Source organism: Phyllostomus hastatus, unplaced genomic scaffold (assembly GCF_019186645.2).
Source record: "Phyllostomus hastatus isolate PE091 unplaced genomic scaffold, TTU_PhHast_1.1 phas_contig_86, whole genome shotgun sequence".
Taxonomy (NCBI): Eukaryota; Metazoa; Chordata; class Mammalia; order Chiroptera; family Phyllostomidae; genus Phyllostomus; species Phyllostomus hastatus.
In genome coordinates this window covers 79,553,758-79,797,550 of record NW_025333977.1, presented here as the reverse complement: position 1 = coordinate 79,797,550, position 243,793 = coordinate 79,553,758, and the positions used below count along the sequence as shown (strand labels likewise).

Sequence of the window (243,793 nt, the reverse complement as noted above, 5' to 3'; positions counted from 1 at the left end):
CTGACAGACCCGGTGGCAGACCCTGGGTGTGGGAGGCAATGAGCAGACCCAGTGACGCATGCAAGGCAGCTGGCTGTCCGCAGCTGCACATTTGCGCACGGATAAACTAGGCGAAAACAGGCAGTGACACAGACTGCGCAACCCAGGGACCCAGTGCTGGGAAACAAAGCCTAAAGGCACCTACTGAAAACACTTGTGGAAGTTGAGGCTGGGAGATTCTCTCAGCCTCACAGGAGGCTCCTTGGAGAAGAAAGTACACAAACCCACCCACCCAGGAGCCAGCACCAGAGGGGCCCAATTTGCTTGTGGGAAGAGGCAAAGGGGACTGAAGTTCTAGTGAGAGTGGAGCGGGCGCCATTGTTCCCTCTCGGACCCTGCCCCCCCATACAATGCCACAACCCAGCCACTGAGGTCCCCACCTTAGTGAACACCTAAGGCTCCACCCCTCATATGCAACAGGCGTGACCAACCAAAGGAAAAAAATAACATAAAATAAAAAGGATGGCTCCAACAGAGTCAACAGCCCCAGAGCCAGTTTTTTAAGTGACCAAGAAATAGCCACCCTATCAGATGCACAGTTCAAAGGTGGTGCACAGTTCACTGGTGATCAGGATGCTCACAGAATTGGTGGACTTTGGTCATAAATTAGATGAACAAATGAAGACTACAATAAGAGAAATGAAGAAAATGCACATGGAACCAATAGTGATGGAAAGAAAACTGGGTTTCAAATCAATGGAAGGGACCAGAAGGAAGAAAGGAACAACTGAACAGAAAAGAATGAAGAAACAATAATTCAAAAAAATGAGGAGAGGCTTAGGGACCTCCAGGACATCTTTAAACACCCCAATATCTGAATTATAGGGGTACCACAAGGGGAAGAGGAAACACAACAAGTGGAAAAGTTATTTGAACAAATAATAAAGGAGAACTTCCCCAATCTGGCAAGGGAAGTAGACTTCCTGGAAGTCCAGGAGGCTCAGAGAGTCCCAAAGAGGTTGGACCCAAGGAGGAACACACCAAGGCACATCATAATTACATTACCCAAGATAAAAATGAAGGAGAGAATTCTAGAAGCAGCAAGAGATAAGGGGACAGTTACCTACAAAGGAGTTCCTATCAGAATGTCAGCTGATTTCTCGAAAGAGACCTTGCAGGCAAGAAGGGGCTGGAAAGAAGTATTCCAAGTCATGAAAGGCAAGGACCTACATCCAAGAATACTCTATCCAGCAAAGCTTTCATTTAGAATGGAAAGGGAGATAAAGTGCTTCTCAGATAAGGCCAAGTTAAAGGAGTTCATCATCACCAAGCCCTTATTATATGAAATGTTCAAGGGACTTATCTAAGAAAAAAGATAAAAAATATGAACAGTAAAAAAAGACATCAAACTCACAGTTAGTAACAACCATACCTAAAACAAAAGCAAACTAAGCAAACAAAGAGAACAGGAGCAGAATCAGAAATGGAGATCATATGGAGGCTTAGCAACAGGGAAGTGGGAGGAGGAGAGAGGGGGAAAAGATATAGAGAATAAGTAGCATGGACAATAGGTAGAAAATAGACAGGGGGAGGGCAGGAATGGTGTGGGAGATGTAGAAGCTAAAGAACTTATGACACATGGACATGAACTAAAGGGGGGGAATGTGGGTGGGAGGGGGTGGACAGTGGGAAGGGGAGTGAAGGCGGAAAATGGAACAACTGTAATAGCATAATCAATAAAATATATTTTAAAAAGACTTTGAAATGTCAATTTCTCTTAAAAGAAAAATAAACATTAGAATAGGCAGAGTAACCAATTTTTATCCACATTGTGTATAATCTTACATAATCAGAGAAGAGTATCTTGGCTCAACTGGCAGGAAAACCAACTGTTCTCCCTACTTATCTTACCTCAAATATCCTGGAATTATGAGAATAACATCAGCTATTGGGTGAACTTAGCCATAATCACTTGACCCTCAGTCACAATCAGAATGCCTTCTGTACATTCGTTTTTCATTGATCAAATTCAATCTTAAAATACATTCCTTTTAATGACCTGATTTTGCAGTTAGGGTTGCCGACATCAATTGGAAATAGCATGCTTCACATCACCAAAGGGGTAAATATCAGGGAAACTGAGAGCAGATATTATCATTTTCCCCAAACTTCTTATTAAAATTGCAAGTTTGTGCAACAGTTTTCACCAACAAATATAATTCTTTTTAAAAAACAAAGTAAATAAATTTCAATGTAAATAATAAAAACAGTGAAGTGTTTTTTCCTTATCAACTCTCTCTGAATGTTAGTGTACAGTCAAAAGTCATTAGTATATATCTTGACCTTTAAAAAATTAATTTTTATTGCATTTGTTAAAAGATTTTATGTATTTGTTTTCAGAAGGAGGGGAAGGGAGGGAGAAAGAGAGGGAGAGAAACATCAATGTGTGGTTGCCTCTCACGTGCCCCCCAACTGGGGACCTGGCCCAAAACCCAGGCATGGGCCCTGACTGGGAATCAAACCAGTAACCCTTTGGTTCACAGGCCTGTGCTCAATCTACTGAGCCACACCAGCCAGGGCTAATCTTTATTGTATTTTTTTCCACTTCAATTTTGTCCCCTTATACCTCCCTCCCCCAAGCAATCACCATACTGTTGTCCATATCCATGAATCCTTTCTCCTTTTTGCTCAATTCTTCCACCTTCCTACCTCCCCCCATACTAGCTGTCTTCATACTTTTTAATCTATGAGTCTGTCCCCATTTTTCTTGTTAGTTCAGTTTGTTCATTAGATTCCACACGTGAGTGAAATAATATGGTATTTGTCTTTCTCTGACTGGCTTATTTCATTTAGCACAATGTTCTCCAGGTCCATCCATACTGTTACAAAGGGTAAAATCTTATTTTTTTTATGGCTGAGTAGTATTCTATTGTGTAAATGTCCCATAATAGTTGTGTCCACTCATCTACTGATGGACACTTGGGTGGCTTCCATATTTTGGTGATTGTAAATAACACTGCAATGAACATAGGAGTGCTTGTGTTCTTTTGAACTAGTGTTTTGGGTTCCTTCAGATATATTACCAGAAGTGGAATCACTGGGTCAAAAGACAGATTCATTTTTAATTTCTTGAGATATTTCCATACTACTTTCCACAGTGGTGGTCCCAGTCTGTATTCCCACAAACAATGCGAAGAGTTCCCCTTTTTCCACATCCTTGACAGCACTTGTTGCTTGTTGATTTATTGATGATAGGCATTCTGACAGGTGTGAGATGTTATTTCATTGTGGTTGTACTTTGCATTTCTTGGATTATTAGTAATGTTGAGCATCTTTTCATATGTCTATTGGCCCTCTGTATGTCCTCCATGGAGAAGTGTTTATTAAGGTCTGTTGCCCATTTTTTAATGGGTTGTTTGTTTTTTAGTGTTGAGTTTGTAAGTTCTCTATAAATTTTGAATATTAACCCTTTATTAGATGTATCAGAGAATGTGTTCTCCCATTCTGTGGGTTGTCTTTTTATTTTGTTGATGATTTCCTTTGCTGTGCAAAAACTTTTTAGGTTGATGTAGTCCAATTTGTTAATTTTTTTCTTTTCTTTCCCTTGCTTGGGGAGATATATCTTATAAAATATTGCTACAAGAAATGTCCAAAATTTTGCTACCTATGTTTTCTTCTATGATTTATGGTTTTAGGTCTAACATTTAAGTTTTTGATCCATTTTGAACTTATTCTTACGTGCGGTGTAAGAATGTGGTCTAGTTTCAATTTTCTGCATATGTCTGTCCAATATTCCCAACAGCATTTATTGAATAAACTACCTTTAGACAATTGTATGTGCCAACTTCTTCTATCAAATATTAATTGGCTCTAAAGGTGTGGGTTTATTTCTGTGCTCTCTATTCTATTCCATTGATTTAAGTGTCTGTTTTTATGTCAGTACCATGCTGTTTTGATTACTATGGCCTTATAGTATAGTTTGATATTAGGTAGTATGATTCTTCCAACATTGTTCTTGTTTCTCAGTTTTCGTGTTGTTGTGTTGGGCCTTTTTGGTTCCATATAAATTTTTGAAATATTTGTTCTAGTTCTACAAAATACATCATTGGAATTTTGAGAGAAATTGCATTGAATCTACAAATTGCTTTGGGTAGTATGGACATTTTAATAAGGTTAATTCTTCCTATCCATGAATATGGTATGTGCTTCCACTTATTTGTATCTTCTTCAGTTTCTTTAGTGTTTTATAGTTTTTCAAGTATGGACTTTTATATCCTTTTTTAGGTTTATTTCTAAACATTTCATTATTTTGAAGCAATTGTGAATGGGATTATTTTCTTAATTTCCATTTCTATTAGTTCATTATTTGCATATAAAATGTAACTGATTTTTGGATATTAATTTGCATCCTACTACTTTGCTGAATTCATTTATCAGTTCTAGTAGTTTATTGGTGGAATCTTTGAGGTTTTCTATGTACAATATCGTGTCATCTGCAAATAATGACAGTTTTACTTCTTCCTTTTCAATTTGGATGCCTTTTATTTCTTCTTCTTGTTTGATTGCTATGGCTAGGACTTCCAGTACTATGTTGAATAAGAGAGGTGAAAGTAAACATCCTTACCTTGCTCCTGCTTTTAAGGGGAATGCCTAGACTTTTTGCCCATCAAGTATGATGTTGGCAGTGGGTTTGTTGTATATGGCCTTTAGGTATGTTCCCTCTAATCACATTTTGCTGTTTTTTTTTTTTTGTCGTAAATGGGTGCTGTATTTTATCAAATGCTTTTTCTGCATCTATTGATATGATCATGTGATTTTCATTCTTCATTTTGTTTATGTGGTGAATCACATTTATTCTTTGTAAATGTTATGCTAACCTTGTACTCCTGTAATAAATCCCACTTGATCATGGTGTACATCATTTTTTATGCATTTCTGTATTTGGTTTGCTAGTATTTTGTTGAGGATTTTGGTATCTATGTTCATCAGGGATATTGGCCTGTAATTTTCTTTCTTTGCAGTATCTTTATCTAGTTTTGCAATTAGGGTAATGCTTGCCTTGTTAAATGAGTTTGGGAGACTTCCCTCCTCTTGAATATTTTGAAATAGTTTGAGAAGGAGAGGTGTTAGTTCTTGGCATGTTTGGTAAAATTCACATGTGAGGCCATCTGTTTGGGGCTTTTCTTTGTTGTTGTTGTTTTTTTAAATTACTGCTTCAATTTCACTAGGCATAATCTATCTATTCAGTTTCTCTGATTCTTCCTGATTTAGTCTGGGAGATTGCATGTTTCTTGGAATTTATCCATTTCATCCAGGTTGTCCGGTTTGATGGTATGTAGTTGCTAATAATATTTTCTTACAATCTTTTGTATTTCTTTGGTATCTGCTGTTATTTTTTCTCTTTCATTTCTGATTTTATTTATTTGGGTTCTTTCTCTTTTTTCTTGATGAGTGTGGGTAAAGCTTTGTCAATCTTATTTTTCATCTCAAAGAAACAGCTCTTGGATTCATTGATTTTTGTATCATTTTTTTAGAGTCTATTTCATTTATTTCTGCTCTGATCTTTATTATGTTATTTCTGCTACTTACTTTGGGCTTCATTTGTTTTTCTTTTTCAAGTTCCTTTAAGTGTGAAGTTAGATTGCTTATTTGAGCCTTTTTACTTTTCTTTTCTCTTCCTTTCTTTCTTTCTTCCTCTACTCCTTCTTCTTCTTCTCCTTCTTCTCCTTCTCCTCCTCCTCCTTCTTCTTCTCCTTTTCTTTCTCCTTCTTCTTCTTCTTGTTTTTCTTCTTCTTCTTCTCCTTCTTCTTCTTCTTCTTTTTTATTTTTTTGAGATAGACCTGTAATACTATGAATTTCCCTCTTAGGGTTGCTTTCCAAGTGTCCTACAGATTTTGGATTGTTGTGTCCTAATTTTCATTTGTTTCAAGGTATCTTTTGATTTCTTCCTTGATTTTGTTGTTGACACATTTATTGTTTAATAACATGTTATTTAGCTTGCATGTCTTTTTATCTGTTTTTCAGTACTCTGCTTGTGATTGATTTTTAGTTTTAGAGAAGATGTTTGGTATGATTTCAATCTGCTTAAATTTATTGAGACTTGTTTTGTGTCCTAACATGAGGTCTATCCTAGAAAACATTCCATGTGCACTTGAAAAGTACGTATATTCTGCTGCTTAGGGGTGAAATGTTCTGATGATATCAATTAAATCCATTTGATCTAGTGTGCCATTTAAGGCCTGTACTTACTGTGTCCTTGTTGGTTTTCTGCATGAAGATCTATCCACTGAAATCAATGGGATGTTAAAATCTCCAACTATGATTGTATTTCTGTAGATCTCTCCTTTTATATCCATCAAGATTTGCTTCATATATTTAGATGCTCCTATGTTGTGTGTGTAAATGTTTACTAGGGTTATACCTTTTTGTTGGATTGTTCCCTTTATTATTATGTAGTGTCCTTCTTTGTCTCTTCCTATAGCACTTGTTTTAAAGTTTATTTTGTTCGTTATCAGTACTTCTACTCCAGCTTTTTTTTTCTTTTCCATTTTCAGAAGATAAATTTTTTCCATTCCTTTTAGTTTAGTTTAGTTTTTCCATAAACTTTTAGTTTATGTGTATCTTTCACTATGAGATGTGTCTCTTGGAAGCAGCATATATATGTGTCTTGTTTTCTTATCCATTCAGCTACCCTATGTCTTTTGGTAGGAGCATTTAAGCCATTTACATTTAAGGCGATTATTGATAAACATGTATTTGGTGCCACTTTATTGTTAGACTATTTTCCTTTTTTTTTCCTTTCTCTTTTTCTTCTTAAAGCAAGCCCTTTAATATTTGTTGAAGTACTGGTTTGGTGTTAACATACTCCTTTAGCTTTTTATTGTCTGGGAAGCTCCTAATTTCTCTTTTGATTTTAAATGATACCCTTGTTGGGTAAAGTAGCCTTGGTTGTGGGTCCATTTTTTTTTCATCGTCTTGAATATTTCATGCCATTTCCTTCTGTCCTCAAATTTTCTATTGAGAAATCAGATGACAGTCTAATTGGTGCTTCCTTGTATGCAAATACTTGCTTTTCTCTTGTGGCTTTTAAGATTCTCTATTTCTCTTTTGGCCTTGACATTTTAGTTATGATGTGTCTCAGTGAGGCCTCTTTGGGTCCAATGTTTTGGAACTCTCTGTGCTTTCTGGACTTGTATGTCTTTTTCCTTCACCAGATCAGGGAAGTTTCCAGTCACTGTTTCTTTAAGTATATTCTTAATCTCTTGCTTGCTTGCATCTCCTTCTGGTATTCTCATCATGCAGATATTATTTTACTTCATGTTGTCCAAAATGTTTCTTAAGCTCTCCTCATTTTTTAAAATTCTTTTTTCTTTTTGCTGCTCTGCTAAGTTTTTTTTTTCCACCTTGTCTTCCAATCACTGATTTGATTCTCTACTTCATGTAACCTCTTGTTTATTCTTTCTGGGGTATCATTTCTTTCAGATATTACATTCTTTATTTCTGACTGGTCCTTTTTATTATGGTTTATATGTCTTTTTCATGCTGTTGAGTATCCTTATAATAATTACTCTAAACTATTTGGTAAGTTGCTTGCCTCCAATTCTCCATTGTTCTCAGGAGAATTCTATTGTCCTTTCATTTGCGGTCTGTTTATTTGTTTTGACATTTTGGCTGCTTCTTCTTATTTTCCCCACCTTAGTTGTTAAAATAATCAGCAGCCAGGCTTAAATGCCAGCATGTAGGGCAGAGCAGTTCCTGCAGGCAAGGTTACTACTTCCCCTCCTGCTGATACCACTTGGATACCAGTGCTCTGCCTGAGAAAGATGGCTTCTACAATATGGGGAATGACACAGCACCGGGTGGCTGTTCCTTCAGTTCTTTCTCCAGAGCAACCAACCTCAGACTCTCCTCATGTGTGTCTAATCCACTGTGCCCTCCTTCTGCCAGAGTCCAAGGTAAATGGCTACAAATGAAATTTTGTGTTTTAGCCCTTTAGAGGCTCTTTGTATCTCTAGCCATTTCTCCCTAGCAGACAGAAACCACACTGTTTTTCACAGCTGAATGTTATTCTGCTTCCTTTCCTGGCTCTGGTGCTATAGCCTGGGCAGCCCCGCTTGGGGTTTAGACCCCCCATTTCTCAGGGGGAATATCCCAGTCACTGAAATATCCCTCCAGAACTTCAGCTGCTGCCTATGGGAGCCCAGCCAGCCCTCCTGACTCCCTACCAGTCATGTTGTGGTGAAGTGGTTTCTTCTGTCTGTTCTTGGTTATAAGGCTTCTCTCCAACTAGTATTCAGTTATTTAGGATGCTTTCTCTACAATTTAGTTGTAATTACAGATTGGTCCTGGGAGGTGGTTAGTGTAGCTGCCACTTACTTTTCCACTTTCTTGGATCTCCCTGTATTTTGGCCTTTTGATGGTTTAGTTTCAAATGATTCTGGTCTGCTTAAATCTCTGCAGCCAATCCTCCAACTTAACACCTGTCTTGCTCCACCCCTCCCAAACTGCTGAAATGGTCATGGAGGAAGTCATGGCTTATCTTAACAAGCTCTCTGTGCCCACAGCTTCTGCTTCCTTTTAGTAGCAGAAGTAAAAGAGAAAGTAAAGTTTATCCCACATATCTTTCTCTTTTAGATAAGAGTAAAGATGCATGTTCTAGAAGTCAGTTAGGCAAAACTATGCAGTAGGGGAAGAAGTGAGTCCCTGTGACTGGAAGCATCAGCACCAAGTTTGGCAACAAGACCGTAACTGTGTATAAAGGATTGAAGCATTTGATGGAAGACTGAACTAGATCGGCCTTGGAGGTCTCTCCAAACATATTCTTTTTTTCTCTCCTTCAGCTGTAGAACTGTATTTACACAGTTAAGCCTTTCCTTCCTTTCCTGTTTATTACCTTTCCTTATGCAAATCTTTAACTTCTTTTGCTGGAACTTGGACTACTAGAACATTGTGTGCCTAAGTATGGACCTGATATTCCAAAATAATGCTGCTGCCAGCAAAAGTTTGAGATAGTGGTTTTTAGAGTAGTTTTCTAATAAAGCTTTTATGTTGGCCACACACTCTAATCTCTGGGGCAGATCAGATTTTTCTCTAATCCATCCACATATTCAGAACCAAGGATGAGATGCTCTGACTTCAGGAAGCCAGCCTCAGAAAACACTTAGTAAAGTTCTCAGAGTGAGAAGTAGGAATGGCCTGCATGGGAGTTGCCTTTCTGTGCCCCCAACACCTTCACAGTGGTAGCACTGGTGTGTGTCCATTCCTAGGGCAGAACTTCTCAAGTCTTCTACCTGAAATATCCTAACCATGGACACTGCCCAGAGCCCCATGTTGCAGGCGCTGGTCATGGCATTGGTTTTAAGAGGCATGGTTTGTTTTTAAAAAATCTCTCTCTCTAAATACACACACACACACACACACACACACATACATATGTGTATACACATATGCATATGTATATTGTATATACATATACACATATATGTATATACCTATATGTATATACAATATACAATATGTATATACAATATACATATTACACTTTTGTTATATGACATTTATATAAAAACAAAATTGGAATGAATTTGTAATATATATGATTTCACTGGAATAAAATTGAGTGTCTAGATGAACTTTGTCTATTCTGTGGCTGTAAGTCCTCCTTGGATCTCATCCATATTTCTGGGTAGTCATGATCCCTAATATGTAAGTTTCAGATGTGAGGAAAAAGGATAAAGAATCCAATTAGAGTTAACCTCTCTTGGTTCACTCATTCTCTGATCCAGTTCAGCAAGGAAGAAGACTGCAGGTGGTTTTGGGTTTGAAAATCAGAATCATGTCTTTTTGTCTAAACCTTAGGCAACATGGGGAACTAGCAGGTTAAGAATCATGGATATAGGCTAAATTTCTCTTGCCATCAGAGGCATGTCTATATTCTTAAAGAGAGTAGAAAACCAAAGACTCCCTATCTAAGACTTAACTCTTTTCCCTTGACTTTATTAGGAAAAACTTCACTTGTGCCTGTCTTACTACCAAATGTAAAATAGCATAGCCTGACTGACCAATTTTCAAGAAGGAGTGAGAAGACCGAGGCCTTTGTTGTAGGTCTAGAATAGCCACAACAATCCTTTGACCTGTTGACCTATCTGCTCTTACTCTCAGATTTAGACCACAGTTCCTCACTTGGCTAACTAGTATTTTTTATCCTTCTCCAGCTTTAATGAGATGTAATTGACATATACCATTGTATAAGTTAAAGATATATAATAGGATGATTTGATACACATATATATTAGGAAATTCTTATCATAATAAGGTTAATCAACACACCTTTCACTTCACATAGTTACCATTTTTGTTGTTGTTGTTATGGTGCAAACACCTTAAAATCTATTCTTTCAGCAACTTTCAAGTACATAATACAGTACTGTTTACTATAGTCACATTGCTATGAGATCCCCAGATCATATTCCTCTTATAACTAGAAGTTTGCACCCTTTCAGCAACATCTCCCCACTCCCCCACTCCCCAGGGTGTTTGTGTTGACTTCTTTTATTCTTCACTGTTTCTCTGGATCTGGTTTTTACTTCACACCAGTGGATACTGCCTGATTCTACCAATCTGAGTGAAATGTTAAAACTGAGCTGCAGGCCTGTTCAATCTAAGGCATCTGGCAAACCACCCCAATTTAGGTCCCAATCTCCGAGCTTAACTGACCTAATAAGAACAATATGAAGAATATATATAGATGTGAAATGGATACAATGGTCTGTGCCGTGGGCTAACTAAAAAAAAGCTCAGCCTGTCATATTCAGTGAGAGACAATCACCCATTTTTAGCTAAATTCTCTTTTCCACAAGGCCTCTTTTCTTTCTCCCATTCACTTATTCACCATCATTTGTCATTGGTGACACCCATCACCCAATACTTAACTAAGCATGAACTTGTCCCAGGACTCACTTTCCCTCTAGGGGTGCTGACATGTGCAAAGTAACCTCATGCTCTTGAGGACATTCTAATCCAGCAAAGGAGTTCAGGGCCTGAATGTGCTTAACTGGCCACGACACTGTAAGTTTTGATTTGAATATTATACCAAAGCAACAACAGCAAACTAAGAAGTTGGGTTTCAGTAAAATAGAGTGTACCTTCAAATTAAGGATTTGTTGAACAAATACATATTGGTCATCCTTTACCAATAACTTGAAGAGTGCTGCATAAAGTTCTTTAGGAGGAGAAGGGGCGGTGATTGCTGAGCCTTCTGCCTCCAGGTAGGGAAGATTTTATTAGGAATTTGGAAGGGAGCTGCGCCCACAATTGCCCTCCTCCCACCCACTGTGGGAGATCTGGCTGCAGGGACTGCTGTGGACCTCACACTGTTTCCATAGTTTCTAATACTGTGGTATAGAGCAAAAAACACTGCCCAAGGGTGTGAGGAAGAACTGAAGTCTTCTCACGGGTAAAGTCTGGAGAGACTCAGCTTAGTCTCCTTTGATATGAAATGGTTTAATGGTGGAGGAAAAGCTTGCCCTGGAGTCCTGGGAAAATCAAAGGGCTCTATTCATTTCCTTAAGAAAGAAAAATTGATTGAAGTTTTGGTGGCTCCCAGCCAGTACCTAAGGCAGAATAAGACCCAGAAATGAAATAAAGATAGAACACTTGCAGGATGAATTATCATTTATTTTCTTCTGAACTTTTAGGTTAAGTAACATCAAGAGTCTAGAGAAAGAAAATGCCCTTAAATAAACAGATTGCTGCATCCTGTAATACGTTTAAGTGTTGCAATATTTTTAAAAAATAGGTTGGTTTCAAGTCAAATTTAGTATTATTTACTAGTGTTTTACTTAAATACTTATTAAACTTTCTATTTGGAAATAATTTCAAACTTTAAAGAAGGTTGAAGAGACAGATATAGGAAAGATAGGCATATATATGAGGAAGGACTCCCCAAATAAAACGGAATTTATTTATGAACATTTGTGTATTTATTTGTATATGTTTAAAGTTCAGTCACCAGCAAAGTACTTGCCATTTGATGCACTACACCTACTGAGACTTTTATTTCCCATCACTCAAAACAGCTTCTGAACTTGTCAATTTTGATGCCATTTAGTGCTTCTGCTATTTTTTGTTTAACCTCTTCCACATTGGGAAAATGTTTTCCTTTGAGGACTATTTTATTCAGGGAAACCAACAAACAAAAAAGTTACTCAGGGAGAGATCAGGTAAGTAGGGAGGCTGGGGCATGGGGGTCATGCTGTTCTGATCAAAAACTGAACACTCTGTGTGGTGTGGGCAGGTATGCTTGTAAATCACCATCATGAAATGGGCAAATGTATTGCATGAGTCTCCAAAAAAAAATTCACTGAAGCAAATCAATAAATTCAAAAAAATACAGTTGGGCAGCTGATGGTGATTGGGAGAACTGTGTGAGGTCCCAAGGTACCTGCTTTGAAGGGGACAGAGGGGTCATTGCACTATGTACAATATTGCTTGTATCTTGTATATTTTCAATAAATATCTCTATTTTTCATAGCACATGGTTGGATACCTTCTGAACAGACATACATATGGTTATGTATAGTTATATATACATATAACTACATAGTTATAATATCTATACACTAAATAATAGTATAAATATGTACATACAGAGGCATAACTATTTAAATAGAGATAGATATAGATATGTGCATACATATATATACATCTGTGCATACATATACACATATAAAGAAATATTCCATTTTTTCAAGAGGTTCTGTTAGGAATGGGTGTTGAATTTTACCAAATGCTTTCTAAGTATTTATGGAAATTAATCTTACATTTTTCCTCTAGATCCCTATTTATATAGTACATTATATTAATATACTTTCTACTGTTGAGCCCTCCTTGTATTCCTGGTATAATCCTTAGGTGAGGTTTTCAAGTCCCATCGCTGTGTCTCAGATGTCAGGGTCTCTATTGCATTGCCTCTGCCTCTACCGATGGTCTCCTTTTTGAAGCCATTGAAAACTATTTCTCACACTCTGTCTCTAGAATAAAGCCCTCTTGTTTATTCTTTTCTCTTTTTTGTACATTCTTTTATTTTCATATGTTTCAGCCTGTACTATGTTTATTTGTTTAAATGTCTGTCGCTCCCATTAAACTCTATAGTCACTGAGGGCCTGCAGTGTGGTTCTTAGATATTTTTTATATCAGTTTCTTGAGTGAAATCTAAAAACCCTAAACTGGCTATCTAAGAGTTACCAGGAGCAGTGCTTGTCATACTTTTCCATTAACTAGCCACAGACATTAGAATTAATCCCTATTTATAATTATGTTAGATTCAGATCTCTAAGGCAGCAAAGCATGTTCCTCTGTATCAGTGCAACAGCTTTATATATAAGAAAAGTCTGGTGCCATCTAACCAAGTGGTGCAAAATAGTTCTGTTATCAGTAAATGGAGGCCAGAGGTTTGAGGACTGAGGGTGTGCAGCTGGTCAAAGATTGCCTTTGGGAACCATTGGATGTCATGGCAAGGACATCAGGTTTTTCAGCACAGTGTCAGGCTGCACTTCTGTGATGTGTGAGGCAGTGTTGCCAGGGTAACAGAGCATGTGACTTGTGGACACTCTGCTCGCAGCAGGGAGCTGACAGAGCACCAGGGGCACACCTCATGTCTGCACGATGGCAACATGGGGAGGTTCTTACACTGAACATGCCCAAGGCTGGCAAGATAATTGGTTAGAGGAAAAAGCCCTCCTTCTCCCTTCCAGTACCAGATTGAGTGTGGGAGCAGGGGTGGCAGGCACATGCACCATCGAAGTCAAAATGATACAGGGAGAGTTGCTAGACCAAAGAGGCCTGTCAGTCTAGCCTGGGGAAAGAAGGGATTGGTTGGGAGGTGGACCCACTTGAAGTGTGTGAAAGTTTGAGAGGTTGATTGGTCATTTTGAGAAACACCTGGTCTGTCCCACACCCAAGCTAATATAAACTGGGGGGAAAAAAGAAATGCATTCTTGCTTGGACCTCTTGTTTGGGACCTGCACTTGCATGGTGTTTGGGACCTGTTCTCTCCATGGGCCACAGATGGCCTTAGCAGCCACATGGCCCATGACTTCCAGGAGGGAATTTTATTTCTCTCTCTCTTGCTAACCTGGTGAAGAGTGAGCTGGTGCATTCATGTGCTCTCTCCTGGGAGCGCGCGACCTTGTGGACTTTGCAGCTGCATGGCCCACAGCCTTCAGGAGGGATCTGGAAATGGGCAGCTGCCAGGAACAACCAAAGCTGCCTGGATGACCCCTTGGCAGCTGCCCGTGGGTCCCAAAGGATGTTAGTGTAAAATGAAGCAGGAACACAGGGCACTGGCTTCCATTTTGGTCTTACTGAGTATCGCTGGACTTTGTCTGGGTTTTGTGTAAGAAATGAGCTTTGAGACAGGGAGTCCGCCATACTCCCAGACTGTGTAGCATCTGAATAAAACTTTTCTTTTTCACCACCAACTGCCTCACAAGTTTGGTTTGGTAACAGTTTTACTACATAATGGAACTCTCAAATCGCCATTCCTCTTCTTGTTCAGCATTACCAGATATTTCTGTCTTGAAGAGAGAAAGTGCAGAATAGAGAGGGTAACTCTCATATATGGTACTTGGGTTTTCAGTTCCTCTATCAAATTTCTCTTCATGGTTCATGTAACTGTCGTTCCATACCCTCCACTTTGCCTCGACAGCAGTTTTGAGTATTTTCTGACACTAGATGAATGGCATAATACTATACTCAGTTTTATTTGATGGTATGACTTCTTTAGACAGAAATTGGAGCCCCGTCTGACAGATCCCAGGGCGAATGTGCACATGTTCCTGGCATTTGCCAAGGGTAGCTGGATGCAGCCCTGCCCATGTTCTCCCCTTTATGTTGTGATCCTGGGTTTGTTTCTCTTCCCCTTTATTGTCCTCAGTGTCCTGCCATATAATCATAACCTCACAGAGCCTTTGAGCAAACATGAGGAATCTGAGTGAGCAGACCAAGTAAAGAATATAAAAGAAGTTAGAAGGGTACAAAGATGTTGGTTGAGGAGAAAAGTTCATATCCTCTTGTTCTCATTCATATGTTAATTTGTACCCAACCAAGGTCAAGGCCCATTACAGAAGCCCTGAACAGGGCTTAAGAGTAATTTCAAAAGTGTTCCCTGGATCTGACCTTGTCTAATGTCATATTGTCCTGCTCTCTGGTTACATCTTCCTGGTTGCAGTGTGGAGACCTAGTAGTAATCACAGAATCCAGGGGAAAAAACCCCATTTGCAGGAGCTGGGAAATAAAATGTCTTGTTCCCACCATCTCAACATGTGTTTCTGGCTGGAACATCAGCCCATTTCTGCCAGTTAATGTCCTTTTCTCCAGTAGTGGGAACTTTCATTCGCCACTTCAGCTGTCTCTCTGTTGGATACTCAAGCTTCAGCTAGTTGACACGGCAAATAGTGCTGTTGTCAAAAATTCAAGCTATGTATGTCAGCCCTTGGAGAATAAGGTTTCTGTACTTCTGCAGATTCAACCTTCAAGTTCAAGCCAAAGCCACACTCCTAAGTCGGAGTTCCAAGAGGGCTGCCTTCCTGAACCTCTTCTGCTTGGAGCCTCTGAGGCAAAGTCAATTTCATTATCTCTGCCCTTAACCAATTTCTGTAAACTTTCTTTCCAGCTTCTGACCTTGATTATTCCCTTTTCTCTTTTCTTTTTATAGTCATTTTTTCTCACTTTCTTGACCATCCTACCCCTAGGGCTCAATTATTTCTACTTTTTCTTTTATTTTCTGTCAACAGTTTTGGGAATATACAACCTGTGTATGAAAAAAAATCAATATTTACTTAAATTCACACAAAACAGCTCTGATTTGTAGTAGGATGAGATACAAAAGCAATTAAATATCATGATATAATGAAGATTTATCACACTCTGGACTGGAAATCAGAGAGCTGGGTCATCACTTTAGCTCTATCAATTCTAATTCTGTGACCTTGGGCAAATCAATTTCACAGAGACTCTAACTCCTTATTTGTAATGTGACCTGTAATGCACATCCTGTTTAAATGTTTTATAATTTTAAAGATCTGTATTGCAAAGTTAATTTGATTAGGCCAACCATATGTTCTATAGTTGAAACAAAATTTATGCTGAATCAAAGAAAACACTATTTTTGACTAAGGCACACACATATTTATTTAATAATTTATCCTAGGCATTTTCACCTGAGCAAAAATATGCCTACCTCTGGTCTTCAGTGTATAGGTTAACTATTGCTACAACAATGCTGTGTAACAATCTCACAATTTCAGTGGCATATAACAATGTTTAATCTGTACATTTTTGAGGTAGACTGGATGTTGGCTGATTTAAATTGAGCATGGCTTGTGTAGTTCTGCTTTTCTTTTTTTTTTAATGATTTTTAATTTATTTTTTATTTTTAGAGAGGGAAGGGAGGGAGATAGAGAGAAAGAGAAACATCAATGTATGGTTGCTGGGGGTTATGGCCTGCAACCCAGGCATGCACCCTGGCTAGGAATCGAACCTGTGACACTTTGGTTTGCAGCCTGCACTCAATCCACTGAGCTACACCAGCCAGGGCTTAGTTCTGCTCTTCTCCATGAGTTTCTCATCTTCCTGGAGCTAGCAGGCTAGTTGAAAATGTTCTTAGGGTAATGGCAGAGAATGAGAGTGTGTTCAATCATAGGAACACTGTCCAGACTATGGGTAGATCATATGCATGATATTCATTGTCCAAAGCAAATCACATGGCCAAGCCCAAAGTCAAGGGATGCTCATGATGTGGGTGCGTGAGAAAGTGAATAGTTCTGAGCAGTCTAACACTCTGTGCTTTGGAAATGAGTGGTGGAAATGCTTATATGTGGCTTCTTCTCAATGAAAATAAAGGCAGTGATGAAGACATACAGAAACCTTAAGGATTAGAGTCTACTGTTACTACTTTTCCTGCTGTGGACCTAACTGAATGCATTTCTAGAGAGGAGTTGCTAGTTTGAGGCAGACATTATGAACTTACTTGCACACAATTTCAAGTTGCAGGTAAAAATGTCATTGTAGACAAATGAGAGAGGTCAAGATCATAGCACTGCCTGAGAAGCATTGAGAGCTCCTTTAATTTGCAAGTTTGTAAAAAAATTCCTCTGAACCACTGACTGAGTATTCCTTCGTGGGTAAGCACCTGCTCACTCCAATCAAGTTGGAGATGATTTTGCAAATGCTGACGAGGACTTATTTATAAAAGCAAAAGAATGTTGCTTCAAAAAGGAGCTAATGCAAAAACATTGTGAGGCACCTGTTATATGATAGATTAAAAATCACATGATTTATTTTGTATTTATGTATGTAAAACTGTCTATCCCTTTACTGAAATAATCTAAACATCCTTCAGCTCTGCCACTTTTTACTCCAATACCTCCACAATGATTACACAAGCTCCAGATGATTAAGTTGTGTTAAATAAAAATAACTACTCATGAAGCAATAGTCATGTATTAAGAAGTGAGTCTATTTGTTTCTTGAGAACTAATGAGAAATTTAGGGCAGTTAAGGCAGGCTGGCAAGCATTAGTTTATTTTTTCCATTTATTGGGCTCTGTCAGAAGTATTTATGATCTCATATAGTGTCTGTGGGTTGGGAATTCAGAGGAGGCTGAGCTGGATTGTCCCAGATCTCACAAGGTCCCAGTCGAAAGATCAAATGAGGGTATAGTTATCTGAAGACTTGAGTGGGGGCTGGGGGAGCTGCTTCCAAGATGCCTCACTCACATGGCTGGCTAGATGATACTTGCTGTTAGCAAGAGACCTCAGTTCTTTGACAAGTGGGCTTCTCAATAGGGCTTCTTAGGTGTCCTTACAGTATAGCAACTGGCTTCTTCCAGAACAAGTGATCAAAAAGAGGTCAAAGCAGAAGCTACAATATTTTATGACTTAGTCTTGGAAATCACATTTGGTCATTTCTGCAATATTTTATTGGTTATACCAGGCCTGGGACTTGTACTCACTCACAAGATTGTGTAAGTGCATGACTCTGAGTGTAAATGTGTTCTTAAATTTTACACCTTTGCTGCCTTATTTGCCTTAATCTAGTCCTGACCATCTGTACATGTCAGCTGTACTCAGAGTCAGAGGGGACTACATAAAAAGCAAGAATCATAGTGAACATCTTGGAGGCTGGCCACCACAAGAGTTAAGCACTTAACCAAGATTTTAATCAGTGAGAAGGGACTTCCTCTCATTCAGCTGCTTTCAACTTTGACTCATCTGAGAATGCGTATGTCTGGGCCTAACTTGATGGATATTCTGATTAAGTTGATCAGGAGGGACAGACATGACATCAAAAAAGTTCTCCATGTTGTTCTCATGTGCACTCAGGCATAAATACACTGAAAATGAAGTAAAGGTTCCTCTTGAGACTAAAGTTCATACAGAATTTGTTATCAGCAACCTCTGTTCTTCCCTCTGGGAGCAGGGGTGTGTGGCAAGGTTTAGAGGAACAAGGGGTATCAGTAATTTATTCACTCACAAACTGTTGCTGAATCCAGAGCTGGTCAGGCTGATGAGGTTTCTTTCTTTACCACTTCTGTGTTCTGTTTGAAATGTTTTATAAAAGATTGGTAGAAGCAGGGTTAACTCATCAATGCTAGTCTGATTTGAGGCTCTTTATTTGTTCCAAGACATATCAGAACAGGCACATTGAATAAACAGAAAAGTCTCCAGTGAAAAAGAGAATAATGGGAATTAAGTGAGTTAGATTAGCATTAGGCTGTCTGTTTACTTGTATAACAGTTTCCCAATGGTTTGACACACACACATGCACATGCACACACACATGCAGAGGTAAAACTGAGAATGAGATCACTCTTAGCTCATGTAATTTTAGAGCCAATTAAAGGTTGTATCTACTAGGCTACTTGGCTGTTGCTAGTTATCTCATTGGTCCTTCCACATCCCATGGGGCAGGATCCTGGGCTGAACATAATGGGAGAAAAGGTAAATGAGGATTGGAACCAGGGTTCTTGCAAAGAATATTCTGCTTTCCTCCAGTGAAAGAAAATAAACAGCAGAATTTCAATATAAAGACAAATTGCACTTTCCCATTCTTTGGAGCTCTTGCTAGAACTTTATGTTCTTAGGGAATGCGACAAACCTCAGAGATTATCATGTTTTTGGCAAATAGTTTAGAAAGTTGGCAGATGCCCATAGAGAAAAAGGTCTGGTACGAACATATGCTTGAAACCATTGTTGTCACTGCAATCAGATAATTAAAACAAAGAATAAAAACACTGCAAGTATTTTTAATGGCAGCCGCCTAATTTGCACTTCTTACATAAGCAAGAACATTCCTAAAGACTGCATTGGGTGTCAGCAAACATACCCTCTCACTCTTCTTTAAAGGCATACACAGCTGAAAGGGGATGAGTTACTGGGAAAACAGGTCATTCTCTTCTGACATCCATTTCAGCTGCAGTAGAGGCTTGGTTAGGGGTGAATATTTAATAAAGCAAAAGATTGACCTCAATAGGATTCTAGCAGAGTTTCATTGTATGGCAAAGTCTCAAAGAACTAGAGTGTTTCCATCTCGTGACAGGGCAGATCACTTCCAATGGACTCTTGAATGCAAGTGTACTTGATGGGAGGTGGTGGTGGCTTGAAAGGTGGGGGTCTTTCCATGCTAGGAAGAAAACATTGTTCATTCAATACTAAGAATGTGAAAGAATGTGAGGGGGTGATATATTTACATATATATTTATCATATATATCACATATATGATAATCATAATATTACATATGGTATATATATTCTTTTAGAGTAGGAAACAGAAAGAAGAAGAGACATGCCTCACTAGCTCTCAGAATTTTCTTGGTATAACCTTCTGCTTGGTAGTTTTATCATGATAATATCTTTAATTAATATTATATGGTAATTTTATAGTTTTCAAAGCATTTTTATCATAACATTACTTAATTTGTATCTAGAGATTGAATATTACTGTCACTATTCCACAAAATGAGGCATAAAGGTTTTAAGCAACTTGCTCTACAGAACCAGACAACAATTCAAGTCTTTTAACCAAAACCTGTACTCTCCATGGCAACTGCTTCTTAGTAGAAGTGTTTCTCTTATGTGGGTTTAAACATTCCTCCAGACAAAATTTTAAAATTCTGGGGCCAAAGATGGAAACTTTTCAAATAATTCCTTTGCCAACCATACCCCCAGACTTCACCCACCCACTCATTGTGTGCTGTGGGGATCTGCTTGAGGTGAGAAGTAAAGCTCTTCTGAATCCCTGAGTTGGTTGGTGCTGGATAGATAATGCCAGAACCCCTTCTCTTTAGGCCAGTGAATACTCTTAATACCATCTTTGCATAAAGTACTGTTCATTGGTACATAACTCATCTCTTGTCTGAAATGCCTCAAGTATACAGGCGAGTGTGGGATTCAGATACACAAATGCTCCAGTCCTCTTGATATTAGAAAACAGAAATGTATCTGTGAGCAGATTTGTGTCCATGATTCAAACACCTCCCCCTCTTGTGTATCAATCCATAGCACCTTACCTTCTCCAGGTCTCTCTCTCACATACATTTATCAAGAAATTGTTTCTCATCTCTATATAATACAGACATTTGACTACACAATAACCACAAAAAATCATTTCAGATTATCAGACTCCCATTTTCTCATTCTAATATATAAATTCCCAATGACTATTACCTGGTTTTCTGATGCTTTAGTGGAGATAGTATTTATCAAAAAGTAGATAATATTCTACTTCCATTTGAAAAAGAAATTTGCACTTCCATTTTTTTCAGGTAAATTATGAACTTCTCAAAATCATATGGTGGCCAAAGTAGACTACTTGGATAAGAATCCACAATCTCTGACCACTGGTTTAGTCCTTTATTTACCATGAAGCCCTCTCTGTACATGATTATAGTCTTCAAGGATACTCTCAGACAAATAGGGGAAGGTAGTGCGCAATGGTCTATGTTGCCTTCAGCAGTAGTCATAAGATACGTGGAAGATCAGCCCTATGTATTATGAGGGTCCCCTCTAATCATGGCCTAATCTGGGCTGATCCAAAATAACCAAGTCAGAAAAGTGAGGCGTGACCTAACATTTCATTTCAGATTGTTGATGGGAGGGAGAATAGTTCTGGAAAATGTTTCAATAAGACAAAGAAGGGGAAACCAACTGCTTATTTTCTGTTCCCATTGGGGAAAAAGGACAAGGGCAGTAAAAACTTTCTGCTGAAAAGTAGCTGGAAATTTCTTTAAATTACCTTTCTCACTCAATTTCACACTTGAGCATCTAGGCCTGGCTAGGCCTAGGCAGTTCAGAGATGCATGAAAATGAAAAAATAATGAAGATTAAAAGAAAAATCATTTTCAATTTTGAGGTAAGGTGAGGCTCAGTTTTTGTTTCCTGCCCAGTGACTTGTTCCATCTGCTGAGTGTCGTGTTCCAGCCAGAGTGGGCAGAGGGGATACCAAGTCAGAAGTTGTGTATCTAGTCCCAGCTGTGTGGGACTGCTGTGTCGGACTGCTGGGAAAGCTGTCTGACCTCTTTGAGATTTATTTCCAGAGTTAAATATGAGAGGGATTCATCAATGTAGGAATGATATTTGCAGTACTGAGTGAACAGTGCACATTGAAAAAGTATCTGTTTCTGCATGTCTTAGCATCATACTCACATTTCCTGTTGGTACTGACACCATTTCCTCATTCCCAGACCAAATGGTACCAGGCAGAAAAAGAGCAAAGCCGCTACAATCACTGGCCAGGACATTCCATCTTTGGGCTTATTAGCCACAACACCTGAGAAGGGCATAAAGAGAGAGGAATATTAATGCCAAACTTGGGCCACTGGAAACCAGAACTAATTGAACTATTTCTCCTACCTGACAAGTATTTTATGCAAGGGCCATGGAATAGTCCTTGACCACAGTTGTGTTTTGGGATCATATCTATGCCTTGTTGTAATTTCTGGTCCAGCATTTACACTATTACATTTTTACATGAATGTCTTTCTTGTTCGAATGTTCTACAACTGATATTTTCCTTCATTTTCCCAAGGCCCCAGACAATTCCTGACATATAGTACCCAATGAAATGTTATTTGCAGGAATGAATAAATGAAAATAATAATCTATAAATTTGTTTTCCAAATTTACTGCAGTGAAGAAAACTTTACTTGTAAAACAATGGTTTAGCATTGGATTTTCTTATTCTCGAAGGACTCATTATATGCCTTATGGAAACATGTGTGACAGGAGGAGAAAAAAGCAGTATAACATTCCAAAGCCCTGAAGAGCCAAAGTTGCAGAGGCCTGGCCAATCCCTATGGAGTAACAGGGCTGGAAAGACTATGTTTCCAGACTTCTCATTTGTCACTCAAGGCATCATATCCAGGGTAGAGATTTTCTTATCCTTTTCTGTCAACTTCCCTCTTTTTCCCCATATTCATTTCAGGAATAGAAAGGGGAGAAGGGGCAAAAGGGGTAGGATGGAAACCAATTGTTTTTGCTGTTTCTATGGTCTGAAAAGGGAGAAAGTTGAAAGTAAGAGACTGGCTAAAATTATATTTGTGAAGAGCCAATGGGCTGATTTTTCTTATCCATGCTGAGTATGCCCATACTCAACTAATTTATTAAATTTTTAACATGTGAACACTAAGTCAAACTGCATGAATCAAACACTTTCAAATATTGTGGATTTTAGACCAGCAGGAAAATAAATATCATACTCTGGATGCTTTTACTTTTTAGTAAATGCGGGTGCCTGGTTCTACCTAGCAGTAAGTAAAAGCATTTCCTTTTTGAAAAGTATATTATGATCATGTTAAAAATTCAAAAAGGACACAAATATAAAATTACAATGAAAAGGAAATGTTCTTCCATGGCTGGCGTGGCTCAGTGGACTGAGCACTGGCCTATAACCAAGGGCTCACCAGTTCGATTCCCAGTCAGGGCACATGCCTGGGTTGTGGGCTAGGTCCCCAGTGGGGGGGTGCACAAGAGGCAACCACACATTGATGTTTTTCTCCCTCCCTTTCTCTGAAAATAAATAAATACAAATCTTTAAAAAAAAGAAAAGGAATTGCTCTTAATACTTCAGGTGCCAGTAACCCGCACTAAGGCAATAACATTCAATAGTTAATTACATATCCTGCCAGAAATTTTCTATGCATACATAAACATGTATATTAGAAATGGGGGCATACTAGACATACTATTCTGTCTGTCCCCTGGCTTTTTTTTTCTTTAAAAAAACATTATTGGAATAGTTTCCAAAAAAGTACGTAGAAATTTACCACATTCAATTAAAATCCTGGCTAGTTCCCCAATGTATGTCTCTACCGTAGCTTGTTTAATTGGTCTCTTAATGTTAGATGGTTGAATTGTTTCCAGGCTTCTGTTATTTCTAACAGCACTCCAGCGAAATTCTTTATACACTACAGATACATCTCTAGCTCGTTAGCTTGCACAGATCATTTGGGGAAATAGTGCATATTATATCAGAATTATCTGGATTGATTTTCTTTTATTATTTAGAGTATGAACTGCTTGTAGGTGGAGACTAGGTTTTTAATTTCTTTTATTGCCTAGATTTATTATACTGCTTTTCACCCAACAAAATCTCAAAACAAAACAAAACAAAAAAAAGACAGGCAAAAAAAAACAGATTTAAAAATATTAGGTACCAAGTCTTCTCTTTGTTTTACATAGTTTGGACTGCAGTCACATGATGTTGCCATGTTAACACTGCTTATCAGTGTAGGAGACTTTTCTTTTTACAACAGACATCCAGGGGTTCAAGGTTTTCTTGATGCTCGCCCTACCCCAGCCCTGTTGAAACAGGCACTGATGGAAGCACATGTAATCCTACAAAACCACGTGGCACTACGTATGGACAGATGGCTAGAGAGAGTTCAGAGTAATTCAAACCACCAGACTTTTGTGATCACAAAGGAAACAATTGTGCAGACTCAGGCCTCAGGACTCAGGACTACATGAAGTTCTGTTTTAGTGGAATCAATATTGACTAGGCCCTACACTAGTATTATGGTGGGATGTAACATTTTACCCCCCACATTTCAGAAAAATTAAAGTACAAAAGGTTTTAAATCAGTGTTTACACTGATTTGTAAACGTCAGTGTTTACAAATTTTCTTCAAAACAAATATAGAAAATGAGACCACTGACTTCAGGAATGTCTCAGGGCAGAAGCAGAGCTCCAGTCCCGCTCCATCTCTAAAGCAGGCAGCTCCTGAAGACAACGTCTTAAAGGAATCGGTAGGCCCTCGGTTTGCAACTCTGTTGCCATGTTGTATGAAGGATGATGCTCTAATGATCTGAGGATTGCATGACTTTCCATATGAAATGAGCTGAGTACCCAGGCGAAGAGTTCACCAGTTAAGTGAATACCCCCTGAAGTGAAAAAGGTGATTATACCGCTGAATTTACAATCAAGACCTGCATTGGGCAGGGGCAGTTCTAACTTTATTGAATCCCTTGTCCTGTTATGTAAAATAAAGGATTATATTTAGCATTGACAAAATTGTATTAGGTGAATGTAGGAATTCTCTTTTTCTCAACTACCTCTTTTTATGACTCAGACTATATTTTCACAAGACTGACAATGTTTCTCACTACTTTTCACCTGGCTAATTCTTGTTCATTTTTCAGATTTTAATTTAAATATATTCTCAGTGAGTCCTTTCCTGTTCTCCAATTAAAATCAGATCTTTCCATTAGACTCTGACAATACCTTGTGCTACATCATAGCAAGTCACAAATAAATTTTATTGTATGATTACTTATTTACTATATATCATCTCTAAAAATATTAATTTTCCAGCGGTCAGTGTTTTCATTGCATATCCAACAGTTGCCACAGCATCTGGCAAATGGTAGATACTCAACAAATATGTGTTGAGTGAATAAAACACATCCAAACAATAAATGGTAAATGACTTACCAGTGATATGGATATAATTAATTTTAGTAGATCTATTGGCAGTTGTAGGAACTTCTGAAAATGCTTTGCTTGTGGTGGTGGTGTCATCTCCTAGGGAAACAAAGGGGATTATCTGAAAGGGCTCAAACTGAATGGCTTAAATGCTCTGAAAATTTTATGTGTAGAGTTCACTAAGGACAATTTACAGCAAGGCTAGGGTTCTAGAATCTAATGCCATAAAGTAGTGAAAGTTCCTATTGGTTTAAAGGAAAAAAGAGAAGCTATACAGCACACAAACAAACCAATATCTGCTGAAAAGTCACCATGAGAACTTTCAGTGCTTATGGGAAAAATATCATAAGTTGGGATCATAGAAAGATGAGGGCTATTCCTCATCTTTCTCTCTGGATATCAAAGAGGACAAAATACTGATTCTCCCTACTCTAACCTGTTTGAAAAGGTCAGTAACAAGAAGGAAAAAGCACTTGTGGACATGGACAACAGTGTGGTGATTGCAGAGAGGAGAGGGATGGGTGGAAGTGGGAAAGGGTAAAAGGAGGATAAGTGGTAATGAAAAAAATACAATGAAAATAAATTTTAAAAATTCTTTTGCAACATTCAGATGGACAAATCCATACTGACAGATAATTCCACTTTCCAATGGAAAATTTTTTAAAAATTAATTTTTAATGGATTTAATTGGTTCAAGAAGTTATTATGTATATTTCATTTCAAAATAAAACAGAGAAACAAAATCTAAGACTTGGTCTCTGACTATGTTTTTTCAGTGCCTGGGAAGAATTTTAATTGCATTCATTATGATTGTCACAATCACTGTCATTTTCATTATCAAGATGCGCTTCCAAATACCTAGCTGAGACTGGGTTCTTATCAGTCCTTATTTTTCACTCTCTGCCCAGAAGAAGAAGACCACTGCCTTCCTTGACCCCAAATCCTCCCTGAGTACTCACCATGAGGAGTCGAGCCTGTGTCTGAGGGGAATGATCTGTATGTTTCACTGGGCATCCATGAAGTTGCTAAAGGAGGAATATATTGGAAGAATTATCTGTATAAGAGTAGTTATTTTCTCTTCTTGACCTTTAATTAAATCTCATGATTATGAAAATGGTACATTAATTCACATTTACAGTGATATCATCGAACTATTCTGCAGTACACATTGGAATGTCCCAAAATAAAGTGAGAGTTGAGGGAACACTTGTGGTCCTGATGTCTCTGATAGGGAAGGCTTGGATTTTAGCCACTTAGGAGAAGGAAGAAGGAATGAAAGGAAAACACTAGGAAACATTCTTCCGGCCACAGCGAGTTTGTTGTGGTTGTTTTTATGTCCATCCATAGACGAGCTAAAGGAATAGGAAAGAATGAAAGCCCAGGTGTGTTATGGTGGACTTTAGTCCAGGAAAGGTGCCAGTTGGACTGGGAAGACCTTGGTAGAGCACATGAGGGAAAAAAACTGTTTGTGGGTAAACTGACATTCTTGTTCGACTGTGTGACTGAACTGTGTCAACAGTGAACTATCAGAACCCTGCAGCCACAGGCCTGTTAGCTGCTAGGCGTGTCCTTTTGATGCTTTCGGAGCCAAATCTCCCCCTTGAGTGGTGGCAGCAGACTCAGACAGCACATATGGCTTTTGAAATAGATCCATCAACTCATTTTGTTTAGTTCCCCATCTCTGGCAAGAAAAATGCACCTCTTGGCAAACTTCACATACCTGCATTTGATAACAGGCCAATAATGAAATAGATGTAAAGTAAAATAACTACAGTGGAGCATGAGTAGTATGCTCATGTATTCAACACATTAGCATACGTGATTTTAGAAGTTAAGTGTTTTGTTGTGTGTCCAGACCAAAACAAATGAGCAAAACCAAACCAAACCAAAACAAAACAAACATTGAAAAACTCCTTAGCCTCTCTTCTCTTGGTTTCTCTGTGAGCATCAGTAGCATTTGCAGCTGTAGACAAAGATATGTTATCAGATTCTTCGGAAGAGATATAAGTCAGTGCTTTCTAGGGATGACTCACCAGACAATCTGTCACAGTATCTTCTATATGCAGTCACCCTACAGGTCAGGGTGGTTTTATACACAGCTTTTGAGTTTGACTAGGCCAGAGAGATGGTCTTATATTTAATATAATTCTCTGACCCACACCTATGATCTTGACTCTTTTTCTCTCCCAGATAGAACACAAAGGTCTACAGACAATGGACTGACTATTTTTAATGGCCATTTTTAATGGTTAAGCCATTAAGCCAGGAACTTGACTCACAAAGAACAACTATAAAAAGAAATGGGGACCAGGCCTGGACTTAGGACAGTTTTGATAAAATAGTTTGTTCAGTTTTTCTTTCCCCCCCAATATTGTGTGTTTTACTTTCTACTTTTAGAGCTTGATGACTTTATATCTGATCTCTTCAAATTCAGCTTATAAGAAAGTATATGACAAAGTATATGACAAATTAACTTATGCTAATATATAAATAGTTGATTAAGCGCTATCCCTTTGAGAAAAACAGGTATTTAAAAAAAAAGATTTACCACTTCATGTTTATTATTAGCAGCTAAATAGAGACCATTTTGTAACAATCAGGTACATGTGGACACCAAATTTTTTTGTTTGTTTTGTTTTGTTTTGTTTTTGCCATATATAGAGTGCTGTTTTTTTTTCTGGTCCATATTGATGCTCTCTAATTGTAATAACCAAGCATAACACAATTTCAGGGGCTGGTGATATCATCAGCATGATTTATTCAAATTACAACAATGGCAATACTTAAAATCATGCAAATTATTTGACCATTTCATAAAGCTTCCTTTTAGACTTCTAGGAATTTTTCAAGTGTAAAAAGACATCTAGAAAATGTGTGATAGAATTAACAACAAACCCCACTTTGGAAAAGTAGGGAGTTATTTTAATTTTGGCTTTAAGATTTTTTTAACTTTGTTTAAAAAATGAAGCAGGGAGTGTACTGAGAGGTGAAGAAAAAGGAACTTCCAGTTGACTGATTCAACCAATATGTCTGAAAATGCTTAAGTAATGAAAAGGAAAAACTTCAAGAGCAAGAAATAAAAGTCTTTCAGGAAGACAAAGAGATGAACAATTCTTGTATTAATTGCTCCCATAAGAGAGAGGTCTTCCTAAATAATGCTTGTTTATAGCATCCTCAGTAAGACAGTTAGCTTTCTCCAGTGATTCATCTTTCACCAGTGCAGTACTTTTCTAAAAGCCTTGGCACTCTATCATTTAGATATCCAATATTTAGAATGTGTTCCACATTGACTACTCCATCTGCCATTTTTAAGACTCCTTGAGAGTCTCAACAGAATTGTGTTGCTATTGTCTTTTAATTGACTGAAATATTCTATATCCTTCAAGTCATCATCATGTTTGTCAAATACAAAAGTTAAATCTCTTTAAAACCTTTTGAGCACCCATTTTCGTCAAAATCCACAAATGAACGTTACTCTGACATTTGGATGGTAAACACCAGCGTGATGGATAACCTCCTTCAGCACATCACCATTATCAGTTAAAAACATGAACACAGGGATACTGTGTTGATGGTGTTTCTCAAATAAAATTTTATTCCCTCCCTTCAGCAAACCCTTGGTTTCTTCCACAATTTATTTGAGTTTTACTCTTGATAAAGCTTGTTCAACAAGAAAACTATGTGATACCATGCTACCATAAAAGTGTACTTCTCAGTGTAGTATTTTTCACTTAGTTGCAATAGCTTTTGTAGATATCTGTCTGTAACCAGTTTATAGTTGTCAATAATATTGCAATATGTTAGGCACCTTTCCCTTTTGTAGGAAAACCTTCTTGGTGTCATCGCAAAGTCTGGATGGTCTGAAGTTTGGCAGCACTTCTTTCGAGGAAACCACAGATAACATTTTTTACTCTTGTAGGCTTCTTGTGGTAAAATGGACTTCTCTGAAATTCTGGAATCATTTTACATGTCCAGATTTTTTCTTGGTTATCCAGTCTTCCTAAAGTCGCTCTGAGTTCTTTTGTCCTTAAATTTGTCCCAGAACTATGGCATAGGTGGCAAGCAATAGCCAGAGATGAAGAGATGAACAATTCTTCAATAACCTTGGTCTTCTGCCCCATCTCCCACTTTAGGGTGAATGTGTACTCAGCCAGTATCACCTCTTCCACCAGAACATACATATTGGCATTAACGACAGTGTCTACTTTTGCTCTGATTTCCTAGTGCAAATATGAGACCCCATACTCTTCCTGACCACAGAAAAAAAAGATGACATTCATGAGTTTTCAATGTGTGAAGTTTGTGTGTTGGCTGTGGAGGAGCCCCAGAAACTGGTAGTTTAACAAACAATAGAATTTTAAATCAGAGAAATACATCTTTAATTTGAAACTGACATAATCATAAACTAGATGACAGAGTGGGAGAATGGCATTTAGAAAAGAGGAAAATGGAGTGAGATGTGATCTGCGATGCATAAGATTTTAGAATTTGAGGGTGAGAGTGGTGATTTTAGAGAATCACCATCCCAGCCAGCAGGGAACAGAGGGACTGAAGATTATTGTGGACACTGAAATACGAACAGGACTCAGGATTGCTATAGGCTCTCTCACTACCATGTCCCTGACCGTCCCCTCACACCCTCAGCTCTAGCCTCTCCATCACCCTTTGCCAATGGAAAGTCAAAACAGTTGTTATGGAATTATCAGCCACAGCTACCAAAGCCTGAGAAGAACCAGACAAAACCATGGACAGGATAAGTGATGCATCTTTAAGATTTAAGAAGAATACATAAATTTTGAAGGTAAGGAAGGTGAGGTCAATAAGAATTACTCTGAGGCCCAGGTGTGTATTGATAGTGAGATTGTTGATTTTAGTAATGGGGCAAGCTGGGGGCATAGGGGCTCATGGAGGGTCATATCATTTTTCTGCTTGTATAACTTAGACAGACTGGCTGATTTAAATGTGGCTTTTATCTCCAGTGGACCAGACACATGACAGGAAAAACCAAAAAGAGAAGAGAAATTAAGCTTCAATTTTCTGCTCCATGGCCTGATCACCTGAGTGTCAGGATGAGAATGTGTACTTGGACATTACTAACCTTATCAATTTTGGGCATTGAGTTGATTAGACTCAGGGATACTAATCCCTGTTTCACAGGTGTTGCAGACTGAGGAAACTTGGAAGCTGAACTAAAATTAGACTCTAATATTCTTTTTTAAAAATATATGCTATTTATTTTTATTCATATAGTTTTCTTTCTTGACATAGTATTTTTAATTTTAAATATGTCTAATATATTTCTAAGTACCACTTTTCATTTAGCTTGTTATTGTCAGTTACCATAAAAATGAAACTCTGTAAATGATGTTTATAAAGAATTATATAGCATTTGGGAAAAGGAGTAAGATATTCAATGTGTGAGGGGAAAAAAGTGGAACACAGTTGCATATAAAGTGTTAGTTTTAATTTTCTCTGTTTTTCTAATTTTCCACAATGAGCATGTATTATTTTTACAGTTGGGAAACATATTTATTTAGTGGAACCCTAGTCAATGACCACAATGAAGGTAGAACAATTATAACACCCACATGCTTTGTTTATCTTATGACCCTATGGATGTATAATTTATTATTTTAGCATTTCACATAATGGAACCCAGCTTAGGAAATACATTTATTATCTACCCTTTTATATTAATGATAATAATCAAGGCAGAATCCCTTTATAAAATACATTTTTAGCCTTTAGCATGGTGGGTTAAACAGCAACAAACTTTTCTGCTTGTTATGGTTATCAGCTGAAACCATGAACTGCATTTTGTTGTTGGCTAAATAAGCAAGCAAAACTTGGTACCATAACCGTTTTGTCAAAATCCCTGTGAACTCTGATATTTTTTCACATATGAAACATTGACCCCTGACTGAGAAAGAGACAGGGTTTGTGTAGACACTCCTTAAACAATCTGCTCACCATTGACTAAAATATCTTCATTTCATTCTAACTTTATGATTTCTTAAAAATTTGGTTTGCCAACTTTTTCCTTACATTATAATACTCAGCTATAAGTTTTCTTTACATTGTAATCATTCCTATTTTGTCTGAGATATTATAATATTTATTTATTTTCAGACAGAGGGGAAGGGAGGAAGAAAGAGAGGGAGAGAAACATCAGTGTGTGGTTGCCTCTTAAGTGCCCAATACTGGGGACCGGGCCCACAACCCAGGGATGTAGCCTGACTGGGAACCAAACTCATAACCCTTTGGTTCACAGGCTGGCACTCGCTCCACTGAGCCACAGCAGCCAGGGCTAGGCTCCAAAATTCTTGAGTCCCAGCTTAGATTCCTTCAAGTTGATAAACAAAATGAAAACCAAAGAATACATTAAAACTTATATTTGTAAACTTAGTGTAAATGTAATGAACTCAGAACTGTCTAGTGACATCCAAATAAATATGAGGTATGAGTAGTGCATGTATAAGCAAATATCCCATAGCACGTGTTGACAAATAGCAAGGGCCTTAGAAACATTGCTCTGGGTTTATTTCACCAGAAATCCATCCATTATCATTCTATGCCTGCCTTTGAACATTTCACAAATCTACTGAAATAAACATACCAGGAGAAAAAAATCCCATTACCAGTGCCTGTCCTGAGTCTTGCCAAATGCATCTTCTAATACTAGATGTCACATTACAGTACAATCCAATGAGCAGAAACATGTTTCAAAAACAGTTTGAGAGTAAGCGATCAATATTCACTTTTTGGATCCTAATGTATTTTTGTCAACGACTACACATAAAACTACTCACTGCAGGGGATTTTTCTATAAGTTTATGGATTAAAAAGTGGCAATTAGTTAACAAAAACTTATTATTTTTGCATAGGTAAAAATATAGGTTTTCACTGACAGGAAAAAAATTGCTGGGTTCTAAAGTTCCTTTCTAGATTTCACAATTTCTAAGGCTATTTTTGTGGCAAGAATGATAAAAAGGTGTGAGGATAAATAAAGTTTTTAACTGAGAAAAAGACATAAGATGAGGAGGATTACAATAGCTCATTTAATTGTGAAACCTATTAAAAAGACCAAGAATATACTTGTGTAAATTATAAAGTACTTTAAGCCAGACCCTTTCAGTTTTACAGTTTCTGAGGGAGGAAGCACCCTGGGGGCCTGTGCGCTTCATGCTGACGTGATACATGCAATGAAAAGGATTTCCTTTCAATTCCTGGCCCTACGGTATTGTATTAACAATTTAAATAAAAAAAAATAAACAAAAAGTTCAAATATTCCACTTAAGTAGATCATTCTTTTCACTGTGTTTGTGTTTTCTTTCTTGTTCTTGCCCATATGTTACATATATTCTTTCAATCACTCAAGTAATATGTGCTGAGCACCTATGTATACCCACCACTGCTACAGACATCTGGAAAGCATTGTGAACAAAACACAAAAAGTTTTAGGAACCTGTTCTTGTGTATCTGACATTCTAGTATAATTTCAGTAGATAATCAAATAAGTAAAATAAAGAAAAACATCAGACAGTCAGTTATGATAAGAATAAATGCATGAGATTTTATATATATACATATATACATACCTATGCATATATATATCTATGCATATATATGCATATATATGCATAGATATATATATAATGAGGGCATAAATTTAAGTTGATAGTTCAGCTTTTTGCTATAACATTGTCCAATAAACTCTTTTGCCCACTGTTGCATAATTCCCCCCTCATAACCACAAGTATGATTTAATTTATCTGTTCATCAGTATTTGTTGAGTACTAATAATATGCCAAGCCTTGTCTTAGACATGGGGGATACAGGTAAGCCGACAAAACAAATATCTCATGGAACTTCTTTGTGTTACAGTATCATGCATAAAGGATGACAAATTAGTGCAGGTAGAGTTTCAGCATAGTTTATTAGAAACAACTCAATTTTATGTTAACACCATATAAAGATAAGTGTTAATTTATGAAATATAGACTTTCATCCCCAGCCTAACTAGTACTTTTATTCTCAATTTATAACTGATTGGTAAATATTTTCCAGCTCCTAGCCTTGTCTACATAATAAGACCTTCTGGCTGGCTTAGTACATTATGGCTATGGTTTTAATGGGCTTCATAAATATTTCACTGAGTTATTGTCTCACCTATTCCAAATTCTCTTATTATTGGACAAATTCTTCCTAAACACCCCATCACTCTCACTCATGCACACAGATATTTTGGTTTTTAGTCACATATTATGACTGACTGTATTATGTAATGTTATTTAACCCCATCCTATCTCTGGTATGCCCATTCAAAAGCAAACCTTGTTTTGAATGTTGTGTCTATTAGTCACATATAATTTTTTTAAAAAATTATCACATATTATGCCTAAATTGCATGGTGGTTGGTTTTACTTACTTTCAAATTTTATTTAAAAATATTATTCCATATACTGTCACCTGGCACTTACTTTTTTGACTCAACACAATGTTATGAAGATTCATTCATGCTGTTGTATGTGACTGTGATTTACTCATTTTTTATTGCTCTATGATATTTTATTATATGACTATGCTACAATTTGTTAATCTATTCTATTGGCTATGACCATTTATATTACTCATAATTTTTGCTGTTATGAATAGTATACATATCTCCTGGAAGATGTAGTAGTATTTTTGCATGTGTAGTGGGATATCTATCTAGGAGAAAAAAGTTGTTGGATTGCTGGGTACAAAAATGTTCATTTCTAAAATGTAATGTCAAAGTGGTGGAAAGTGATCATACCAATTTTTACTCTCACCAGCAATCTATAAATCCTTACATTGCTTTACAGTCCGTACAACACTTGGTAATTACAGGCCTCTTAATTGTTGCTAATTGATTAGGTATAAAATAGTTATCTGATTCTAGTCTTCATTTGCATTTCCTAATTTCTAGAGAGGCTGAGAATCTCTTTTTCCAGCCACTTGTTTCATGATTTGTAATATGCCTGTTGGCTCATTTTCTATAGCTTTCTGTTTTTTCTTACTGATTTGTAGGCATTCTTTATATGCCCTTATAAAAAGTTTAGGTCCTTCGTGAAGTATGTATTCTTGATTCTTTTTCAATTACAGGTGTGACAAGTATCCTCTCCTAGATTATAGCTTTCATTAATTTTACATTATATAAGGTGTATTTTGATAATTTTTTAAAAAAATTATTTAATTCTATTTTTAATTATTTTAATGGTTAGTGCTTGATGTTATGGCACATATGTCCATATGTGCCTCACCCCTCTTTAAGCCCTTCCCTACCCCACAGCTTAGGAAAATACTCACCTTTATTTTATGACATGTTAATGCTTTGTTGATGTAAAGAACTTAGTCTATGAATTTTTTTGTGTGTAACGTGTATGATAGAAGTACATTTTAATGTTTTCTTTCTTATAAATAATCAATGCTTCTAGGTCCATTTGCTGAACAGTCTCTTCTCTTCACAGTAATGTCGTGCTACCTTGACATACCTCTATGTTCCACTTATCTGTGAATCTCTTTCTGCGCTCTCTCTTTTTATAATGCCTTCTCAGTCGTATTTCTCTGAGCAGTGAGTTCGCAGGTGTGCATTATAGTTGACGTTTGAACAACACTGGGTTTAGGGGCCCTGACCCCTGTGAGATGCAAATCCACATACAACTTTCGACTCCTCCAAGACAACTGTCAATAGCCTACTGTTGACAGAAGCCTTACTAATAATACACTTGATTGATGCATATTTTGTATGCTATATGTATTACACACTGTATTCTTACAACAAATTAAGCTAGAGAAAAGAAAATGTTTTTCAGGAAATCATAAAGAAGAGAATACATTTACAATATTATATGTATTTATTGAAAAAATTTCACATATAAGTAGGTCTGTGCAGTTCAAACCCATGTTGTTCAATGGCCAGTGTGTATCATTAACATTTATTAAAAGAAATATGATACACTAAATTATAGAGTTATACACAAATATGAAAGTGTCTCATGCATTAAAAATTGTGATTAATCCAAACCTGTGAACCTGATGTCCATAAAAGAGATAAAGAATAAATCAATAGTGCTATAAAAAGAAATATTATACATGTTTCTCTTTTATTTATTTCCTAAGGACGAGTTCCCAGCAGAGAGATGACTGAGCCAGTGGGTACTAAAGATTTCAAGAAGTTTTAAATAAACAACTTAAATGCTTTCCAAAGTGAACATACACATAGACTTTGTGGCAAAGGGCCTAGTGGTTTAATTCATAGTGTTTGGCCTCCGAGGTCTTCGCTTCTGCCACATCCCTTGCTATGTCACCACAGAGCTGATCTTTGTCTTATACCACTAGGAGACAGCGTATTTCCTCTTCCTGTTGATACCTGCTAAAGCAGCAGACACTGCAGCTGCTAGTTGGCCAGGTGAAAAGTAACAGCCCATTTCTGTGCCTCACCCTGGGCTCCATTTTCCATTTTCTTTAGTGACATGTATATTCGGCTAGGATGCTCTTTCCCCAGACACACTCGAAGCTTGCATTTTTACTTCCATTACTTATATCTTCACTCAGATGTCACCTAAAATTTAGGTCTTGAAAGGTCTTACTTTATTTAAAATAGCAACCCACTCTCACATTTTATTCTCCCTTTCTCCCTTCCGTGTTTTATTTGTTCTATCTCACTTATCACCATTTGTCTGTCTTCCTTCCACCAGAGTCTGGAACTTAGATCTGTTGTTTACTCACAGATGCCTACCCAGCTCCAACATCAGTGCTTTGAACATGGAAGATGCTTTGTAAATGTTTGTTAATTTCATTATGAGTAAAACACATAGGAATTACTCAGTATATGTGTTGGGTGAATGATGAGGCTGGGGGGACTAAAAGGGACTCATAGTTACACTTACAGGTTTCAATGTCTCTTCCACTGGGGGTCCAGGAGTAGTTGAAGCCTTGGGCAGTCACATGGGAATTGCTAGCTATAAGACAAAATTTCCAGAATACAAACTTTTTATAAAGCTGTAATTTAACTTTGCTTTGATGTGATAAATTTTTAATCTATGTGACTTTGGGGAAATGTGAAAATTGAAAATATGCTTCTCTATGTAGGAATGCTAGCTGGCATACTGAGCAAAAGTTCTTCAGCTTATGTTTAATGCCATCTTCTTATGATTTGTTCTCTTTTTCTGTTCTTGTTCAACTCAGATCACTGGGCCTACTGTCAAGATTACTTGACAGTACTTAAACATCACCTTACAATCTCATGACAAATAAAAGGTACAGTACAATAATGAATCACCAACCCTTATTTTTAAGATTATAGTGATTGTCACATCAATATATAGTAATCAGATGATAAATTACAAGTAACTCAAACCCAAAATATCAACATCAAGTGAGGATACAACCTTCCACCCAAACCTCAACACTGTTCGTGCCTCTGCAGCAAAACCTGTGAGCCTGTTGTCTCTTCTGAGTTGTCTCAGGAAAGCCTTGCTGTACTCACTTTGAGGCTCGCTGTCGGGAGTCGCACTCACATCTACGGGGATATTGGAAGATGTAGCTGGATATCCTATTTTGGAAACAAATTTTCCAAACTGTTGTAGATATTCGCACACATGTTTAACTCTGCCACTACTATAACAAGGGTGGCATGCAGAGCATAGGATATTTCAGCCAGAAAGGATCTTAGTGCACACATGATACTCGCTTTATCTCAGTCGTTATGAAATTGAGTCTGAAAGGTACATGCTTATGAGCACATACAGAATACTCAACATCGTTTATTTGATACTAACCCAGTTTTCCCAACTAAAGCCAAGGCGTTACATTCATACTTTCTAAACACATCCTTACAGTGTCTACGGTGTGCCAGACTCTAGTCTCCAGGCAAATAATGCTAAATACAAGGTTCTCACCCCCATGGAATTCATCTTACAGCGAGTTTCACAACTGTCTATAATATTTTAATATACCACATATGGTTTTGTATTTACATCAATTCTTAGCTTTTGGAGTCATCTCTGTCCTTATAATTCATCACCTTTCATTCTCCTCCTCCCTCTCTTCCCTTAAAATAAAATACTAGTTCATATTCATTTGAAAATATCTCTAAGGATGAAGCAAATTAAAAAAGAAAAACACCCAATCACACTCCACTGAAAATATGTTATGTCTCTTGGGAAGATAAATTTTCAATGTATTATATTTATGTGTATTTCTTTTTTGTTCCAATACATACTTGAGGTGGTTTTCATAAATATGCAATGGAGGAGGATAAAATAAGTGAAGAGAAAGGAAAAACACGGACAAGGAAAACACAGTTGTGAAAGGTATGTTTAGTTCCCTTGAAACCTGAGTGGGATAACGTACAAAATGTACTTTTAGTAGGTGTGTATGCCCCACATTTAGTCAGAACTTTCTAGTAACAATGCTAAGAAATAAAAAGTACATATTATGCCATTGATGGACATCATAAGATAAAAACAGTCAATTTTCAAGAGAAGCAAAGCTATTTCTTTTATTGTGATTAAAAGTAAATTTCTCCCCAGGCTTTATAAAAAGGATACTGAACAGTATACACAATTCTCAACAGTATCCTTACATTATGACAGCCAGCATCTTCATCCACCCTCAAGCTTTAGATGGTAGTGAACAGCATCCTGGCTTCCCAGGTACCTCAATTCTGAGAAAAGGGATGCCTTAAATAGAAAATCCGGGTAATCGAATCTCTGAAAAAAATATGTGTGATAAGTAAAGAAATGGGCATTGTGGTTTATACATCTATTAAGGAGTTCACATATAGAGATGATCAATCACTTTTTTTGCAATTCAGCTTAATAATGAACAGAAAAGATGTCTCTGTGTGTGTGTGTGTATACACACTATGCCTCAGCTCCATGAATATCATCACATATGGAGAGAAGTGTTAGAAGCTGCCTCAGCTCAGATCATGTTATATGAGAAACTAAAATGGGCAGAAAAATATTTTAAAAATAGGATAAAAACAAATTTATGTATCTAACAAATACTTATTGAGTGCATACAGGATGAAGTAAAAAAAAAATTCCTCTGCCCTCATGGAACATAGTTTAGTGAGAATAAAAGTCAATGTGGCAGGCTACTGGCTGATCACCAAAGTCAGCCTTCTTCTCTCTGGCACAGATAAAGTGAAGTTCAATTCCTGGTCTCCTGTGTGGCTAGGTGTGGACATGTATTGAGTCCTAGTCAATGGACTGTGAGTGGGAATGATGACTGTCATTTCAAGGCCTGACCTATAACACCTCCTGCATATGATCCTCCATGATCTTTCCTCATGTACCATCAAGATCTTATGATGCAGGGAGACTTAGAAGTCACAACTTAAAGGTGGCAGAGTTGCCAGCAGCCTGGGTTCTTGAATGACTATGGAACAGGGTACCCAGCCACTGGCTTGGCCCCTCATGAGCTCTTTCCTTAACTTTATACTAAACTATATCACTATGAAATCAAGTGTAAATGAACAAAATAAAAATTTGGACTTTGTTGTCACTGCAGTTTGTATCCCTTTGCAAACAGTAAAACCATGATTGCAGTTCGAGGTGGCGAGAGCGGTCCATGGTAGAGAAAATATGGTGTACCATGGGCTTCCAGACATGGGAAACTTACCCCAGAAGTGGGAGCTCAAGGAAGGTTTTCTCAAAACATGACATAGCAACTAGGCCTGAAAGATGACAGAAATTAGTAAGACAAGTTGGGAGTTGGGGGAAGAAAGAGGAGAAGCAAGGAGAAGAATGTTCTAAGCAGTGTGAACAGAAAAGGTAGGAGAGAACTGAAATCAATGAAAAATGTTGGGAACACTGTGCACAGTGAAGAGATGTAGGTGGAGAAGTAAGCAGGAGCTATATGGCAATGGCCCCATGGGAGAAATGACATTCAACTGGAACTTACAAGGTGCACTCACCTAGGGCAAGCCAGTGGTGGCCTGAACTATATAGTGAAGGCTGTAGGGATGAAGAGAAGGCAACAGGTTTAAAACGTGGACTCAGCACAGCTTGGTTAATGATTGGGTATAGGAAATAAAAAAGAGAGAGAAGTCAAAATGACTCTGAGATTTCTGTCTCAAGCTGCTTTTTGGATCATACTATTATTAATTGAGAAAATCAACAGAGAAGGAGTTTTAGAAGTGTCCAGAAGCATGAAGATGAATTAAATTTTGGGCTGATTGGTTCTGAGTATAGATGAGACATTGAATTCCAGCAGAGGGTTGACCACGTGAGTTAGAATTTTATCTATGAAACTGGGATGTGAATAGATAGTTGTGAGACACCAACATATACACAAAAACTGGAGTAGCTGTGAACACCAGGGAGGGTGAGTCCAGGGAGAAAAGTGAACCTAAGGAGAAACAATAAAGAATGCTTTCATATAATGGACCGTCAGGAAAAAAGAAGACTGAAAAGGAGGAGCCGGAAAGGCAGGAAGAAAGTATATGGTGTTACAGAAGCCAAGGGGCCTGAGGGCTTCCAGAAGCAGGGCAAGTCAGTATACAGAGCAAATATTTGTTAGTCAACCCTGTGTGTCAGTTGCTGGGTCAGTGGTGTCAAACACTGCCGAGAAGGCAGATTTCCATATAGCTCTTGACTGCTAGGAAGCCCTTGCATTAGACCCATTGACTTGTATCCAGAGTCTAGGAAACAGAATTGCAAAGTGCTTGAAGACTTGCAAAAACATTGTAGATTATCTATTAAAAGCTTGAATTCCAGGGCAAGACTCCGTGGGGTGAATTCTGGCTTAGTTCTAAGTTAGATGTATGATTTTGGGAAAGTCTATTGATTTTTCTCTTTTCCTCTAATTCCTCACTTGTAAAATAGTACTTTTTTTTAGTAGGGTGATTGCAAAAATGGAGTCATTACTATCAAGTTATTAGAAGAGTGCCTGGCATGAAGTAAGTGTTAAAAAGTGATCTTAGAAGCTATAAAATAGGGCATCTACAGTTAGTTCAGGTGTTGAAAATATAAGCATATCCTACCAATGGAGACTTGAATCTCCTGATGAGTTTTACAATTGCCCAACTTCCCTTGGTCTTTACCTTACCTTGATTCAAGGTAACTAATCTTTCCTTCCCCAGGCTAACCCATTAGGGACTACATTCTAAAAGGCAGCACCACAAAGGGGTGATCGTTAGGGGTGATGAAAGTGGCAGGTTTCTGGGGCATCAGCTTTATGATGGGGAAGTAATTTCTACTGGCAGGTTCACCTACATCTCCTCTTTTACTTCTCTGAGCCACCAGTAGTTCAGATTCTTGTGTAGTAACTGTGACTTGTAGCTCACTGCCTCCCACCACTCATCAAAGAGGAGGGCCCAGGCAGTCTCTGTGTCAAAAGCAGCTATGCTTCTCTTTTGGCAACTGGTTGGTTGTTACTTTGTGAAGAACCTATGTATCACAGACTCAATCTGAATTTTATTTCTCTCACTGAGATGGCTTTATCTTTGTCCCTCTGTAGCACTTTCTTCAGTTACCTATTTTAAAAATTTTATATTGTTATGTATTTTTAAAGTTATCTCATATCCTTTTTGGAATAAGGCAAGGTAAAAAATGCATAGCAGCAAACAATAACTAGCCATAAATAATAATTAGATACTGTGAATTACTGGGAGATATGATGTAGCCCTCCTAATTGATAGAGGAAGAAAGAATGAAACAGAGGGGTGGAGAAAAGGGGACAGAGAAGACTATTCATGTTTTAAACAATTTCAGAAGGATGAAGAAAATGATCTCTTTAGTCTGGGACTGTATTCCTCATGTGAGGTTTTCACTGACAGTCCCGCAGTCTCTTATCTCTCCTGCCATGGACCAGCATCATCCACTCATTCATTCATTCCTCCCTGTCCTCCTCCCTCTTATTCTGAGAACTGACCTCCACAGGAATCACTGAGTGACTTGTAAGAGAAAAGATAAAGGAATTGTTTTAACAGTGGTGATGCAGTACTAATGGTGATAATAATGGCAAAGAAATAGAACTAGGAAGTAATCATCAGGGAACATTGTATTTATTTGTAAGCTATACTACTGTTACCTAGAAATCTCAGTTTACTAAGCAATTGCCAGACACCTTTTAATTCCTTCTTACTTAAGTGCAACAGACATTTTCCTAGCAAGGCCGATTGCCCACACAGGGCGGCACTGATTAGGTCCATATAATTTAATTCTAGCCATATCACTGGAACCCTGATGAAGTATGATAACTTTACTGGGAATTTCATTTGTATTAAAATGGCTAATTAAATGTTCTTTTTTGGAGGTCAGAAAATAATGCGAAAAAACTTCAGCTTTACTGCAAAAGAAGTAGAATTCATTGGATTCCATGCAGCATGCATTGCTTGCTGACAATATGGGAGGAGGAACATGTGTGCACTGCTGTGACCTTCCTGTCACCGCTCTCTTGCCTGGCTTAGACATCAGTGCTGCTCTATGCTTCCTCCACAAGCAGCCCTGTGGAGCTTGTGGAGGGCTGAATGGTGTTGATAAGCTTCTGGGAACAAAAGGATCAATGACACTCTGTCGCTGTCCTGAGAAAGTGGAAGGTCATTTCAGTCTTATTGGTCTCCAGCTGAATTTTGTTTGGATCTTGTCCTGAGGGTCTGAACCAGGTTGCACAGGTTATTGAAAGAGTGATCCCTTTACTATGGAACCTTGTTTATCATGTAGCAGGCAGAGCTGAAGCCATTGAGAGAACTATCTAGGTTCCTAAATAAATTAAATCCCACCCACTCCCCTTGGCTCTACACCACAGTTTAAGGTCTGTGGTGTAACGCCACTTGGCCTATATGACCAGACCTCTAATAATATCCACATTGTTAACCTTTCCCTGGCCACTTCACTCATTCTTTCATTTATTCACCTGGCGTTTGGGAGACTATCTTTCAAGCATTGTGCTTCACACGAGGGGTACAATGATCAGTTTCCCTGGAGTTTAAGTTTATGGAGGATTCATCAACCAGAGAATTAATAAATCAGTTCAAATACTAAAACACACAAAAAAGGAAAGGCTGAGTCTGAGTCCCAGAAAAGCTCTCCTGGGGAAGTAGCAGAAGAATTGGGGCAGGAGAGGGAGGTGGTGAGAGCTTTCAGGCAGAGGATAAATGTGTGGTACGTGTCCATTCCTGGCCGACCGTTACAAGTCCTCAAGGAGTGTTTGTTCTGAGTGTTAAACTGACGTGTGTGTGAAACTGTGGCACATTACATGTCTCAATATACACCTACAGCCTCAGTAGGACACCGCTCTAACTGTGGCACATGGGTACCGGAACACTGTTTATTTCACAATGTTTTGTTGTTGTTGCTATTGTGCTTATAAACAACCCCTTCCTAGAGCCTGACCAGGAGCTCCTGGACCTATAAGAGGACATATCTGACTGTCTCTTGACACCAAATACAGCATTTTAAAAAATTGTTTTTGTATTCCTTCTAGCCAAGTCTTTAAAAGACTTATATTGGTTAAGATGAAAGAGATAATCTTGGAAGATGGAGAATATAGATATGATTTTTTAAAAAAGGGCAACTGAAGAAGAATTTTAGAAGCAAAATCTGAAGGTATAATAGAAGAAAATAGTGATGAGCTAAAGACATAATATTATATAAATTTAAAATATTAGCCAATTTATACAAAGAAAGTAGTCATTTATATGTAAAGGCAACACAATACCATCCTCATATAAATGAATATAAATGAAAAATCAGAAGATATACTTTTGTTGAAAAATTCACCTAATTAAATACTCCAGTCAAAAGAAAACTACCAGGTATGGAATTATCATAAAGAGACCAGCAGTAGATACTGAAATATGTAAAAATAAATTCATATTGATCACAGTATCAAGGTTAAGTTTATTCTTCACAAGGCAGTAAAGTCTCTTCAATATGCAGTAGTTGGTTCTATATTATAACTTAGTATGTCCATAAATAATGTGCTAAACCCAGTGACAGGGTTGTTTGTTTGCTAGTTATTTCTTCTTCAGTCTGAATGTTTGTTATTATTAAATCTTACTGGTGTCCAGAGGTACAGTATAATAAGTTGTTTCCAGGAAAGGGGTTTAGAAGAAAATACTTTGTACAAAATATCTTGTTTATATTATTTCATAAACTGCCATGAGATTAGATGAGAAGGCTTAAAACCTTCCTAGCCCATTTCTATTTCAATACCCTTTAAAAATATTCTCACTAAAATTAAAAATTAACCATTCATATTATCACTGGAAATTCAATTAAGTCAAAAGACACCTCTAGTCAGTTCTGGGTTGAACAGAACATGTTTCTGTAAGAGCTAATTCTGGTTGGTTCCTCAGGATGTCCTGAAGCAGAACCAGATCTCTTAACCTAGACTTCTGCTACCTTCCCAGGGGCTGTTCCTTTCACTCCTGGAGAAGAGAAAGGCAGGAAAATTCATGGTGGGTTAGTTAGGGAGAAATATTAAAATACTTTCCAAGCAATTTAAATTTTAAAGATCATTCATTAAGGAACTACTATGTGCCAAATAAAAGAGACAGGTGAGCAGTGTGATGTAAGGTAAGTGGAGAATGAAGAATGAATGGTAATAAAAATAAAACAAATGTTGATTTGGTCATTGTTTCCTCCTTGATGTAATTTAAAAAGTACAAAATTACAGGTCGATTTATTTGAGATAAATATTGTTTTCTAGGCTCCTCTTTTGGTCAGGGCATGCCTTCTCATGTGGATCTTTGCTTTGTAGTTGCTTTTTTCACATTTTCACATTTGATGCTCACAATAACTATATTAACTAGATAAAATGTTATTCCTGTTTTTTAAGATAAGAAAGTAGTATTAGGGAGGTAAAATGACTTGCCCCAAGTTACAGAGCCAGTAGGTGACAGAGAATTGAACCCAAGAACTGAACCCAAGGCTATCTGACACCAAAGACTGTATTCATCCTACTCTGGTAGTCCTGTGGGCTGTTGTTAGCGTTAGTACAGCCTGCATCAGCAGAACCAGGGCTGCGCCATGAAAGGGCTTAGTCATGGTCCCTAGCACACAACTACCCTGAAGAGAAGGCCTCCGATAGCCGCTGCCTCTGCCTCACCCACCCTCATCTCTCAGCTTCCTGTCATAAGATTACCCAACCTTCATGCTCGGAGCTGATGCTTTTTGGGGGAGGGGTTTCCTCTGCGGGTCCCGAAACCCTTCCTTTGTTAATATCTTCCTCCCTTGTACTTTAAAAAATATCCTTCAGTTTTCCCTCCAAATTTATTGAGTTGTTAATATGTACTGATAATCAGGAGTAGTCATGGTTCTAAGTGTTAAAAATACTTCAGCACGCAAATCAGACACACACACACACACACACACACACACACACACACACACGCGCGCCCTTGCCCTCATGGGATTTACTTTCTTCTGGGGACAAACCAGACAAGAAATGATACAGGATGTTAACAAGATGCTATAGAAAGGGGACAAGAAGTGAGATGGAGGGAGCTGCAGATTTAAACAGAATTATCTTGGACTCAGATCAAGAACATGACATTCCAACGGTAATTAGAAGAAGATGAAGTATGGGACATGTGGACTTCTGGGGGAAGACTTTTCCAGGTGGAGAGAATCAGTAAAAGGGCCCTGAGGTGGGAGAAACCTTGGCATGTTGGAGGAACAGTAAGGAGGCCAATTTGTTTGAGGTGAAATGAGAAAAGGGAGAGAATAGTGTAGTGGGGTTATAAGATATTACTTGGATATAACATGTGGCCTTTCATGCTAACTTTGTAGATATCCACTCTTCTTCACCACCCACTTTCCTTCTCTACCCATGTGACCAAGATTCTGGTGGGTTTTACTTACACCAGAACCCATCTCAAGTAGACACATACTTCTAGGACTAGATTGGTTTTTCTTATTAAAACACACATAAAACTTAGACAGACTGGGTAGTTAATCAACCACTCTAATTTCCTTGAGTTCCAAAAGGATTTAAGGGGACTAATAATAAAATGCAACATTTGACACTTATTATAAACCAGGTACTATATTAGGTGGTTTGCATGTCTAGTCTCTTCTGTTGATTTTAATAACCCATTGAGAAAGGAACTACCCATACAAATATTCTTCCTTTTCTCCTTTCTCTTGTCTTCCCCATTTCCTTCAAACAACCCCACTTTTAGCCATGCTTTAGGAACTATGTCTATTATTTGCCAATCCATCATACTGCTGCCAAAAACTTTAGCTTTCTGTGGATATTTCAATGAGTAAAATATCACCTCATCATGTTTATTTCATTTTCACTACATTTATTTTATTTATTTTTATTTTATTTTTAAATAAAATTGTATATATTTAGATATACAACATGACAATCTGAGGTACATATACATAGTGTAATGATTACTATGTGCTAATTGACATATGATCTCTCCTTATAGTTATCACTTGTGTATGCATGTGATGATGGTTCCTGAAATCTACTTTCTTAGCAAGTTTCCAATATTCAATACAGTAGTATTACCTGTAGTTAATATGCATACATTTGGTCTCCAGACTTGTTGGTCCTGCATGACTCCAACTTTGCACCCTGTGACCAACACCTCTCCATTTCCCCCACCTCCCCATCCCTAGTAACTACGGTTCTACTCTGTTTCCGTGCATTTGACTTTTGTTTTACATTCCATTTATGAGTGAGATCATGCACTTTTTTCTTCTGTGTGTGGCTTATTTCATTTAGTATAATGTGCCCCAGGTTCATTCATGTTGTTGCAAATGTCAGAATCTCCTTTTCTAAGAATGAATAATATTCTAATTATTTGTTTATATATATGTATACATATATATGTATATCAGAAATCCACAGATGGATATATATATATACATATATATATATATATATATGATTTCATACATATGATTTCTTTATCCATCAGTGGAAACAGATGGTGTTCATATCTTGGCTATTGTGAATACTGCTGCAATGAACATCAGAACATGGATATCTCTTAGGGGTGACTAATGTCATTCCTTTGTGTATATACCCAGAAGAGAGATTGCTGAATTTTAGTAGTTTTACATTTAGTTTTTTGAGAAACCTGAAAAATTGTTTTTTATTATGCTTTTCATACTGTTTTCCATAGTATCTGCACCAATTTACCTTCCCACAAACTATGTACAAGGATGCCTTTTTTCTATATCCTCGCCAACACTTGTTATATTCTATTTTTTTTGATAATAGCTACTCTAATAGGCGTGAGGTAATATCTCATTGTGGTTTTGGTTTGCATTTCCCTGATGATTAGTAATGTTGAGCATCTTTCCATATACCTGCTGGCCATTTGTATGTCTTCTTTGGAAAAATGTTTATTCATGTCCTTTGCATTTGACACATTGTTTCTTATTTTAACACATTGTTTCTTATTTTAATATTGGGTTCCATGATTTCTTTATACCTTTTGGATATTAATCCATTATCAGATATATGACTTGCAAATGTTTTCTCCCAATCCATAGGTTGCCTTACATTTTGTTTATTGTTTCCTTTGCTGTGCAATTTTTTTTTATTTTGACATAGTATACTTTTTTACTTTTCCTTTTGTTGCCTGAGTTTTTGGTGTCATATCTAAGAAATCATTGCCTAGGCCAATGTCAAGGAATTTCCCCCTATGCTTTATTCTAGGAGTTTTGCAGTTTCAGGTCTATGTTTAAGTCTTTAATCTATTTTGAGGGTTTTTTGTGTGTGTGTGTGTATGTGAGTGTCTATATGGTATAAGATAAGGGTGCAATTTCATTTATTTAGATATGAATATCCAGTTTTCTAAGCACCATTTATTGAAGAACGTATCCTTTCCCATTGTGTGCTCTTGGCACCCTTGTTGAAAATTAGTTGACCATATATACTAGGGTTTATTTTTGGCCTCTCTATTCCACTCCATTGTCCTATGTGTCTTTTTTTATGACAGTCTTGCACTGTTTTGATTACTATGGCTTGGTGGTATGGTGAGAACTTAGGAAGTGTGCTGCCGCCAGCACTGTCCTTCTCAGGGTGCCTGGCCTATGTGCCCTGAAGTTTGGGGATAAGGGGACCAATGCCTGACTCAGGTTGAAGAGGATATGTTGGGAGCCCATTCTTGGCTGGCAGTGCTACATGGGCCTAGTGAAGACAGATATGACCATAATGAGGAAAAGAACTACTTTTCTGAAATAAGAGGCCAAAGCGCCTATTTGCCCAGACAAAACTGAAGGCCATGCAAAGAATTCTCATCCAGGGAGAATACCGAAGAGAAATTAAGTAGCCCCCATATGGGATAGGCCCCCCAGAAGCTCAAGGGCTGCAGGAAGGAAGAAGCAGAAAACTGGAGGAGAAGTGTAACCTGCATCAGAGAGACAGCAGCCACAGGCCAGTCACAGATTTCTGAGGAATGTGCCAAAGCACCACATGAGGTGGAGATGACTGTTTTTATTCTCCCCATCCAGAGAGCACTGAGGTCAGATTGTGGAGAACATGACAAAGAAGGTCCTTCCCCACTTACCTCTCCTGGTTTTCCTCTACCTTGTGATCCTCCAAAATAGGTTCAAGCCAATGACTAGGAGTGGAAGAGAGGAAGAAGCCAGGAAATCTCTGGGGGAGATTTCCCTCAGGAAATCACATATCTCTGGGGAGAGATGCGAAGATGTCTCCCGCATCTCTCCCCCAACCCCACAGACACACAGCCCACAACCTCACACAACCTCACGCCCAGGTTTCCACAGCTGACACAGACCCAGGCTGCGGATGGGAGGAGGGGCAGAAGTTCTGGACCAAATTAACTTTCACGAGTTTTGACATTATGTTTGAGAAGACTTTTAAATTATTGACAGGGATCTGGTCTTGTCACTGAAAGAGACCAGACAAAATGTATTATGTGAAAATCACCAAAAAAAGAAAAAAAAAGCAAAGGAGTCTGCCTGAAATTTCTTTTTTTAAATTTCTTTTTATTTTTTAAATTTATTTTTAGAGAGGGAAGGGAGGTAGAGAGATAGATAGAGAGAGAGAGAGAGAGAGAGAGAGAGAGAGAGATATCAATGTGCGGTTGCTGGGGGTCATGGCCAGCAACCCAGGCATGTGCCCTGACTGGGAATCAAACCTGCGACACTTTGGTTTGCAGCCCAAGCTCAATCCACTGAGCTACTCCAGCCAGGGCTGAAATTTCTTTAGAAACTATTCAATAGAACCCTTGTTATCAGGCAATGCTGGGAAAAAATTAATTTTTGCCAACTTACCTAGACCAGCTTATTTATTAACTAACTACAAAGGTAGTTATTTATAAATTTAGGCTATTATTGTTTGAGTGATCTTATCAGTCAAACTAAATTATTCAAGACTTTACCTTTTTCCTGTGTAAAATTGAACCTGAAACTTACTTTCTCAAATAATATTTTCATTGGCCTTCCATTCCATCAACGCAGCATCTATTGGCATAGCCACCTAATCTCCTCAACAAATGTGTAATTGTACTCTATCAATTACAACACCTCCCTCAATTTCATCACCTGCAGCACAACTAGCCTTTAAACCTGTGCCAACATTCACTGGAGAAGTGCGCTTAAATGAGTATATATAGGCTATCAGCTGCGTCCAAACACATCTGAGTCAGCCTCATCAACCCTCAACCTCAGGATGAGGTGGGTACTGACCTTCAGGCCCGCATGAAGGAGACACATGGTGTGAGATCCTAATCCCTGCACAAGTCCCTGTTTCCAGGTTGGAGGCAGACTGTTTGGGGAAACATGTGCTTCTGGGTGATTGACGACAATGTGTTTTGCTGGCTTACTGGTCTAGACAGGGTTTGCAGGACTCTCTCAAGGGAAGACAATAGTAAGAAGGATAGAGCTCATCACACATCACATGATGCATTTGTAGACAATAATTACCAAATGAACTGAAAGACAGGTTGTGCGATAAATTTTTCCCAGAGACATCTTACTCCAAGGAGGGAAACTGGATAAACAAATATCTGAACTAAACCAGTCATCAAGAAGGCTAGCCCTGATTTGTGGATGACAGGTATGGGAAAATAAAGAAATAAATTCTTTAACAGTTTGTAACATGTGCCCCAGGTGAAATGTGGTGAGGAAGGTATAATGACCAGGTTTCCTAGAATTCACTGGAGAGCACTGGAGTTTTGCATGGATTCCACACATATCTCTGGGCAATAAGAATTACAATAATGTTGAGAAAAGAAGGGGTAACAAAAAGAGGAGCATCTTTTTCTCTGATTTATTTCCAACTGCGGAGGCGGGCCTCACTCCCAGAGGCTGCATTTCTCAGAAAACGCTGGTCCAGAGAAGGGAAGGATTAAAGAGGCACAGCTCTCATGCCAGCCTTTTCAGAGCAGCTCTGCCAGCTTCACACTAGAAGGGATTTAGTCAGTGTCTACAGATAATTGTTGAGCACCCATCAGGAGCTCCTGGAGGCAATAGGACTCAGTCTCTGAATTCTGACTGTTTGGGTTCCATCCCGGCTCTTCTACTTTCTGTATGACATTGGGTAAGTTATTTAACCCCTATGCCTCAGTATCTTCATCTGTAAAATGGGGATAATAACAGTACCTATTGTGTCATTGTGAGAATTAAATGAGGTAATCCATTTACTAGTTTAGGGTGGTGCTAGACACATTAGAGGCACACAAATATGAATAAATACTGTTAATATTATTGCTTGCTACTATTGATACAATCATGGAAGATGGTAAAATATCTCATGTAATTACTAGGAAGAAAACTGGGAGTCCTTTGTATGGCAGCTGTCTACAAACCTTTTATTTGTCGCCCGGGATTAGACAGACAACCCTGTTGAGTCTCCGTTGCAGTCTCTCCATTTCTACATGTGCCCATTCTAATTCAGACCATCACCACTTTAAATCACTTAAAATCTACATAATTTGGTCTTCTTGCTCCTTGTTCTTGCTGCTACTACTTACCATACACACAGCTTCTGCTTTACTCACCCACAGTGGCTGCCTGGTGATGGTGATGATCACATCTCAAGTCCACAGTTCACTGAAATTTAAGTTCACCCTCATCTAGTTCCACCTCACCCGAGCCACCTTACAGCCGCCTCCCAAACACTGCCAGCACTCACCCTGCTTGTCTTCATAGGTCCTGCACTCATTTTATTTTGTTTTTGATCAAATGTATTGTCTGAATATTTGTTGCTCATCTTCCTTCCATTTGGGGCTATATTTCCTTCCAGACGCCTCCCTGACTTCCTTCCTGTGCAGACCTCCCTGATTCTGTTCCCCTCACCATTAGCACTTACTTATTTTTCTTACTTTTCCATGCCTGGATATGTAACATGTAACAATGGTGGAAAATATCAGACAGCAGGGAGGCCTCTGGACACTTTAAAGCAGGCATGACAAGTGAAGGTGTCAAAAGTTGCTATCACAAGAACATCACCAGTCTTCTCACTGCCTTGCAGACTCTCTCTGGGAACCCCCTCTTAGCTTTAGAGCCCAGCATTGAGACCTACAGCTGATCTTGTCTGCTTCCCCTGTGATTTATATTTGACTACTTTTATCCAATGGCATGGTTTTCAGTTCAACCCCCCACTCTTTTCTGACATGCTTGCTCATAAATCAGTAGTTTATTGCATCCCCTGGGCAACTGCTTCTTTCAGTGTCTGACCTCCCACTTGCCCAGGATCAGGTGCATTCTCCTGGGGAGCCTGCCAATGGTTACTCATGGCATCCAGGAAATATCCAGACTGTGGGGACCAGCTAAGTTTTGAGAGAGGGCTTAATATTAAAAACAATATCATCAAGTCCAACGGTTGTGCACAGCCATAATGATAGGAGGGTCTGTGGGCTGGTGGGCAGTGAAATGGGAGGCTAGGCAAGCAGGCCCTGCCAGAACGTAAGCTCTGTGTATGTGGGGCCCTGCCTTTCTGGTTTATCACCATGTCCCAGCACCTCAAAAATTCCTGGCATGTTGTTGTTGAATAAAACCTTGTAGACGGTGCATGGAGCTCCTTGGGGCAGGAGAAACCCCTGAGTTATGCCAGTATTGTCCCACACTAGACTGGTCAGGCGTCTCTGATTGTTCCATGTGGGCTTGTTTCATCTTGCCATTTAGCTTGTCAGCCTCCTGTCTTTTCTGAAGACAGAAAATGCAGCTGGGACTCAGCAAACACCAATTAGTTCAGGTTGAATTGAACTGGGTTTCCCTGGGTAACTCGTGAAGTTTGTTATGAGTTACAAGGATCTCCTCTAGTTAAAGAATGTTTCCATTTTTGTCAACATTTGTTTAAAACCTACCCTTTTATTGAGGGGAAAAATGAATTGGATGTTTGCAGGAAAATAAGTAGCTTAATGGTTACAACTGAATTATGCAGTTCATTACATCTTAGAACTTGAAATAAAACCTTCACCTTTTGAAATGGGCTCCCAAGACATGTTCCATCTTGCTCATTTCCTTTTTAAAAAGAACACACAAGGGTGAATCCTACCAGCTTCTGAGGTAGCCAGTGATCATCACCCTCCAGCTTGCCAAGACAAAATTTGGACTTTTTGGTTGTAATTCACTGATTATTCTAAGAATATAATTTTTATTTAGTTATTCTCAACCACTGATTTAACATGTTTTTTGACATAAAAATCAGACTGAGAATTGTTCCAAACATAATCTATCATTATTATCTTGACAGAGGTTGAAATTTTATAAAATAAAAAATAGCTCCTCTTAAATCAGAGCCTGATTTAAAACAGGGTTTCTCAACCTCAGCACTAGTGACCTTTGGACCAGATGGTTCTTTGTTGTGGTGGCTGTCCTGTCCTGTGTCGTATGGCATTTAACAGCATCCTTGGTCTCTACATATGAAAAGTCAGTAGCACCTCCCAGCTTCCCATTGTGGCAATCAAAGTGCCCAAAGCCTTGTCTGGGTTGCTCGGTTGATTGGAGTGTCATCCCGTACACCAGAAGGTTGTGAGTTTGATTTCTAGTCAGAGCACATGCCTAGGTTGCAGGTTCGATCCCTGGGTAGGGGCACATAAGGGAGGCAACCAATCGATGTTTCTTTCTCATATCAATATTTCTCTCTCTCTCTCTTTTTCTCCCTTCCTCTCCCTCTAAAATTGATAAACATACCTTGGGTGAGAATTTTTTTAAATGTCCCCATACAGTAGCAAATGTCCCCAGGACGTTGGGGGGCAAAGTAACCCGGGTGAGAACCACTGATCTAAAACAGTCATGAAGTCTGACCTGTGGGTGGGTCCGTTATTTTGAGGAAGTCTTTTGATTCTTCAGAAATTTCCCAACTGTATCACACAGTGTGACAGTAGATCAGGTAGTGATTTTCTGTTTTCTAACAAATATATTTATTTGTGCTCTCTTTCCTTCCTTAATATGAGAGCTCTAATAAATTGTGGAGTCCAGAAGGGTAACATTGTCCTTTTCCTTTCCTTGAATTTCTTCACAGACATAAGAATGGTGCTTGGTCTGATGACAACATGTGATGTATGGCAACTAACCCCATAGAAAACTCAGCGAGAAGAAATTCATTTCTGCTTACACCTGGAAGAAGGGGTCATATGGCATGATTTTTCCTCCTTTATTCACTGTTGTATTTTCAGCACCTAGAAGAGTATCTGGTACATACTAAGGGTCCAGTAAATACGTAATAAATGGGTTACATCGTTTCCTTTTAAAAAAATTTTTAATGGGGTCCCTGACCCATTTTTTAAGGAAAAACATTTCTTAAGACTCTCTTTTTTATGCACTTTCCAATAACCATCTGTGCTTCTTTGCCACACAATGCTGCTCCTCTGACCCAAGCTTAGCCACTAATGTTTTCTCAAATTCTCATCAACATCTTTGCCAATGAACAACTGCTCAGTTTGTCCTCTTTGTTTAGAATGTTTATAAAGCTCTCAGCTGAGTCAAATAAATATAACACAGACTTCAAGAATCAGCTTATTTCATCTTTCCTGGCCAACACCTGAGTTCATAAACTCACAGAGACCTTTCTTTGCTCAAAGCCTAAGACTTATTGGCCTGTACCTTTCCTTGTGCATTTAGGAAATTCTTTTGAGAGGAAGGGAGAAAAAGCAAGTGAGATAGATAGATAGATAGACTGATGTGCGAGAGAAATATCGATCAGTTGCCATATATATGTGCCCTAGCCAGAGATCAAACCCATAACCTAGGTGTGTGCCCTGACCGGAATCAAACCCCCAACCTTTTGGTGTACAGGGCGATCAACTGAGCCACATCAGCAAGGCTCCCTGTGTATTGTAATACTGTAAGAGGCAACACCTTTCACCTTATGATTTTGACTCATCATTTCCATGTGTGCATGTCCTCTCTCTCCATGTACTCTGCAACCCTTCTGAAGGCAGGAACAAATTATCATTTTTTAACACATAGAGTATATTAAATGATATCCATATAGTGAAGGAATGTTATTCTCATTAATTCTTTTATTCATCCATTTATTCAATTAACATTTTTTTACTGGCCTATTCTGTGCTAAGCATGTTCTCGGAGGCAAAACAAATATGTTCCTGTTTTTATGCAGTGTTTAGATCAGACAGAGAAAACACAGTATCTCATGTGGTGAGAACCAGATTTAACATCAGAAGACTTTGGTATGAATACCAACTTGGCCACTTACTATCACGTAACCATTTATGCTGTCAGCATCTCAGTGTTTCCATCTGGAAAATGGGAATGATAATGATTGTTCTGTCTGTCATAATAAAGAAGATCAAACCACATTACATTTTATGTGCCAATATGTTCTAAGTGACTGAATGTGATGGTGTTAATTTGTTCACAAACTTCTTGATATGCTCCCCTTCAAGAAGTGGAGCCTAATTCTCTTCTTGAGTATGAGCTGGACTTAGTGACTTGCTTCTAACAACAAACAGAATAAAGCAAAAGTAATGGTGTGCAATTTTGGAGACTAGATCGTAAAAAGGCAGTGTGGCTTTTGTCCTGCTCACCCTGTTTCTTGAATTACTTGGTCTAGGGGAAGCTAGCTGCCATGTTGTGACTGCCCCATGGAAAGGCCATGCGGTGAGGAGCTGAGGTCTCCTGCCAACATGCTCCAGCTTAAAAACGGAACCCCGGAACCCTCCGACCCTGTGAAGCCTTCACATAACTGAAGCCCCAGCCAACAGCTTGAGTATGACCTCATTGGAGAACCCGAGCCATACCATCCAGCTTCGCTACCCTTGATTTCTGACCCATAGAAACCATTTTTTAAGAAGACATTATTTACTTTTAGAGAGGGGAAGGGAGGCAGGAAGAGGGAGAGAAATATCAACGTGTGGTTGCCTCTCATGCACCCCCTGCTGAGGACCTGGCCCACAACCCAGGCACATGTCCTGACTGGGAGTCGAACTTTGGTTTGCTGCCCACGTTTGATCCACTGAGGTATGCCAGCCAGGGCTCTAGAAACTGTTTGAGACAATATATATTTTATAAGTTGCTAAATTTTGAGGTAATTTGCTATGAAGCAATAGATAAATAATTCATAGAGTACTACAGACATTTAAGATTTTATTTTTGAATATGCTAATATTTGTTAAATGAAGAATATTATAATCTACTATGGTTTATTGCTGAGTGAGAAATTAGAAGTGAAAGAAAAAGAAACTTGAAAAGAAAATGACAAAATCTTAAGAACTAGGAAATATCAGATGAATATAAAATTTCTAACAGGAGATTTGCAGGCATTTCTCCCTCTGCCGCACTCTTTATTTCTGAACTCTATCAGCTGTGACAGTGGCGGCAGGGCATGTGCCAAAGGGGACAGGCTCCAGTAGCTGGTCACCTCCACCGACTGCTTCTGTTTAATTCCACTCCCTGTTCTCATTTTGAGTTAAAATGAATAGTTTTAATTAAATAAGGATGAAAACCTTACTTCTGCTCCACAGAGACCGTGTGTGTGTGTGTGTGTGTGTGTGTGTGTGTGTGTGTGTGTATTAGACAAAGTTACCATGGTTCTTTGTTAACACAAAGGCCATGGACTTGAAAATTAACGATTTGTTTGCATCAGTGTCAACTTCTGAAAGTCAGTGTCATCCCTTTGCCGTAGCAACACTGCCCCAGCCTGACCTCACTATTAATACCACCATTGGGAGGCTGAGTTCACAGTCCTCACTAGTCAACTTGTTCAAAATTAATGTGAAGCAGCAAAAAATTAAATTTAAAACTATTTACCTACATCTAGTCTACAGGCTCTCCAATTACTACAACCAATTCCTGAAACACCCCACTGAGAAAACAGCTGTGGAGGAGGACTGTCAATATATTAACCTATTTAATAATAAGTACAAAATTTAATTTCTCACTGAGTACTTACTGACCCTGATTTTGCCAGGGCTTCAAGTGAAGGGCTCTGGAAGTTGTGCTAACTCTTGGAAACCATGAGAATAGTACTTAATATGTTTATCTAAAACATTAGAAGTTAGAAATGGTTATGGATGATACAATTTTTTTGAAATTTTTTTATCAGTATGGTTCATTAAAGGATTGATAGTTTGTGGAAATTAAAACAGTATGAAAAGCTCCTTACTTGCTGGAGATGTGCTCATGGCTGGAGAAGGCTGGGTGCTGAGGGTGGATTCTGTAACACTGCGTGCAGCATCTGTTGGAGGGTTCACTGAGCCTGAAAGGATGAAGCAGACATTTACAATGAATAAAAGTATAGTAATAGAAAGTTAAAGTATTGACTTAGTCTCTCTCCCAAAAAACTTCGTGTGTGTGTGTGTTTTTTTTTCCATTTAACAAAGCATTATTGAGGGCTGTTTAATAGGCTAGGCAGTGGGATGTAGTGGAGGATGGCAACGAGGCAACGACATGGGCCACGTTTAAGGAGCCTGCAGCCTAGATGATGGGTGGGCAGCCAGGCACTGTGCTGAGTGCTGTGATGGTGAAGCGCAGGGGCCACGGCAATGAAAGGAGGGGCACCGGCCAAGATAGGGAGGTCAGGGAAAGCTTCCTGGGGAAAGTGACGTTTAACTAAGACCTGATAACACAAATACAGCAGCTAATATTTTGAAGTATTTGAAAAGTGACCACACAGTTTACAAATCTGTAACCCCATAAAAATTGTTTTATCAGCAAGAGTAGAAACAGTGATACAACTATGAGATTGGATGTAACACCTGTGAACTTGAAACTGTTGGTATTATTATGCTCTTTCTAAAGTGTCTATTTGTTTCATAAAACTTTCACTTGGCTACATTTCTCTGTCCGTGTGTGAGAAGGGAGCTAGGAATGAAAGAGAGGCTGAAATATTTGACTTATTATATATCTACATGGATTTCTTAAAATTTCCACTATTTTACTGTAAAATATTCCTATTAGCAATATGAAACAATCTACAAATACCAAAAGTATCTGATGACTTTAGGAACATGTGGGTTAAGTATGGGTAACAGATACTGAGGCTAGGGTATTTGTGATTTTTCAGATAAAATGGCATTGGGAATAGCATCACGTATCTGATACCAATTACTATGTGCACAGTTAATTACAAATTACACTATTGGTTCTATTCTGTAATTTACTTTAAGGGAAAACCGTATAGTATTTAAGTTATGTCACTGATATCACAGAGCATACTGGAGAATTTCTTCTTGTGATCTAGATTCATCTATGTTTTATTCTCATTGTTGGAAATGTTGTCATTGCTGTTGGCTGCAGATGGCACAGACAGCTGTCTCTGACGCCTGTCATACAATGATTCCTTGTTATTAATCTCTGAGGAGGTGGGGGAGGGCAGTTCTATGGAGAGCATATGAGTAAGCTGGCAAAATAACCATCTTCTTCCTCCCACACCATCCAAACAAGATGGACCTGTTAGCATGATACGCACATTTGCTCTTGATTTGGCCCCTGTCATGTTCCCCACCTGCATTTCCTGATGCTGCCTGTTATACTTTACATCTCTCTCAAATCACATCGTTCGTCCAACAGGTGGTCGTTCAACCCAGTTTCCCAAACACAGTGTGCTCTCTGTGACTTCTTGCTGCTGTGCCTGCCATTTCCAACACTTTCCCACCCCAAACCCCCTGGGTACACTTCCTCAAACTTAAAGAAGCCTGAGGATCTTTCCGATGTGTTCAGAGTTTGCCCTAACAAAGGCCTTATTACTCATTGGTTATGCCCAGGAGAAGTAATTGTTTTATTCACTTTGTATTTTTGTATTTTACGCAAGTGGATGATGATTGAGAGCCTACAAATTCCTTCTTAACATTGGAAGAAAGACCAGCTTAAGTACAGAGCTGACTACTGGTGCAACATAAGCATGATCTTCCAAAGTAAGAACCTTAATCAGTATGAGCATGGCTCTGGGAAAACAATGCACAGGTGTTTTTCTCTGTAGATTGTTTACAGCAGAGGTTGGCAAACTATGGCTCACAGGTCAAATGCAACCCATTCCCTATGTTTGTAAATCAAGTTTTACTGGAACACAGTCATGCCCATTTGTTTATGTATTGTCTGTATAAGAAAAGTGTGTTGCTTCTGAGTGCTAAAGCAGAGAAATTCTGGGAATATTACAGAGCAGAAAAGAGATTTAGTGAGAGGTGCACAGTTTTTGCTGCCTTTTGTTCCAGAGAAGAGTAATAATGTCTAAAGGCTGCAACATAACAGCACTCTGAGGTGCTTCCATCCCTGCCTGTACCCAGCCTCCCAGGAACTCTTTGCCCTTTGACAAAAATGATACAGAGCTTTTAAAATGAACCTTGAGGCCAAAACTTATCCTTCTGGTTTCAGGTTGTCCTGCAAAGTAGAAACTCTGCTTTGGTTAAAACAAAACCCAGAGGGTGTCAAAAGGAGCAGCTGAAAAAACCTAATAGGAGAAAATTATTTTCTAAAACTCAAATGAAGAGTTTAGCAAAAATATATGAACAGTTTCAGACTATTACATCGACTACTTGTCAGGGGCTGAGAGGCCAGCCTCAAGCAGCTCTACTTGTTCCCGAGTGTGTTTGCTCTGCAGCAGGCCTGGCAGGCCTGGCAGGCCCTCAGGACAAGCAGTGGGCAGCAGTGACCACGTGCCTGTCCCATAGGGCAGTAGGGCCAATTTTAGGGCTTCCTCAGAGCTTGACTCAGCCCTTAGCTGGTCCACATAGAAATAAACTCCAGGACCCTCTAGGTCCCTGCTACTCAAAATGTGGCTCATGGCTTTTCTTAGGAACTTAATAGAAACTCAGATTCTCAGGTCATCCCCCCGCCCCTCTTGACTTACTGAATCAGAATCTGCATTTTATCAAGGTCCTTGGGTGATCTGTATGTACATTAAAGTCCTTTATTGATACTCTCAGGATCCCCAAGATCAGTCATGGGTATGGGAGACATCACAAGAAGTATTTGTCTGGCATACCCCACTCTAATATTCAATGATTCTTTTATCCCATTATTGATGTAGCCCCCTTTAATTCTTTCTCCACACCCAAAAGACACATGCACACTCACACACACACTCACACAGCTTGTTTACCCTTACCTTTCTTTTTATTCCCAAGGTCTTGACCTTAACAGTTACTGTTGGAAATCCATTTAACAAATAAATCTCTGTCGAAGCTGATGCAGCCAGGATATTCCCCACCCCAGAGGGTATTCACGCTCAACTTTTAGATTGAAACAGGAGAAAATATCCCCCACATCTCAACAACAACGAAAAAACCACACTTGGCATATGCCAAAAACCTGACTGCAGTGCTCCAATTTTAGACGTTCTGATCAGCTAGGATAGCAGAATAGGATATTTTTAAAAAATTAACTGTTGAAATACCGGAATCTGCATGCCTTGGTAACTCAAATAACTGCCTGATGAGCTACTGATGACCCCCACCCTGACCCCATTCATTTCTGAGTTTTCTAGAGAAGAATCATCGAGCCTTTGAGCTTCCTGGGAGATTGGGGCTGGGTTGGGTAGGGAGCACCTCAGGGCACTGTTACCGCAGCCTTCCAACATTAGTACTCTTCTTTGAGAACAAAAGGCAGCAAAAACTGCTCTCCACTCCCTAAACCCATTTTCTGCTCTGTAATATTTCCAGACCTTCTCTGCTTTAGCACTTAGAGACAACAGAATTTTCTTCTGTATCCTCATCTTAATATCTGTCAGCAATAATAGCTTGATAAGGCAATGACTCTTGGATAAATCATTAGAAGTTTACTCCAATGTTCATACATCATCCAGTGGTATTAACACAGGCAGAGAAAGCATGTTTGGAAGTGTTTAAGAACTATAACAAATAGGGTAATATGATACAGTGATGTATCATATCACTTCACGGAGTCTCAACTGCATCTTCTAAATCATTTGCAAAGATATATGTTGGATTGTGACTAGAATATAAGGTATAATTTTGGGAAACTGGGCTTTTCAAGATTTATTGTCTTTCATATTTTATCATAAAGGGTAAAAACTCATTATAAAAATTTAAAAATAACCTCTGTTCAGAGCCTAAAATTATGCTAGATCCAGGACTATCCTGTAATATTGGAATTGTGTGCTTTGGGTGTCAAGATCAGTGTTCTTCCTTATTACCCTAAAAATATTCATTAATTTCTAATCTTAAAACTAAACGTAGTTCAAGAGAATGAGAAGACAAGCCACAGAATGGGAGGAAAATATTTGCAAAAGACACATCTGATAAAGGACTGTTATCTAAAACATACAAAGAGCTCTTAAAACTCAACAATAAGAAAAACTATCTGATTGAAAAATGGGCCAAAAATTTTAACAGACACCACATCAAAGCAGACATGCGATGTCAAATAAGCATATGAAAAGATGCTTTACATCACATGTCACCGGAGGAATGGAAATTAAAACAACAATGAGATACCACTACACAGCTATCAGAATGACCAAAACCCAGAGCACTGACCACACCAAGTGCAGGTGAGGAGGTGGAGCAACAGGGACTCTCATTCATTTGCACAATGACACAACTAACCTTGGCAGACAGTTTGGTGGTTTCTTACTAAACTAATCATACTATTACCATACAGTCAGGCAACCGTGCTCTTCGGTATGTACTGAAGCAGTCTAGCACTCATGCCCACGTGGAAATCTGCACATGAATGTTTACAGCAGCTCTATGCATAATTGCCAAAACTTAGACTCAACCAAGGTGTCCTTTAGTAGGTGAATGTGGTACATGGATACAATAGAATATTATTCAGTGCCAAAAATAAAAATTGAGCTATCAAACTTAAAAAGACAAGGAGGAACTCTAAATGCCTATTATTAAATGAAAGAAGCCAGTCTGAAAAGGCTACACACATACTGTATGATTCCCATATAACATTCTTAAAAGACAAATCTATAGAGATTGTAAAAAAAAAAACACCTCAGTGTTTGCCAAGGGTTGGGTGCTAGAGGAAAGGGATTGATAGGCAGAGCACAGAGGACTTTTAGGGCAGTGAAACAATTCTGTGTCATACTGTAATGATGGACATGTGTCATTATACATTTGTTGAAGTCCCTCATATGTACAACACCAAGGATGAACCCTATGGACTTCAGATAATTACGATGTGTCAGTGTAGGTTTCTCAGTGGTAACAAATGCACCATTCCAGTGTGTGATGTTGATAATGTGGGAGAATATGCATGTGTGTGGCGGGTGGGTATGAGGGAAATCTTTGTACCTTTCTTTTACTTTTGCTGTGAACCTAAAACTGCTCTAAAAAAATAAAGTTTTTAAACAACAAAGCAAGCATAGTTTTAAAATAATAAAATAATAGTTTTTAAAACATAGCTCTGTCCATGATGGAAGTAGGGTTCCCTTTGGAATTTGAGGTTGTTTGGTGTTTAGCTTGTGTCCTTTGGTTCCACCGAAGCTACTGGCAAAGCTGTGCAAGAACCAGTTCTCTTTACTGTTCCAAGACAGCAGCCCTAACTGCACCCACACTTCAGAAAAGAAGGTGTATTTATTTTTGAAGGAATTAGACAAAGTTGCACATGGATCTTTCATTGTAAACCCATGACCATTTCTGAGTAATTTAACTGTTAAGTTCATGGGACAACTTGTTTATATACACAGAGAGAGTTACAGCGATGGTGCTGCTGCCGCGGCATCTGATTAGCACTTGTGTCTGAAGGGTGGGGAATGGCCTTGCCTGAGCCACCCACACACCTTTCTCCCTGCAGTAGTCCCAGGGACCAACTCCCTGCGTTTGGACAAGGGTAGGAAGGAGCCAAGACACAGGCCGTGACCTTGAAACAAAGAGAAACTCTTTTCCTCATCCATTATTCTGGTTTTCACGAGTATGTCCTAGAATACAACATTACTGAAAATAGGAAGGTGGAAAAAGATGTTTAGTCCTGCAGAGTATTTTATTAATGACTTTCAAATCTATTTAAGTTTCATAGGCATTACTTTACTATTACATATGCATATTGGACAGATGTCATTACAAACTTCAGTTTTTTATAGGCAATCTGTTGTCACAGTGTTAAAACATTTGTTCACATCTTTTATGTAGTAAAATATCCACTGTTTGATCTGGTTAATCAAATGTTGTAGTAAGTAGAATGATCCTACATACCAGTTTTCAGGTCATAAAAATCTTCTGTGTGCCAGATTCTGTGCTTCAAAGTAGTGGTACCAAAGCCATTAAGATATAGTCTCTATCCTTAAAATATTTATATCTCATACATAGTGTACCCATTATGCTAGGTATAATTGAATGTTTTTGGTGACTCAGAAGGAATTTTAAGATTTTAAAAAAATCCTAAATGATGATTTCTCTTGATCATCAATATATTTGTGTCACTTTTCATTATATGGTAGAAAAACAAAATGCCAGTTAGGAGTTATTATTAATGGAATTTGGAAAAAAAAAGCTGTATTCACCTGAAATTCTTGAAAATAAGAATTAGCTACTTTTTATTTGAAGAAAATCTTTTCAGTAGTGCCCCATTTGTCAAAAAATGCTTGCTCCTTTGAAGTTTAATAATTTTAAGTAGTGTAGTGAGAGTTTTCTGAGATTAAAATATTACGGAAATGATGAATATTCTAAGTTTTCCAGTCAGACATGTTCTGAACTTACGGCATCTTGGCCACCCTGTGTTGACCTTATGCATTAGACAACTCACCGAAGGAAAAAGTGGTCTTATTGGATGAGATATTCCGCACTTTATTTCCAGGCATTGGAATCAGAGCCATGCACCAGATGGTCAGGTTTTGGGACTGGGTTTGGTTATTGCCATACCCCAATGTGAAAACAGACTTCATGTTCAAAAATCCACTTTTGTTTTTTCTTTCTTCACTAGGAATGTATGTTTCTACAAGACAAATAAGAATGAGGTTAGTCACTAACATTTCTTGTATAAGCCTCCAAGGCGTGGCTGGCCGCAGTTAGGTTTATGGTAATGGAGAGCCTCAAGGGGTCGAGCCATAGCTTCTGAGCTGCAAGTGCCTGTGCCAGCAGGCCTGGAACTAACCAGAACTGCTTTGCTCAAGCTCCTGTCTGGTATCTGTCCAGGGTCAAGGTGTGAGATGTACTGATTAAGAGTGTTGCCTTGTTTGTAACAGTGGTTCCAGGGGGCTTGGGGAGAGGACTGGTGAATTACACCTGCCCTGGCAAGAACTTGGGAGGGCTCTGCTGTGAAGCCTGGATACACGTCAGGGATATACCTGAGTCACCAGGAAAATACAAAATGACCTCAGCTGAGACTCCATTTTGGGGTCCCCACTTGTGAGGTGTTCTGTGCCATATCAGTGGTTCCCCAAGTCCCCCTTAGGAAGAGAAGACAAAGGACCAGACCTGACATCAACAGACCCCTTGCTATGAATGTATGTGTGATACATATTCTTACATTAGTGGCATTGCTGTATTGTATGTGTTTTCTGCAATAAGCTTTAGATTTATAACCATTGTCATTTTGGATCCTGTGAGTCTTCTTTAGAAATAGGAATCTATTTAACTGCCACTGTTAGTACAACCTCCAAACAGCTTACATGGCAGTAGGAATTTAATGTAAAACCATTTGTCATCATAGGCTAGAACTTTCTGAATTCTCACAGCTTCTTTACATTAAAGGTCCTAAATGCTAGTTCTGAAGTTATTACTTGCCAACTCAGCACTAAATGTGGTTGTATACTGGTAGATTTCTGACCATACTCTCTGGCCTTATGGTTGGGACCATAATTGTAACTGCACAGGAACTTCAGTGCTTTAATATAATTTTCTCCATTCATGCTAGCTCTGTCCAACCTCACAGTGCTGTAACTCACCTGCCTCCTTTCCCAGACCCTTCCACCTTTGCACACACTGCATGCCCATTCCTTTCATCATTAAGCCCTTGGGACGTTAGGTTCTGGTCAGCATCAAACTGTCTTAAGAATAAATCCTCGTGTCTGTTAACCATGATAACAGAGTTTCTGCCAAACTAAAGATAACAGTCTCACTCTCAGTTATGTTTAGCCTCAGGCCTATGAAATCAGAATATCCCTACCAACCACGTGCTCATGAAATCAGATTGGACGCCACCATGGCTGACACCAGACCTGAAGCAATGATCAACTACTCCCTGCTCTAGCTTGGATGACTCAGTAGAGCCCATGACCCCAACTCCCTTAGCTACCACAACTAATGATTTTCTCCCTATAAAATCTATCACCTAGAGGCCATTGGAGAACTGCATCTTAGAGTACTGCCTCGTCCGTGCCTCTGGTCTTGGTGCCTATTCCCTAAATAAACCTTTACTTTTCTTGGCTGCAAACTCCTGTTTGCATTTTACTGAACTTTGATGCACATAGGCAAACTAACCCCTTTGGTTCAGTAATATAATGGGCACATCAGGGATTATTTAACAGGAGAACATATTTATAATGACATTTAATAGATATTATCAGGCCCTGACTTGTGTGGCTCAGTTGATTAGGGAATAGTCCTACAAAACAAAAGGTCACTGGTTTGATTCCCAGTCAGGTCATATGCCTGGGTTGTGGGTCTGGTCCCTGGCTGGGGTGCATGAGAGAGGCAACACTTACATTGATGTTTCTTTCCCTCTCTTTCTCCTTCCCTTTCCCTCTCTATAAATAAATGAATGAATGAATGAATGAATGAATAAATAAATAAAATTTTAAAGACCAGATATTATATTGATCACATCCTGTCATTATTGTGGGTGAACTGCTTTTAAAGTAAACTAATAACAAAAACCAATAATAGTCTCAAAATGAATCAAGTAGATGAACACAATCATTCAGAAACATAAACCTTTAATTTTTCAAATTAAAAGTAATGCAGTAAGAGCTATGCATTCAGTTACTGTTGAAAGTACATTGCACTTTGAGGAAAAATGACTCAGGAGAAAGGAGCAGAGCTGATGCCCAGGCAGGGAATGGCTGGGATTGTTCTGGCAAAGGCTGTCAAGTTCCTCGCCTACGAAAACTATGGCTTTGTGCAGCCACCCCTGAGCTCGTTTCAGTGTGTGTTCTTGATCCAGCAACTTTTAATCCCCCTGGTGAACAGGGCGAAGTCCTTTCTGTGCACTTCCTCCAATTCCCCCAACTCCCATTCCACCTAGGTCCTTATAAGAAGATGTGGAAATCATGTTTATTGATTTAAACAGTGGTATTATATTAATTACTAAATATAAAATTATTAATAAATTTATGTTGAGTTAAACATTTTGCCCTCATATAACAGATCTGCTTTTACTAACTGAAATAAAACGTTAGTGTTTGTGTGTAAGTTGATTACGTCAACTGGATTTCTTACATGCTGGGAAATGTTGCCCCCATCCTCCTGGAGGGGCCAGATGAGCTATCAGAAAGTGGCACCTGGTAGGCAAGGTGATGTTTGTCTCGGGAGGAGAATTGTTCTTAAATGCCAAGACGATCTTAGGCAACGGCAATTTTTATTGTTCTTTGTTTTCTTTCTTTGCCAACCCCATTTCCATTGACTGATTTCCTTACCTTTTCTTTCACCTTGAGGAGAGCCACTGTCTGTAAACCATGTGAAATTTGCTGTAGGAAATACATTCCTCAGTGAGCAAGTGAGTGTTCTCTGGGGTAAAGACAGGACACAGAAAGAATCATTTGCAAATTCAGAAGAAACAGATGACCCTTATATCCTCACTGAGCCTCCCAAGAGGCAAACCAGCAGGAAATACTTTCTCTACTTTCAACAATGCAGTGTTTACATTTAAGAGGTTGTACAGAAATTTGAACTATAAATAGACTTTCTCTTTATGTTATAAATTAATGGCTAGAATTCAAAACAATACTAATATTGCAAATCTGCATTCTGGGTTTTGAAAGAAGAAAATCACAACTACACATGCAGAATAAAATGTACTAAATGGAAATGAAAGGATAGAAGGAAGAAGTTGTAACAGAAGCCAGACAAGAATATTCTGTTAGACTAAATGCCACACTTTGCTTGTTTCCATTCCCCAAATAGTGTAAAGTACTATTTGTAGCAATAACCACAGTTACACCTTACTGTAAATATCTCACTTTTGACTTGTAGAAAGTTTTCCTAATTCATTTTTCATGTTATTATCTTAATACTATAGGGTAGGTGGGTCACACTTTATTATTGTCACTTGACAGATGGAGAAACCAAGGCACAGAATTACAGAATGGCTAAAGGGGGTGGGTGGAATATAGTTGATGGAACAATTGGGAACTCTGTTACCTAATTCCAGTCCAAAATATTTCCTGGTAAAACACATTTATTGAAATAAGAGAGAAAGAAAACCAGGTAGTTTATGTTACAGCACTAGAAAGTTTAGAGGTAGGGTTGTGTTTTCAACACTATTTGTGAGATGGTGGTTTCTTCAATAGCTTGGTGACTTTATTGGATCCTCATTATTTTATCTAAGATACTGCAAAATTATAACTCCACTTACAATTACTTGTTTTCTCATCAAGAGATGGGTGTAGTTTTACCTATTACCAGCTCTTGTTCTTAGTTCTCAAATGTGTTCCAACTGATGACTGTAAAGAACCAGTAGTTAACTAATAAAGAACAATTAACTGTATGTCGTGTGTGGTGTGCCAGTTTCCACACAGACTAGTTAGCCACGAAGTGTCTGCACCTATAGAGCCGAGAAACCAAATTTAAACACACTGAGTTACATTTCTCTTGTGAGAACCTACTGAGGTAGAGTGTAACACCTCTCAGTGTGTGACCACCAAAATCTCAAGGAAATAATGCGACTTTCTGAAGAAGCTATCTGTCATGTATCCAAGATGGTTAGCAGGGAACAGTGCAGCTCCCCGTGTTCCCACTCATTCAGCACTTGAGAGCGGGAATACATGCAGTGGCAGGGATGCAGATCTGTGAAATTATTTCACTTTCTGCCCTAACAAATCAAAAATAAAACCAGGTCACTTAAAATATATTATTATTTATTAAAGAAAAAAGAATTTAGTTTATTTAATCCAATAAAATGCCAAGACTAATGATTATCTAAAGGTGGTCCAGGAAGGGACATGCGAGTTATAGGAAATGCAGTGTTATGTCAACCTTTAACCATCCTTATGACTCATTTCTTCCATGGTCAGTTAACCCACCAAAAGATGATGCTGTGGTAATATCAGTAACCAGTGAGGGTTCCATTATTTCACAAAGATTCTGTCTCACTGAAAAAAAATCTCTTGTCAACTTAATAAATATGTTTAAAAGATTTAGCTCTTGTGGATTCTCTGAATTCAGATTTTATGGAATGATTCAGATTTTAAATATTGTATTCCATCTCTAGACTATGTCCCAAGATTTTGTTTAGGAATATGGTTTTTGTCCTGAAACTCCCCCCAGTCTCTTTAAAACTGAAAAACTGTAGAGTATACTAGTTCAAGTTGAAGTCAAACATCTTAGGAAACATTGAGCATGTATGGTTTTGCTGAACAAATGGAGCTGTCTTTATTTGGAAACTTCTACTTGTCCCAAATGCATAAGAAGAAATCATGTCAAATTAAAAGAAAAAGAAGAACTAACTATGCATGAACGTCTATGTGCACACATACAAGCTTACCCAGTGACACGTTCCGCTGCTCTAAAGTAAAATCATTCACTTACTCATCGTGTGCCTGTTGCCTCTGTGAGATAAGCAAAATCATGGGTTTCTGCAACATGTTATGTTAAATCTACCTGCAATAAGTGAGCAATAGTACAAAGAACTGTGTAATAAATGCCAAAAAGTGTTTGGACATGTTTTAGGAGTTTAGAGAAGAATGAAATATGAAAAGAACTTAAAGAACAGAGTTGCATTTTGTGGACAGGGAAGAAATGAGCCCAGCCTCTACAGGTGGGCTCTGTTGGACACTAGTGAGGAATCCACAGAGATGCACAAGTGAAATGGGTTCATAAACCAGGTGTGAGCTGGGAATGCTGTTCTGAAAGCAGAGGCAAGCCAGTGGATGTCCGGAGCACTAGGAGATTGAGGAGCTGGAAAAAATGGATCCAAATATGTCTGTAAAACTGATCATTCCCTTATTTCCATGGATGAAATACTGAAATGGTGACCATTTTTCTGTTAACCCATATTTAGTTTCCCTAAGTTTGGACAGAACTTTTTCTAAAGGGCTTTGCAAAGAATCATTTTGAAAACATTTAGCTTTTTAGTTTAGAAAAAGAAATCTTAAACAAAGTTTCCCTATGTCTTTACTAACTCCTCATTCCTATTTGCAGTCTTTCCTCCTCCCCTACCCCTTTTCTTTCATTTGAAATTTTTCTTTGTCTCCACAAGTTTTTTACTTTGCCTTTTCTATCTTTTCTCCTACAATGCAACTTTTTTTCTTCAAAGTACATTTTCTTTAAAATGTTTCCATCTCCTCTTGGCAGGTTTTTCTTCTTCAATTAACATAATATATATATTCATTTATTTATAATATGTATGGATATACATCTTCTTGCTTAAGTTGTGATTATCTCTTTATTTTACTCCAACTCAAAGTACAAGCCAAAAGGATTTCAGCTTTTCCAAGTCTATTTACATAATATAATAAAAAGCAACTCCAAATCTGTTTCTCAATTTGCCATGCTTCTTTGAATTTGTTTTTATTTTTTAAACTTAATCTTCCCTTTCCTCCAAATTCTTTGGCTTTTTACTTACTGTGTTTACAACACCTGTAGTTTCTAAACCAAATTGAGGCTCTTGGTCCGACAATTGGACAAAATACTTGAAACCACAGATGCCCTTGAGGTATGTGGTTTCCCTGCCCATATTCACCATTTTCCTCTTAAATCTCACTTGCTTGAAAGCCAGATAATCTAGTCATCTGGAAACAAAACTGAAATGTGTAGGTGCTGGATTTGCTGTTTTGCTACATGGCATTTGCCAGGAACATCCTTTTAGTGCTGGAGGGGGCAGAGAAAAAGTTTGCACTTGTGTCTGCAATGCAGAAAAACCCACAGGCAGGGACACATCCACTTGGAAACAAGGCTCTTCTGAAAGTAGGAGGGGACAGGAACTGAAGGTACCCTCCTCCTGGGGCAGGAGCCAGCTAACAGTTATTCACGGTGCACGGAGCACTCACTCTGCACTGGAGCCATCAGAGACAGAACCAGAGCCTCCCTTGACTGTAAGTACCCACTAGTGGCTGGCAGGTGTTTTTCAATTGTTTGGAGTTGCAAATCTTAATGAATGAGGCTCTAATTCACTTAAAAAACAATCCAAGTAAGGAGTCAGTGGTCAGGCTGCTTTTAAAATGTAATATAACATTCTATTTTAAAAAAATTCTTAAAAAGGGGTAAATAGGCCAAACACTTGGAGTAGGCTGCTGTCAAGAAGGTCTTATCAGCTATTGGCTTTGCAGATAATGGTGCAAGGGAAGGCGGAGTGTGCTGAGCTTCTTGCCAGGACCATCGGGTGAAACTGAGCCTGTGGAGATATGTCCACCTGTTTCTCCTCCGTGCATGCCAGCTCCTCCCACTGAAAACAGCTCACCCTGCTGTTTGGATTTCTTAGAATTCCAGCCCCAGAGGACTTCTCTAGGGATACACTGACCTCACGTTAGGAACTTTACTACCTGGACCCTGGCAGACTTTTCAGTCTCTGACTGCTTGTTGCAACAGTTCTGAGGAAGCACGAGTCTCTCTCACATGAGCCTGTGCTTGCTGCTACCTACACTGAGAGAGACCTGGCGAAGCTCCAGCCCTGGGCATCCCAAATAGCCTGAACCCTGAGGCTGCTCCTCCTGCCTCCAAACACATTTCACAGGTATCCAGAAGCACAGACACGGTGGAAGCAGGCTGGAGAAAACCTAAAATTTTCAACATTCAAAGACACCACAGTGGTGTTTGATGTACATAGAACACTGAGTTCACTGAAGAGCTCTGTAATTATTGCACTAATTTGTTTTGACTTTCTGGCCCAGCCAAGGAGGGATTGGTACATAACCGGGACACATGGGGAATGTGCAGGAGAGCACTGGAGACCATTTTGCTTGCCTCTGACTCACCCTGACTCTCCAGCGAAGCAGAAAGGAGAAAACATCACACCACCCCAGGGTGGCCAGCCTTTCTTTGACCATTGTTGTGAATCACACAGTTCCTTTCCAAATACACAGTTAGCCATAGTTGTGGTTCAACTAAGACTTTTAGCTCATGGAAAGCTGTAGAAGAGGAGACAGTATGAGGCGGGAAGAGGAGGAAGAGGAGAGAACCAGGGCAAATGCAAAAGGGAACTTACAGGTAAAGGAGGAGGAGGAGATTCACGAGATGGGAGAATTGGCTGGCCCCTTTGTGAGTGCCATGTCCACCCCGGTGCCCCACAACAAGGGGACCCGGTTTTCTGAGGCATGGGAGTATTTCCACCTGGCGCCTGCTCGTGCTGGGCACCACCCTAACCAATACACCACTTGCCGTCTGTGTGGAAGGCAGGTGAGCCATGGCCCCGGGGTGAATGTGGGCACCACCGCCCTGTGGAAGCATCTGAAGAGCATGCACAGAGAGGAACTGGAGAAGAGTGACCATGGTCAGGCAGGGCAGCGCCAGGACCCAATGGCTCAAGGGCCCCAGCTCCCCATGGGCATTGAGGGCGACTGGGCCAGGCTCCTAGAGCAGGTGGGGACTCTGACTTTGTGGGCCAGTCAAAGAGAAAAGGACCTTCTTAGGAGGGAGAGGGCAGTGGAGTGGCAGGAGCAGGCCGTGGAAAGGAGAGAGTGAGCTGTGGAGGAGGTGGAAAGGGACACTCTGGAGATGAAATGGAAGGTGAGGGCTGAGAGCGAGGCCTGCCAGGGGGACAGAGACCAGCCTGCTGCAGCTCGCCCCTTCCACTTTGTTTAAGTACGGCTTGGGGAGATCTATTCTAGAACACTGACTTTAGACTCATAGCAAAAAGCCATTTTAGTTCCAGCTTAAAGATATAGCAAAGCAATTCAGTGGGATTTTGTTTTTAAGAGAAGGAGTGCGTACTATGGGTTAATCTCAGCAGGTCTGAATAACCAATGCCTATCTACAGGGTTCCTAGTGCTGTACTAATTAAAAACTTTAAAATATACTAACTAACTATAGATGTTGTTTTGCTACCATGGGTCTGTGACTTGTTTGTGGCAGAATGTACCAGCCAGCCACCGTTGTTGAGTGAAAAGAGTGGGAGTTATGCCTCGCAGTTGGTTTTGGTAAAGCTGACGGTTTTGATAGTTGAAGCCAGTTGGGTAGCTGGACTGCACCTGCATGACCACCATCCTCTAAGCAACCTCCACCAATGAGCAGAGCTCAGGCTTCCTGGGACCAGGAAGGTGTTTGTATGCATATGGTGGTGATTTGAGAACTGGATACAAAGCTTGTCCTGTGGAATCCAGCAGTGGAAGGACAAAGAAGCTTGGTCCTGAAATCTCCAGACCTTTCTAATGTGTACCTTTCTTCCATTGGTGTAGTGCTGTCTCATCTGCTTTTATTAAAGCTGTTTCCTCACTATTACCTGTCTGAATCTTGCAAGTCTTTTCAACAATGTAATACCTAAATAATAATGCATAATCAGCAAAGAGAGAATTAAATACTTTACAATTCCTTTGAGTTAAACATTAAGGATATAGGATATAAATTTTTATTTATAAATCGTTGAAATATAATATAGTCTCATATTAAGGTCTGTTAAAGGAGAAGGGGTTAGTGAAGAAGACATGAGAGAATCTCAAAAAAAAACATAAAAAGATGGAGAGATGGGGTAAGTAGGAGAAATACAGACCAGAGGCACAAAAGTTAAAAGAGAAAGGAAAAGGGATAGAGAAGAATGTGAACATAGAAGAAGAGAGACAGCACTCATGGAAAAATTCACCACCAAATGTTAAAAGAAGCCATGGCTGTCTGGGAAAGAGGAGGACAGTAGAGCATTTTCTCAGATTCTGAAGTAAATTTTAGTGAGTTAGGTTATTTTGTTTTGTTTCCAGAGAACACACAGACCACTTGTCCATTGGAGCAGTAGTTTGTGGATTATATTTTCTGCTTCTGAAAGGCTAACTGCATGTCCATCCATTGTTCTCAGATTTTTAAAAAAACAATTCCTCATTAAATTTTCAGAGATGTTTTTTAAAAAGGGAGACTAACAGTGCATAGAAAGAGAAAATTTCTCTGGGCTGCTGAAGAAACACCTAAAATGTTAACTCAAGAATGGAATAAAACTAAAGTGGAAACTACTCGGGCCTTTGTGCTAGAGCTGACTTTTGTTTTGGATGATTCCTCTAGAATCTATTTTTAAAAACACCTGAGTTGGGAATAAGGAAAAGGGAATGAAAAAAGCTGGGAAAGACAAGAAGAGATAAAGTCAGTGTTATCCCATTATCTTGTAGAAGCCTAAGTACTTTACGAGCACTGTCATCCCTGAAAGCAGACAAGATCCTGGTGCACTAATGGTGTCTTCCCTCTTTCAGTCCTCAACGAAGTGGCTCCCTCTGACTGCTTGTTCTTAGAGTCTGTCGGCAGCTCTGACAAACAGATCTGTCTTCCCTGTGAGCTGTCTGTGGAACAGACAAAAGTTCAAACACCAGGCTTGTGAAAAACCCAGGCTGTGCTGTAGTCCTGTAATCCCCTTTTTCCCTAGAAATGTGACTGGTATTAAAAATTTCACTTCCCACGTGGTAGGAAATGTGGTTTCCCCACTGGGATAGTGGTTCCCCTCCCAGGGCCTTCTGCAGCTATGGAGAAAGCTCAGGCCCACACCACTGCAATGGCGATGGCGGCTGGCAGCCAGGCACTTGGATTCGAGTCTTATTGTGCCACAGTATGCTAGAGAAAGAGAAAAGAGGCCACAATACGTATACCTAATCTTACACACACACACAGAATGTTGTTTAAGAAGGTCAAGGAATCGATAAAGATTCAGGCTTTTTACAAAAATAAAATTAAATAAACAAAACACCAAATACTGTGAATAGCCACTAGAGCTATCCTGCTAACTTTGATATATGTTTTTTAGCTTATGGTGTCTATCTTATATGGTTCTTATTATTCCCTTCTTTCTTAGGCATTAAACACTAACTGCTTCTGTTCCCTATGTTTCATGTTAGGTAATTTTCCTTATATTTTCCCCTAAATTTTGTCAAACATAATAAAGATTAGAAGTGACAAGGACAGGACCTATGGAAATGATGGAGTTAAAGAATAAAGCACAGGTATAAAAGAGACACTTGTGCCTTGTGCAGAGACTGAACTGTTGAGTCAGTTCTGGAATTTGCATGCATCTCTCTGTGCCTTCTTTTGCTGCATCATCAGAGCTGGGTGGAGAGGGCCAGTGGCTCTGGGCTGAGGGGGTTCTTTCTCAGCACCTTTTGCTTTAATGTAAAAATCCACTCTGTGGTAGGCCCTCAAGGTTTAAGTTGAAGGTCCCTTTGCCATTTCAGCTATGAAGGCAGGCTACATGCCACATTGGAACCCTGGTGAAGCTTCACTCTCAGAAACGCACAAGAACATAACATCCGCAGGTGTGACACTTGGACATTCTAGGCCTGTCCAAGCCTGAAGGACATCATTGTTAGAATAATTTGGGGACTTTTCCGTTTTGCAGGATAACTAAGTTAACCATAACCTTTAAAACTTTAACTAGTAATGCAGGAAAACACTACTCATGACTGAACAAATCCCTGTTGTTCTAACGATGATGAGCACTGCTGAGTTAGTGAATATGTAGCACATAGTAGGCATTTAACACCTACACGTTGACTTAGTAATTTCTAGAGAATGAAGGGAGGAGGTAGAAAATTCCCACTGCCCAACACATATGGTAGCCAGGTGGTAGCTTCTTTGCATATGTTCTCTCATTGGATCCTTACATTACCCTTGTGATGCTGGGATCGCTGCCCCTGCTCACTGACAAGAAAGCTAGGGAACTGGGATTCCAGGGGCCAGAGTTAGTAAGCAATAGATGAGAATTCAACCCAGGTATATCAGATTCTAACATCTATGTCTGTTTTTTCATTATCCTATACTGTCTCCTAGAATCAATCACATAGTAGATTTATGAATATAAATACAGAGGAAGGAATGAGTGAAAGAGAGTGAGTGGATGATAAATAGTGGGGAGGAAAGAAATATTGCTGAGACATTTATTCTGTGTCATCATGTACTTCATTACTGTGCATAAATTTAATTCACCTAAGAACTCTGTGAAATATTTATTATGACCCCAATTTTAGAGATGAGTTAGCTGAGACTCATGGAGGTTAACTATTCAGTGAGGATATGTGGCTTTTAAATGGTCAAATTAGTGTTTGATATTAGCTCTACCTGCCCCTGAAGCTGACTCCTTTCATTACGCCCCCCAGCCTGGATATACACACTACAGTCTCATCCCAGCTGGGCCCTTTATTAGTGACTCAGCCAGTTGTTCAGACTCTCCAAGTCTCAACTTCTCATGTATAAAATGCCAGATACCCTACCTATTTTGGAGGCTCATTGGGAGCATCACAGGATGAAAGCATGTAAAAAGAATTTAAAGAGTTTGTAAGTTATTAAAAATACAATGGGGATTATAAGAATATTAGCATGAGGAATCTATAATGTTTGGCAGGATGTTAAAAGATCCAAAGACAAGTTGTGTCCTGTAGCTGGTTATGTGGATTTAGTGAGAGGGTGTTCACTAATTCCCCAGGAAGGAATGGCCTCTGGTTTTCCCTCTCAGCCCCCCGAGGCAAACACGGTGCAGAAGAGGAAATTTGATAACATGGAAGACAAAGTCCTTACTTTTAAAACTGGAATTCTTGGGTTGAATTTTATGGTTACATATCTGATTAAGTACATATTACCTATAAACATTGACACCAAGAACCTACAAGAAATCCTTATAACAAAAACACCTACTAAATATTGTACCGTTAGATTTTTTTGTTGTTTTATTTAAATTATTGAAATAAAGCCCACTGTTAAAATTGGGAATTATTTGTGGCAGAACAATTTAAAATCTTTTTCTATATGCTTAGAACTGTAATGGCAATTATCTAAAAGATTGATACACAAAATCAACAAAAGACACAAATACTTGCATAATGCACAGATATACTCATCTGACACCATTCCACAGAGTCTGAGCTATTTAAAGAGTTCATAAGTTATTAAAAATACAATGGGGATTTGTATTCCACTGTCAAATTAAATTAATGATGTTCAGCAGGACTAGAAATCATAAGTTATTTAACATTCTTGGGACTAGAAATGAAACAGAATATGAGTATAATTTTCTCTTATCCCATGTAATAGAAAATGTTTGAGAGTTAATGTGGATATTTCTTCTACTTGAAGTTTTGAAAAGCTAGAATGAAATCATAATGCCACAAGACAGATGATTAACACACACAGTAGTGATAAAAACAAAACAACAAAATAATGTTTATTGAGCAATTAATGTATACCACACTGTATCCTAAGAACTTTTCACACATTGTTTTAAAAACCACAACAATATTTGAGCAGATGCTTGTCTTATCCCCTTCATATAAGTGGGAAAGCTGACTACAAAGATATGAAATAATTTGCCCATGGTCACAGCCAGCAAGAGGAAGAGCTGGCAAGAGAGCCCAGGTTCCAGTGATTAGAGGCTGGAAACTACCTACTAGAAATTGAAGTCAGAGGGCCTACTTTACTTCCCCTTTTCTCTTGCCTGGTCTCCTACTGCCTAAGAAATAGCCCAGGTTCTGAAGGGTATATAAGGACAGGTTGCTCCTTGTTAACTTCAAAATAAAAACAATGGGAAAAACAATGGGAAATCTGGTACAGGAAAAGGCTTTGAACAAATTAAATGTCTGCTGAGAATAAAACTCATTCTTTCACCAGGATTCACACTGCTCTCTGCCCTACTTTTCCTTCACTATCTGCTTCAATCTTTATCAAAAATAGAAATTTAAGTTATTGAGACTATTTTTTTCAGAAATATTAAGGACTTGGGATCACAGATCACATGCTCTGAGAGTCCAAAGTCAGACAGTAAGAATTCCCCTTAGGTTTCTAGAAGCAATTCAGCTTCCTTTCTTCCTCACCAGGAATTAATTGGCTGAGGGCCAAGGAGTAAGATCTTTTGGAAAAACATTCCGAGCAACGATGTGACCTGATACACCTTGGCATGTTATACTGCAGATTTTCAAAGGCTTTAATGTGACTCACCTGTCCCATGGAGTTATTTTCCATAATCATGGAGATCTTTGGCTTAGCTTAAAGGCAAAGAAAACACAGTTAGTGACACGGAACTCCATGTTACCTGGCCACGTGTGTGTGCATATGTGCACATGTGCACATGTGTGCAAGATTCATCGTTCGTCAGATGTTAAACACACATTGTGTTAGATTCCTAGGAAACAAAGGTGGGCAAATCATCTTCACTGTCTCTAAGAAATTTATATTCTCATGAAAAATACAGACAGATAAACTAGAAATTAGAACACACTGAGATAAGTACCATAATTGAAGACATGTAGGATTTGAAAAAAAGCTTTTAAGAGAAGCTGCTAACCCATCCTTGGGGAATAAGAGGAAGCCTTTGAAAGATGAAAAATCTGATAGTTGAATGATGATTATCTGTGAGTCAGGTGAAATGGGGAAAGTGGAGGAGGGGAGGGGCAGGTGGTGGGGAGAGAGTAGAAAGGAGTAGTCTACACGTTCAAACGCCTAAAAGGCAATGTAATTTATAGGCCTTTGAAAGGGACAGAAAAACACTTGATGCTTTAGTTGTTTGGCACTAGAAAATATCAGGGACTCCTTCAGTGATTTTGTCGTCTGGCTACATTGTAGGTGCCTCAAAACCAGGCTGTTTTATTCATCTCTTTCTCTCAAGCACTTAACAAAGCCCAGTACAAAGTAGACAATGAGTACCTCATGTTGAACTTAAACAGTTTTAAGTTCTGGAGTGCAGCAGACAAAGCCATCTGTGGACCAGTGGAGGAAATAGTAAGACTCTGACACAGGTGCTGGTACTGCCTGTAAATCCACTTGTCATTTGCCTCTACTTGCTGAGGCCTCTCACTGGGCACACCTGTGATTCTCCCCTAAGGATTTGCTGGGATTAGGAGAGAACACTGAGTCCACAAATAGGGCAAACTAGAAGTCCCAGAGTTTACAGCAATAAAAGATGGGGAGTTGGAGCTAATGCCTCAGCTTCCTGGTCTTCCTTTGGGATAACTCTGGTGCATGTTCTCCCAGAGTTACCCAGGGACTGAGCTCTAAGCCCATAGCTTGATCACGTCTATTCTATTATCTTCCCTTCTGATGGTCCTTTCCTTCCTCTTCTGATGTTTCTTAGGATTACTTCTCAAATGAATAAATTCAACTCAAATCCTTGCCTCACTGTTTTCTTCCAGGAGAACCAAAATCAAGATAAAATCCTAGAACACCAATGAGAGGAGGGATATTTCTGACCTCCCATTAACAACAAATACCAGTAAAATGAAGGATGTGAAAGGAAGAAAAATTACTAAGTTGTAGGGGTGATAGAGATTCTTTCTGAGGTTTAGGACAATCAGGTGCAGAGCCAAGGATTGGGGAAGAGCAAATTTGTGATGGCAGGTGACTTCCCACTAAGAAAAGAAGAGTTAAGGGAGAATAATAAGGGAGATGCAGGAAGCAACAGGGGAGCTGGGCAAGCTTCTGATCCCTAGTCTATTGGAGAGTAAAGGCATTGTTCAGGAAGAGGAAATAAGCTGGATCTAGGACATGGAGAATGGGTCTGTGGTATACCTGGGTATTTAAGGTTTTCATATTCTCATTCTTGGCTCATTCTACTTGAGGGATCACCAAGGGATGCACAGTGTGTTCTGAATAAGACATGTACTGTATTTCTGTGCCCAGGCCACTATAATAGACATTTGGGTGACATCCAGTAGGTTCAAGACTAGATGAGACTAACCTGACAAAACCTAGCCATCCCATTTGCTAAAAGAGAAAGCCCAGGAAGCAGGGAAATTCTAATTCAATCAACAAGCAGACAGAGTCTCATATTTTTAAGCATCTACTGAAAGGAGTTCAAAGAAGAAACAGCAATGTTAAGATAGATGAATAGATAGGTGGATTGATGAGTTATATGTAAAAAGCATTCAAGTCAAAAGCATTCGAGACCAAGAAATACTGACACAATTTAACTGTTGACAAGGCAATTGGATCAAATTGTGGTGCAAAAACCCTTGGAAGTCAAATGGAATATGGTTTGCCTTACTTAGAACTGATATTTCTTTGCACATCCCAGATAGCTGCCTTCATTGATTTGCCAATAGTCCGACCAGATGAGCCAGTTTCATGTTTGTGCTAACACAGTCACGCCTTGGTGAGAGAGCTAAGGGTAATAATTGATAAATGAGATGAACAGTCTCTTCTTTTTCATAGGACATTGTTTAGGCTCCTAAGAAATCTTACCATTAGAGGTGAGGGATTATTTCCCAGCCCATCCATGGAGAGAGTTGGAGATGGAGGGAAGGAAGGGGGGAGGGCAGGAAGAAGAGCGTGAGAGCCAGAGAGAGAAATGTAGAAAAATCTATGTCAGAGGCTTCACGTTGTATTAATTTTTGCTGTAGCTACTCCATTTTTATGAGCTACAGGGCTGGCATTTCCTTCAAAACAGAATTGTGTGACCTCTAATAATAATGCAATAAGATTCTAAGTAAACAGTAAAAACAAAGATTTTTTTACTTGTTCTGCCATTCATGGCTTACGTTTTGTAAAGTTAATTTCTTTTTGTTTATAGCACTTTCAAAAACAATTAATTGCTCATCCAGATACTACTTTTCTCTTTACCTTAATTTAAAAATGCTGTTTTAAAAAACACAGTTCTTAGTCATAGAGATTAAAAAATGTTGAATGCTAGAGGATTCTGTTGACTAATTTTCTTTGCATCACTGAGCAAAATAGAATTTTCACATTTCCCCCCAAATCTGGACCCTGCAGGCTCCTTTGCTGGAGGAGCGGGACAGTCCGCCTCAGCACGACAGTGGGGGTGTGCCTGCAGAGCTTCTCCAGCGCTGTGTTTATCATCTTCCTTTCTTTACACTGGCCTTATTCTGTCTTGCTCTGGCAAGCAACTCAGATACTTAGACAATTAAGCAATTACACTTTGGCAGTTATAGTTAAAGAGATTTCCAGTATTATTGGGAAACATTAAAATTATAAATAAGGGAGTAGTCTCCAGGAAACTGACCAACTTTCTGTGTGATTTCAGTCTATAAACTGAATCATCATTGTTTTACTTCTTACTCTCATCCTTGACCCCCCAACATGAAGTACAAGTATCAAGGTAAACAGACCTTCGGAATAGCTACCCTCACATGGCTACTCCAGGTAAAACAGGTCGCTTCCTCTCTAGGGAAAAATGTAGGCAGGCAATATTGACAGGAGGATGGCAGGGTGTGCAGAATACAAAAACTCTTACCAAAAACCTTGACCGTGGTAGAGCTCCTCAAGGTTTTGCCAGACCTGAGTGTAACGTGGCAAGAGAACTTCCGGTCATTATCATGGATTTGGACTGGAGAAAGGTAGAGCCCATAGTCTGCCCCTAGCTTGACTCTGTCTTTAAATAATGTAGAATTGCTGATGGGCTGACCTTGGATGATGAGCGTTTCCTGGATTCCATTACCCTCCTGGTGAGAAAAACAGTTACCAGTTATTGACACTCAACTGTGCTAGTGCTAAGCTAGGTATTCCACCAGTATTAATCCATTTATATCTTATAAAGATAGAGACTATGAATAAAGAATTGAAATTAAGAGCTATTTAATATGTTACTAGACAAAATATCATTACACTTGACTTTCAGTTAAAAACTACTGTCACCTTCTCCTAATGTAAATAAAAACTTGCTGCTCTTCTGATTAGAACTTCCCCGTTGTAACCCTGTATAAGCTTCATGTCTAGGGTGAGATTTGAAGGGCACAGGACTTGGGGCTACTGGCAGATCATCATTCTCCTTTTAGGTTCAGAAATCTTAGTGCTAAGATATGCTGAGAAGGCTTTATAAGCTTTGCTTTTAAAATTTTCAGCTGAACTGGATGATTATAGTTTTGCTTTCTCTTCCCAGCATTACTTTAGAAAAGGTCTCATTTTAGGACCAAGACTAGGATGAGGTGAGGAGACTCCTAAGTCACATAATTTAAGGAACACTCACAGTGTTGTAAATGCAGGCCAGGCACCTGAGGGTGAGTGCCTCCTTACATTTTGCACTGTAGGCATCTCCTTTCCTCCTTACCTCAGTCATGGTCCTTCCCCTTCTGCTCTTATTTCTGTGTTGGAGCTACCTTCAAAGAAGACACATGAAGATAGGCTGTAAATATTAATCTCAACTTTGGAGATCAAAGTTCATTTGAAGTATGTGGACTCTCTATTCCATATCCTTTCTTGGGTCTGTGAAGAAAAGCTCTTGTTATTCTTGACTTACTCAGAATTTCCACGGATGAGGTCCTGGGGGTGTCACAGTGTTGGTCAGTGTCAGTAATTGTGCAAAGGGCCCAGTGAGGACAGAACTCTTGAGGGGCACAAGGGTCGAGGAAGGGTTATGTCCTTATACCACTTAGTATAACTCAATATTCTCAGTTGAGTTGCTTTGAAAACATTCAGATGCATAAGCTTCTCCTCTGGAGATTTGAACTCAGTTGTTCTGGAGAGAGACCTAGGCTGGGGCCTTGTTTTTTGAAGGTGTTCAGAGGAAACAGACCTGAGAATCACGAGTCTAACTCTAAACAACAGGTGAAACCCACACACAGGGCTTGGGGGAAATGGAGGGAACTGAAGTGGAGACGAGTGAACAGGAATGCATCTGATGGGGAAGAAGCCATGAAATAATGAGAACAAAGATCTGACTTGGAATCTTCTATCCTGAATCCAAGTCAGGCAGAAGAAATGGAAGCCAGGGGAGAGAATTCAAGTATGGACTTGGAGCAGAAACAGTAGAAATATGAACACATACTTCTTAAATAGTTTATATAAATATTTCCAGAATATACTTAGAAAATCTTAGGTAAGACACAATGCTTTAAGTGACTATGGCTAAGATTGGTATCAGCTTTACAAACAGCAAATTACACACCTTTATAGACACATAAAGAAGGACCTACAAGTCTATTCTGCTGCCTTCTTAATGGAGAATGGTACAGAAAATTAAAGGGAGAGAGCTTCTTTTTTCTGGAGACAAGGGCTCCAAAATTAGCCTTAAGTAACTGGGTGGCATTTTACTCAGCATTTGCAGATCTGGAAAATGCCTTTTCCTTTAGTGTGTAGCTGGGTGTAACTAGCCAGGGTGATTTAATTGGTGGAGGAAAGATACACTAAAAACAAAATAAACAAAAACCCAATTTATTCAAAGGGTTTAAAATTGTGTGTGTGTGTGTGTGTGTTTCTGGGCAGTTGACTGTTGTAGAGGGAAGGGTTTTTTTCTTTGTTGGGAAAGAAGCAATTCAGTTGCCTTGTGACCTACAACATCCAGAGATCCTGAGAGGATCTCAAATCTCAATTATAAAGGGGTCAAGGCAAGACTGCATGTGAGTGGCTCCCCTCACACAGCAAATGGGAGGAGAGGTAGAAAAAACTAAAGCAGGAGAACATTTAAATGCCTGGACCTGGGAGAGGGAGAAATATTAACAACACCCATATCATGCTATCACCACTACTAAAATTTTATATTCTTATTAGTCATAGCTTAAATTTATTTAGCACCTACTGTTTAAGGCACTGGGCAAGGTTCTTAAAGTCTTAATCTTTTTTTTTTTTTCCTGCCTGGGAGATCTCTCTCTTTGTTAAAGTATATTTTATTGATTATGCTATTACAGTTGTCCCATTTTTTTCTCCTCTTTATCCCTCTCCACCCTGCACCTGTCCTCCCTCCAGCATTCCTCCCCCACTTAGTTCATGTCCATGGGTCGTGCATATAAGTTCTTTGGTTTCTCCATTTCCTATACTATTCTTACCCACCCATTATCTGTTTTGTGCCTACCAGTTCTTATTGACTCTTTACAGCAATCTGGAGTAAGCTGAGGTTAAGTAACTTACTCAAAGGTCACACAAAGTAGGAACAAAGTAAGAACAAAGTAAGCAGGTACTTGACTCACAGCACCGAAAAGCAGGGATGCCCAGGACCAGGGGCAAATAAGCCTCAGACACAACACATGCTAATTAATGAAAACCAAACCATCACACATACACACAATAAAAACCTTTAGGGAATATCAGAAATGAAAAAAATTAAAAGAAATTCCAGGGGGCCAGAGGCCTTTATGTAAGTTACAGACTCCAGAGGTGTGGGCAATTTGCTGATTGAAAGAGCTCTCGGCAGTCATATACCCTATGACTCTAGCGGTCATAGAATATACTTCAACTGCTACCTGATAATGACAGCCTTAGGGTTCACAGGGAACAGATTGGTAAGGGAATCTTATTTTGTAGTCTTTATTCTTGCCTGTTTTTCTCTTCTTGTTCTTTAAAGAAACAGTTTTGGCAACTTTTAAAAGTATGAATAAATATATCTAAAACGTCATGGGACTCTCAATTTGATGGACCCTTATGATTTAGTGGGAAATGTAGATTTAACTAGCTAACCTCTACTAGTCCTGACACTCAATACACCAATTATGTAATACAAACTGACTGCCCTCCAGCCTCACCGATGGTCAGTGATGGTCAGCTGATGGTCAGCTTCCTCATGACTATTCCTTATCTGCCTGACTAAATTAAGGAGTTATGGAGAGTCATAAAACTAACTCTTTGAATTTAGAGATTAGTTTCTAATACCTATTCAGTATGGGAACATGCAAAGTTAGTCAGTTATGTTAGCCTATTTACAGCTCACCACAATACTGTGAGGTCAGCACTACAATGAGCCCCTTTTCTAGACGAGGTAATGGAATCTCATGTTAAGCAACATATCTAAGATATGAATTCTGAGACAAAAGGAAAAACATGTGCCCCTATATGCACTTATCAAACTATCCTCTCATATTTTGAATAAGTGGAAAAAGTTGATAAAAATTCTACAATTAAATTTTTTTTTCAAATTGCAACATAAAGCTATGCATTGCTCAATTTCTTCTCCTCTGTCAACTTTTACACATGCACCTGTTGGGGACATGATGCCCTGAAGGCTCAGGAAGCACAGACTGGCTGGAAAACACCATTCCTTGAACAACTTAGCTGGGTCTCAAAACAAACAAAGAATAGCCTGCCTTTATTTAAAATGTTGATATTTTGTTCATCATGAATTTTCCTGAAATTTTGATTTAAAAAATATTTCATTAATAATTATATTGTGAGTACTGATGTTTTACACCCAAGGTGAGGGCCCTATGTACCCTAATCCTAGCTTTTGGGCCACACCGCTAGTAAATGGTAGAGCAAAGGCTTGAAAACAACAATTTCCATCCAAAAGTCATGTTGTTTATAACTTTGCTATACACAGCCTCATAAACATAGTAGGATAAACAGTCCTTGCCTTTTCTGCTTAGGGTCTATTTGAGAGGAACTCACTCACAGGAAAAGCAAATACAAAATCATGCTCACAGAAGAGAAATAAACATGTAATTAAGTTACATACAGGAGTTGGATAAGATGATTTGCATGAGGAGGGCTGGCTGAGTCATTTTGAACCATGAGACACTGCTTCCCTATGTTCCTTAAAGACCCGACAAACCTAAAAATGGTTTGTGGAGACTTTCCTATTTTTGTACTAGAATCAGAATTTTCAATGTGGAAGAGGGACCTGGGTACTATTTGCTCTAGTGATATTATTTGGTCTCTGGGATGGCACAAGCTTTGTTTGTGTCAGAGCTGATGGTGTGGCCCACAGCACACGGTGGGTGTTGAGTGTATAGAGCTCATCAATAAACTCTGTTAACAGTATTGATTGCTGCATCTTTATCTCCAAATTGCTTCCTATCTTCACACTCCTTCCACTTATTCTCCATCCAGTCCGTGCTATCAAAGCAGCTTCTTGCAAAGCTCCCCATGTCTACTTTGTAGAGCACCAGAACAATATTTTTCTAATCATCACAATTGGTTGTCAACACTTCGTAGGTTGGCTAGCACTTTAATTTGAAGTATGGTAATGGCAATTAGAGTCAGTTGTCATCAGGGGGAAGGCCACAGTTTGTTTTCCAAATAGTGAGGCTTCTCATAGGCATGGGAAACCAGCATTGTTTATTAGCATCATGTGTCTCTTTGCTTAAATATAAAACATAAAAAATATTTTAAAACAGTATATTGAAAACATACATTTAGAAGTAAAAATTTTTAAAAAGTATGAGCATCTAGGTTTTAGTTATATTCCTTTATCACTAATATTCAACTGCTTTCTGAAATATTCCTCTCTTTCTTGTCATGATTTTACAAAGAAAAATCATGGGTTTCTCTTTAAATGCCAACTTTGGGAACAAACATTTCCTCAACACCCCACCCCACCACCAACTACCAACTTGTACTCACTGGTCCTAGGATCTTAGTTCATGTCTATCATTTACTGGCCAACTGATTTTTAATTACTCAGTTTAAACATAATTTTTGGGAGAAGTTATCTCAGGTCTCTAGTAAGAATCAAACTATTTTCTCTGTTTTTTCAATAATTTTTTAAAAAGATTTTATTTATTTACTTTTAGAGAGAGAAGGGAGGGAGAAAGAGAGAGAGAGAAACATCAATGTGTGGTTGCTAGGGGCTGTGGCCTGCAACCCAGGCATGTGCCCTGACTGGGAATCGAACCTGCAATGCTTTGGTTCACAGCCCACACTCAATCCACTGAGCTACGCCAGCCAGGGTTGTTTTTTCAATAAATTTTAATCAAAATAGTATTTCATGATAGGAAACATCTATTATAGTTTGTATCCCTGCAGGACCTAGCAGTCAAACAGACTCACATGTTTATTATATTGAATTGAAATGTATACTGTGGGCAATCAGGATGATAATTTGGAATAAAAACAGAATACTAGGGTGCACGTAGAAGCTCTCAGAACTCTGCAAATTTCCCTGATGACTGTATGTTTGTGGTCCCCAACATAAAATGGGAAACATTTCACTTGTCCTTTATCTACCATCTGCATCCCATCTAAGCATACATGTATCCTGTGATTTCTTACCCATTACCCCACCATTCACATAGACCCTCAGTGTCCAGTGAAAAGTTAAGTCTTTGTTTCCACTTAATTCCCTCTCATTCTAGATCAGTGTTGGATACCTTGTCTACTTGTGCCTGATACTTGTCTACTTCAGTGTAGTCACAGTTGTAGCCCAACTTCCTGAAATGCCAAAGATCCACTCCATGGAGTCATTTAATCCAGCCTTAGTATGGGATCAGATGATAATTGAGAATCCCAATACTAACTTTCTCCATGAGGGTCATAACTGATTTGATTAGATTCCATAAAATTCCACATCTAGGAAGACATGACTTTTATTTTCCAGTGACCTAGATTTACATAATTTTAGTTTATAAGATAGTTTCCAGGATTTAATGCAGACTTGAGGTGGGAGTGTGTGCAGCTTCCTGGAGTTACTGAGTTCAGAATCGCAGGTTTCTGCCCTCATGAGCTCATCTTCCCGTCTCTACATGTTAATCTTTCTCTAAAAGCCTCATTATATGATGTTTGTGAGACCAACTGGCTTATCATTATGATTGCTATAGCTAGTTTAACATGAGATTAAATAACTAAAATATAGTTGGAGAGGATATTTATGTCCTCTGAAGATGTGTAAGTCATGACATAAAAAAGCTGCAGTTTATTTCTTAATATGAGGAAATTAGATAATTTCATATCAGACTTGCTGAATCCCGCAGCTGTCAACAGCGAGGAGTACGGATGTAAATCAGAGGAGCAAAGAGGTTTTGGCATTTAAAAATGGAATGCACAGTAGGAATTTAATCAGCACATTTGCCAATATAATATTCCCTTTGAGGAGAGGTTTCTTTCAAAAAGATACCTCAACTGGTCTGTATCAAGATGCATTAGTTAAAGTGACAGCATGGCTTGAGGATGCAGCAGAAGTTTAGAATTCATCCTCTCAGTGTGTGACCTTAGGGCACCCTCTCTGCCCCTCATTAATCTTAACTGTCCTCACAGGATCTAAAGATGATGTCTATTTAGACTTCTTAGTTTCTTTAAAGAAAAGTACCAGATAAGGATGTCTTTTCAGTTATCTAGTCGCTGATACTTAATGAGCTGTTAATCATTAACTGATCAAATGCCCAACATCAATTTAGTGACCATCAATTTAACATGAGGACAAGAATAGAGCCACGGGGGAGGAAGACAAAGAGAAAGAGATCCATTCAATTATGCATTGAGTGTCTGGGTTCTAGCCCTATACCAACTGCTAGGAATTTTTGAAGTGAATGATGCAGTTTTTTGTTCTGGAATTGCTCAGAGGCACATAACTGATAGCTTTACATTTACTTGGAAAGACAGATTATATACCCTAAAGCTAAGGTAAGGCACTACAGATCAACCCACTAGCCAGCAAAAAATCTCTACAGCAAAGGTTTATTAAGCTTCATTATTATTAAACTTTATTATTCTTATTGATAGTTGAATTTATGATAATTAGGGTGGAAATTCTTTGCCTGTTGGTGGAAAATATTAAAAATGTAAGCAAGGTATAGAAAGTGCATTTCCATTACTGTCATGTTTGGTGTGGTTTCTGCCCTTCCGAGGTCCTCTCCACTTCACAGTCTTTTCCTAAGAACCACATTGTATCCATTTGTCAAGAACAACAGACTTGTACTAATCACAGGCATAATGCCCAGGAAGTCTAATATATCAGAAACCAAACCCCATGTAAGAAAAGTGTTTTCTGACAGATGACAAAGAGACATTGTAAAATTTGGAACAGTTTGAGAAAGCTACTTTAGAATATGTTTTCTTTTCCTCCTACTGACTATCCAAAAAATACCTAGAGAGTGAAAAATGATCTGCAGTTTGTACTTTAAAGCCTACTTGCAAGTCGGTTATATTGGATTTGCCACATTACCACAGAAATCTTTTTCTATGAAGGATCTAGTTTCCAAGACAGTACATAAAATATAGGTAACTTGTGATACAAATGAAAAACCCCACAAACACAGTCTTTTGCAAACTGTTATCAGTTGCTACTTTTATGAAAGTCTGTGAGTTCTGTAAGAATTTTTAAATTTTGTGTTTTTATTGTGATGATAATCTAAAAAAACATAGTCATAATCTGGGATATCTAAATGAACACCCGTGATTCTCAAAATTATTTACAAGTATCTTCACCATATTTTAGCTTTGTGTTATCGTAATCATGCAGAAATCTTATTTTCTTTAATCTGCCCTTTATTTTGACTTTTTCCCATTGATTCAAACTGGCCTCATCCAGTGTCCTGACTCACCCACCTCCCTTTCCCTTGCTCAAGCATTAAGCCCTCAGGACAAGGTGGTTCTGGTCGGCATCCTGTAGTCCTAAGAACAAGGCCTGAGTCTATTGACTACAGAGACAGTTTTCAGTCAAACTAAACATAATATCTTGGCCTCAGTTGTGTTTTAGCTCCAGATCCAGGAAAGCAGAATGATCCCAAAGGACAAGTCCTTGCAAAGTTAGAGCAACTCCATGGCTGACATCAGGACCAGATGCAACAATCAGCTACCTTCTACCCTAGCACCAACCTAGCAGACAGACCACAGCCCTAACTGCTTTAGTCACAGTGATTAATGACATTTTCCCTCTACAATCCATCCCCTGGAAGCCATCGGGGAGCCTGGTCTTTGAGCATGAGCTACCTGTGACTCCAGGCATGCTCCATCTTAACAAATCCTTATTTTCTTGGCTGCAAACTCCTGTTCATGTGTTATTGGGCTTTGACTTGCACAGGCAAAGGGACCCCTTTAGTCCAGTAACATTATCATCTGATATAACAGTAGTAGAGGTCTAATGTGTATATTAGCTAATAGCTGGCTGCCATTTGATTGGCTTGCCTTGGAAAATTTCTCATAACAGATTCAGATATCTGGATTTTGTTATTTTGAAGTCAGAAAACATAGCTTTTATGGGTCTTCTGGTCCTGTGGCAGTAACAGAGCTGAGCAGTGGCTGTTTGTCACAGAGGGCCTGCCTCTATCAGGTACGTTTTCCAGCTGCATTTCATAAGCATTATTGTGTTTCCCAATGTAAAGCCATGGCGTGTACTTCCCAGGATGTGATGGCAAGTATTCTGAGGAAAGAGGAACTAACCCTTGGCATATGCTGCTTGTAAAACAAATGTTTGTGAGTCGGGGTTTCTGTTGCATGTGGCTCCTCTCCCGGACTGCATCATACTCTTTTCTGTAATCAGAGCTTGGCACATAGCTTGAAATAGAAATAGAAACTAACCTTTAGAAACTAATTTCTAAATTAGTGCATGCATAGACCTAGAGACTTGCTGAGTGTTCCCCTCCCCCCTACAGTCATTCCCCAACCTAACACATAATACCTGTCTCTCATCCAGTATGTTTCCTTCCCTACTATTATTTTTATTCATTTTTACTTCATTAATATTTAAAGATCATTGCAGTTATCCACTGAAAAGGGCAGCACTTACCACCAACCATGCAAAGGTGAACTCAGAGGAAATTTCCAAGGTGATATTTTGAAAGCATGGTATTTTCAGAGTCTGATTCAATTCTATTTCTTTTGTATTGTTGCTTCTCCATTCATCCTGTGTAACTGTAACAAAACACAAGGTGAAAAAGACACAGATCTGTGACTGGTTTATAAAGCACTTTTTACCAAAGGAATGAGAACCATTTCAGTAAAATATTCATCTATCCTCAGGGTATACCTATGGAGTAACAAGGCAAAATACCATTATAGTCCTTACTATATAAATGGCAAAACAGAGACACTGAGAAAAATTATCGCTGAAAAGTTATAAATAATCTATCCTGAAAGAATCCAGCTCATAATTTGACATGTTCTTCTGCTTTACCTGCAAATTCATGCTTTAGTCTTCAGATCACATTTACTTAATCAGACAGAATATAAAACATCGAAACTTAGCCTCTAACTCTGTTTTTAAATGTTAGTAGACAATATTTCTAAGTCTGTGAACCTAAAATAGCAAAATGAGTGGAAAGTACAGGGAGTTCCCATATGACCCTTGGCCCCATGCCTGCACGACCTCCCCCACTGTTAGCATTCCTCACAACAGCCTATGTTTGTTACAATCGGTGAACATACCCTGGCACAACATCATCACCCAAAGTGTGCAGTTTATTTACATCAGGGTTCATCCTTGGTATTGTACAGTCTATGGATTTGGACACATGTATATTGATGTGCTCACTGTTGTGTTATCATACAAAATAACCTCACTGCTTTCAAAATTTCCTACGCTTCGTATCTTCATCTGCCCCACCCACCAAACTACTATCAACCACTCATCTTTTCCCTGTATTCATAGTTATATTTATAGAGCTTATAAACATTCCTTTAAAGAAGGAATGATATAGAAAAATATATAAGGAAAGTCTGAGGAAGCATCACTGATAAATTAGGTAGTTGTATTTTTAAAGCAATATGAGATAAATATCTGTCTATAGTCTTTTGAGGGGGGAAATTTTTTATACACATATATCCATTTTTGATTAAACTCTAGTGGCATCAAATAATAATTTATAATGAAAACAACTCTATCATCCTAAAATTCTGAAAATCTTATTTTTATATCTATATAAATCTTGTTTGTATATGTGTGTTTCTCATACTTTGCAACCCTATGAACCAACAAATATTACCTATCATTTTTATTAAAAAATGTTTTGCATGATTCTTAAACTATTTGTGGTTGGGATTTTTAGAGGCTTTATGTCATTCTGTCATAGATACCCATCATTATTTGTTTAGTCACTTTCAATTATTGAGTAATCATGCTCTTTCAGTTTTGGGTTTTTGCTTTACTTAGACTTTGCTATTAATATATAGCAAAGATCGTTCTTATACTAATATCTTTCTTCTGACCATTCAGCTACTTCAGAAAAATTCCCAGAAGCACAGTTAACGGATCCTGGGGTATGAACATTCTCATTATTAACAGTATACCAGTATTTCTCAGTTTGAGAATATTATATCTAGCCTTTAGAATTTTGTTATATTTTAATTCTCTTAAGTTCCAGCTATTCTTTTTACTCTTTCCTCTTCCTATCCTTTATTAAAATCAGGCGTTCTCGTCTCCCCTTTCTCATTCTCAAACAGCAGTTGTTTATTTCCTTGTACCCTTGTTTCCTCAAAATCAGGAGGTGAGGTCAGTGCCTTCCTTGCTCTCCACTGCTACTTCCAAGTATTACTCCAACCATTTAACTTAAAAAAGAGTCTGTCCTTTATAGTTAAAGGTGTTTAGCTATAACACTACTTCCAAGTAGAGTTATTTGTATACCACCATCACAATTTTTTTGCCATATTTGCATACTACCCTATTTAATTTTATTTTTGCAATTATTGTAATTGTTTTACTTATATATACTTACTTTATTTTAAAAAATATTTTATTTATTTAATTTTAGGCAGAGGAGAAAGGAGAGAGAAAGGGAGGGAGAGAAACATCAATGTGTGGTTGCCTCTCATGTGCCCCATACGGGGGCCTGGCCCACAACCCAGGGATCTGCCCTGACTGGGAATCGAACTGGCAACTCTTTGGTTCACAGTGCTTACATGCATTTATTTTAAACAGAGAGTTAGGCATTAATATTTGTGATCTACTTTATATGTTAAGTATATTTTAAGGTATATTATCCAAATATGTTAATATTACATTTTTGTAAATTTTGTTATGTCCTCAAGTTGTCACTGAGGAATTAAAAATCTGTCAAAAATAATAACCTAAAATATAATATCAAACATTAGGAAGCAATTTGATGGGATTGAAATTTATTGGCCATCACAAAAGATGGGCTCATGAGTTGGAAAATAGGTCAACAGAGAATTTCTAAAGACAACCACAGAAAATTAAAAAATAGCAAATATAAAAAAAACATTAGAGATGTATATAAAACTAGGTACTTTTCTTTATACTTGAAACCTAATATTACAAATTTAAATGTTAATTAAAAAAACATTGCAAGTGTTAGAAATAACATGACTGAACTTCTATGTAATTTGGAAAAGGGGAAACTTTTTCTATGATTCATCACAAGCCTAACAAGAAAAAAGAGTGATAGATTTTATTTCATAAAAGTACATTTTATTTTGCACCAAAAACTTTATCTTAAGAAAGTAAGGATAGATGACAAACTGAGAAAATATTTGTAACTTTTATCACAAAGGGTTAAAGCTTTTATATGTGGGACATTTTCAGCATAACAAAGATAATAACTATAGTGAATCAAAACTCATTAATGTGTTTAAATTCATGTGAATTCATGACATTTAGCACAAAATACTGTCATTTAAGAGTGCTAGTGAGCCCATTTATTTTTACAATTGGTAAATAGAGGGAAAGAATCATGTAAGTATCTATTTTGCTTTTCAATTCAAGCTGTACATCAGATAAATAATTGGTGGATGAAAGGAACTTACTCTTTATAGAAATATTTCAGCTAGTAAATGCAGGAATGATAGAACTAGAACATCTATTTGGGAATCCATAATGAATTAATAGATCCAGGCAATATTCTTCAGTGGCTGTTTATATTATACAGCCAAACATTATGTGCCTCTGATGAAATTATACAATATCATCTATGATGTACTCTTGCCAGAAAACACTATAAAAACAAAAACCTTAATGTTATCAAATCTCTGAATCTAACAAAAAGCTGAAAGAGGAACAAGTAAATACCTAGGGATAATCAGGGTGCAGATAATCAGATTTACTCAACAAACACATTAGAAAAAAAAAAGGAAATGTAAAATCGTCTTCAGATTAAAGAAGTTTATTAAATAATCACAATACTTTGGCCTTATTTGGCTCTTAATTTAAACAAAATGTAAAAATAAAAATTATGAGGCCAACTGGATATTTGATAACATTAAGGACTTAACAAGGTTTTCTTTTTTTAAATTCTGGTAGTAGTAGTGGTATTATGACTATTTTTCTCCTTATCTTTTAAAGACTTGTTCTTTAAAAGATAAGAAAACATCCTTATCTTTTAAAGACTTATTCTGAAATGAATCGGATATCTTAGATTTTCTTCAAAGCAATCTGTGAGGGAGCAGTTGATAAGAGTTTTCATGAAATAAGATGGTCTATGAGTTGATAATTATTGAAGTTGTATGGTTAGTACTTGAGATCTCATGATACTGTTATATATAATTTTACATATGTTTGAAATTTTCCACAATTAAGAGTTTTTAAGTTTTTTCATTACCCACTTAAAATCATTTCAGGTAGTACTTCCAGCTATATGTAACACACTTTGAGAAAAACTAAACAATCCCCCTTACACCCAATGCATTTAAAAGTATGATCTGTGTGTCAAATTTGGCTTGCTGCCTGATTTTTTAAATAAAGTTTTACTGTAACACATATTGTTTAGAGGTGCTGTCATACTATAAAGACAGAGTTGAGTAGTTGTTACAGAGACTGTATAAACCACAGAGCCTAAAACGTTTACTATCTGGACCTTCAGAGAAAGTTTACTGACCCCTGCTCTAATTTCCCAGTTTTCATCCATTCTTTGAAAATGTTGATATTTGGATTGCAATCCTCTTATCCAGCCTAAATTCGGACATAATCATGGGTGATTTCAGTGACCTATCCATCACCTGACCTCTAAGTTCTTTCTACTGTCATCTCCATTAACTGTCTCCACTGCATTTCAGCCACATACTCTCACAATCACATCTTGGACCAATTACCATGCACAATTGCTTCACTGACAAAATGACTAATTCAAACCTACAAACACACATTTTTCCAGTTTGCGTGTGCAACTAGTCCCATCTCAACTGTTCTCTGACCTTACTGAGTCTTTTAATGAGTTGATCTCTTTACTTTTTCCCAACCGATAAGCTTTCTTCTTTTCTTTTCTTTTCTTCCCTCATTGTGTAGATAAAGTTCCATATTTTCCATCATTTCAAGAATGTTCTTGAATGATTAATATCCCAAATCTCTTGCCTTTTTTGGAGTGGGTGGGGGTGGGGGGGTGGGGTTGGTTCTTGTTTAAAGAGAATCCAACTGTGGGTTCTCAGACCCAACCAACCAGACACTACTGGAGAAAGCCATAGCACAACTGTTTTCACTACACTTTCATTCCACAGTCAAATGGATGCTCAACACTGATCAAAAATCCAAATATATCTACCTAGTGAACTCATTTTCCTTCCATCTTTAGAAGGTGCTTCATACCTCTCCAAATGCTTTTTCTATAGCCTCATTATTTACTTGAAGAGGATTTTGTTCTCTATTTCAGACAAAAGGATACAGGATTGCACATCCCTAATTGTATGTGCTCATCCTAGTTTCCTTCTCTCCTGGTACAATAAAGAAGTGCTTTTTTTCATTTCAAGGTAGTTCTACTACTAATGTTATGGATCTCATTTCCCCATCTTCTCAGAAAACTATTTATTTTACCATTTTTATTGTGTATTTAATGACTCTCAACTGTATTCTTCCTATTGTTTTTGAAGCATAATCAATGTCTTGGGTTAGTTAAAACCATCACCAGCACCTCCACCACCACGATCACATCAATGAAAACCTTCATTGGAGCACTCATACTCTTTGCATTACCCCTGACACATTTCTTAGAAGTTGTGTCAACATTTGTTGTCTCCATTTCTTTGACTCTCACTCATAGTTCTCTCTCCAATCTGACTTCCAACTCCAATGCTGCCACAAAACAGCTTCTGTTAAGGTGATCAATAAATTATATGTTTCTAAATATAATCCAATAACCATTTTGTCTCTCAGAAACATCAGAATCAATGACTATTCCTTTTGTTAAATATTATTGTCATTCTAGGCTTTTGTGACCCAACTCTCTCCAGATTTTACTCCTGACACTTTGGTTACTATTCTATACCCCTTGGATATTTATTTTTCTTCATCCTAGAGCTTAGACACTGTTGAAGGACCACATTGCTTTTCTTTGTGGATTTTTTACTACTAGATGATTTCTTTCACTTCCAGTACTTCAGTTAGCACCCATACTCAGATGGCTCACCAATTTGTGTCTTCGGCTTACACTTCTATCATAGATCAGGAATTATATATTTAGCTGTTCACCTGACATCTCCTGTATGTTTCAACTTCATGTCTAACTTAGCATTGATAAAATCAGTCTCAAAATAATCTCTATGTAATCTGATCATCTGTTAGTGTTTTAACAAAATGAGTAATTTCTCAATTTTTTTCTGTTCTACATATTTGAAACCAAAGCATCATCTTTGATGCTGCTTTTCATTCCTTACTCTGCATATTCAATCTGCCATCAAATTCTATAGGTTGAATCTCCTAAACATGTTTCTTATCTGAACATTGCTCTTATCTACTTCTCTACCACTTTTTCTCAGTTTTACTGGCATCTCTCACCTACATTTCTGTCATTGCCTTCTAACTGACCTACACTAACTATATTTTCTGCTGTTCTCTAATGCATTCCTACACATTGGCCACAACTATCTTTTTGACATGCAAAGTAAAACAACAAAAATATAAAAAAAAACCTTTCTATTAGTTTCTGATTTTTTTTCTCTAGCCTTAATCTTCAATTGCTTTCTTTTCAATTCTTCTGCTTTTTTGAAAAGCCCTAACACCCTTTAAAATTCCACACAGTTGCTGTATCTTCCTTCTACCACAGAACCTTTGCACATTCTCTTTCCTGTAAAGCTATATTCCCCACTATTACCTGGTTAATGCCTGACCAAGTGTCTCTTCTCCAGGAAGCCTTTCTTGATCTTTCTATTATGCCCTCTCATAATACTGTCTACTTTCTTACTGAGGACACTTCTCACTATTGCAATGTCACATTTGTTTGCTTTTTGATCAATGTCTGTCTTCTCCCATTAGACTTCCTGATTTCTGAGGGAAGAGTCATGTCTAATGCATACCATTGTACCCCTCATGCCTAGCACTGTAGTATATTTGTTAAAAATATTTGTTAGATAAAGACCAAATAAAAAAATTTAAGAAAAATCAGCATTCAAGTTCAAGAACAAACTATACTATAAAAACAAATACATAGATCAATGGGATAGAGAGCCCAGAAATAAACCCACACATATATAATCAACTAATTTATTACAAAGGAGCCAAGGGTATCCAGTGGGCAAAGGACAATCTCTTTAATAAATGATGCTGGAAAAACTGAACAGCCACATGGGAAAGAATAAAACTGGACTTCTATCTTACACCATACATAAAATTCAATTCAAGATGGATTAAAAATTGAATGTAACATCTAAAACATAAAACTCCTAGAAGAAAACATAAGGGATAAACTCCTTGACTTTGGTCTGGGCAACTTTTTTTTTTTGGATTTAACACCAAAAACAAAGGCAACAAAAGGAAAAATCAAGTGAGACTTATTCAGATGAAAAAGCCTTTGTATATCAAAGGAAATCATCAAATGAAAAGGCAACCTACTGAGTGGGAGAAAATATTTGCAAATAATATTTCTTGTAAGGGGTTAATATTCAAAATATATAAAGAACCAATGGAACTCAAACAAAAAGAAACAAAGAAGCTGATTTAAAAATGGGGAAAGTTTCCCTTTTTATTTCAATGATGGTTTCTTTAGCCATGTAGAACCTTTTTAATTTGATATAGTCCCATTTATTTATATTATTTCCCTTGCCCTAGGAAATATATTGGCAAAAACATTGCTACATGGAATATCTAAAATTTTACTCTCTGTTTTCCTCTAGGACTTTTATGGTGTCACAACTTATATTTAAGTCTATTATCCATTTTGAAAAAACTGTGGTACATTACACAATGGAATACTACATAGCAGAAATAAACAAGGAACTCCTGCCTTTTGTGACAGCATGGATGGAACTAGAGAATATCATGCTAAGTGAAATAAGCCAGGCCATGAAAGACAAATACCACATGATCTCACCTATAAGAGGAATCTAATGAACAAAATAAACTAACAAACAAAATAGAACCACAGTCATGGAAACATGGAACAGACTGACAGTGACCAAAAAGGATGGGGAAAGTGGAATAATGGTGGAAAGAAGGGGAAGGGGCTAGTTAAAGAGCAGGTAGGAATGATCCATGGACATGGACAACAGTGTGGGAATTGACTATTGGAGTAGGGTGTGGGATGGGCAGAGGAGGGCAAAGGGGGAAAAATTGGGACAACTGTAATAGAATAACAATGAAAAATCTTAAAAAAATAAAAATTGGCAAAGGAACTAAATTGATATTTTTCCAAGAAGACATAAGAGATGGCCAATAGGTACATGAAAAGGTGCTCAACATCACTAACCTTCTGGGAAATGCAACTCAAAACCATAATGAGGTATCACCTCACAAGTGACAGAATGGCTACTATCAAAAGGACAAAAGATGATAAGCGTTGGTAAGCATAAGGAAAAAAGTAGCCCTGTTTCATAACACTGTTGATGAAAATGTCAGTTGGTCCCCCATTCTGTGAGTTGTCTTTTTATTTTGTTGAGGATTTCCTTTGCTGATATCCTTTCCTTTTTAGTTTGATGTAGTCTCATTTGTTTATTTATTTCTTTTGTTTCCCTTGCCTGGGGAGATATATTAGATAAAATATTGCTACAAGCTATGTCCAAGATTTTGGCTGCCTATATTTTCTTCTTTGATTTTTATGGTTTTAGGTCTGACATTTAAGTCCTTAATCCATTTTGAATTTATTCTTGTGTGTGGTGTAAAAAGGTGGTCTAGTGTCATTTTTCTGCACATATCTATCCAATTTTCCCAAGACAACTTATTGAATAAACTATCTTCAGCCAATTGTATATACTTGCTTCTTCTGTCAAATATTAATTAACTATAAAGTTGTGGGTTTATTTCTGATCTCTCTATTCTATTCCATTGATCTGTGTGTCTGTTTTTATGCTAGTACCATGCTGTTTTAATTACTATGGCTTTATAGTATAGTTTGATATCAGGTAGCATGAGTCCTCCAAATTTGTTCTGCTTTCTCAGGATCACTATTGCTATGTGGGGCCTCTTGTGGTTTCATATAAAATTTTAAAATATTTGTTCTAGTTCTGTGAAATACATCATGGGGATCTGGATAGAAATTGCATTGAATCTGCAGATTGCTTTGGGTAGTATGGCCATTTTAATGATGTTAATACTTTCTATCCATGAACACAGTATGTGCTTCCACTTATTTGTAGCTTCTTCAATTTCTTCAGTGTCTTATAATTTTCTGAGTATAGGTCTTTTATATCCTGGGTTAGGTTTATTCCTGGGTACTTTATTCTTTTTGAAGCAATTGTGAATAGGATTTTTTAAAATTTCCCTTTCTGTTAGTTTGTTATTGGTATATAAAAATGCAACTAATCCAGAGATCAGTTGCATTAATCTCTGGATTAGTATTGTATTCTGCTACTTTGCTGAATTTATTTATCAGTTCTAGTAGTTTCTTGGTGGAATCTTTAGGGTTCTCTATGTACAGTATCATGTCATCTTCAAATAAAGACAGTTTTACTTTTTCCTTTCCAATTTGGATGCCTTTTTTTTTCTTTTCTTTTCTTTTCTTTTTTTTATTTTTTATTTTTGTCTAATTGCTGTGGCTAGGACTTTCAGTACTATGTTGAATAAGAGGTAAAAGTGGATATCCCTGTCTTGTTCCCAAACTTAAGGGGAATGGTTGTAGTTTTTGCCCATTGAGTATGATGCTGGCAATGGGTTTGTCTTATGTGGCCTTTATTATGTTTAGGTATGTTCCTTCTATTCTCACTTTGCTGAGAGTTTTTATCATAAATGGGTGCTGGATTTATTAAATGCTTTTTCTGCATCTATTGATATGATTATGTAGTTTTTATTTTTCATTTTGTTTATGTGGTGAATCACATTTATTCATTTGCTAGTGTTGTATGATCACAGTGTATGATCTTTTTGATGTATTGGTGTATTTGGTTTGCTAATATTTTGTGGAGGATTTTAGTGTCTATGTTCATCAGGGATATTGGCCTATAATTTTTTTCTTTGTACTATCTTTATCTGGTTTCAAAATTAGAATAATGCTGGCCTTATAAAATGAATTTGGGAGACTTCCTTCCTCTCAAATTTTTAAAAATAGTTTGAGAAGAATAGGTATTAGTTATTCTCAGAATGTTTGATAAAATTCACCTGTGAAGCCATCTGGTCCAGGGCTTTTAATTGTTGGGAGTTTTTGGATTACTACTTCAATTTCATTAGGTATAATCTGTCTATTCAGATTCTCTGATTCTTCTTGATAGTTTTAGAAGATTGTATGTTATATCTGATAAGTGTTTAATATCCAAAATTTATAAGGAACTTATAAAATTCAACAGCAAAAAACAAGCAACCCATTAAAAAATGGGCAAAGGACCTGAATAGACACTTCTCCAAGGAGGACTTACAGATGGCCAATAGGCATATGAAAAGATTCTCAACATCACTAACATCAGAGAAATGCAAATTAAAATCAAAATGAGATATTGTCTCATATCTGTCAGCATGGTTATCATCGATAAATCAACAAGCAACAATTGCTAGTAAGGATCTGGAGAAAGGGGAACTGTTTTGCACTATTCATGGGAACACAAATTGGTGCAGCTACTCTGAACATTAAAAATGTATCTGCTTTTTGATTTAGCAATCCCACTTCTAGGAATATATCTGAAGGGACCCAAAACACTAATTCATATAATGTAAGCACCCCTATGTTCATTGTAGCAGTTTTTACAGCTGCCAAGATATGGAAGCAGCTCCAAGTATTCATTAGTAGATGAGTGGATAAAACAACTCTGGGACATTTACACAATGTAATACTACTCACACATAAAAAAAGAAGAAAATTTTATCCTTTGCAACAGTATGGATGAACCTGGAGAACATTATGCTAAGTGAAATAAGTCAGTTAGGGAAAGACAAATACCCTATGATTTTACTCATATGAGCTAAACTAACAAGGAAAATAGTGGTAGAGGGATTGAGCAAAAAGGACTCATGTACTTTGACAACAGTGTGGTGATTGCAGGGTAGGGAGGGTGTATAAGGGGACTAAAGGGTAATGGAGAAAATATAATAAAAAATTTTTTAAAAAGAGAATGTAAATTGGTATAGCCACTATAGAAAACAGCATGGAGATTTCTCAAAAATTAAAAAGAAAACTACCATGTGATTAATCAATTTCATTTCTGGATATAATTCTAAAGGATATGAAATTACCATCTCAAAAAATATCTGCACCCACATAATAATTTCAGCATTATTTAAAATAGCCAAGATATTGAAACAATGATGGATAAAGAGTGAAAAAAGTTCTAATATGCAATAAAATGTTATTCAGTCATAAAAAGGAAATTTTGCTATTAGAGATGTTATGGAGGGAACTTGATGACATTATGCTAAGAAAAATAAATAAGACAGAGAGAGAGAAATCCTGTATGACCTCACCCAAATGTGGGATCTAAAAAATAAAATAAAACTGAACTTATAGATACAGAGAACAAATTGGTGTTTGCCAGAGGCAGGGACTGGGGGATTGGGAAAATGAGTAAAGGTGATAAAAAATCCAAACTTCCAGTTATAAGATAAATAAGTTTGGAACCTAATGAATAGCATGGTGACTGAAGGTGAGAGTGCCCAGAGGCTTTTGTTGTAATCGGGGAAATTAAAGCTCCATTGTACTCTTATGCTGAATCCTAATAACTATAGATTTGAAAGTGCATGGAAATCTTATAATCTGAAGCACTGTGGGATACATTCAAATTAAGAAAATCTAGATTACAATAACCCAAGGCTTACCCTAGAGAACTTTCTTGGAATAATTTGAAAGCTCCTAACATAAGAGGAAACCCTGTAAGAAGCAAACACCAAACTGTTTATTGTTTTTCTACCCTCATCCCCAGTTTCAGAGCACTAACTCATACACAGGAAGAAAATACTGTGAAAAGAAAAGCAAAATCCTTCTCAGCTGGGCCCTCAGGGAACAGGACTCAGGAGTCAGACACACCCTGTCGTGTGAGTAGACAAGGGGAAAGAACAGCTCAGATGACCACAGAAAGGAAACAGGAAGAGGTCCCAACTGCCTCTGGTCTCTCAGCATTTTCTTATTTAGATTTCTATATGCTACTTCAATTTGCATTTGTTTTTGTACATCATAAATGTTTGTGCTTTGTATGTGCTTTGCTTACCCAACTAACTTGCAAATGTGAAGACCTCACAGGGATGTAAGAGGGAAATGGCACCGGTAAGAGAAGTGAGAGAAGATCAAAAGGATAAGGGGGTGAAGATGTATCATCACGTGCAGACTTGACACGGCTTTTGAAAGGCAGCCGCCTCCTCTGAGTGAAGTGTCTACCTCTTAGCTCTGTGGCAGGCTTACATTTTTGGTCAGTCCATAGTGAAGAATTTTCTCTCCTTTGTGCTTTGCTCGTTTCTTGTCTGCGCCCCTTGTACCCAAATACACAATACCAAACTGTTTCCCTCACACCCAGGCCATTGCTTTTCATTTGATGCAACATGATAATCAGAAGACTGCAACCACATAGCACACAGACCTGCCTCTGTCTCTCCATTGATTTGCAGATTTTAGTAGCTACAACTGGGTCCTTGAGTTGTCCTTTGTTTTAAGAAACTCTTCTTTTTGGATAACATACTGCCTCTGCTTCATTTCTGTCTCATGATGAAGACATCCCACTTCATATAGAATATGTGTTCTAGTTCCTATAGAGCACATCAACCCAAGTTGCCAGTCTCAGTGAAGTAAACATCAGGTCCTCAGATATGCAACAGTATAGTTCACAGATCTAGGAGGAATGTACACAATCTGTGTCTAAGCCAAGGTCAATGTGTACGTGTGCTGATATATAATGAATGTCCTGTTGGGTTCCAAATTAGGCAAATATGAAAAAGAGAGGGAAGAGGACTCATTTTTAATAAGAACTGAAAAATAGTTCACTCAGTACTGTATAACTACACTTAATGAGAACTGCCATTACCACACTCTTCTCCTTTGATAGGAACTGTGCTAAGTGCTTTACATAGATTATTTCATTTAATCATCAAAATAATGGTATCTATGAAGAAGGTACTATAATTATGTATTATGTTTGTTATATAGGGAAACGGAAGTTTAGAGACTTGAAATAACTTGGCAAAGATTATGTATATGGAAATGACAGAGCCTGAGCTACCTGACTCCAATATTGTGCAGCTAAATGATGCTGTATACAGAGCAATGTTGAACCGGCAACATTTCTGGTGCATGGGATGACATTCTAACCAACTGAGCCATCTGGTCAGGGCCATGTTCTTGTCTCTTGATAAGAAATGGAGAGGAGGTAATAAATCAACACCTACTTGCACTGGGCAGCATTATGACTCCCTTAAAAGAATCTTCATGTGTTATTGTTTTTTTTTTTTTTTCTTATATTACCAGGCCACTTGGCTTTGAGTTAAAAACATTCCATTTCTAGTGCATTTTCCATTTTTTGGGGCTAATGTTTTTATTCTTTTTTATTAGGAGAAATGGAAATCATTTATTTTAGAACTAAGTACTGTAGGTTGGGAGTTATTATGGTCATTTTCCAGATGGGCCCAGGGAACTGACATGACAGACCTCAGGAGAAATTTGTTTCTAGCCAGAAAGGAACTAGAACTTAAACCTAGGATTCATGCTTCCAAATGTGGGTGTCCAAAGCATGTTTGTATGAATGCTACATGTCCAGTAGCTTCTTTGGCACCCTTACCTACATTGTACTAAATATCTCCAAAGCCATTTTCATGAATTCTCACATGAACTTGCTCTGTCTCCTCTGCCTCCTGTCTCAGCAAATGGTACCACCATTCCAATGTGCATGCCAGACACCTGGATATCAACTTCAATTTTTCTCTCTCCTTCACTCATACCGCCATTGTCCTATACTACCAAGTCATATCTCTTTTATGCCCAACACATAAAATTTATCTTTTTCCTTCCACATCTACCCAAACAACACTATCTTCTCTGGGCTACTGGGACTGTCTTTAATTTGCCTCCATTTTTTCCACCTTCACTTCATTCTTATACTAAATCCAGGTAGATTTTTTTAACACAAATACAATGAAGCTATAAATGTCATCCCATCATTTTGTTGAAAATATTTCCATGTCTTGCAATGGCACTTAGATAAAAATAAAAACCTCAGACACAGCTAAGAAGGTCTTGCATGATCTGGCCCTTACCATATCTCACACTTCATCCCTTAATCTCTGCACCACAGTCCCACTGACATTTTCCCATTTTCTCAAACACTACGAAGCCTTTCATATAAGCTCTTGCCTCTCCCTGGATCCCTCACTAACCTCCCATCTCTGAAATGGAGTTACTGTTTACTCTTTCCTCAGACCTCAGCTCAGATGTTCCTTTCTCAGAGAGAAGTTCTCTGACCTCTACTATATGCTCTCTCACAAGACCATTGCACTTCTTATCACTTATCACTATTGCAATTTTACATTTATTGGTGGAATTATGTGATCGGTTTCTGTATCCCTTACAAGCAATACCTCTTTTTGTTCTGCCTTGTGTACTTAGTATCATGCCTAGCACATGGTTGGCATATGGCACGTATTTGTTATGCTTACCATTTTTCTGAATGAGAAGGTTGTAGATTTTAGTCTGAATGCCTTCTGGGTACAGAATAAAGCTGCACTCATATTTCCCACTGAGTGAGGAGGACATGTTCCTTAAGTGCAGAGTCCATTTTATCACATCCCCAGGAATTTCTTCGAAAGTCACCAGTGACTTGCAGGAAATCCCATTGGCACAATGGAAGCCATGTTGGGGATGATAAAGAGCAATGAGGTCCACCTCCTTGGACCATTGTGTTTGTATCAAGAAGTTTCTCTTCTGTGTTTGGCAGGTCAGGTTGACATCAGAGCTAGGTGAAGCATAAATGTCTTCTCCTACATTGAATTTTCCTTCCCATACTCCTGAAAAGGAAGGACATTAGTTTGCATGATTCACATGGAGTGACTCTTAATTATAAACTTTGATAACTTGGATGAAGTGAGTGAGCAGCAGAGGACTTTTCTCCCTGGCTGCCTTAGGGGTTGGAGAGAGCTTATGTGTGACCCTGAGAGAGAGATGCATGAGTTTTGATACATCTGAGGAGGCATTTACTCAAGGACACTAGAGGAATGGACTGACTTTTGTATATTTACTTCTTTGTCAGTTGATCTATTTAAAAAAATAACTTAAGATCTCTGACTACCAGTGAAAAATATTAAGACTTTAAAACTGAAACTCACCATCAAACTTACTATGGCAACTATTTGTACATTTAATACAATTGGCTTTTTTGGGGGTTATGGATCCACACTTGTGTGTTAACACTCAAGTGGTATTTTTTAAAACTTCAAAAAAACTACAAACTATTATGTATAGAAATTTTTTAAAATACATGTTTTCAAGAGGCTTTTACATATACTGTCTCATTTAATCCTTGTCTGATACCAAATAGTGAAGTTGTTAACACTCTTTTTCAAGGAGGAAACTGAGGCACAGATTAAATGGTTTTTTCAGAGTCACATCTCAGTGAAAGAACGTGAATATGACTGCCTAGAATCTGCACTCTGTCTATAAACTCTTAACCTCCAAACATCTCCCAAATTTGTTGAGATGGGTAGGAAACTTGATGTTCAATATACATGAACTTGAGAGGGCCTTGATTCCCATGTAGTTAGTGTTCATAAGAGAGGAGAGGACAAAATACCTCAGCTAAAGATAAATCATTGGTTAGCATCATCTATAATCAATGCCTTGAAATACTAGACATAACAGAAGATTCACTCCCATCAGTGCTCCAACCAAATAGTACAGGCATTTAAAAAATGTTAAGTATTGAGTCTTTGACATACCCTCAATAGTACAGACCTCAGTTTTAGAATTAACATGGAATACTTTTACAGAAATGATATATTATTGTGACAAGTACCACAGAAACTAACAAAGGGAAAGATAAAAAGATGACAAGCAACTGAGAAGAAACAAGCCTCTTAAAGGTACTTGGCAAATGGGAATTATTACACTTTTATGAATGCAGAAGTATGGGTAGGCAGAGGTTAGTACAGTTTAATGTAGCTCCCTGTGAGCTCCCCTTTGCTGCACAATATGTTTCTGATCCTATCCACAGCATTATATTCCAAAGTCTCCTTTGATTTAGAAATTCTCCTTAAAATCTTAGTAGCTCTATTTAAAAGCACTGTTAATTCTTAAGACACCGAGGACCACTATAATACCCTCATGCTGTGGGACACAGAACTAATCATTCTTCCCACTATTTTTAAATAGGCCCTTTAGACACTGGTTCCCACCATCGTAAGGACTCCAGCATGCCTCCCAGGTCTATACCTACATGTGCCTCATTAAAATTCAACATATGTTCTACTCCCAAAGACAGCATTTGGAGGAGAAACGTTCATTACACACCAAAGAAAAAAAGGATAGCTGAAAGAGAGAAAAAGTTGAGCAAGGATCTCTGAGCATAGGTGGCTTTGTGATTGATTTATTTATTTGTATTTAGTACTCCAGAGTTGTTCTGACTATCATTTGGAGACCATTTCATTTCTAAGACACAAAATTTCCCAGTTACTCCAGAGATCCTCTCAGGAAGGAAATGGGTAAAAATGTCCCTGAGCAGTGGCACAAACCACCCATTCCTTTCTTGGTTTTAGCATTCGTTAGTAATCACTTCTAGACTCTAACAGCTCTCCCATAGCTGCCACTTAAATACATAACTGAAAGCCTTAGTAACCACCTGCCTTTGATGCTGGATTTCAGTATCAGTCACAGGCATTTTACATGAACAGAGGCCTCATCCACCCCCTAAAGTGGCTGATTTGACAAGAAAGGACAACTGGAAGCCTTACCCCTGACAAAGTGTATCTGGATGATGGAATAGACAGCACAGTATGTCCATCTTTTCTCCATCGTCTCCTGAAGGCCTTACACCAGCATTTTCATCGTGATCACAGAAGTTAATTGATGCCTTTAAGCAAACTCCAGCCACCCTATTTGTGCTGAAAAACCCCAAATCTACCACACGCCCAGGTCTGTTTATCACTTGGCAAGACCCCAGGAAATGAAACGTAGACAGGAAAGTAATGTGGTTCAGAGCTCAGTATAACCTTCAACGGAACAATGTTGAAATTGTTCTCTGAAACCTTGTGTTTCACGTTTGTTAAAAGACTTTTCAGCATCCAAAGAGTTTTCCCATCAGGATCTCTGTGTCAGTCAAGCTGCTTCTAAAATCCAAATACAGTCACACAGAGAAGTTCATAATGTGCTTTTCACATACTTCTTTTCAAGAGCACAAGGTCATTTAACAATTTTGAGCTATGTGTCTTTGATAATAATTTTTCTGTTTAATTTAAAAATATATTTCTTTACAGAATTACTCTTGAGTGAGAGAACAAAAAATTTACACATTTAACTTTAATAAAATCTGAAATATAACTGAGGGGAGCATCAGCTATCAAACCAAATTTCATTGTCTCCTCTTTTGCAGGGAGACCCTCATTTTCTGGAGGGTGGAGAGGTGAAGGCTCCTTTTCTACCCAGTGTCTGGCATTGACCAGAAATTAGGCAGGAAAGTCTCTCACTCTGTGGTCAGGAGGCCTATTGTGCTGATGACAGAAAAGCTTGTGCCTCAGCCCAAAACCATATAGAGAAAGGCTGAATCAATCAGAATCCAAAGACAGAGAATCTGTTTTCTCCACCAGCCCCCAAGCCTGTTACACCTGCCCAGTCACTTCCGTTTGCAGAGGACTGAGACTGGGGACTAGAGAAAGTGACTCCTGGGACATGATGACTGTACCCCTGACAGATGCGACTGTATGGTTTTCCAGCTTAGGATGAAAAAGTTCATCTTCACTTTCCAACATCAAGAAAACAAGTATTAGCCTCAAGACTCAGTGCAATTTTAATGAACAAAGAATAAGCATAAGTAAATATATGTGCAATTGGTGAGACATTCTGTGACCTCAGTCTCACGGTTGCACTGCTACCTGTGGCAGTGCTCAGCAAGCCTGAAGACAAAGAAGCAGGGTGAGCTTTGTTCCCGAGGTCATAATTTTTTATTAGAGATAATTTCTACCAGATAGTCATCATATTTCATGTCATCATGTATCATGACATCATATCACGTCATTAAGTATATACTGACCTGTCCAGCGCAAGGACTTGGTGGTAGGAAGGAACACACATGACCCTAAGGCACGAGGCATCATCCTTATCACTGAGGAGATTAGAATTTAGCTGAGAGAAGAGAGATTAGTGAAACAGGGCTTATGTCTTCCTGGATGTCCAGACTGCCCTGTACACTATCACTGCAAATACTTGCCATGACAACAGTCATATTTACTCATTACTACTCAGCTAATGATGTTTCCTGCAAAGGCCAGAAGATGGAGTCACCTATTCCCTAATTTAGGGCCCTCCGAACATTTACTCTGGCTCCCCTCCCCACAACCTCCCCACCAAGGCTCAGGTCACCGGTGATGACGAGGATGTTTCAGAGAGGGTCCTGGAGGTCAGTCTTTGATTGAAAGGAGGGGGAAAAGTCACGGCTCTTGATGCCTTTATCTCCCTTCTTCATTCCCCTAGAAATTCCAGTAAATTACAATGGTGGACTGTGGAGCCAGAAACAGTCCAAGGGATACAGTAAGAAGATCCTGATCTGTAGTTTGGCATCCCTGTTACATTGGAAGATATTACAAGCCTTGGGCAGAAACTTAGTTAGCTCACTCCACTTGTCATATTAAGAGGAATTTACCTAGGTGGAAAACAATAAAAATCTGAATTTATTGAATTCTCTAAAAACAACACCCTCCTTCTCTTGATATACTAACACATTTCCTATTTTTTTATTGCTTTAAAGCAACTGTTCAAAAAATTTTAAAAAGATAAAACACCAAAAATTCAGAAAAAAAGAAAATCGCCATTTCCACACCCTCCTCCCCCTGCCAGAGTTACAGACTCACTTTTAATGGAATCCTTACCTGTCATTGGGTTGAACTACCCAAAGCACTTGTTCGATGGCAGCTGGGCAATCTGGTCTTCTTTGGTTATTTTCAGGGCCTGGCTCATGGTTCGTATATCTAGAAACCTCTGCAGCCTGGAACTATCAGGTTTGACTAGTTTTGCTTTGGGACCCACCTAGGCTCTAAGAGAGGAAAAAATTCAGATGCCTACAGAATCTTAATTGAATGCACCTGTGTCTTGCAGCTGCGAGACCCAGGTGACAGCCCCTCCATAGCTATTTGCGTGCAGCAGGTGGCAGCAACACCCTGCAGACCAACCAGCACAGCTCTCTTGCTGATGGAAATTTTTGCTTCCACTGCCTTTCAATCCCAATAGTATTTTCTAAAGGCCCTTTCAGCATGGGGATAGGCATTCTCTAAGCTTAAAAATAACTCTTATATGGAAGTCATGTCAATCTCTTCTATTATCCTCCCTGCTCACCAAATCCCAATTGCACACCATTTCTTCTGTCTTAGAGTATAGCCTGCTGTATGTAAAGAGAAAACAGAAGCAGTCAGTTTCACATACACAAAGAAATCTTGAACTTCTTGAACTTCAGAGGCAAATTCAATTATTTACAAAGAGAAGCAGGGACACACATTATTTCTGCTACTGGCAAGCCATAATTGTGTGTTTTGGACAAACTTTTTATATGCTCCATTGAAACACTTAGCCTCAATGAGAAAAAGGCATTTTCAGAAATAGGAAGTTGAGCAAAATGGTAAACTTACTTTAGTGGTTTTCATTGAAGTTATCTCAGATGTTACTAAATTGTCTTTTCCTCTGTTCTTTATTTATAAAGCAATGTGTAGTGTTAAGTTTCTCTTCCAAAACTGTTTAGAAACCATAATGTTTAATATTTTTGCAAATCAAAAATATTTACTGAGTGTCAACTCTTAAGAGATTATGAAGAACCACAGGTCTAGGTAATTTAAAAATATAAATGATAAAACACACCTCTTGTCCTTTTGGCACTTACCAGTTTGCTGGAGAGAAAGCATTCTCATGCACCAACATAGCTGAGTATCATAATGCACAGAAACGAAAGGGTAGGCAGGACAGACCTTGGGAAAGGGCCGATCTCCAGGGACCAAGTGGGACAGGAACATCTGAAGGGTGGAGCCTAAATCTGCCTTTATTTTATGAAAGTGAGTCTGGTGGGATCCATGAGTATGTCACCCAAGGCAGAGAAAACAGTCAGAACCAGCACTTGGTAGTACTGAAATGAAAGGTTAATTCAGTGATTTGTCTACTATCATTGAACAGAGACTTCCCTGGGGGGTTGGGGCTGAAAAAAATTGTCCAACCAGTGAGCTTAGAATATGGAGGACTTTGAATTTTAGCTGATAGACCTTTTTCTTATATTAGACATAATTATAGAATTTTCAACAAAAAGAAATATATTTAAATGTAACATTTGAGAAAGAAGAATGAATTGAATTGACGTGTGTAGACTGAATAAAAGAAGGGAGAAAAGGGAGGCAGAGCATCTGTTGAGAGTTTTATATTTATTTGGGCCCGAGAGGATGAGAGTCTGACTATTGGCAGTGATTACAGTGAAGAGAGTGATGGGGGGGTGGACATTACAAGAAAGGGGAGGCGGGGCTTGTTGTCTGATTGGACATGGAATCAAAGTCTTTTGTGAAGTTTCTATGCATCAGAATTAGGAAAAAAAGAAAAACTGTAGTAGAGCTGGATTTCTGCTGGAAGAGACACCCCACCTGAGGAGCAATTGTCAGTGGACTTTGGATGGGAAGTGAGGAATCGCCAGTGAGGGTATAGCATAGAGGCCCTGCCTTCAGGAGAACCAAACTCCTCCTTTTGGTTTTCACTCAAATTTTATGAGTTTTAGGAATTACCATCTAATGAAAGACAAAGAATTTTGTGAGACTTTCAGAACAGCAATCTGTTTTATCACCATCATTTTCATCATGCTCGAGTCTATCTATTAAAGACTGGTTGTGATTTAATACATTTTTCCAATGACAACATCAATATCTGCACATTGCCAGAAGCCATTTTAAAAGATTAACAAAGAAAATAAAAATCAGCTGGAATCATAAACATCCAAAGACAACCAGTACTTATATTTATCTTATATCTTTCTGCAGTTTTACATAAATACATATACATGAAGAAAATTGGTATTTACTGTTTTTTCCAATGTGCACTTTTTTTCACTTCACAAAGATGGTAGACATTCACACACATTATACAACAAAGATAAACTTCTTCCTTTTTAAATGGTTGTATAAAATATATTGTATGGATACACAGAAAATAATTTTAAGTAAAATAAATATAAAACTTCCACCTAATGTTTTGCATTGAGAAATACAATTATAAGGTTTAATGGAATAATTATATTTAGTAATCCTTGAATATACCTTGTTAGTGGTAAATTGAAGTAAGGGGGGAGAGAGAGAACTTGATTTTTGCCAAAATGCTGGGAAGCTAATGTTGTCATTAATAACAACATTGAGTTTTGCAGAAATACATTTTAGAAATCACTAATATTTCTAGATTTGACATAGTGAAAATTAGGAGAAATATTTTAAATTCTACAATCTATCTGGTTTCAAAACTTGGAAATTTATTTAAAATGTCTCCTCACATTCAATGAAATACTGAGAAGTACTGCAACTGGTTTTAGAAAGATAGTATGAAGCTAAGTCATATACTGAGATCCTTTTGTAGACAGCCACAAAAATATTCTTAATTATATTGGATTTTTACAACTGTAGAATTCACATAGAAATATTATGTTTCTGTACTTGGTGAAAACAATAGGCAAAGTAAAATCAACCAAGGATTGGAGCTGACCTTTTGCTAGTAAAGCCTCTATCTTTCATTTTTAAAAATTATTTCCTTTTAAATGTAGTTCTGAGTGTGAGAACAAGAAGGAAGGAGGGAGGGAGGGAAAGAAGGAAGGAAGGAATGAGGGGCAGAGGAAAGAAGAGACAGAGACAGAGCCCACACTTTGGTTTGTTACTTTTGGTGATGGTGTAGCTCAATACAACGTCCATTAAGTAATGGTATCAGGAAATATATTGTGATTAATAGCATTTCCTTGGTAACTGAGAACTAAACTGAATTCTTGGGGGAGGAAGAATTGTGATGGGGAAGGGAAATGAATAAGAGAGAAAGTCCTTGTTACTGAATATCTTTTTGAGATTGTTGTTTCCATTCCTGGCTCAATGCAAACCTTGTAATGGCATTGTTTTATTTTGTTTGGTGATGGAGATTCTTACAGAGACCTGGAACACTGTTCTGAACCTCAGACCCCACAGGCGACCATAAGAATATAGGGGATAGTTGAGAATAAAACCATCCTTCTCTCATCCCAAAAAGAAGTCTAACTATTGAAAGATTTGCCTCTGTTGTGGGAGAGTTAAAAACAGAGGCATGAACACACTCTCAAACGAAGGATATCTATTTTCTGTCTGTAGAGCTAGAAGGAACTGTACCAGTCAGCTAGTAAAGAAACAGCACTTATTTTCACAGATGAAGAAAGTGAGCTCTGAAAGAGTGTTTTGCCTAAGGTTAAAGAACTTGCATTCATGATATTGTGCAACCACCACCTACATCTACTTCCAAAACATTTTCATCACCCCCCAAAAAGCCCCAGTCCCTGTTCATCCTCATTCCTGCCAGCCCCTGGCAACCATCAACCTGTATTTTGTGTCTATGGATTTACCTGTTTTAGATGTTTTACATAAATGAAATCATACAATAATTAAAAAAAGAATTCTATGCTACTTGTTACATTGAGTCTTATATTACACTATTAAGTTACTTAGCTTAACATGATCAGCTGCTAAAACCAGCCACTCTTCAAATGAAAATACGAACTGCCTCTAATATCTGGACCAATGAGATCCAATTATAAAATATACAATTCCCATGAAATTTATTTTATTAACTTGTACCTATACATTATGGGGGAAACACTAGTAATTTATATATGTTTTATATATATTCAAGAAGCTTCTGTTTGTGTGTTTTGTTCACTTGCTTGCTGTTCAATATGATTTCCTGGAGGAGCTCTGACCAACTCTCTGGGTAAAACAAGGCACACCATGTTTTATTGAAGGTGTTGTGTTAACCGCATACTGGTGTTATATAGCTCAGCATCAATTTATTTAATTTTCACAGTTCTTTAGACATTTACTATGGATTTTCCCCATTGGTTTTGCTCAGAAAAGACAGTATAGGTCTCCTATTTACGTCCCCAAACAATTCTCTTTCTCTTTATAGCCTCTCTTCCATCCTCAGCACACACAACGCCTGGGTGAATGGGGAAGCTGCTCTCATTTCCCCACACCTAGCTGGGAAGGCCACATTTCTAGGAGAACCAGATGATGATGCAAACAAATAAGCAAAACAAAACAAAACAAAACAAAACAAAACAAAAAAAAACCCACTGTGTGCGGAGAGTCCTCTTAAGCAAGCAGATGACCCTCAAAGTTTTTCTATCCTACAACAAAATCATGCCTTTTGCATTTGAGAATATTAGACTCTCCTCAGAATTAGGAATATGTGTATCAGTTTCTTACTCTAACTATAGTTATGGAACTACAGAACTTCAGAAGAATCAACCCGCTTATTTTATAAATGAGGGATCCGGTGCCCAGTGAAGAGAAATGATAAACTTGAAGCTACAGAGTTATTTATGCCACAAACACCAACTCAAGGATTCGGCTTTACCCTGGGTCACTTCTTTCCCCATATGGGTTAATCATGTCACAGATGTTGCTATGTAAACGAGCAGAAATAAAGGAACCAGGCTGAAATGTGGGTGATAAGTTGCCAGGCCCACTTCCCAGCAAAGTGAGTCACCCCCATACAATAGGTTCAGAGCACTCATAACTCAAATGTGTGCATCCGTGACAGAAAATTGAACAACACGTCATCAGAGACCCTGACAGTTACTCGTGAGAGGTGTGAACCTCAAATGTCAGCTCTGCAAATGTCCAGGTTTCTCTTTTTGGACATCTGTAAATCATACACACACTTGAGAGGAACCCAACATTTCACCACAACTTGCCAGACTCTGTGTGACCCTGCTCCCTCTCCTCCCCCCTCAATCCCACACTCCCTCATTCACCACAGTCCTGCTGCTCTTTCCTTTCAATCCCCTTAGGCACTCCATGTTCATTAAACCCCAGGTTCTTTGCATTTGACAATTTCTTTGCTTCAGATACTCCTTCACAGACTTGTTATGTGACTGAATTCTCTCATTCTGAGGGCATTCAAATGCCTCCTCCTCTGCAAGGACTTTCTTGACTTGCCCTACCCCATGGATCTCTGTCACATCCAGAGCTGTAGTTGTATTTTGTTCACGCTGCTTGTTGCTATGAGACTTTAGGTAGTTTATTTTCTTGTGGTGTATTTTCACTTTATTAGAATATAAACTCTGTGAAAATAGGAATTTTGTGTATTAGTCATTGCTTCTGCCTTACGAAACTGACTTTTTACTCCAGCTGTTGAAGAGGCAACCAGCTGTTCACATGCACAACTTGAAAGTACCTTTCCTCAGCTGCCCCAAACACTTCTCACTTTCTGAGGTGGCATCTTTGGGGCAGAGACATAGTGCCTTATCCATTCTGACACATGCACAACCCTGGAAGTGCAAGGAAGTCAACACCCTACAGGGAAACACATGACCAATAGGAACAAGAGTTGGTGCATAAATCCCTCCTCTTCTGGTGTTCAGGTAAATGAATCTAAGGTACATTTTACATCACTCCTTGGAGGGTGCCCAGGGGTACCCAGACATATTTGTCCATAGTGGAAACTGCTTAATAATGCACCTTGGAATTGGCTTTCCCTGTTCCCCTGCTTTATATTTTCAGTTTCCCATTCCTGTTCCAGGGAATAATATCTCAAACTAATTGTAAGCAGGACCTTCTCTTGGGCTGTGCTTTTGGGCAGAGTTCAAGCTAAGGCTGCCTCCTTACTTACTGCTCTATCCCCAGCCCCAAGATTGTTATTGGGAACATAACAGATCCTATATAAATGTTTTTGGTGGGTGATACTCTCTTGACTAAGTAATGCCATTTCCTATGAAGGGGAACAATGCAGCATACACACTTCACAACGTTCATAAAATTAAAATAAAATAATTAAATAGTCCTAAAATAAGACACATTCTTCATTCTGCTGACTGTCTCAACAAATATTGGGCTCCATCTACATTTCAGGCAACAGGATGGATCTCGGAGACAAAGAAAAAGAACCTCTCCTCTCTGCTGATGTCTTTTCAGCATTATCAAGAAAAGTGATGACCTCTATGAGAATTTCAAGGGCCCCTGTTGGATCCACCACCAATTATGACCTTTAGGTCACCTACAAAGGATATGAGACTAAAATTAGTAGCTAATAAAAGAGCAGAAAGTATGTACCTTGAGAAAAGTCTGTACTTGTCTCAGGGTACATACAGGTAAATATATACATGGCCAAGTGAACATAAAATTTAAGACATTTCATGGCTGACTTCAAGTGCTCAAATCAACTGTAGAAAAGAAAGAAATCTTGTCACATGACACTTGAAATTCAATAGCAGTACTTAAGATAGAAATAAGGGTGACAAATCTACCTCTACCAATGTCTATCAGACAAGATTTGATTTTCCTCAGATAACCAAAGACTTAAAGGATATAATGCTATAACTATGGGGAAATGAATATGATAAAATCTAGGTCTCTTACATATAGGCACATAATATTTTAAAATATCAGAAAACCACAATGCAACTTTGGCTGTCTCTATGGCTTAGTGTTCATTGAAGTTATTGTTCCCTGAGAGCTGCATTGTTCCAGATTTTGTCAGCCAATTTTATCTCAGCAGAAAACAGAAGGCACATTGAAAAGAGATAACAGGGCAGAGTTTAATATAGAGTTTATTTATAAAGTTGTGGTTGGGTGTAGGGGAAACAAGGGTTGACATAATTCTCGGGACTACCAACACTAGGAAGCCATTTTCTTCTCCAGAACTGGGGAGAAATAGGAGAGAGTAGTTGTGGGTAGGGGCTTCCCGAAAGGAATGTGACCTCAGTACAGAAGTGCAGACTAACTGGTACATGGTCACACGGGAAGCTGAGGATGTAAATATCCTGACCTTACTGTTTTTCTTAGAGGGAAGGAGGGTGAGGTCAGATATTTACTTGCACTAATTTGTTGAAGCCAGAGGTCAAAGGATCTCATTTATAAAGTCCACGCAGACTAGTGTCCAAATGATTTAGAGGGACAAAAAAGTACTGTACATACAGCATACCAACTATGTGGTCTTCAGTAATTGCAACAGGAAAGGCTGCAGGATTTCTTTGCAGGTCAACCTGTACCAGGGCAGGGCTCACCCTTGAGTGCCTAGCCTACTAGTGAGGAGGCACCTCAGAAATCACCAAAGAATGTGCAGCAGGGTGATAGATGAGCATCCTTTTTTTCCTTCGAGAAAGGCTTAAAAAATGTTATTTCCTGTGCAATAGGAATGTCTTAGGGGAAAGAGCTCCCCCTACTGGCAATGCCTATAACAGCCTCTCGTAAGAGATTTCATGGAAGAAAATGAAATCGTAAGAGTTGTTTCATTTTGTTTTGCGTGTGGAGCAACTAAGACATTTTTTGAGATGCTAACCATTGTAAAATAGCATTTAGTTCCTGCTTTTAAAGACAGGCAAAGGATCAGCACCCCCAACTTCCTTCATGTCTCTCGCTTCCTTATAGATCCAGAGCATTCCCTGGGGAGAACAAGTGTTAACCACTTAATAAACCTCCTCTTTTCATTTTGTCTCCACATTATAGGTAGGACAGAGGTTTCCCTGACAGGTGCACACAGGCATCAACTTGAAATCCTTATTTGGGAAAACTCTTGGATTTTTCCAACTAATTCTTTACCTTTATAATGTGGGGAAGAAACCTGATATGGGGTACAAATTATCAGAGACCAGGAAAGTAATTCCATGACCTGTTAAAAAGAGACATGAATGCTTAAAAAATTGACTGGTTTCAAAGGAGGAAGCAGACCTAACCACAAACGATGCACAAAGATGCTTTTCCGACTGTCTATCCAGATGTTCTACCATACCACGTGACGGTTAATGGTGAGTAAGTATCCTTGTGGCCCCGGGTCCTGATATTTGTTGTCATGGTTTGCACTCAATCTGTTGGCCAGAAATATTGGAAGCTGTGGGTTTGAAAAATGTCTTATGTAGGGATTACATGGTATAACATATTACATTACTTTCTACGGCTGCTGTAACAAATTACCACAAACTTGGTGGCATAAAACAAGAGAAATTTATTCTCTCACAATTCTGGAGGCAAGAAGTTCAAAATCAAGGTGTTGGCTGGGCTGCTCTCCCCTCAGAGGCTAGAGGGGACAATCTGTTCATTATCTCTTTAGCTTCTGGGGTCTGACAGCATCACTACAGTCTTTGGTTCAGTCTTCACAAGGCCTTCTCCTCCTCTCCCTGTGTTGTCTATTCTATTTATAAGGACATTAGTTATTGAATTTAGGACCTACCCACTTAATCCAGGATAATCTCATCTTGAGATGTGTAACTTAATTACATTGCCAAAGATCCTTTTATCAATTTAGGTCACATTTAGGTTTACAAGTACTGAGAGTTAGGAATCACACATCTATTTTGAGGGGGCCACCATTCAAGATACTAAAGACATCATAAAGCAAAATCATCTCAGAGAATTAAGCATACTATCAGCACTCAGGAAATTGGAGTCTTGTAGCAGATACTGTGGTATGCTGACCAACATCCCTGTTAAGGACTAAAGCATTCATTTCCCTTGTTGCTGGGAGTGTTGCCTGCTAATGGCTCATGGCAGAGTCATTATCCAGGAATTTCCTTCATCTGAAAACAGCTGCCTCCCCATATTTTTGCTTCCTCTCTGGAAAAGGCCACATGTAATGAGAAGATAATGAGTGGGGGGTACAAAAACCTGGCCCCTTGTCTCAATTCTGGACAATTCTGAAGGGTCATCCTGTTAGGCAGCAGTTAGTGGAGGGAAGGAGGGAGGGGGTGACTACCCTTGTTGACCCAATGCAAATAGTTGAAATAGTTTCAGTTAACCAACCTTGTTAGTAAAATTTCCATTACAGTTTTACACCCCTCCCAGTCTGCAGTCAAGGAGAGTTATGGGTAAGGGTATGTGCAGAAGAGACTAAAGCTATAGGACCAAAGTATTTGTCAATCAGTATGGAACCCATTCCATATGCTAATACAATCCTACCTGTACTTAAGGCAGCAGATTCAGGAGACTCGCACCTTTCTCACCACTCTCATTCCCTCCCTTGAGGACATATAATAAAACTCTTACTTCTTACTCATTCACTTTCATCTTGCTGATCTGTAATTCTTTACTGCATCAGTGAGAAGAACCGTGTTCCAGTAACAACTCCAGATCCAGAGCTCCCCTGTGGAGTGGGATGAGGCCTTTGTTTCAACTTTATAATAAACAAACTTCTTCTGCCCCATCTTGTTTCCCTCACTCCCTTGTAGGTGTGGTTCCCAAGAGCAGTCCCCAGTAAATCACAGGCAGAAAAATCCCACCACAGTGTCTATTTCCCAAGGATCCTGACCTAGGACACACCCTAACATGAGCTAAAACATAGGCAATCTAAGTAGCTGAGAGAGTCAGCAGAGAACCATTTCCCCAGTGAGCTGGGGGAGTCATTTGGATCATCAAAAGGGACCTTGAGTAAAAGTTCTCTTCCCTTCACTATGTGAGCTCCCTGCTTATCATCCCTTGGGTTAGAAACATGGGATAAGAAGTTTAACACACAAACTTGGGAAGGATGAAATAATTAAAAAAAATAGAAACAATGTTTTTCAAAAATTAGACAGAAGCAAAGTAGATTATGAGCAGGTATTGAGTACTAGTAAGAGAAATTAAACCCAAATGTTATCATTTTTAAAAAGATTTGAGAATATGTTTTTAAACAGAAAATGAAAGTAAAAGGTCCTGGATGTTGAGGATGAAGAATAATTAAAAACTTCTAAGTATAGAAATAGAAAAAAGAAAAATGAGCTAAAAGTTAAAAAGTGATCAGGTTCTGTAATAATCTCAGGAGGAAAAAAGGGTCCCACAGTGTTGGGTCCTCTGCTGGGACTGTGGAGACCTTCAGGGTAGAGTCTTCCTCCCAGGGGTTCACACCACCAACAACCAAAAGATGTGGTTTCTTAACACTAACCACTTTGGGAGAGACTAAGTAGCAAGTAGCATCCAGCTACACCTCCAGAAACAACTTCTCTACTTTCCTAGTGGAAACCTTTCCACTGGGATTGGTTTGTCATGTTAAAATCTAAGGCCTTGTAAGAAAACCACACCTAAACCTGTACACGGATATAAAGAAAACATCTGTGTTAATTTTGAGCAATAAGTGTAGAACACGAGCTCTTTGGTTAGGTCTGTTTCAATTCTTGGCTCTGCCATTTCCTAGCATTGTGACAGAAACAAGATGCTTAACCTCTCTGAGCTGCCCTGTCCTCTCATCTGTCAAACAGATGGGTGTGAAGACTGATGACATAGAAAGTGCCCGGCCCCAAAGTGAACCTACTGGAAAATTACCTATTAGTAACACAAAACACACAGTACTCCTTTTTATTGATTTTCTAATGATAACAATAATCTTTTTTCAAATGTTAATTTGTACTTATTGTCTAATTCTTTTCTCTTTGAAAACAATTTGAACTTGTTTTTCTCTGCTTGTGTCAATGGCAGATTCAAAAGAGCTGGAGAAACATGATCTGTACCCTGGTTCGTGTTATCCATCATTTACTGAAGTTCCCAGCTATGTTCTGAATCCCTAACACAGACAGTGATGTATGCTGCAAAAAGGGGTCAAAAAGAGTGACTTTTCAGACAAGAATTTGATCTCAGAGGATGAACAATTTAGAAAATCACATTTAACTTTAAGAGAGACATTGGGGAAATGAGACAACTGAGAGAGAACATTATAATCTCATCTATTTCAGTAATGTTATGTATCCAGTATGGTCAGGAACTTAGGGTTTGAATTAAAACAAGCTTCAGTTTAAAATCTGGGATTCACCAGATTTAGTTTAACAAACTTGGTCAAGTAACAACTTCTTTGAGCCTCAGTTTTCTTACATATAGAATGAGAATAGTAATGATATCTATCTTCCAAGGTAGTTATGAGAATTCAGTGATACTGCATGTGTGAAGGCACCTGGTCCGGGTCTGGCTAGCAGGATAGCTAATGAAGCCACAATAAAGTTGAACAAGTAAGACACAAAGGAGGGGAAATAAGAGAAGGAAGACTTGCCAGACAAAGCTTTTCCCCAACTCAGTGATGATGGATGGACAGATAAGCCATTTAGTTTTTCTAGACTTGCATTTTCTCATTAGTGAAATAGTAAACTGCTAAATGTTATATAAATGAAAATGGCCTCTAGTTCACTGATTCAAGATGAGTTTAATGATCATCAGAAATGACTCTTAGAGATCTCAACATTATGTAGCTGGCTTGGCCTGCCATTAAGTTATAAAGTATAAGATATCCATGAAATATACAGAAAATAATAGGTCATATAAAACAGAAAATTACAATAAATTATTTGAATGAATATGTTAATTCTGGCAGATGTGCCCTATAATCCCTTAATGCGCCCCCCACAACTAAGGAGGCTTTTTCTCTGATCCTTAAAAATCAGTGCTATGGTAAATTAATCATAGCTTGCTATAGTAACTGGTTTCATAGGAAGATCTTGCTAGGACTTACATAAAAATCTGAAATAAACAGCCACCCAGTGTACAGAGGTACTGGTTGGGGCACAGAGACACTATGAAAGGCATGGACCTAGAGAATATTATGCTAAGTAAAATAAGCCAGTCAGAGAAAGAAAAATACCACATGATCTCACTTATATGGGGAATCTAATGCATACAATAAACTAACAAACAAAATAGAAACAGAAGCATAGATACAGGGAACAGACTGACAGCTGCTGGAGTGGTAGGGGAGACAGGATGAAAGGTGGTGAAGGGATTAACGAAAGAACATACATTCACGGCCCATGGGTACAACAATGATATGTGAATTGACTGAGTGGAGGTAGGCAAAGAGAGAAAAAGTAAGGACACTGTGATAGTATAAACAATATGAAAATATTAAACAAATAAAATGTAATTAATAAAGCTACTTAAAAGCTACTAAATTTGAAGAGGCTAGGATCTCAGGTTCTCTATCATTTTATCTCCATAGCAATTTTGTACAAATTAAATTTAAGTTTTATTAAAACTGGGTTTTGCCCTGGCTGGCGTAGCTCAGTGGATTGAGCATGGGCTGGGAACCAAAGTGTCCCATGGTTGATTCCCAGTCAGGGTACATTCCTGGGTTGCAGGCCATAACCCCCAGCAACCGCATATTGATGTTTCTCTCTCTCTCTCTTTCTCTCTCTCTCCCCCCCTTCCCTCCCTAAAAATAAATAAATAAAATCTTTAAAAAAAATTCAAACCCCCCCCACCCACAAAACTGGGTTCTGTGGAAGTCACAGGCAAGTTAGCCAATGCACCTGCCCCAGTGACTTCCTGGCATGGTGTTGGTTCTATGCTACTTAATCTAGGTCAGATGAATGTCTACATTTCCATCAAATTCATTTGTGAATTGAAATTAGTGCAGATCTTTCAACAACAGTCTTTTAAGCTAACTCTGCGGAAGTCTTACAAACTTCTTCAGCAGAAGTTTGTAACACCTTGATAGAAAGGAGAAGGCATCTAAAAAACTCAGTCTCCATGAATTCATATGGTTCAAAACATTAGGCATAAGGGTTCAGAGAATGGTGAGTCAATGTGAACTCAGAGGTGGCCAGAATGTTCTGGTTTATCATGTTTTACTTTCCCTACAAAGCTGGCAACAAAATGGGAATAAAGCAAAATAAATCTATTCTTATTAGATTGGGGCCACAATCTCATTTTGGGTTTAGTTATTGGATTTCCTGACAGCTTCCTGTATTGTCTGCTCACTGCTTTCAAGGGGGCCAGCAATGTCCAGGGATAACAGTGTGTCTAAGATGTGAGATCTTAAATGGATGACACAATTTCCCTGGGCTCTGCCGCCAGTGGAGGTCCCTGAGCGAATTAGTGTTTATGCATCAGTGATATTTGCAGGATCAATGGATATCAGACAGAAATGCTCCTTGCCTGGAATAATGACACTGTAGAAGAAAGTGGGAACACAGAGATGAATACTCTCACTGATGCTATCTACTCGCGTTCAGTATGGCCTACCTGAGTGAGGAGCTTTGTTTCTTATGATTGAGAAAAACTCTAGGGTTCTTACTGTGTCGGTTTCCTTTCCTTTTACATTTTTATTGACTACCCTTGCCTCTGATGTTTCCCTTATCCCAATCATGAGATATTCTGCTCTTTGTTATATCAAATGTGATGTATGCCCCCAAATCCACATGTCACAGAGTTGGTTCTTTAATACTCTCTGACATAAACTTTATCTGTCTGGCTCAAGGCTTTAGTGAGATAAAATAATAAAGCACTCTCTTCTCTTGGAGTTGCACTTGAGCCTTAGTCTGGCTTTTCTTCTTAAAAATATAAGTTTGATGATAGGTCCTGAAGTTTGTGATAGGTCAAAGACCAGAACACTTTCCATTAATTAAAAAGAAAAGACATCATCTGACACAGGCAATGAGGAAAAAAGTAGACAACCTTAAATCGGAACAAAACCTGAAAATTAATAGTGCTTTGTTAAAAGGGAACTACTAGGGTTGGAAAGCGTGGGTGGATGGGCAGGTAAGGAGAGGTGAGGTGCACCACAGCACCTAATCACCTTCCAGTAGCTCCATCCAGGACTGTTGGAGCCCCTGGCATAGGCGACTGACTGACTCCTCTGCTCAGCTGTGCCTGGTGGGAGGATCAAAGTTAGTTCTGTACCTGTTGCACTGGGGCTGCACTCTCTGTCTTAGCAACACACCCATCATGAACTGAATGGGTTAAGGGTTCACCTGGCTGCAAAGAAACATTGGCTCTTTCCTATCCTGACTCCCCTTGCCCAGAGAGTGGGGTTCCTGTGAAACTTGTTCTGGCTTCTGTGGGCAAGTCCAGACCAGCAATTTTCTGCTCTCATCCCCTACCCCCATGCACACTTGTGTGGCCAGCCCTTCTCATTCTTCTTTGTAGGCCATTCAATCTTCCACTCCACAATATTCTTCTACCTGAAGTTCTGTTTTCTTTCTCCTTTTTTTCTCTGTCTGTCCTTCCTGTTCTGTTTCTCACTGGCAAGTTCAGATAGGCAGTAGCAAAGGAATAGTGTGCATAGAGGCGAAGCTTCAAGTTGAGAGGCAGAAAAAGTAGAGAATTCTGGAAATAAAAAGCAGAGTTGGAGGCAGCAGGAGAGGGAAGCAGTTAAGTACTTTTAGGAGAGGATTTTTGATAATATAACATTTATTTTAGGCTGAGTAGAAGCAGAGAATGAAGAGGAAGAGACTAATAATTCAAGAAAGAGGGGAAAATATACAGGATGGTGTCTAAGAGAAGATTTAAGAACCTGAGCTCCAGAGCACAGATGGAGTAATCAGACTTAAAAGGAAAAGCAAGGTGCTTCTGCTTTGACAGGAAAAAATATTAAAGTAAAAAATTATGCTAAAATTGGGATGTGGAAAGTAATAAAGGTGAAAAATCTACAGATTTGCATATTTGTCCTCAATTTTTGATATAAATAAAAGAGAAGTTGGGCCATTTATTGAAAACTGGTGAGAAGAGCCCTAAGGGAAATGAAGCAGGAAGTTTTGGACTATCAACTGGGAGGATGGTGACAGGAGGTCAAAAGAAATACATAAAAGGATTCCTGAGCAGAAATGAGGGTGTAGTTTAAGATGACAGGTTGCCTTTGGACTGGAATCAACAGTACTTGGTGTCAGGGAGCAGGAGAGGAGAATGTGTGACAGGCAGTTGCAGCTTGGCAAGGTGGTGACCTCTGAAGGTTAAGAGGCCCTGCTACAAGGGGAAGAGAGGAAACAATTACATTTGCTGACTATGGGGTATGTGGCAGAAACGGAAAGTGAAGAGGTGCTGAAGAATAGGGAAAACAGGAGAGTTGAAGGCGAGGAGAGAGGGAAGGGAGCAGAAGGTCAACTTTCTGTCGATGCTTATTCATTGTTCCCCATTCCCACTGGTTTATTCATAATGTTGGCTCTAATTCTACTAGTAGCTTAAGAAAAAAAGACTTGAATAATATCCAGTTTAAAATTTAGCTACTTCTTCTTCTTCCAATAGCTTATTGTTGTACCAGCTAACATCAATCTGTATGGGAAATTTGCTTTGTCAGAGGGAGACTACATTCTGTAGTCTTTTGGAGTGGGGTAAGAACAAAAAATGTGGTGCCTTTAGCCTAGGATCAGCAAACTTGGAAGCACACGCCTTGGACTTGGGGGCCAGGAAGTGAGCAATGACCCTTAGAGGAAGCAGAATACCGAAGAATAAACTTAGCTTACACCATTTTTGCCATTTTGTGTATTACGATTACCTAGCACTGAGGTAAAGAAATGGTAATAAATTCTGTCTAACCTCTGACCTGGGATCATGCTAATGCTCAGTTAGGAACCAAGAACTAGGATTCTGTGGAGAAGTGGGAGGGAAATTTCCCGATTAAATCAAAAGAGTTTTCCACATTCAAACACAAATGGTGCCAGACTTTGATTGTCTGTCTTTAGGCAGCTGCCAACTTTCTTCACATGAGGTCTTTATTTCTTTCAAGAGACCAAAATCAATCGCTTAATTCTTGGTGAGGTTAAGATGGAAGATTAGAGGGGATTAGAGACAATTATAAACACAGTCCCTTCTGCCATGCTTCCTGGGGACCAACAGAGGCTCGTCAGACCCCTCATTAAAGCAATTACTCTCACAAACTGGTAACACTGGGTCTACTTCATCTGTTGGCCATACCTGAGTCTGCATTGAAACAAAACCAGAGGAATTAAGAGAAAAAAAAGGAAATAAAATACTTGAAAGTTCTCACAGGCCCGGACTAGAAGGACTCTGCTTATGGTCAAGACAGATAAGTAGGTAGGTAGGTAGACAGACAGACAGATATTTATCTTAGATCAGAACTGACGAGAACTATTAGCTTCTGAAATTGACCAATCTAGAGCAACACTTACTGAGCTAGAAGAAATGGAAATGATGGTGGCAGTGGTAGGAGGTGAGAGGGAATTGAATGCTAAGTAAGTTATAGAATGGCAGGGGCCAAGGAACCAGCTTAGTCTGGCAGTTAGCAGTGCTTGCCTCCTCCTTCATACCACAGGAAATGCTCGGCCTTGGAGATATGAGGAAAAGTGTATCTGCCTGGCTGGCTTGTCTGCCAGAGTAGATTCCACACAAGGCATTTTTGTCACTCAAAAGAATAGCCAAGTGATCCATAGACGTGTTGTTGAAATGTTTGTCAGGTGTCAAGTGTGAACTGGAGTTTGACAACCTGAAGTCCTTACTGTGTGACCTCAGAGTCATTTTAAGCAGTTTCCTCATCTTTCATGAATGTTAATTCAGCTAATAACACCTTTATATATTTCTTTATAATGTTTCAGGTCTTTCTAGTGGTTTCATTAAAAAAAGTGTTAATAAAATCAGACAGAATTATGGTTAAAATTAATGCATTGTCAACATTTGTGTATTTTAGTTGCACAGGAAGGAAGAAAATGCAAAGTGCCAACTCCCTGTGCTACTATAATCCAACATGCTAGCAAATGCTTGAAATTTTTCATTAGCAAGTACAGTATTAATTTCTTCCTGTGCTAGTACAAAGGGCTCAACTATGTTTGCCTTGGGATTTTAAACTTGAGATTTTTGCTGGCATTTACATGAATAAAAAGCCAACATTAATTTTACCTTAATACTTAGCTATGCTTTATTTTTATTTTTGCTCTTTAAGAAAGAAGAGTTAATGAAAGCAGGCAGGGGACTGGGACACTGATTTTGTAACTCAGTCAGAGAATGAGCTGCTAATGTAAGCCTCATGGAGGACTCTGAAGGAAAGCATGAAATGAAGGGCAAATAGCAGTGCTTGCATGCGTTGTAATCCACCGTCATTCTCTGCTGAAGTGGACTGGCTGGTTCACTTACAGGGAAGGGCATTGTCTAGGATTCTGATAGAATTTAGGCCATCAACAGCACTGGGTTTAGAATCACAAACCCGGACCTTGAGTCTATTTCTGTTATTTACTAACTCTGTAAACTTAGGCAAATTATTTCACCTCTGTTTTTTCTTTTTTAATCTGCAATGAGATTTAAAAAATGGTCTCCTAACTAGAACAGGAATTTCCCTGAATTTTTAGAAGGTTTGGATGAACTCACAAAAGAAGCAACACCCAAGACAATGCCTGGTGCATGATGGACATTGAATGAAGATTTGCCTATTTTCTTCTTTTCCATTTTAATTAATAAAGAATTGTTTTTGAGAAACTGTTTCTTGAAGTCACATTTCTAACCATTTAGAGCAATGGGATGAACAATGTCTATGTAAATTTCTTCATAACCATTTTCAACGCACTTTCAGTCACACACTACTCAAATGAAAAGGGTTCTGATCTTGACAATCTTCTATTCCAATACCCTCATTTTTTAGACAAGAAAATTGACCCAGAGAAGTTAAGAGAGGCACCCAAGGTACATGGTAGCACAGTCAGGATTGAAGCCAGGTCTCGTGCCCTGTTACCATGTTGATACTGGGCAAGAGAAGAGAATGCGGTCAGGGTGCCTGTAACAGGTGAGTTTCAGGGATGCCAGTAAGTTTTTGTCAGCTCACTGATCTAAGCAAGTGGTTTAACCTGGCATGTTCTCAAATCACAAAAGAAATAGGAGCACTCAATGCAACCAACAAATAAATGCTTTCAGAAGTGTATGCAGGGGCTGAGAACTAACCTTGAAGCTAACCCAGAGCTGGCCTCTTACACTTACCCCATGGCCCACAGTGGTTTGATTGCCTGTGTCCTAAATAGATTTACCTGATGGTGCAAATGATGGATGGGATGAAAATAGACTTGGGGGATTTCCAAGATTAGCCTACACCATCTTTTTCCCAGACATCTCTTCAGATTGGGCTTGTATCAGAAGCTTAAGGGCAGACAATGTCATATGGCATACTTCAGGGACAACTCACCCAGGGTGGGATTTTGATTGAGGTCATTTGGAGAGAACTGTTAGAGCAATGGTTTTTAGAAGCCAGTCTAAAGACTTGTGTCAAACTGTCTGGCTGTAACTCTAGGGAATCGTCTGGAGAGAAAGGCTTAAGAAATAGAGATTCCCCCACTTCAACCTGAGATCCACTTTCAGTCAGTCTGTGGTGGGATTTGGGCATTTCTCATTTCAAAAGTGCCTTCAGTGTTTTGATATGCACCCACCACACTAACTTAGGAGTGGGGTCATTTTAGGGAGGATAGTAGGGACTTGCACCAAGGGCAGGTGTAAGGGCTTTGAAGTCAAGTGCCTCCCCTCATGAAATGATGTAAAAGATAATGGCTAAGTATCCTCACCTTACTCTGCTCTTCCATAAGCTACTCCTCCTTCCACAGCCAAACCTAATCGCCCATCCACCAGAATCCAGGCACACACCTTGAATACACCTCTATTTAGTATTTCACTCTGCCTTGTGGGGGTACCTGTCTGCTCCCTTAGTAGGAGTAGTGAGCTCATTGAGTTGGTAATTGAGACTACATGTATATCCTTCAGTGAGCTGTGTACCTAGATCAGGCACATGGTGGGAATGCAGTAAACATTTAAAACGTAAATATAAACATCCTTGCTATCAGACAAGTATAAAGGACACATGGACACAAACTAGGGAGGAGTGGAAATGGGAGGCAGGTAGGGAAGGCTGGGGGTGGTGGGCTGGGATGGGAGTAAAAGACAGAAAACTGTACTTGAACAACAATTAAAAAAGAAAATGAGATCATCTCAGCCTTGGTTTTAAGAGGAAAGGATAGTGACATACCTGGGAAAACCACAAGTCATTGAGAATTCTAAGATTTATTTTTCCCAGAAACTGGTCAACTCAGTCCTTGAGCTCAATGAGTTTCCATGAGATCAATCTTAACCTTACAAGTGATATAAATACTCACAGGGTCACTTCAAGATATGGGCCATGTGGTCTTTGGGCCTTCCACTTGGCTTCCATGATTCTAAGAGTGATTCAGCCAGTGTTTGAGTGATTCAAACAAACACAGATGCTGCTCTGGGAAGCAAAATGAGGTTAAAAGCTGGTGAATCCACAGTCTACAATAAATCAGCCCTTAAATCAACAGGGATGCTTTGGGAAGCATGTTGTCTTCGGAAGCAGATTCATCTTCAGCTGCTCTGAATTAATTTGGGGATTTATAAACTTGGAGTGTAGGAACAAGAAAACAATGAAAATGTCAGCTTATATTGGCACCAAAGGAATTGGTGTGTGAGCAAGGGTTACTTGCCATGATCCAAAAGACAATTCTGCTTTTTAATTGAAGGTGAGAATAGTGGGAGTCACAGTGAGTCTAAACTCTGTTCCTTTTGGCAGTGGCTCAAGCAAGGCTGGCCAACTTGGCCAATTCAGAAGTAGATCTACCAAAACTTTATAAGACTAGGAACAGTCTTGTTGGGAATTCATCTTGGGGCAGGAGATAAACACTCAAGCTTGGCTTTGCTGTGAAGCCCTGGGCTCAAGAGGCAGTCTTCACATATACAAGATGTATAAATCTTGTATATAAAAAACTGTTACAGAACAGACCTGGGGGGTGCAAATGATATACTATTACTGAATGGACCCACCTTTGTGCTCCAGGGGTCCCCCACCCCACCCCATACTGGGTTGCCTTGCCTGCTGCCAGGGAAAGACATCTCTCAATGCCAGAGATTGGTAAAAAGGAAAGGGATTATTTATTTAAAGAGTTATACAAACTTAAGAGTAATGACTTAATGTCTTCATTGAGATCCCAAAGTCCTTTAGAATACACACGAATGCACAGTCCTTCCTTCCCCCCTTTGCCCAGTCTGGTGTACCATATCTCAGAAAAAGAAATAGAAGTCTGGGGTTCTTCTCTGTCCTAGCCATGTGGTCCCAAAAAGACACATGGTCCCAAAAAGACACAGTGTGGTCCCAAAAGGACCCATGGTCCCAAAAAGATGTATAAATCTTGTACATGTGGAGACTTTCGTATACATCTTGGAGTCTCTACTTCATATTTGTCTCCTGACTTAGTCTTTATGAACTGATATCTTATTCTATGGAAGGGAAAGGAAGAGGGTGGGGATAGGGTGTTGTGTGACACAGAACTACAGAAATGACTACATAGTGTGTATAAAACTGCACCTAGTCTGGGCTGAAATTGAATACTTCTTTATCTTTCCAGCTTCATGTGAGTATATAAACTTAGTCCACAGCTACTGTAATGAAAACCTCCTGTGCTCTCCAAAGTTTTGAAAATCCCTAAATTCCTGAAGTGTCTCATTCTTGTATCTTAACAGAATTCTCTCATCTACATGCTCTTGTCTCTTCACCCTGACCCATCAGAACTGCCTCTCCTCTGCATACAACATTCTCAATATGCATCTGGTAAGGCATATCTTTCTACCACATGCCCCATCCCCACTGTCAACCTGGAGATGTGTTTTTCCCCCTCTTGATTGCTTTTCTCAAACAATCCACTAAATTTTGTCCTTTATTTTTTAATAGAGGAGGGATGCAAGGAAGCTAAAGGGAAATAAAAATAAAAAAAAACTGTGAACATCTGTATGTTAATTTTATCTCATCACAGCTATTTCAATAAAAACTCTGTAGAGCTTGCAACCCAAACAACCATTTTTCAATATGTCACTAAAGGGAGGAACACAAGGTAGAGATAAGAGATCTTTACAGTTTTCCACAGGCCCCATACAGCTTGGCCCAGGATTCCTATGCAACACTGATGGCAGCCAGAGTAAGTGGGAGTGGTGTGTTGAGATGAGAGTGGCATATTGTGGCAGTGGTTCCTAACAGCACTCTTTGAAAGCAGCAGTACCAGGGTGAGGCTGGGGCCATTCCCAGTGGCAGCATCAGTACCTAGTGGAGGCAATGCTGATACCCATGAACATAGCAGGTCCCTGTGAGAGAGATAATCAGTGTGGGCTCTGCTAGCTGATGCAGGGCACCTTCACATGAGTCCACATGCACTGGAGGCTTTGGGACCAGATATCTCTGAGTGACTCCGGAGCAGAACAAGAAAGGGACACATGCCCTTTTGTCCCTGAAGGAATTATATGGAGCACATGTGAGACATCACTTACAAGCTGGATATTTGGTATAGGAGCTGGTGATACTACAATAGCAGATAGCAGTAAAAACCAGTGAAAAACAGGTTGTTAATGTCTCTGTAATTTCCTTGTTTTATGCTCTTTGAAAGAATAATACAAGTCCAGGAGGGAGGATGAATGACTTAAAGACACCTGGATTACTATGACAAAAATTGACATCCGTATGTGATTCAACCTGATATATTGATACCCAGATTTTTGTAGAAAAATTTAGGCAGGAAGTTCCTCTTTTTAATATGAATTATTTCTGAAAGTACGCTGGAATCTGTGATCAGAAGCCTTATATTACACACATGTCCATTATCCTGTTTGCTGTTCTCTTAAGTGCAGGATCTATAATATACGCCCTCCATATGAGATCTTTGAAGACATGCTTTCAATTTTCAGACTGAGTGCTTGGGAAATGGATGGATTCATTATACTCTTTGTATTGTAAAAAATATAATCAGGAGTTGATTTCCAGTATTGACCTGCATTTCCTTTGCTAAAGATGGACGGATGGATAGATGTATCAATGGCTAGCTGTTCTAATGGGGACTAATTTTGTTTTAATACTTCATTGGACCTTTAATGTATCTAACAACAGCATGATGTTTAGCTGTTCATTCAAAAGATGTTTCCTCACTTTGTATCCTTTAAGCATCATTGACCTCACATAGTGAACAAAGAATTTTGGGTTAGAATCACCATGAGCCCAGGCATGTCCCTTTATTTACCCCATCCCAATTTTCTGATTCATATAATCAGAGAACTGGATTAAGTTGTCACCTAACTCCCTCTAGCTCTAAACTGCTATGATTCTGCCTTAATTCTGTTGTTTTAAATTTAGTAGAGCAACGATTTTCCAACTTCTTAAACTAGTGGTGCCTTTAATCAATATAGTATATGGAGTAACTTTAACATACAAAACAAATAAAGGCTGAAGTTCTGTGGATGGATTGTGGGTGGGAGGCGGGTTTTACAATTCTTTGGTACTCTCCTCAGCTCTCATGTTGGACCCTCAAGTATCCCATAGACACCAATTTATACATCACTGTGCTAGGGAAGTGGGCATGAAAGTACCAGAAACTAACTAGGTATATTTGAAGTAATAAATGAAAAACCACATCCTTCATATAGCCAGAGACCCAGTGCTAGTGGTTCTGGTTAGTTCAGGAGTTATCCAGAAGGAACATCAGAGTGCAGAGTCCACAAAACAGCAATTTTTGGCCCTCTGTGATTTCAAGGCCAAATCATGTAAAAGTTTCATGAAAAAGCCACACTCCTTGAAAAATGAAGACACAAAGAGGGCACATCCCTGGAGGAGTTTGGAGCAGACAGACAACCTTAAATCAGAGTGCGGGAAAGAAAACTGCATTTTAAATTTTATCAAGTAGCATGGTGCAATGACACATCAATAACAAGTGCCTGTGGCCACATTTTTAAATGATGGCTTGAAATTCATCCCCTGGCCCTCCTCCCTCCCTTTCAAAATAAGTGTCAAATAAGGTTGAATGAGAAATGTCTGCTATGCTTTTCCCATTCTTCTTCCATCCGGTTCAGAAATGAAAGTGATATTGATGTTTTATTTGATCATCTTTTGTTAGGATCCTAACTGTAATCCATCATGTTCTCTAAAAATATTAGCAATTCCTTTTGACCTAGTAAAAGACAGTTTCAAATTGACTCGCTGACAGGGTTAAGTGATAGACTAGAGTATTTTTCAGCTATTTTAGGTAAAGACTGTTCTTGACATAACTGATGGATGGTAGTTAGACACACAATAGGCAAGAGGAAAAGGGAGGCAATGAGAAAAGTAATCATGATACTTCCCCACCTTCCTCTTTCATCTACCTCCTCACAAGAGAATGGGATGTCAGAGGGACCTACACTAAGAAATTTATAATTGTTCCTCTATTTAGTACAGCTCAAGGCTGTAACTGACTGTATCATCAAGGACTCTGTGGGAAAACTTGGTGAAATAGTCATTGAAAGTAAAGGGTAGGGAACAGAAAAATGAAACTTCTCAAGAATGATGTCACTTCCTGCAAATGAGAAGGAAGTGACATCTCTTTATATCTATCTTTAATTTATTTTATTGCATCTTTAGCTTTGTTTAGATAGAGTAAGACAGTACTAATTTAGATTTTGTGTGTAAATTTCTCCTTAGTGAAACATAAAAATGAAAGATTTCTCTGCATATTTTTTCAAAATATTTATCCAAAATTAAGAATTCATAGAGTTTCTATATGCCAAGCACTATTAAATGCTGGAGAGAAAAAAACACAAGTAATAAAGGATATTTCCCCTCAAGAAACGCATGGTTTTATTTTTTTACATTGAAATCATAACCTAGGTATAGATAGAGAAGCCTTTAAACAGCATATATGGTCCTTAATGGGATGCTTAAAGTAAAGCCAAGATAAGTTGAGACTACTAGCAAGAATGCAGGGAGAAAAATATCAGGTAATTCTTAGTGTTTGATTATAGCTGACTTACTTTTCATTTACTGTATCTTTTAACTTGTTATTATTTATATATCTGAAGGCTCTTCATATTTACTAATTTTGTATTTTTATACATTATGTCATTTTATTATTTGTTTCAGTTTTATCATTTATTACTTTGAGTTTTATACATATTTTATCACAGTCAACAAAACATGTAGTTTTGCTTCTTTTCTAATTGACACGTCTTGAATAACATCTTATCTAATTTCACCAGTTAATACCTGTAATACATTGTTAAACAATAGAAGAGATAGTGGGCATCCCTAACTTACTCCTGACCCTAGTGGGACTACCTCTAGTTTCTCTGTTAAGTAAGAACATGACTTTGGAAGTGAGTTATGCATGTTTAGTGTTAAGAATAATTAATTTTTATTTATTGAGCATGTATTTAAATAATCAAGAATTGGTATTGATTTTTTCTTAAAAAAAGATTTTATTTATTTATTTTAGAGAGAAGGGAAGGGAGGGAGAAAGTGACGGAGAGAAACATCCATGTGTGGTTGCCTCTCACGTGCCCCACACTGGGGACTTGGCCTGCAGCCCAGGCCCATGCCCTGGCAGGGATAGAACCAGTGACTTTGGTTCACGGGCTGGCACTCAATCCACTGAGCCACACCAGTCAGGGCTCTAGTGCTCAATTTTTTTAAAGGCTTTTTAAATTTATTATTTCTCCTTAGCTATTCTTGTTAGTGAATAATATTAATAAATTTTTTAATAGTACAACATCTTGGAATAAGTCACTGGGTTGTGGTATACTTTATTAATACACCATTAGAATTTGTTTGCTGGTGCTTTGTCTAGCATTTTGACATCAATATTAAAAAATGGGACTGGTTTTTAAGTTTTCATATTTTATGTGATTTAGGCATCAATGTTATACTTCCTTCATTAAAGAAATTTGAAAGTTTCCCTTCTTTTTCTATGAAGGAGGAAGGATGTTCCCTTGAGCCCTGGCCAGGTGATTCAGTTGTTTAGAGCCTTGTCCCAATGCGCACAGGTTGTGGGTTTGATCCCTGGTCAGGGCACATGCGGGAGTCAATCGATAAGTGCATGGGTGTGTGCAGTAGCAGGTCCAGGCTTCTCTCTCTCCTTTCCTCTCTCTTTCTAAAACTAATAAATAAAATAAAATTTATAGTACCCTTGAGAACATATCTGGGCCTGGTACTTCTTGTGTAATTCTTTGATATCTCATTGACTTTTCCCGTGAAAAACTGTCTGCTCAAGTCTTTTATCTCAACTGAGGTTAATTTTTGTTCATACTGTATTTTTGTTGGAAGCTGTCCATTTCACTTAATTTTTCAAGTATTCTTTCAGAGATATACAGAACAGCCTTCTAGCACTTTTAAATTTGCTCTGTCTTAAAAGTTATTTACCCCATATCATTTCTTATTTCATGATTATTCTGTGTTGTCCCCTCCTTTTCTGGGTTAGATTAGCTGGTGGTATGTCTATTTTGTTAATCATCCCCCAAACCAGCATTTTGATTTATTTATTAGTTTTACTACTTTTCTGCTTCCTGTTTCATTGATTTCTATTTCTACATTTAAATTTTTTTCTCCTTTCCCCAATTACCTTTCTGAGTTGGAAATTAATTTCATTTATTTGCCATTAAAATTTTTTATTTATGTAAGTGTTATCTGTATTCTGCCATGCTGTTTTCTCATTTACATTCTGCCATGCATCTCTGTTATGGCATGGCTCTAGAGCTGGCTTTGGAATATTTTGAAGTATTTACCCCCTCCCCCCCATTTCATTTATAAGTGTAATTTAATGCATTATACACTATCTCCTAGTTGTGTTATAAGAATGAGTGGTGGGTGGTTACATTTCCTCTCCATGTGCATCTGTATGCTATTTTTGGACAATGTATGGAGAGATTTAGGTGAGGAAACTGCAGTTGACTACAGGAACTCGAGAGCCTATAATTTTATCCTTAGTTTCCTCTTTGATCCAGTGGTTTTATAGATTTTTTCCATTTCCAGTTGTAGGAGATATTTCTTTATTTATTGCCATAAGGTATTAAAAATAAATTTATGGGTGGACATTTGGTATCAAACTTAAATTATATGTCAGTATTATTTAAAACATATATATATCTGCATATTTCAGTGTTCATGATAATCTTATACCAGACTTTCCCCATTCCTTAATCTTTTATTTCATTTCCCTCAGTCAGATAAAATATCTCCACATAGATTTCCCAGGCACAGAGGATGGGTGGCATATTTTCTGAGCCACTGCATATCTAGACTCTTGCTGTTCTGTTGCCATCACACCTAATGACCACATTTCTGACTCAAGTGTCTGGGTCACAACATTTTGCACTGTTGTTTGGTGTTTAGTATCAAAGAAGTTTAAGGTTCATCTGGTGATTTTCCTTTGTAAATGACTTGTTTTTTGTTTTCATTTTGTTGCCTGGGGTTTAGGTATCAATGTTATACTCCCTTTGTAAAACGAATTTAGATGTTCTCTCTGTTCTATTTTAGTAAACATTTTAAGCAGCATTGAAGTTATCCTTTCCTTGTGCTACCATCTAGGGACTGGGACACTTTTCAAAGATTAGCTCTTTAATATTGTTTTCTATTTCCTCTATGATAATGGATCTGTTCATATTTTCTCTTTTTTGGGGTCAATGTTGAGTATTTATGACTGCCAGGAAAATCATTTCATCAACATCCTAAAATATAATTTCTTAAAGGTGATGAAATCCTTGTAGATACAATTATTTTGCAAATCTCTATTTTACTTAATGTAGTTTTCTATCAGTCTGTTTTATTATAGTTTTTGTTATTATCAAATAATCTCTTAGACTTATTTGTTCTACAAATTTCTGATTTCTAACTAATTAATTCCTACTTGTTCACACTGGGTTGTTATTATTATTTGCATTTTCTTTTTCTGATTTATTAATTATACTCAATTTCTACATTGGCTGGGCTCACAAGCGCTACAGAGTTGTGCATCACTTGACAACAAGGATACATTCTGAGAGTGCATCATTTGGTGATTTTATCATGGTGTGAACAGCACAGAATGCACTTACCCAAGCCTAGGTGACACGGCCCACTGCACACCGAGGCTGTGTGGGACAGCCCATTGCTCCTGAGCTACAAACCAGTTCATCCTGTTACAGTAGTGAGTACTGTAGGTGACTGTAACATAATGGTATTTGTATATCTATACATATATAAACATAGAAGAGGTACAGTAAAAGTACAATAGAAAAGATAGAAATGGTACACCTGTATAGCACACATACCATGAATGGAGCTTGTAGAATTGGAGGTTGCTGTGGGTGAGCACTGATGTGCATGCCTGAGATATTACTGTGCACCACTATAGACCATATACTAACCTGTACACTAAGGCTGCACTAAGTTTAAAAATATATTTTTCTTCAATAGTAGGTCAACAGCATACTGTAAATTTCTTGCCTTATAAACTTATTTATTTTATTTTTACTTCTTGACTCTTCTGTAATAAATTTAGCTAAAAACACAAACACATTGTGAAGCTGTACAAAAATGTTATCTTTCTATCCTCATTCTGTAATCATTTTTCCTATTTAAAAATTTTTAATATACATTTTTTACTTTTCAAACTTTTTTTGTTAAAACTGAGGTACACACACACACACACACATTAGCCTACACCTACACAGGGTCAGGATCATAATATTGTTTTACACCTCCACTTTTGTCCTACTGGAAGGTCTTCTGGGGCAATAACATGCACAGAGATGTCATCTTTGATGGTAACAGTGCTTTCTTCTGTAACACCTCCTGAAGGATCTGCTGAGGCTCTTCTTGTGTCATTCCTTTTAGAAATATGTTTATGGATGTTTATTTGGTTTCTTTTTTAATCATAGGTAAGCAAATGATGCACCATGAACAACAGAACTCTGTTCATCCAAACCTTTCAGTGTTGGAAGTCCATGTTTTCAAAATTTTTGAGGAGCTTGTTGAGGTCTGCAAAAAATTCTAGTAAACATTTCAATGGCAATTATCTTTAAAGGTTCTTCTTTTTCTCCCCATGTAGTTTCCCATTCTGTTGACTCTTCTTCAGCTATGCATTCCTGTGCCAGATCCAACCATTCCTCATTAGTCAGTTCTTCAGGAAGCACCTCTAGGAGCTCCTCAATGTCATCCTCATTCATATTAGATTAAAATTGTTTGCCATTGCAATCACAGTCTCATTGATTCTTGCAACCTCCTCAACCTTGGTACATCCTTTGAAGGATGAACCTCTTGAGGGTCCTCTTTCAGATGCCACGAAGACACTCCTTGGTGACATCACTCTAAGCCCAAGCAAGATGATAATGATGATGATGGTGACAATTATTATTATTTTGCAATTTTATTGTTTATAGCTTTCTTCTTTTCTTTTTTAAAGGACATTTAAATTTTTTTTAAGATTTTATTTATTTATTTTTAGAGAGAAGGGAAGGGAGGGAAAGAAACATCTGTGTGTGGTTGCCTCTCACACGCCCCCTACTGGGAACCTGGCCCACAACCCAGGCATGTGTCCTGACTGGGAATCGAACCAACAACCATTTGGTCAGGCCTGTGCCCAATCCACTGAGCTACACCAGCCAGGGCTCCTCTTCTTTTCTTAAACAAGTCCCTTTAACATTTCACGTAATAATGGTTTGGTGATGATAAACCCCACTAGTTTTACTGTGTCTGGAAAGCTCTTTATCTGCCCTTCAATTCTAAATGATAGCTTTGCTGAGTAGAGTGATCTTGGCTGCAGGTCCCTGCTTTACATGACTTTGAACATTTCTTGCCAAACCCTTTTAGCCTGCAAAGTTTCTTTTGGGAAATCAGTTGATAGTCTTATGGGGGACTCCCCTGTAGGTAACTAACTTTTTTTCTTGCTGCTTTTAAACTTTTCTCTTTATCTTTAACCTTTGGCATTTTAATTATGATGTATCTAGGAGTGGGCCTCTGTGCATTCATCTTGTTTTGGACTCTGTGCTTACTGGACTTGCATGTCTAATTCCTTCACCAAATTAGGGAAGTTTTCTTTCATTCATCTTTCAAATAGATTTCCAATTTATTTCTCTTTCTCTTCTCCTTCTGGTACCCATATAATGTGAATGTTGGAACTCTTGAAGTTGTCTCAGAGGCTGCTTATACTATTTTCATTTCTTTGGATTTTTTTTTCCTCTTGTTCTGATTGGTTGTTTTGCTTCCTTATGTTCCAAATCATTTATTTGATTCTTGGTTTTATCCACTTAACTGTTATTTCCTGTAAATTGTTCTTTATTTCAACTAGTGTATTCTTAGTTTCTGACTGGATCTTTTTTATGCTCCTGAGGTGCTCACTAAGTTCCTTGAGCATCCTGTAACCAGTGTTTTGAGCTCTGCATCTGATAGATTGCTTATCTTCATTTTGTTTAGCTCTTTATCTGAAGTTTTGTTCTGTTCTTTCATTTGGGCCATGCTTCTTTGTCTCCTCATTTTGGCAGCCTCCCTGTGTTTTATTCCTATGTATTAGGTAGAGCTGTTTTGACTCTGTGTCTTGGTAGTATAGCCTAATGTAGTAGGTGTCCTGTAGGATCCAGTGGCACAGCCTCCCCTATCACCCAAGCTGGATACTCAAGGTGTGCCCTTTTGGGCTGAGCATACCCTCTTCTTATAGTTGAGCCTTGGTTTCTGTTGGCAGATCAATGGGAGGGATTTACCCAGGCCAGTCAGCTGCAAGGACTGGCTGTGACCACCTACCACCAACATCTGCTCTTTGTGGAGGATCATCTGTGCAGGGGCAGGGTTGTGGTGTTCTGACATGGTCTATAGTTGTCCACTGGGTGTGCTGGCTCTGGGGTTTCCCAGATGGTGCAGGCCAAGTTTAGGTCCCACCTGTGTTTTTCCCAGGGCTACCCTGCCTGACCAATAAAGCAATCTGAGATGGCTGCTACTTGTGCTAGTCTTGGAGGTTCCCAGGCAGAGCCAAGCTGTGAATCTAGGCTGGCTGCTGCTAGTGCTGGGCCTGGGGCTCACTGAGACCAGCTGTTGACTATTTGACAGGATTTAGGAAATTGTGAAATATAAGCCAAGACTGGCCTCTCATATGGAAAAGCAGCTTAGGTGGGTCTGAAAGTTGGGTGGAACAGAGTCTCCCTGGGATCTCCAAGGTGGGTCAGTGTTAGTCAGGTTGATGGAGTCTCAGATATGGCACTAGCTTACTGACTCTGTGGGGAGAGAGTTTAGAAAAGGGCCAATGGCCTCTGCTCACCTTGATGCTAGACATCTCAGTTCCTCCCTGTATACCATTGGTGCTTTTCAAGTTCCTACCCCAGTGCTGGAATTCAGAGGGAGTGAGTATGAGTAAGTGAGCTTATGTGTGGGTTTTTTAAGAGGAACTGCTTGGGGGTCCAGAAGTTTCTTCCATTGACTCAATCCCAATCTGGCTGCAAAAACTCAATGGTGGTTTTTGCAGCCAGAAGTTGTGGGGACTTATCTTCCTGGCATTGGAACCCTGGGCTTGGTGGCCTGGTGCAGGGGTGGAATTCCTCACTCCCAAGATATCCCTCCAAAATTTTTATTCACCATACAGTGAGTGAGAGACCAGCCTGTTCCACATGGGCAACCCTCCTACCAGTTTGTATAGAGGTTGTTTTTTAATTCTGTAGTTGTCAGACTTCCACTCAACTTGATTTCTGATAGTTCTCAGTGATGGTTGTTCTATATTTTATTTGTAATTTTGATGTGGTTGTGTGAGGAGATGAGCCATGTCTGCCTATGCCACCCTCTTGACTTCAAGTCCAAGCCCAGCAAAATTATTTTTTTAATGCATCCAGAACTGAATTAGTATTTTCTCAGTTGCAGCAATAGCCTGGGAAAAAATGTCCTCCTCAGGTAGTAGACCTTAAAAACTGTTATAACTCCTTGATCCATTGGTTAGATTGAAGAGGTGGTATTTGGAAGGAGAAATACCACTTTAATATTGGGAACAAGATCACCAATATTAAATCCAATATCCCACAAGAAGGATGCCTAAGAGCATTATCAAAACTAAGCAAAATCTTGAAAGGTATGTTATTCTCCAAATAGTACTTCTCCTTTGGGCATAGCAATTCAGAAGGGCATCTTGGAAGAGGGTCTGGGTCATTCATGACTTCTTACTGCACGTGCAGTGCACTGGCAGTGTGTGCTTACTGACATGCCTGAAGGCCCTGGCATTCTCACTGTGCCACATCACAAAGGGTTTCAATATGTTGCCTGCAACATCGCCCCCAAGCGAGATTGTATTTTTGTCTTTAAAAGCTTTGAAACTTGATATTGACTTGTCTTTCTTATGGAAAAAAGCCACTTTGGGTATTTGTTGACAAAATTAGGAGGTTTCATCTATACTGAATATTTGAGCTGGCAAGTAATTTTTCTTCCACACTCATTTTATTTGGATTTTTCAAAAATTCTTCAGCTGCTTTCATATTAGCACTCAGAGATTCACCACTCACTTTCACATTATGTAATAAGTAATGATTCTTGAATCATTTAAATCACCCAGAGCTAGCAGTAAATTCCAGGGCCATAGTAAGGTCAAGCCTTTTCTTTCGACATTACAATCAAACTTTTTGCTTTAGCTGTGATCCTCACATTGCTAAGAAGGATGTGCATAGTCTTCAATCCAGTTTATTAAAAGTTTTTCCATGACTCAATAGGCCCTTCTTTAATTTTTGTTAGTCTGGTTGCCTTCATGAAGCAAATGCTTTAACAGCTTCCTCTACTTTGCTCTTGTTCTTCAAGATCAGAACTATGGTGCCTGATTGGCAAGCAACAACTACCAATGATTTTCCACCTTCGTAATCTTTAATCACTTTTCATTTTGTTTCAAGGTTAGTCACTCAACCAGCAACATTAGCAATGTATTCTATATGCTTAGGGGACACAATGAACAAAACAACATGAGATTAAATTGAGCACAAGAGAAAATGATGCAATTAAGAGACACAGTAAATAGATGTCTGAGTTTGCTGCCAGCATAATGTGACATACTGTTTCACAGTGGAAAGAATCTGCTCTTAAATAATGAAAAGTATAGTAAATATATAAACTAGTAACAGTCATTTATTATCATTACCAAGTACTATACACTGTACATAATTATATGTGCTGTACTTTTATGCATCATCATCACAGCTTGTTAATACCAGCATCATCACAAACACATGGGTAAATGCATTGCAGTATGACATTATGACTGGTACAATGTCACTAGGTGATAGGAATTTTTCCACTCAATTATAACCTTATAGGACCTCTGTTTTATATGTGAAATGCCATTTTTCAGTGTATGACTGTATTATGGTCTATTAGCATTATTCCCATAATTGCATTAGTTTCAGATTTATAGCTAAATGAATTGAATGCTCACTGACAGCTCTTTCTGTGGAGTCTGCATTTATATACTGGTTAGCTAAAGTTTTCACTGTGTCTTCAAGACAGGCTCAAGGAAACTTAGACTTATTGTGTTCCAAACTATTTGTCTGGAACACAATATCTTTGTCTAGAACCCTTACATCTTTTAGTTTTTTTATAATCCTCGCCCAAATACATTTTTTAATTGCTTTTGAGAGAGAGAGAAAGAGAAACATCAGTGCAAGAGAGAAGCATCTATTGGTTACCCCCTGTATGTACTTACACTAGGGATTGTAAGCGCCAGGACCAGGGACTAAATTCGCAACCTAGGCATGTGCAATGACCAGGAATTGAACCTACAACCTTTTGGTTATGGGATAAACCTCCAACCAACTGGGCCACACTGGCCAGGACTGGTACCCTTATATCTTAATGACAGTTTAGTTAGGTATAAAATCCTTGGATCAGAATTTCTCCTTTTGAGGAATTTATAGCATTTTTAAAGTTAAAAGTTGCTGTGGGAAAGTGTGAAATAAATTCTAATTTTTCTCCCATGACATGACTAGCTTCTAGCTTTCAGTGATTAATGTCTTCTCTTCTCTTTGAAGATCATAGTTTTATCAGAATATATTTCTTTATTTTGATGATTATGTAAATATTTTTCCCATGTCATGGTATACCATTACAGTTTATGGATTAAAGTTTTTAAAAAATTTGGCAACATTACAAATATCTTTAGATATTTTCTGTCCCACCATTTTAGATTTCTTTTTTATGAGAGAGGGCTGCAGAGGGAGATACAAATTATACTTATATTGTCTCTCTTCCATGTAGATAATGTTCTTTCTAGTACTCTTTTATTTTGTTTGCTTCTGTTTTATTTTTCTACTCTTCCTCAGGTCTATCATTTTTCTCCTTTACTGTGGGGTTTTAGCAGTTTCTAATCTTCTGTTTCTAATGTGTCCTTTACTTCTTTATGGTTTTAAATATTTTTGTTTACCTTTTTCCAGCCGAAAGCTCAAGTCTTATCTCCTTCTGTTGCTATCTTTTCCTATATTTCCACTTATTTTATAGAAATTATTTAAAGGCAATTAAGTTTCTGATTTTTAATTTTTACTTTTACGACAATACATTAGCCCACAATTATTATTTGCTCCATCAAACATTTTTTAAAATGAGTATATTTTATGTATAAGTTTTTTCCATATTCCTTTCATTTGTTTAGTATTTTTATTAGCTTTATAGTATATTGTGTTAGTTCTTTTGATTTTATTTCTATTCATATTTGAGTGAAGTTAGGGTGTCCAGGACCTGCTATTCACTCTGAAGCTTTCTATGGGTTAAGGACCAGGACTGTATTCAAGTTTGTAGAAATTCTCCTTATGACACGGAATCAGGAGTGTGTATGTATGTGACTCCTTTCCTCTTTACTTTCCCTAACACACTAGCACCATCCTGGAGGGTGGTTCACATTATGCATGGCCTCTCAACCCTTGCCTCACTGACAGCCATCTTCCAGCAAATATGGCTTCACTGTGTGATTTCTTGCTTACACTTGATTTACCTGTTGCTTGAGATATTGTGGCAAGATAAGTTCAGAGAAGTGACTGCTACCAGACATGATCCCTGCTTTCATTATTTTAAACTAGAGCTCATTGGTTAGGGATGCCAATCACTTTGGAGATTTGTGCCCTGACATCTTTGTCTGATATGTCCAGATATAAGCATAGGTCCTAAATTTCTTCTGTAATACTGTTAGACCTTTATTCAGTCATTTTTTTGCAGAAATTTTGGTAATAGCTGTTTCCTGATTTTGTCACATATGGAGATATTATTCTTGTTGCTCTTTTTCTTTTTTTAGTTTTATGTGGTTTCTAAGAGTGAAAAGGAGAAACCACTACCTTTTACTGCCATTTTAAAATGGAAAGTCCTCTCCTTTCACAATATTTTGAGAATTCAAAGTAGAGCCTTCTAAAACTTTCATTGTTTTATTATAGAAAATCATATTAAGAATTTTTTCTTGTGAATATTCACAACAGTGCTCTCTTTTCTGCTGCCTTATGTTGGTCTTTTTTCCCCTACTTTGTCAACAGCAACCACATACATGCAGTTTTAGGATTTGTTACCAGAAATAATTGGTAGTATGTCTGCAGTCTCCAGCACCATATCCTGGGGATGGAAATATTGTTTCTCTTAAGTATAAACTCTAAGTTTTGTTTCTTCTCAATTTATCATTTTTAGAAGGCAGGAATTTAGTGAAAGTTTCCTGGATCTTTTCTTGCTCTATCAGATTCTCCCATTAAACAATGGGGTATATTGCTATTCATAATATTTTGAACAGTGGAATTACATGGAATATCACAGTTTGCAGTCTGCACTTATAACATTCTTCCTGTCTCAGCACAGGTTTAGGGAACAAAAATCCTATATTTTATCAAGTGTCTTTTCATTCCCATATACTGCCTTCTGTGCTGTATTTTAGTAATTACCATTTTGAAATGATGGTAATAAAAATAATATAGTAAGGATAAATGTGGAGGAGGTCTTAACATACAGAATTACAAAATTAACTTCTCTGGTATTGGAGAATGGCCACCTGTTTTTCTAGTCAGTTCATCTTCACAGTTTCACAATTAAGCACTTACAGAGAAGGTGAATCAGTCTTTTCTAACCTTACTAGGTTTCTCTGGCCTGTTCTGATTCAGAGATTAGAGAAGGGGTAATACAGTTCAAAATGTACTTATTAAATTTATCCTTACAGCTGATGCATTTAGTTGAGATTCCACCCAGATTTGGCATTTAGTCATCTCTTATCCTGAGTTTATAGGGATGTTGCCAGCTTTTTAAAAATATTTTTATATATTCCTTGGTATTTTAATGGGAAGTTGGGAGATATGTCATAAACATGTCAAGGATGCCACCAAATTAACTTCCATATTCACATAATGAAACCAAAACTTAAGTGCCTTAACAGCAGAGACTCATGTATCATCCTCAGTGGTCTTTATTGAATAAGTGCCCAATAAACATGCTTTGATTTAGAACTGAATAGAATGAATGTTAAGTTATCCTTGGTTTTTACTTTAATATGTTAACTGTGAAGTTTTTGTTACCCTAGTACTAGATACTATGAGCACATAAAATTGATAAACTTCACATGTAACAAATAGATCTATAATTCAGATTTCTGTTACCTTCTACAGCCTTCCTCCATTTTTAAAAAGAATATCTGACTTGTAAATAAATGGAATTTTAGAAAAGTCTTGGAAATTGTGCTCGTGTTAACCACAGATAAAGGTTTTTCAACTTCACTCTACTAAATTGTTCACGACATATGGTGAAAGATTCAGCTTGGTCATATTATAAGACAATCAGTTAATTACAAAATTTCCCCTATTGTCAAGAGACATATAGAGGCTAATTAAGCCTCCAAATTACACAGTTTACTCTAGGAATTATTTACTCTGCCTTCCAGTATTTTTGCTTCTTAGAATCATGATGACAATCAGTATCAGAGGGTTTATTTTAGACCACCATACACATTCTCTACTATCATCAGATGCCATATCTAGATTGTAAGCCCTCCTTCACTTATATTTTAACTACTCTTTTGTTTTTTTGTTTTTGTTTTTGTTTTTTTTTGGCAGTGGCTGCTAGGCACAAGGATTATATGGCACAATCTAGAAGCATGCATTCTTTACAGGATGGATTATGGAATTTAGAGTCAGAGGACCTGAATTTTATTTAGTGTAGCTGCCATTATGATCTGCATCACTATGGACTTTGGACATGCCATTTACTCTCTTGTATGCTCAGAGGGGTGTTTAAGGAAGAAATGTATTTAAATAAGCTTAATAAACTGTAAATATGCCATGAAGCTACCAGTTGCTTTTCAGATGGATGACATGCAGCTGACCATCCAGGTCAGCTGAACAGTTGACTGGAACATTAAAATGTTATGCAGAATTTTAAAAAGAAAGAGAAAGTTTTATTTATAAGAACTCCTAGATGGGAAGAGATGGGAGTGTGTCTGCCTATGTTTTGGGAGGAGTATTTGGATAAGCCACTTAGGGTGAAGGAGTGCAACCCTGTGGGATGTGTATCAGCAGATGGTACTCAAACTACTTTCTAAGGAGGATCAAGCATGTTAACCCCAGCCTTCTGGTTTGACAAGTGGAATACAGAATTAGGGCTGCTAATAGAGCCATCTTTCTCTTTTCTTCCCTCACGCACCTGAACCATCCCTATAAATAAATGTTGAATTATGAGTTAGAAAAATACCATTTTCAAGGGTTAGCACATGCACAGCTTGCCTGGGATATGCACAGGATGTTACTAGGTCTTCAGTGTGATAATATTCACTGCACAGTATACCATGGGAGCTGCAGTAAATAGGAGGCAAGTAATTCTCAGTGTTAAAATTCTCTAAGTTCTCTGTTTCCTGGCATTACTTGTTCTGGCTTAGATCTCTGTGGTTTAGCTTCTAGCATAACAAAAATCAAAACCTGTCCTTCAGGTTTCTTATAAAGTTACAGCTCTTGAAATATCTAATGGTGGCTTCCTGCTTTATTCATCATTAATAAGGTTTTCACAGCCCCTCTGTGGCAGTGCCAACTCTCTATGCTAGTAGGCCTGAACAACTCCTAGGAATCACTCATCTGCTATACAGGAATTGGTTGCTGGCATGTTGATTATTTTGCCTTATGGGTCACCCCTGGTACTTGTAGGTAGAAGCACAGGCCACAGTACATGCCACTCTTTGGGTCTAAGCATTGCTTATTTATTATTATGACCCAAGAGATAATTTACAAAGGCTGACAGTATTATTTTAGTTTTCTTGAAAGTTGTTTTGATTCTCTGGCCCTCAGAGCAAGCCCTTTTTAGAACAGAAACTGTTTATACAGTCAGGCTTTGAAGATGATTTATTACATATTCATCTGAGAAAACTGCAACTCAGGCAATTCAAGACTTTTAACTTTATTTTTTTTTTAACTTCCGACAGCAATGGGATGTGTTTCCAGACAAAAGCAATGTCACTTGATGAACAAACCACTTGTTATTTATCTTTCTGCTTTTGGGAGACAATGCTAGGTCAGCCAAGGACATCTCCAAAAGGGTACAATTATTCATTGAAATTAAATGCTGTACAGCACAGAATATATTTTCTTTAATTATATTCTGAAATGAGATAGAAAATAGTTTAATAACCCTAAAGCTGATATCTGATTTTAAGTGTTTTTTCTATATATAATTTAATTTAATCATTGTTTTATATGAAATTTATAAATTATCAGAAAGATATAAACATAGATTCTAAAATTAATTTGATTGATGAAGGACTTTTTTTTTACTTTCTTATGAGTCAAGAAGATCCTCAGGACTTTTACCTCTTTTTGTCCATATCTTTAAGCCAGTTGGGAGTATATATGGAATATGCTGAAGGATAAATCCACAAAACATAATCTAAACAATATAAATATGATTCTATTACCCTTGCTTAAAATCATTTGAAGGTTCATTCACCTCTTCAAGGAAAAATATAAATTCCTTAATATGGCATACAGAACCTCTAAGATGAGACCCTTGATACTTCCCTTAACTTGATTACTGACCCTCCCAACTTCCCCTTCAATACATAGGTCTATGCACACATGAGCACACACATGTCCCTGATTGTAGTAATAGTTTTAGTTTGTAATTCTATTGGATCTTTATATTACTTACATGAGGCCAAAGCAACCTAGCCCATGCACTCTCTCTAAACCTACAAAATTCACACACAGGGGTAGTTCCAGTGTTGCAATCCTTGGTGGGGAGGCAGTTAATTTACAGTGAAATAGCATTTGCTCTTAATCAATATATAAGGGAGAGTGAAAATTGAATGGTTAATATACATCCTGTTGATGATTAGAAATAGCTTAAATTTGGCTTGTAAATCAAGCATTTATGAGTTACATGATCTTGGCTAATATAATGTCTTCCAGATTCAATTTCCTTGCCTAAAAAAATGGGTCCAGCTAGAATGCTGGGTAATCAGGGAAATATTGGGGTTTATTACCCACTGACTAAATGAGCTAAGGAGAGATTTAACTGGGTGGCAGGTAGGGATGGGGAGTATAGGGATGGTAGTGAAAATCATAAAGAACTGGATGAGCAAATTCAAGTATTTGTAGGACTTGGAGTCTGGCTGTACATCGATGAGCATTTTTAAAAAGTTGAAAGAGCAGAGGCAGGTCAGAAAATGGAAGTCAGAGGCAAGAGTCAGAGACCAAGTCAGATCTTAACAGAAGGGAATGAGCTCAAGATCACAGGGAAGTGAGTTGGCTAGGGACAAAGTGGAAGGGATTGTAACTAGGGATTGTGACTTGCCACAGATCAGCCTAGACAAAAAAAACTCCATTAACTAACAGGGTGATTGTGGGCATAGGCTATTAAAAGTCATGCAATTTGAAGCATTTAAAAAACTGTAAAGCCATAACAGATATTACTATTTTTATCTTGTGGTAACATAAAGATGAAACAACTGCAAAAATGCTTGTCAAGATGAACCCAATCAAGGAGCAACGCAACAGCTGTCCTCACTTTTACACAGGGGAACATGCACTTGGCATTCACAGAAAACTTGCCTTTGCTTCTCCTCATGTGTCTGACATTCTATCAGACTCAGGACATTCACCTTCTGCTTTGATCTCAGGGTGCTTTTAGTGAATCCTCCAGTTCCCAATCATAAAGGCTGATGTGCTAGCAGGACTTCAGGCATTTTTCATCAAGAAATCTCTCAACTTCTGTTGCCTAAAGTTAAAAATGTATTTGTGAAGGGCAAAGCTATTTTTTTGCCTTCTGTCCTGTTTGTTGAGTGTTTTGTTCTGGTGGGCTGATGTGCTTACATTCCATTACCATAAATTCAATTGCTGGAGAATTTGTTCTCATTTTTTTTTTTTTGCCCTCTGGATACAACACTACATTTAGAATGGGTTGTCTTTAGCAAGTTGCTTGTTTCCCTTTTGTTGATGAGTTCTCTCAACTTTTCACTGCCAGTGATTTTATTATTTTTTAATAGCTTTTCATTTTCTCAAATGTTACTAGTTGTGTTACTGTCCAGTGGCTATTTTTCTACCAACAGGTAGATATTTAACTGTAGACCATAGAGAAACTGGTAGGATGCTGATTCTTTCTTTCTTTATTAATTCAAATATCAATTTGTCATTGTCTTTCTTATTCAATGGTCCAGTCCTCATTGGCCCTTGTTTCTTCCCCTCATTCTTCAAAACTGCATGTATTACTGAGCAGGCAGATTATGCTGCCTCTTTTGGATAACATTAATCTAACATTCAGACTGCTCCATTAATGTGTCTCAGTTCAGAAACACAAAGTGAAATGCTCATATCAACCTCATTTTTTTAGAGCAGTTCCTTCTCTGTGCATTGCAATAACATAAGGGGATTGAGCAGCCAACCAAATACATCTTCTCTGTTTAGAATGTTAAAATCACAATTTAATGAGGTCAAAACCTCAGGTGCTAAAGAAAGCCTTGGATTAGATGTGAAGAAACCTGAGTCATACTTTCTGTTCTACATCAAAAAGTCTTTATTCATTCGTCATCTTAGCCTTCCTGTATTTCTTAGAGCTTTCACCCTATAAAATTAGAACTTTGATTGATTGATCTCTATGGTTGAGGACAACTTTAGAATTAAGTTTTCACAACTGTTTTTTCTTCCTCTATAAATACAGCCTTTCTGCAGTGGGAAAGGTATAGAGTGACCAGAGATGTCTCAACAGGGTGGATGTTTGAGCTGAGCCTTGAAAGATGAGTGCAACACTTGCAGATAGATGAAGAAAAATGCTCTAAATGGAAGATGTAGCTGGCACACAGTCCAGAGAGATAAATTAGCAGAGTATTTGAACTGGGTTAAATAGCTAGTTTGGGATTCAAGGGGAACTCAAGCCAAGCATGACAGCATGGGACTAGTGAACTTTGTCCTATCACATCACATCCTTAAATTTGAATAGACATGATTTTTTTTTAGTTTAAAAACCAACATTAGGTCACACCTATACAGAGGATAATGGGCCAGTCAGGTAAATGAGTTTTCCCAGCTGCTGGGGAGAAGGGGCCGTACAGTGGGGGCCCTAGTTCCAGGGACAGTAGCTATTATCTCCAGGATGTATCTGTAACATTCTCTCTGGCCTGGAAGCCACACCAAAGAAGGGTTTCTGAAGTTTCAGTAAACACAGAATTAAGGGATATTGGTCCTTCATCTGACTGTCCAGGGCACAGCCAGAAAATGAAGAGCTAAACTCAGTCCTATTGCTGCACAAAGAGGCAGCATCTAGGTAGGAACCTCTGGGAAGGTAAACTCCCTAATAGAAGGTTGGATATACAGCCTGAGGATAACAAAAAAGATGCTATCTTCTGTACAGAAGTTTTGTGGTAATTGAATTGAATAAGGCAGTTAAAGATTTTAACCTAGTTTCTGAGCCATAACAGGTATTCAAGAAAAGGTAGGGTTTTTGTTATTGTTTAAGGCACTGAAATTTAAACATTGAAGGCCTTAATTGGGTTCAGATTGGCTTCTAATATAAAGAGATGAGACTTAAAAATAATAGGTTAGTTGTTTCCCAAACCCCAGAGATTTTCCTATTTTTCCCCACCCCAGTCCCGTGGGATCTCCCAGGCAGCCCTCCCTAGTGCTTTTGCACTCATTCATTATGAGACCCATGTCCTACCCCACCTCTTTGCAGTGTTTGAGTTTACAACACATTGAGATTCACAAGATGTTATTGTGACTTTCAAATAGAAGTTTCCCCCACCTCCTACCTAGAGGATTGAGGGGTAGTTTTATGTACTGTAGTAACATGTACTGCAGTATTAGGATGGTAGTCAGGAGACTTCTTTGAAGTTCTGTCATTAAAGAACTGAGTGTTCTGAGCAAGTAACTCAATCTGTCTTGATCTGAGTTCCTTATCTAAAGTAGGGATGGTTTAACTAGATGGCATGCCAGGACTTTCTCGACTCCAGCAGAATGAAAATGTGCATGGCATTGCCTAGGGAGGGTGCACTCATTATAAAGTTGACAAAAAGGCTCAACGCATAATCTTAGACATCAAATTAGCATCAGCTGCACAATGCCAGTTAATGAGCTTTTACTGGAACAAAATGACAAAGAGCAACCTAATATCCACAATGTTACAAAGTCATTCTTTTTAGCCAGAAAAATTCTGTTCTCCATAGCCATGAATTTGGATAAAAAGGCATTCAAGAAGTGAATTGGCCACTCTTGGATATCTCAATAATTTGGGAAATGCAGGCTAAGTGGTTCTCCTTATTATAAGTCAACTTGAGCAACACATCTTAATTGGATGCTTTGTGTAAGTGCGCTAGGCAAATCTCCTCTGTGCTGCATGTGTTAATGTTTAATAAATATATACTATCTTTAAAACATGCTATAACTGCTCTGGCTGGGTGGTTCAGTTTGTTGAAACATCATCCCATTCACCAAAGGTTGCAGGTTCGATTCCTGGTCAGGGTACATACCTGGGTTGTGGGCTCAATCCCTCGTCACGGTATGTATGGGAGGCAACCAATTGATATTTCTTTCACATTGATGTTTCTCTCTCTCTCTCCATTCCTCTCTTGCTAAAATCAATAACCATATCTGCAGGTGAGGATTAAAAAACAAATTCTGTAACTTTGCAGAATCTTTCTAGAGTGAAAAAAACCTTCCTACTTCCATTCTAAAAAACATATGGTCTAATGTGTGAACTAATATGCAGACCCATTAGTTTACACACTGTTATCAAGGGGAATTTAACTTAGGTAACCAAGGCTTTGCATAACCATTACATTTATTATTTATCCAAAAATGAATTTTTGCCAAGCATTTCCTCTGCTAATGTAAGTTTCAAGGGGAAATTTTCAAGGTGATTTTTTTGTTGTAGACTTTTAATTTTCATTGTTGTCTGAAGTGAATATTATCATTGTATAAAGCAATAATCAGCAAATATATAAAAAATTTAGGTGTTTTTTGAAATGTTTAACATAGATTAGATTACCAAAAGTCTGCATAAATGAAGTCATTCATGTTTAACATTTAAAGACAAAGCTATTACTGTAGTAGAACAGTCTATTTGTAAAAAGCAATGTTTCGACATCAATGAAGAAGGAACTTTCTTGAAAAAGAAAAGTAAGTGGCATGTGGATTAGAACATTTTTTTGGTCACTTCTAAAAACAGATTCTCCCAAATAATTTCTCCTTAAGTTGAATAGGAAGATGCAAAACCGGGAATACATGCATTTTAAAAATCTTATTTCCTAAGGGAAAGGGTATAAACTAAAGAATGAATGATTCAAGCTAGGCGTTAGAAGTATCATAATGGTTAATAGTGATAAACTCTGGAAGGGTTTACCAAAGGAAATAATTCCCTTAGCATGCTGTGGAGGTTTTAAAAGTAGGAGAGACCATCTGTCTGAGTGAGGTTGGACAGTTAGTAATTTTCAATTTTGTTTCATCATTTGAAAATTGGGGTAATTTCTGAGGTTATTTCTAGCATTGAAAACTGATACTTCAGTCACACTAAAGTGTATCTTTAGCTGAAGTCAGTGTTCTTGGAATGGGGTAGTTCAGGTGAATACAGCTATTTCATGAGATCTCTGTCAATGCAGCACCTCCCACGTTCTTATCTATAGTATCTCTCCTGAGGCTGTTCACTTAATTAAAAAAAAACCTGGAAACAATAATAGCAACTATGACTTCTATATTTAGGCCATTTGTGCAGTTGGTATCAACACACCAGTCCTCCCTACTGTAACTGTGTATCCTTTGTTCTCTGGTATCACTGAGTAAATGCACTTTATGGGCTTCTGGGTCAAGGGAGAACTATCTTCCTTGGAAATCCTCATGTGACTTGGATGTGTCAAAAAGACCTGGAGATTCATGCTTACTTGCTGCTGTAGTCGTGCTGTTAGTGAAAGCACTTAGGTGTTTGAAATGACACTCAAAAAGCTCTGCCTAAGTCACTGTCTGGGTATAATTGATAGGAGTATCAAAAGAAATGGAATATAAGAGAGTATTTTGTAATAGTATAAAATTGGTGATATAGTTATTGGATCTACTTTTTTCTTCTCTGTTTTGCTTGTTTCCATGGAGCTAAGGATATTAGCTCCATGATGAGACATGTGAATGATGGGACAGAATGGAAAGTTGACCAGTGCGGCCCATTCAGATTTTATAGGACATGAGATGATCAGGAATTTGTTCAGTAATGCAAGAGCAGAAGTGTTGAAGCAAAGGTTTTGATTCACTCATTTTCAAGGCCACACTGGTTCTCCATGTTCAAGCACAAGCATGACTTAGTTCCCTTGGCAAAATATTTTTACTGTTACATATATATATACATATATGTAACAGTATATATATATATGTAGTTTTTGTCTGCTAGCAATATATAGGCCTTTAAAATTAAGAAATGTGACAATAAAACTGCTGGGTTTTGACCATTACCAAAGCAGCTTATCATTAAAAAGAACATATTAGAGCACTAAATCAAATAAATATTGCATCATGGAGACTATAAGGTCATTTAAAAGTATTTCCCTAATTTTTCAATATTATGATGTTGTGCAATGAGATATTTTGATGTGGGAGTTAGAGAAGCAAGTTCAACTTATCTAGGAAGGTTGGAATAATATTTTAAAGAAATAGATTAAACAGAAGTGGTGAAAGTGGATATCCTTGTCTTGTTCCTGATCTTAGTGGGATAGCTTTCAGTTTTTGCCAGTTGAGTATGATATTGGCTGTAGGTTTCTCATATATTGCCTTTATTATGTTGAGGTATGCTCCTTCTACTCCTCCTTTGTGGAATGTTTTTATCATACTTGGGTGCTGTACCTTATTAAATGCTTTTTCCACATTTATTAATATGATTATATAATTTTTGTCTTTCCTTTTGTTTATGTGATGTATTATGTTTATTGATTTGTGAATATTGTACCATCCTTGCATCCCTGGGGTGAATCCCACTTGATCATGGTGTATGATTCTTGGAAGTCCTAGCCACAGCAATCAGACAAGAAAAGAAATAAAAGGCATTCAAATTGGAAAGGAGGAAGCAAAACTGTCATTGTTTGCAGATGACATGATAGCATACATAGAAAACTCTATAGACATCACCAATAAACTACTCAACCTAATAAATGAATCTGGCAAAACAGCAGGATACAAAGCCAATATACATAAATCGAAGATATTTTTGTATATCAATAACAAAATATCAGAAACAGAAATCAGGAAAAAAATCCCATTTGCTATAGCAACAAGAAAAATGAAGTACCTAGGAATAATCCTAACCAAGAAGGTAAAATACCTGTACTCATAAAACTACCCAACACTGAAGAAAGAAATTAAGGAAGCATATACCATGTTCATTGATTGGAAGAATTATCATCATCAAAATGTCCATACTACCCAAAGCAATTTATAGATTCAATGCAATCCCTATTAAAACATCAATGACATATTTCACAGATATAGAACAAACATTTCAAAAATTTATATAGAACCATAAATGACTCTGAATGGCTGCAACAATTTTGAGAAAGAAGAATAAAGTAGGAGAGATCACAATACCTGATATCAAACTATATTACAAGACCACTATAATCAAAACAGTCTGGTACTAGCATAAGAACAGACACAGAGATCAATGGAACAGGATAGAAAGCCCAGAAATAACATGTCTCTATGGTCAATTAATACTGGACAAAGGGGGCAAGAGCATAAAATGGAGTAAAAATAGCCTGTTCAACAAATGCTATTGGAGATCTGGAACTACATGAAAAAAAAAAAAAAGAAACTCTACCACCAATTTGCACCACACACAAAAATAAACTTAAAATGGATAAAAGACTTAAATATAAATCACAATATCATAAAAGTCCTACAGGACTTTTAGGCAGGAAAATCTCAGATATTCCATGCAGCAATATTTTCACTGATATGTCCCTTAGAACAAGGGACATAAAGGAAAGACTAAACAAATGAAACTTCATAAAAATAAAAGTATCTGCATAGCTAAAGAAAACAACAAAATGAAAAGAGAAGCAACCATATGGGAAAATATATTTGCCAATGATACGTCAGACAAGGGTTTGGTCTCCAAAATATATAAATAACTCACACAACTCTACTCCAGGAAGACAAACAATCCAAGAAAAAATGGGCAAAGGGCCTGAACAGACACTTCTCTAAGGAGGATGTACAGAGGGTCCAGAAACATATGAAAAGATGCTCAGCATCACTAGCCATCACAGAGATGCAAATTAAAAACACAATGAGATACTACCTCACACTGGTCAGGATGGCTATTATAAACAAATCAACAAACCAGAGCTGGTGAGGCTGTGGAGAAAAGGGAACCATAGTGCATTGTTGGTGAGAATATGACTGTTGCAGCCATTGTGGAAAATATTATGGAATTTCCTCAAAAAACTAAAAATGGAACTGCCTTTTGACCCAGCAATTCCAATGCTGTGATTATACCCCAAGAACCCTGAAACACCAATTCAAAAGAACTCTTGAACCCCAATGTTCATAGCAGCACAATTTACAATAGCCAAGTGCTGGAAGCAGCCTAACTGACCATCACTAAATGAGTGGATCAAAAAACCATGGTACATTTACATAATGGAATACTATGCATTAGAAGAAAAGAAGGAGCTCCTATCCTTCATGACAGCATGGGTGGAACTGGAGAGCATTATGCTAAGTGAAGTAAGCCAGGTGGTGAAAGACAAATACCATATGATCTCAGCTTTAAGTGGAACCTAATCAACAAAACAAACAAACAAGCAAAATATAACCGGAGACATTGAAATAAAGAATAAACTGACAGTAAGTGGAGGGGAGGGGAGAGGGTGATTTGGGAGAAAGAAGGGGAGGTGTTGTCAAAGAACATGTGTAAAGGACCCATGGACAAAGCCATTTGGGGGTTAGAATTGCATGTGGGAGGTGAGGGGAAATGGAGACAACTATAGTTGAAGAACAATAAAAAATAGATGAAACAAAGGAACATTTCAGGAAAAATGTGGTTTCCTGAAAACACAACTATAGTCTGATTTTTCCCATGTTGACAATCCACTTTCTGTTCCTTTTGTATTCAGCAGACCAGAGAAGTGGCAATGACTATGACTCTCCCTGGTTGCGCTTCGATTGTATGTAGTATATTTTAGAGACACACCTACCTTCCTTCTGATCACAGCAAAAGGTTATAAATCTATCAGCAGAGTGATTCCCAGAACATATGGCACATGGGGGGAAACAGCTTGCTTTTAGCTCTAGCCAGCTGTCCAGGCCTCAACAATGCTGGTAACATATTTCAGGACAGATAAACTAGAAAATATATTTAGAAAGAGCAAGCTAAGAAATTTATACCTATCTCCTTCACTAGATTCAAAAACAGAAATTGTTAATTGTACTGTTTCATAGACCAGTGTTTAATTAAATCACTTCTGGTTGCCAAAGATATGATTGAACAGGAATTACTATGCACCATTTCAGACCTTGTATAGATGGCATTTATCTAATTAAAACTATAACAATAAGCTTTCTAATAACTTATCAAGCAATTTCTAACATTGAAAAAGTTAAGAAGGCAATGGAAGATCCATATGCGAAAAATGGACAATTTACAAATTTGCCTCAACCATCAGACATTTAAGTGAAAATAAATCTCATTTTAAGATTCTGAGTTCATGAGTCAAAAAGCAGTTAAAAGGACTTCTTGCAGATTGGCTGATTCTCTGGCTGTGGCAAGAAAATAAGATGAGCCCAAAAGAAAGTGCTTTAAAAGAGAAAGAACAAAAGAAAAGGAAAAAGACTGGACACATACCAAAAGGAAACAGGACCCAAACTGATGGAGTTCCCAATGGCCAAAACTGGGACAATTTGAACAACAAAATAAATTACTATAGCACGGGATTAAAACCTAATGAATCAAACAAACATCCATGTCTCCATACTAATGTAAACAAGTGACTGATAAGAAATAAATGAGGGAGAAAGGACAAATCTTCCTTAGACAAAAATTCTAAAGGATATATGAAGATACTTCTCCCTCCGGGAACCAGAGCATGATTCCCTTCCCCTTACATGTAGGCTCACTTCCATAGAATAGAGTATGAAAAGGAAAAATAGTAACTTCCAAGTGGAGAGACATGACAGACCCCATCTTAACCAAGTGATTAAGATTAATATCACCAATGATAAATCATGTTGGTAACATGTATATGATATGACATGACATGACATGATATGATATGATATGATATGATATGATATATAATGAAAAGGCCATTTCACCTTGGTATGCTTTTCTCAAGTTATTATTAACCCCAGTTTAATAATGAGATAACATGACACAAACCCAAACTGAGGAACATTCTACAAAATATCTGACCAGTGCTCTTTAATATTCTCAGTACATAAAAAATCAAGGGAAGACTGAGCATCTGTCACAAACTAGAGGAAATGAAGGTGAAATAATGACTGAATGCAAGGTGGTATCCCAGATCAAATCTTCAACAGAAAAAGGATGTTACAGAAAAACTGGTGAAATACAAATACATCTCTAGTTTAGTTAATAGTATTATAACAAGACTAATTTCTTAGTTTTTGACCAATGTACTAAAAGTATTTGAAATGTTAACATTAGGGAAGCAGGATGGAAGTATAGTAGTATCAAGTTGGAATTTTTCAAAAACATATTTCAACTCAGTTTTAAACTTTGCACATTCAAAATAAAGTTAAGCCCCTATGTAAGAGTATAAAATTCAAGATCACTTTTTAAGGAGAGCACTGGTTTTCTCCAGAGGTGTTCTTTCTGACAACTTCTGGGAGAGATGGAATAGCCATCTACCTACTTATGTATCTATCATTGATAAGATTATTATATTTTCTTAAAGTAAATTTATTTGGGTAGCATTGGTTAATAAGATTAATTAGGTTTCACGTGTGCATTTCTATGATACATGATCTTCATATTCCATTTTTGTAAAAAAGTATTCATTCTTCCATTACCTCAATTTACTAAAGAAGATATCAACTAATCTCACCAGGTTATAACATTCTCAAAGCTTGACAGAAAGGATAATAAATTCATGTTTACTTATTTATTAAAAACTTTTTATTATTTTGATCCAATGATCCCCCTGCTGGGGTTATACCCTAAGAATCCTAAAATACCCATTCAAAAGAACCAATTTATTTAAAGTTTTAATAAAGAATCAATATTTATATAGGATTGCTTGAAGTATATGTAGTATATTTTTCCTCTAGGCACTCCAAAATCTAGGTCTCAAATGAGCCAAGTCATCATATCTCTTCAATACATTATGGGCATCCTGCCAACCACCCAGACAATTGTTTCCCACTGAATTACTCTTTGGTAAAATGTCATTAGTCAGAATTGAGAGAGATACACAGACTATGTCATAAAACTCATCTCTGTGCTTTCTAGAGGCATGCCATTGGAAATATTATTTCTCACATTACAAAGCATAGTCAAGGTACAGGGTATTTCTTAAGTGTCAACAACAAGAATAAATATGCTTCTCTTGAGAAATGAATGTTTTTTTTTAAAATCTCATGCACCTTCTGGATTGTAGAATTGATTATTTCCCCTTCTCATTACATGCTAGAAAAATTCAGAGGTAAACTTGTGGTTGGCATCTAACAAGCATATACAACATCAGAGCATGAATTCCAAACACCAATTCACTGTTGATTGAATTTTAAGTTATTAGTCCTTTATTTTTAACTCTTATGTGTGTTGCTCATATAATACTGATATATGTTCATTGTTGAGAAATTAGAGAATGTAGAAAGAAATTTTTAAAGAAAATTAGAGATCCCATCACTTAACATGTTGCAATATGAGCATATGAATATCTAGACTTATTTTATCATGCTGTATTTTATTACCTTTATTACATTGTTTTGAGGACTTTTTTGGGGGGAGGAGACAAATAACATAAGGTATAAATAAATTAAAACAAAATTAAAGAAATATATTTAAGTCCTTGATCTTGATTTGGCTGGGTTAGACTTTCCTTACTATTTTCTGGGTGGATTAAATTCTATATCTGAGTCTTCATATGTGCATTGAGAATCTCTACATTTAGGTACATTCAGAAATACACTGGTAGTCATCTATTTCAGTAACAATAAAGATAAGGAACATATTTTGCCTAAAGCATTATAATAAGGTGACCACTCAATCATTAGTTCCTTAACTAATAAACAACTGGAGCAAAAGAACTGTATTTATTTAATTAATTATTTATTTTTAATGAAATTTATCAGGGTGGCATTGGCTTAAAAATTATACCAGTGTCAGGTGTACAATTCTATAATACATCAATGGTATATTGTATTGTGTATTTACCACCCCAAGTCAAGTCTCCTTTCATCATCCTTTATTCCCCTATATTTAATTGGAATTTGGAACCAATGCACCTTTTCTGTCCTAATTGAATCATGGCAACATTCAGTGGGTGACTCTTGTACTTCAACTGTTACTTACACTTAACTCAGGGGCTTCTATCAAGTTCTACTAATATCTCTAGCAGGAATCTAACTAAATAAGATATTAGAAATAATAATTTTTTGTATAAGGCATTGTACCAGCATCAATGCTATAATAATAACAATACTGGTAATGAAGTAATACCTTTATCTTTTAGAAATATTTAAGAGATACCTAATAAGAAGCAGGAGCATAGAAGAGAATAAGAAAATAGGTGGTATGAGTAATTTCCTTTAGAGAAATCATGGTCCTAATCTTTTAAGCATGTGTTGTTGAAAAGGAAGTTCAAGAAAAAGGAGGAGGAAGGGGATAAGATTTTTAAATAAAGAAGAAAATGATTGAAGACAAGCTGAGTAATTTTTATGGTGAAAGTTAAAAAAAGAAGAGAAGAATCTTGTTCTGAAAGTATGTTAAAGATGCTCTAAGGTTATAATAAATGCTCATTGGTTTATGGATATGGCTTTTAGAACTGGGAGGACACCTTTTGAACAATCTACTTTAATATTTCTCTTTCTGTCCTTCCCTTTTGTCCTCTCTTTCTTTCTTCCTTTTCCTCTTTCTCCCTGCCTTTCCTTTTCTCCCCATCCTTTCTCTTTGACAAGATGGATTGCGATGCAAAAACGTGATACCATCTGCTCTAAATAACATAGCTGTGTGGCAGAAATAAGGTTAAAAATCTAGACTTATTGATTTCTAACTCAATTTTCCTTTCACTTCATTGGTCAGGGGCAAACATTTTATATATAGCAATGCCATGATCAAGTCAACTCAAAGATAAACAGAGATGAACTAAACTCACATTGCTAAAACTAGGTAGCTCAAGGGTCACCTTTTTCGATGTGTGTTTAAATTGGGACTACACAGTTAAGAATTTGAACATTCATGTCTATTTCTTTCCTGTTAATTTGCCTATAATAAATTCTGAATAAATATAATTTATAAGAATCTATTACATTATTGCTGAATTTCTACCCAGTCTTAATGTTTTGGTTAGTCTTTCAATGGTGGAGTCACTATGACATCCAATTACTTTGCCCCCTTGTAGATCTTTCCTATTCCCCATGCCAGTCCTCAATCCTAGATAACCTCATGTCCCAGAAACAGCTGGAAAAGGTCATACACTGAGTGAACTTAATTTTCTAGCCCAATAACCCCTGATAGATTCAGACGGTTGCTCCTAATTAATGTCTAGAAATTCTTTTTACCCCTAATTAATTCTCTGAAAAATTCCACATTGTAGTTGTTACAGTGCTTTACTTCTATGCTTATGTCTAGTTCTGTCTTCTGAGGCAGCACCTCATCTATTTTTTCACTGAGAAGCTTGAGGCCATTTTACTTTTTTTCTCCCAAGAAAATATCTACATACATCCTTTCGGCACACTCCTGTGTACTTCTACACATCCAGTTTACTTCCCAAATTAACTGCAACATTTGCCTGCTTAGTCCTATTTTGTCCTCTCTATTTCCAAATCTTCCACTTTCCCTGCCATTTTAGATTTCATTCTGTCAATAATTTCTTATATCTGGTTTGCTAAATTGTTTTTTACTGGCCCTCTATATCTCAAAAATATTCATGTCTTCACCCTGTTGAGGAAGGTGTCCTTGAGCTTACTGTTAATTTAACTGGCCTTGGCTCTCGGAAAGTACATTAAATCTCAATATTTGAGCTAATGCTATTGTTCACATCCTTTGCAGACCTGTATCTCCAGCTTGTACTTTTCTCCTAAGCCATAGATAACTTCAACTCAATTCTGTTCATGACCACTTTAGTTTCATTCAATCAGTTTAAGAAATTTTTTAAAAATTTTTATTTATTTATTTTTAGAGAGTGAAGGGAGGGAGAAAGAGAGAGAAAGAGAGAAACATCAATGTGCGGTTGCTGGGGGTCATAGCCTGCAACCCAGGCATGTACCCTGACTGGGAATCAAACCTGTAACACTTTGGTTCGCAGCCCGCTCTCAATCCACTAAGCTACGCCAGCCAGGAGTTTAAAAAATTTGATTTCTCATTTGTTATCACGTTTTATTTTTCTATTTTAGACCCTTAAAAATTTTCCTTGGTTTTATGACCTCATTTATATTTAAAATTGCTGCTATACTCCCCTCCTCACATACTAGTATGGCTCAACTTGGCATTTCCACAATATCAGATACTATTATTGTCTTTCTACTTGGGCACCACATACGAGGTATATAATCCCACACCCCACGCTATGGAATTAACTGACTGGTATCTTACTCAGACCCATCTTCAGAAGCTGATGATTGGGTAGCCTATCCAGTCCCTCATTATATTACACCCCTATGTTATAATAGCCTTAACACAAGATTCCCAGGCAGAAGATTCTGAACAAAGACTAAACATTCCCAAAATTCATTGCTTGTTCACATCATCTCTCTCTCTAAAATTATTTACTGTCTTCCCACGATGTATTTTACAAAGTAAAGCCTCAGCCTAGAATTCAAGGTTTTCCACTCAAGTCTGTATCTGTAATCTCTTTATATCTGCCATCAGCATGAATCCACCTCTCCAACCAAATTTGTCTACCCAGACATGCGTTTCCACTGCAACACTTTTGCTTATACCTTCCCCCCCAACTTTAAGTGAAACAACTCTTTCCTATATACATCTTACCCATCCAATGCCAAAAAAATTGATAAAATTCAATAGCCATTACTGGTTAAAAACCTTAGCTACCCAGAACCAGGTGAATGTTTCCCTAACCTGATGAAGGACTCTCATCTTAAACTAATAGTTAATATATTTAATAGTACAGTTCTAATATACTTCTATTAAAATTCAAAATAAGATGAGGATACAAGCTATTACCAATATTATTTAACTCTCTAGTGAAATTTAAGAGATATCTATTTTGGCAAAAAAGGAGCCAAATATATTTTAATCTACAGGTGATATGATTGTTGCCTCCTCAGACAACCTAAGAGAATCAAATGAAAAAGTAGTAGAACTAATAAGAGCTGCAACCAAGGTTGTAGATTACAAAATATCCAAAAATCAATATGTACCATTAATGACTGGTTAGGAAAAAATGATATAATTTACAATAACTCTAGAGTACATAACAATACAAATAAATATAACAAGAAATGTACAGGATTTATATAAATAAATCTGTAAAACTTTAATGAAGACTACATGCCACATCCACCATTCAATATGAGCTGTGAGCTCACTTCAATTCTGCACCTCCAAAAAGCTTTCCAAAACCAAGATCAAAATATTCTCATATGAACTCCTGTTTTGTTTTTGTTTTTTTTTACTATAGATAATAGTCATCTGATTCCTAACCACATAGCTCTTCAAACGTACACTGTGAGATCCTTAAGAACAGAAATTGTGCTGTTTGTATAGTGGCTATGATGTTAGAGGTCACATCACTAGGTTACTATATAGATTATATAAATAATTTATAATCAATAATTCATTTATACATATTTAATAATTATTAAAACAGTTTATAAAATAATTTAAATTACTATTATATAATTAATAATTTAAATTTGCAATTGTCTTATATACTGTTGGCACATAATAAGCCCTCAATAAGTGGTAGATATTAGTTGTACCTCTTGATAAGAGGTTATACATAGTAGGCCAGAGTGTTGACAAATGTCAAAAAATGAATGATCCCTTTAATTCTATGGATGGCAACACAGGAAGAAATACACACAAACTGTAAGTCAGAACTAAAGGAAGCCAGAAACTTGACATAAAACATGGTCAAGGTCTGGAAATCAGGAGAACATAGTACAAATAGGGGAAGCTTGGAGTTCCTTTAGGGTTTAGTTACTGGGGCAGGGGGTGGAATGGAGCCACAGGGTACTTCAGGGACCAGGAACTATGTAGTTATGGAAAGCCCTGCACTTGGTTTTAAAAGAACAGTGTGTTTATGCTGGTAGGAATATGAATGTATTCAGAGATGTGATGGGTTGGCTGTAGAAAGATTAAAGATAGCTTTTAATCAATGGGAAGATGAGTATGCTAACAGCAGCCAAACTATACCATTAAAACACCACACCTATGCTGATGGTAGATGCATAGTAAATGTGTTTTGAATAGACACTATGCACTTTCAGAATAATTGAGACCACTTAGAGTGATCTTGATTTAAAGTATTATGAAACAGTTGCTCGTTATCTGCTCGTTCAAAAGCTATTACAATTAGAGAATATTCATTCCACATGAGCTACAAAAAAACCAAAAATTATCCTGAATCAGGTTTATGATAGCTAGTGTGACTTCAAAAGAAATTAAGTTTCAAATTAATATTTACACATCTTGCTTCCAGAAGCATCTAAAGAAGCAGAAATCTATACTGTCATTCCAATCCTGGATAGTGTTATTAAACTCTATTGCAAGAACTTATTAGAACCCTTATATAATTTATGTTATGTATTGTTTATTTTATTTTACTAATTGTGTTTCAATCATTAGTAAATTATCTTTTCTAAATATATTTATTGATTATGTTATTACGGTTGTCCCAATTTTCCCCCTTTGACCTCTTCCACCCTGTATCCCCCTTCCCTCCAGCAATCTCCCCCTTTAGTTCATGTCCATGGGTCACGCATATAAGTTTTTTGACTTCTCTGTTTCCTGTACTATCCTTAACCTCCCATTGTCTATTCTGAACCTACCATTTATGCTTCTTATTCTCTGTACCTTTTCCCCCATTCTCTCCGTTCCCCTCCCAGCTGATAAGCCTCCAAATGATCTCTATATGTATGATTCTGTTCCTGTTCTGGTTGTTTGCTTAGTTTGCTTTTTTAGATTCAGTTATTGATTATAGGGGACTGTTCTGCATGGCAGTGGGAAATATAGCCTAGCTCCCACTTGGAAAGGCCAGTGGGGAGCAAGGTCCAGCACACAGGACTCACACCCACAGATAGGTTCAAGTAACTTTCTAAAATCTATGTTAACCTTCCCAAGGATGAGTGTCACTAGTTCAACCACTTTTCCCTCTGCATTTGCAAATATCCTTCTTCTCTGATGTAATTAGCAACACCTTCTCCTTTATTTTCTGTAAAAGGTAACCACCTTAAGCGAACCTGTGCATAGTAAATGAGGACCATCCTCGATGTAATGCACCCAGAAAAGCAACAAAAGCCTGTCCAAGCAGAGGTTGGGACCCTCTCTTACTCAGAGAGTGACCATGCGATCCCTTTTTCTCAACAGGACTTCTGCAGTCCATGTGAATTTGTTTGTTGCAGCCACAACACATGGACTCCGTGGGCCGGGGTCCACATCAGTTGATACTTGTGAATTTGTTGCCATTTTAATGTTCATAGTTTTGATCTTCTTTTTCTTAATTAAGTCCCTTTACCATTTCATGTAATAATGGCTTGGTGATGATGAATTCCTTCAGCTTTACCTTGTCTGGGAACCAATTTATCTGCCCTTCAATTCTAAATGATATCTTTGCTGGATAGAGTAATCTAGGTTGTAGGTCCTTGCTTTTCATCACTTTGAATACTTCTAGCCTGCAAAGTTTATTTTGAGAGATCAGCTGACAGTCTTATGGGAACTCCTTTGTAGGTAACACTCTGCTTTTCTCTTGCTGCTTTTAAGATTCTCTCTTTATCTTTAACCTTTGGCAATTTAATTATGATGTGTCTTGGTGTGTTCCTCTTTTGGTCCAACTTGTTTTGGACTCTGTGCTTCCTGGACTTGTATGTCTATTTCATTCACCAAATTAGGGAAGTTTTCTTTCATTATTTTTTCAAATGAGTTTTCAACTTCTTGCTCTTCCTCTTTTCCTTCTGTCATCCATATGATTTGGATGTTGATATGTTTGGAGATGTCCCAGGGGCTTATACTATTCTCATTTTTTTGAATTCATATTTCTTCTTGCTGTTCTGGTTGAATGCTTATTTCTTTCTTTTGTTTCAAATCATTTATTTGAAACCTAGCTTCCTCCTCTTCACTGTTGGTTCCCTGTAGATTTTTCTTTATTTCACTTAGTGTAAACTTCATTTCTTCCCTTATATTGTTGCCATAATCTATGAGTTCTTTGAGCATCCTGATCACCAGTGTTTTGAACTCTGCATTTGATAGGTTGGTTATCTCCATTTTGTTTGGTTCTTTTTCTGAGATTTTGTTCTATTCTTTCATTTGGGCCATATTTCTTTGTCTCCTTGATTTGGCAGCCTCCCTGTGTTTGTTTTTGTGTATCAGGTAGAGCTTCATTGACTCCCTGTCTCAGTAGTGTGGCCTATTTTAGGGAACACACCTGTAAATTGTGTGTGGGGTAGCCTTAAGTAATTGCTAGGGCAGGGCAACCCACTTTACTGCTTTGTGGCTCTGTGTGGGGGGAGGGCTCAGAGAGGGGACAGTGCTCCTGCCTTACTTATGGAGGTTTTCCCAACCCTTGCCCCATCTCCAGTCACTTTACCCACTCTCTCTATGTACCCATTCTCTCTCTCTCTCTAAGACCCCCTTCCAACTGTTGCCCTGGTGCTGAATCCCAGAGTGGGTGGGTTTGCATACATTCTAAGACTGTGTAGGCCCTTTAAGTGGAATCTCCTGAAAGTCTGGCAGTTTGTTCCACTGCCCTAACTCTCACTGGTTTTTACAGCCAAGAGTTATGGGGATTTAGTTTCCTGCAGCTGGAACCCTGGGCTGTGTGGTCTGCCCTAGAGCTGGGATTGCTCACTTCGAAGGTATCCCTCTCGATTTGTATCCACCACTTGTGAATGCGGGACTTCCCATTCCACTGCTGTGCCTATCTGTGCCACACTACATATCCTTGTCTTCACCTGTCTCTGTGTCTCCACCCTTCCTACCTCTCTGGATGAATGTGTCTTCTTTAAATCCTTGGTTGTCAGGCTTCCATACAGTTCAATTTTCTGATAGTTCTGGATGTTATTTGTTTTGAGGGTTAGTTGTAATTCTCTCTGTGGTTACACGAGGAGGTGAAGCATGTCTACGTATGCCCCATCTTGACCAAAGTCCCAATCATTAGTAAATTTTCAAAAACACTTGTATTATTATTTTACCAAAGCTCTTGTAATGTTAACACAGTCTCTACAATGGTACACTTCTAAACATAGTCAAGTTAGAAAGATTGAGGATAACATTTACAATGTTTATAATTTCATGTGTCAATCTATTTTCTCCTCCTGCCTCTATATTACATAGAGCTTAAGTGAGAATATTGCATTTGCTCTCATATTGTGTAAAGGCTTCTCCTGTTGGATTAGTCTAATATTATTTTTAAATGACTCAAAGGTAAATAAGGCCATCACCTTTATCACACTGTTAAATTCACCCTCAGGTTGTATAATTTTGTTATATAACTACATCCGATAAACAAATTTCAATACAGGTTTAAATCTTTTCCATAGGTAACCATAACTATCATCCAAAAAGCCCTAGAAGACTTTGATGGATCACAAAGAAGTGCTGTGATGAGTTACAGTAAGTGTTTTTGGAATGGAAAAGGGGATAATCCAACTGGCTAAAAGTTTTAGCTAAGTCTCTCCAGCATTATGTCAATAATTGTGCATAAGAGATCTATCAACAGACAATATGGAGAAAGGAGATGAAAAGATTTTAAAAGTCACATAAAAAAGTAAATTCCAATTCAAAGCAACACTAAAGTGATTTCACTACAGGGTTAAAAAAGGACAGTGGGCTCTTCTGCTAAAGCCATGGGTTAAAATCACTGTTGCTTACTAGCTCTGTTATGTGGGTGAGTTATTTACTCAGGGGTAAATACCTTTCAATGTGAACCTCATTTTCCTCATCTCTACATGGTCTGACAATAATCTCTATCTCCTGCACTGTTTTAAGAATTAAGTGAAATGCTTTATGTAAGAAAACCTTAGTAAATTTTATTAATTAACACTGTAAAAATAATATAAAGACTATAAACTATTTTGTGTGTGTATGTGTGTTTCAATGCCATAAGAAGGCAGACTTGTACAGTCTCCTTTGTTGCCTCATGTCTTTTTACCAGGACAATATACATTCAAGGGGTGTAGAGACAGACACCAACGCCTGTGTAGTATAAAGCAAAAGCACTACCATTCAGTTGATGAACACTTAGAGCAAAGAGTAAACAAGACATCATAGATCATAGCCTGACATACTTGCTCTCAGAGAAATTCTTCATGTCATCTTTCCTGTTTCTTAGTAACCTCATTGCTCTCCAAGTTAGTCATGCAAATCAGTTACACACTTATCAGGAAGATTCAAAGGAAGACTGAGAAAGTACATACTCAGTGAAAACCTAATCACATACCTTTGAAGATCTCTAAGATTTCTCCATGTGAGAAGGTTTGCCTACAAAAATCGATAGGACAAAAGAAATTTGACTAATAAATGCACCTACCTTTTCCCCTCTTAGATAACAAACTATCTTAGAAGTCACCCATACTTTTTTCTGTATAGATTGCTTTATACGGGACCATAAGGAAAGGAAAAAGAGAAAGTGAAGTTTCAAGATACTTACTATCTAACAAAGACAAATGTGAATGAGAAATACATAAATCCTTTACAAAAAGTAAAGACAATGTGGCATAGATATTAAGAGCACAAACTTCAGAATCAGATCTATCAGAGTTAGAATGCTGGCTCCACCATTTACTAACAAAGTAAGTGAATTGAAATAACTCTGCATTTCTATGCCTTGGTTGCCTTGTGGGTGATGATACCTCACAGGGTGACATGAGTGTTACATGCAAAAACACGTCATCCACTTGGTAAAAGCATTCAGTTAAGGGAAATAATCTCAGTCTTGGAAACAGAAGCACTCTTTCCCTTGCATCAAAACCAATTAATGATAATTTTGCCTTCCTTTAATTCTTCAAAGGCCTGAACATTGAGAGTTGAATTGCAGCTATTTGGGAATATAGATGAGTCAGTGAAAAAAGGAGACACTGAAGGACCATTGCTGGGCTAGAAAGAGCTATTTTTCATTTTATGATTAAGTCTCACTGAAGGTGACTGAGTACCTCAGTGTTAACTAACTTTCAATGTGAACTTGGAGTCATACAACCAGGGTTCTATTGCCACCCTTCCCTAGCTTTGTTACCCTGGGCAAGTTCTTTACCACCCAAGTTTCAGTGTCCACTCCTGTAAAGGAAGAATGGTAATACAGCCTAATACAGAGAATTGTTGGGTGATTAAATAAAATTAGTGTGTAAAATGCTTAGCATAATGGCTGGAAAACTAAGCATTCTACCTAAGTTAGTTAATGATAATGATGATGATAATGATAATAGTAAGTAGGTCACCTTGAATCTAAAAGTCTAATGTTACTGCAGAATTCCTTATAAGGAGATCGAATAGTGAATTCTAACTAAAATGAGGTATTATTGGCACTAAGTGGTTATAACTAGGGTAAAAATTAATACTAATTTGGGCAAAGGTTTTTGCAAATCTGGGATAGACAATAAACTCCTGTTTGATGTCTTATTTTCCCCAAACATCTCTATTATTTTCCTCAAACCCTGGTTAGCTTTTGTTAACTTATTTCCTCTTTTATCAAAAGATATTTGTCAAATATTATATATTTGAGTAAGTTTTAGCACATAAAATATCTTTTACCTCCAAATAGCTTCAAGTTACAATCTGAAAGCAAATATGAACCCCCTGGGAAGTCTGGGATGTCTAGTGTTACATGAAGTGACAAGGACACTGGCAGCACAAAACTTAAGCAGCAATTGAAAAGAAGCTACCGTTCATTGAGCACCTTCTAGTATCAGGTAAAATACTAGCCTCTTTACATATTTGATTGCCTCCTCATAACAACCCTAAAAGGAAAGTGCTGGTATGCTTATAGTTAAAAAGCAGACCTTGAGGTGTGAGACAGTTTGCTTAAGATCAAAGAGTTGAGAAATGGCAGAGTCAGGGCTAGACTCTAAGTCTGTCTGACTTCAAAGCTGTTCCTCTTTCTCAAGCCTCACTGCCTCTCCCCAGGAAACTGGGAACACACCCAAGCCTATTAGTGGGGACCACAGCAACCTGCTGGTGACATAGGGTCCAGGCACCGATGTGGGCAACACCATGGAATCTAATGCCCATCAGAGGGTGGTGCTGAGGTAGCTGAGAAGCTTCCTGCTCCAGGCACGGCTGGTGATGACCCAAGCAGGCCTGGCCTGCAGGGGAGAAGCACCGAAAATCTAGGTTCATAGAGACAGAAAGAATAAGGCAGAACCTAACACAGAGAGCTTTAAAATGAACCTAGTTGGTCCAGTGATTTTCAAATGTTGCTGCTCACAGCAGTGTTTTGTTTTGTTTTGCTGCTAAAAGTGGCACTCTTCTTTACCCCTTTATAAAATAAATACATAAATAAAAAGCTAAGATGTTCTGAGGTGGGATCAAGGTACAGAAAACCATGGCCTCTAGGCTCTTTGCTAGCTTCTGGGGTGGCTCTAGAGACACATCTGTGGGTCCAGAGCTCCCAGGACCAGTTTGAAAATCACTACCCTCCTTATTAACTGGGTGCTTAAAACACTGAACAATGCAGAGCCATGTCACATAAGGACCTTTACTTGAGTGGTGTTTCCCAGAGTGTGCGCAAGAATCAAATGAGCTGTTTGTACAAATACAGATTCCTGAGCACCAGCCCAGACCCTCTCTTTGGGGGGATTCTTAGCCAAAGCCCTGGAAGGTTCCCATATTTGCCATACCCCAAATAATTCATAGGCTGTCTTCATAAAGTTGTAGCTTGAAAATTCTAGAGTTCAAAGACTTACAACACTCACAAGGTGTTTTTCAATGAATTCCACAGCTTGGTTACAACCTGTCTCTGCTAAGATGACCTGTTTCCTGCACTTGATCTAAAGATGATTGACACTGATGCCATCCAGCAACAACTTTTCCTTGCTTATGTGAGTGACAGGATTTCTCTAAGATCTAATAAAAATGTTAAAAGCTACAAGCATGCTAAGATTGTCACAATATCGAGTAAGGTAAAAAGATCTGGAAAAACTTAGCATGCTTTTTTTCTCCCTAATTATAACTTTCATAGAAATAAAAATTTCAAGCTTTGTATTTTCAGATTCTCCTAGAAAGTGTTTATAAGACTCTCTGGGAGTGGAAATAAGAAATCTGCATTTTTATTAGCTCCCCAGGTGATTCCTAGACACACTCAAACTTGAGAACTAGTGATCTAAGACTCAGCTGCTTAAGGAGTGGCCTGCAGAACAGCAACATGGGCATGCCCTTGGAAACTTGAAGGAAATGCAGAATCTCAGGCTCCACCTCTGACCTACTGAATCAGAATCTGTTTTCTAACAACAACCCTACATGATTTATAGCACATTAAAGTTCAGGAAGCATGTGGCTGGAAGAGGCCAGGCAGACCGCTCAGTCTGCAGCTGGAAGGTAGAGAAAGGGGAACCCAGAAGCACATGCTCAGCAGCCTATGTGGCAAGAGCAGGCTCAGGTGAATGACTGCACAAAAGCTGCCTTTCCATGGAGAAATGGCCACTTTCATTTCTCTGGCTTGCCTGGTCTCTCATCCCAGCATGGTCCGGGCACGAGGTGGGTGCAGGAAAATTCTTCCTTTGGCTGTTGAGTAAGAATGTTTACATTCAGCTCTGGAGAGATGGCTCATTTGGTTGGAGCATCATCCCATACACCAAAGGGTTGTGGGTTTGACCCCTTGTTGAGGTACATACGGGAGGCAACTAATTAATGTTTCTCTCTCACATCTCTGTGTGTGTGTGTGTGTGTGTGTGTGTGTGTGTGTGTGTCTGTTTCAAAGCAATAAACATATTCCATATTCTCAGGTAAGGATTGAAAATAAGAATGTTAACATTCATTATTGATTAAAAACTTTTTATTAATTGCCTGTGTATTCCAGGTAGTGGTAGGGAGACATTATCCAGGCTTCATCCATTCCTACATCCATAGACCTGGCCTGTCCCCCTCACCTGCCTCTGGCTCCTTCTCCTGCTCCTAGAGCCCATTTTGAATGTAGATAATGAGCCTATTGTGGCCACTCTGAAGTTTTTCCCAGTTAGCTGAAGTTTGGCTGTCACCCATCTCACAGTGCCCTGAAGGCTATGTCACCCATTGATCTTCCACATTTCTTTTTACCTGGCATTGGGATGTTCTCAGTGGTTACTTCCTGCGTGCAAACTGCAGCTCCCACAGTGAAGGAGCAGGAGGACCTGACTGCAGGTGTCCCCTGACTGCTCATGGCCATGTTCCCCCGACAAGTCCTCTGAACCACTCTGATGTCTGTGTCCTTCAGAAAAACAGCTTCTAGCATCTGCACTGCCTTGGAATTAAAAGGGAAGGTGGGACCCTCAGACCCTTGGCAGATTTTCAATAATCCTGGTTAGAAAGATTTCAGTTTCACATTGTATTTGTGACACTGTGGTGCTGTCAGCCTGTCTTCGCACTGCTTGGCTCCCCTCAGGACATGCTTCTTCTATTTGGGATTCAGTCAGGTGGAGAAATGTGTGTTTTCTTCCCACTACATGTGCATCTTTATGGCAGGGTGGGGCTGAAGGTGTCTTTAGATCATACTGAGCTCATGTTCCAAGCCATCTTGTGGAACCCCAACATTGCTGGCAGGAACTTCTCCAGAGAGCTTTCCATCACCACAGTACTGAAACCACTAATCACAAGCCATGCTTTGCATTATGTGTAGTTTAACTTCCTTTGCTGAGGCAATGAAAGTTTCAGTTACAACGCATTGTGGTGTTTCTACTGTTATAACTATAAGAGAGAATTTGAAGTACTGTATATATGACCCACCTCTAAACTAACAGGGGACTTTCTAATTATAGTCTAGGAAGAGTCTAAACTGGTTTGTTTTTGTGTTTTTTTCCTTTGTTTGTTTTTTAAAAGATTTTATTTATTTTTGGAGAGAGGGGAAAAAAGGGAGAAAGAGAGGGAGAGAAACATCAGCATGTGGTTACTTCTCATGTGTCCCCTATGGGGGCCCTGGGCCGCAACCTAAGCATGTCCCCTGACTGGGATTCAAACCAGCAACTCTTTGGTTCCCAGGCTCAATCCACTGAGCCACACCAGCCAGGGCTAAACTGGCTTATTTTTGAAACAGACTCAACCACTTTCTGTAGATAATCATGACTTTGAACTTCATAAAAGTTACCAAACCTCTGTGGATGCCACATTTATAAATGCAAAGATCCCTGTATGAGGACCAGAGGCTATACAAGGTGATCTTCTCAGCTCATTTCTAGCACCAAAACCTATGAATTTGTGAATGTCTTTCCTTTTTCGTGAAATCACCCTCTTTTCAGCAAGGTCTTCCATGAAGACTCCCCATTCTCAGAGGAATATGGGCACTGTAGCCTCTACTGCACTTTTACTGTGAACTTGCTCACAGTCAGGTTGGAAGACTAGACACAAAGGTTCTTCAGCTGGAATGCTTACCCTTCTCAGTGAAAGAGATTTCTGTTTCTCTCTGCATGCATATTTTGCTTCCTGTCATCCCCATCTTTTACCAATTGGTTCTTCTCATTCCAGTTTTTGAAATGTGACTTCATTCCCTTTTCGTTATTTTATTCATTTATGCACTTATTCTTTCTACAAATGTTCACGAAATGCCTTCACATGCCCGGTACTGTGCTATGTACTACAGATTTAAGGGCGAGTTAGGCTCATGGAGCTAACAGTGTAGAGTGGTAGTTAAGCATTCATCAAACCCTCATACAATGCATAATCACAGATTGAAATAAGAGCCCTGAAAAAAAGGAACACAGTGCCAGTTGAGTCTATAGCCGGAGAACCTGACTGTGCCAGTCTGTGCTGTCAAACTCCATGAAAAAAGTAGAGCTCTAAGACATTCATTGGCACAATTGGATAAGCCAGACAAAACTTCTCATCAAAACCGTGTGTGGAGGCCCTTGTATTCTGTCACAATGTAGAGTGTTCTCCAAACAGAAGAGTTAATTACTGCTTGGTGAAGACAGGAGAACTCATGTGCTAAGAAGCAGCCAGCTTTTTCGCAGGCAAATTAATTAGTTGTATTGTCACTGTATCAAGTCTTGATTGATAGCTGTCAAGATTAAGTGAACTGTAGGAACAAAGTTATGTGACAGCTTAGAAACACTACAGAAGAATGTCCTAAAATAGAATAATCTTACACAAATACAATTCCTGTACTGCTCCTCATTTCAGGTGGTTTGGGCATGTCTCAAAATTATTCAATCAGTTGTAGCACAGTTTTAGAACAGATTTCAAAGAGAGACTTTTCCAAACTAAATTCCTCTTTAGTACCTTAGTAATGATGTTAAAAGCAAGGAAATGTATTAAAGGGAAATAATATAGATGATAAGGGCAGAAATGATAGATGATAAGGGGAAGAGCTGTAGAAGTCTAGAGCTGCCTCTTCCTTCCCACTGATGCATTTGGCTAGGTGGCTATGTGTATTAGTCATGCATCTTTCCATTGTCAATATGGAAGCCTAATTCAAATTTGCTGTATCAAAATAGTAGTTTATCGACTCATGCATTAAAAAAGTCCAGTCAAAGGCTAAGAAAATGTAAGCTACTTTCTAGGTTTCTTCTCTAGCTTCCTCTGTGCTGACCTCACTAACACACTTTATACACATAGTGGTATCCAGAGTAAGCAGTTTCTGTCCCTCAATAATTCTAGAAAATCCCAGGAAAGGGTTCTCATTGACTCAGTCAGTCATATTCCCATCCCTAAACTTGCCAAAATGAATAAAGCTTTATCTAGGTTGGCTTAGGTTATACGGTCTTTGCTGGAGCCTGCAGTAGTGTCAGACTCACTATACTCCATGACTCAGAGTGGTGTGAAGAGATTCTCAAAAGGAAAACCTGAGAGTTGTTAAAAGACTAAGAAATGGAGCTGGATAAGCAAAAATATCATATGCCCTCTATTATGTCCTAATGTTATAGCTTACAATAAAATAGAGGTTTTGCAGGTAGGAACAAGAAGATTGCCTAAGTGGGTGAAAAAGAATCAGGCTGCTGATCTGGAAAAACAAAGTTCCCTGGCAAAATTTGCAAATTAGGACATGATATTAAAAATTATATCAGATAATTTCCTGGAAGAAATATTGGATAAAACAAATAATATTATTCTTAAATGGAGGACAAAGATGATAACCTCATTGGATTTTTCTAATACTCATTTCACAATAACAAGCCTTCAGTAGGTAATAAATATTTTTATTTAATTCCTATAATTTTATACTCAGAGTAAAAGTTAATCTACATGTAATTATATGAGAACTAAATAAGGCAACAGAGTTATTGATAATATGCCTAATCGATAAAACATGCAGGTGTCCTTTCAAGTAGATTAGGAAGTAAATGAGTACATGGTTTCTTCTCAATTTACTGTGCCAACATAATGTTTCTTCCAGGCTTTATATTATTTTTTTTCCATGGAAAAAAAGATTACTGACACTCAAAGGTCTTACCAGGACGTATCCCATGTTTGTAAGTAGGCAGTTATCTAAAACCATCTGCAGAACATGCTTATGACCAGGACTGGATGAGATACATAAGCAAATTTTCCACAGTCACATTTTCTACCCCCAAAATTAACTACTTAAGCAAACAGACAAAGTCAACTGGCTGAGCCATGCTGGATTCTACCCCAGGGAGGGGTTCTCATTGACTCAGTTGGAGCCTGAGTGGAGTCTAGAGTGGAGACTCTGAAGTAAAGCAATAAATAACAGGAAGTTGTCACTTTACCTTTGGTGTTCCAAATTTGGGCCTTGCTACCCTAGACTCAGAAAAAAGAAGATGGAAAAGAGGGCTAAGCACAGAGAAAGTGGGAGCTGGCTACATGGTGGCAGCTGTATAAAAGGAGAGAGGTGGCTAGTCAAAGCGTCCTGTAGTAGACACCATGATGCTCCATCAGAACCTCTTTTAGGAATCAAAGACTTACTCTCCCAGCTGCTAGGAGTGTTGTCAACAGAAAGCACTCAGTGGTCAGCCCTTGTTAAAAATATCCTAGACTAAATAATAGCACCACCTCATCCAATGGCATGCCCTGTCCCTTTTCTGGAGCAACTCACTTCCAATGGCCTAGAAACATAAAAGCTGACCTTTTTTGCCCCGATTTGAAACAACTCCGAAGGGCCATTCCAGGTTCAGAGTTCTCCAGTCATCTGAAGGCTTAGGTGAGATGCATCACAACCTGACTTCTGTCTATGCCTAATCCTGCCTCTTTGTCTACCGTTCCACAGGTTTCAAACTTGAGAGCACCACCAATCCCACATGCTAATCTTTGTCTTAGATTCTGCTTCTGATGATCTCCATCTGCAACAACACCCTGTGGTGGGGTTAGATGAATAATTTTAAGAATAGTGATAATGATTTTTAATTTTAAATGATCACTTTCTCTGGGCTGTAATTTCAATCTATTGTTCCCAATTCTTTAGTGAAAGCATTATACATGGGAGCTCTGTTATTGTTTCATACCATGGAGAATAAAGAGCAGAAGTTCCTCCCCCTATTTAGGCCAAAAAGATGTATCCATTGGTGACCTGAAACTTGGGTTGGGAGAAGTTCAGGAAAAAAAGGTGACAGGCTGTTGACCACTGGTAGAACATAAGTACCATCCTACATTGCCCTCCTGGGGAAAATGCCTAAACTTCCCAAGGTTAGGAAGGATGGAGGACTGAATTACTCCATGTATATATTGAAGAAAACAGTGGCCTTGGGGGAATATAAAGAAGATATTCTTTATAAATGAAAGTGACAATGTATTGATCCTTATAGGTGGGCATACACCAAGTTGATTTTCCAGCCATTCTTCTTTTTAAACTTTTTTTATTGTTGTTCAAGTACAGTTGTCTCCATTTCTCCCCCACTACCCCCACCCCAGCCATCCCCACTTCCCACCCTTGGTCCTACCCCTCTTTGGTGTTGTCCATGTGTCCTTTATAGATGTTTGTATTGTCATTCCAACCTTGCTCAGGAACACAACCTGAGGGCATTATGTGAAAGTTTTTCAGGTTAATGAAACCCAAAACTAGGGTTCCATTAACATTAAATGCTAACCAAGTTGAGTAATAACATTTTGCTCATTTCTAAAGCACAGAAAAAATAATCCCCTAACTGTAGGGTTAGGCTTTAGTGTAGACTTAAAGCCTTCCTGTGTCATGTTTACCTCAGATTCTTCTTTCACTTCAGAAAAAGGTGCTTCTAGACTAAAAATTTTGGGAAAATTAGCTCCAGAGAAGCCCCAGACCTAGACTTTTTTCCATCAACCTCCTCTCCTTTTTTTAAAATTTCAATGTCTTTTTCAGAGCCTTTTATTTATTTATTTTTTTGGAGGGGGAGGGACAGAAACAATCAGTCTGTAACACAGACTATAATCTTGTTTTGTTTTGTTTTGGCTTGGTTTTGTTTTTTTTTATTGTTGTTCAAGTAGAGTTTTCTCCATATTTTCCCCACCACTCCACCCCACCCAGGCATCCCCACCTCCCACCCTCAGTCCTACCCCCCTTTGGCTTTGTCCATGTGTCCTTTAAACATGTTCCTTGATGAGCCTCCCCTCTCCCCCATAAGTGGAACCTATTATACAAAACAAACAAGCAAGCAAAACATAACCAGAGACATTGAAATAAAGAACAAAGTCCTCTCCTGTTGATAGAAATTGAAGATTGGTTTACCTCGAACTGTGTCTACCATTATTCATATCTTAGAACCTTAAAATTTTAGAAAAATAGTATTGATACTAAGAATTTCAGTGAATGCTTGTGCTGAAATATTCTAAGCTCTATTTAAAACCAAATTTGTTCATTTTTGTTTCCTCAAACTTGGCAAAAAGTAAATTCTGGTGGGTATAGGCAGTTTCTGTCTTTGTAACTCTGATAATCCAGGGCTCTTACCTGGTAATTGTGTATGTGAAGTCATAGTCAAGACTGACTTTGAATGTATTGCAGAATAACAAAAGTGTTGCTTAAAATTTTTGTGAGGGAGGCTGGTATAGGCGTGTTATATAGTGTACCATACAAAATTGTTCCCAGAAATTAATTTTAAGTTATACAGTTTCAGCCACTGTTAAAAGTCTCTCCCATTCTGTATTATCCATGCTTTTCTTTCTTTGTTCATCCTTCCATGTCTAACCCTGAGCTAATGGGCTCAGGGTACAACTTCTCCAGTTGAGAAAGCCTCTATATCTGCCACATCCATATTTCAGGGAAAATGCTCCCACTTTCGTCTTCTCTCTCTCTTCTCCTCCAACCTCACAGGCCATTATTTGTTTTACTCTGTCCTCATTCTTTGCTTCCTTGTTCTTCTTCAATATCTTCCCTGCACCCTGGTTGTAAATGAGGTGCAGTGGGGAGCACTGAGAAAAAGTTAGAAAGTGGTCTGACCTAACCTAAGGATGAGGTTCCTGAGATGAGAACTGCCCCACTGTCAAGATGTATCCTCCCTTTGCATGAAGTATTTTTTTAATTAGTATCTTTTTCCCTGGTTGAGTTACATTGCCCAAGTTTTATTTTAGTTAACCTAGCTAAACGTATGCCAGGGGCAGGAGGGGAATAAAACCCATCTCATTAGGTGGATTTTTAAAGGGTTTTAAAGAGTTTTTAGGCCACAGATTTATGAAGTCTGCTACATGATTTATAATACAGTTTCAAGGGGGAAAATACAACCACAGTACAAAAACAACTGATTTACACGCAGGCTTTTGAAATTTAAGCCTGTGAAGTACCTGTAGCTCTAACCAAATATCTGTCATTGCTCAGGAAAACTCACCCATGACTGTGTAGTGTTGATAAAAGTAGTAAACATTTCGGCAGGGGAAGCTGCAGAGTCCTATCAATGAAATGAAGAGGAATGCAGCAAATAATAAGAAAAGCAGTAAATGTGTTTGATTGAGTCATATAGATTGCACAGTGTAGAGACCCATGCCATACATCAAATTAGAAATTGAACTGGTTCTTTCAGTAGAAATAAATCATGGGCTGATGGGCTAATATTCACTGCTCTAAGATACTTACTTTTGAAATACTATGCGAATAGCAGGAAAAATGCTGTTCTAGCTCTGGTTTTATATTTTTATTTATTCTTGGTCTAGAGAAATAGATAGTAGATAGATGGATAGATAGATGATAGATGATGAACAGATAGACAGGCAGACAGACTAACAAACACACATCTTGGTGTTGGTGTGCACAGACTACATCCGGGCTTTGTAAGGCAGCCGGTGGTTTTGTTCTACTCTTGCCTCAAGGCCTTCTGAGCACTTTGTTGCAATCTGGGTCCCAGCTCCTCCTCCCCCAAACCCACTGGTCTAATGCTTTGAACCTAAAGTCAAAAGAGGATTTTATTGAAGTTTTTGTAAGAAGTAGAAGGGAAAGTTCCATTCTCTGTTTTTCTTCCCATTCTGGCTGCTCGTTCAGTTTCTCTTTAACTCCCTACTCCCACTCTGCACAGCTTTGCTTTCGTTTACTTCACCCGTGGAGGCTGCCTCATGCTGCCACAACCACCAATGCTGCCTTTCCACCCAAACTGAGAAATTTATACTCTGTGGTTTTTTCATGTTGCATTCTCAAATATTACTTTGTTTAGCAAAATAAAACAGCATCTGTGGGTGGAATGTAATTGCCACAGAAAGCATGTGGGCTGTAGACAACAGTTCCTGTTAAAATTCAAGTAAAATCCATATAGAAGAACTAACAATAGAAAGTAAGGTGAATTCCATAGCAATTCACCTGGCCAGGTAGGGCATTTTTCAGGAGTCACAGGTTGCTGGGCAACAAAAGCATTAGAAAGGGCTTTCCTGGTACTGCCTTCCAAATGCACCAGGGACAGATAATTATTAGAACTCTTTTAAAGTCTTAGGGAGTGTGGAGTGCCTCGTTTTCCAAATTCTCAGACAAACACGGAGGGATCCTCCGTGGCCTGTTAGGAACCCAGCTGCCAGCCAAGCTCATCTGAGCTCTGCCTACATCCCCTCCCCCACCACTTCTGTGAAAGGCAGGGGTCCCTGGTGCCAAAAAGGCTGAGTACCTCTGCTGTAGAGTGTGCGAGGGTAAAGGTTACTGAGCCTTACTGTGATTTTTAAAAACAAAATAACCTCAGCAAGACTTAACCTTCCGTTTTGACCTCCTGGTTACATTAGGAATTAAAGATGTCATTATTAACCTGTACAAACATCACGGCTGAATGAAAATCATCACAGCCTTCATTTAAGTTTTAAAAAGTAATCTCATTATTTCAATAGTTCTTTGGGTTATGCAGACTGCTCTTCTACACATATGTCTGTTCCTGTTTGCCCTTTCTCCATAATATTTTCACCTTAAAGTTAGGAAAAGAGAGAGTATGTGATCATCTGGGTCTACCTTTGCAATGAATTTTGGCTTTCAAATAGGGGTGTTCTGCATTTGTAGTGCATGAATGTGTTTGTGTCTGAGATAAATAGTAGTAGGTCAGTAGAGAGATAGCTTTCTCAGACATTAAAATGCAGCCTTTATATACAAGATTATTTTCAATTTGTGGGTTTCAGAAAAGATTGAACACATTTTGGCCTAGGAGAAGAAGAAGGACAAGGCATTGTTTCAGCCTTGATTGGGGTTCCGGTGTCTTTGGGCAAGGCTGGAGGGGACTTTTTTTCTGTTCAGTCATGAGCACCATGGCTCAACAGCCCAGAGTGGAAGAATAAACACAGCTAGAAAACAAGTGAATGAAAAAATAACAGCAGGAGTAAAAGTGTGATTTCTTGTTCTCCTTCCTTTTAACATAGCCAGAGGCTAACCAAGCATTCTGCTTCACGTTAAGAAATGCTCCCCAAGGGAAGTGTTTGCCTCCAGCTGTGAAATAGAATTGCGCCTTGGTTTAAACTACTTAGTGCTAGTCAAGAATGATTCACCTTTGCCCAATAGTTTAGTCTTTTTTTTTTCCTGGCATGTGTTGAGCAGTAAACTACACATTTTCATGTAGACTTCAAATAATTTATACTTTGCTTCATTCCTGGGAAATTTGGTAGGAAAAATAAATTTATATGACCATGGAAATGGGTATAAAATGACTCATTGAAACGTGTATGTAAAGAGAAACATGCAACATGTATTAGTGTGCTTCAATCTGCCAAGCAGCAGGGTTCAAGAGGAAAGGATCAATAAATAGTACTCCTTTTTCCTCACAAGTTGAAAAACATTGAGAGATAGGAGTTGGGTGTGTAGATTTAAAAAATTATCACCTTTATTGCTTATAGAGTCTTTGGGAGGATATGGCTTAGTGTGAGGACCAAATGGACTTAAAAGCACTATTTCTTTCCCTACTCCTAGGCCAGTCCTAGCATTCAAGGGAAAAGTGAATCTATAGACCAATTGCTCTTACTCAGATTTCTGCTTCACACTGAAAATGGAGAAAGAGGGAGACTAAGTCCTCATGACACATGGATTTTAATGTATCATCTTCCCCCAACTGAGACACTTAACCCATGTCACCTGTTAACCAGGTACCTCACTCTGCCTTTTGGGAAGGAGTAACTTAGGAGTTGGGGAAAGAGACAGAAATATGTTGCTAGCAGGGGTTTATTACATGGGTTCCAGAAACGTGGGGGAGATGCATTTTGCCAGGGCATTAAACATTAAAAGAAATCTTTAAGTTCCTTTACTTTTTACCAGAACATCTATGGGCCTATTCCTTTTATCTTGAGTAATACAATAATGTCAGAAATTTTAAATTTAAGAGACCAATAGGGATAGATTGTACAATGTGAGGGAAAGGAGAAACTAGCCTTTTTATTAATTGAAGCATCAAAGTGTAAGTACTAGCTGCTGTTTTGTTTTAGTGAGTTTGTTTGATTTTACAAAATAAAATCTTGAGTTTTAAACAAAGGTAATACAGAGCAGTGAGGAGAGTTTGGAAAACCAAGGTCTATTCCAGTCTTTCTTGAAAAGCAGTTCACAGTCCACATCCATCAGAATCACTTAAAAACTCTGTTAAATATATGAAGGACACATGGACAAAGCCAAAGGGGAGTAGGGTCTAGGGTGGGAGGGGGGATGTGTAGGGTGGGAGGAGTGGTGGGGGAAAATGGAGACAACTGTATTTGAACAACACTAAAAAAAATAAAAAAATAAAATTTAATTTAGTTTTTAAAAAGTCTGTTAAAAATTCAAGTTTGGGGGCCTTACCCTACACCAATGAATCAGAATCTCTTGACACATGGATGGAAAAATCTGCATTTAACAACCTCTTTGAGTAATTCAGATGTACCTGAAGATAGGAAATCCTCATCTTCTGGCTATAGGAAAATGTGTATCGGGTACCAGAGCTGTACTTGACCCATCCATGGTCATAACACAAAACTGGCCTTAGTTCTTCTGGGGAGTTAACATCTCCCTCTCTTATATCGGGTAACAAGATGTATTTATTTTAAAAAGTGTAAAATATAAAACCTGAAAGCAGCATATGGTACAATCTGTATATGTGTATAGTAAAGCAAGAGAAAGTAAGAATATGGCAACAGGAATTGGGGTGAAATTGCAAGTCTTGTCTGGTGCGAGTTCACACTTCAAATTCTTTTTATTCACATCCAGAAACTGTGTGTAAACTCATACGTCTCTGGTTATGAACATACGATTTTGATTAAGTTTCAGTGCCACGCAGTCTTCAGTTTGTACAGATTGGCAGAACTGCTGCATGTACTACTTGGAAATCCTTTAAGCAGATTAGAAGCCCCTGGGTCTGCACATTGAAAATGATTTTCCAGAAAGGATTTACAGTAATTAGTGATTAATGGGGTTTCCGGAACAACTGTTTTACAGTCTGAGACAGCTAATCCATAAATGTGTTAATTGTATTAGACTGTGTAAGTAAGAAATAATAAGTCTACTAAGTGGGAAAATTGCTGAACTATTCTAGTTCATTGGGGAAAATGGTGTTGGTGTTTAACTGTCTTTAATACATAATAGAGACAGATTAGTTCCCATATTTGCATCAATGAATTGTGGATAAATATTATTGGTTGTGAATTTTCCCCAATAGGTACATAAATATCTTTATATATTTAAATTCATTTAAGATTTAGAATTATTTTGAGAACAAATTAAAAAAAACAGAAAATGCAAAAAGGCCTATAATCATTACCTCATGGATTAGATTATTTATTATCCCCAGAGATCTAAATAACTCCTCCAGATTCTAGTTGGCAATGCAAAGTGCCATATCATGTGTACTCTGCATCTGTGTGCTTTTTACAATCCAGGATCTTAGAAAGAAATTTTATTAATACAGTGTACTCCAGTATTTTAATACCACTTACACATTCTCCCAAATGATGTAATATTTTTCAGACAGTTTTTAGTAACAGAACTTTATATGTTATTACTCTATATTCTATACCATTTAGGGATGTGAAACCAGTCTTACTAATATTTACCACCTTCCCAGAATTAATCATGATTCCATATATGTCCAAGTTGCTCAACAGATGTTTGTAGAACTGAGTCATATATTCCAAGAGTGTCAGCTGAGAGATTGGCACATGACACTAAAGATACATTTTCCAAAGTGCACACCTCCTTGTAAATTGTAGAAGAGATACTAGTCTCAAAATCATGTCACAGTCAGATACATACTAAAATGTATTAAAATACCATGGAATAGGTCAAGGGGATATAATGGACAACATGGTAATTATAATTAATACTCTATTGCATATTTGAAAGTTGCTAGAAGAGTAGATCTTAAAAGTGCTTATTGCAAGAAAATAAATCATAACTATGCTATAACAGATGTTAACTAGACTTAGTGTGGAGGTAATTTCACAGTATATACAAGTATCAAATCATTAAGTCGTATACCTGAAACTAGTATAGTATTATATGTCAATTTATGCCTCAATAAAAAATAAATGTATTGGAATAGGAATCTAGGAATAGAAAGGGCTCTGGGACTTCTGTTTCTAAGTAAGACAGTGTAATGAGGGCTGACTTATCCTTTTACTCCAAAACAACTAAAAATTGAGGCAAATACATAAAATATCAGGTTTTAGACATTAGACATCAGGTGACACTGAGCAGTGATCACTGAGAGGGGAGGAAAGGATGTGAGCCATGTAATTTCCCTCACTTACTTTCTGGAGAGAGTTTTGAGACTGAATCATGAGCAGGGGAAGCCAAGTGGATCCCAGGAAATTTAGAGTGGAGGAAATGAAGGTGAGATCTGTGGAAGTCAGAATGACTCGAGCTCGAGTTGACAGAATAAAGCATCAGAGGAAAGATCTACATAAACAAAGAGCTCTGAAAATATGCCAAGGGTCCTGAGTACTGACCACATATATGTGTGAGGCAACAACCCAAGGAGAGGGAAACAATCAACTGAAAGTATAAAAAAGAATAATTCCTGAAGCTCACACGAGGCTGAGAGTAATTCATGTTCCCATCAGCAAGAATGGAAAAACTCATAATTCATGGGGAACTGGGGAGAGGGTATTGCCTCAGCAGGGGGCAAACTTAGCCTTATACTAAATGTTACTCATGTCCCACTGAACAAAGTTTCAGATGAATCTTCAAAACATTAGTCACCCTGGCCAGTGTGGCTCACTTGTTTAGAACTTCACCCTGTAACCAAAAGGTTAAAGTTTCAATTCCTGGTCAGTGTACCTACCGAGATTATGGATTCCATCCCTGTCCGGACGTGTATATCCCTGGTCCAGGTGCATATGATCTCTGGTCTGGGGCACGTACAATTATATGGGAGGCAATCAATCGATGCTTCTCTCTTATATATAAATGTTTCTCTTCCTTCCTCTCTCTCTAAAAAGCAATGAAAAAATGTCTTTGGGTGAGAATTAAAAAAAAAAACTTGCTTCCAATTGACATAATAAAGATCCAGAAATAGTTTAAGGCTATATAAAGGAATACAAAAATATCTAACACCCCAAACAAAGACTCAGAAAAATACAACTAGTAACTCAGGGATAAATCAATCAATCAAAACAGATCAAGAAAAAACACAGATAATAAAATTAGGAAAGGAGGTCATTAGAATGGTTATTAATATTATGTTCCATATATTCATGAAGACAAAAAGGTAGCATGTTAACTAGAGGTAGCATGTTAATAATTCAATAACTATTGAATATGCAAAAGAGACCTCAATTATGAATCTGGAGTTAAAAATATAATGTTTAAGATGAAAAACACACTCATAATGGGGTTTATATCAGATAAAGCACTGAGGAAAAAAACAGTGAACTTGAAGACATACTAACTACAGATGAATGATACAAGAATGGCTTTAGACTCCTCACTAGCAATGATGCAAGCCAGAAAAAATGGATAAATGGCTTAAAAGTACAAAAAAGATCCCATCAATTTAGGAATCTATAGCCAGTGAATATATTCTTTGAAAACAAAGGTAAAAATATATATTTTGGGACATGCTAGAGTTGCTATATTTCAATAAAACTGTAATACAAAAAATGTTTCAAGAAATTTTTCAGGCAGAAGGAGAACATTACCAAATATAAATGTAAATATATACACAAAAAATGAAGAACACTAGAAATAGTGAATAAATGTGTTAATGTAAATATACTTTATTCATTTTTAAATCTCTTCAGAATACAACTGACTATTTAAGACAAAATTTATACTATGTATTGTGAGGATTGTAATACATGTACATTAACAAAAGAACAAAGTCTGGAAATAGGAAACAGAATGTTATTAAAGTTTTTGTACTATACATTATGAAGTGTGATCATATTACTTAAAGACAGGCTGTGATAAGTTAAAGATAAACACTATAAACTCTAAAGCTAGTACTACAAACACACAACCATAAATTATAGATAATGAACCAATGGAAGAAATGAAATGACACTATAAAACAAAGGTCAAACTGAAAAGAAGGCAGACAAAAACAACAAAGGGAACAATTAATGGCATGACACTAATAGAAAATAAGCATTGAGGTGATAAATTTAATCCTAACCATATCAATAATCCCATTAAATGTAAATACTCTGAGAAAAGGCAGGGGTAGTCATGTGGGATCAAAAAAGAAAACCCTGAATTCTGCCTACAAAAATATTCACCTTAAACATTAAGATATAAATAGGGTCAATGTAAAAAACTAGAAAAAAGGTAAGACATAAATACTAATCAAAGCATGCTGGAATAACTATATTAATTGTAGACAAAGGACTTTCAGAACAAAACATTTTGCCAGGGTCATTTCATAATGACAAAAGGGTCAACTCACAAGAAGAAACAACAATCCTATTAATCAGCTGAATCCAGCTGACATTTTAGAACACTGCACTCAATAATGGCAGAATACAATTTTATTCAACTGCACATGAAACATTTCTGAAGATAGAATATTTTGAGCTATAAAAATTTCTCAATAAGTTTAAAATTATTCAAATCACATAAAGTGTGTTCATTATAATAATGACATTAAGTTGGAAACCAATAACAAAATATATCACAATGAAATTAACTTAGAAATTAATAATAAAAATATTTGGAAAATTGATAGAACAAGTAAGGTTGTAGAAGACTTGAAGAACATTATCAACCAATTGGGCCTCACTAACATTATTCCTTATTCTATCAATTACTAAGAGAAGAGTGTTCACTACTATTGCCTATTTCCGTATTTATTCTTGAAATTCTATCAGTTTGGGATTTTGAGGATCAGTGATTGGGTGCATAAACATTTAGGATGAAGAACTTTATGCCAATAAATTTAAAGCTTAGATGAAATGGACAAATTCTTTGAAAGACACAAACTTCCAAAGCCCATTTAAGAAGAAATAGATAACATAATAGCTCCTCCCCACCCCCTACCCACCACCTCTGAAAACTGAACTCCAGGCTCAGGTGACTTACTGATAAATTCCATCAAATGTTTAAGGAACAGATAATACCAACCCTACATATATTCTTCCAAAAAATAAAAAATGAAGAAGCAATCCCCAACTTACTTTATTTTGAGGCCAGTGTTATCCTTATATTAAAACTAGACACATATATTACAAAAAAGTGGAGGGGGGGAACCTGCATTCCACATTATATAGATACTAAAATTCTTTAAATTTTTTAAAAATCCTCACTTGATATTATGTTTATTTGTTTATTGATTTTAGAAATGACTGGGAATCAAATTCTATGGGATATCACTATCTAACTGAGCCACCTGGCCAGGGTGATGCTAAAATTCTTAATAAATTTTTAACAAATCAAGTCCACTAATATGTAAAAGTATAATACATCATAAACAAATGGGATTTATTCTAGGAATGCATTTGGATTCATTCAAAATCCAATCAATATAGTTCACCATGTTAACAGACTAAAACAAGAAATCCATATAATATTCTCAATAGACATAGAAAAAGCATCCGATAAAGTAATACTCTATTCTTGATAAAAACTCAGCAAGCTAGGAATAGAAAGAACTTTCCTCATCTTGATAAAGAGCACATAGGAAACAACTATAGCCAACATCATTCTGAATAGGTAAAAGACTGAATGCTTTCCCTTCAAGATCATTAAAAAATGAAAGATGTCTTACCACTTCCATCCAATAAAGTATTAGAGGTTTTATTTAGTACAAAACTCAAGAATATGAAATTAAAGTCATCCAGCTTGGAAAAGAAGGAGAAAAGCTGTCTTTATTTACAGCCAACACATTCATTTATTTAGAAAATCCCAAATGTGTTATCTGCTTCTGAAATGCTCTTGCCCCATTTTATTTCCAAGATTCCACCCTTTCTTTAGACCTACTTGCTAATTTATGCCTACTTGGGCTTAGTTCTCCCTGTCTTGAACTCCCTTAGTACTTGGTAGACTAAGTCATCTACTGAGTTGAGAAAAATCACATTGTTACTTGATCCACCTCCATTGGACCATTAACTCCTTGAGCGTAGAGAATGCATTTTGGTTATGTTTTTCCCTATTACAGAAACCAGTCCAGTGCCCGGCAAGAGAAAAGCTCACTGCTATAGCAATGTAGTTAATCCTGTAGCTCATATGTTTTTAAGTGCAGAGCTCTGCAAGTTCCTCTGCTCACACCCATGCAGCTCTCCTATTTTACACACATTCAGTCTGCAAACTGCAGTTTCCCCTAACTCATCATGTTCTCTGCTAACAATAAAAGCACTTGAGTGCAGTTCTATTGCCACAATATAAAGCTACATATATTTTTAATGATTTTAATTTTCTATTGAAGAGATTTTACTTTCCAATATATATCTTATAGTCTTGACAGAGAAGACAGGAGGGAAAAAAATTAAAAACCCCTGTACATTTTGGCTTTAAGAAGCAACTGCTGGGAAATGTTTCTGAACCACTTAGGCAACCTCAGTCACTTTGACAGTGCTGGCCAAGAAGCAGCATAAGCTTTTCACTTCCTGTTAAACACATAAATATAAACTAGTGGTTTGTGTTCTGCTTTGCTCCTCTCAGGTTCTCAAGCATAGAGTTGCTGTGGTCAGTAGTATGTCTGACTCTCCTTCTGCAGTCGAAGCTCATCTCAGCTATAGCTCTTGCTTAGGGAGACTCCACATCATTTTTTGAGTGATGCAATGCTCACCCCTTCTGGTAGCCCACTCATCATGCTAAAATTTCCTCAGCCTTGGGCGTAACAATCCACTGTGATGTTCTGTTTGTGAACTTTGGAAACTAGGTTTTCATTCCCTTGACTCTATTTCAAGGGACAGCTGCAGAATTAATCATCTAGTTCTATTTAATGCGATTTAAATATTTATGAAGCAATGTGAGTTTTAAATGCTTGCAGTAGTTTTCTTCACTTGTATTTGCTTCTGATTATCTGCCCTGAGGATCATGGGCCTGGGGTCATATACACCTGGGTTCAAGTTCCACTTCCTTAATGCATAGCTGCATGTGGTATTCTTTCACAGCTTCCCTCATCAGTGCATTGTCACAAAGACCTTAGAGTCAGTAAAACATGTATCAAGTTCTGGGTTTGAAATGGAATCTGAAAGGATCATACAGAAAAGACAGAGTTTCATAGTGGAAAGAAAGTTTGATGGGGTGGGGCGGTGGGGTGAGGACATCTGGTTCTACTCTGGCCTTGGGCTTTATTTCATCCTTTTGTAGCTAAAGATGATTTTCCTTGGCTCATCTTTGTATATCTGTCTACACAGCTCTAATAGTCAAGGATGCATTCTCTGGTCCTGCAAAGGTGGGGCAAGAGGTTCCACCCAAACTGCTTGGGTTCAAATCCTCTCCACCCCTCACTAACTGAATGACCTCACATAAATTACTGAATCTTTCCAGACCTCACTCCAGGCTTGTACAATGAAAGACTGGGTTACGTGGTTTCTAAGGCCCTTTACAGCTTCCACTTAAAAAAAAAGGGGGTAATAGTGTAGCAAATGAATAAGTGAAAGCTCTAGAGCCAACCTGCCTAGAATTATAACTATGGTACTTGGCTCCTCATCTGTAAAATAGAAATTGTAATAGTTCCTATCCCATAGAAATTTTTCATGAAAATTATATAAGCCAGTATATATAAAATACCTGCAATACTGCCTGGCATATAATAAGACCTCAGTCGATATTAGTTTTAATTTCTATAAAGTTCCATATCCATGGAGAGGCAGTATGACCTCAAGCATAGAGTCTGAAGGTCAGAGCAGAATCAGAGTACTCTAGACTCCTTTTTAAAAAATCTGGGGTACCATCCATCACTATGTAGTTAAGAAAGATATTTTGTATTTAAGGCCCACTCTCATTAGCCCCCTCCTCCTCTTTCTCTCCCTTCTAAGCCTCTCAGAACCCCCAGCTCACCCTTAAGACACCCAGCTTCCTTTCCACTCTGCCATCAGAGTTTATTTTCTTTCTAACATAATTCCTTATTCTAGAACTTTCTCTACTTACATATATTATAACAATCATTATAAAGATGACAGGGATAATATTCAGGCATGGTAAAATGATGGATGGAAACATCCTGAAATTAAGCACTCCCCTGACAAACTTTCATTCAAGACTTACTTTCAAGACTATAGAATACAAAGGAGGTTTTGAATCCCAGAAGTTAAAGATACATTTTTACCCACTATTTAGTTTTGGTTGTTATGTCCTTTCACTTTAAGGTTTACATTGTTAAAATATTTCTTTCATTAAGTAGTATTATATAAAAGGGAAAAAAACATAGGGTTAGAAAATAGGGTGGTCCCCTACCCCACCCCCAAAAAGAAAAGGCTATTGGTATAAACAAAAAATGTGCCAGGATGAATTATTTTACTTAATAGTCTTTTCTTTGTGGAACACCTACTATATGCTAATCACCTAAACAGATAAGACATAAAGAGAGATAAGAGATGTTCTTCACAGGGGAACATGAAAAAGAATTCATATTATTGAGGAAAACTCAGAACTTCAAAAAATTCCCTTGCCTTTATTTTAGAATTTAGTAATATTTTATTTAAAGTAGGCTATATAATTTTATTTTATTGGTTGGGCCACAAAAGTCTTAACTTAGCCCTGCATGGTGGAGGTATTTAAGAAAAAGGGGGAGCACCTGAGGCTGAGAAGAGAAAAGTACTCACAAAGGAAGTGGTATTAGAGATGTCTTAAATGACAAGTGAGTTAGTCTGCCTAGTAACAGGAAAGGAGAAAACATAGATGATGCAGCTTTGGAAGTCTGAAAGAGTGTGTGGGGCTTGTGCAGTAGCTGCAGTAGTTCAGTGTTGCTGAGCACCTAGTACATGGGGGAGGTGGGAGTAGGCTATAGCCAGATCTCCAAGTCCTCTTGGACTCTGCTAAGATCCAGGTTGTTCTTTAAAGAGAATGCTGTGTCTGATTAAATAGAAAGCAGCTTCAATTCCCAGGAGTTCCAGGAAGATTTGGAGATCTTGACCAAGTTAAGGTTCAGGACCAGGGCTCATCTACATCTTCTCCTCTTCTTTAGCAATATGCTGCCTCATTTGAAGGAGGGTATCATTGGGGTAAACAGCTGGGATCATAATGGGCCAAGATGATTCATGAAGAACATTATCTTATTTATTGCTGGGAACTCATCTTCACACATAGAGAAAGTTAGATTTGTTCGGAATCAAATTAGAAGCCAGTCTTTCCTGCCATAGGCAATTCCCCAAACTTCCCTATTTATTTTCAGATTTTTTTCTGTGAAAATGCTTTTTGCCTATGTAGAGAGTCTGTCCTATTCCAATACTAAAATTAATAATAGCTAGAATATTTCTGGAGGCATATTATTCTCAGGATCACACACCATTATGTCTTCAAGCAATTTTTAATTTGTTTCTCATTGAGCTGTGCTTGCAATAGTGCCTCTCATTGTTTCAAATCTTAATGTTTCAGTGAACACAGTCGCTGAGTCATAGCCTTACTACTGATAACCATATCATGAATCTCAACACAGCTCTTATTCTAAAGTGTTTGGGTAAAAGGCCAAGGCTAAATCTTTCAACTAACTATATTTTTCAAAGAAAAAAGGAAGAGATATTTAAATTTCAGAGAATAAACCAAAAATTAATAAGCTATAAAATATGAACTACTCCTTGACCTTTATCAAGTATGCTATGGAATATATTTACACTGACTAAATCCTCAGAAATAAGAACACAATTATTATTACTGTTGTTTAATAACTGAGATAATAAAGAATAAAATGGCACTAATTCCAATAAACCCACTAAATTACACACAACAATTATTATGTGTTAATATCAGAGAAATGTTTACAAATTAAACTTTTGTTTGTTTTTTCTCCTTACCCTATCATTCACATTAAATGTCTCTTTCTTTCCTCTGCCTTTATTATGGTCTCAAGTTTCTCATCCTTATTTACATTTTTATGTTCCTGAGGGGAACAGGAACTTGTCTATCTGTTTTGGAAAGCTTCCTGGTCTTCCTCCAACGTGCTCCCCATCTCATCCTCCTCACACCATCCCAGCCCTCCTTTTCTGCCTCAGCTAGGTTCTCGGTCCTTTTTAGACCATTTGACCTACCCAGTTACTAATTATCCTTTTTCATTTTTCCTCAGCACCATCTTATTCTCTAATCCCTAGTGGATTTTCTATTAGAATAGAAATAACCCATTTAGAATAACCCATTTCTTCTTATTGTTATATTGATCATTTCCCCATTCAAGTAGTGTCTAAATTCATTCACTCAAATTTTTATTGACTATATTTTCTGGATAGATCCTCTGCTGGATACAGAAGAAATATAGCAACAAATAAGCTAGAGATATTATAATCCATTGTAGGAGAGAGCTGAGACAGTTATTTAGAGACCCAGCTCATAGAGGGCATTGTAAATCATGAGAAAGATAGTAAATATTCTGGGGAGACATCGCAGGGCTTTAAAAAGGAATATAATCCTGGGTGGGTTCTAGAAAGTGGTTAACCTTACAATGTTTTGTGGGTATACATCCATTTCAAGATACATTGAAAGAGAATAAATCCTGAGAGTTTTTTCAAGCAATGAGCCCATGAGTTCTTCATTTTCTTGTCATCAGTTTTCTATGTACCCTTCCCATAACAACCTAAGGTCTCAATGTACATTTTGTTGTCATTTATTTGTATGTTAAAATGGACTGTTAGGAGAATGTTATAATACCTAATTGCCAAGATGAAATAATAGGAATTAGATTTATTTTCCTGCCTGAAAACAACTGAAGTGCTAGGCAAAATATTTTTAAATGATTTTTAAGACATTAGAAATTAGACAATCAAGGCGAGTCAACACTAAGAGACAGAAAACAAATAAGGTGAGCTCTGCCTGCCACCTACTGCTTAGGCAGAGTTTTGGGGCTGTAGTGCAGGGAGGAGAACACAAGTGGAGCCCAGCAGTTCCTATGAATTGAGGGATGGAGATAGGGGTCCAGAAATATCAAAGGCAGCAAAAGTTAATAAAGCAAAGGACCAGATAGAAAAGAGCTGCACAGAGAGAACACTTCAGAGATATGCACAGCATCTCCTCATGTCTTCTGGTCAGCACATCTGTGTGAGGAAACTACTCAAGGCTAGAGAAACAATATCCACCTATCAAAACTGACACAGAAATGACAAAAATTATAGAAATAGATGAGGATATAAGAATAGTTTCTCTAACTATATTTCATATGTCCCAGAAGCTAGAGGAAATTACATACATGTTACACAAAAGCATGGAAAGTATAAAAAGGATGAAAATTGAAATCACAGAGATGAAAAATACAATGTTTGAGATGAAAGCTTCACTGTGTGGAGGTAATTACACATTAGATTTTTCCAGAAAAAAGATTAGTGAACTTGAAGACGTAGCAACAGAAATTATACTAAATAAACAAAGAATGGGGAAAAGACTAAAAAAGAAGAAAACAGTGTCGGTATACTGGGAATACTTCAAGCTGCCCAATCTACATGTATTTGGAATTGTTGAAAAAGAGGATGTGCAGTGGACAAAGAAATAATTGAAACAATTATGGTAAAATAATTTCAAATTTCCTTAAAACTAGTTATAAGGAGAAAGTCTTTTAAACAGAGGGAGACAAACAAAGTATAGGAGGAAAGATTTTTCCTTGAAAAAATATAAGCCATAAGATGGTGGAGAAGCATCTTTAAAGTAGTAAAGAAAAACAAAGAAAAGCTGTAACATAGAATTCTGTACTTACTGAAAATATCTTTCAAAATCAAAGCTGATATGAAGAATTTTTCAGGTATTTGACAGCTGATAGAATTCTACACTAAAAGAGACATTAAAGGAAATTCTTCAGGCACAAGGAAAATAAGGAAATGGTAATAAAATGATGCTAGTAGAAATTTGGATATAAACAAAACAATAAGAACTGCATGAGTAAATATAAAATATGCTTTTATAATTATTTCATACATTTAAAAATACTTAAAATAAAAGTTCTAACACTTAATTACGGGGTTTATAATGTATATAGGAGTAAATTGTATAACAATAATACTGCAAATGCTATGAGAGAAAATACAAAAGGGTGCTGCTGAGGTTCTGTAATTTATGTAGAGTGGTATAACTTTATTCAAAGATTGAATATGATATGTCAAAGGTATATTCTATAAGCCTTAAGACAACTACCAAAATAACATAAAATATTTATAACTAATAAACCGACAAAGGGGATAAAATTAAATTATACAGCATTGATTACTTAATCTAAAAACCAAGGAAGGAAAAGAGAAAAAGTACAGCAAAGAACAGATGGGACAAATAGAAAACAAATAGCAGGAAGGTAGATTTAAACTCAGACATGAGAGTAATCACACTATGTGCCATTGATTGGATAAAAAAGCAAGAACCAAATGTATGCTGCTTATGAGCAACTACTTTAAATATAAAGACACAATTAGGTTAACAGTGAAAATATTAAAGAAAGATATGCCATGCTCACAAGAATCAAAAGAAAGCTGAAATTGAATGTATATATTAATATCAAACAAAGTATATATCAGAGCAAAGAATATTACTGGGATAAAGTTATTTCCTATTGATAATATGGTCATTTCATGAAAATGACATAATGATCCTGAATTTTCATGCATTTAATAACAAATATTCAGAATGCATGACACCAAAACCAAGAGACTACAAATCAACAATTATAGTAAAAAAATTCAATACTCCTCATTAATAAGTTAAAGCATCACTAGGGATATAGAAGACTTAAAGAATACTATCAAGATGAACTAATTGCTCTAAAAAACAGCAAGTGAATACATTATTTTCAAGTACACATAGAACATTTACCAAGATAGACCATATTTTAAACCATAAAACAGGCCCTAATAAATTTGAAAAAGTTTAATGTATACAGTACATGTTCTGTGATCACAGTGGAATTAAATTAAAAAGCAAAAACTGGCATATATCTGGAAAATCCTCCCAAATGTTTGGAAACTAATTGACATTCCTCTAAATAACTCATGAGATGAGAAGACACCAAAAAGCCCTGGCTGGTGGCAGCTCAGTGGATTGAGTGCAGGCCTGCAAACCAAAGGGTCACTGGTTCAATTCCCTGTCAGGGCACAGGCCTGGGTTGAAGACAAGGTCCCCAGCAGGGGGCATGGGAGAGGCAACCACACACTGATGTTTCTCTCCCTCTCTTTCTCCTTCCCTTGTCTTCTCTCTATACAATAAATAAATATTTTTTAAAAAAGGAAAATCAGAAAAATACTTTTAAATAAAGGAAATTAAAACAACATAGAAATTTGTGGATGCAGCTAGAGCAGCACTGAGAGGGAACTTACAGCACAAAACAAGTAAAACCAAAAACTGGTTCTTTAACATCAGTAAAGTTGATCAACATTTAACCATTATGTTGAGGAAAAAAGTAAGAAGACACAAATTATCGATCTCATTAACATTAAATGGTATCAATACAGAGTCTACAGATATTAAAAATAATAAAAGAAAGTAGTGAACAACTTTATGCCAATAAATTTTAAAACAAATGTAATGGATAAGTTTTTCAAAAGACAAAACCTACCCACGCTTGTGTAAGAAGAAATAGATAACTTGAGTAGCCATTTACCTATTGAAACAACTCAATTTAAATTAAAATCTTACTAAAAAGAAAACTTCAGTCTCAGAGAACTTTACTTCAAATTCTAACACAGATTTAAGAGAGAAGTAATATGAATTTTACATAAACTTTTAGAGAATATTGAAGAAGAGGGAACATTTCCCACTGATTTATTACCCTAATACCAAACTAGACAAAGCCATGACAAGAAAAATAATATCTCTTATTAGCAGAAGTGAAAATCTCCAAAATTATTTTAGCCTATCTAATCCTACAATAGATACAAGAAAAGATAATAGAACATGACCAAGTGTGGTTCATCCCAGAAATGCAAGGTTACTTTAACTTTTGAACATTAATCTATGTAGTTCATCACATTAACAGACTAAAAAAGACAAAACTAGTGATCATGTCAATAGATGTAGAAAACACAAAGTCTATTACTGATTTAAAAATAAAACAAAAAACCTCTCATCATATTGGAATAGAAGGAATATTTTTCAAGCAGATAAAGGGCATCTACAAAACAGTCGGTAACTAACATGATACTTAATGGTGAAAGATTGAATGATTTTCACCTAAGACCAAAAACATGCCACACATACACCTGAAAGTAGTACAATATTGAATGTCAGCTGTAGTTGAAAAAAAGAAGAAAAAGAGAGAAACAAAACATGCCACCTATGCAGTTTGTTTGAATCATAACAGAAACTCTGAGCTTCAGAAATTAGAAATTTTTATACTGAAGTAAGCACCATAGCCCATGGGACACTGTCTTGTGGCTGTTCCCCAAGGCTGTTCACTACCCAAACATCCTTAAATAGACCAAAATAAGAGGGTAATCAGTGCCTATGCTCACATAATGTTCAAAAACATGAGAAACCCATAAAGAATTGGCTCCCTTCAAATGACCTCCCCCCCAAAATGAAGCAATGTATTGACTGAATTATGTCCCACTTCCCCAAAACTTCTTATGCTAAAGTCCTACCCCCAGTACCACAGGATGTAATTGCATTTGAAGATAGGGCCTTTATAGAGGTGACTGAGTTAATATGAGCTGTTAGGATAGGCCTACTCCAATATGATTGGCTTTTTAAGAACAGGAGATTAGAATACACAGAAAGACACCAGGGATGCGTGTACACAGAGGGGCAGCCATATGAAGAAGCAGCATGGTGAGGTGGCCATCTCCAAGTCAAGGAGAGATGCTTCAGAAGAACCCAAACCTCTGACACCTTCATGTTGGACAACTAGAACCATGAGAAAATAAATCTCTGCTGTTTAAACCATACAGTCTTTGGTATTTTCTTACTGCAGCCCTAGCAAATGAATACAGGTATCATTATAAACCTGTTAGAATAGATTAAATGAAGGAAAGCAGTTTGGAGTGGAGTCAGCAGCTAATGAAGGAGTAAAAGGGAATTAGAAGAGTTGCTGGATTGATGATGAAATAAGTTGGCTGGCAAAAAAAAATGTCAGGTGACTTTTAGGGCTCTACTGAAGTTAGCTGGAATATTTTGTGGGCAATCAGTATGGTCAATAGATTTTTTGGTTAAAAAATCAAGTTATACTATGAAATACCCAATAAACTGTAAAATTCTCATTGCTTCCATGTTGCCTATGTCCTTCTCTTGTCCAACTGGATGTCAACTGTATCAGACTAACAAATGGTTCAGGAAGAGAATACTAATATACTTCAGCCAAACTGTGTCAAGGCTCACCTATAATAAAAGGGGCTGTTGTGATACAATGTTTTCTGAAATAACTACTAAAATCATCAACACTCAATAACCTGGAGAAAATGCATGTTTGGACTTACCTAGGATCAGGGATTATCAAAGTTGGTATGGCAGAAATTTGAGGGACATTGTTGTGACAGCTAGTGAGTGAAGACTTGCAATGTGAACCACAGAGTCTAGCGTAGGCTGAGGGGAACACTAAGCTAGAAATGACTAAGAGTCAAAAGGTAACTGAAGAGAGCTCTCAGTTTTTGTGGGAGAAGACACAAAGGAAGACAATGGAAGAAGGGTCAGGAAAAGCAGGAGAGAGTTAATATTTATTGCCTATTTATTCTAACATGGTTAATATTATCACTGTTTTTCAGTGGAGGGAATGGAGGTATGGAGAGGTTGGGTAACTTATGCATAATCACAGAGGTATGGGGACAGCATTCAAACTTGGGTCTAGTAGTATAATCCACACATTTTTCAGTACTCTTCATTGGCTGGTAAGTTAAAGAGCAATAAGAGTGAGAAGAGAGGAGAGACAAAAGTCAATGAAGAGATGAAGGTTTAAGTCTTAGGTACTGAAGTTGACACAGTTAGGCCTAAAGATGAGTTTCAACACGTGGCTGTCCATGCCTTTTCTAGAGCCAAGTGGAGGTGAGCTCACAGGAAGAGAAGTGATAAAGAGGCAGAGCTTTGCCCATGTGACATAGCATAGGCCATACATATGGAGATTTCAGGTCAAAGTACACAGAGAGAGAGACAGAGAGATGTTTGAGAAGGATTTATCCCTCAGAGCTGCTGCTTCAAACTAAACAAAATAATTTATATCAAGATTGTATGTTCTACCCTGGCTGGTATGGCTCAGTGGATTGAGCACAGGACTGTGAAGAAGAGAGTCTGGTTCGATTTCCAGTCAGGGCACATGCCTGGGTAGTGGGCCAGGTCCCCAGTAGGGGGCAGGTGAGGGGCAACCATACACTGATGTTTCTCTCCCTCTCTTCTCCCTTCTTCTTTCTCTCCAAAAAAATACATATAAACTCTTTTAAAAAATAGATTGTATGTTCTTTTCCCCCATCTGATTTTTAGGGAAGATTAAAAAAGCAATGTCAGATTTTGAAAAGCTTCCTCTTTGATTAAATTAATAACATGTATGTCAAATGCTTCATTGAGGTTGGTGTGAAATGGTGCATGGTACTAAATAGTACAGGTATTTTTCTAGTCCATTTGACATTTTGATTTTATCTTAAAAGTCATTTAATCTTGGATTTAGTCCTCTTATCCTGACCATAGTCATGATTTTAACTCTGCAATGAGAAGTATTAATTATGAAATATAAGTCAGTTAAGCTGAGGAGCCTCTTGCTTGGTATCAAGGAAAGAATACTACCAGCCCATCTGACAAACCTGCTGTTCCATGTATTGTGCAGGATGGAGAAAGATGTCTTCATCTGCATTAAAGGTGGTGGTGGGTGGAGAGGGTGTATTTCAAGGCACATCTGAGTTTCTGAGCTAAGAACACTGTGCAATATGTTTTCAGATTTCCTCGATCCTTCAAAGGCCCCATTGTTACTGGGTTCCTGAAATGTGGCTGTCATTGAACTCAAGGTATTTGAGAAAAAATGAAAATACAATGACTCATACTGTCTGTGCTGTCTGAGTTACTTAAATTTCACAGTCTATTTATGCTAATAAAAATATCCCTGAAAATCCATTTGCATACCATGCACCCACAAGTCTTTAAAATAGATAGGGAAAAACTGTCTAATAGTTACTATACATAGTACTCTATTATTTAATTATTTAGATGACTGCTATTTAATTGCAATTCAAATGGATCATCTTCTAAAAGTTCAATTTTTAAGATAGAAAAGAACTTTTAGTTTCATGAGGTCCAAAAATAAAATTTATTCAATTATCCTGATAAGTGTCTCATCTACTTTGCTGAGTACCCTCAGCTGACACATAAGGTATATTAGCTATTGTTGTATGCTTTGATTTTTTAAAAATAATATTTAGGGGCTCACTTGTGTGCCAGGTAATTTATATATGCTATCTAATTTTATTCTTTACTTATGGCGTAGGTATTATTATCACCATTTAGAAGATGAAGAAGCTAAAGTCCAGGGGGCTAAGTGACTTGTTCACATGGTCAGTAAGTGGTAGAGCTAGGATTTATGTCTATAACTAAAAATAGCCCAAATTCAAATTCAAACATAAATAGGGCATATTTCCTTTTTTGTACATCTTTTTATAATGACAATATTTAATATACTAACAATTAACATTTATTAAGTACTTGTGAGGTTTCAAGAATTGAATATAAATAATTCAGTATTTACAACAATTTTGTGATATGAATACTGCAGGAGGGAACTATGGCAGAAGAGTTTCATTGGTAGTCAATAATGGAAATGGGTTTGCACCCAGGTGTGGCTCATTTCTCTTAACCACTATGCTACCCTTTCAGTTACAGCCTGACTTTTTTTGAGCCCATTCACATAGATGTGGTTTCTCTGGACCTTAATCAGAGTAAAGCAGACATAAAGTTATTTTCAAGTTCCTCTAGTCAGTTTTTAATGGAAGATTTTGGCTTGACATAGCCAAGGGATCAAGCTATGTCTTAAGAACCCAACTTAGTGTATTATACTCCGTACAGCATCTCTTGTTCCTCCCCTGTAACCATGATCCCAACCAAATCTTGTATATTCTAATGTGGTCTATCTAGATCAACTGTACAAATCAGTGGTCAAGATCAGAGATTCTGAAGCCTCTCTTAGAATTGTGTATAAATGACTTGTTACATAGAAATTGTTCAAATTAAGGCCTAAAATGTAGCAAGTATACAATAAATTTCAGTTATTATTATTCCATAGTATTCTTAAGATGTAGCGTTGTCAAAGAAAAATACAAACAGGGACCTAATACTGCAGTTAAGACCAAGAATTCAACTATATGTTCCATGATCTGAGACATGGGCTTGCTCTTCTCTGGAAAAGAGGAAGCATGTATGGCTCTCTCCCTTGTGCCTATTTTAATTCTGAAACATTATGTTCAAGGTCACAATACCGAACTGCCTTAAAAAAGATTCCCATATTACATTGATACATTAGTTAATTCCTTAACAGAGGCCATGACAGACTTATCTCTGCTCTTTCACAAACAGAAGAACCATGAATTCCACACGTGACATTTTCCCTGTGATGTTTGTAGAAAAGTTTCATTTGGAAGAGAAGTGTCCTTCTGGAGTCAACCCTAATTTTTTGATAGATGCTGATGTGTATCTTATTATGAAGAAACCACAAGGCAGTCATACTCTTCACAGTTGTTCTTATTCATTCTTATTTTGTGTTCGACTAAGGTTTTACATATTATTTTGTCATTAACCCTCGCAGGACCTATAGGTTGATTACTTATAAATTGAATTTTCAGGATCTACTGAGTTAAATATTTTTCAGAAATAGTAATTAGAAGCCCATTCTTCCAAGACAGGACAGAATAAATAAAGGTCAGACTCAAGGTCTTCTCACCTCTAAAGAGAACTGCCTTTTTGGTGAGCTACCTAAACTCAACTGAATATAGTTGTGAGACCTGCTGTGACCTCAGCTGACTGGGCTCTAGGAAAATGAAGACAGCAAAGACAGCAAGAATACTGGGATATATTTACAACACAGGTGGCAAACACAAGGCCTGAGGACCAAATCCGGCCTGATACTTTGTTTTATCTCGCCTGGCACCTTGTTTCTACCTGGAGGTAGTGTTGAGCTCTTGCTTAACTGTTAAGGTATAGTTACATTCACACAGTCCTAAAATTACATTTGGCCTTTTGAAGGCAACTGGGAGGCTGATGTGGCCCCCAGTGAAAATGAGTTTCATACCTGATGCAGACACTGGCCCACAGTGTCTGCAGTGTTATGAATGAGACATGGGACATTCACATGGACTTCCGAGTCCTATTGAGGAAAAAGGATGGCATAGCTACCCTCTCAAGAGAAGGGTGCCTCGGAGTGGCCTGGCAACTCTCTCAAGAGGAGAGCATCCCAATCCTTGCCTTCACTGTTTTTTTATTGGTTTTTAATTTGCACAGGAATACAGGTAAAGCTCATTAATCATTGTTAGGCAGTAAGGATCAAATATTAGATAGCATACAAAGAACTATGAGGGCTTATTCTGAGTCAGGGTTTGTTAGCTAAGGGGTTACAAAACTGCGGGAAATAAACTCATTTCCTGCTCGGACATTTATCATTTAATTGAGAGCATTCTTAGCAAGGCAGATTTCACAGGAGTTTATGTATTCTTTCTCAGGCCTGATTACCCGGGGAATCTGCCCTTTTCAGCACAGGGCTGTACCACCCTCTGTCATTGTTTCAGGATTAAGTCAGGCAGAGGAGGCAAGATAGCCAAGAAATTAGACTTCTCACAGGCAGAATGAGGACTCAGGCTTTGTCAAAGCCAAGGGGTGAGGGTCCATCATCTCCTTTCTCCATAGCCCCCCAAGTCCTTCCTTGGGGCCTCCAATGTGATCATGCCTGTCTTAGGTCATTTCCCCCTTGAGGAATCTTACCCCTCATTGGCTAACTGATCAAGCATTGGGGGCCAGTTATGGAAAAAGGAGCAGAAGCAGTGGTCCTGCCAGGGAGATAAGCTTTGTCTCCTTAGTAGCTTATGGTCCGGAGGTCATTCATTCAGCCTTAGCCATGGGGGGGTTACAGCTTCTGAAACCAAGCAGGGCAGCTCCTAACACACACCCCTGAGTTAGAGGATGCTAACATGGTCATTAACATAGGGTGACCAGGAGTAATTTCCTTTTTAGTGCTTCTGCTATACTATGAAATTGATGGAGTCACTCACACTGTGAAGTGCCATTATCAATACACAAGGCAGTCCAATATGGAGATGGCCATGAAACAGAAGGACAGATAGTAGGAGCTAGGTGAGATAGCAGGAAGTCAGGTAAGTGGCACTCATAGTCACTGGCTATTAAAAAGAACCACCATCAGGAATCAGAGACAGGATTCAGGCTTCTTCTACTGAACACCCCAACCATAGAGGGGTAGGTATTAAGCAGATCAGATACTAGCCAGAGAGATTGGGTAGGGCTCTGGATCCAATAAAAATTTTGAATCCTGAAAAGAAATTCAGGGCACAGAAACTAGGTGAAAAAACACATGGCGAGCCCTGGCTGGTGTAGCTCAGTGGATTGAGCGCGGGCTGGGAACCAAAGTGTCGCAGGTTCGATTCCCAACCAGGGTACATGACTGGGTTGCAGGCCATAACCCCCAGCAACCGCACATTGATGTTTCTCTCTCTCTCTATCTCCCTCCCTTCCCTTTCTAAAAATAAATAAATAAAATCTTAAAAAAAAAACACATGGCATATCCCGTGGTGCCTGATTCTCAGCCTGCTGAGGGTGGGATGCAGCAAGACCAAAGCTGAATCACACCAGTTAGTAGTTTGAACCCAGTAATTACACCAAATTTCAAACTTTAATGTATGTATTAGTCACCTGGTGATCTTGTTAAAATGCAGGTTTTTATTCTGGAGATATGTGGGGATGGATTCAAGATGTGCATTTCCAACAAACTGCCAAATGATGCTGATACTAATAGTCTGAGGACTGCACTTTGAGCAGACAGGTACAGCTTGTCTTGTTCAGGATTCACAAAAGAATAAGGGTGAGGGTTAGGGGTGAGAGAGATGAATGCGAATTAAAGAAATCAGTGCTTAGAGTTTAGAAAAGCTGCAGAACAGAAAAAAAAAAACAGAAAATGACTTATATATAGTCAGTGACTGTGGAGTTAGTAGAACCCAAGGGCATACGGAGTCCCAGGAAGACTGTGGGTTCAAGTGCCCTAGTTACAGGCATTCTCTGATCCCTTTGGGCAATGATGGTATTGAGTGAAAGGGGCAGTAGCAGCCTGCTTTTCTTGGACTCCTGGTACAGCATATTTGCTCTGAGGTGATAAATTCTCCACTGTGGCAGAAGCTGTGACAAAGGGTAATATTAGCAGTTCATTTTCTGACAAGTTTTTCATTCTGTTCCTCTCTCAGTTATGACAGTCTCCCTTTCCTGAAAGTATAGCCAACTAACATCTTTAGAGGTAAACCTTGTTCTTTTATTGCAGTAAACTATCTTAAGCTCAGAAAAAGAAAAAGTTCTCCTACCTGCAAAAACCAGTAACCTGTATCATTGCTACAAAAGGAAACTGAGTTCAGAATGGTAAAATCTATAATTTCAATGACAGTCTCCTCTTTTTTCCTAGAAATATCAGTTTTTGCCATGTTAGACAACTCTCTACATTCTGCCCAAACATGCCAGAAGGGTCTCAGTGTCAAGCTGCTACCAACCTAAGTAAAACAATAGCCTAAGAATGAAAACAAATTTTAAAAGTGATGAAATTAAAATTCATGCTCTGAAACTGGGCACAGCCCAAGTGGTTTTACTGCAGCAAAGCTGAGGTCTAAGCCAGAGCTCGAAATTTCTGATTCTAGCTTAGGTCCTTTGAGTATTAATAGGTGTTATTCTCAAAAACTAGATGTTTGGTCACTCCCAGAAAATTTCCAGTTACAAAGCCTAATATTAGGCTCTAGGAATCTTTGTGCTCCCAGCTACCACAGAGGATATTTATAAGAACAATCTACACACTTTACACGTCAGTTTATAGCATGCTTCATCTCCTACTATCTCCAAAAATGACAACTTGATTATAATGTAATTATCTTTTGTCATGAAGCTAGTGCATAATTTTATTTCCAGATGGGTTTATGCTGCTTATATTTAAACTCATTACTGGAAAAGCAGTCATGGGGCAAAATATAAATAAATAACCTAAAGGCAACCCATTTACATTTCTTTAAAGCGGAGTCTTATAAGGTGATGATTGCAGGGACAGCATCCCCCGTCTGTCTTAGGTCACACATATCCCACTGTTTGAAAGATAAATATCTCTGTTTTAAGAGGACAGAAGCAATTCTGAGTCAGTGGAGATGTTTCTATGGAAATGAAAAAATATGCAAATACTGCTATAAAGACTGAAAGAGCATGAGAGCATCACTGCAACAGATAATTTGTCCTGGGGGGAGACCACATCACACAGAAAGGAGACAGAGAAGCCAGCACCAGGGTCCACTGGAAAGCATGCAGCTCACACACATGTTATATAGATGAACAGATAATATAATCATAGTCATCCCACAAATAAATTCTTTCTGCTGTAAAGGGATGGTTTATTTCTTATTCTGTGCCTACAAAGGTCTTTGGTAGATTTACTACTTTGATTCCCAGTTTTGCTAAAAGTGATAGTACCTATTTAAACTTTAATCTCTGAAATACTCCATAATTTGATTTATCAAATGATACATTAAGAGAGTCTAGTTAGGTGCCCCCATACCACCCATGCTATTACATGACTTAGGGCGTATGCTTGATACAGCTGACTTATTCATTTATCATGCAACTTTTAAACCATGTGCCAGGCACTGTAATGAAAACAATGCAATCAAGGTTATTGAAAAAATGCATGAAGTATCCAATGAGAATTTTATGCAAAAACATTTTAACTTTGGATAATGCCTCATGGTGAGGGTGGTGTTTGACTGTAGTCTTAAAGGAATCAGCTATGTGGATACAGCTGGGTCTGGAAAGAAGGAGAAGTGCATACTAGGAGAGATGCTGCTGTGTATATCTGTGTATGAGAGGAGATTAAAAAAACCCTGGAATTATCTTGTGGAAGGCAGGCCCCTTGTAGTACAGGCTTCCTCCGCTAAGTGAGTGTTCTAGGAACCCATCTGTATCACTGTACTAGCTGGCACTGTTGTGAGAGGCTGCCTTTGGCTTCAATGAATTTTTTTCTGAAGATTCAGCATGTTTGCCCATTTCATGATGGGTGGTTTATGAGCACACCTGCCCACAATGAGCTGAGTGTTCAGCAGGTTCTACCCTCCCTATTCACCCAGTCTCACCCTGAGTGAGATTTTTTGTTTCCATGGATGAAAAAAGTCCTCAAAGGGAAACATTTTGCTGATACAGAAGAGGTTAAACAAACAAACAAACAACAACAACAAACTGCAGAAGCACTAAAAGGCATCAAAATAGATGAGTTCAAAAACTGTTTTGTGCAGTAGAAAAAAAACATCTTGATACATGCATTGCATCAAATGGAGAGTACTTTGAAGGTGACTGAAGTTTAAGCATGTAAGAATAAATATGCAACTTTTTATAAATAAATTCCAAGTTTCCTTTTTGGTTTCCCCTCATACACTTACCCCTTGAGGTGCAGACATATGCTACCAAAAGAGACTCACTTTAGCTGTGAGGACACACATAGGCTATAAGTGAAGAGGAGGAAAAGTTCATGCAAATAGAAACCAAAATAGAAAGAGTAGCTAAATTTAAAAGGACAAAGTAGATTTTCAGTAAAAATTTGTCACAAGACAAAAAAAGGTTACTATATAATGATCAAGTGGTCAACTGATTGAGAGAATATAGCAATTGTAAATATTAATGAATTCAACATTAGAACATCTAAATATAAAAGCAAAGAATAACAGAACTGAAGAGAAAACTAGAAATCAATATGATGATAGTAGGGGACTTCAATATTCCACTGTCAACAGTGGATAGATTATCCAAACAGAAAATCAATAAGGAACAGTGGACTTGAACAATACTATAAACCAAATTGACCTAACAGACATATGCAGAATATTTCTATCCAACAGCAGCAGAGTACACATTCTTTTAAAACACACATGGAACATTCTCTAGGACAGATCACATGTTAGGCCACAAAACAAACCTATAAAAATTTTAAAAGATTGAAATCACATCAAGTATTTTTTTTCCATCACAATGATATGACAGTAGAAATCCCTAACATGAGAAAATTGGAAAATTCACAAATATGTGGAAATTTAACATACTCCTGAACAACCTATAAGTCAAAGAAGAAATCAAAACAGAAATCTAAAAGTATCTTGAGAAAACCAAAATGGCAACACCACATACCAAAATGCATGGGATGTAGGAAAAGCAGTTTTAAGAGGGAAGTTTGTGGTGATAAATACCTATGTTAAGGAAAAGTAAAGACTTCGATTAACAACCTGACTTTATACCTCAAAGAATTAGAAAAAAGAACAAACTAAGGAGAAATAAGCAGAAGGAAAAAATGGTGAAGATTTGAATATAATGAAATAGAGACAAAAAACAATAGAAAAAAGAACAATGGACTTGAGTTAAGTTCTTGAAAAAATAAACTTGACAAACTCTCAGACCAAGTTAGAAAAAAGAGAGAAGAGTCAATTAAAGAAAACTGTAACTGGAAGAAGGGCCATTACGACTGATACCATAGAAATACTAAGGATCATAAGAGACTACTTTGAACAATTACAAGAAATTGAATAACTTACAAGAAATGGATAAATTCTTATAAACACATGATCTATCAAGACTAAATCATGAATAAACATAAAAATCTGAACACACTAATTATGACTAAGGAGATTGAAGCAGTAATCCAAACTTCCCATCTAAGAAAAGCCCAGCACTTTTGAATTCTACCAAATATTTAAAGAATTAATAACATCCTTCATAATCTCTTCCAAAAAACTGAAGAGATAATCCTGCTAAACTCATTTTACAAGGCCACCATTACCCTGATACCAAAGTTAGGCAAGAACACTAAAGAAAAAAAAAAAGCCATCACAGGCCAATACCCCTAAAAATATTGATGCAAATATCTGCAACAAAATACTAGCACACTAATTCAACAGCATATTAAAAAATAATCAGATGGGATTTACCACTGGGAAGCAAGGATAGTACAGCATTTGCAGATTAACCAGATTAATACAATGGATAAAAAAATCACATAATAATACAAATAGATACAGAGAAAGCATTTGACAGATTTTAATATGTGCTCATGATAAAAATTCTCAGTAAATTAGGTATAGAAAAAAATGAACCTCAAAATAATAAAGATCATATATGGCAATCTCACAGCCAACATATTCAGTGGTAAAAAGCTGAAATCTTTTCCTCTAAGATCAGGAACAGGATAGGGGTTTCCACTCTTGCTACTTTCACTCAACATAGTACTAGGAGTCCTAGCCAAAGCAATTAGACAGTAAAACAAAGTAAAAGACATCCAAATTAGAAAGTAAGAAGTAAAATTGTCTCTGTTGACAGATGACATGATCTCATATATAGAAAACCTTAAAGACTTCACATTAAAAAAACTGTTAGAATTTAAAAATCCAGTAGTTTCAGGATACAAAATCAACATAAAAATCAGTGTGTTTATATATACTAACAACAAATGATTGGAAAGAGAAATTAAGAAAGCAATCTCATTTACAGTAGCATCAAAAATAATAAAGCACTTAGGAATAAGTTAAACCAAGGAGGTGAAAGGCCTGTAGAGTGAAAACAATAACACACTGATGGAAGGAATTAAAGAGAACACAAATAAGTGGAAAACTAATCTGTGTTTATGGATTGAAAGAATTACTATTATGAAAGAAGATGGCAGCATGGTAGGAGGGAGCACATTTGCCTTCTCTCTATGCATGGGAGAGAAACTGGCTGATCTCCGGAGGAACAGAGCAAGGGGCTAACAATATTGCAACATTTATGAAAACAGGACATCAAAAATTATAGCGGACATTGAAAAACCAGGTGGTAAGGAGACTGCTTCAGGATAATAAGGGCCGAGGGATCAGCACAGGGACCAGGGAGGTTGCAGCCCCCAAGCCCCGGGCCCCTGGGTCTGCCTAAGGGCACCTGGGAGACAGCGGAGTCAACCGCTCCCTGCTCCCTCCCTGGACAAACAAAGATTGAGCACAGGGGAGGCCTTGTTGTGTGAAGGCACAGAGAGGGGAGTTGGACTGAGACAGTCACACAGGGGCTGCAAGCACCCATACATAGCCCTGGGAAGAGTGAGTGCCCCAGCCTGCACGACCAAGGGCAGCCTGGCTGTGTGCCTGTGCCCCCTACCCAGTGAGAGTGTCATTTTGTGGAAGATCCAGACCCCACAGTCCTGAACAAGGAAAGGGCAAGGGCCTTTGCCAGATTCTGGAACTTGCGGTGGTGAATTTGGGGAAGTGCATGCCCCCTCAGGACTCCTGGATCTCACATGGTGAACCCGGAAAAGATACAGGAGCTTCTCGGGTTCCTGGAACCCAGGGCAGGAAAATTGGTGGAAGTGTGTGCCCCTTCATGATCCTCAGAGCTTACACTGTGAACCCAGGAAAGATGCAGGCGCTTCATGGGAACCTAGAGCCCACAGCGGTGAAATTGGGGGAAGTATGCACCCTCTCTCAATCCTGGGAGCTTACATTGTGAACCCCAAAAAGACATGGGCGCACTGTGGGACCCCGGAGCCTGGGACAGTGGTGAGCTCTGGAGAGTGTGCTTGGGAGCACCCAGGGCCTTGCAGAGAGACACCAGGCCAGCTCTGGGGAGAGCACGTGGCTACCCTTGGGGACAGTATGCAAGAGACTGACTGAGTTCTGACTGGGAAGAGTGAAAAGCATTCCAATTGCCCCTCAGCTTGCTGAAGCCAACAAGACCAGAAAAACTGCTTTGGCCAGTTAAAAACAAACAAGGTTTGTTTGTTTGTTTGTTTTGTTTTATTTGCTGCTGTTGTTTGGTTTTATCTTTTTAAAGTAACTTTTTATTTTTTAATTCTTATTATTTTTATATCTCTCAATTCCTTATGTTTCTCTTCCTTTCATCCTAGTGTTATTCCTTCCTTTCCAAATTTATCTCTCCTGCACTCCATCCTCTGCTTTTTTCCCCCCTTTTTGAGCCTGCAAGTTACTGCAAATTTTGTATTATCTTTTTCTCATTATTCTTACATTTTTTAATTTTAATAGTATTTTGGTATTTATTGTTTTTCTGTATAGTCTTCTTTGCTTGGCTGGTTATACTGTATCATTTGATAGGTTTCCACTGTTAGCTCATCCATAGTGTATTGTCAACTTACTGTCCTTCATTTGTGTTCCAATAGTACACTACTCAAGGTTCTATACTCCTTATTCTTGTTATCTAGATCTCATAGATTCTGCTATATGATTGTTGCTCTAATATTACTGTAAATAAGACCTATTTCATACAATTGTAAATACTATACAACACCCCTCCCAGATCTCAGCCCACTTCTTCATTTCCCAAACTCTATTATTGTAGTGGTTAATTCTATTTACTTACACACTACTTCTATTCACTATTCTTTACTCTTACCTTACTTCAGAATCTGACCTCACACAGCCTCACTGCTTTCTAGATCCAACTCAATCCTTTCTTCCCCAATAAGAGTCTTATCTTCTTTCCATCCTTTCTAAAACATGGCTAGTGGGGTGGAAGATCACAGTTAACACTATACATAGCCCAAGGATCCCCTATCTCTTTTCTGCTGGCTGCTACTATAAATATCATTGAATACTCTCTTGCTGTCTTAAACAATATTACCTTACTTCTCTAATTGATCACAAAAAAGAGTAGGGGGAAGCTGTGAACACCAGGATACCTGAAGGAGACTGCACCACTGAATCTCACAGGTATTCTACCACAGAGGTTCACACCATAAGCACAGGGAACCAGAACAGATCAATTTAAGAAACAGAGGCTAACAAGAAGAGTCTCACAAACAATGAGAAAACAAAGAAACAATCCCCAGATGAAGGGAAAGGAGGAAGCCTCAGAAAGAATGCTAAATGAAATAGAGGCGACTCAACTATCAGATATTGAGTTCAAAACAATGATTATCAGGAAGCTCAATGAGCTCACTATGAGCTACCAGAAACTACAGGGGAGCTACAATGAACTCACTGCAAACTATATCAACATGAAAAAGAAAATAGAAACTATCAACAAGGGCCAAGAGGAAATGGAGAATACAATTTCTGAATTAAAGAACACAGTAGAAGGAATGAAAAGCAGGATCGATGAAGCAGAAGATCGGATCAGTGAGTTGGAGGACAAAGTAGAAAAGAATACCCAGAAAGAGCAAGAAAAGGAAAAGAGGCTCAGAAAGAATGAAGAGGGATTAAGAAAAATGCAAGACAATATGAAACATAATAATATCCATATAATAAGGATACCAGAAGAAGAAGAAGAACAAGGGGTAGAAAACCTATTTGAAAAAGTAATGATGGGAAACTTCCCTAATTTGGTGAGAGAAAAAGTCACACAAATCCAGGAAACACAGAGAGTCCCACTCAACAGGAACCCAAAGAGGCCCACCTCAAGACACATTATAATTAAAATGGCAAAATTTCAAGACAAAGAGAGAATTTTAAAGGCAGCAAGGGAGAAACAGCAAGTAACATACAAGGGAACCCCGATAAGGCTAGCGCTGACTTCTCAATGAAAACACTCCGAGCCAGAAGAGAACGTCAAGAAATATTCCAAGTAATGAGAACCAGAGGTCTGCAACCAAGGCTACTTTACCCAGAAAGGCTCTCAATCAAGATAGAAGGCCAAATAAGAAGCCTCCCAGACAAAAGAAGTCTAAAAGAATACAGCTCCACCAAACCAGCTCTGCAAGAGATGCTAAAGGGACTGCTTTAAGGAAAGGAAGGAAAAGAGAGAGAGAGAGAGAGAGTGAGAGAGAGAGAGAGAGAGAGAGAGAGAGAGAGAGAGAGAGAGAGAGGGAACACAGGTATAAATGGCAATGAATAAGTACCTATCAATAATAACCTTAAATATAAATGGATTAAATGTTTCAATCAAAAGACACAGAATAGCTGAATGGATAAGAAAACCTGACCCAAAATCATATGCTGCTTACAAGAGACCCACCTCAGGATAAACGACCTACACAGGCTGAAAGTGAAGAGCTGGAAACAAATTTGCCAAGCAAATGGACAGAAAAAAAAAAGCTGGGGTAGCAATACTGATATCAGACAAAATAGACTTCCAAAAAAGGGCCATAAAGAGAGACCCAGAAGGTCACTTCATAATACTCAAGGGAAGAATTCACCAAGAAGACATCAACATTGTAAATATATATGCACCTAATATAGGAGCACCCAAATATATAAAGAAAATCTTAGAGGACTTCAAGAAAGATACTGACAGCAACACAATTATAGTGGGGGATTTTAACACCCCACTGTCAAAAATGGACAGATCTTCCAAACAAAATATCAACAAGGATATTTAGGCATTGAACAAAGCCCTAGATGAAATGGACTTAATGAAAATATACAGAGGCATCCATCCCAAAGAAGATAAATACACATTCTTTTCAAATATACATGGAACATTTTCAAAGATAGACCACATGATAGGTCACAAAGCAAGCCTCAACAGTTTCAAGAAAATTGAAATCATACCAAGCATTTTCTCAGATCACAAGGGACTGAAACTAGAAACCAACCCCAAGGAAAAAAACCCCAGACACTCAAAACCATGGAGATTAAATAGCATGCTATTAAACAATGAATGGGTCAAGAATGAAATTAGGGAAGAAATTAAAAGGTTTCTGTAAACAAGTGAAAATGAACTCACAATAACCCAAAACTTGTGGGACTTAGTGAAGGCAGTCCTGAGAGGGAAGTTGATAGTTATACAGGCATACCTAAAAAAGATAGAAATATTTCAAACAAACAACCTAACTCTACGTGTACAAAAACTCAAGGAACAACAAAAAAACAGCCCAGAGTAAGTAGAAGGAAGGAAATAACCAAGATCAGAGCAGAATTAAATGACATAGAGACTAAAAGCACAATTCTAAGCATCAACGAATCCAGGAGCTGGTTCTTTGAAAAGGTAAAAAAATTGACAAGCCTTTAAGCAGACTCATCAAGAAAAAAAGAGACAAGACCCAAATAAACACAATCAGAAATGAAAGAGGAGAGATTACAACTGACACCACAGAAAATACAAAGGATTGTAAGAAATTACTACAAAGAACTGTATGCCAAGAAATTTGAAAACCTAGGTGAAATGGACAAATTTCTAGAAAATATAATCTTTCAAAATTCAATGAAAAAGAAGCAGAAAGCCTGAACAGACCAATAACAGCAAAAGAAATTGAAGCAGTAATAAAAAAAACTCCTGACAGACAAAAGCCCTGGACCAGAGGGTTTCACAGGAGAATTCTACAATGCATTTAAGGAAGAGCAAACTTCTATTCTTCACAGATTATTCCAAAAAATCCAAAAAGATGGAAGACTCCCAAACTCTTTTTTTTTTAGGATGATGAAGCCAACATCATCCTAATTCCAAAACCAGATAAAGACACAACAAAGAAAGAAAACTTCAGGCCAATATCGTTGATGAACATTGATTCTAAAATCCTCAACAAAATACTGGCAAACCGCATGCAACAATACATTAAAAAGATCATACACCATGACCAAGTAGGATTCATCCCAGGGATGCAAGGATGATACAATATTCGCAAATCAGTAAATAGAATACATCACATAAACAAAAGCAAAGACAAAAACCACATGATCATATCAATTGATGAAGAAAAAGCATTTGATAAGGTACAACACCCACTTATGATAAAAACACTCTGCAAAGTGGGACTAGAGGGAGCATTCCTCAACATAATAAAGGCCATATATAAGAGACCTACAACCAACATCATACTCAATGGGCAAACATTAAAATCTTTTCCACTAAGATCAGGAACAAGACAAGACTGTCCACTTTTACCACTTCTATTCAATATAGTACTGGAAGTTTTAGCCATAGTGATCAGACAAGAAAAAGAAATAAAAGGCATCCAAATCGGAAAGGAGGAAACAAAACTGTCACTGTTTGCACATGACATGATAGTGTACATAGAAAATCCTATAGACTCCACAAAAAAACTGCTTGACCTAATAAATGAATTTGGCAAAATAGGGGGATACAAAGTCAATCTCCAGAAATCAAAGGCGTTTCTGTACACCAACAATGAAACAGCAGAAGCAGAAATCAAGAAAAAAATCCCATTTGAAATAGCAAAAAGAAAAATAAAATACGTAGGAATAAACCTAACCAAAGAGATAAAAGACCTGTATTCAGAAAACTACATAACACTGAGGAAAGAAATCAAGGAAGATACAAACAAATGGAAACATATACCGTGTTCATGGATTGGAAGAATGAACATCATCAAAATGTCCATACTACCCAAAGCAATTTACACATTCAATGCAATACCTATTAAAGTACCAATGGCTGATTTCACAAACATAAAACAAACACTTCAAAAATTTACGTGGAACCGTAAACGACCCGGAATAGCTGCTGCAATTTTGAGAAAGAAGAGTAAAGTAGGAGGGATCACAATACCTGGTACTAAACTATATTACAAGGCCATTGTAATCAAAACAACCTGGTACTGACATAAAAACAGGCACATGGACAAATGGAACAGAGAGCTCAGAAATAAACCCAAGTCTCTATGGTCAACTAATATTTGATAAAGAAGGCAGCAACATAAAATGGAGTAAAAATAGCATCTTCAACAAATGGTGTTGAGAGAACTGGACAGCCACGTGCAAAAAATGAAACTCAAGCACCAACTTACACCTTACACAAAAAGAAATTCAAGGTGGATAAAAAACTTAAATATAAACTGTGACACCATTAAAGTCATAGAGGAGAATGTAGGTAGGAAAATCTCAGATATTTCACACAGAAACTTTTTCACTGACGTGTCCCCTGGAGCAAGGGACATAAAGGAAAGAATAAACAAATGGGACCTCATCAACATAAAAAGCTTCTGCACGGCTAAAGAAAACAGTATCAAAATAAAAAGAGAACCAAATGTATGGGAAGACATATTTGCCAATGATATCTCAGACAAGGGTTTAATCTCCAAAATATATAAAGAACTTACATGACTCCACTCTAAGAAGACAAGCAACACAATTAGAAATGGACAAAGGACTTGAACTGACAGTTCTCCAAGGAAGACATATAGAGGATCCAAAGACACATGAAACAATGTTCAATATCGCTAGCTATCAGAGTGATGCAAATTAAAACTACAATGAGATACCACTTCACACCAGTCAGAATGGCCACCATAAACAAAGCAACAAACAACAAGTGTTGGAGAGGTTGTGGATAAAAGGGGACCCTAGTGCAGTGTTGGTGGGACTGCAGACTGGTACAACCACTATGGAAAACAGTATGGAATTTCCTCAGATAACTAAAAATGGATCTGCCTTTTGACCCTGCAATTTCACTGCTGGGGTAATATCCTAAGAACCCTAAAACATCAATACAAAAGAACCTTTGCACTCCAATGTTCATAGCAGCACAATTTACAATAGCTAAGTGCTGGAAGCAACCTAGATGCCCATCAGTAAATGAATGGATCAAAAAACCATGGTAAATTTACACAATGGAATTCTATGCAGCAGAAAGAAAGAAGGAGCTCCTACCCTTTGCAACAGCATGAATGGAGGTGGAAAGCATTATGCTAAGCGAAATAAGCCAGGAATTGAAAGACAAATACCATATGGTCTCACCTTTAACAGGAATCTAAACAACAAAACAAAGAAACAAGCAAACTATAGTCAAAGACACTGAAATAGAGGACAGGCTGAGAGTGACCAGAGGGGAGAAAAGAGGGAATTTCAGGGGAGAAAGGGAAAGGTTTACAGGGATGAATATGAAGGACACATGGACAAAAACTAGGGGGAGGGTGGTAATGGGAGGGAGGTGAGGAGGGATGGGTGGGTGGGCTGGAATGGCAGTAAAAGGCAGAAAACTGTACTTGAACAATGATTAAAATAAAAAAAGTAAAAAAGAAAGAATTTGCATTATTAAAATGTTCATCCTACTATAAGCAATCTTTTGCTGAAATTCAATTCCTACTAAATCTAAAAATCATTTTTCACAGAAATATAAAAAATATTTAAAAAACAATATGAAACTGTGTTAAGTTTTTGAAAAAATAAACTTGACAAACTCTCAGACTAAGAAAAAAGAGAGAAGAGTCAAATAAAAAAATTATAGATGAAAGAAAGGCCATTACAACTGATACCATAGAAATATTAAGAATCATAAGAAACTACTATGAACAATTGTAAGAAATTGAATAACTTACAAGAAATGGATAAATTTTAAATTGTGTGTCACTTAGAAATACAAAAGTCCCTGAATAGCCAAAGTACTTGACAAAGGAGAACCAAGCTAGAGGCATCGTGTTTCTTGATGTCAAATTTGTTATAAATCTATAGCACTGGCATAAGCAGACACACAGATCTGTGGAAGAGGAGAGAGAGCCCAGAAATAAATCCATGTGTATATGGTCAATTAATCTTCATCCAAGGTGCTAAGAATACATAATGGGGAAAGGATAGTTTTTTTTTAATAATTGATGTTTTGAGAAATGAATATTGTTCATTTGAATTGGATCCTAGTCTTACATCACACACAAATATCAACTCAAAATGTATTAGATTTGAAACCATAAAATTTCTGAAAGTAAACAAAGAGGAAAATCTGGTCATTGGTCTTGACAATGATTTCTTGGATATGGCACCAAAATCACAGGCAACAGAAGGAAAAATAAATAAGTGGGATTACATCAAACTAAAAAGCTTCTGCACAACAATGAAATAACAAAGAAAATAAAAAAGAATCCTATGAAATGAGAGAAAATATTTACAAACCATATATATGATAAAGGGTTAATAACCAAAATAGACAAGAACCTTACAACTCAATAGACTAGAAAGAAAAAAAACTGATTAAAAAGTAGGAAAACACCCTGAAAAATTTTCCAAAGAATTAATATAAATGCCCTTTTATATATGAAAAAGTTTCTTAACATCACTTATCATCAGGGAAATGCAAACCAAAACCACAATGAGATCTCACCTTGCATTTGTCAGCATAATCATGTATGTATAATCATCTTATATATTATATCATACATCATATAATATATAACATCACATGACATATAAGATACGATGTCACATGACACATCATACGGCACATTTTATACACCACACACCATCATATATGTCATGATATGTATGCCATGATATGTTATATATAACATACAATATTATATAATATGTGGTATATATCATATATATATATAATAATTTGAATTGGCAAGGATGTGAAGAAGAGAGAACCTGTTACACTGTTGGAGGAAATAAAAATAGGTACAGCCATTATTAAAAAAAGTATAGTTGTTCCTCAAACATAAAAAATAGTACTACCATATGACCCAGGAATCCCACCCCTGGGTATATATCCAAAGAAACTGAAATCAGGATTTTGAAGAGATACCTGTACCGTCATGTTGACTGCTGCATTATTCACAGTAGCCAGTATGGGAATAATGCAAGTGTCTATCACTGGATGATTGGATAAAGGACATGTGGTATACATAAACAACAAAATATCATTTAGCCATAAAATAGAGGGAATTCCTATAATCTGCAACAACATGGATGGACCTGAAGGACATTATGCTAAGTGAAATAAGCCAGACGCAAGAAGACAGATATGGTATGATCTCACGTAAATGTGGGATCTAAAATAGTCAAACTCATAAAAGCACAGAGTAGAATGGTGATTACCAGGCAGTAGAGGAAGAAGGCAAATGAGTGGGCAATGGATACAGGGTATGGAGTTTCGGTTATACAAGATAAGTTCTGTAGACTTCTACCAGCATACTGCCTATAGCTAAATACTATATTGTATAGTGAAATTTTTTTCACTATACAAGGGGAGATATTATATTGTGCTCTTGCCACAAAATTAAATAAAGGGGTAGGAGAAAACTTTGGGAGGTGATGGATATGTCTATGGCCTGGATGATGATAGTTTCATGGGTGTAAATTTATCCCCAAACTCATAGAGTTAAAATGCATTAAATATGTACTGTTTTTACACATCAATTGTATCTCAATAAAGTGGTTTTTGAAAGTAAAATAATAAAATTTTGTATACAAAAATGTGTGTTCAACTTCATGGCATAATTTTATTTATAGAGTCTAAACTGTATAAAGAATTGAGACTGGAAGGTATTCAGTACAATGTCTGAACTGTCATTTCACTTATGTTCTTCAATCAATTGTATTACATTCACAACTGTTTCATTTCTAGCTACCACTGCACCAGGGGTATTCTTTTTACCAACTCAACTCTGGAGTTTTATTTAGTACAGGCTATTAAAAATGTTTTCTGCCACTTGAAAAAACAGCCTAGACAAATCTAATGCTAGTTGATAAATTACATGTGTCAGTTTAACTTCAATTCATGTTACTGTTAGTACCCACGTGAGGGCCCTGGCCTCCAAACCAAGGGTGAAAGAAAATACTATGTTCAGAGGAGTATTTGGTGAAAACTCATGAAGGCCAGGATTATCATGCTTAGATCCAATTGGCTGGGGTACTTTGGGACTAGTTACATTGATATGAATCACTCTAAAAGGAAGCAATCTCATCTGACATTACATTAAAAAATTAATATAAGATGAAGAGGCCATATCTTCTGAAATTAAGCAAATCCAGCAATAAAGCTAATATATACATTAAAAACCCATTAAACCTTTCCATATCCATGGTAGGCTCCAAGTTCTTTGGGTAAAAGCACCCTTACCTAGACACTATAGACAATAGTCTGTCACACTTAATACCATTTTATTAGTCCCAGGGTGTTTCAGCACACATAAATACCAGCTTCCTCCTTTCATGTTGTTGATGTGGATAGTGGTCTAACACAAGGTTTTACAATGCCTTAAGGTGCATTGCACCCATTGTAAAGAACCAGGAGGAATTGTAGGGTAGAATGTTTTAAGAGATCCCTGAAATATCCTGCATCTTGGCTTCCTAGCTTTTTGCCAGATGATAGTCTTTCCTATACATGGGATATTAATATCTTAGAGATGTCACAATAAAGGGCCAAAAATTGAGCAGCTTACAAAACATATATGTTTTCTCATGGTCTGGAAATCAAGATATTTTGTTTGCTTCTGCCTATCTTCTGGTGGTGACCCTCAATTCCTAATATTCCTTGGCTTATATATATTTCCATCATTTCAGTCTCTGCTTTGGTCATCAGTGTCATTCTTCCTTAGTGTTACTGTCTTCACATGGCTCTTCCTTCTTCTTCTTCTTCTTCTTTTTTAAAGATTTTATTTCTTTATTTTTAGAGAGGGAAGGGAGGGAGAAAGAGAGAGAGAGAAACATCAATGCGCGGTTGCTGGGGGTCATGGCCTGCAACCCAGGCATGTACCCTGACTGGGAATCAAACCTGCGACACTTTAGTTCACAGCCTGCGCTCAATCCACTGAGCTACACCAGCCAGGGCTTCTTTCTTCTTCTTGTAAGGATACCAGTCATATGGATTAGAGTTTACTCTAGTGACTTTGTCTTAATTTTGGCAAAGACTCTATTTCCAAATAAGGTCACATATACAAGTACCTGGGAGTAGGCCTTTAAATATGTCTTTGAGGCAGATACAATTCAACCCATAACACTTGAGAAATAGATAAACTAGGAGACCTTGGGCTATTCTATTCTCAAGATAGTTACAATCTGAGAGAACAACAATATGAAATGCAGTGCAGTTTTTATTTTTTATGCTGTGAAAATTTTTCCATGACAGATATGTAATATTTCTGCTAACTATTAGAGTAAGCCCGCTTTCCAATGTCTCAAGTGAGATATAAAAAGTTACAATTCAATATTTGACTGTCAATTATTTTGAATGCAAAAACTCACCCACCCCATGATGGATATAAGCAAGTGGGCTCCCAAGGTCTGGATAATGGAAGACCTTCTTTTTCCTTTTAAAATAGAGAAGGTCTTTGTTGTTCAAATTACTGAAGGAAAAGACACCTCAATAGCAAAGGGCTAAGAAATTAGTGTGGATAGTCTCTGATTATGTATGTATCTTTTTACTTAGTGGTGCCTTGTGTAGAAAATAAAAAAGTTTATTAAGTATCTTACTATTGGCTGACTCTTGGACTGATGACTTCTTTACTCACTCCCTTATGTATATGAAAAAATTAATTACTTTAGGGCCTTGGAAGAGGAAATACTCTTTTGATCTTTAGCCAATAATTTCCCTAAACTGTATAAAAAGACACAAGTACATTATGTAAGAGTGTTACAATAAAACAGTCAGTTGGAGCACTAGGGGAGTCTCTGTCCATTGGCCAAGATGGCATTGGAGGGTGGGTGGTTCTTATACTGAGCACACCGAAAGCTAGAGATATGAATGAATAAGGCCCAAGTGTGAATGGAAAGCTAGAAAGATGAATGGATAGGGCCTGAGTGCATGAAAAACTAGAAAGATAATTGGATTAGGAAAAAAGCCTTCCCCTCCCCATCGCTACAAGAACTGCAGGCTTGAGCAAAAGGATAGAAATGGTTCTTGAGACAGGAGTCCACCATTCTCCCAGTTTGTGCTGAACCTGAACAAACCTCTTTCCTTTTGTATCAGCACCTGCCTCACGAGTTTGGCTTTTTGTGGTGGCAGGCAGCTGAACCTCCATGTTTTTGTTTGGCAACAGTTTGTGCGAACCCAGATGGGATCGTGTGTGCGCACCTTGGTAAGCCCCAGAGGGCTTGGGCTCTGGTCCCAGCTGCCTGTGCAGGCTAACCCTGAGAGTAGTTACAGGGATTTCCCAGTCTCAGGGAATTTTCCTGAACTCCTGTTCAAGGTGTCAGCCACCTGAAACACCTGGCTGATGAAAGAAAACTGGTCTGGGAAGGAGATGGACTCTAAGACTGGGCGATTCAAACCAGCATGCACACTGGGTTTCCTTTATCCATACCATTTGGGCTTTGTAACAGTGGGGTCCAGTCAGGACCATTTGGGCCTTTACCCCACTGTGGTCTGGTTAGAATCACTTGCGGTATCAGTTAGCTGGAGATATGACATTAAGACTTGCTTATAGGCACTCACTTGAAATATTGGAGTTGTGGTTTCAAGTTTTATTTATATGTTCCTACTTTGTCTGAGGTCTTGTTATGATTATGGTTTTGGGTATGTACTTTTGTGCCATCAGGGATTGTTATGTTTTGACTCCTGAAGAGAGCCCACTGGCCAAATTTTGACAAATTGGCCCATATACTGCTACTATCCAATATCTAAGAAGGAGTTAATTTTCTGTTGTAACACTGCTTGGTCTAAAGAATACTTTAGACTACAGAGAAAAATGGCCCCTAAATGGTTCCCTAAATTACGACACCATTGTGCAATTGGAATTATTTTGCCCATGGTCAAGGAAATGGGACAAAATCCCTTATGTTCAGGTGTTTATATCTTTACACAGTAAGGATTTGGCAAGGAAAGGGAACTACTTAATGATGCAGAGAAGGGATGTAACTTTAAAATCCCTCCCTGATAGTAAGAAGCAGGAAGAAAAGGAAACTGAGGAAATGAGTCCCCTTTAATGCCTTGAACCCATGGGATGGAGGATTAGCAGCAGGAAGACTTCACTAGTCACCACCCCAGCTGATAGATACCCCTGAAATACAGTCCAGAGGGTCAACAGCCCCACCCCTGTCTGAAGAAGGAATGGTCTGCCCCTCAAGGACTCATCAGGGCACCCAATTTGGCCAGGGAGCATTCCTACCTGGATGACAATTCCCTTTAAGGTTATACCCTATAATCAGAATAAACCAGGAAGGCTAGTTGGCTGCCTACTATTGGGCCCATACTGTTTTTCACTTCATATTTACTGAAATGGAAGAATTCCAACCCCTCATATATGGAGGATCCTCAGAAGATGGCAGGTGTTATCGCCTCCATTTTTGCTACTCACCATCCAAGCTGGGCAGATGAATAAGTTTTTTTTTAACATCCCGCTAACAGCAGAGGAAAGGAGGCTAGTTATAAATAGGCTAGTGGTGAGGCTCATCACTGCCATCAGGAGAATCCCAACAGGACATCCAACCCAGCTGGGGCAATTTCCTTAGCAGAATTCAACTACAACCCTAATAGAGGAAACTTAGCCCTCCTTGAACATTACATAATGTGCACATTGGAAGGCTTAAGAAAGGGGTGCCTAAACATAAGAGCTTGAATATGATACAGGCTATTCAACAAAAACCAAATGAAGATCCTTCTGGATTTTTAGATAAAATCTATCAGGCCTATTGAAAGCACACTGATGCTGACCCACAGGTACCAGGAAATGTCCAGATGGAAACAATGATTTTATTGGGAAAAGTGTCCCAGATATCAGAAGGCAGCTCCAACATTTAGATGGGGCACTGGGAATGATTCCCTCTCAGCTGGTGATATAGCCTTTGAAATTTACCACGTCTGGGAAACAATGAAGTTAAAACAGGCCACAATTTTCTTAGAACCAGCAGGGAATCAGAAGAAGAGGTGAGACCTGAAAGGAAAGGGGAAGGCTCACCAGGTGCCAGTCAATGTGCCTATTGCAAGGAGAAAGCCCATTGGAGAAAGGACTACCTAGAATTCAAAAAGAAAAATAAAAAAAAAGGTAAAAACCCTCACCAAGAAATTCTAGAAAGGAAAGATGTGTGTGATGATGAATGAGGAGGTCCAGGAGCTCCCCTGGACATCTCCTAACTTATTTCCCCACAGGAGCCTTTGGTACAATTGACAGTGGGGAACAAGCTAATGGATTTGCTTATAGACATGGGAGCTACATGTTCAGTGCTAAATACAAAACTAGCCAAGAAGAGTTCAACTGCAGTAACAGTTATTGGACTGATTAGACAATTACAAAAACAGGTACTCCTTCAACTTCTAGAATGACAAAACTTTGCATAGTTTTCTCTAAATGTCGGACTGACCATTCCATTGCTAGGCCAAGATTTACTTTTTATATTGTGTGCATAAATACTTTTATCCTGAGAAGCAGCAATTATGTGTAGAAGTCCCATTGGAACACAGTCTCCATCTCCAGGTGCCCCTGATTTGCCTGGAAAAAGATCTGGAGGTAAACTCTTCCCACCAGAGATCTATGAGCAGGTCAATCAAGCCATTTGGGCTGATGAATCCCAAGGTATAGTGGCTAACATTCAACCTGTAAAAATTTACCTAAAAGAAGGGGTGCAGATCCCATGGAAAAAACAATACATCCTTACAAAGGAGGCTTTAGGGGGAATTCAACCAATGTTACAGAAGCTCTTAAAATCAGGATTAATTCAGCCATGCCAGTCTCCCTATAACACTCCCATTTGCCAGTCAAAAAAAAAAAAAAAGCCTCACTCTGATGAATATTGATTTGTACAGGATCTTGGGGCCATAAATTACATTGTCCAGGACATTTATCTTATGATGCCCCACCCTTTTGATGGCCCACAGTGTTGACCACAGTGCTGACCACAGTGCCTGGGAATAGCAAATGGTTTCAGTCCTAGATTTGAAAGATGTCTTTTTCTGAAACCCAATAGATGAACAGGCTCAACTACTATTTGCCTTTGAATGAGGGCCCAGAAACTAAGGTCATGCTCAAATACTGTTGGACTATGTTGCAATGAGGATTTAAGAATTCCCCGGCTTTACATGGGGAAATATTAGCAAAAGACTTAAGGGATATTCAATTGAAATTGGGAGTTCTTCTACAATACGTAGATGACTTACTGATAACTAGCAATACCTATGAAGGCTGTTTGTTCAATACCATCACAGTCCTGAATCATTTGGAAAAAAGGGGATATAAAGTATCCTCTTTACATAAGAGGATATAAATATATATATACTATATATAAAGTATTGTCTCACAAAGCCCAAATTTGCAACCATGAGGTAGCATAACTGGGATTCCCACTAAAACAGGGCACTCTCTATAGGAACGTGATGGCTGATTGAAAATAAGCCATTGTTACAATAAAAATCCCAGAAAACCAGAGGCAGCTTTGTGAGTTCTTAGGAATTACAGGATTCTGCCAAGTTTGGATTCCTAACTTTGAATTTATAGCAAAACCACTGTATATTCTTTGGAAGGACTAGATTCTGAATGGACAAGAGGCTGACAGGTGGCATCTGACACCTTGAAGGAAAAACTAGTTTTGACTCCTGCACTAGAATTTCCCAATTTACAGAAACCTTTCAAAGTATACATTCATAAAAGGCAAGGAATTGGACTAAGGGTAGTAACTCAGACTCTGGGAAACACACCTTAATCCATATCCTATCTCTCAAAGAAATTGGATCATATGACCAAGTGGTGGCCACCATGCCTCCAGGCAATAGCAGCTACCTGTGGTACTTACAGGAAGCAGAGAAATTCACTCTGGGGCAGCCTACAATAATATTTGTATCACACCAGGTCCTCACTCTATCAGATCAGAAAGGAGGATATCGGCTAATGGCAGGGCACATAGGAAAATATCAGGTCACTTTATTAGACAACCCAAATGTTACCTTACAGACTACCACTACCTTAAATCCAGCCACTCTACTCCCAGACTCAGAGGGAGGCTCAGACCTCCGGCATGATTGCTTGGAAATCATTGACCAAGTTTATTGCAGTAGACCAGAGCTATTGGACAAGTTACTAACAGAATCTGACTGAGAATTATATACAAGCTTCATGGAGAATGGTCAGCAATGAGCCAGGTACACAGTAGTCTCCATAGACAAGGTTACAGAAACCCAAATCCTTACCACAGGAACCTCAGCACAAAAGGCTGAACTGATAGCCTTCAACAGAGCTTTAGAATTCTCCCAGAGGAAGAATGTTGACATCTACACTACCCTAAATATGCCTTCATGGTAGTCCATGCTCAAAGAGCAATATGGAAAAAAAGAGGGCTTTTAACCTTGGGGAGTAAGGACATCAAACATAGAAAAGAGATTTTATGATTGCTAGAGGCAGTGAATCTACCAAACCAGATTGCCATAATTCACTGCCCAGAACACCAGAAGGACAATTCCCAAACAAGCCAGGAAAGCCAAACTGCCAATAGAGCAGCGATACAAGCTGCCCAAAAGCTGCCACGTCTTGGGGGCTTTAATTCCCCACCTGGACTTGTCAGAATTTAAACCCCATTACACAGAAAAAGATGAGAATCACTCTGTGAATGGAGAATTTCTAACACAGACCCTAATTCTATATGGAAGATTAAGACTATGGTATGATCTTACTCCCTGAGGCTCTAGTGTATCCCATCCTCAAACACCACTATGGAAGGGATGGTTTAATGGACATCATTTGCAAAGGACTATCCAGAGAGTGGTATCTGACCTTTTGGCATCTCTGGACTGCACTGGAAGAAGAAGAGTTGTCTTGGGCCACACATTAAATACATTGTAACACATAATCACACACAAAAAATCTGTTAAGGTTTTAAGTAAATTTATGATTTTGTGTTGGACGATATTCACAGCCATCTTGGGCCTTGTGCAGCCAGTGGGCCACAGGTTGGAAACTTCTTATCCAGAAGATTACTCAAGCCTGTCAGATATATGCCAAAAACAATCCTTAAACAAAACATGCCCCGACAGAAAAAAAAGAGTATAATACAAAGGGATATGCCCATTTAAAGACTGGCAAATTGACTTTACACAGATGTCTAAAACCAGAGGAAACTTTAAATTTGTATTAGTTTTTGTGGACATTTGTTTCCTGGATGGATGGAGGCATATCCCACTAGAACTGAGAAGGCAACTGAGGTATCGAAACCTCTACCTAAATAAATTATCCCTAGGTTTGGACTTTCTCACAGCATTCAGGGTGGCAAAGGACCATCATTTATTTCAGAAATCTTCCAGAAGACAGGACAGTCACTACAGATCCAATGAAAACTACATGCATCTTCAAAAACTTAATCTATAGGAAAGACAGATAAAATGAACCACACAATAAAGAAGATCCTGGGGAAAATATTCCAGGAAACACAATTGAAGTGGGACTAGGCACTCCCTATTGCCTTACTCTAAATTAGGGTAGTGCCCAGAAGTGGGCTTAAATGAAGTATTTTTGAAAGACTTTATACCAGACCCATCTAAGTTTCTGGCTTAGGAACACTCCCTTTGGATTTAGAGTTTAAATTAAAAACTAAACAATATATACAACATCTAGGTCAAACATTAACAATTTTGAAGAAGTTTGCTCATTGTAGGTCCATCTACCCATCTGATAAGCCCTTAAACCCTTTGTAGCTGGGATACCGAGTCTTACTGATGTCCTAGAAGACTTGAGGCCCTGAAGAGCAGTCAAGCAATGGACCAGTCCCTATGATGTCCTGCTGACAACACACTTTTCCCTAAAGCTCATAGGAATCAAGCCTTGGATCCATCATACACAGATAAAGTGGATACCACCTGAAGAAGACTCAGGTCTTGTTGCTGCTGTTGAAACTGCAAAAAAAAAAAAAGCTGGACCTGTGATCCTTAAGGAGATTTAAAATTGCTCTTTCAGAAAGGGGTAGCAGCTCCCAAGGCTAAGTGACAATGTTATGTTTTATTTTTTGATATATTATATTATATCATATTTATTATATCATTTATATTATATTATATTATATTATATTATATTAATTTCTTTTCTCCTTTTTCTTCAGTGGCTTCCTCAGAAAATTTATTTTCTGTGGGGAGTGGCCACCTGAAGTTCTGAACCCTTACTAAACAGTTGATTGTTTGTACAGTAGAAACTCATCTTGTCTTTGGAAACTCATCTGAAACACCATCTCTTGAAACATGAAAAAGTCTACTAGCTTCACTTATTCAACAGTGCCTTCTTGAGACACCACTAATGTGTCTTCCAAAGACAAAAATCCTTCTCCCTCCTTAAAAAATTTCTTTCTCTTCTGACCATCCCCTTTCCTTTGTTAGATAGTAGGAATCTCTGGACCTGGAGATAGGTAAGACTATACTCTTTGTCAGCAGAAAGTAACTACAGAAGAATAAGACTTTTGCCCATGTACCCTTGTAAGATTACAAGAGTCTGGAGTTTTGATGGGGAAAATTGTTATTATAAAGCTGTCAGTTGGAGTGCCAAGGCAGTCTCTGCCTACTGGCTAAGACGATGATAGAAAGAGGTTCTTACACTGAACATGCCTCAAAAGCTAAAGATATGAATAGATAGGGCTCATGCTGGTGCAGAAGAAAGCTAGAAAGATGAATAGATAAGACCCTGGGTGTGACAAAAGATAGAAAGATTATTGTACTGGAAAAAATCCCTCCCCTCCCTACCCCTATATGGACTGTGGGCTTGGGTAGAAGGATGGAGATGGTCTTGGAGATGGGAGTCCACCATTCTTCAAGGTTGTATGGCACCTGAATAAACTTTTTTTCCTTTTGCATCAGCATTGGCCTCACAAGCTTGGCTTTTTATGGTGATAGGCAGCTGAACCTTCATTATTTTGCTTGGCACCAAGAGAACATATTCAAGAAACTACCACCTATTTCTCGCTGACTATAGTTTAGGGAACATGCAGAGAAGCAGTGGGAACAACATTTCCTAAGCTTTGCAAAGTAGGAGTGTAGGAAACCAGCCAAATGCAAATGCTCACAGGACTGTTGAAAATTTTGAATCTCAAACACTTTAGGGTTAAAGAATATAACACTGAACAAAAACACAAGTGGAAAATGTCACAAAATACCATCAAGTGAAGCAATTTCCCTCGTTTCATCTAACCCATCTATAGTTTTAAAGGAACTATATGTAAACTCCTTTATTTCATAGGATTGATTCCTCACACATTTTGTAAAAACTTTATATTTCTTCTTATAAATAAATCTTCATTAGATGCTGTAATAGTAAATGATATATAGACAAACCAAACCTAAGAAAAAGCTTTTAAATTCACCCACACTGTCCTTTAAAAGACATGCCTGTTTCAGAGACAATGCCATGTCCTCTCTTGCTGTGTTTCATGTTATAGTGCAGTATCAATGTTAATAGAAGGACTACTAGGCTGCAAGATCTTAGGAGTTTTTATTGGCAACATGGTATCTGCATTTCTGGGAGAGTAATTTAAAAAAATGATCCAAATGAATCTAAACTGAGAGAAAGGGGCTTAAACAAAATTTAATGAGCCCTAAATTTACAGTAAGTTTTTAAGTTATCTCTTAGAAATCCCATCTCATTTTTCAACTCATAGTTATAATTACCTCAATCCTTATGGCTAGAGTTCTGAGGGGATAGAAAGGATCTAATACAGAGAGGAAGAGGGAAGTTTCAACCTCTCCCTTCATCCTGATGGGTCTAATCTTATGCCTAATATTCACCTATTCTATAGTTAGTCCTTGGCATCTTATCCTGGCTAGAAGAAAACACATATATATTGACATTCATTAAAAGGAGACAAAAATAGAGACCAAGATCTGGATCTAACCATGCTGATACAACTCCACTAGCTAGATAGATATGAGGATGAAAGAAAACCATTGAGCTGGCACATGATCATTCAAAATCATCATGCCTCGAAGAGTTTAGACAGGGATTTATGGATGAGTAGTTTAAACTTTTCTGTTTAAGTTTATTTCTAAACCCACTTATTAAGATTATATAGCAAGAGTAGTTTCTTACAAATGTTCCTAGACCCCTTGAGCCTTGTTTTTGAATCTCACCAGAATGTAGAAAGAGGTCAATAGTTTCTCTCTGTTTCCATCACATGACCTCTCCTGTGTCAAATCTTACTCTGCCTGCTTCTCCTGAGGACACGTGTGATGGCATTTGGGGTCCACCTCAATAAACCAACATAATTACCCAATTTCAAGATCCTTAATTTAATCACAGCTGCAAAGTTCTTTTGCCATATAAGGTAACATTCATAATTCCATGGATAAGGACCTGGATAATTTGGGGAGCCATTGTTCATCCTACCACCAACTACTATTATTGGAATTGATAAAGTGGCATAGATAAATGGTATCTCTGAAAAACTCACAGCACTTACAGTCTATTGCAACAGAAAAGAAAATCCTTAGGTTTTAAGCATTTACCAAAGTACTACACTTGATGAAAAAAAAAACAGCTACAGAATCCTAGGTTTCTCCCACTTAACTTGTAAAAGAAAGAGTCTTTTATGCTATCTTAGTTACTGGTTTCAAGTCAAATATATTTTCTAGAGATTAGCAGGAATGTCCGGGAAGGTCAGAAGATGGTAGCTCACCTTGCAGAACTTAGCTGTTATTACTGGTTCTCTGTCTGACATGGTCAGATAAGAATGCATCCTCTCTTGCAACTTGCAAATTCAGAGCAAAATCTATTTGTACCTAAAGCTGTCATTGAGGGGAAAAATGGAAAACATTAAATTTCTTTCAGACATAGGTGTGTCTTCTTAACTTGTTAATATGCTCTATAGAAAAAAAATTAAAATGAGAGCCTTGCTGTGAGAGTAGGGACTGTTGCCAGGTCTCTGAGTATGGCATTTGTTTGCAAATAGAGTGATTTGTTCTCCAGCCAACATGCCCTCCAGGATAGAGGTGTAGTTGGAGTGAAAAAGAATTTTTAATTTTAACAAAAATCAATAAAACCAATTGTAATTTCAAAAAATATGCAAAGTGAAATTCTTCTAAGCATAAGTCATTTAAGTGGATTTTACATAAAGATTATTATATTTCAGTTTTTTCTTATACCTCAGTGTCAAAAAATAAAACAAAACATGGAGGGAAACTGTCTAGTACTGAATGTCAAAGCAAGTCTAGACAGCTTACTTCCCCATGGTGTATAGATTATCATTTGTCCAAATTATAAATCAGGGATATTAGCATAAAAAATAATAGGAATAAGTGATGAAATCACTGGTGTGTGTGTATGTGTGAGTGAATGGGGGATTTGGAGGAGAAAGAATTTTGGGTTATTAAATAGCAAGTATTTTTTTAAAACTGTTTTATTCCCAACTGATTTAGTGAATACTATAATTGTGATTAAAGTAGAAAGCATAAAAGGAAATCAGGATTAGCTTCCAAAATGTTTTGTTTCCAATTGGGCAACACTGGTATAGCAGACTATTAATACACTGAACAGTGCTTGTTTATGAGCAATTCAAATATTCTTCACCAGCAAGTGTGGCTGTCTTCATTATGTGCGAAGCAAAACACTGACTGAATAATTTAGTATGTGGTTTATGTGCAGTTGAATTAGGGATGGGTCCCTGTCTTAATTTTTTTAAATAAAGTTAGATCAGTCCAGAGCAGCATCTGGAGCTTGTCCAGGTCTCTTTTCACAGGGAGGTGGATGGGCACATTTGGTACAGGGTCACAGGAGTGGTAGAGAGAATTCACACAAAACTTAGGGCAACAAGGTGAGGATAATAAAAGAGATTGTTTCACCTCACACTATTACACTGTTCTGTTTTATTTCTGAAGATTACCCTGCTCTACTTACTCTGATTTCAGAGAAGAACAAACCTTGGAAGAAGAAGCTTTACAGGCTTATCAAAAAGTATCATGAGATGCAATTAACAAAGAACAGTATCATGTTCTTCCTGTGTAGCATATCCATATAATATCCCAAAGCTTGGGGGTGGTGGCCCTCAAAGAGGGACTGTGTTTCAACTGGCAGGCAAAGGTTCCTTAATAACTGGTATCCCCTGAGCAATGAACACCCTGTTTTACCTCTCTCAGTTGGGCATTTATAGCCATGATCGTCTGGAAGTTGTAATGTTCAAGCGTTCCTTAAAAGTCACCAAACAGCAGAAATAAATGCTGAGCCTCACACTTGCCCAGCAGCCTGCAGGTTCCACAGATGTACCCCTGAACAGTGACCAAGTTCTCATCTCTAAGTGTTTTATGAAATTATTAAACTTGACTATAATTACTACAGCTAATAAAGTGCTGGTGCTGAGCACAATAGCGGCAGCAATTGTGTGACAGAATGATTAAACAGCAGGCTGCAATAATTATTCTAATCCATCTTCAGAGATGGAGCCAAAGCTCTAACAATCAAATCAATCAATTAGTGAAGAAGAGCAGTGAGGAGAAAAAAAATCAATGAAAAACAAATTTTCACAACAAAGCAATAAATCAATCTCAAATAACTGTGCTGCATCATTGTACCCAAAAAGTGGGATGATACCAGTTTTTTCAATTAAATACCAAAGCAGTACTGTTTAATTACTTCTGCTCCAGCTGGAGGGTGATCTGAATTTTTTTCAGGATTTGTGGCATCTAAATAAATACCTAGGACTCAAATTTATATTTTTAAGAGTAATGTCATAGCAGGATATCTCTGTTGTCAGTAAGTCCTAGGTCCTGTCACTTTCCTGTGCCAAACAAACAAAGAACCATAGATAATGGTTTTTATGGCCACCCTAGAAAAAACCCAGAGCAGTCCCTGAGTGTTTCTCTGTTTAATATTTTACAGTTTCCAAAGTACTGTTTCCAAGATTAGACATTTTCTTCCTCAACAGGTGCCAAGTGAAGTGGCGGAGAATAGGTAGTTTTGGTCTATTTTACAGTGAGACATACTAAAGTTTGGAGAAGAGACTTTCCCAGGGGCACGTAGGGGTGAAACAAAGAGATCGGGCTATGTGTCTTTCTACTTCAGTCACGCTACACTGCCTGGGTAACTGTAGTACTGAAGTTCAGAACGAAGGATTTAAGGAAACCCCTGAAGTTCCCTTCCCCTGGCAGGTAGCTGAAAGACACAGAGGTCATGAGGGGTGCAGGGAGCACCTAGTGGAGGCCTGTGATGTGTAGATGTCCTTCATTAACGTTCTTGGAATCTTTGGGAGCTGCTCTAGCTGGGTCTGGAGCCTCCAAGCTCTAGTCAGCTGCAGGTTTGTTCTCACATTGCCCTAGAAGTGATCTAATAGCATCTTCGAGTTGTTTCTGTTGTACTGTTCATTAGCAACATTCACACACGCCACTGAGAGGGCCTTAGAAGTGCCAGGCACTATGTTAAGTGTATTACATAAATTATGTCACATCAATTCCCAAAACTGCACTGGCAAGTGGGTACTAACAGTCCCTTTTTACAGATTTTAAAAAACTGGAGGTTAGAAAAGTTACCTTGTACAAAGTCACAGAACAGTTAAGGGGTGGAGCCAAGCCTCACACTCGGATTTCTGGCTGTGCTCTGACCTGTTTCTCAGTTGGCACTAGCTGCCAACATTTTTGTTGTGAATTGTTTAATTAGTTGAATATAATCTAAAGAACATTAACATTCCCTATTGGTCTCACCTTCCAAACATTTCAAATGACATGCATTTTTATCTCATTTTTCAAAAGAACACAGAATTAGTGGGAACAAAAAGATGAATTAAAATTTGGGGTAGTTTACGAAGTCAATACCCAGTTTTAAAAACTGAAGTACTTAAATGATGGATAAAAGGTGGTATGTTATGGGTCTCCAAGACCACTGCCAAGTCCAATGATTAGCTAGGACTCACAGGACTCAGCATTGCATTGTATTTGAGGCTATGGCTTATTACAGTAAAAGGATCAAAACAAAATTAGAAAAGAGTAATGGTACATAGGGTGAAACCCAGGGAAAGCCAGGTGCAAGCCACTAAGACTTCTCTCTGAGTGGAGTATTATAAAATTCCTCTAGCAACAAACTGTGACAGCACATGTAAGGTGCTACACATCAGGAAAGCTCCTTAGAGATGAATTGCCAAGGTCTTTTATCAGGGGATGGTAAATAGGCAACCTCTACCAAACATGTATCAAAATTTCAGACCCCCAGAAGTCAAACAGGCAATCAGTATAAACCACATCATTTCCACAGTTCCAGGGGTGTCCAACCCACAGCCCATGGGCTGCATGCAGCCCAGGATGGCTATGAATGTGGCCCAACACAAAATGGTGAATTTACTTAAAACCTTTTTTTTTTTTGCTCATCACTTTTCATTAGTGTTTGTGCATTTAATGTGTGGCCCAAGACAACTCTTCTTTCAGTGTGGCCCAGACACTCCAAAAGGTTGGATACCCCTGGAAGGCATAAGACTTTCTTCTCAAAAAATTATGAAACTCTTCCAAAATCTAAGTTCACAGGTTCTAGCCAAGGGCCAACCTTGTAAGCAGGCCTTTGACAGGACTATAGTCTTGGGTCTGTTATGCCAACTCTCTTCTGCACTGGTTAGGTTTGTCATGTCTTTTCATTTTATTTCCTCTCCACTCTTCTTTCCTTCCTTCTTTCCCTCCTTCTCTTTATTGAACTGGAAATCAAGACTCCTGTGATACTTTTTAGCTAAGGCCATAAGGTCAGTAATTTGCATCTCTGGGTTAACTCACTATTTTCTTATGAATGTCTGGTCATCCTTCATTTCGGGAATCAAGCTCTCTGGGGTCTTAATGTTATGATTTCTTTCACAATGGTAGCCTCCGGGATATGAGGAATCCTGTTTTGGAGCTTGTCACCCAGGTATCTCTTTGTATGGAAGAACTATTTTTTATCTGCCTTTGATGGCTCATGGAACTCACTGTGAACCATTCCACAGTGAGCTCTGGAATGGAATTTAGTGAGCACTGCCACAAAGGGAGTCCAGATGCATATTTTCTCTTGCAAAATGATTAGGACCTCGTAAGGCCTCACACAAGAGCACTAGTTGGCTGCTCTGAATTAACTGTTTAACCACACTTGAAGAAAGCAAGAAACAATGCCTCCAGGGTGGAGCAGATGATCTGAAGGGAACATATGGACTAGAGGGCAAGGAAGAAGCAGAAAGCAGTTTAAAGAAAGAGACAAAGACATCCCCAAGGTAGGCTCAGTTGAGCGACCTTAAGTCACAGAAGAGTCTGAGCTGAAATGGTGATAAAACCCAAAAGTCATGAGAGGGACAGAAGTGAGGGGAGACACCTTATGACAAACTACAGTATGTGCAGGCATTTAAAAGAATCTAACATTACTTCACTGCTCTGCCTTTACTAAATATTTCACATGTTCTACCAGTTTGAATATCCTGTGCAGGAGGAATGAATGATCATTGAAGATGTTATCTGCATATAAACCTGTTATCACCACCACCGCCCCACACAGATTCTAACCAATTATGAACCAGTTGTTGAAGTTGAACATTTGTATCTTTAATCCAATTTGCTTTGTGTTTGTCTACTCTGTGGGTACTGGAAAACAAATCAAAGGTTGTTTTGGTTTTTCATGTGAAGGATTTGCTATTTAATCTATGAAAAACAAATCTGTACCTTCAACAATATCCCCTCGCTCTCTTCTTCTTTCCTCCTCGGGATCTGTTCCACCTCCAACACCCTACACCTTTTATTTCTTCTTCCCCTTCTCTTGAGTTCAAAGCTCCTTGAGTTCACAGAACCTTGTGACTTCTGCTTCCTCCTTTCCAGCCACATTCAGAGCCCCTAAGTCCTTGAAATGAATGACTTACCTTCTTTAGTTTCCACAGCTTATATCCCTGTTGGAAACATGGTTTGAATCATGGCTAGAAGCCTCCACAAAGTCAGACAGATGCCCACTCAGCAGCATCACTCATCCTGAAAGATTGTCTTTGATATACCATGTTTTGAAAACATGAGGGTGTTTTTTTTTCTTAAATTTAAAATTGGTGCTGTCATGAGAAAACAATTATGCAAAACCATATTTAAAGATTTTCTTGTTGCTGAAATAGCATTGAGACAAAAGACTAGGAGCTAAGAGGGGATATGAAGGGAGCTGAAGGTTGCTGAACTAGTTCAAGGGGACAGAGAGGAATCTGCACAAATGATATGCCAAATAACAACCATCCAGTGGCAAACTTAAAAGAGGGTCTCTAACTGGTTGTTTCACAAAATGGGCAGGCTTTCTCCTGTTCTTTGGGAGTGCGTTAAGTGGATTATAATGTTTCTTTTTTAGTGCAGTTTTGAGGAAGAGAGACAAAGATAAAGAAGGGAAGAGCCAGTATTTCGATATCTATACACAAAGAAAGGGAAATGGGGCTGCCACATTCTAATAAGGAAGCTGCTAAATAAAGACAGCTGCAGGGTCTTTTTCAGAGACATAGTGAACCCAGAAAGGGCTGGGCAGCCTGTTGGAAAAGGCAGTACCAGCTGAAGCCAGGCACTCTGTACCCTCCCCACTGCTCAGCCCCTCAATTACCCAGCATTTCTGAGGCTAAAGAAAGTGGAGTTACTTTGCATCTCAGGATGAGATAACAAGTGACAAAAATTATTAATTCAATCAACTCTACATATAAGTAGTAGGGCCTTCTCATAGAATATAAACTTTGAAAATTCACGTAATTCATAAATACTATAAAAGAGCAAAATTTAAGCTGGTGGTTATATTTATTTATATTCCCATTTAGAATTGACAAAATTCTAAGCCTAGCTGATTATCAGAGTCACTGGGAAGTTTTGACAAATAGAGATTCCTGGGCTCACCTTTAGGGATTATTAGCCAGTAGTTCTCATATCTCTTTGTTTTCAAAATCCCCACTATTGACTTTGGTGTTAAATCAGGTTTGTAATTCCCAAACCTGCATATTATTACTAGTAATCCAAATTACCAGAATTTTAGGTATAGTTTATAACAGAGTTTCTCAAATTAATATGTATAGTAATGACCCAGGGATCTTGTTAAAATATACATTCTGATTAGTATCACTGCTGTAGAGAAAGAGATTATACATTCCTAACAAGCCTTCAAGAGAGGCTGATACTGCTGACCTGTAAATACACTTTGGGGCAGTTGCAATAGACTAACCCTCAAAATCTCAGTGGCTGGACACTCTAAACGTTTACTTCTCACTCATGGAAGGCCCAGTGTGAATGGGATGGTCCTCCTCTATCTCATAGCCATGTCACTTAGAACTTATGGCCTCCCAGGGTACCAGAATAGGAGATGAATAGGTTGAAAGTGGCACCATGACTCAATCTGGAAGCAACACATGACATATGCTAGGCATATGGGCCCAATTTAACTGCAGGGGATGCTGGGAAATGCAGAGAAGCATGGGGAAATTGGTGAACATTAGTGGCCTCTGCACAAGAATCTAATGTTAGGCTGGGACAAACAAATTTCAATATCTATTGGATAGATGCTTGGTTTTATCTTCATTTGTTAGGTTTTAATTTAAACTATATTATTCAACCAGAATATAATCACACCTATTCAATTCACTTGACTCTGCACTGTAATTATCTTTTTTTAAAGTATTATTTTTATTAAATTTTAGAGAGAGGACAAAGGCGGGAGAAAAAGAGGGAAAGAAACATCAATGTGAGATAGAAATATCGATTGGTTGCCTCGCACATGTGCGCCAACCGGGGACTTGGCCTGCATCCCTGGCATGTGTCCTGACCAGGAATCCAACCAGTGACCTTTGGTTTGCAGGACAACACCCAACCCACTGAGCCACACCCATTAGAGCCAGAGTGATTATCTTTTTAAATACCCAAAGCCAAGGGAATGCCATGATAATATGGGAGGACCCAAAAGAAAACTTGGAATTTATTTATAAGAAGTTGCATATTTATTCTTACATGCTTGAACTTCATTTACCTTCAAAGTTCTCTCCATTTGATGTGATACACCCACCTATCAAGATGTTTTTTCCATTGCTCAAAACAGTTTTTAAACTTGTTGATTTTGATGCCTTTTAGTGCTTCTGCCATTTTTTTGTTTCATCTCTCCCACATTGGCAAAATGTTCCCCTTTGAGGACTTTTTTCATCTAGAGAAACATAAAAAAGTTGCACAAGGCAAGATTGGGTATATAGGCAGGGTGGGGCACAGATGATGCACCGTTTTTGGTCAAAAACTGCTGAACACTCAGCACAGTATGGGCAGGTGTGCTTGTAAATCACCCATCATGAAATGAGCAAACTCAATGAAAGAATCATCAGAAAATTCACTGAAGCTGAACACAGCCTCTCACAACAGTGCCAGATGGCACACTGTTACAGATGGGCTCCTAGAACACTTACCTAGTGGGAGAAGCCTGTACTACAAGGAGACCACCCTCCAGAAGATAATTCTGGTTTTTTTGGGGGGGGGTCCCCCTTGTATGTTCTATTATTGCATTTTACATAAAATTATATTGCTTTTAATTATAATATCTGCATTCAGTAACATATTTTTATATAAAATAAAAAATACTAAAACACCAAATTTCCACTAAGTGTGTCATAAGGTAATTGTGGGCATGTTAAAAGGCCTATAAATACAGAGAGCAAGTACATAGCACCATCAAATGTAACGCTATTCTCCTCAACTACTCTGTTCATCCTGGATCCCTCCACTTCCTCGCATACGCACTTGCTTCCACCCTCTTTTGACAATCAATGCTTGAAACATCCTTTCTAGCTTACTACCCATTGGTAAGGAACTTACCTTTGTTGAGTCTTAGTATCTTCAAATGTACAAGAATGTATAAAAGCTATCTCTAATGAGGTTGTTGTAATTATGAAATAGTCACTCAATAAATATTTCCTCCTAGAAACAGGGTATGAAGAAAATTAAAAAGAAGTAAAAGTAGAAGAAAGGTAGAATTGAGTATATTCAGGAGCCTGCTCTGAAGTTTATTAAGCTTTGGTTTCATGAGTTGATGTTTATAAGTATAAATATAATAAATGTAGGAAGTGTTGAGACTTGTGAAACCTTTATTCTTTTTTTACAATGAGTCTATAAGAAGTTATTTATTTTCCAGAAGTTTAAAAATACATATAAAAAGGACTAACTCCTGGCTAGAATTAAGAGATAACATCATTGTGACAAACACCTGTTGTGAAATCTTCAACCTGGAGACTAATGAAGCCAGGAGCTCCTCACTGGTGAGTGAAAGATGAGTTCTAAGGGGATAGGCAATCTCTCCACATCCCTTCTGAGTATGATTCTATATTAAATATGGTATTTTGATCACATATTCTCATTGTTTTCTCCAAACATTGAGATTATTTTTACAAAAGTATAGTGCCCCTTCTTGTTTTGTTCTCCAAAGCTTGTAATAACAGCTCTACAGAAGTCGATTCTCAATATATAGCATTGCAGATTCTCAGTGTCCGGCAGAGGTAAGCCTTGCTTGAGAGGTAAGCCTTCCTTGATTGGCAGAGTAATAATATGGGTGTAATAATTTATAGTTTTAATTTGAACATTTCACCCATATGATTGAGTGTGATATTGTTATGTTACAGAATGACATGCTTATAATTTTGTAATAACAGATTTTATGATTAAATAAGGGATGTTATTTGTGCCAGCTGTATGTATTGATTATAATAAGCTATGTTATTTTGGATGAACATTTTATCTGATTTATTTGTGACAGAGTTTTTAACTTTTGGGAGGTCATAGAACACTTTGAGAATTTTTTTAAAATTACAAATCCCACTTTCCCTAGAAAAATTCACATCATGTACATATATATAAATTTTTATGTATAATTTCAGGAGGTCCATAAGCCTCCAATCCCATGTATGGATTCCCTGCCACATAGCAAAAATTACATGTTATTGTCCTAAAATTTAGCAATAAATTCTGTTAACATGCAAAACTGAAGCAAGTAACCCCACAAATGCACACAGGATGACTGCAAAGGCTAAGGAAATCCCATGATAATAGGCTACCTCTTATACTTTCCAAGAACTTCTGGTCCCTGACACACTTTCTTCTCTAAGAAAACAGACTTGCTGTTTTCATTACCTTTTCTGTGAAGACTTCTCTGATGCTACCAAAAAAAGTTCATCTTTCCCCCATTATGTATCTCCTACACAAGATCAGCATTGTGGGGCAATGGCTTATCCATTTCTACATCATCAGATATTACGTAGTCAGTATTGAGTAAATATTTGTTTAACTGTGCTGACATGTAAGCCACTTTTTTTCTCTTTTGCTTTTTGTATTGCATGCAATTCCATCGTCTGTCAGAAGCAGAATAAACAGAACATTCCTAACACAACACCTTATCAGCCAGCCTCTCTCCTTTCAGATCATGCCTGTCTCAGCATGGGACAAATACTAATCAAATTAAATTAAATTTTACTTAATATACTTGTCACAGTTTCTCTGACAAACTGGCTACTAATAAGGCATTCTGAAACAAAAAATGAATTATTATGAACGTGTATTAAAATTGTAGTGAGCATACAGAAGTAAGAAGCCTTATACAAAGAGTCAAACCTAGTTATGCCCAATCAAACCCAATTGAAGTTCTGTGGCTGAGGTTTCCATTTATATCAAAAGCTTTGAATAAAGTTGTGTGTGGCGTGGAGTGTCGCTACTAGTCTTAGGGGGAGAAAAGTTGGGAATCAGAAAGGGAAACATTGTTGGATTGAGCCAAATGATCAAAGAAAAATACAAAAGCCCTGGCTGGTGTAGCTCAGTGGATTAAGCATGGGCCTGTGAACCAAAGGGTCACTGGTTTGATTCCCAGTCAGGGCACATACCTGGGTTGCAAGCCAGGTCCCCATTTGGGGGCACACGAGAGGCAACCAAACATTGATGTTTCTCTCCCTCTCTTTCTCCTTGCTTTCCTCTCTCTCTAAAAATAAATAAAATCTTTTTAAAAATACACAATACCCAGTTAAATTTGCATTTCAGGTTCACAAAAAATATATTTTTAGTGTAAGTATGTTCAAAATATTGCCTGGAACATATTTATACAAAAAATTACCTGAAATTAAAATATAACTGGGTACTCTCTTTTATTTGAATAATCTGGAAACTGTAATTTGGTGGCAAATATCTCACAGCAAAAACAGAAAGAAATCCATGCAGCATCACCATCTTCACTCTTTTCCTACAAGAAACATTTTTTAACAACTTTAATTAGCATATTTATGTACCATGTTCCTAGGACACTACTTTTACTTCTAAGTAATTGGGTCTTTCAGACAGCAACCTGTAAATCTCCAAATCTTATACATTTGTGCTAATGGTATTCATAGGAAACCTCAGATTCTCATTATATCTGTTTTTCTCTTCTGTATCCTAATGGGTGGTTTATGGGGAGGAGTGGGTTGTGCCATGTATTCTTGGCTATTGCATCTGAGCTGCCCTCCCTGCTGGCATGTGCTGTGAGGGGAAACCAGCTGTCATCTTGTGGTGTCAGGTTGTAGGGCTATCCCTTTTGGGAAGTGTAGATAGTCCCCTCTCTGAAAGACGAAAGGCCTCAGAGGTCAGCAAAGGATGACACCTGTTGAGTTTTGATAGTGTTCCAAAGTGAAGTCAGAAGGCCTGGCCTTGCTATTTATATAAGGAAAGGACAAAAGGTCCTTAAAATCTTGAGACAGCTGATCAAGCTGGAGCACAGTTGCATCTTGGTGAAAGGGAGCAGATGTGGCTCCTGATGGGCTATGTATTGGTTCAACCTGGGAGTTCTCCTCAGATTGATGGATGCAGAGCAGCGGCACATGTGTCAGCTCTCCATGGGTCACTGTGCAGATTTCTCTCTCTCTTTTTTTCAATTTTCATATACACCAAATATTCCAGGTTTACTTTGCTTTAGTATATTGGGCAAAATGACATTTTAGTGGTATTTCATTCTAAATTTGAATCTTATTGCTAGACTATTAATCTCTTTCCCTGACAGTGGTGGTGGTCTTAGCGGTGTTTTGAGAAAAAAAAAACAAAGGTCAAAAAGCATGTAAGGGCCCAGTTACCAAAATTATAATATTTTAGTACAATATTTGTGAAGGTGTTTAGTTTTTTGTCAATACCTGCTTGTCTGTCTGCATAATGACTAATACCATATTAAGACTGATATATCTTGTAAATGACCTAGGAAAATTTTTAGGCTTGAAAACAACTAGGATCTTTCCCATTGTTGAGAATCCTCAGGACATAAAATCAGGGTCACATCTGCTTCAAAGCAGAATGTGGTGCCAGTATGATCAAGGTTTCATCAGAGCAACTGGTATCTTTCCACTGCAGGAGGATTACATCATGGCCCTTTGTGAATAGCTTTTCAACCTTATTTCCCACTATTCTCTGGCACATATTTAATATTATTACATGCCTTTGCACCAGATTCCTTATCACTGTCACTGCTTAGAAATCATACCCACCACCACCATAAACATTTTCCCCAACATTTTTACTATTCAAACTCTTTTTCTTGAGTCTCAACTTGAATATCACTTCTTTTTAGTGTATCCATGAACCTTGGATCTACCAGAGATGTCCAACTCATGGCCTACCAGCTGCATGTGGCCCAGGATAGCTATGAATGCAGCCCAACACAAAATCATAAATGTACTTAAAACCTTTTTTTTGCTCATCAGTTTTTGTTAGTGTTTGTGTATTTAATGTGTGGCCCAAGACAACTCTTCTTCTTCCAGTGTGGCCCAGAGACACTAAAAGGTTGGACATGCCTGGTAGACTATAGTAGCCCTGTCCATGAGATGGACTGATATTTTGCAACAAGTATTGTGTTAGTCAAGGTAGCCTGAGACAGTACAGGTATGTAGAGAACAAAAGGATTAAAAGGAGCCCACATTAATTTAAAGTTGGGGTAGATAACACTACCATGTGAAATAGCAAAGAAAGAACAGCATAAGTTGTAAGACTGATAGCTAAGAGCAAAAGGAATGAGCTGTCAGGGGTAACTAATTCATGTTTGAAATTGTGCATCAGTTCTGGGATGCCCTTTTTGTATGTGATATATGTAGAGCCATCAGGAGATAACAAAGTCCTCCTTGACCAATTACAGTTTGTTGTTTCACATGTTGATTCTGTCTTTCCTCTAACAATATCATCTTCCAGACCTAAAGTCTTCTTGTCCTCTATATTGTCACAATATGTACCATAATGTAAGACATGTAGAATGTAGTCAGTGAGTGTTGATTTATTGCCAATGGATCTGTAACTTATTAAAGATAGCAGTGTAGGTTTCTGACTTGTCCTTTAGGCATAATTTTTACTTTGTATCTATGTCATCAGGCAGTGGTGATGATTGACTCTCAAGGATTATATGGGAATGTTGAGAGTACCTAGACTGTCACTATACCTTCTGCTCCAAGGCAGAGAAATATAGTTTAGCATCAAAAATATGAAATCAAATTTACCTCTTTTCCTGCCTCATATTAGACTTATGTATGTGATAAGCCAATTTCAAGGAAATACAAAACACAAACTAAGGCTCCACCCCTTAGAACATAACAGGCATGCTGAGACAAAAAAAAAATATGGCCCAAGTGAAAGAACAGATCAAAGCTCCAAAAATACAACTAAGCAATGAAGAGATAGCCAACCTATCAGACGCACAGTTTAAAACTGATAATCAGAATGCTCACAGAAATGGTTGAGTATGGTCACAAAATGGAGGAAAAAGTGAAGGTTATACAAAGTGAAATAGAGAAAAAACACATAGAACCAATAGTGAAGTGAAGGAAACTAGGACTCAAATCAATGATTTGGAACAAAAGGCAGAAATAAACATCCAACCAGAACAGCAAGAAGAAAAAATAATTAAAAAAAAATGAAGAGAGGTTTAGAAGCCTTTGGACAACTTTAAATGTTCTAAATCTGAATCATAAGGGAGCCAGAAGGAGAAGAGGAAGACCAAGAAATCGAAAACTTATTTGAAATAATAATGAAAGAGAACTTCCCCAATCTGGCAAAGGAAATAGATTTCCAGGAAGTCCAGGAAGCTCAGAGAGTCCCAAAGAAGTTGGACCCAAGGACACACACCAAGGCACATCATAATTACATCATTCAAGATTAAAGATAAGGAGAGTGTCTTAAAAGCAGCAAGAGAAAAGGAGACAGTTACCTACAAAAAAGTTCCCATAAGACTATCAGTTGATTTCTCAAAAGAAACCTTGTAGGCAAGAAGGGGCTGGAAAGAAGTATTCAAAGTCATGGAAGGCAAGGATCTACATCCAAGGTTACTCTATCCAGCTAAGCTCTCATTTAGGATGGAAGGGCAGATAAAGTGCTTCCCAGATAAGGTCAAATTAAAGGAGTTCATCATCATCAAGCCCTTATTTTATGAAATGTTAAAGGGACTTATCTAAGAAAAAGAAGAAGATCAAAAACTATGAACAGTAAAATAAAAACAAACACAGCTATCAACAAATGAACCTAAAAAAAAAAACAAAGCCAAAACCAAAAATGAACTAAGCAAAGAACTAGAACAGAAACAGATTCACAGAAATAGAGATCACATGGAGGATTATCAGTGGAGAGGGGGAGGGAGGAGATTGTGGAAAAAGGTACAGGGAATGAGAAGCATAATTGGTAGGTACAAAATAGGCAGGAGGAGATTAAGAATAGTATTGGAAATGGAGAAGCCAAAGAACTTATATGACCCATGGACATGAGCTAAGGGGGCGGGCGCATGCTGGGGGAAGGTAGGTGGAGGGTGGAGGGGAATAAAAGGAAGGGGGAAGTGGGACAACTGTAATAGCATAATCAATAAAATATATTTTTAAAATTAAAAATAATGGGGAAGATGGCAGCATTGTAGGAGAAAGCATATTCCCCTTCCCCAATGCAGGGAGGTTGCAGCCCCCAGGCCCCCGGGTCTGCCTCAGGGCACCCGGGAGAGAGCAGAGTCACCACTCCCTCCCTGGACAACAAGGATTGAGCAGCACCGGAGAGGCCTTGTTGTGTGAAGGCACAGAGAGGGGAGTTGGACTGAGAGACAATCACACAGGATTGTGAGCACCCACGCATAGCCCTGGGAAGGGTGAGTGCCCCAGCCTGCACGACCAAGGGTGGCCTGGACATGTGCCTGGGTCCCCAGCCCAGTGAGAGTGTGGTTCTGTGGAAGACCCAGACCCCACAGTCCTGAACAAGGAAAGGGCACGGGCATTCTCGGGTTTCTGGAGTCTGTGGTGGTGACCTCGGGGGAGTGCACACGCCTTCGGCATTCCCGACTCTCACATTGTGAACCTGGAAAAGACACGGCAATTCACGGGTTCCCGGAGCCCTCATTGGAAAAATTGGGGGAAGGGCGCAACCACTCCTGATCCCCGGAACTTACACCATGAACCCAGAAAAGATGCAAGTGCTTCTCGGGAATGTAGAGCCCCAGGTGGTGAAATTGGGGGAAGGGCACGACCCCTTGCGATCCCAGAGCTAACACTGTGAACCGGAAGCATCAGATTCTCTCTGGGAAGAGAGTGAGGCTAGCCCTGGGGACAGTACCAGGGAGACTGACTGAGTTCTGACTGGGAAGGGTGAAAAGCATTCCAGTCACCTCTCAGCCTGCTGAACCTAGCAAGATCAGAAAAACTGGTTTGGCCAGTTAAAACCAACAAGAGGGTTTTTTTTTTCTTTTTCTTTTTGGCTGTTGTTTGATTATTTGATTTTATCTTGTTTTTTTAAGTAACTTTATTTTTTAATTCTTATTATTTTTATATCTCTCAATTCCTTATGTTTCTCTTCCTTTTATCCTAGTGCTAAATTCCTTTCCAAATTTATCTCTCCTGCATTCCATCCTCTGCTTTTTTTTCTTTATTTTTTTGAGCCTGCAAGTTACTGCAAATTTTGTATTACGTTTTCTCATTTTTCTGACATTTTTTATTTTAATAGTATCTTGGTATTCTTTTTCTTTCTGTATAATCTTCTTGACTTGGCCGGTTATACTGTCATTTGATAGGTTTCCCCTGTTATCTCATTCACAGTGTGCTGCTAATATACTGTCCTTCATTTGTGTTCCATTAGTACACCACTCAAGGTTCTATACTCCTTATTCTTGTTATCTAGATTTCATAGATTCTTCCACGTGATTGTTGCTTTAATATTACTGTAAATAAGACCTATTTCATACAATTGTAAATACTACACAACACCCCTCCCAGATCTCAGCCCACTTCCCAATTTCCTGAACTCTATTGTTGTAGGGGTTATCTCTATTCTTTTACACACTACTCCTATTTACTATCCTTTATTCCCACCCTACCTCAGAATCTGACCTCACACAGCCTCATAGTTTTCTAGATCCAACTAACAATCCTTTCCTCCACAATAAGAGTCTTGTCTTCTTTCCATCCTTTCTAAAACATGGCTAGTGGGGTGGAAGATCACAGTTAACACTATACATAGCCCAAGGATCCCCTAACTCTTCTCTACCTGCTGCTACTGGAAATATCATAGAATATTCTCTGGCTGTCTTAAACCATTTTGCCTTACTCCTCCAACTGATCACAAAAAAGAGTAGGGGGAAGTTGTGAACATCAGGATACCTGAAGGAGACTGCACCACTGAGTCTCACAGATATTCTACCACAGAGGTTCACACCATAAGCACAGGGAACCAGAACAGATCAATTTAAGAACCAGAGGCTAACAAGAAGAGTCTCACAAACAATGAGAAAACAAAGAAACAATCCCCAGATGAAGGGAAAGGAGGAAGCCTCAGAAAGAATGCTAAATGAAATAGAGGCAAATCAACTATCAGATATTGAGTTCAAAACAATGATTATCAGGAAGCTCAATGAGCTCACTATGAGCTACCAGAAACTACAGGGGAGCTACAATGAACTCACTGCAAACTATATCAACATGAAAAAGAAAATAGAAACTATCAACAAGGGCCAAGAGGAAATGGAGAATACAATTTCTGAATTGAAGAACACAGTAGAAGGAATGAAAAGCAGGATCGATGAAGCAGAAGATCGGATTAGTGAGTTGCAGGACAAAGTAGAAAAGAACACCCAGAAAGAGCAAGAAAAGGAAAAGAGGCTCAGAAAGAATGAAGAGGGATTAAGAAAAATGCAAGACAATATGAAAAATAATAATATCCATATAATAAGGATACCAGAAGAAGAAGAAGAGCAAGAGATAGAAAACCTATTTGAAAAAGTAATGATGGGAAACTTCCCTAATTTGGTGAGAGAAAAAGTCACACAAATCCAGGAAACACAGAGAGTCCCACTCAACAGGAACCCAAAGAGGCCCACCTCAAGTCACATTATAATTAAAATGGCAAAATTTCAAGACAAAGAGAGAGTTTTAAAGGCAGCAAGGGAGAAACAACAAGTAACATACAAGGGAACCCCAATAAGGCTAGCAGCTGACTTCTCAACGGAAACACTCCAAGCCAGAAGAAATTGGCAAGAAATATTCCAAGTAATGAGAACCAGAGGTCTGCAACCAAGGCTATTTTACCCAGCAAGGCTCTCAATCAAGATAGAAGGCCAAATAAGAAGCTTCCCAGACAAAAGAAGTCTAAAAGAATACAGCCCCACTAAACCAGCTCTGCAAGAGATGCTAAAGGGACTGCTTTAAGGAAAGGAAGGAAAACTGAGAGAGAGTGAGAGAGAGAGAGAGAGAGAGAGAGAGAGAGAGAGAGAGGGAGAGAGAGAGAGAGAGAGAGAGAGAGAGAGAGAGAGAGAGAGAGAGAGAGAGAGAGAGGAACATAGGTATGTAGGTATGTAAATGGCAATGAATAAGTACCTATCAATAATAACCTTAAATGTAAATGGAATAAATGCTTCAATCAAAAGACACAGAATAGCTGAATGGATAAGAAAACATGACCCACACATATGCTGCCTAAAAGAGACCCAGCTCATGATAAAAGACCTACACAGGCTGAAAGTGAAGAGCTGGAAACAAATTTTCCAAGCAAATGGACAGGGAAAAAAAAGCTGGGGTAGCAATACTGATATCAGACAAAATAGACTTCCAAAAAAGGGCCATAAAGAGAGACCCAGAAGGTCACTTCATAATACTCAAGGGAAGAATCCACCAAGAAGACATCAACATTGTAAATATATATGCACCTAATATAGGAGCACCCAAATACATAAAGAAAATCTTAGAGGACTTCAAGAAAGATACTGACAGCAACACAATTATAGTGGGGGATTTTAACACCCCACTGTCAAAAATGGACAGATCTTCCAAACAAAATATCAACAAGGATATTTAGGCATTGAACAAAGCCCTAGATGAAATGGACTTAATGGATATATACAGAGCCCTCCATTCCAAAGAAGATAAATACACATTTTTCTCAAATATACAGGGAACATTTTCAAAGATAGACCACATGATAGGTCACAAAACAAACCTCAACAATTTGAGGAAAATTGAAATCATACCAAGCATTTTCTCAGATCACAAGGGACTGAAACTAGAAACCAACCCCAGGGAAAAAAACCCCAAACACTCAAAATCATGGAGATTAAATAGCATGCTACTAAACAATGAATGGGTCAAGAATGAAATTAGGGAAGAAATCAAAAGGTTTCTGGAAACAAATGAAAATTAACTCACAACAACCCAAAACTTGTGGGACTTAGTGAAGGCAGTCCTGAGAGGGAAGTTCATAGCTATACAGGCATACCTTAAAAAGATAGAAATATTTCAAACAAACAACCTAACTCTACATGAACAAAAACTCAAGGAACAACAAAAAAACAGCCCAGAGTAAATAGAAGGAAGGAAATAACCAAGATCAGAGCAGAATTAAATGACATAGAGACTAAAAGCACAATTCTAAGCATCAACAAATCCAGGAGCTGGTTCTTTGAAAAGGTAAAAAAATTGACAAGCCTTTAAGCAGACTCATCAAGAAAAAAAGAGACAAGACCCAAATAAACACAATCAGAAATGAAAGAGGAGAGATTACAACTGACATCACAGAAATACAAAGGATTGTAAGAAATTACTACAAAGAACTGTATGCCAAGAAATTTGAAAACCTAGGTAAAATGGACAAATTTCTAGAAAATATAATCTTTCAAAGCTCAATGAAAAAGAAGCAGAAAGCCTGAACAGACCAATAACAGCAAAAGAAATTGAAGCAGTAATAAAAAAACTCCCAACACACAAAAGCCCTGGACCAGATGGTTTCACAGGAGAATTCTACAAAGCATTTAAGGAAGAGCAAACTTCTATCCTTCACAGATTATTCCAAAAAACCCAAAAAGATGGAAGACTCCCAAACTCTTTTTTTTTAGGATGATGCCAACATCATCCTAATTCCAAAATCAGATAAAGACACAACAAAGAAAGAAAACTTCAGGCCAATATCATTGATGAACATTGACTCTAAAATCCTCAACAAAATACTGGCAAACCGCATGCAACAATACATTAAAAAGATCATACACATGACCAAGTGGGATTCATTCCAGGGATGCAAGGATGGTACAATATTCGCAAATCAGTAAATAGAATACATCACATAAACAAAAGCAAAGACAAAAAACACATGATCATATCAATTGATGAAGAAAAAGCATTTGATAAGGTACAACACCCACTTATGATAAAAACACTCTGCAAAGTGGGACTAGAGGGAGCATTCCTCAACATAATAAAGGCCATATATGAGAGACCTACAACCAATATCATACTCAATGGGCAAACATTAAAATCTTTTCCACTAAGATCAGGAACAAGACAAGACTGTCCACTTTTACCACTTCTATTCAATATAGTACTGGGAGTTTTAGCCACATCTATCAGACAAGAAAAAGAAATAAAAAGCATCCAAATTGGAAACAAGGAAACAAAACTGCCACTGTTTGCACATGACATGATAGTGTACATAGAAAATCCTATAGACTTGGGCAAAAAGCTGATTGACCTAATAAATGAATTTGGCAAAACAGTGGGATACAAAGTCAATATCCAGAAATCAAAGGCATTTCTGTACACCAACAATGAAACAGCAGAAGCAGAAATCAAGAAAAAAATCCCATTTGAAATAGCAAAAAGAAAAATAAAATACCTAGGAAT

General features: G+C 38.0%; 2 protein-coding genes, 1 long non-coding RNA gene and 1 pseudogene across 6 annotated transcripts; 2 read left to right on the top strand and 2 right to left on the bottom strand.

Moving 5' to 3' along the window:
• Nucleotides 1-18,640: 18,640 nt before the first annotated feature.
• Nucleotides 18,641-104,454, bottom strand: CD96 (CD96 molecule). Of its 4 annotated transcripts, XM_045851384.1 has the most exons (14): nt 104,311-104,454; nt 102,025-102,372; nt 87,883-88,007; nt 78,751-78,958; nt 75,504-75,550; nt 64,877-64,967; nt 62,047-62,235; nt 55,502-55,594; nt 36,474-36,539; nt 35,875-35,946; nt 25,921-25,986; nt 24,971-25,060; nt 21,685-21,808; nt 18,641-19,662 (listed from the first exon to the last, which is right to left on the bottom strand). In XM_045851384.1, the coding sequence occupies exons 1-14, from the start codon at nt 104,369-104,371 to the stop codon at nt 19,554-19,556; spliced, it is 1,689 nt and encodes a 562-aa protein (XP_045707340.1). In that variant the 5' UTR covers nt 104,372-104,454; the 3' UTR covers nt 18,641-19,553. The 4 variants fall into 4 exon arrangements, with proteins under 4 accessions (XP_045707340.1, XP_045707341.1, XP_045707344.1 ...); XM_045851385.1 differs by lacking the exon at nt 36,474-36,539; XM_045851388.1 differs by lacking the exon at nt 102,025-102,372.
• LOC123826909 lies at nt 28,166-30,077 on the bottom strand (annotated as a pseudogene).
• Nucleotides 68,457-165,918, top strand: LOC123827084. Its single transcript, XR_006787171.1, has 3 exons — nt 68,457-68,491; nt 163,561-163,633; nt 165,777-165,918. It is a non-coding gene; the product is annotated as an uncharacterized LOC123827084 (long non-coding RNA).
• On the top strand, nt 69,543-70,196 carry ZBED2 (zinc finger BED-type containing 2). Its single transcript, XM_045851389.1, is given in 1 exon segment — nt 69,543-70,196. A coding segment is annotated over 1 exon segment (654 nt).
• Nucleotides 165,919-243,793: the final 77,875 nt, after the last annotated feature.

Excerpts from the sequence above, each read along its gene's own strand:
- CD96 (XM_045851384.1), bottom strand. The coding sequence starts at position 104,371 with ATGGAGAAAAGATGGACATACTGTGCTGTCTATTCCATCATCCAGATA. Across the intron at positions 25,987-35,874 it reads TGGAAGAGACATTGAAACCT|CAACTTCATGGATGCCCAGT; the intron begins GTAAGTGTAACT and ends TTCCTCCTTTAG. Across the intron at positions 19,663-21,684 it reads TGTCAGTACCAACAGGAAAT|CATGGAAAGACCCCCACCTT; the intron begins GTGAGTATGATG and ends TTTTCTTCCTAG.